Source organism: Felis catus, chromosome D3, assembly GCF_018350175.1.
Source record: "Felis catus isolate Fca126 chromosome D3, F.catus_Fca126_mat1.0, whole genome shotgun sequence".
In the NCBI taxonomy this organism is placed as follows: Eukaryota; Metazoa; Chordata; class Mammalia; order Carnivora; family Felidae; genus Felis; species Felis catus.
The window spans coordinates 26,765,493-27,048,689 of NC_058379.1; the positions used below are offsets into that span (position 1 = coordinate 26,765,493).

At 51.7% G+C, this 283,197-nt stretch overlaps 5 protein-coding genes and 1 long non-coding RNA gene across 10 annotated transcripts in view; 3 read left to right on the forward strand and 3 right to left on the reverse strand.

The window, feature by feature from the left end:
* Positions 1 to 7,945: 7,945 nt before the first annotated feature.
* Positions 7,946 to 14,291, reverse strand: CRYBB3 (crystallin beta B3). Its single transcript, XM_006938535.3, has 6 exons — positions 14,204 to 14,291; positions 12,785 to 12,875; positions 11,078 to 11,196; positions 10,410 to 10,542; positions 9,373 to 9,515; positions 7,946 to 8,256 (listed from the first exon to the last, which is right to left on the reverse strand). The coding sequence occupies exons 2-6, from the start codon at positions 12,857 to 12,859 to the stop codon at positions 8,091 to 8,093; spliced, it is 636 nt and encodes a 211-aa protein (XP_006938597.1). The 5' UTR covers positions 12,860 to 12,875; positions 14,204 to 14,291; the 3' UTR covers positions 7,946 to 8,090.
* A 2,155-nt stretch (positions 14,292 to 16,446) lies between these two features.
* KIAA1671 (uncharacterized protein KIAA1671 homolog) lies at positions 16,447 to 218,002 on the reverse strand. 3 transcript variants are annotated; one of them, XM_045042018.1, is made up of 13 exons: positions 217,979 to 218,002; positions 163,924 to 164,075; positions 160,562 to 162,172; positions 158,506 to 158,593; positions 153,018 to 155,867; positions 145,946 to 146,080; positions 37,293 to 37,411; positions 33,271 to 33,526; positions 30,320 to 30,494; positions 28,069 to 28,193; positions 26,512 to 26,645; positions 22,835 to 22,917; positions 16,447 to 21,616 (listed from the first exon to the last, which is right to left on the reverse strand). In XM_045042018.1, the coding sequence occupies exons 3-12, from the start codon at positions 162,115 to 162,117 to the stop codon at positions 22,839 to 22,841; spliced, it is 5,517 nt and encodes a 1,838-aa protein (XP_044897953.1). In that variant the 5' UTR covers positions 162,118 to 162,172; positions 163,924 to 164,075; positions 217,979 to 218,002; the 3' UTR covers positions 16,447 to 21,616; positions 22,835 to 22,838. The 3 variants fall into 3 exon arrangements, with proteins under 3 accessions (XP_044897953.1, XP_003994920.2, XP_044897954.1); XM_003994871.6 differs by lacking the exon at positions 217,979 to 218,002 and adding an exon at positions 217,398 to 217,593; XM_045042019.1 differs by lacking the exons at positions 145,946 to 146,080; positions 153,018 to 155,867; positions 158,506 to 158,593; ... (1 more) ...; positions 163,924 to 164,075; positions 217,979 to 218,002 and adding an exon at positions 88,737 to 90,120.
* A 13,401-nt stretch (positions 218,003 to 231,403) lies between these two features.
* Positions 231,404 to 235,055, forward strand: TMEM211 (transmembrane protein 211). Its single transcript, XM_023242158.2, has 3 exons — positions 231,404 to 231,783; positions 232,536 to 232,674; positions 234,762 to 235,055. Exons 1-3 carry the CDS (start codon positions 231,583 to 231,585, stop codon positions 235,022 to 235,024), a joined length of 603 nt encoding a protein of 200 aa, XP_023097926.2. The 5' UTR covers positions 231,404 to 231,582; the 3' UTR covers positions 235,025 to 235,055.
* Positions 235,056 to 240,976: 5,921 nt separating this feature from the next.
* LOC123381191 (small G protein signaling modulator 1) lies at positions 240,977 to 279,447 on the reverse strand. 3 transcript variants are annotated; one of them, XM_045041634.1, is made up of 14 exons: positions 279,044 to 279,446; positions 276,984 to 277,122; positions 275,504 to 275,568; positions 273,034 to 273,179; positions 269,735 to 269,863; positions 264,805 to 264,987; positions 263,380 to 263,448; positions 261,278 to 261,868; positions 259,184 to 259,308; positions 256,984 to 257,066; positions 250,959 to 251,068; positions 250,212 to 250,308; positions 248,645 to 248,812; positions 240,977 to 243,187 (listed from the first exon to the last, which is right to left on the reverse strand). In XM_045041634.1, the coding sequence occupies exons 1-14, from the start codon at positions 279,048 to 279,050 to the stop codon at positions 243,099 to 243,101; spliced, it is 2,001 nt and encodes a 666-aa protein (XP_044897569.1). In that variant the 5' UTR covers positions 279,051 to 279,446; the 3' UTR covers positions 240,977 to 243,098. The 3 variants fall into 3 exon arrangements, with proteins under 3 accessions (XP_044897569.1, XP_044897568.1, XP_044897570.1); XM_045041633.1 differs by having other exon boundaries at positions 279,023 to 279,446; XM_045041635.1 differs by lacking the exons at positions 263,380 to 263,448; positions 264,805 to 264,987 and having other exon boundaries at positions 279,023 to 279,447.
* Positions 259,219 to 262,225, forward strand: LOC123381195. The gene is made up of 2 exons (XR_006587912.1): positions 259,219 to 259,873; positions 260,767 to 262,225. It is a non-coding gene; the product is annotated as an uncharacterized LOC123381195 (long non-coding RNA).
* A 167-nt stretch (positions 279,448 to 279,614) lies between the features above and the next one.
* Positions 279,615 to 283,197, forward strand: part of LOC109496862 (ankyrin repeat domain-containing protein 26-like) — a 35,379-nt gene continuing 31,796 nt past the window's right edge. Inside the window, 1 exon segment of the mRNA XM_045042080.1 lies at positions 279,615 to 279,764. Within this exon segment, the coding sequence (XP_044898015.1) occupies positions 279,615 to 279,764 (150 nt within the window).

Sequence of the window (283,197 nt, forward strand, 5' to 3'; positions counted from 1 at the left end):
TTTTGGGCGAGGTGAGTAGCGTCAGGGAGGGGACCGACCCCAGTCTGGACCATCCAGGAGAGCTCCCAGGAAGAGACAGAGTCCTCGGGGACGAGGGTAAGTTAGCCTGGGAAACCAGACGGGGAAGGGAGTTCCAAAGAGAAAGGGGTCATGTGCAGGAGCTGGCGTGCCATTAAAAGACTCGGAGGCAGGTTGAGATAGCTCCAGGGGGGCAGGGGGCCTGATCCTGCAGGCCAGGGAGAGTGAACTTCACCCTGAATACCCTGCGCTGTCCCAACACCTGCTGTTCTTCAGCGGGTGCTCTTAGGACCCTAGGCCCCTGAGGTTTGGAGAAACCGCTCAGATCCCTGCTGTGGCCTCCACCGCTGCCCCCGGGCACCTGGCCTTTATTCACGTGCCTCCAGTGTGCATGGCTCCCTTGCAGCCAGCCTGCATCTCGACCGAGTCCCAGATCAGGCAGGAGACCGGGAACAGCACTGGGGCTCGGAAACCAGGCTGGAGCAAGACTTGCCGTCCCCCACCTTCCATGGCCCCAACACACACGTGCACACACACACACTCACACACACACACACACTCACAGTCAGCCATGCTGTTTCTGTCTGTAGCCCTTCTCACCGCCCGACAATTGCGCGACTCGGTTATTTGCCATCTTTCCAATCAGAAGGTAGGCATCATGAGGGCAGAGCCATTGTCTGCGTGGTTCACCGTGGTACCCACCCAGTCCACGGCCTGACACGGGCCCAGGAAGCTTTGCTAAGGCAGCTTAAGACGACAGGAATCTGGGGTGTAGAATAGCGCAGTCTGTATGGAAACGGTATGGTGGGTCCTCAGAAACTTACCAGTAAAGGGGCGCCTGGGTGGCTTGGTCCGTTAAACATCAACTCTTGATTTCGGCTCAGGTCATGATCTCAGGGTCTGAGGGATTGAGCCCCATGTCGGGCTCCATGCTGACAGCTCAGAGCCTGCTTGGGATTCTCTCTCTCCCTCTCTCTGCCCCTCCCCTGCTCTCTCTCTCTCTCTCTCTTATAAATAAATAAAAGCTAAAAAAAATCACCAGTAAAATTTCTACATCACTCAGCAATTCCACTTATGGATACTTAGTCCAAAGGATTGTAAGCAGGGCCTTGAACAGATACTTGCACACCCATGTTTATAGCAGTATTATTCACAGTTGCCCAAAGGGGGAAATAACGCAAATGTTCATTGATCGATGAATAGACAAACAAAACATCCATAAAATGGAATATAAATCAGCCTCATAAAGGAAGAAGATTCTGGGGCGCCTGAGTGGCTCAGTCGGTTCAGTGCCTACCTCTTGGTTTTGGCTCAGGTCATGATCTTGCGGTTCGTGAGTCCGAGCCCCGGGTCCGGCTCTATGCTGGGAGCGCAGAACCTGCTTAAGATTCTCTCTCTCCCTCTCTCTCTGCCCCTCCCCTTCCCACCTCTCAAAATAAAAAAATACGCTTAAAAAAAAAAAGGAAATTCTGACCTGTGCTACAGCATGGATGAACTGCAAGGACATGATGCTAAGTGACGTAAGTCACAAAATGACAAATACCACATGATTCCACTTACGTGAGACTCCTGGGGTAGCGAACTTTATAGAGACAGAAAGTAGAACAGTGGGGCCAGGGGCAGGGGGATGGGGAGACGGGGCGTTAGTGTGCAATGGGCACAGAGTTTCAGTTTGGAAAGATGAAGAAGTTCTGGAAATGGAGGGTGAGGGTTGCACAACACTGTGAACTGCACACTCAAAGTGATTAAAACAGTAAGTTTTATGTTATGTATATTTACCACACTAAAAATCGTGTCCAAAAAGCCCATCCCCTAGAAGTGTATCATCTCAGAGTTCTGGAGGCCAGAAATCAGAAGTCAAACAGGGCTGTGCTCCCTCTGACAACTCTAGAGGGGACATCTCAGCGCACTTGGCTTTGGGTGTGTTCTGAGCCATCTGCTGTTTTGGACAATGAGCCCAATCAGAGCTGGGTTCAGTCATGTCCATATGTCCCCAGTGCCTGCCTAGACCGAACACATAGTAGGCACTCAGAAGATATTTGTTGGCTAGTCGAATTCATTAACAAGTAAGAGATAAAGAGAAGGGTGATGGTGTCTTCATTTGGGCTTTACCAGAAACAGACCCTAAGACAAGAGTCCAAGTGTAAGTAGTTTGAGGACTCATCCCAGGGAGTATCAGCAGGGAAGGGAAGGCAGCCGATGGGGTGTATCAGGGAGCAGGCCACCACGGTGTCTTCTTGAAATTAGGTGGGAGCCAATGTGATTCATTCTGTCCAATGGATTCTGAGATGTCTCACGTGTCTGGTCATTTTAGTGCTGCTGTCAGGCTTTCCAGCGCTTTCTCTTCCATTGCCCTGAAATGACATTGTTGCAAGAGGGTGGAGCCTCTGTCAGGCAGGGTCCGTGAATGACCTGTATTAGACAAGCATTAGACATGTGGCATGGATGAGGAATAAACCATTATGGTGAAACCACCGAGACTTGGGGGCTGTTTGTTACCCAGCATAGCCTGACTGATACATGCCTCACCATGCTACAAATAGGATATGCCTTGGTGTCCCCAAATACAATTTAACCCTTAGACACTTAGGATGCTGATGAAGAAGAACCTCCGAGATCATCAAGTTGAAAGGCTCTCAACTCTAGCAAAACCAACACTCGCTTCCCATGACTGTCATTTTGTGACAGCCCCTTCACTCTCTTGGAATAAAACTGAAACTGTAACCCACCTACATACATGCTTTCTGAATCAATGCCTAATAAGATGCCCTAACTATATTATAAAGGAATAATAAATGAAATGTGTAATAATATGTATTTCAACACGAAAGGTTTGGACACAGCTATACCAGATGATGTACAAAAGGAATCTGAAGTGTTTGTGCTACTTACAAATGACAAGTTTGGGGGGGTGGGCGCCTGGGGGGCTCAGTCGGTTATGTGTCTGACTCTTGATTTCGGCTCAGGTCATCATCTTGTGGTTTGTGAGGTCGAGCCCCGCATCGGGCTCTGCATTACAGCAGGGAGCCTGCTTGGGATTCTCTGTCTCCTTCTGTCTCCCTGCCCCTCCCCGACTTGCTCTCTATCTGTCTCACAAAATAAATACATAAATATTTTAAAAGGCAAGTTTGGGTAGGAAGATAATATTGGACTGAACGTGTGTTTGACATGTTCACAAGCCTACAAGGAATTATCTTGAACGTCATACAGCCACACACACAGATTGGCCCAGAGGTGATTGATCAATGATGCCCAATCCACAGGCAATATTGCCACGGGCCCCATGACTTTACAAAATGGGGAAGACGGCTTGGCAAAGTTCCCGCCTGAGGACGGGGAGCTGGGGGACCTGTACACGGATTCCTGTTGACCCCTGGATGAGTCATTGCACAGGTCGTAACACCTAGTTGGCGTGAATTCCCCCAGAATCCCAGCTGCCTCGGGCACACCAACATTGTGAGTTCTTTTTTTTTTTTTTTTTAATGTTTTTTAGTGTTTTATTTGTTTTTGAGAGAGAGAGAGAGAGAGAGAGAGAGAGCATGAATGGGGGAGGGACAGAGAGAGAGGGAGACACAGAATCCGAAGCAGGCTCCAGGCTCCGAGCCATCAGCACAGAGCCCGATGCGGGGCTCGAACTCTCGAACCGTGAGATCATGACCCGAGCCTAAGTCGGATGTTTAACCGACTGAGCCACCCAGGCGCCCCAACATTGTGAGTTCTAAGGGCTCTGGGGACGCGCACGGCACCTGCTACCATCCGGGGCAGATGAAAGACGTCCAGACTAAGGACTGCAGAGAGGAGCAGCTGACCCCAGGGAGTGGGGAGTTGGGGGGTGATGGGTTTGCTGAGGCTCGCCAGTGCTGGGGCCCTAGGAGGATGCCCACAGAGCCTGCGGCCCAGCTCCCAAGAGTCCTTGGGTTCCGGTCCTGCCTCCGTGAGCCCCGCTCACCCCCAGCTCCCCTTTTTCGCATGAAGCCCTTTTTGCAGCTCGGATTCTCACCACGCAGCCCGGTTGCCTTATTTCCTTGTTTGCCCTGGCATCCTTAGGATGAACCCCCATTACTGAGTTATTTGACTACACCTGCCTCTCCATTAAACAGATAAAGTGATTTCTTGACCCTCAGGCTCACTCTCTTGTCACCGAGAGATACTCTTACCTCACTGTCCCTCTCGGGTCCTGTCCCTGCACAAGCTAGGATTTGAGTCTGAGCCTTTTGGAGTTAGACAAGCCTGAGGTCAAATCTCGGCTCTGTCCCTCCCTGGCTGTGTGACCCCGGCAGCCGGCTCTCCCTCTCTGGGCCGTTTAGGAGGATTGAATGCCTTAGAGGAAAAACGCCCTGGCGTACTTGGTAGAAAAGCAAGTCCTCCTTGGCACAATTAGTGGGGACTGAAGCACTGGACAGTCACTTGGAAGTCAGTGACCTCCTGGGTTCCCCCTTGGATTGGGGTCTGGCGGCACCCCCCCTCTAGAGTCAGCCCCTGCTACAGACCCTGGGGTCGAGCCCAGGCTGAGGGAGGGAGGGACCCACTGAGCCAGCACTGAGCCTTCTTGCGAGCCCTCCTCTGACCCCTTCACCCGGGAGCTGGTTATGGGCCTTCTTGGTGTTAGCCGAGACCACAGACTGGCCCAATGCCTAGAACACAGTAGGTGCTCAATAAATGGCAGCCACCTCCCCAGCCAGCAGCTACAGCAGCAGGAAGGGCTTCAGTTTGGCCAGCCACAGCACAGACAGCCGACAGCTTTGGAGGCAGACATGAACTTGAGTCCTAATTCCACCACTCTGAGGTTCTGGCACCCAGGGCAATTTGCTTCAGTGCTCTGGGCCTCAGTTTCTCTCTCTGCCCACGGGGAATGGGTGTCTCCTATCAGTAGGTTAGAGATGATACCGTAAAGCCCTTGGCGATGTGCTCAGCCCGTGGTGTTGGAGACAAGAGGGTGGTGGCTTTTATTATGGTTGTTGCCGCTGGTGGTTTTTTTTCCTCTGCTGTGTGTCCCTGCCCCTGAAGGACAGGTCACAGTGTATGGGCCTCAGGGGAGGATGTCCCAGAGTCAGCACCCAGAGAACAGACCTCAGCTCTGACACTTCTGGTATGTGCGACCCCAGGAAGGTGACGCTGCTTCTCTAAGCCTCGGTTGCCTCATCTGTGAAATGGGGTGAAGAACTGGGCTGGCCTGTCGAGGTCATTCTTAGGGCTCAGTGATTCAGATGACGTCTGGCATTCAGCGAGGACTCATTCATAAAGCAAAACAAGGCCTCTGTCCGTGAGAGGGACGAGGGGGCGGGTCTTGGGGGGCAAATGGGGGACAAGGGGGGTGCTGCCATCCTCACGTAGCGGGAGTCAACCCCGCCTTTTGTCTGCCTGGTTGCTGGGTGCCCCTCACCCTCCACCCGGAGCCTGGCGCCCCACCCAGCTCTCCCCTGCACACCAAAGTAAAAAATGATTCAAGGTGATTTCTCGGCTGTGCATATACATTTTTTAAACATGCAAACAGAAGTAACTGACAGCTGCTGTATTCTTTTCAGCGCCTTCCCCGAGGCCCCCTCAGTCCTCCCACATACCAGCTGCATCAGCCATGGGCAGGCCGCAGGTGGCTGGGAGGGGCTCTGGGCACAACAGGGGAACAAAGTCAGGGAGACATGCAGGGCTAGTTCATGGAGGTGGGAAGGTCCAGGGCAGGTCCCCGGGGCTGCAGGAAGCCAGCTGTCACCTGACTGGCAGAAGGGACACTCCCTTCTCTTCTCACTGGGGCCAGAGACGCCCATGGATGCCCGGCACTGCCACAGCACCCCCCTCTGGCCAGATGAAGGCACTGAGGCTCCAAGCAGTGACAGGTAGGAGGTGGGATGGGTTCTCAGGAGACCTCTGGGAGGTTCACTGGGCTGCCGATGCAGGGAAAAGACAGAGCCAGGGAGGCCACACCACCAGAGCTCAGCCAGGGGCGTTCCGGCTGGTGTCCCTGGGTCCCCCCTTGGCCCCATGGTCTACACTCTGTGCCACAGCCAGAGGGATCCTGTTAAATCGTGTCTTGCCTCGCTCAGACTCTCCATGGCTCCCACCTCCCTCAGAGAAGGGTCTGTGCAGCCCTAACTGCCCTGGCCCCACACCCTCTCTGACCACTCCCCCTCTCTACTGCTTACTCCTTTCCAGACCTACTGGCCATGTCTTTGCCATGTCTCCATCACCCAGCCACACTCCCGCTTGGGACCTTCACACCCATTATTTCTCTGCCTAGAATGTTCTCATGGTTCATTCAAGTCTCAACTCCAGTGTCACCTCCTCAGAGTTCTCTGACCCCACTCATTACCTCCTATCATAATATTGCACTTCCTTGTCTATAGCATTTGCTAATTCCTAACATTATATTCGAAATCTACTTGCTTATTTATGTAAATAAATAAGAGGCCCACTGTCTCTCTCCTCGAAAGTGAACCCCATGAGGGAGGGACTTTGTTTTGTTCCCTGCTGTGTCCTCAGGCCTTGGACAGGGCTGGCATTTGCTGAATAAATTAATGAAAACAGACATGGCAGAGAGATGAAGGGGGACATGATGGATAAGTGGATGGATGGGATAAAGGAAGGGTGGATGCAAGGATGGATGGATGGATGGATGGATGGATGATGGATGGATGGATGGGAGAGAGGTAGGATGGATAGATCAATGGGAGAATGGATGGAAAGAACTGATGGATGAATGGATGGAACGATGGATAGAAAGAGGGGTAGATTGGAGGAAGGATGGATGAATGGATGGATGGATGGATAGATGGATAGATGGATGGATAGATGGATGGATGGATGGATGGATGGATGGATAGTTAGATGGGTGGATGGATGGATGGATGGATGGATAAATGGATGGATGGATGGATGGATGGATAGATGGATGGACAGATGGATGGATAAATGAATGGATGGATGGATGGATGGATGGATGGATGAATAAATGGATGGATGGATGAATAAATGGATGGATGGATGGATAAATGGATGGATGGATGGATGGATGGACAGATGGATGGATAAATGGATAAGTGGATGTATGTATGGATGGATGGATAAATGGATGCATGGATGGATAAATGGATGGATGGATGGATAAATGGATGGATGGATGGATGGATGGATGGACAGATGGATGGATAAATGGATAAATGGATGGATGGATGGATGGATAAATGGATGCATGGATGGATAAATGGATGGATGGATGGATGGATGGATCTACAGATGGACAGATAAATAAATGGGTAAATAGATGGATGATGAGTGGATGGATGGATGGATGGGAGAGAGGTAAGATGATGGATCAATGGGAGAATGGATGGAAAGAACTGATGGATGAATGGATGGAAAGACGGATAGAAAGAGGGGTAGATTGGAGGAAGGATGGATGAATAGGATGCATGGATGGATGGATGGACAGATGGATGAATAAATGGATGGATGGATGGATGGATGGATAAATGGATGGATGGATGGATGGATGGATGGACAGATGGATGGATAAATGGATGGATGGATGGATGGATGGATCTACAGATGGACAGATAAATAAATGGGTAAGTAGATGGATGATGAGTGGATGGATGGATGGATGGGAGAGAGGTAAGATGATGGATCAATGGGAGAATGGATGGAAAGAACTGATGGATGAATGGATGGAAAGATGGATAGAAAGAGGGGTAGACTGAAGGAAGGATGGATGAATAGGATGGATGGATGGACGGACGGACAGATGGACAGACGGACTGACTGACAGATGGAAACAGAGACAGGAAAACAGACACAAGATCAGTGCAAGTTGTGCATGTGACTCTGTCTAAAAGGACTAGAGCCTGGGGGTGAGCCCAGCTCACAGCCAACCTTGGGGACTCTCAGAACCCTAAAGCCCCAGCCCCCTCAAGAAGTGACGCAGAGGAACATGGCAGGTGGGGGACCGGCCCCAGGCTTTATTGAGTAGATTCCGGGGAAGGGGGGACAGGCAGACCATCACCCTGGCCCTGGAGCCTCCTCTTCTTGCCTCTGCTGCCCCCCAGGGCGGGCCTGGGCCACTGGGGCCTGGGTGCCCTTCAGCTGCTGAGGAAGCAGCCCCGCTTGTGCCACTTCTGGTCCCGGATGCGGCGCACAGACTGCAGCTGCGGCTGGTTGGCGTCCCACTCGTTCCAGTGGCGGTACTCACCCCGCTCGAACACATACTGGCGCCCACGGTAGCCGGGGAACTCGTAGCCAACCCACCTGCCGGGTACCAAGGTTGCGGTAAGGACGGTCAGCCTGCTGCCTCCAGCCAGACCGAGGCTTTTAAAGCCGGCATCTGACCACGCTCTCTGCCTGCCTAAATCCCTCCCTGGCTCCCCAGTGCCCTCCGGATGAATTCAAACTCCCTACCCTGCCAAACATCTCAACATGTCTTCTCCACACCCCATACTCCAACCTCTCTCATACTACTTTCCTTGAAACAGAGTGTCTCTGAACCCTTACACGTGCTTTTCCTTATGCCTGGAACACTCTTCCTTGCCTCATCCATATCCCTCTCCCCTTTCATTCATCTTCTTTACGTCTCGATTTGTATGTCTCCTCCTCCAGGAAAGCCCTTGCTGACGTCCCCAGGCTGAATCAGAGAGCCCCTGTGAGTCTCCCATCGCAATCCTGGTCACAATAAATTGTGAATACCTGTCTCCTTGTCTGTCTCCCCAGCAGACTAAAATTCATGAGGGCAGAGGCTGTGTAATTCTTGTTGCCCCCATATTATACACATAGAAATGCTCAGTACAAAGTTGTTGAATAAATTACTATCAGGGAGGAGTGGCACCTTTTAAGGCTCAACCCCAGATCTCAAGCCCACAGAGTGAGATGTAGTCACTGACAAAGGGAAAATGATCCTAAGATTGCATTAACAGAGATATTAAGCCTAGAAGGAGGGAGGTGATGTACTACGCACTCTCCTGTATACTATTCAGGTCATATCTAGAGAACCACTATGTCACTTCTCACCCGGGTAAGAAGGGCAAGGACTGTGAAAGGAAACAAACAAAAATGCCCCTGAGGATCAGTTCAAGGGCCTGGGGAGGTTTGGCAAAGGAGTGAAGACCTAGATAGGGACAGGTAAGAGCAACAGGTTTCACTTGATTTAAAAATAAAGATAAAACTTCCGACAAGTCAATGCTTCCTGGAAATCTAATGGTTATGGAGGGTGAACAATTAGCCATTCCCATCATGCCCCCCCCCGCCCCCCCCGCCCGCCATGCCTGGAGAGGCAGGGAGCGTCCGCTGTGTAGGAAACACAGTGAACAGAGATTCTATTTAGAGCCAGAGGGCGGGGCAGGGGCAGGAGTGGGGGGTTGGGTCCCTTACGTCCCGTTGATGGCCCGGATGCTCGCCACGCGGTCCTGGAAGCCATGCGCCCAGAGGCTGGGCACGTCGTCATCCACTATCTCCATCTTGCGGCCGCTGAAAGCTGGGTTCTCAAACAGGTGCAGCTTATGATCCGGGCCATCCTGGGGGCGAGATCACGTGGTGAGCCGGCGGCCCCTCCCACGCTCAGAACAGGGCTTCTGAGACGTGGGAAAGAGTCCAGTCACCACAGAATAACGCCTACCCCCGAGCGCCCCCTGCCCGAGGGAGGGGATTCAGGAGATGCCTGCAGGAGGGACGGGAGGCTAGGGAGGTTCCTCCAGAGCCAGCCTCCTTGGGAATCTTAGAGCCAGGGAGCCATGAAGCCGAGAGTGGGCCGTGGGGCTCCTATTAAAACTCCATCATTTAGCAGCTAGGGAAACCGAGGCACAGAAAGGCCGGAAGGAGATAAAAATCAGTAAGGCAGGAGGATTCCCTCCTGACTAAACCAGGTTCTGACTGTGGTCTTCTTAGCTTTCTTCCCACTGTAGCATCAGTGACTGTGACAAGAAGAAAGGGCTGGAGCAGCCACGGAGGGTGGGTGGAGCAGGTGGGGGTGGGGCAGAGCAACATTTAAGAGTGTCGCTGTGGATCGAGTCCCTTCCAGGTGTCTGAGGAAGGCAGGTGGAGAACCCGAGCTGCTTTGCAGTTACTTTCTGAAGTTACTTTCCGGGATGCGTTGCTTTAAGGACAATGCTGGTCTGGGACTGGACCATGTGGCTCCTGATTTTAACAGGGTTACAGAGGGAAGTGTCTGTGCTGGTGAAGTCAAGATGTGAATCCTGGTGTCCCGGTCCCCAGCTCAGTGGCCACGGGACCATAGCCAGCTGCTTCTCAGCCCGCACAACCTTTTAGGTCAGAAATGAAGACGCCCCTTCCCCAGCCAGGTCCGTACCAGCCCGGCCCCCAGCTAAGCTTGCGCAGTGAGCCTGCCTGACCCAGCTCCCAGCCGGTCCTGCTTCTAGGAGCTCCCCCAGATGGGCAGGAGCTGTACTCACGATGTGCAGGGGCCGGAGGGACAGGAGGCTGTCGCTGTGGTGGCTGTTGGACCAGGCGTCCCAGCGAGGGTAATCCCCCTTCTCCAGGACAAACTGCTCCCCACGGAAGGCCCTGCGTTCGAACGCCAGCCACCTGTAGGAGGAAACCGGCCTGGACCCGCGTCTCCTGAGGGAAGGGCCCCCAAAGCTGCTGACCTTCGACCTTGAGCCCTCCCTCCAGCCCTACCACTGATCCCTGGTCCAGGTATGAAAGGAGCTCCCGGAACATACTGGCTGCTGAGACTCTGAGCCAGAAAACCATCCTGGGAAATAGTGTAAAGAATCTGTTTTATGTGCAGCCTTTGTGTGGGTGCTCAGGAACCTTCTTAGCACAATGCCTGGCACCTAGTAGGTAATCCAAAGATAATTCGTCTCCTTTCTCCACCTCTTCCTCATTATTATTGTTATTATTATATTGTTATCTATGTGCACGTTTCCATTCATTTTCACAGACACTCTCTCTGAAGCACGTGCCAGTGTTATCCCCATTTGACAGATGGGAAAACTGAGGCCAGAGATGGGAAGGGAGTCGCCTAAGACCCCACAGCAGACCTAGACCTGGAACCCGGACCTCCTGACCCCCGGAAGGCTCGGGCTGTGAGGAGGGGGCTGGGGGCCCAGGTACTCACGGCCCAGACTCCACTTGGATGGAGCCCACCTTCTCCAGCAGGCTCTCCGTCAGGTTGGGGCACTCAGCCGAGAGCTCGCACCGCTTGCCCTGGAAGTTCTCCATTTCATATACGATCACCTGAAAGGGCAGCATCCTGAGCATCCCAGGGGCGTGGAGCTCCCAGGGCCACCCCTTTATCCCCTCCCTCCCTCTGCAGGGTCCTCCTTGGGGCAGGGCCAGGAGGACCATCCCTCCTTCCATCTGCTCTGCCTTGGAAGCGAAGGGATCCAGCATCGACTGCAGGCTTGCACTGCCCCCTCGTGGCCACACGCGGGAATGTCTCCAGGAATCTCAATTAAACCAGGATTGCAGCTGCTGACCCCAAACTAACAGGGTGAAATGACCCAGGGAAAGGAAATAAAGCCGCTTATGGTTAGGAGGGAATGTGGGCCCCGTTTTAAACTTTTCAAGAGAGGCCAGAAATCTGTATTTCCCTTAACGTGGAATTTCCCTGTGCCAACGAAGGAAACAGCAGCTCGCAACGTCTGAGTTGACCTTCACCTGTCCCACGCCCAGAGAGGGAGAGACTGCAAAGGAAGAGGAAGGTTTTGCCTCTCTTATCCACCTAGAAGCACAAGCTCTCTTTGCAGAAGGCCCCTGAGTTACATCTGTTCTGGTCGTTTTATAGAAGGCTCAGAAAGGGTACGTCACTTGTCCTGGGCTGCACAGCAAGTTAGGCAGAGGAACCAGGATTCGGTAAGTCGGCTGGCTCTTTTCTCCTGCACGTTGCTATGGACAAGGCCCACGGAGCCAGGAAGGGCCTGTGGTGGCATCCGCCTTCCAGGCGGGCACTGCCTCTGCATCTTTGCAAAGGCCTTTAGAAGTCCCTAGACCAACCCTGTGGTCCCCCCAATCCCAAGAGGAGGAAGGCCTCTTCTCTTCCACTCTCTTTAAAGCCACCAGCACAGGGCACCTGGGTGGCTCAGTGGGTTAAGCGTCCGGCTTCGGCTCGGGTCATGATCTCACGGTTTGTGAGTTTGAGTCCCGCATCGGGCTCCGTGCTGATAGCTCGGAACCTGGAAGCCTGCTTCGGACTCTGTGTCTTCCTCTCTCTCTGACCCTCCCCCGTTCATGCTCTGTCTCTCTCAAAAATGAATGAACATTAAAAAAAAAAAAAAAATGAAAGCCACCAGCACATCCTCAGAACTGCCCCCACCCACAGTTATCCCTTTAGTCAACCTATCCTCCAACCCCATCTCAGGTTAAAGCCCCCAGGGAGGCTCAGAGAGGGGAGAGCCAACAAATTCCAGCCGTCGGAATTCTCCTTAGCTGGCCAGGGCAATGGCCTTTACATTTAGCGCTAGCGCCGGCTCGGGGGGCTGAGACAGCGAGCATTGTTCCATTTTCCAGGTGGGGCTGTTGAGGCCCAGAGGAGCCAGAGAACTGGACTGAGGTCAGGCAGGAGAGTCCGAGCCACGTCTCCTGAAACCCCTGGGGCCTCTGTGCCCCACTGAGACAGGCTGCGTGTGTCCAGTTCCGTTCTCCAGATGAGGACACGGGAGAGAGGGTGCAGTAAAGGCGTGAAGGGAGTGAGGTGTCTTTCTGGCCCCCGATGGCTGGCAGGGGTTTCTCTTTCTGGAGGCCAGCTGCCTGCTGGGGAAGCTGACCCCGAGGCCCAAGAGCAGCCCCAGGCCCGGAGCCGCTGGGACCCCTTCCCGCCCCGTACCTTGTAGCTGCCCCCAAGGCCGCCGTGGCTCTTGCCCGCTGCAGCTTGCTCGGGTGCGCCATGCTGTTCTGCCATCTCGCCAGGAACGCGTCTGGCTCCAAGCAGAGGAAAGTGAGTCACGGATGAGATTGAGGTCGAAGATAGCTACAGAACCTTTTGCTGCTTTGCGGGACGTGGTCGTGACTCACTGCACTGGGTCATTCAGTCATTCGACAAACATTCACTGAGCACCTATCATGGGTCACAGGACTGGGCCTGGCCCCAAAGCTCATCCCCCTCCCCCCTCCCCAACTACTCCCCAAAACAGGGTTCTTCAAGCTCTGTGTAGGCACACCACCTCCGGACCCTGGCCAGAGGGTGGGCTTCCGCGGGGTTTCTCTACAGGGATCTCTCCCACCTCCACGCTCTGGGCTACGGTCTTCTGTTCATTCGTTACTCTGTTCACCCAAGATTCCAGGAGCACCTGCTCGGTGCCTGGCCTGGGGCTGGGTAACCCGGATGAACGGCAGACTACAGACTGGGGGGAGGTGGGCAGACAGACAGACAGATATCCAGAGAATGCACGATGCAGGACCAGATCCCGGGACACCTACTCTGGCCCGGTTTCCAGACGTTTGGTGATTTTTTCCATATGCACTTATGGAGCACTTACTGTGTACCAGCCACTTAAAGACACAGACACAGACAGACCGTTCCCTGCATCCCTGTGGGGACCGTGACACAAAACACAGGCCCCACAGTAGTCACGTGGGAGGATTCTCATGATTGTCCCGCGACACACACAGGGGACTGTTCTCCAGTTTATCAGCACACACACATGCACGCAACTTGCACACACATAAGCTCCCGTGGTCCTTGTACACAGTCACATGACACCCACTGTACACGACGCCCCCCCCACCTGTCACACACACACACCGTGCCCATCTCAGACGTCCGCAGTGGTCCACAAGGCACACACACCTACACCCCGCGCCTGACTGCCCCCCACCATGGCCCCAGCGCCCCCACTGCTGGCGGGTGCAGCTGCGGAGCCCATATGCTCTGGACACAGGCCCAGGGATGCATATCCTACGGGATGCTTGTCCTGTCTATGCCTGGCCTCAGCAGGTCACGGGGCCTGGCCCAGCTCAGGGAGGACCCTCAGGGTCCTTGGCAGCCCCCAATTTGTTCACCCCCCTTCCTCAGCTGCGCTTAGGAGGAAGCCTAAGCACATGCCCGGGGCCTCTTCCCTGGCCACCTCCCTCTGATATCAGTTGGGCTTGGTGGCTGGATCGGCTCCTCCCTCTTGGCTCCAGCCTTTAAGTGAATCCCTGGTTTGTGCAGGGGCCAGCCGTGCATGCCCCAGGGAGATCCCCAAAGGTCTGGGCCTGCCGGGGCAGCTCTCGCCTCCCCTCCCCTGCCCATCCCAGAATGAACCTGCTGCTGTAGCCTCAGGAAGAACAGAGGGGCCAGCACCGTCTGCAGACTCAGTCTGCCTTTGCTCGGAGCGTCCTATTTATGGGCGCTTTTCGACAACCCAGCACATCCCAGCCTGCTGAGGCAGCGCCCCGTCCACCCGATTCCGTTCGGGCCATTTCACTCCAATAGTGGGCCCAGGGAGGCCCCAGTGCTTGTGTCCTCCGCCATGGCCCCTGATGGCTTCCTGGGGGCAGACGGACCTCATCAGCTTTGTTGGAAGCCTGACAGCGCCGACGGGCGGGCATCGGGGTGTAAAGCTCTCTAGTGCCCCCCAACTCCCTTTCTTTGCTTTCTTTGGCTTCCTGGAGTCACCACCTTCCTAATCCGCTAAGTGACATTTTTGGAATGATACCAGTTCTTAAAGCGAGGGGCCCCGGAATCAATTTTCCCATGTGCCATTATGGCCTAAATTTTAAGTCAGGTCATCCTAAACATAACCCCCAAATTGGGTGTCCACGGGATGCTGTAACAGACCCAACAAAGATTTATTTTCTTCATATAGAGGCATATATGGCTAACAGCTACCATTTATTGAAGATCTATTATGTGCAAGGCTATGTGCCAACTTCATGAACATTATGTTTAATCTTCACCCAGCCTGCCTGCTTTCTTCCTTCCTTTCCTTCCTTCTTTCCTTCCTTCCTCCCTTCCTTCCTTCTTTCCTTCTTTCCTTCCTTCCTTCCTCCCTTCCTTCCTTCCTTCTTTGAGAGAGGGGTAGAGGAGAGGGGCAGAGGGAGAGAGAGAATCTTAAGCAGGTTCCCTGCTTGACACAGAGCCCGATATGGGGCTTGATCCCACAGCCCTGGGATCATGACCTGAGCCGAAATCAAGAGTCAGATGCTTAACCAACTGAGCCCCCCAGGTGCACCCCCCACCCAGCCCTCTTTAGGGAAGGAATTACGATCCCCATTTTATAGATGATTCAGAAACTAAGTTCAGAGAGGTGAAGTCACTTACCCAGAAGCACACAGCAGAGAGGTGGAGAGGCTGGCTTGACCCAGGGCCCAGATCTTAGCCTCAATAGAAATAAAGGCAGTCATGATTGTTACCTTATTTATGACCCCCAACCCCCCCCCCAAACAAACAAAAAAATGAAACAAAAAACAAAACCCAAAGAGAAAAACAGAAGCCAAAAACAAATCCAAACCAAAACCCTAGGCCCATATATTTTTAAAGTATGATTAATGATGGTTGGGAGACTAAAATGAGGAGGGGGCCAAGGAGTGAATTGTTAGGAAACAGGGGTTGGTTTTGTTATTTTTGGCTAAAATCCTCAAGTTAGCCTAGAGCCCAGTGACCCCACGTCTCTGGAGATAGTGATGGAATGCTGGGTGGCAGCTGCAGCTGGCCTCTGGAAGCAGGTGACCTCGGGGGCGCTGCTGGAGGTCAGAGCCACATCTGCAAATGGACAGCCACGGAGAGATCATGAAGCAAAACACTCAGACTGGGGCTTTCCCGCTTCTGTCCGTGGAGGATCCTTCTGGGCAGTTCAAACCAAGGGACTACTTCCTGCTGGCCATCATGGGACCCAGAGCTGGTTTTGCCCCCTTAACTTGGGATGCAGTCACCACCTGCTAGGGATCTAGGGGGGAAGGTCTAAGGGGGATCTGGTGTGACTTCCTCCCATCCGATCCTTTAGGATCTCTGGATCCTAAAAGGACCTGCTGTGTGGCCCAACACTTTCACATGCCACATTTCCTCCGCCTAAAGTTTCTCAGTATCGGGACTATTGCCATCGGAGGCCAGTTAATTCTTGGTGGTGGGGGGAGCCGTCCTGTGCCCTGTGAGATATTGATCTGCACCCCTGGCCTCTACCCATTAGATGCTAGAAGCACCTCCCGTCCCTCTTTGTAATAACCAAGAATGTCCCCTGTCTTTGCCAGGTGTCATCTGGGGGCCACTATCCACCCAGTTGAGGACCACTGGCTTAAACTCTTGCCCGCTAATGCCGCTATCAGCACTCCCACAGCCGGGAGGAGGCAGAATGAGGATTCAACCCCACGTTGAATGGAAATCCTGCTTTGTCTCCATGGGTCCCCTTTCCCAGGACCTCAGCTCCCCCCCTTCCTGCCGGTGGCCCCCAGCTCAGCACAGACAACAGACCGACTCAGCTGGTGCATGCATGGGAGAGTCCATTCATCCGCACACTGACACACGGAGTTCTCCAGTGCAACTTGCATCGACACTGACACACGGAGTTCTCCAGTGCAACTTGCATCGAAGCTTTATTTGCTATTTTCATAGTCTGAATGCAACATCTTTGTACATGCAAAGGTCATCGTGTTTAATGGCAGCTGGCCAGATTCCCAACTGCTCTTCTGTGCGTATGAAACCTCTTTACAGTTACAAAATATAAAAGCACTTGTAGATATCCAATACTCTGTGAGGTCCAGGAAGCCCCCATTTGTTTTAACGTTAAAAATATAGGTTTTTCTAGATGAATTCTCAGTCACGCGATTAGAGACTCTTTTGGGGATTGGATAAAGTACCTGTCGTCCACCTTCTGTTCAGAACCCCTAGAGCTTGTGAATTCATAAGGCAATTGCAAGAACACCAGCAGGCAGGTTTAACTTACCTATACACAGGACTGGAGTTTCTTTCCTACCGTGACTCAAATATCTCAGGAAGGGCCCCAGAAGAAAGGCTAGGAAAATATATAGCGGATTTATATATATTTCCACTCCCTCCATCTTACAAAGTGTTTTGAGGATCAGATCCATCGGGGAAGTACATCGTTTCTAGGATATTAGTATGATTTAGGAAACAGCACAGTACAAAATTATCTTCCATAACACAATATATTATTTTTGAGCCCCCTATTTACAGGATCTATAAGGCTATGTGAAATGAGACCAGTAAAAAGCTCAAATTGTTCTTTAGACAACAGCATTTTTTTTTTTGGAGGCGTGACACCACTGGAGATTGTCAAAAAAAGGGGCCGGTCGGATTCATAGAGGGAGATGTCCCGGCACCAGGTTGGACAGTGACCATTTAAGAAGATTCAGGGAGAAGCCGATTGATTTTAAGGGGTAGGGCTCCAGGAACCTGAGGCTGAGTCTGCAGAACCCAGATTTCTGCACCCCTCCCCACAGGAATCAATCCAAACAAAAGAAAACAAATTCTAGACGGGTGGGATGGTGGGAACCAAAGGACAGAGGGTGGCGAACACCTGTCACACTCGCATACTGACTGGCTTTCTATGTGGCCCTACATTTCCAGAACCTCGGCTTGCCCAGAATCCCAGCGGGGTTAACTCATAGCACAGCAGAGCCCGGAACCGTGGCTTCCTAGGTGGGTGTAACCCAAGGTGGACTGCCTTCCACATGTGGAGTGGGTCCTATCTGTTCCAGGTGGCTCCCTCCAGGTCAGTGCTGTCCCTCCCACCCCACGGAACCATGGTGCCATGGGAGTTTTGCTTCCATGTTTAATACATGGTGGTGGAAGAAAGGCACAATTGAGGCTGTAGGTTTCTCCATTACGGTGGTGACTTTGCCATGGCGTGAATTAAGGGGGGAGGGTATCCCCCATTGGATAGAGATCTTCTCCTGCCTCTACTTCTCCCCTCAGGCTCACCCTGAAATTCTAGGGACAGGAACCTAGCTTCCTGTGTTAAGGGACAGGATTATGGGTCAGGGGGAAACACAAGGATTGAGGGGGAAGAAACAAACTGATGAGGGAGAGGCAGGCCTGCCAGCATTCTCCTTGGGAGGGACACTGTCTTTTGTGCAGGCCCGAGTCACCTGTGAGAAAGTGTTTAGTTTGGGAGGCGATCTGGCCATGTCCCTGTGGGTTTTCAGCTTTGTGATTATGCCTAGCTCCTGGGGCAATCTGGGGGTGTGACAAAGACATGTACAAGCATAAATGGACGAGGCAGTTCACAGCACCGGGTGGGAGCAGCTGAGCTCTCCTGTGGGGAAAGCACGTCAAGGGCTTCCCCCCAATCCCTTGCGCAGCCCCTAAACTCTGGGACCTGAGGCCCTCCGGGGCCTCAGACCTGTGCCTGTTTCTATTCTCACTCCTTAGCAATGCCTAGAGTTGGCCTCACTTCCCAGGACACACAAAGGGAAACACATTTGTCTCACAACAGATGACTTGGTTTGTCCCCCTGGAAAAACTCCCCATCTCATTGTCCTTTTCCTGAATCCTGGACAACCTGAGGCTGTCGGGTCAGTGTCATTCAAAGCCCCCAACATCGAAACAACGCAAGCCTTTGAGTTCACCAGAATTTGTCTGATGGCACCAAGGAATTCCCCACAACACTGATTTTTGAGGTCTCACCATGGGATTTCACAAGCCAAAGGCCTCTGTTTCATTAGGCAAAAGACCATGAAGAAGGGGACCCACTGGAGGGGAAAAACACACAGACTCGATCAAAAGACCAGCCATCAAAATGCTGACGTGCAAAGGGTGTGTGTGTGTGTGTGTGTGTGTAGACAGAGGGAGAGACTGTGCGTACATAGGGTTTTGTGTTCAGTATAAGGCTCTCATTTAAGGAGAGCCAAAGGCCCCCAGGAAGGTGGTTGGATGAGGGCAGGTGACTTGATTGCACACAAATGGTTAAGGCATATTAAGTTAGTTTTAGAAGACACAGATATCCAAAGGCGGCCCAGGCAAACTCAAGAAACTAGCATACAACTGTCCACTGAGCGCCAGAGCTCACTCAGTTTAGAAAGAGGAGAAAACCAATGACACACGTGCCCAGCTATTCGCAAAAGTTCCAAAGCATCAGTCACTTCTAACATCATTGCGCTGGTCATAGTGGGATCCAGAGCTCATGGGGAGCCTGCAGGGAGACGGTGGCTCCTGACCCCCTGTGATGGTCGTTTGTACAGTGGAGAGGTGAGGCTGCTGTAGTCACTTTCAAGGGGGGCGGACTTTGTACATCCTAATCATGAAGGAATTAAATGGATTCTTATTTCCAATCAAGGTGTGGGAGGATAGGCAAAAGATCTCCAGGTTAATCTCACGTTCAAGTGTTCTTCTTTCCTGTTGGATATACTGGGCTACAACAGAACTGAACCTTGGAAAGTTCTGCATGGGTGAGTATCAATATTCTCATTGAACTGAGCAGGTAAATTCCTACTGTCCAAAATGGCATCAAGGGACCCTTCCCGCCTGAAGGAAAGAAAGACAGGAGCCAGGAAGAGTCAGGGTCAGAACATGCGGAGTGTCTTTAAAGGGGATCTATTGACCTGGAAAGCCATTGCATCAAAACTGTTCTAAAACATTAAGTGGATCTAAAAAAAAATTTAAAAAAAAAGGAAAGGAAAGGGAAAGTGAAAGGGGAAAGGAAAAAGGAAAATCACAAAGCAGCAGTTCCTAGATGCATCCCACCCAATGCTCCAGAGAACTGATTGACCACTAACTTGGGGAATGAAAGGAATTCAAATTATTACCAAGCAGGGCCAAACCTCTAGACACAGATGCAATGAGGCTTCCAGATGCAAAAGGTTGGGTGGGTAACATGGTTCAACAACTGCCCATCAGTAGCCAAAGTTCAGCCAAAAGGACTGGCGGGGGGTGGGGGGGGGGGGAAGGGGGTGGGGCTTCGGTCCCTGTCCGTGGTGCTGAACCACAACTGCCCTCCGGGGCCCAGATGTTTGGCTTAACCTGAAGAAACAGGATTGCTCTTCACCCCTCACACCCACCCCCCAAGAGAAGGAAGAGATGGTAAAGGGTGAGGGAGGAAGAAGAGATGGGGAGACACATGGAGACCCCTGGAGACATGGCCAGGGGGAAGGATGGTATGGTATGTTTTGACACCCTTTGCAAATAATGGACTTATCAAGAAAGATTTTCACATCTTGGGAAGTCAGGGGGTGGGCATACATGTGCTCAATCCCCATATATAGCCTTCCATATATAGCCTTAGGAAACTCAGCCCTGGCACCCCTCAGCGGTCACAGGGTGCCCTGTGAACGGCCCAGGCAAGGTTGGCACAAAGTTTATGGCGACTGCAGGCATGGCAGGTGGCCAGTCAAGCATATCTGGGATGTTTGCGGGAGCCTTGGGTTTCAGAGGTGGAGGAGGCTGGTGTTGAGAATCTCCAAAAAGAAAGATGATCCCCAGAGGTCCTGGAGATTCCTGGGAGTGAGCTTAGTGCTACCAAGAAAAAAAAAAAAAAAGAGGCAAGGTGAACCTTATACTTTGTCACCTAGCATCCAGCACTTTCGTCCAGAGAAGAGTTTCAGCAAGACCCTCACTTCCTGCGTTTGGACGTAAAATAAGCACTTGGTCAGGTGGAGCTGGCGGGGGACGGAGGAGTGGTAGAAAGAAGAGGTGAAAAGAAAAAAAAAAAGAACCCCCCCATTCATGCATTTGTTCAAAGACCTATTTGGAAAGGTTCTTCCATGCCGGCAGTGCGGGTGATGTTCAAAAACGACTAGAGATAAAGATTCTCAGGGCAGGTCTGATGTTTGAGTGAAAAGGCACTGCCATTTGGGCTGCAATTTCTGAACATTTGAGGCCAAGGGACCAAGGTCACTCCATAGAAATCAGAGCTCAGATGGAAAGGAACCAAGAAGATTGGTATACAAGGGTGACAATTAGAATTTGTTCTAAAAGCATCGGGTAGGGATGAGATAACCTGAGATGATCGAATATGTCAAGCAAACTCTTCACATATCTTTCCTTCTGCTCTTTAACATAAAAAAACATATGTACATATCTAATTTCAAAGAAAATTGGCTGAATTATTGCTTTAACGTCTTCTAAAGCAAACAAAAAAGACGTATAATGAGACAGGTCAACTATGCACACAGCCCCGCTGAAAGGATTAATACACTGCAAAGACGTGTGTGTTTAAAAAATTGGAACTGCTGATTCTTTGAGAGGGAGGGAGACAGAACTTGCCAAAAAAGCAATCAAAACCCCAACCCCGTAACACTGCCGTGGACCACAGTTACAGCAGGAAACGGATGGTTTCTTCTTCCTTGCAAATATGCTCTTGAAAGAGACCTGCCCTGGGTTGGAGGACGAAGTGCTTTCACAATACAGGTGTTTTTCCAGAACCCAGGGAGATGGTCCAGCCTCAAACCCATGTTCCTGGAGTGGTGTCTAAAAGTAGGTAGAAATGCACATTTTTATGGAAAACACAAAACCACCAACATGGACAATTCTGGGCAGCCTGGCTTCGTTCTCAGCCTGAAGTGCTGTCTGGGGAGACGTGCAACTGCTTGAGGAGGGTGGGTCTTGCCGCCCTGATCCGGGGTGAGCTTGTGGAGGGCCAGGAGGCCCCAGCCAGTGTTCTCCACCCAACTGCAAGGGCCCAGGCAGGTAACCACGTGCAGGAACGAATGGCAACAGCGTGTCCTCGTCTTCGGGTTCTGACAGTTAAGGCTTCTGTTCATTAGACGTGGCAGTGTCCCCTGTCTGGAGAGGAAGAGACAGTCCTGACGTCAGCAAGGGGAACATGTGACCCTATGTGTCTCTGCCATTAAGCCTTAAAACCTTTTCTGGGTATTCTCCAAGACGGCCATCCCCACAAGCCATAGGTTAGGAAAGATGAGTTTGGAGTTTTGTTTTGTTTTGTTTTGTTTTGTTTTGTTTTGTTTTTTGGAGGAGTGGGGTGAGAAAGGTGGCCGGTGGTCAGATGCAGTGGAACAAATGTGAAATTTAGGGTCAGGTCAGGGTTCCAGCCTCAGTTTCCTCATATGGATTTCTATGAGTTTAACTGAGATATCACATGTATAGCCCTAAACACAAAATAAACATGGGCTCTGATTCCTTATCTAAAACTGAGCACAGATTTAGATGGGAATTTAGAATTGTGGGGGGGGGGGGGACATTTATTATATAAACGTATATACATGCATGTATGTATTATGTAACATACATATATATTATGCAAAGCCCCTATCACACCTGCAGTGTAATGTAAAGACATCCATGCAGGTCAGGTTTGCCTCTAAGTAGGTCATGAAAATGCTTCGTTGTCGGTGTCTTCTGGATTTGAGGTTTGTGGGTAAGGGGCTGGCGGGTCTCCTGTGCTACTCATGTCAGAGCAGACTTTTAGGGAGCATGAACCACACGCTCCTACCCCTAAGACTAACCACCAGCACTTTAGTGCATCTTTACTGAGCCCTGGGGACCGCTTGGCAACATGGACGCGATTAGCCCATTTTACAGATGGGGAAACTGAAGTTCGAGATCTGAAGTCATTTGGGACCTGCACTGGGGCATATCGAATCATCTGACTTTTTTAATCTTTTTTTTTCCAAATTAATTTTTAATTATGCAGGCTGTATATGAATGCAAAAACTGGGGACATTTTGGATTAAGCTAATCTCTGATGTCTCACCATTCCACTTTATGAAAGCATTTTGAGATGCAGTGAGAAGAGCTAGCCAAGTGCATGAGCCCACAGCCCAGGTTTATCTGGCTCTTCCCCTAGGCTGTCCACCTGGGTTTTTTCCCCTAAGAGGAAACAGGTCACCACAGCCCTCTTTATATGAGTCCGGAACACCCGCACCCATTTCCCCTTTTCTCTCCTAGGGTCCAAAAGTCTCCAACCCTCTGCCTTCTGGCCTAGGTTCCTGACTCTGCAGACTGCAGGCTCTGTCCACGTTCCCCCACTGCGCCCCTTCATACCTGCTCAAGCTTGGTTCTCATACAGGCTTTGCCTCTTCTTTGATTTCAGCTCCTTTAACCACTGGGGAGAGGGCTCTTCCGACCTAAAACCACAAAGCCAGTGAGAGTCAAGCGTGAGCCAGACTGAGGACTCCCTGCAGGTGGGGCTATGCGGTACCAGACTCCGAACCCTCTGTGCCGAGGCGCCGCTGAGCTGGGCATTCGCAGGTAGGAAAGGTGCCCCTGTTAACGCGACTGATGAGCAAGAAACGGGAATCAAAGTGCCCAACAACGAGGAACATTGAATAAATCGTGGTATGCCCATTCTATGAAATGATCTGCAGCTGTGAAGTCATTTGACACAGAATTATTTCCATCCATCAATCCATTTGTCACCCAGGCGTGTCTCCATCCTTCTAGCTCTCCACCCATGGAAATGCCCATGATGGTTATTTGTATGTGCCAACTTGGCTAGGCCACAGTACCTAGGTATTTGATTAAACATTACTCTAGATGGTTCTGTGAAGGTATTTTCTAAAAAGAAATTAGTATTGGGATGGATGCCTGGGTGGCTCGGTCGGTTGAGCGTCTGACTTCGACTCAGGTCATGATCTCATGGTTCGTGGGTTCGAGCTCCGCATCGGGCTCTGTGCTGACCGCTTGCTCAGAGCCTAGAGCCTGCTTTGGATTCTGTGTCTCCTCTCTCTGCCCCTCCCCCGCTCACATTTTGTCTCTGTTTCTCAAAAATAAATAAATGTAAAAAAAAATTTTTTTTAAAGAAATTAGTATTAAAAAAAAAATCAGTAGACCTTGAGTAAAGCAGATTACTCTCCATGTTATGGGTGGGCCTCATCCAATCAGTTGAAGACCTTAATAGACAAAGACTGAGCTCCCCACAATTCTGATAACAGACTGCTTTGGGGACTCAAACTACAACATTGGTTCTTCCCTGAGTCTCTAGCCTACTGGCCTGCCCTATGGATTTGGAAGTTGCCAGCATCCACAATCGTGTGAGCCAGTTCCTTAAAATAAGTATCAATCTCTCTCCCTCTCCCCCCTTCTCTTTCCCCCTCTCTCTCCCTTGCTCTCTACCTTTCCCATCCCCCACCCTCTTCCTCTCCCTCTCTCTCCCTGTCTCTTCCTACTCTGTGTGTGCATGTGTATATATACATCCAACTGGTTCTATTTCTTTGGAAGACACTGACTAATATGTCTCCCGTATGACACAGATAGATGCCTTATGTTTACCAAATGGTAACAAATGATTGTTTGGAAGAGGTCAAGATTTGTTTTAATTTTTTTTTTTAAGAACACACACCCATAAAAGTACTCAAACCACAAGTGCACAGGTCGACACATCTAAGTGAATACATTTGAGCAGCTACTGTATCAATGGTGACACTTCTGAGCATTTTATTTTTTACTTTCTTCACGTACTTTGCTGTGTTCTCCAAACTGCTTGTAATGAGAACGTACCATTTTAACAAAAACAATAAAGTCATCATCGTTTGAAATTTTATTCAAGAAAAAGATCGTTTTTATGAAGATTGTCTAATGGCCCTGGGAAAACGGTCACATGAAACACGTTAACGGGAAAATGAGCTACGTACACACACGTCATCTCAATTACATTTAAAATTACATTCAAATGGAAGGAGAGAGACCCCAGCATCACACTGGTGGTCTTGGGGGGGGGGGCGCGAATCATGGGTGATTTTGTTTTCTGTTTTATATGCTTTTTATATTTTCCAAAATTTCTATGGTGGGCATATACACTACTTTTATAATTCAAACACAAGTACTCATGAGACCTGATCTACGCTGTTCTCAGGGAGAGTCCCTGACCCCATGGCCCCAGAGGGCTCGGGGAACTTGGTGACCCAGAAAGAGGGATGGGGGGGGGGGTCTATGAAGAAGGAGAGGTCCCCTAGGCAGACAGGGCTCCGGGCTACCCCAGGCAAGCCTTGCCTGATGGCGGAGGCACAAGACCCGGCCTCCAGAGCTGCCTCTGAGACCCTGGTCTGGTCTGGGGGCTCCTCCAGCCCCAGAGAAATGCCAGAACCTTCTGCTGACTCCAGAGCGATTCTCATGTCCCCAGGGCATGAGAGGCACCGTCTCAGCTGTGGCCTGTTTCTCTCTCAACCTCTTGTATTTTGCTTCCCACAGCCCACCCTGTGCTCTGATAATAGGCACTGCCCGCAGCTCCCCCTAATATCGTGCCTCGAGGCCTTTGCACGTGCTGTGCCTTCAGCCTGGGGTCCCCCTCACGCTGCCTTCTCTTTGTCCATCGTGACTCGGCTCAGGCTACCTCTTCTCTTGGAAGCCTTTTTCTGCACTTTCCTTCCCCAAGTCTGGGTTATGAGTCCTTCCTCTAGCACGGGGGTCCGATAGAGAGCCAGAGAGTAAGTCGTTTTGACTTTGTGGGTCAGGAGGTGTGTGTTATGACTAGTCAGCCCTGCAGCCTGTAACAGAAGGGCAGCCGTGGACAATACACAGAGAATAGGTGTGGCTGTGTGCCAATAAAGCTTTATTTGCAAAAACAGACCGTGGGCGGAATTCGGCCCGTGGACTACAGCTTGCCAACCCCTGCTCTCTCACAGCACTTACGACATTACAGTCCTAGCGGGAACAACCCCTAACTTTTATGTGCTAACGCGTGACGAGAATCCCACTATCCTTTCCTGAGCACGTGCAGAAGGGCTCTGCACACACTTCCCCAGTTCATCCTCATGACCGCCCTGGAAGGTCAGGGGGGTTGAGTCAACCCATTTTGCAGATGAGGAGACTGAGGTTCAGAGAGGCCCAGGGACTCTCCCAGGCCACGCAGCTCTCAAGCTGCACCTCTGGGATGAAGCCCGGTTGTGTGATGTGTGTGACCTGAGTGCCCTTAAAGCGTGCTCTGTAACCTCCACCCCCAGCTGCTGAAGCACCTGGTCTGGGAGCCCCCTGGGTGGGGGAGGGGGCAGGTGCCGTGCCGGGCTCGTCTCTGTGTCGTGCTGGCCCAGCCTGGGATGGGGGCAGTGACTCGACGCAGGGCAGCTGAATTAAGCTGTCTTGCTCAGCCTGGCTGTGCCCTACCATCCATCTTCCAGGGTCTCCCTGATTCTTCTGAGACGAAGGCCCTTCCCTGGAGGGTAAGAGGAGGGAGGATACCTCCGTTTCCCCATCGGCCTGGAGAAGGCTGGACTAGCTCAGCAGTCTTCCCACAACAGAGCCTTGGACTTCCATGGGGGATGTGGAGAGAGGAGGAAAAGAGTGAGGCCAGCTGCCTTGATTCCTGTTCCTCTACCCCCACCTCCGTGTGTTTTTATTTTTATTTATTTAAGTGTTTATTTATTTACTTTCGAGAAAGCGAGAGAGAGACAGCGAGTGGAGGAGGGGCAGAGAGAGAGGGAGAGAGAGAATCCACAGCAGGCTCTGAGCGGTCAGCGCAGAGCCCGACGTGGGGCTCTAACCCACGAACCGTGAGATCATGACCTGAGCTGAAACCAAGAGTTGGACGCTTAACCGACTGAGCCACCCAGGTGCCCCACCTCAGTGTGTTTTCAGACATCAGGCTGCTGAGAGTTCCAGTGATCACAGTTCTGCTTCTAAAGGGAGAAAACAGTTGAAACTCTCTTTCTGTTCTGTTTTAAGCACCCCCCAGAAGTGCATCCTGAGTCTGGGGTTGGGGGGGCCTCATCCGCAGGACCCCTCACCTGTCGTCCTTCTCCATGCTGGAGGGCAACACACGACTGCCCAGTTGGAAGGGGGACTTGGGGGTCTTGGGCTGGGGGGTCCAGCCTGGGGTCTCGCTGGGACTGTCTGCCTCTGGCCTCTTGTGCAGCTGAGCCTGGGGAGAGAAGAGAGCCGAGTCTGTAACTGCCTCTGGTCTGGGAAAGGGTCCCATTTGATGGCATCATCGCTGCATGGTGACAACAGGGCCCCCCAGCATCTGAACTGGACCCAGGCAGGAAACACAGCCTGACCTCGGAGGCTAAGAGAAACTGGAGGCCAGGCCTGTGGTCCATGCAGCCACCCTTGACCACTAGCATCAAAGGACCACCATCAAAACCCCACACAATCATGTTGTCTTTGATGGAAAAGTCACCATTTGCATGTTCTCAGGTCAGGACGTTCTGTCTCCTTTAACTTCCCGAGAACCCGGCCATGGAGGTAATGGCCTCATCCTGCAGAGGACGTTCAGCTCTGCCAAGCTCCTTGGTCCTGTGTCCACATGAATAAAATGAGGTTTTTTCACCATCGGATTCCCGCAGGAAAAAAGCAGGGTGCATTTTCACCCATTTTTGGAGGGCCTGGCTGGGGATGGGGTGACAGTACGGTGGGCACAGGGTTCTGAACTTCGGGGGTCCGGGGCTGGGACAGTGGCAGGTGACAGCTGTCTCTGAGGCAGCTCTGGGACGGCCTCCCTCACTACCGTCCGCCTCACGGCTCTGTGCACAGGACGCCCCCCGTTTGGGCTCCACCAGGCCTGACATGACACACAGTAGCCCGCTTCCCCATTTCACAGAGGAGTTGCCGAAAGGTCAGAGCTCAAGCAGTTGGCCCAGAGTCACAGTTTTCGTGAACTGGCATTCACCCGGGTCTGCCCACCGCCACCCCCCAACTCGAGGGCTCCTTCCAGAATGAGCCTGCTGGCCTCCCTTGATGGTAACTGACGACCAAGCGTCGCCTGTGGCCAGGAGTGACCCCAGCAGGTGTGGCTGCCACCGGGCTCGAGGAACTCGTGCTAACCAAAGCAAACGGACTGCAAGGGCCTCGTTTTCACAGGGTGCAGTGGATCTGAGCTGTGTCCAGGGACCCAAGGACTGGCCTCGGGAGTTAACGCACGCGTCCACCTGGGAGCCCGGAGCCTTTCACCACCTGCTATGTTAGGCCGCCCTGTAAGATAGCGTTTGCTCCAACGCTGGACAATAAAGCCAAAAAACTAAGACATTGCCATGTTGAAGGCCTATAAAATCAACCACAGGCACCAGCATGCATCTGCTGTCTACTGGCTTCTTGTTCTTGCGACAAATGACGCGGACTGTGGTCACGTGAGGCATCACCGGGGGGAAGCCGGGCGAGGCACGCAGGGCAATGCCCTGTACTATTTTCGCGACTTCTTGTGAGTCAAACGGTTTGGAAAATGGAGAGGAAGGAAGGAAGGGAGGGAGGGAAGAAAGGCAGAGAAGGAGGGAGGGAGGGAAAGAGACACGGGACCCGTTCTCTGCACTGCCATGGTTGAGGGTCGTTCCGGGTGTGAAGCGTGGTACCTTTAGCACGGCCGGGTCCATGCCTGGAAACACGGGCATCCTCTGGGGATGGCCGGTGGGGGTCCTCTCGGCCCTGTGTGGCTTCTCCTCCTCATCAGACTCTTCCCTCCTGGGAGATTTCTCTTCTGTTGCAAAGAAAAGAGCACGAGGTCATTGGCAGCCAGCAGGTCCCCCGCACACCGTCCCTCACGTGGTCCTCATACTGGCCCTGTGCGGAATGGATCACTGGCCCAGTTTACAGACGAGGACAAACTCAGGTGCCTCATCAGTGGCAATACAGTACGATGGGTGCTCTCCTGGGAGAAGGGACAGTCAGACCCACCTCCAGGCTCCCAGCTCCTTCCAAGTCAGGGAGAGAGAAGGAAGTCTTTGGCGGAGAAAAGGACACAGAAATGCTTTCAGCCAGCAACGCGTGCGGCCCGTGCTCTTAAAAGACGGGGTTGGGGGCTTCGTGTGTCTTGTGGGAGGCCCGCTCAGAGCTGGACCAGGAAGCTGCTTCCTTTAGCCCTAGCCCCCTTTTCAGGGACTTAACTGCATGGCCATGCTGCAGCCTCGTAGGAGACACTTTGGGGGTGTGGACTGTTTGTCCCCACTCCTCCAGGAGTCAGGAGCGAGGGGCTTTAGCCTCCCGGGGGGGGGCCCTGGCACGGGCTTGGAAGCAGTGAGGGGTGCAGGGAGGGGCTGGGGAGGAACCAGGCAAGGTCTGCTGCTCTGGACCCCCCAGGCCATGCAGGGAGCTGGGGTGGGCTCAGAAGGCATACCCCCAGGCCTCCCCAGCCCCAGGCTGGCTCCTCAAGGCTGCTGGGAACCAGAAGGATGCTGCCATGTTCCTGCTGGGGGTATTGGTGTGCTTCTGTCCCCACACTGTTGTTGGGTTTTTTGTTAATGTTAATTTATTTTGAGAGAGAGAGAGAGAGAGAGAGAGAGAGAGAGAGAGAGAGAACATGAGTCGGGGAGGGGCAGAGAGAGAGAGGGAAAGAGAGAATCCCAAGCATGTTCTGCACCATCAGCACAGAGCCTGATGCAGGGCTTGATCTCACGGACTGAACTGTGAGATCAGGATCTGAGCTGAACTCGAGAGTCGGATGCTTAATGGACTGAGTCCCCCAGGTGCCCCTCCCACATTGGTTTTTATTTGCTCCAGGCAGCTCGGTGGAGTTCGGCTCAGAAAACCCAGGAAAGTGTGCAGAGAGAAGTCTTACACCCCACTGTCGGCCATGGGTGAACCCCAAGAGGACGAAGGCCCTGCAGTGGCGTGTGTGAGACTAACTGCTGTGTATGTGTAGAGTGTGGGGGGGGGGGTCACCTGCTCTGGTTTCCATTATAAGAAGAGATTTTGCTTCTTCATGTGCCTCCATGGCTCCCCAGCCACAAAGTCGAACTCCTTAGCAAGGAATCACGACTGTCCACGAGCTGGCCTCTGGCCACCTCTCTGGCACGATCCCTGCTATTCCTGGCTTGAGCCACCCCAAACCACTTAGGCCCCTGACACACACACAGATGTTCTTTCTACACACCTGCCCCTTTGATCCCATTGATAGTTTTGTCTGGAATGCCCTTCCCCGGCTAATTCCTGTTGGCTCCTTAAGATTCAATTCACAGGATTCAACCAAAGAAGTCCTCAGAGGAAAATGTGTAGCCTTAAATAACTTGCTACAGGGGCGCCTGGGTGGCTCAGTCAGTTAAGCATCTGACTTCGGCTCAGGTCATGATCTCACGATTCGTGGGTTTGAGCCCCGCGTTGGGCTCTGTGCTGGCAGCTCAGAGCCTGGAGCCTGCTTTGGATTCTGTGTCTCCCTCTCTCTCTGCCCCTCCCCTGCTCACACTCTGTCTCTCTCTCTCAAAATAAATAATAAACATTAAAAACAGTAATTATAATTTATTAGAAACAAAAATGGCAGATGATAAATAGAACTGATGTTCCAACTCGAGAATCTGGGCTCAGACCAGCAAACAAATGGAAAGAAGTCTGAGTAAATTTAATAACGGTAAAGGCAGAAACAGTAAAATCCTATTAAGTTGTGCCTCTGTCCTTTGCAACCTGTGCAGCCCCAAATTCATAGGTCATCCTGACAAAAGCCTTTTCACCTGGTTTCTAATAAGGTCTGTAGAGTAAGAGAGCACAGTTTCCTCTGTAACTGTGTTCTAATATCCTACGACCGATAAGGGCAGGAAGTTCTGCTCAGTGTCTAACCCAAATCCATCCTGCTGTTCAGCGTGGTATCTGGGCAGAAAGGGGTGCATGGCATACCCGTTGAGTCCTTGAACATCCACGCATTGTCAGCCTCGTCCTCCAAAGGAGACCTGCTCTCCGACTCGCTGACTCGGCTGCGCCGGAGGGCGTGGGAGATGGGAGCCCGGCGGCGGCTTCTCTTGCTGAGCTGCACCCGGGTCTTGAGGGCACTTGAGTCGAGGACTGAGGTTTGCTTTGGGAGCAGCAGGGAGGGGGAAGGAGAAAAGCACGGGGACCATTAACTGAGGGCACCACCCGCGGGAGGCGTGCGTAGCTTCCCTGATGCCTGAGATGCTGTTTAGGTGGTATGTGGGCCACCTGAGCCCGGGAGCCTAACTCTCTCTGCGAAACACACCATGTAGGCTGGTCACAAGAATCCAATGAAGGCGGAACGCCCTAGCACGGAGCCAGCCACCTGGTGGACAGGAATGCAAGTGCCCTTCCCCTCCGCGTGACACCTTGGGAGCAGGTAAGCTAGAGCGGCGCTTCGTATACAGCAGGAGCCTGATACGTGTTTGTTTGCTGGTTGAACGAATAGCCGAATACATCATCTCACCGAGTCCTTGTAGGAACCTTGTCCGCGCAGGGCCCATGAGCTGAGGCACTCTCTGCGTGGTCCCCCCTTTGCTCACGATAATTCAGGGCACAGGTAGGGGCGGGCAGGGCAACGCGCCTGCACCAAGCACTCGTCTGCAAGCGTCACGCTCCGAGTGGAGGCAGGCAGACGGTCAGTGATGCTTTCCGCTCATCACCTCCCACGGTGCAAGGGCCGGGGATGCAGACCACCCAGGGAGGCCCAGCGTAGAGGACGGGCAGTCACTCATTCGGGGATCGCCTGGGGGGGATGGTGGTGAGGCACTCAGAGCTCTGTGCTCAAGTCCCACTCGGTTCGAAGCTTAGCTGTGGGACCTCGAGCAGCGGACTTCACCTCTCTGAGCCTGGGTGTCCCTCTTTGTACAAAGGGGACCCCAATCATACCCGCCTCCTATGGGAAGCTGGGAGAATTCGGTGAGCCCAGGTATGGAAAGCCCTGCTTTCACACAGGGTCTGAAAGTCTCCCACAGGCAAGAGCTGTTACCGGCCAGCTCGTGTGCTTGCCTGCAGTGTTGGTCTCTCCCTCTCAGGTCTACCTTGGAGAAATTCCATCACCCAAGGCCTTGCTAGACGAGCGATGACGGGCTAATTTCAGTGAATCATTTCCCAGTTGGGAAGTGGCACACACCACACCGGGGACAGGAGGAGGGAGCTAATGTTTGTGCACCTGCCTCTCAAATTGATCACAGTGGCATCCAGCGGTGGGACCTGATGGGGCTGGGGCAAGAAGGGGAGACACGCAAGTCACAGAGCCAGTGTTTCAGACTCAGAGACAGTGGGGGCGGGGGAACTACCGAGAGGGGTGGCTGGTTGTGATTTCCCAGGGCTGCTCTTGCAGCCACAGGCTGGGGCTGTGGGTCTGGATACCTTAGTGCCGCACCTTCCCTTTCAACCTCCAAACAGCCCCCACGGGAGACCCGAATTGTGGTGGGCAGTGCATGGAGACCTCAGTGTGCGTTCAGCCAGCTGCTGGACCCGTGCTCGGGGACACCTGCATCTGAGCCACTCAGTGGCCACTTTCGTTCCCTAAGCTGCAAAATGGGGCAGGAATTTTTGCCTCTTGGGGTTACTGACATGTAAGCAGTCCAGGGACTGACACTCAGGGACCAGTGGCCGCTGACATTGCTGTTGATATTTATAATGGCCACTGAGAAAGAATTGCTTAGGTTTCTAGAAGGTTAAGTCCAGAGGATTATGTCACGGTGACATCATAGGAGCACGGAAGCTACAGCAATGCTTGACGCATAGCTTGAGCTCAGTTAAGTGTTTGTTGAATGAATAACTGAATATATCACCTAACTCAATCCTTAGTCCATGTTTATATAGGGGGTGGCCCAATGGAGACTGAACTTGTGTCTTTCCCGTCTCTGCCCTTCCTTACCCAGAGGTGCCATCGAGAGACCCAGACCATACTTAGGAGGGGGCGCTCCCTCTGAGGACCCAGAGGGAGACCTTTCTCCTCAAGCAGCAGTGTTCCTTCTCTGGGGAGAATCCGGGCCGCCATCCCTAAGAGTATAGGCCAAGACAGCGGCTTGCCTTTACATTTTGCATCATTTAGATGATGCATCCACAGGAGGATGGGCGGGGGATAGCCCTAATGTCAGAGAAGGACAACAGTAAGACTTCAAAGTTTGAAAAGGAAAATGTCCCTGACCCCTGCAGGGGGGCAGCTCCTGCGGGAGGGAAGAGGACAGACGCTGGTCTGGAAGGGGCTGGAGCAGGATGCTTCTGGGCCTGGGTGGCTGGCATCCAGGAGGCTGGGGACCCACATAAGGGCTGTCTGTGCCGGGGGCGGGGGGTGGGGGAGGGGTGGCTCTGCTTCCCGGAACTGCTATTATGCATTTCTAGAGAGGCTGGGATCCCCCGGGACCAGAGACACATCGCACCAAGCCAGACCTCGGCGTGGACACCCAGCAGGATGGGTCTGAGCAAACTCCAGACTCGGCATGCCGGGAATGGCGAACTCAGGCAGACCCCCCTCAGACGTCCCGCTGACCTAGCAGGTACGGGCTACGATCGGTTTTAACGTGAACACACACGATCACATTTGAGGTCATGGAGCCCATCGTGCTGGTTATCAGCGGATGAGGAAGCCAAGGCTCCGAGAGGTGAAGACATTTGCGGGCATACGGTAGGTCCCAGCTACAGGCAGACATCGGTCCCATCTCAAAGACTGTGCCCTCTGCACCTGCCACGGGGGGGGGGGGGGCGCGGTCCCATCTCAAAGACTGTGCCCTCTGCACCTGCCACGGGGGGGGGGGGGGCGCGGGCACACAGATTCTACCCCTGGGAGGGGCAACTGGCTGGGAGATGGTGGAGCAGCCCTTTCAGAAGGAACGACTCTTCCCGATGCACGTTCCCACTTCCTGACTCACATCAATGAAGGAGAAGTCATCCACGCTCTTCGCAGGGCAAGCGTCCGGCGGGGGCAGCCCCTCCGTCCCATCGGTGGATTCCAGGTCAGTGCTGGATTGGTCCACGCTGGTGCTCCGCTGGTCCCTGGAGCCGCTGTGCTGGTCCCCGGCCGAGGTGGCCTCCGTCTGGGAGGACAGGGAGGACAGGCGGCTGCCGGGCAACTGTTTCCGCACCGACACGGCACTGCTGTCTGGGGACGGGGACTCGGGAGCCAGACTACGAGAAAGGAGGGAAGGGAGATATGATTGTGCAGGTGGTTTCAGAGAACTGAAGTGCGAGCAAAGGAAGCGGCAGAAAGCAGGTTTGGGGTGTGTTTTATATGCCAGGAAACGACCTAGGACATCCCTGTGGGATAACCTTTCTGGGCACAACCAGGTGCTGCCCATGATGCCTCCAGAACATTCCACAGGTGTGGAATGGAAGGGGTCAGTCTTGCCTCACTCAAGACCCTCTGACCCTGTACTGGGCAGGAGTGAGGGAGCCACTGGTCACACAAGGCTACTGGGCCATCCCCATGTGGCACCTGTGAGCCCAGAGTATAAAGTACACGCGGGATTCCCAACACTTTGGATTAAAAAAAGAGAGAGAGAGAGAATGTAAAATACTGATTACACGTTGAAATGATAACATCTCAGATCTGGATTCAATAAAACAGTGTTATTTAAGTTGAGTTGTCAAGATTAATTTCCACCTGGTTTCTTTTTTACTCTTTTGACAAGGCTACGAGAATATCTTAAGTTACCCACACCTCACCTTTGCGGCTCAAGCTGTATTTCTGTTGGACAAGCGCTGATGTCAATAAAAAAAAAAAATCGCCAGCAGTCACTTGAGGAAGAGTGGGAGGTGGGGGAACCTTCCACGTGGCTCTATTCATTCGTTCATTCACTCAGGCATGCATGTGATCAAGATTTACTGAGCACTTACTCTGTGCCAGGCACTATGCTAAAAACTGAGTCCCTGAATCCTCTTCCCAATCCTGTGAGGGTCACCCTCTGATCTTGAAGCCACCACAAGGCCATCAGGTGGGATTCGCCTCAGGAAATTAAATACTGATCCCACTAAAGATGAGGAAACCGAGGCACAGAGATGTGAAGTAGCTTGCCCAAAGGGTCAGAACGGACTCTGGAATCCATGCCCTTGACCCTTCTCTGACTTCCGGAACGTCTGCCCGTGGTAATGTATTTAAGTATGGCTTGGATAACTGGGACCACATAAGACAGGAATTTATAAATCACTTAAGCCAAAAAAATTAAGCCATTAAATTAAAAAGTCTCCCCCCTCCTATTAAAAAGACACCAAAGTCAAGAGCATGGGAGAGCTATCCGGGAGGGAGGGCAGTCAGGCACCCAGACACCATCACTGATAGAAGGGGTCCGCAGCCCTAGAAGCTGCCTGAGCTACACCCCTGAGCAGAACCTCCGACCCAGGTGTACTGGTGGTTCACCCCGGGGGGCACAGCCATGCTCTGTCAGCCCTGGGATGATGTTACTCCTCGGAAGGAGCAGGATGTTGGGGTATGGGTGGGACTGAAGCAAGTCCCCGAACCATGAGGGAAATACCACCAAGGAGGCAGCAGATGGCGCCATTGCCCAGGGCTGGGGGCACAGCGGCTGATGGTCCGGCCAGGGAGAGGGCGCTGCAGTGCCTCTGGGGAACAGCAGGGGGCGTCCACCCCACAGGAGAGGTCCCAGGTCCCCCAGGCCGGGACTCACCTGGCCTTAGGTTCTGGGGTAACAGAGGCCCAGGGAGCGTGAGAGACGCAAGACGGAGATGCAGCCTTCTGCGTCCCGAGGGTTCTTGCAAGAAATTTAAGTTAAGTCTAGTGACAGGTAAGTAGGCTCATTAACAAAACACATTTCAAGGGTTAGGGGAGAAAAGGCTTTCATAGGAGCTTTAAGAAACCTTTGCTTCCCTTTTTCGTCTTCGTACCCATTCTTTTTTTTTTAATGTTTATTTATTTGTTTTGTGAGAAAAAGAGCATGGGGGAGGGGCAGAGAGAGAGGGAGAGAGAATCCCAAGCAGGTTCTGGGCTGTCAGCAAAGAGCCCGACGCAGGGCTCAAACTCACAAACCGTGAGATCACAACCTGAGCTGAAGTCGGCTGCTTAACCGACTGAGCCACCAGGCGCCCCCCCCCACCCCGCCGCCATATACCCATTTTTACTTCCATCCACCTCCACCCAACTTTTATATCGAGGGCTGTGGGACGTTACCCAGTAGAGGGTTGTGACCACCTCCCAGCTGAGAAGGCGGGGGAAGCAGGTGGGAGACCTGGGGCTCAGTCCACCCCAGCCCCGGGCGTGCCACCCACAGGCAAGAAATCTGAGTCGTGACACAGCTGGCAAGGGGCCATGCCGCAGTCAACCCAGGTCTCTCTGACTTTAAAAGACCACTCGCCCCTCACAGTGGTCACATGACCACGTGATCCTGGGGCCCCCGGCTAGGGAAGACATGAGCTGAGAACACGGCCTTGTCCACCCCCAGATGTCCCACCCAAGGCAGAGAAGAAATATCGTATCTTTAAAACCACAAACAGGTGCAGTGAACAGGTACTCCTACTATGTGCCAGGAAATCTGCTGATGGCCGTACAGATTCCCCTCCCAGCCACCCCTGTGATGGGTTGCCTCAGCCTTGGCCTCCGCAAGACAGGGCGACAGGATTAGATGTTAACACCTTCACGTGCTTACAACAGCGCTTGGCTCAATAAACCCTGGCTGTTTTTATAAGTGTCGTTCCCTTCCCACAGAGGAGGAGGACCGGAAAACCGGGAAAACGTAGCTAATTTAGCCAGAGTCCCACAGCCAGCGAGGGTAGAGCTAGAACTCAGAGGTGCCTGCCTCTTGTATCCAGGCTGTTCTTGATAACCTGAAGCCTTCTGCCACAGTCAAAACCAGGCAGACCTCTGAGGGCCCTCCAAGCCATTAACTGGGGCGATATTCTCTCTCTCAAAAAATAAACATACTAAAAAAATTTTTTGTATAAAAAGGGGGTGCATGGGTGGCTCAGTCAGGTAAGCGTCCTGACTCTTGATTTCGGCTCAGCTCATGATCTCATGGTTCATGAGTTTGAGCCCTGCATCAGGCTCTGCACTGCTTGGGATTCTCTCTTCCTCTCTCTCTGCCCCTCCCCTGCTCTCTCTCTCTCTCTCAAAAAATAAATAAACTAAAAAAAAGTTTAACTGGGGTGATATTAAATGCAGACATAGCTAATAAGGCAACATGTATAGTACGTTCCTAGATTTGTAAACATACCCAGATATGGTGAAAAAAGTCTAGACAGACATCTAACAAAAAACACTGATGCCCTCGTTAATGATCCGTGGGCTGGGATGACAGGTGTTTTTCATTTTCTTTGTAATTTCTTTCACTGTGGTAAAACACACATAACATAAAATTTTCCATCAGTGACATTTAGCACACTGTGCAACCATCACCACGATGTAATTCGAGAACTTCTTCGTTCCCCCAAAAGGAAGCCTGGTACTTGTTAATGTCAGCCCCTACCTACCTACCTACCCCCAGCCCCTGGCAACTAACCTACTTTCCATCTCCAAGGATTTACCTAATCTGGACATTTCATACATTATTTTAAGATGATTTGTATGTTCTGGGGCGCCTGGGTGGCTCAGTCGGTTGAGCGTCCGACTTCGGCTCAGGTCATGATCTCACCGTGAGTTCGAGCCCCGCATCAGGCTCTGAGCTGACCGCTCAGAGCCTGGAGACTGCTTGGGATCCTGTGTCTCCCTCTGTCTCTGCCCCTCCCCTGCTCGCGCTCTGTCTCTCTCTTTCTCAAAAATAAAATTTTAAAAAACAAATGAAATAAAATAATTTGTACTTTCTAAATTTTCTTTTTTACAACAAGAATGGATTACTCTCGTACTTACGCACAAAACAGATTCTAGTTATATAGAAATGAGGGGGCAGGTGGGCCACACTGCCATCCGGGGCCCCACCTCGCAGCCAGAAGCCCTGGGACGCCCTACCTCTCCCCGCTCTGGCGCTGGTCTGTCCACGTCCCATACTGGCTGTCGGCTTCCTGCACGAGGGTGTCGGTGTCCTTGGCTTCAGGGGGCCGCCTGGAGAAACACTGTTTCAGTTGGTCCTGTGGGGACAAGCCAGAGGGGAGATTTCTATCAGGGGAAAATGCTCAGAACCTGGTCCCCAGCTGACACAGATCACATGGCATTGCCCCTGACTCAAACCCGCCCCAGCTCCCGACTGTGCTCAGCGACGGGTCCAAATGTCTGGGGTGGGCATTAGGGCGACCAATTGCACCAATGTGCCCAAGGCATCACAGGATGCAGGAGCGTCGGTGCTGAAGGCAAGCAAGCATCTCAGTCGGTGCTGAGATGAAGGTGTCACCCTCCCCAGCACGCTGCCCGTCCTCAGGGCCCCTCTCCGCCTGGCATTGCAGGCGGGATGATCTTCTCTCCATCTCCAGTCTCCCAGGACTTGTCCACCTGGTAGGGATGCTCCCTCACCCATCCCCCGCCCCAGGTTCCCACCGCCACCGGCTTCCCATCTGCATCATCCAATATGGCATTCGTGGAGCATTTAACTGTGCCCAGCGGCAATCAAGCTGTGTGCACTCTGTCTCGCTGAACAGCAATCCCATGGTAATCTTTATCACAATCCCTGTTTTGCAGATGAGAACACTGAGGCTCAGGCCGGTCGAGTGACAAGCCCCAAATCAAACAGCCTGTGCACGGTGAAGTGGAACCCAAACCCGGGCAGGAGGCTGGGACCCCACATCCAAACGGATAACCACGGCATCCCAGGCAGCCTGGATCGCTGGGTATTCACTACCTACTCAGTTGCTATCTCTGCCCCCGGCCGGGGCACTTGGAAGGAGTGCTGGCACATGGTGGGCAGTCTGTAGACCTCCACTAAGTGACTGAACTGCTGGCTTCCCCCACCTTATTCACTTTGGCAAGTTAAAAGCCCCTTCCCTGCTCAACAACCTTCAGTGGCTCCCTAGTGCCCTCCAGCTAAAATCCCAACACGCCTTGTAATGGAGCCCCAAATTTCCTCTCCAGTGTGCCATCTCCTACCCCAAACAAACCCTTCCTCCCACCCTCCCGGACCTCCCCACTGAGTCCCACACAAGCCTCCCACATCCCAGCCTCTGTGGTTTTGCTTGCGCCCCTCCTTCTTCCTCCCATCCTCCTCAGCCAAAGCCATTGCAACCCACGGTGATCTCTCCTCCTGCCGAACCCTTCCTGCCCATGCTGGACTCACTGTGGTACCAGCTAAAGTTTGACATAGAAGGTATTTCCTCAAGAGGTATTTACTGAGCGCCTACTATGTGCCAGGCACCAGGGAACCGGGGGTGGGGGATCACAGCACAGCAGACACAACCCCTGAGGTTCTGTGACCCAGCCGATGAGCTCTTCAAGGTCAAGATGCTCCATCATCTTAGTTGACACGCTATGCTTTTCCGCGGCTTCTGCGGAACCGTCCTTGGCTGAACAAGCTTATAGGGTCCAGGAGAACGAACACAGGCCCGGGGAAATGCTTATTAGCTGTATGACCTCAGGGTTTTCACTTGGGGCCCAGAGAAGCTACAAGGGTCCAGTGAGGACACAGTCGCCACGCTAAGGGCACGGACGCCAAGGACGGGACCCATGTGACGGCTCCTATGCCTACCCCCTTCCCCATTCTCTTCCTCTCAGCTTTTGGGGACACTTGTGTGCCCCACAATGCTCAAGGGGATGCTGTGCGGGGATATATGCAAGAACGGGCATTCAGAAGAAAGCCCTCTGTCACCTCACAGACGGCCACACTCGAAGACCTTAACAACAGCTAATGTCCGAACACCCCCAACACTACTGCCTGCAGAACGCTTTTTCTTTGACGAGGTAACAAAATAACACGTGTTTGTTGTAAAACATTTAGAAATGATAGAAAAGCGCAAAGAGTAACACCCCTCATCCACTGACAACATTCTGGCATAGTCCCATCCAGAACTTTCCCTGGGCCAATTCATCGACATCCTTATCTTTTTTTCTTTCTTTTTTTTTTTTTACGTTTATTTGTTTATTGAGAGAGAGAGAGAGAGTGTGTGTGTGCGTGTATGGGAGGGGCAGAAAGAGAGAGAGAGAATCCCAAGCAGGCTCTGCACTGTCAGCACAGAGCCCGACGGGTGGGGGGGGGGGGGGGGCTCGATCCTGTGAACTGCAAGACCATGATGGAGGCAAATTCGAGAGTCGGACGCTTAACCACCTGAGCCACCCAGGCGCCCATCCACGCCTCATCTTTAATGGCTGAAGATCCCACTGGATGCACTCAGCACCGTTCGTTCATTTAACCAATCCCCAAGTGTTGGGCATTTAGGTTGCTGAACACTTCTCCCTGTTATAATCAACAACATGACGAACGTCCTCGAGGCTACAGTGACACATGTCTGTGATTATTCCCACGGAAGAGATTCCTAAGTTTAGAATCACCAGGTCAAGGGGTGGCATATTTTTAAGGCTTTGGCTTCTGATGAGCGAGCCAGTCTTGGGACAGTCTGCCCAATCTCCAGGCCCATGGGCAGCATGTGGGGGTGGCTGTCCGCACGCTTTAGGGATGAAGTCAGTCCCCGCTCGGGGAAACTGGGGACGTGTTTGCCTTGAGAGATCACCTGACATTCTCAGATGCCCTGGACCCTGAACACAATTCTCCCTGGGGCCCAGGAATGGAAGTCGCCATCTGAGCACATCCCCAGCTGCTCACTGTTTTTCAAAGATGTCACAGAATCAGGCATTCCCTAACTTAATCCCCTACACGGGTCAGATGCAGAAGCCAGAGGCTGGGGCCTTAGGGGGTTGCTGCCGGTGGCCTCGGCGTCGCTGTGCTGAGCACTTTCAGACAGCTGCACGCTGGATACGGGGCGGCGTGTGCCAAGTGTGGTGGGAGGCAGAGGGGTGACTCCTCTGTGTCACAGCTCAGGCAGAAGGGGGGTGCTGCTGTCTCTGCTCTGTCTCAGCTGTGTGGCCTGGCCACGTGACGCCACCCTTTCAAGCCTCAGTTTCCCCATTAGAAAAACGGGGGTTGTTTTGTGGCTTCAAGGACATAATCTCCGGAAATCACCAAGCTGAGGGGACAGGAGCTGCAGGTGTTCAGAACCATTTTCATGTCCCTCCCCCGGAAGGATGGGGGTCTTTCATTGCTCAGGGATGGAGAAGGGAGGTGGAGGTGGGGCCTTTAGAAATCAGAACGGCCGGGTGGGTAGGATGCCGAGGGTGGAATCAGGGCAGGAGACGGGGGCTGGATGTCAATGGCGTTCAGCAACGACACGTAGGTCTCCATCCATCCCGGTCTGTGGGCCCCCTGAAGGGATTTAGGATTTACACTCAGGGATGTGGAATCACCACAGGCAGGAATACACGCTTTCTCCCTGCACCGCCTAATGCCAGACTCGAGATTCCCCAGGGCAGCACCCCTGACTCCTCTCTCCCTCACTCCCACCATCAAATCAACACCCGGTCCTTCAAAGTCTCCTTCCAGAACATTCTGTCCGGCCTTGGCCAGCTCCAGGGTCTCCCTGCCTCCCTCACCTCTCGCTCCTCCCATTATACTTACAAAACCATAATCTGGGCCCGCAAGGTCCCTGCCAAAGCCCTTTCATCGCCCACATCCGTCAGGCTCAAGTTCAAACTCCTCAAAGTGGCTTGTGGGATCATCATTACTTGGGCTCCTTCCCCACCATCTCCTGCCCATCCTGGGCCCTCCCACTGGCTGCTCCCCCCTCATGTGCCCCCGGCTACACTCTCTCTCACCTCCAGACCCACTGGAGCAGCCACCGCCTCCCAGCTAACCTTCAGATTTCAACGTTGAGGGCTCTTCCTCCAGGAAGCCTTCCCTGAACTCACCCCTACCAAGGCTGGCTCAGGAGCCCCACGGCTCTCACCATGCCCTAGATCTCAAGTCTCTATATCTGTGCTGGGCAACACATAGCTGCCAGCCACATGTGGCTATTTAAATTTAACATGAATTTGTTAAAATTAAAAAATACAAAGGATTCAGTTCCTCGGTGGCACCAGCCACATTTCAAGGGCTCCAAAGCCACGTGTGGCTACCATGTTGACCAGCACGGATACAGAACATTTCCATCACTGCAGAAAGTTCTAGTGGACGGCACTGCTGTAGAACTTCCCACAGTGTAATAATTAGAACTGACCTCTTTTCAGTCTCCCTTGGACGTGTCCTGCTTCTGGAGCCAGAATGTCTGGATTCATTACACAGTAGCTGTGTGATCTTGGGCACGCCACTTAACCTCTCTGTGCCTCGCTGTCTGGACCAAAGAGCAAACGTTACATAATTGGCGGAATGCCATCGCAGTCACTACTCTTCAACACAGACCCCCAAGTTTGGAGTAACTCAGGGGGTAGGATTATCTAGGGGGATTCATCTTGTAAATGAGGCTTCAGAAAGCGAGCTGTTTATCAGCACTTTCTCCAATGAGTATCCTGGGAACCTTGCATGCACTGCAAATTATTCATGGCTCCTCCCTCCGGCAGACCCTCACTCAAATCAAGTGAGGCCTGAGCTTTGCTCCCCGGGTTGCGAGGCCTCGAGATCAACCACCAAAAGGCCCCAAAACTCTAATAAAAACTTTCCCAAAGTCAGACTTTTAATTAGCTTTAAGGCAGGATATTCTTCCAATTCAGGCCTGCCTCACCAGGCTGCTACAAAAACCCTCACCGTCCACAGGCAAGTAGATGCCGACAATACAGATGACAAACTAATGAATGACACACGTGTGTCCCAGTGAGTCCCCCGTCTGGAACACGTGCCAGTCTTTTCTGACGTGCATCCCCGATGGACAGCCACCCGATGCCCAGAGCCGCATTTCAGTTGTCATTTGTCACATGAGGATGACCAAATCTTATCATTTAAAGTGAGAATGACTCTTGAGTCAATTCGGTTGACCTTTCTCAGATGAGAAACCGAGGCACACAGACAGGAATTGCTGTCTGGCTTTTAGTTTTCACAGTGAGCGAGAGGCAGTGCGGGCACCTCTGGGACGCAGGGTTCCTATCCCATGCTCCTTCCAGCCCCCAACATCCACCTGCCCCCAATTTCCCAGGATGCTTCAAGAGGCTCCGATGAGGAAGTGTATGCAAAAATGGGGAAATGTGCGTGAAAATGCTCTCAAAAATTTCAAGAACTTGGCAGGTTTAAAAACCACTTGCTTGGGGGCGCCTGGATGGCCGACTCAGCTGAGTGTCAAACTTTGGCTCAGGTCACGATCTCACGGTTCGTGAGTCTGAGCCCCGCGTCGGGTTCCGTCCTGTCAGCATGAGCCTGCTTTGGATCCTCCATCCCGCTCTCTCTCTGCCCCTTCCCTGCTCACTCTCTCAAAAATAAATAAACATGAAAACAAACAAACAAAAAAACCAAAACACTTGCTCGGACTAGGAGCTCACCAAGCCCCAAGCCTCAGGTGCATGAAGACCCTGGGCCCTTGTCTTATAAGCAAAGATGACTGTCTTAGCCCAGAGCCCATAATGGAGAACTTCATAATAGCCACGCTGGCGAGGCCAGGCTAACACCCACCTTTAAGGGCCGTGTTTAAACATGCCATAACACACATCCTGAAATTTAAAAACCTGTATATCCCTCGAGTCAGCAATTCTGGTTCCAGAAATTTATCTCAAGAAAATCATTAGACACACTTGCCAAGATCTATGAACATGAAGGCTCCCTGCAGGAGAGCAAATATTGCAAAATATTGGAAATATCGTTGCAAAATACTGGAGACACCACTGCAAAATCTTGGAAATGACCTAGATGTCCAGTAAGATGGGGATCAGTGGAATGCAATCTGGTATATCCACACAATGGAATAAAGACAGCCAGGGAAAATGATGCTCAGAAAGAAATGTGTACTGTCAGAGAAAGATACCTGTCTTATACTTGCAAACATTAAAAAAAAAAAAAAAGGTAACACAACGGCACGTGTGTATGTGTCTTATGACACCAGTTTCGTAAAAACAAACACATAAACGTACGAGGAAGGTCCCACGGCAAACCACTAACAGTGGAACTGTCTGTGGGGAGTAACAGACAGGAGTGATTAAACAGGGTGTTTATTACTCATGATGATTTTATTTAATATCCAAACTTGTAGTTTTATATCCCAGTACAATCAGACAATCAAATTAATAAAATGAAATAAAACCCATTCAATCCCGCCTCCAATACGATCGTATTGCACACGCACCGTGAGTGAAGAACAAATCAGAAATCTTTATGTGTTAATCCGTATCAGAACCGGGCAAACTTTTTCTATGCAGGGTCAGACAGTCAGTCTTTGGGGCCCTGGGGGCCATTCAGTCTGTGTCCCAACTACTGGGCTACAGGCAACATGTCAGCGTGTGTGGCTGTGTTCCAATAAAACTTTACTTACAAAACAGGTGGCTGGCGAGATTGGGCCCCACGGGCACCTGGCTGATCCCTGATCTATGATGCGCTTTGGACGGCCAGCTGCGTGAAAATGGGGACTGTCCCATCCAGTGCTGCCCCCCCACCAGCACTTAGAACGATACCCGGTCTATGGTAGTTGTTGAATAAATATTTGTTGGAGGAAGGTGTTTCCAAAGACAACTTTTCTTTGCAGTGGGTACGTGCGAACTTAACCAAAAAAGCAACGGCGTTAGGGAGGAGGCGGGGAGAAGAGAAACTACCATGCCTGCATGTATTCTGGGGTGTCTGACACGTCCACCTAGGAAAAGAACCCTGAGTCAGGACGGCGCTCAGCGGCTCAGCTGACAGGGAAGTTCGGAGCAATTCAAGATGTGCAACCCCTCCCCTGTCTGCAACTCTACACTGTCAGCTGCGCAGGGCGGCTGGCTGGTGACACCTGCTCCGTCTCTGCCCCTGAGGGCCCGCAGCGCCTTCCTCTCTTGCGCTCAGTTCAGCCTTACACAACCGAGAAATGAGAGCAACATCAATGTCAAGGGCGAACGTCCTGAGGGCTGAGGGCTGGCGATGTACTCTTCCATTCTGCCATCTGTGTTCCCAGACAACCCTATGTGGTAGGAACGTCATGGACCCGTTTTACAGGGGAGGAGACTGAGGCCCAGAGAGGCGACCTGCCATGCCCGAGGTCACAGAGTTACGTGGTGGGGCGCTGGCATTTGAACCTGGGTTTGCTTGGCGCCCAAGCCGGTGCTCCCCACAGCCCATGCTGCATTTCCTGGCCCTGGTCTGACACAAGAGCTTGTTGGGGTCCTCTGCGATCATTTCACAGATGAGAAAACCAAGGGCCGGAGACAGGGAGGGATGCCCGCCAGGCCTGGCCTGCAGGGTTCACGACTCCCTGGCCTGTGCCTGTCACTACAGTCCATCTCTAGCAGCCTCTGTCGTGGGGTCACAGGCCCAGGAAGGGGAGAAGGAGGGCGGGGGGGTGGGCGGCAGGTCAAGGATGAGGATGAGCTGGAGTTGTCACATCCACACTGTGCCCGCCCCGGCCCAGGCTCTTTTAAAAAAAATTTTTTTTGTTTATTTATTTTGAGAGAGCGCGAGCAGGGGAGGGGCAAAGAGAAAGGGAGAGAGAAAATCCCAAGCAGGCTCTGTGCTGTCAGCGCAGAGCCCGATGAGGGGCTCGACCTTACGAACTATGAGATCACGACCTGGGCCAAAATCCAGAGTCGGACAGTTAAACAACTGAGCCACCCAGGCGCCCCCAGGCTCTCTTCGTAAGAGCACTGTCCGTCTTACTTCAGTCTGCTCTGAACCCCAAGGTCCAGAGTCCGCTCTCCTTGCCACATCTGCTTATCCTCACCCGTCCCCCCGGCCCCCACCCCCATGGCCACAATGACGCCCAAACCCACCATGCACCTTCCCACCACGGGCCTTCGCTCATGCTGTTCACTCTGCCCAGCCAGGTCCCGCACGTCAGCTCCGGGGGGCGGAGGAGGGGGGCGCCTGTCCTAGCCCAAGTCTGAGTCCTGGCCGGAGTTTTCTCCTTGAGCCCCAATCTCAGCTGGAGGTTCTCATCACTTGTGGGAGTTGTTGGATGCTTGTCCCTCCAGAGATAAAAAAGAATCTCCAAGATGGGGAGGGGGGCGGGTGGGAGTTGCAGTTTCTTCTCACCTTTGGATTCACAGTGCTTATTTACAGGACCTGGCACTTAGTAACTGCTCAATACATTGGAAGGAAGGCAGGAAGGGAGGAGGGAGGGAAGGAGGGAAGGACAGGAAAGGAGAGGGAAAGACAGGAGGAACTCGATGGGGAGTGGGGCCGGGCAGAGCCCTTAGAACATGCCCAGTGCTGCCAGCACATACTCACACAGTGTCCCCTCCCTGTGGACTCCCCGCAGGGGATGTCCACAATGCCACCTAGGGCTACAGCACAAGCCAGGCTTGCCCCTGCCCTGCCCAGTAGCGTGGGGGTGGCACTTCCCAGGGAAAGTCGGTAGGATACCAGCTGCTGAGCCCTCCCAATGGGCTCCGAGAACAACGGTGCAGGTATAGTCAGGTGAGGCCAGGTGTGGTGGCCTGGATGGGGGCATGGCTCAGGGTGTGGGCTGGCCACCTGGCCACAGTCCACTCGGGACCCGCCACAGGCATCAGTCAGTGGGGCAGGAAGATCTTGAGGTCATCTCTAAGGTTGGTGGCAAGCTTGGGGTGGAGAAGGAAGGCCAGAGCGAGCGAAGGACAGAGGCAGACGGGCAAACGGAAGCAGACAGAGGAGCAGCAAGAGAGCAAGAGAAACCACGGGGACACACATAACCAGAGAGCAACACATGGGCAAGAGTGACCGAGAAGCAGAGGAGGATGTGTGTCCGGACCTGAGGGACCCACCTGGACTGTGGCTCTGAGGTCCCGCCCACAGGGACACACCTGTTCTGGACTCCATCCCCTGACCTGGGGTCATGGGCACAGATACTAGTCTCAGCCATGGCTCCCCCTCTCTTGACCCTACATGGTCAAGCCCCTCCCTTCTCTGAGGCTCAGTTTTCTTTGGGGCTAGATTAGACCCAGTGGTTATAAACACTCTTTGGATAACCTAACAGCCCCCTGGTGGTTAGCAACCCTAAGCCACAAGCTTGTAGGCTGCAGGTGTGAAATCGACCTACTCCACTAACCTCTGTCAAGCTGGAGGCAGGACAGGTCCTAAGACTCGGCAGAAAAGAGGCAAATCCAGCCCAGACTTTTGCTGGCTGTGATTCGAACGTCTCCAAACCCCGACTTTCCCATCTGTGCAGTGGGGATGGGGAGGATGCCCGGGGTGTTGGGAGGATTCTGGGAAATGTCTGGTGAGAGCTTGCACCTGGCCTGATGATGGCGGCGACGTCCACTGTTTGGCTCCCCCCAAAACATATCATTTTAACAAACACTGTTAATAATGTGCTATCTGGCCCTCATGAGGCCAAAGAGTCCCACCGCTCAGCTGGGGGCCGGAAGGAGCTGCCTCAGCCAGACCCCAGAGTGTTTCCCTTGACCTGGCCACGAGTCGGCCGCTCCTCTCTACCACGAAACGCAATGAGCTGGACCCCAGCTCGGCCCAGCAGACCTACTGCCCTTCGGGGCCGAGCCACCCACCAGGGTGTGCCGGCTGCAAGGTGACGGGTCTGGCAGAGATACGCCGTCTCCATGGGACAAGTGCGTCACCCAAAGTGACAGGAACACACGTTTGCAGCTGGTGCTTGGGAGAGGCGTGTTTGGTTTCGGCTGGGAATGCCCGCAAGACTCCAGAGCGAGGGCTTCCTGGCTCTCCTGACGGCCTCTGAGGCTATACATAGAAATGACAGCTGGGCTGGGGTGGGGTCGGGGGGCCCAGGACTCGTGAGCCGCAGAGGTGGGGTTCCCCCAGACTCCAGAAGTCCATGACACCCTAGGGCCCTGCTCTGGATGTCAGAGGTGGTTAAGAGGTAGAAACGAATGTAATAACCGCGAACACTTAAGGGGCACCAACCGTGTGTCTGGGAACAAGTCAATTCCTTACGTGGGTCATCTAGTTCAATGCCTAGAGTAGATACTATCAATGGCCCATCTCACAGGTGAACAGTAACACCACCAACAGACACGTATATGGCCCTGCCTGCCTGCCCAGCGGCCATATTTTGTCCACTCAACCACCGTAAGAAGCAGGTAGAAGATGAGGCACAGAGAAAGAAAACTTGCCCAGGGTCCCATGAGGGAGTGGAGAAGCCCAATTCGAACCCAGGTGGTCAGGCTCCGAGTCTAGGACCTGTGACCCCCACTCTGCCAACTCCTACTGAAATGCCACCCAAGAGATGACCCTCTGGAAGACTTCTTGGTACAGTCTGTCAGCCGCTGGCCAGAATGTGTCCTTCAAACACAGCTCAGGCATCACCTCCTCCAGGAAGCCTCTCCTGACTGCTTCCATCTGCACCTGGGCTCAGTCTCTCCTTGGGACCCATGCTCCACCCCCTGCCATGCTCAGCTCATCACAGACCTTAACAGGCTGTGCTGTGCTTACTGTTTGTCTGACTGTCTCCTCCAAACTGTGAGCTCCCTGAGGGCAGGCACTGGGGCATCCATTCACCCTCAAACCCCAGCGCCAAGTTGAGATGGCCAGTGTTCAGGAAGCAACTGACGATGGATAGACGGATGAATGAATGAATTAGTGAATTCATAAATGATCTCCTGCTCCCTTTCTAATGCCCATGAATGATATTACTGTTTACTCAGACTCTTGATACATCTTCAGACCATCTGTTTTTATATATGCCCTTACATTTTAATTTTTATTACTTTTAAAGACAAACTCAAACACCATGTTCAGGGTGCAAACTGTGAAAGTGGATTTTTTTAAGGCACAAAATAGGAGAGATTAATCCAGGGAAGGAAGACGATCCTCCAAAAACAAGGAACCTTCCTGCAGGGGGCAGGAGAGAAGAGCAGCATAGAACATTCTAGAAGTACTGAGATGCCCTTTGCGTGGAAACAGACAAATTCAGTTCCCCCCCTTTTTTTTTTCGCTTTTGAACATTTATTTATCTTTTGAGTGAAAGAGAGAGACAGCATGAGTGGAGGAGGGACAGAGAGAGAGGGAGACACAGAATCTGAAGCAGAATCCGAGCTGTCAGCACAGAGCCCGACACGGGGCTCGAACTCACGAACCGTGAGATCGTGACCTGGGCTGTCGGACACTTAACCGACTGAGCCATCCAGGTGCCCCTCAGTTTCCCTTTTAAGTCTAAGCTTCTGTCAATAAAAGATGTATAGTTCTAAGGTTAAGATGCACCCAGGGAAAAGAGAATTTAGGGTTTTTAAAAATGTGTTTAGGGCACCTGGGTGGCTCAGTCGGTTAAGCTCAGGTGATGATCTCGCGGTTCACGAGTTTGAGCCCCCTGCCTCAGGCTCTGTGCTGACAGCCCAGAGCCTGGAGCCTGCTTCAGATTCTGTGTCTCCCTCTCTCTCTCTCTCTCTCTCTCTCTCTCTCTCTCTCTCTGCCCTCCCCCGACTCGCGTTCTGTCTGTCTCTCTCTCTCAATGAATAAACATTTAAAAAAATTTTTTTAAATGTGTTTAACCCAAGTGACAGAACAGCCATGACCCAGAATACTATACTACTTAATTGTTAAAAGTAAGTGTTAAAAGAGATAAGGCAGCTATAAATGCACTGATCTGAAACGCCCCCCTTGCCCTTATTAGCATGTGAATGGAGCAAGGCACACAGCATCAGGTGGAAGGGGGCTGCCATTTGTGAGGAAAAAAGCATATTCTTCTATATGTAAAAACACAAATATATGTGGATTTTTGAAAAGGCACAGAATCCTGGAGAAGGACACAGGAAAACTATAACAACACTGGTCTCTGGAAGGGGCGGTGGGGGGCGGGGAGACCTATTTTTTTATTCTACCTCTTTTTGGTTTTTGTGGGTTTTTTTACGTTTTATTCATTTTTGAGACAGGGAGAGACAGAGCATGAACAGGGGAGGGTCAGAGAGAGGGACACACAGAATCCGAAACAGGCTCCAGGCTCCGAGCTGTCAGCACAGAGCCCAACGTGGGGCTCGAACTCACGGACCGCGAGATCATGACCTGAGCCGAAGTCGGCCGCTTGACCGACTGAGCCACCCAGGCGCCCCTATTCTACCTCTTTTTGAATTTCGTCACATTTGTGGTTAGTAATAAAAAAAAAAAATAGACGTGCACCATGTACAATTCCGTATAAATAGATAGTTGTCTTAGGCTTCCTTGCGTTTCTTCCTCATGGAACTGGCTTCCTGCCCATCCTGACTTGGCTCCTTTTTAAAACAGTCTAAGCCAAATTTGAGTTCTTTTTTTGTTGAAACATCACACGTCGAAACGTCCCTGTCATGTTTATTTCAGGCCGGAGCTCGACTTGTCAGGTGACGGAACTGTAGCCCCGACACATAGGTGTGGACCTGACGAACAGGCAGGAGGCTGGGTGTGCCTGTCCACTGCCTCGGGTCCCCACGCCTCGTCCCCGGGGCTCCCGGCGTCGCTCCCCCCTCAGGACAGGACGAGCCAGCAGCTCTGCGGGATCTGTGGTGGAGAAGCACATCCCGATGTCCCAACGTGGCTGTGCCACTCCTGCTCCCGGTGGCTCGTCCACGAGCTACACACACAAGCACACCAACGTGCACACGTATGCCAAAGGACACACACGAGCAAATACACACAAATACATATACACAAATATGTGTCTGCAAAACAGACACATGAATGCAAAAACACAAAACATACGCACACAAACATACACACACAGATGCATGCACGCAAAACACACATGAATATACACGAAATACATAGTACACACAGGCAAAGAACACATACGACGCTAAACACTCGTGCAAAAACACGCACGGAAATACACAACTGTACACAAACGTACAAACACACACACACACACACCCAGGGATGTTCACAGTAGCACTGTTTTTGGTGACAGCAAAAACCCAGTTGCCTTGGCATAAGGGCATCTGACGTGTAAACCAGGGGTTATCCCACCAAGGCAATACTGTGTTGCCATTAAAATCACCAAAGTCGAGGGGCACCTGGGTGGCTCGGTCTGTTAAACGTCCGACCTCGGCTCAGGTCATGACCTCGTGGTTCGTGAGTTTGAGCCCGGAGTCGGGCTCTGTGCTGACAGCTCGGAGCCTGGAGCCTGCTTCGGATTCTGTGTCTCCTTCTCTCTCTGCCCCTCCCCCACTCATATGTGCACGCATGCTCTCTCTCTCTCAAAAATAAACATTAAAAAAATTTTTTTTTTAAAATGGAAGTCAAATTTTAAATGCTGAAATGGAAAGGTGTCAAAGCCCTGGTGGATAAGGTTAAAAAGAGCAAGGAGCAGAAAAGTCTGCCTTAAATTGCCCCCTTGGTCATCTTGGGCCCTATGATTAATAAAGGTGTCCTATCCCAGATACCTTAGGGCCTGAGACAGAGGAGGAGCGGGAGTGGGCACATAGGGTCCGGGGTAGTGGGTGACACAGGGCTTCATGGAGGGTGTGCAACATGACCCTGAAAAGTGGGTCAGATGTGGCCAGTAGAGGATGAACAGAGAAGGCAGCATAGGCGAGGGAACAGCCTGGGGAAAGGTGAGGCGGGAGGAAGCAGAATGTCATCTTTACTAAGAGCCTGCTCTCTTGTGGCACCAGGCACAGGACAGGCACAGGACGGCCCTGTCCGTCCCATCCAGCCTGCACAGCGGTGCTGCACGGGAGGCCCAGCACCCCCCTTGCTGACAAGGGACTGGTGTGCAGAGAAGGGGAGAGCTTGGAGCACGGGACCTGAATGGAGCGCCTCTTCGTTGGGCTGGAGCCCAGGCAGGGGTAGGGGCCTAGCCAGGAAGTTCACTGTCATCCAATGGGCACGGTGGCTCCTTTGTTGAACACCCAGGCCTGGTGGGGGAAGAAAACCAGTTTGGCTGGGCTGACATTCCATCGCTCTGGACAGAGCCAAGAGCTCTGTTTCCTTCTGGTGCCCAGCCCAGCCTGTGGCTTTGTTCAAAGACCCTGCCCAGGGCCCAGGGTGCTGGTTGTTCTAACTCAAAGCTAAACCCACCCCCTGCTTCCTGATCCTGCCCTCGGTAAGCCAGAGGCCCTGGAAAACGCCCCAAGTCGGGGATCTGCCTTCTGTGGTATTCTTGTCTGCTCAGCACATGACTCACTGGGTCTCCAGTTGGTGACAGTGCTCACGGCTTCAGCTGGGGGTCCAGGATGCAAGGGTCAGGCCCCACGCAGCACTCAAAGCCAGCTTATCAGCTGCCTGAAAAAGACGGGCCCACCAGCAGAGCCCAGAGAGCAGTTCGGGCAGACACCACACCTCGGTCAAGCCCACAAACAAAACAACAGACTCATTGGAAGGAGCCGGGGCCCATGCAGGCTTTTGGGGACAGTGGAGAAGCCCAGAACGTCCTCGGGGTCAGAGTTCACTTGGCAGGGCTTAGGAAGTCAGACTTGGTGACCATGAGGCTGCTGACAGGTGTTCAGGATGTGCAGCCTACGGAAGGCCCACCTCAGCGTGGGGGCCACACCCAGGCACTCAGCATTTGGGTTCATCCTGGGTGAGCGTGCTGTGGTCAGGCGCCCCGCAACGTGCTTCACTGCATCAGCCCCTGAAGGTTCTCCCACCGACTTGTGAAGTGGGTTCTATCTAATGTCATGGCTCTGCGGGCCCCAGACCCCAAGCCCAGGTGTTTAACTGCTGCCAGCCAGGTTCTGTCTCCCAGGCTTGGTGTTATATGAGACCGGGCCAGACAGCCAAGAGGCGAACACCCAGGAGGGCAGCAGGCGGATTAGGCCTCAGAGAAGGGAGTGGGGGTGGGGGTGGGTGGGGGAACAGCCCGGGCATAGCACGGGCAGTGCTACCCAGAAAATTTCCACCCCCTGGTCCTGCAGGGACTGCACCCTGACCCGCCTCCTTGGCTCACCACAGAGAAGGGGCCATCAGAGCTCAGACAGACCTCGAGTCCTTGGCTGGGCCTCTTATGAGCTGTGCGCCCTGAAGTGGGTCACTTTCTCGGGGCCTCAAATTTCCCCCTCTGTAAAATGGGGGTCATCACTGGGGTTGTGCCACTGGGTCAGGATATCATCCAGAGCTTGCTCGGGCTTGCTGGGCCCCGTTCTCTACACAACCACCGCCCGATGAGGGGAAAGGTGGAGGGAAAAAAACATGTCTGCTGCATAAGCCGTGGGCTCTGGGACTTCCTAACAGAAGGGGGGCTCAGAAGTTGCCTGGAGTTTGCCCAGGACAACAAGCACTTATTCAGCACCTACTGTATGCCAGCACTCTGCTAAGGATGCCATGGGTGCCTCAGACACCTGCCCTGGGGTGGGGGGGGAAGCTTCAAATCGAGCGGGGATGTGGACACATAAGCAAGTCATGTCAACAGGGTGTGTGCAGAAGGGTCATGGACTGAAATGGATGCAGAACAGAGGAAGTGCATGGGGGAGGTCAGGAAGGCTTCCTGGAGGCGGTGACTCTTGAGCTTTTCCTGAGGAGTAGGAGTTAGCCAGGGGAAGGAGGGAGGCGGTTATTTATTTAATACACACAGTATTTGTTCCTTGGGCATCAAGTCAGAAGTGAGGGGAGTGAGGCAGGGGTGAGGCCAGGTGGGGCCTTGAGGGAATGTTTATCCTGGGAGTGATATGGAGAGCCGCTGGAGGGCTTTAAGTTGGGAAGGGACAATGTATACATCAGAAGCATCATTGCAAGCGGAAGAGAACACCCCAGTGGCTGTGTGCAGGATGGACTGCAGGGGGCAAGGGAGGAACCCGGGTTGGGGGAGGCAGTGGAGAGGACACTTATGCCACCATCCAGGTGAGAGACCCCGGAGGCCTGACCCAGGGCACACCAAAGGGACTGAGAAGCACAAGGCTTTAGGAAAAAAGGAAGGAGCTGAAGCCAGCAGGACCTGGCAGCTGAGGGAGGCAACTGGGAGGAGCCCTGACTTCCAGACTCAGCAATGGTGTGGACCTCTGCCACCAGCAGCTTGGCCAGAGAATGTGCGAAGGGTCCCCACCGTCCCACCTCAGGGAGAGGTGAGGATGAAGGGCGCTGGGGAGGAGGCAAGATGCTGGGGAAGAGATGGGGGAGAGGCAGGAAGGGAAATTCCAGGAAAGGGGAGGCGACAGGGTTTAAGGCAGAGATGGCGACCAGCGTCCCAAGAAATCAATATGCAGCTCGCCTCCTCCCTGCTGCCTGTCTGCGCCTTCAGTGAATTCCTACAGAGAAGTGAAGGGTTGGTGCCCCAGGCCTCTGAGCCTCGGAGGGGCTGGGATGTTAGCTGCAGACCATGAAGGTCCCAGCGATTCAGGGAAGAGACGCCAGGTTGGCAGGTGTCTCGGGGCCGCAACAGACCCGGACTCCCATCCCGGCTCCCTGGCCCTTAGAAGCTGTGTGGCCTTGAGTAAGTCACTCCACTTCTCTGAGCCTCAGTGATAGCAGGGAATCACTCCTGTGCCCAGCAGCGATGCCAGCGTCACATGGGCTAATGACCTATGCAAAGGGCTGGGCGCTGTGCTTGGCAAATGGTAGGTAGTCAGGAAATGAATGCAATGATTATGATGCTCGTAAGGCCGAATCATCTCTCTCTGGCTCAGAAACCAGCAAGAGACACAGAGCCAAAGAGGATGATACAAGGAGCTCTTAGTAATTAGGTGTTTTCAGACTCCATGGTATAGATCACCGCAGCACCCCAAACCTCCCCCCACCCCCGCCCCGCCACCCCACCCAGAGGAGCTGGCAGAAGTTATAGGAATTGTCTGATTCTTACGGCAAAGACTACCCTTAAGCTTTCAGAAAATAAGGCCTTAACTCTGACTTACCCTCTCCGTAGGGTAAACCCAAGCGATTACGGGTGTGACAGGCAATCGAGACACAAGACACTGCGGGGAATCCTGGGCAGGGCAGAAACCTCAGCTGAGCCTCCCCACCGCGGCAAGCCTTCGCCAGGGTCCGGGGGCAAAAATCCCAGGAGAGCTGGAAGCTCCCGGGCAGACATCCCTCCCGGGGCTGAAGCTGGCTGGAGAAAGTCCAAACTCCTTGCTCGGGCACTTGTAGCCCCAGGACACTTCCCATGCCTGCTGCTCACGGCGCCTGCTCCCTCCTCCTCGCACAGCTGGTACGACCTTCCACCTGGAATGCCTGTCCCTGCCTCTTTTGCGGGCAAACTCTTACCCTACCTTCAAAACCCAGCTCTCCACAGCACAGGGGAGCATGCATCCTTACTCACAGCTCTCCTTAGAGTGCTCAGGACCGGGGCAGAGGGGGTTTGTATCAGCTCTGACTGCCCCCACCCCGAGACTGAGCACCTCTGAGGCTGGGATTGTATCGGGTTCACCTCTGTCTTCCTAGGGCCAAACCCTGGGCCCAGCACAATGTAGGTGCTCAGTGAATGTTTGAAGAAGGAGGGAGGAGGGAAGGAACGGAAGGGGTAAGGGAAGGAGGGAGGGAAGAAGGAAGGAGAGAAGAATCAAGCCCTAGGCTGTAGATAATACAAAGAAGGTACCCAGGTACTAAAGCACTAATAAGGTACCGCGTTCTAATGTCCTCATCTATGAAAATAGAGACAGGAGAACCCACCTCTCCAGGCTGTTAAAGATTAAATGCAATAATCAGTACAAATGCCCTGCCTGGCACACAGGAAGCCTTTCCTCCTTGTGTGCATTTGTCTGAGCACCTACTGTGCGCAGCACTGGGAATGAGGAAGGCGGGTGCTTGCCCTGGGAGGAGCTGACATTCTAGCACGGGAGACAGACAAACCACAGCACAGAATACAGATTATACCGCAATGTGTGATAGGTGCCAGGGAGAGGAGGAGGAGTTGGGGGGGGGGGCAATTTTAAACAGGGCTGTCAGGGTCAGGGGACATCTCTCTTCTGAGACATTTGAGGGGAGAGATCTGAAGGGGGTGGGGGTGACAGCCAGGAGGATACCCAGGAGGACGGACAGGCCGGTGCAATGGGCTGGAGGCAGACCATCGCTCTAAATGCTGCTTTTGCTACAGACAGCGTTTTTAACATTTGGTGTGCTGATTTAGGAGTTGAGGCTGACGCACCCATTTCCCCAAATCACATTCTTTTTTTTTTTTTAAGTTTATTTATTTATGTTGAGAGACAGCACAAGCAGGGGAGGGGCAGAGAGAAAGACAGAGAGAGAGAGAGAGAGAGAGAGAGAGAGAGAGAGAGAATCCCAAGCAGGCTCTAGGCTATCACCACAGAGTCCAACATGGGGCCTGTCCTCAGGAACCATGAGATCATGACCCGAGCTAAAATCAAGAGTCGGACGCTTAACCGATGGGGCCGCCCAGGCACCCCAGCTCCAAATCACATTCTAAGTCTAGCATCCCCACTGCCCACTCTCAAATCTGCAGCTCCCCATATAAAAACACGAAATGAGTGCACAAGCCTTAGGTGCTGACTTTATCCCTGAAGGGCAGGACACAACCCACCCAGGACCTTCGGGGGGCGGAGGTCTGCAGGGCTCATCCAGTTTCTCGGTTGCCAAACTGCTGCATGGGGTTCTCTCTGACTTGCAAACACTGATTGGGCACCAACTGTCTACATGCAAGACCCTTTGCCGGGTGCATTCGTAAATGTCATCTCCAAGTGTGAAAGCCAGGGGCACCTGGGTGGCTCAGTCGGTTAAGCATCCGACTTCCACCCAGGTCATGATCTCACGGTTTGTGGGTTCGAGCCCCACGTCGGGCTCTGTGCTGACAGCTCAGAACCTGGAGCCTGCTTCGGATTCTGTGTCTTCCTCTCTCTCCACTCCTCTCCAACTCATGCTCTCTCTGTCTCTCAAAAATAAATAAATTTTTAAGAAAATTAAAAAAAAATTCAAATGTGAAAACCAAATTTGGGAGCCTCCGATATTCTGCTCCCACTGGGGGAGGGGAGCACAGTCTCCACTTTCCGTATCCTCTTTTCCAGATGGGGAAACGGGTTCAAAGGGAGGTAGATGTGCACAGGGACACATGGGAATCATACCAGGGTGGCTGAGATTCAATCCTGTCTCCTAGGTTAGCTTCCTAGCCTCCACTCATTAAAAAACATTCTTTTTTAATGTGTGTTTATTTTTGAGAGAGAGACAGAGCGCAAGAGGGGGAGGGGCAGAGAGAGAGGGAGACACAGAATCCAAAGCAGGCTCCAGGCTCCAACCTGTCAGCACAGAGCCCGACGCGGGGCTCGAACCCACGAACTGTGAGATCATGACCTGAGCCAAAGTCGGATGCTTAACTGACTGAGTCACCCAGGCACCTCCCTCCACTTATTTTAAGCAACGCTGCAACAGTGGCAGCCTTGGCCCTGAGAACTGCTATTGTCCTCAGAAGTTTTCATCATAAATAACATTTCAGTGATCTGTTGGTGAGGTCTGGGGCAAGGCTGGGAAAGGCGGAGTGATTCTTTAAAGAAAGAAGTGCAGGCAAGGGATGTGTTTGAGCAGCACACCCTGGAAAAGCTACGTGATGTGGAAGTCCAAGGCTCGTGGTAGATCTGAGGTCAGACAGATCTGGGCTGTGTCCTGCCTCTGCCACGCACCTGCTGTGCGGCCTTGCGCAACTTGCTTCACCTCTCTGATCGCGCGCCTGGTTTTGAGGACTACACCTGTTATCGTTATTGTTGACACTATTATTACGTTCTACCCCACCGAGGACCTTCCATCCCATGAGAAGCTGACTTTTCTCAGAGGTAGCCTTCTGACTGTGTTCACTGGGATGGTTTTTTTTTTTTTTTTTACATTTATTTATTTATTTGTTTTTTTTTAAATTTTTTTTTCAATGTTTATTTATTTTTGGGACAGAGAGAGACAGAGCATGAACGGGGGAGGGGCAGAGACAGAGGGAGACACAGAATCGGAAACAGGCTCCAGGCTCCGAGCCATCAGCCCAGAGCCCGACGCGGGGCTCGAACTCACGGACCGCGAGATCGTGACCTGGCTGAAGTTGGACGCTTAACTGACTGCGCCACCCAGGCACCCCTACATTTATTTATTTTTGAGAGACAGAGTGAGACAGAGTATAAGCAGGGGAGGGGCAGAGAGAGAGAGGGAGACACAGATCCAAAGCAGGCTCCAGGCTCTGAGCTGTCGGCACAGAGCCCGACGCGGGGCTCGAACTCACAGACCGGGAGATCATGACCTGAGCCCAAGTCGGACGCTCAACCGACTGAGCCACCCAGGCGCCCCCCCCCTTTTTTTTAACACGGTTTGTAAAGAGAATCGCACGCACACGGGTGCACGCTCTCACGCACAGCACTGGCAGAGGATGGCTCGGCTCCCCAGCCTGAGTTCTCCACTGAGTGCACTGGAGCTTCCTGGGACCCTCGGTTTAGGGACAAGGGATCAGAAGCCCAGACAGGGGAAGTGGGCCGGGCAGGTGACACAGCTGGCGGTGGCAGTGTTCAAAGAGGACACCGGCGTCTGTTTAGGGCGTCACCAGGACCGGTCCCTCCCAATCCAAAATGTTCCTACACCAAGTCCCTGCAACATGTCAGCAGGGACACGGTCAGGCGGGGGGCCACAAGGAGCCTTAGAGAAATCACGGTCACGGTCACCGCCCAAGGGGCAGGTGGCTGGAGGATTTTCATCTTTAAAACCCAGCTCTGCAGCCCCTGCTGCCAGTGGGAATGGAAACAATGGGAAATGTAGCCGGGCCTGGGGCTGCGGCCACTGCAGCCACCCTCCACCCCCTCAGGCTTTCCACCCCCTCAGGCTTTCCAACACCAACAAGCGGCAGGTCCGATGTTTTTTTTTAACTCAACCCACCCCCACTGGGGAAAAGAGCCAGCGGCATTTTTTTATTCTTCCTCCGGCTCCCTATTTATAGCGTGTTGACAGGCGAGGGATGGTTTCCAGCAATAATTAGGGAACCCACACTAGGCTCCAGGCTTCAGGTGGGCCTTGTGGCTGTCAGGTGGCTCTGGAGACCTTCAGGGACCCACTCGCTGTCCCTAAAGGTAAGGGATTCCTAGCTGCACCTGGACCAAGGTGGCCAGGGTCCAGGGGGATTAAAAGGCAGGTTGGTCAAGCACTGTGAGTGTAAAAGGGCATTTCCCCCTGAATACAGAGGTCACAGACCTCCCAAGGGGGACACACCCTTGCTCCTTCTCTATTCTTTTTTTGTTTTTAATGTGTATTCATTTTTGAGAGGGAAAGAGAGCATGAGTGGGGGAGGGGCAGAGAGAGAGGGAGACACAGAATCCGAAGCAGGCTCCAGCCTCTGAGCTCCAGGCACAGAGTCTGACACGGGATGTGGGGCTCCAACCCACAAACTGAGTGATGCCCTGAGCTGAAGTCAGACACTTAACCGACTGAGCCCCCCAGGCGCCCCACTCCTTCTCTATTCTTGCACGGAACTATCACCAGATATTTTTAGCCACAGGGGGACCTTGGTAAGGGTGGGGCTAATCCACAGCGAGTGAGGCCTGCACAGGGCTTCTCAGGGAGGAAGGAGGTTCAGAGTGGGGACATGGGCCTGGATTCTGAGCCCCGCTTTGCCCCAGGTGTCTAGCAGTGGGAGCCTTGGGCAAGTTCCTTGGGCCTCCCTGAGCCTCAGTTTCCTCAACTGTACATTGGAGATAACAATCACCCTCACTTTGCTTCAGCGAGTTTGATGCTCCTCACAGGGAAGGCACGGGACTCCGCAAAAGCATCCCAGCTCGAAGACACTACTCTTATTTTGCCAAATTCTAGAACTGCTTTAGGAGCTTGCCGAGGGGCCCCGGGGGTGGGGGGAGTGCCATTTGTTGAACTGGGCCCAACAGAGAGCCAGGGGCCAGGAGTCGATACAACATTTACCAAACAGGACGCTAGTCCCATCAAAGGAGTGTCAGGGGGGCCAGATGGGTGGGCAAATACACGTGGTGAGGGTAGATTAGTTTAGTGGGAGATGAAGCAGGGAACACTACCTGGAAGAGGAGGCATGTGAACTGGGCCTTCGAGGATGGGGACGCTGGCAAGAAGTGAAGATGAGGGGCTGGGGCAAGAGCTTTCCAGGGAGAAGGGATCATTCAGCCAAGTGGCGAAGGTCTGGAAAATGGAAAAACTCGAAGCATTTAAAAGCCTAGCTACTCATACCAAAAAAAGAGGGGGAGAGAGAAAGGAAGACGCTCTCACAATGAATCCCCTCAAAAACTCTACGATGTAAGTACCATTATTATTACTCTGATCTTACAAACACGGAAACTGAGGTTCAGAGAGGTTAATTCGCTTGCCCAAGGTCGCGCCACACATTAATGGCAGAAACAGGACAAACTTGGTCGAGTCTAATCCCAAACCCAAGGTGCCAGACCACCAAGCTGTCCTGTGTTGTCAGGGCTTTGCCAGGGTTGGGGGCATATCTGCTTTGGCTGAAGCGCGGAGTAAAACAGACTGACAACTCAGGTGTGAGACACAGGCTGAGGTTTGGCCATGCCTAGACTCGGGGACACCCGGATATGAGAAGTTGGCACCAGATGAGTGGAGAACAGCGTTTCATGGCCATGATAATTCACAGAAAGGAAGGGAGGGAGGGAGAGAGGGAAGGAAAGGCCAACCGGAGGGGCTTTACTACACTGCCAACGCTTTAATCTGCTAAGTCAGGACCCACCTACCCCTAAAAAGAGTTCATTTTAAAATGGGTGGGGGGGGGGCGCGCCTGGGTGGCGCAGTCAGTTAAGCGTCCGACTTCAGCCAGGTCACGATCTCGCGGTCCGTGAGTTCGAGCCCTGTGTCAGGCTCTGGGCTGATGGCTCAGAGCCTGGAGCCTGTTTCCGATTCTGTGTCTCCCTCTCTCTCTGCCCCTCCCCCGTTCATGCTGTGTCTCTCTCTGTCCCAAAAATAAATAAACGTTGAAAAAAAAAATTTTTTTTTAAAATAAAAAAAAAATAAAATGGGTTGGGGGGTGGGGGAGCGGCTCCTGAGTGGCTCAGTTGGCCAAGGGTCCGACTTCGGCTCAGGTCATGATCTCACGGTTCGTGAGTTCGAGCCCACGTCGGGCTCTGTGCCGACAGCTCGGAGCCTGGAGCCCGCTTCGGATTCTGTGTCTCCCTCTCTCTCTGCCCCTCCCCCTTTCACGCTCTCTGTCTCTGTCTCTCTGAAAAACAAACATTAAAAAAAAAATCCAAAATGGGTTTGAGGATTATTGTAACACCCTCAAATAATGACAAACACCACTTCCAAATAAAAGGCAGTCCTTTCTAAATGAACGGAGTTAGCTCTTGTTTCTTCCTCACCGGTCACAGGTGCACATGGGCGTAGGCTGTTGTCTTCCTGTGGCCCAGTGGAAACTCCATGAGGGAGGGGTTCATCCCAAACACCACCATCTCCCCAGCATCCTGCCCAGTGCCTGGGACAGGGGAGAAGCTTGAAAAATACTTATTAATAAAGTCAGCCCTTGAACAACACAGGTTTAAACTGTGTGGGTCCACTTATATGCAGATTTAAAAAAAAATTTTTTTTTTCAATGTTTATTTATTTTGGGACAGAGAGAGACAGAGCATGAACGGGGGAGGGGCAGAGAGAGAGGGAGACACAGAATCGGAAACAGGCTCCAGGCTCTGAGCCATCAGCCCAGAGCCTGACGTGGGGCTCGAACTCACAGACCGCGAGATCGTGACCTGGCTGAAGTCGGACGCTTAACCGACTGCGCCACCCAGGCGCCCCAGCAGATTTTTTTTTAAAACAGAGCGCTGTAAATGTATTTTCTCTGACTTGTGATTTTCTTAATTGCAGTCTTTTCTCTAGCTCACTTTATTGTAAGAAAATAGTGTATATATACGTGCTGCTGAAGCAAATACAAGAATACAGCATATGATACATATAACATATAAAATATGTGATAATCAACTACTGATGTTATCGGCAAGGCTTCTGGTCAACAGTAGGCTATCAGTAATTAATGGGGGGAGTAAAAAGTTATAAGTGGATTTTTAAAAATTTACTTATTTAAACAATCTCTACACCCAATGTGGGGCTCAAACTCATGACCCTGAGGTCAAGAGTTGCATGCTCTATCGACTGAACCAGCCAGGCGCCCTTAAACGTGTATTTTTGACTGCTTGGGGAGTCACCGTACCTAACCCCCATGTTGTTCAAGGGTCATCTGTGAGTGGATATGGAAGGAAGGCAGGAGGGCAGGGAAAAGACCCAGGCAGACCCCTCCAGCCCCCACATGTCCAGACGACACCAATAAGGATACCTCCCACTGGAAGGTTCCCAGAGAACCAGAGATGCCAGTAACTACGCTTCTAAAGGTGGTAGGGGTGGAGAGGGGCATTCCCTGGTCAGTTTCCAGGAAAAGGCATGAGAACAGCTTGGGTTTCCATCCACCTGGTCTAAAGGGAGCCCATATGCACTGAGAGTGGCGGACCATATCCTGCTCGTCTCAGCCCCAAACCCCACAAGCCAAGAGGGCAGCTGGGGCTGGCTCGCGGGCTACCGCTGGAATATCCGTGGGGATCATGTGCTCCCTGCAGTGAACGAACCAGTTTCCTGGCCTCTCTGTGGCCTCCAAACTCTTGCTCCTGGCTTGAGAAGGCTCTGGGAAGGGATCGGATTCTGCAACTTGTGGATAGGTTTGTACACAGTGCTCATTTTCCCTTTCCCACGTAACTGGATATCGGTGCCACCTCGGCGGGTACAGCGTTCTGACAAATTAGAATTATCCACCACTCTCGGTTCCCTGTTGCTAGGCGACTGGAGGCTGCTGCCAGGGCGCACACCCCGCCCCCTGCCCAGCACACCCCGCCCCGCCCCGCCCCGCCCCGCCCCGCCCCGCCCCCACCAGGACTGGAGGGTGGAGTGTTCCAGGTGCTACAGATGTTAAAGGTCTGCAGCTCATTAATTCTTAATCTTGAACAAATCACCACCACTTTCCTGGTGTTTCATAGTTCATGAGGTGCTTCCTCAAGACCCAGCCCACTGCCTTTTCCCCCTTGTCTGTCCCTACGAAGCAAGGACTGTCATTACCCCATTTAAAGCTGGGGTGCTGACGCTTGGAGGGAAAAAGGGGCTTGCCAAAGTCACGGAGCCAGTACGTGATGGAGCCAGGGTTCAAATTCATATCTACTGCACTATAGACCTTGGAAGATGCTGGACAGACCCCTGAACTCATGGTCTAAACAGATTCATTTGGAATGACGGTCCAGAAGGTTGGAAAATGGAAACCTACTTTGATGAACCATCTCTTTAAATAAGATAAATGCGGAGGGATGTGCAGCACCACCCCCCCAATCAGCCATGCTGAGCATTGTGGGGAGGGCAGTGAGAAAAGAGATATGTCACCCAAAAAGTCCCGGCAGTCAGGGTTTTTTTCTGATTATAGAAGTTACACATTTTCACTGTGAAATATAAATATAGATCTAGATACAAAGATACATACTAACAATAGGAAGTTATAAAGAAGAAAATAAAAACCACCTACAATCCTATCATCCATAGGAATCACTGTTATTTTAAAATGTGGGTAAACTTACTCCCTGTCAGTTTTCAGGTCATTATTTCACAAAGCTGGCATCAGAATCCAGGGGTGATTTGCCAGTGTGATGATTTGCATAACGTTTGATTCTCCCCCACTAAGCTGAGGGACTCCTAGGTGCCAAGCCCTGTGTCCTGTTTTATAGTCTCATGAGGGGCAGAAGCTCAGAGCGGTGATGGTCTTGTAGAAAGACACACAGCACATTTCAGGAAGCCTGAAGGAGCGCTCTATTTTTCCAATTCTCCTTCACTCTCTCCCTCCCATATATATTTGACCAATGTCCTGACCAGGAGCCGCACTGTTAATAACAACAATGACCATTTATGGAATGTGTACCTTGAAGCAAGTGCAATTTCTCATGCCAATTCCCTGCTCAAGAGCCCCCCTCCAAGGCTGCCCATCATGTGTAGAACAAATCCCAAAGTCCTCCCTGTATCGTACTCGGCCCTCCTCACTGCCTCTCACTTCCCATGTCTCCAGTATCACCCCCCCCCTCATCTACTTCTGGTGGCAGACAGACTCTAAGGTGCCCCCCTGACAATCCCCACTTTGTGTGACCCCTCCCCTTGAGTGTGGACGGGACCTGTGACTTACTTCTGACCAATGGAAAACAGCCAAGGGGAAAGGATCTTACTCCTATGATTATAGTATATAAGACTCTATCTTGCTAGCTGATTTGTTCTAGAGGTTCTCCTGCTGGCTTGAGGCAGTAAGGGGCCATGTTGAGAAAAGCCATCTGGCAAGGGACTGTGGGTGACCTGGAGTCAATAGCCAGGAGTCTCAGTCCTTCACTGCAAGAAACTGAATTCTACCAACAAGAGCCATAGGCATGGAAGGGGATTCTTCCCCAGTTGAGCCTCCAGATGAGAATGCATCCCATGCCCGCACTATGATTACAGTCTTATGACATCATAAGAACAGAGCCCAACTAAGCTGTGCCTGGATTCTTGATTTATAAAAACCGTGAGAAAACAAATTTGTATTGCTTGAAGCCACTAGGTCTGTGGCAGTTTGTTATAAAGAGTAGTGCTAATACAGCACCCTTGCTCCACTCCTCAGCCTCCACCTGCCCCCACACTCACTGGCCCCCGTCACAGACCTCCATGGGGTTTCTGAAACAAGCCAAGCACTGCACCTCCCCCCCCCCCCCACTTAGGGACTTCACACCTGCTGTTTCCAGTTCTGGAATGCTCTCCCCCCGACCCTGCACCTGCACGGCTCCACCTTCATTCGGGTCTCTGCTTATATGCCCCTTTCCAGGAAGAGCGCTTCCCTGACCATCTATGTAAAGCACACATGCTCCCCGTGCCTCTCTATCCCCTGACTTTGCTTCCTTTTTCTGCACAGCACTTAACAACCACTTGATGAATCTCTTTTGTTGTTATTCTTTATTGTGTCCCTTCCCCAACCCAGTAAGAGAGTAAATGACATGAGGGCAGGGGCAATGTCTGTCTTGTCCTCTGACATATCCCCAGCACACAGTAGTTCCACAAGATGTGTTTGCTGAAGAGATGAATGGTCTCCCTAAAGCCTGTAACACTGTGGCACCTGGGTGGCTCAGTCAGCTGAGCGTCCAACTCTTGACTTTGGCTCAGGTCATGATCTCACGGTTTGTGAGTTCAAGCCATGTGTCAGGCTCTGCACTGACAGCACAGAGCCGGCTTGGGGTATTCTCTCTCCACCCCCCAATTTCTCTCCCTCCCCCACTGACTCGCTCTCTCTCTCTCTCTTTCTCTCTCTCAAATAAATAAATACACTTAAAAAAAGAAGCCTGATAACACCTTTGACAACTGAACAATGCTAAGTTATTTTTTAAAGAGAAGAAAAGACTAAGGCTCAGAGAGGCAACATGGCTTACTTGAGGTCACACAGTAAGCAGGTAGCAGGCTCAGGATCCAAGCCCAAGCCTGTCAACCCCCCATCGACATACCGTACAGCCTCCCCGCCCACCTTCTAGGAGCACCCCCCCCCACCTCCACCCCGTAACCAGGGAGGGCTGCTTCTGATCAGGATCTTCCCCTTGGGAGCATGCCTGGAGGCTAGAGAAAGTCCTCCCAAGTGAGCCACATCAAGGGGGCCTCGACTCCCTCTCCTTACTGTGTAATCGCCTCTCCGAGTACCGCCAGGAAATAAGCGTTCCTTTTATAAATATTGTCTGAGCAGCATCCCCAGAATCCCCAGCCAAGACGAATGGGCATAAATGCTCAGGGGGCCCCTTAAGACGACGCCTAGCCTCCATATTCATAGTTTCTCCAAGGCTTTGCAGTCAGGGCCCGGGACATGCGCGGTACGGCTGGCTGGGGCTTCTTTCTGCTTGAGCACTGAAGCCGACGTACCCTTGCCCTCAAAGGGAGAAGCAGGCAGGAGACAGAATTCCCAAGCCCCCAAAGATGTAACGTCTCCCTGAGCAAGCTGACACCCTCCCGAGGCAGCCATGTCACCACAGACTGGTCTGATCCTGGCACAGAAGCGTCTGGGACACAATCTACCTGCGGTGATGCAGGACCCAAGGGTGAAGTCAGCAACCCTTCAGTGGGCCGGAGAAATACAGGCCCGAAGGTCGTTAAAGAACTCTGGTATTTCAAAGGTTTTTTTTTTTTTTTTCTGCTACAGGTTGGCTGTCGTCTGGGATGAACCAACAGATGAATAAGTGAATGGCATGTCAGAATTAGAAATTGCGCTGGGGGTCTCCTGCGCTGGCGTCTTCCAGTTGGTTAAGCGACCAACTTCAGCTCAGGTCATGATCTCACTGTTGGTGGGTTCGAGCCCCGCGTCGGGTTCTGTGCTGACAGCTTGGAGCCTGCTTCAGATTCTGTCCCCCTCTCTCTCTGCACCTCCCCACTTGCACTGTGTCTGTCTCTTGAAAATAAGTACATGTTTTTGAAAAAAAGAAATTGTGCTGGGCTTGAGAATGGGGATACATTTGACTCAGGGTTCCTTGATAAATCCAAGAAACAAGGACAGAATTCATTCAGAAGGCTGGCTTACACTTTCAAGAAGGGGGAAAAAATGGGCCTGTGTCAGATCAATTCTACAAACGAATCCATAAAGGTCACACTGAGACGGTGGCAGGCATAGTATACTATAAGGCGTACATATTTACTAACTCTCTCTGTATAAACATTATATACCACTTTGGAGCTCAGGTGCGGTCACGTGACTTGCCCTAGCCAATGAAATGTGAGCAGAAGTGGTGTCGCTTGTTTCCAGGCAGAAACTTTAAGAGCCAGTGTATGGCTGGCCGTGCGGAGGGCTGGGTCCCAGAGCAAGCTGCTCCACCAACCTGGGCCCTAGAGTGACAATGACATGAAACCTAGACATAGCTAATGTCACCGGATGTGCAGAGCAGTCAAGAAAAAAAAAATATGTTTTTCTGTCTTAAGCCACTGAAGTTCTGGGGGTTGTCTGTTACCGCGGCATAACCTGGCTTATCCTGACATACAGAGGCAAACCGTTTTTGAGACAAATAGGAGGAAACTGAGCCATGGTGTATTGAATACCTACTACGACACAGCCATTCACCTGACATATTTAAGAGCAGGAGCTTTGCGGGGCAGGCAGATTCAGCTCTGCTGCTTTTAAGCTGAGACAATGGGCACCGGTGTCTCAACCTCTCTGGGTCTCGGTCTTCCCCACTGAAATCGTTTATCTGCTGGAAACTTCCCCGGCTATACACAGGTCCTGGAAGGAGGACAAACTCTCCCAACAAAGGTTCTGCAACTCTTATTTTGCTTTGAAAGGAAATGACTTGAGGAGGGTATGATGGCTAATCATAATAGTAATCGAGCAGGAAGAGGAAAAGAGACTTCTAGAAGCTAGTAGTCAACTTTGCCCATCTTGATTCTCCAGCACATGTGCAATTCACCTATCGTTGGGTGATGGGCTTGGAAACTTAGGCAGGCATATAGCAGGGTCCCCTCAAGACACAGAAGGGGTGAGCCTCAAACATCCTTGTTTACACCTGTTTCTGCTAGGCTCAAATACCAGCTACTGCCAACTTCTCCCAACTGAGGGAAATCAGTTGAGTAACGAGCACTCCAAGATTCCCTGACACTTTCCCAAAGCCTCTGACCCCCACAGAGAGACCCCATAGACCTGATAAAGTAGTGGGATGGAGAATTCTGGGTGCAGGAGCTGGGGGGTTGCTGCTGCTGCTATTATGGCTGTTGACATCCATGCCCTCCTGTCCCTGGATTTTAAAATACATAGTAATAATCTCATATTGGAAACACAAACTGCTACTACTTAGAAAAACGGCAAAGATAAAAGTAGAAAGTGGTAACAACACCTCCTGGCTTGCCACAACGCGTGTGGCAGACATCAATAATCAATTACAGAACTGAGGCCCCAGGAGCCTTGAGAATCTGCAACAGTGCAGCCCGGCAGCCTTTGACAGTCACTTAAGAGTTAGCAGGTGGGCGGAAGCCTAGTTGGTACCCTGCCATAGGCTCACCAGCGGGTTATCCTTTCACAGAATCCTTTATCAGAATCTGGGATTACAGAGCTGGAAGGTATCTGAGGGGCCATTCTGCCTTGTGTCTAGAGCACCCAGCCTCAGCTTGCTTTCCTCGGGAGACAGGAGACTCACCATTTTACAATGCCTAATGCCTGCCATTGGTTGTATAAGCTTGAATGTCAACAGCCTCAAAAATGTACCCCAGTGACGGGACCTGTCTATTTTGCTGCCAAAGAAGAGTTTCTTGTTTGTTAAGTAAAACCCCATTATTCGTCTAGGTTCTGTGTTGAAAGATACACAGGACAGAGGTGCCTCCTTCCCCTACCGCAGGGACCATCTCCCAGAGGTCTGCAGGTCGGCCCTGACCTTCATTTTCTCCAGGGTAAACACTGAGGCATCTTCTGCTGTAATCAGAATACACATGCATGTAAAAAAGGCTCAGAAACTGGGGAGACCAACCCCTTGTGGTACAAATGGGGCAATGAGGCCAAAGCAGGGATTTTCTCTGGCCCCACAGTGGTGTCCTGTCAGAGTAAGACTAAGTACCAGGCTTCTCGACTCCTGGTCTAGGGCTGTTTTGATGATGCCAAGCTCTGGATTCACATTATCCCTTCTCCTCTGTGGGGACAGGATCAGAGATGCCACAACCTGGCTCAGTGTGGGGAAAAAAAATGGGCTCAGAATCACCAGATCTGGGTTCCAACTCTGGCGTTTATAGGCTGTGTGATCTGCCCCTTATGTGTCTGAGCTTTGATTTTGTCATCCAAACAGAGAGAGAGAGAGAGAGAGAGAGAGAGAGAAAGAGAGAGAGAGAGAGAGAGAGAGAGTTTGTACATGCACACGTGCACATGCATGCAAGAGAGGGAGGGGGGAGGGAGGCAGAAAGGGGTATATAAAAAGAGAAGGAAAGGGTAGACACATGTAAGGGGCTCATACCATCTGGCACACAAAGCCCAGAGTAGCTACATAAGAATATCGGCTCCCTCCCCTCTTCCTCCTCTAAACAGGATAAGGGCAGTTTCCAACTCAGAACTCAGGTTACCGCAGGGTTTATAGTTCGGGGATAGCACCATGGTTATGCTCACGGGCTCAAGTCCAAAGCTCTTGGTCAAATGTAGATTCTGTAACCTCCCAGCTACGTGACCTTGAACCAGTCATGCCACCTGCCCGAGCCCCAGTCCCCACCAGCATAATGTGGGATAATAACACCTCTCTCACAGGATGCCTGTAAGGATGAAAAGCATCTAAGCACTGTGAAGAAGCTGGAATGGTGCATGGACAGAGTCAGCACTCAATAAATGTCATCTGCCATTAGCATTGCTCTGACTATTGTCTAGTTCCACCCAGGGAACCGGAAGGTGCAGAATGCAAGGGCGGACCAGAAGAGAAAACTTGCGTGGTCCATTTCCGGAGCTGACACCCACCAGGGGGGCAGAGTCACCTTCTTTTGGAGGCTGTCATTTTAATGACATCTAAAAGGTCATCTTTCCCCCACTTAAGAGGCGTTAATTAGTCACACGTCTGGCTTTGATTCTTTAGACTTCAAGAGTGGGAAGGAAATTTCAAAAGTGTGAATGCAGAGGGAAAAACAAGCAGCCACGGCTACTAGAGGAAACACACAAAATCCATGCGATGGAGGACATTGGGGCACCTGGGTGGCTCAGTCGGTTACGCGTCCAAGTCTTGGTTTCAGCTCAGGTCAAGATCTCGGCGTTCGTAGGATCAAGCCCTGAGTTGGGCTCTGTGCTGACAGCTCAGAGCCTGCTTGGGATTCTCTCTCTCTCCCTCTCTCTCTCTGCCCCTCCCCCACTCACACTCTGTGTGTGTGTGTGTGTGTGTGTGTGTGTGTGTGTGTGTGTGTCTCTCTCTCTCTCTCTCTCTCTCTCTCAAAGTTAAATAAACATTAAAAAGAGAAGAAGAAGAAGAAATTGCAATCCAGAGACATTAAGGAGCATGCCCATCCCAGATACAGAGCAGATCTTGGATTCAAACTCGGGTCTGCACGACTCGGAGCCCTGCAGCCATGCTGAGGTCCTGCCTCGAAGAGCCACAAAGCACTCGGCACGGCTCAGCTGTGATTTGCAGATGCCTCCCTCATCCCCGTTCGGCACAACAAGGTTATCTGAGCTTTACTGCTCACCAGAGGAGCCCGGCCTGGCTTAATGTGCTGGACAACAGAACTAACAAAATCGCTGCTGAGTCTGCTGACGTGAGAGCCACTTCTATTTCCAGGGTCTCTGAGGGCCGACTTCGTTTAGACAAATTGATAAAGAATGCTCTGCTAACAACAAAATGCCAGTGCTTTTCAAAGCGATAAAGAAAACCTTATGCAGTCTCACGGGGCTCTAAAGGGGGTGGGGGAGGCAGATTTCAGGTTCTCTCTCTTTCTCTCTCTCTCGCACACACACACCACCACCACCGGGAAGGTAGGGACTGATGGGGAGAGGGACCCCACCCTCCTTGCAGTTCCTGAACCGCATGCCAGCCAAGCCTGTGGTAAACACAGGAATCCAGCTGCCAAGGCCCTCTGGCACATTCATTAATTAAACTCTATGGATTTGCTCTGTTCCCGGAAACCTCCACTCATTTCAATAATGATCGGAGGCCAACCGGGCTCAGGCTGTAAAAACAGCATGAAAGCTACTCAGCCAGGTGGAGAAGAGCAAAAAAATCCCAGGTCCAGGGCTGAGATTCTGGATGCCAGGCCTGCCCCTAAGGGGCTGGAGGACCTGAGCCAAATCATGTCCATCTCCGGGCTCAGCCCCTTCTCCAAACAAAGAGGGAGGGGCCAGCCCAGATGGAGAGTCCCCCCTTGTGGAATTTCGGGGCCCTCTTAGGCCTGTCTCATCAACGCCTGGACGGGAGTGATTCACACATCTGTACATGTACCTTCCTCTCCACCCCCCCAAAAAAAAAAAATAGAGGAAAGAATGTACTATTGTCGACTTCAAAAAGGCAGGTTGGAGAACGGTCCCTTATTGGAAACCAATGTATACAATTCTAGACGGGGAAATGAAGATATCGATCCAGACGGAGCACTTTGTAAATTCCACAGCCAATGCATACTACTGAATTCCTCCATTTGGAGGCAGATTCCCCCACCCCCCCCCCACCCCCCAGATTTGGCGTTCCGGAAAGTGGATGTCTCACAACTGGCGTGTCCATTCACTGCCATGAGACTTCCCCATCAGGTCAGCAAGCAAACTAAGGCACTTCTCTTGATTGAGATCCCAGACAAACAAGATGCCAGGGACAGTCTCTGGAGGAAACTAATGTATATTTGCATAAGTAAAAGGCTCAGAAAAGTCCTGCGTTAAAAACATTGTTTAACCACGTGACTCTTAAAGGTATCATCTCTTGGTATTCTTTATGCATGGAGCACCTATCAACGTGTTAAGTGTAGTAAAATGGAATTCTGGGAACCTCTCAGAACGGAAAAGTGAGGGGAGAAAGCAGGAACAGAAATCCGCAACAGGGACAAGGTGGGAATGGCTGGTTGGACAGGTGCCTTCCCTGCCCCGCCCTGATATCCAAGGAACACATCTGTGAAATGTCCACTCTGACATTGGTCTAGTGGCCCTCCCAACAGCCTCTCGAAACATTTTACAGGTAAGAAAACCAAGGCTCTGACAGGTGTAGGAATTTGTGCCTGGTTGCCCCCAAGCCAAGTGGCAGACCTAGGATTTGATCTTGTGTCTGTCTTACTCAGGAGCCTGGGTTCTTTAGGTTACTCTGCCTGACCCAGGGGTTCGCAGGCCCTGGCAGGATCACCTGGGGAGCTTTGAGGACTCTACCTTCCAGGACAGCATCCCAGACCAATTATGTCAGACTGTCCAGAGACCAGGGACCCTGCATTTTTGGGGAACCTCAGTTCTCTAACAGGGTTTTGCAAATTGGGAGGCTGAGAGCCTTACTCAAGCGAAGGTGTGGGGAGTGACCCACATCACGTTTACCGATGACGGGTCTGGTTAAACTGCACTGATTTAAAGCAAATGGGGATCCAGGAGGGAGCAAGTACGTCTCGTTTGTTTTTGCGTTGGTTGACAAGCTGGACTTAATTCTGGGAATAATACAAATGTCATTCATAACCATCTCCCCTACAATAAAAGTGACAGCCACCACCACCACCATGATCACAACAGTGGCCAACGACAGGTGCTCCTGAGGGCCCAGGCACTGCACCAAGCAGCTTTGGATGCATCACCTCGGACTTATCACCAAACAACCCTGGGAGGTGATGCCCCCGTCACCACCTTTCAGAGATCCCGCTGGGAGGTGGCATACTTGGGGTCTGAACCTGGAACCAGTCTGACGCACACCCCTAAGGGTCTCTGTGACAGAAGGGATCACGTCACCCTGTTCTCAGACAGCAGAGTGAAGAAGGTGTCTCCACCAACCACAGGGCCCTCCCTGAGCCCGCCCCACATAACAAACAAAACAGGACCCAGGCGACAGGCGGGCAGGCAGCCAGGGCTGAAGGTGGCCCCCAGCGCTGAATGGTTTCCTGGGATGACATCAGCCTGAGCGGGTACAAATGGCCCCTTCACCTGACCAGCCACACAGTGCAGGGGCGTGGAGGGTGACTTCATCACCACCTCTCCAGAGGGAATGAGCAGCCCTGGGCTGCCTGCCAGGCAGAGAAAGGCCAGACCAAAGCCCTCCTTAGAAGCAAAGCAGCTGGACCCGGCTGAGACCCAGGGGATCAGGCACGACCTGCGGGCTAACCAGGTAGCAGGTGCAGGCTGCGCTCCTGTGCATCACGATCCCTAAATGAGCATCATGTGGGCTGGGCCGCGGGCAGGCCCCCTAGTCTCAGCTCTCCAGAGCGGGACCAGGGTGGAAGACTCAGAACTCGGGATTAGCAGCCCAGACTCAGAACATCACCTGCCCCTGTAGCGCCGTGTAGCACTCGCAAGGCTGGCCCTGTTTGCACGTCTCCTCGTCTCTTGAGGGTGGGCAGTGGAGGGCACCACAGTGCCCAATTTCCACTTTCCTTTTCCTTCTTTTAGCTTTAGAAAATCTCTTAAAGCAACGTCACATTAGTCCGATCTATTACAAAGATCAAGGAGTAACTGGGATTTGGGGTGTGGTGGGTAAGGTGTGGGGGCCGGAGCCATGCGGGGACCTCCCGGTCCCTTCATCCCCGCGAAAACCACGTGCTGTGCAAGCTTCTCCACTTCCCCTATTCCGCAGGTCTGGGACACTAAGTTCTGCTTCCCCAGGACAGGACAGGTTGGAAGGGCGGTGGGGAGAAGGGCTCTCAGCCCAGAGGATGGGGTCCCCCTGCTGCTGCAGGGGCCAGGGAGGGCACAGGCAGTGTCTCGAGCTCTCGGTGGAGGCCCGGACACACGGGGATCCTGAGTGGAGAACCTATCCAGGCGGTTGAGATTTCTCCACCCAAATAGCGCGGGATTTTTTTTTTTTTTTAGCAATTTCCCTTTATGAGATCTTTTCAGCACGCTGAAGCCTTCATAGCATGATGGCTTTCTTTTTGCACTCCTATTTCATATATTTACATAACAACTAATCAAGTTAAGCAACAATGATTACAAGCACAAATGGCATAAAGAGGTTTGGGATCCGGGCGCCTGGGTGGTTCAGTCAGTTGAGCCTCAGCTCGGGTCATGATCTCATGGGTTCCTGGGACTGAGCCCCACATCTGGCTCTGCCCTGACAGTGTGGAGCCTGCTTGGAATTCTCCCTCCCTCTCTCTCTGCCCCTCCCCTGCTCGTGCTCTCTCTCTCAAAATAAATAAACATTAAAAAATAAAAGAGAGGTTTAGAATAAAAAAAATGGATTTCGTTCATTCATTCATTTACTCATTCATTCATTCAAGAAGTTTTATTAAGTGCCAGGTAAGGCAGAATGATTGGAAGGCGCTTGAAATAATTTTCTGGGGGGTGGTGAGAATGTTCTAGATCTTGATAGAGGTGTGGGGTCCTTACACTGGCATATGCATTTGTCAAAACTCATCAAACTGTACACTTAAGATATATGCCCTTTGCTGCACGCAAATCATACCTCCAAAATATTTATAATATTTTACGAATTTATGACATTCCTGCAACAGTGAATAGAATGATATTAGTATCAGTACTAAGCACGGTTAGAGCCAGCTATGTGCCAGGCACGGCCCTAGGTGCTTTGATACGTGTCAGCCGATGTATCCTTCCCAACAACTCTATGAAGGACTGACACGATCCCCCTCTGAGATTAGCACACTGAGGCACAGAGCTATGAAGTAAGTTGCATCTGTCCCACAGCGAACAGGGTTGCAAAGCTGGGATTTGAACAGACGCATCAGGCTCCAGAGTCTGTGCTTTATCTAACTCGCCTTGTCTGACTCTCAACGAAACAAAGGGAGGCCGCTGTCCTCACAGCACTTACGTTCTTCGGGGAGAGCCACAGCAAAGCACCTCAGCATCTCAGCTCCAGGAGCAGAGGTGCGGAGAAAGCAGCAGGGAGAAGCCCGAGCTTTAGCGTGCCAGGGACCCGGCCACTAAGTGTGTGCCTCCCTTGGAGACTCGTCAGGGTGATCGTGGGAGGAAAGTGACGTCACGCACATGAATGCATGCCAGCCCCATGCCTGGAACACAGCGTGTTCTTTTTTTTTTTTTTTTGAATGTTTATTTATTTTTGAGAGAGAGAGGGAGAGAGTGAATGCACGCCAGCCCCATGCCTGGAACACAGCACATTCTTTTTTTTTTTTTAACGTTTATTTATTTTTGAGAGAGAGAGGGAGAGAGAGAGAGGGCAGGGGAGGGGCAGAGAGAGAAGGGAACAGAGGATCCGAAGCAGGCTCTGTGCTGACATCAGCGAGCCTGATGCAGGGCTCAACTCATGAACTGCAAGATCATGACCTGAGCCGAAGTCAGGCACTCAACCGATTGAGCCACCCACGCACCCCCATAGCATGTTCTTAAAACAGGTTAGCTGAATAAATGAGCAGAAGGTGGGCTCCAAACCAGCTAATAAGAAACCTTTCTCTGGCCACACCTCCTTTAATTTAGCAAGATTAGCTCTGGGGAAGGCTGTCTGACTCCAACCCCACATGGCCACATAAACAAAGACCGTGAGCCCAGAGTAACTGTGAGAATCTTGGGGTCCAGAGAGATGGCTTATGGGGGATGGGGCCCAGAGATGGGGCAGGGGCACCCACAGAAAACCCAAGTGGCCTGGAGGGTACCGGCTAGGGGAGCTGAGTGAGAATAAAGCTGTACTTTCTCTGGCTGCTCAAGACAAGGTCTGACTCTCAAGTTCCTGAGACTTGACAGGCATAGGCCCCCGAGTCTGTGGTCCACAGACTCAGCCATGACCCCAAGAGGAAGACACTGCTTGCTGTCCAGAGAACTCTGATTTGCCATCCTGAGCCTCCCAAACTGTTCCTGGCAAGAAAGCCCAGCCCTACTGAGCCCTGTAAGTGGTCCACTCAACGAATTTGGCTGGCGGCCACTCAGGGGCTTAGAGCCCATTCATGGGTCTATGTCTGCATTCACTCATTCATCCGTCTGTCAGGTATCTACAAGCAACAAGAATGCTCCAGGTGAGTGCTGGGCTCTGGGGACGTGAAAAGGCAAATACTTCTCAGTGTTGCTTTACAGTCTAGTAAGAATCACCGGGAAGAATTTGGAGGAAAGTGCAGAAACACCTCCAAGATCAGAACAGGAGTGTTAACAGGACACTTGGGTGGCTCAGTGGGTTAAGCATCCGACTCTTGGTTTCAGCTCAGGTCAGGTCACAATCTCACAACTCGTGAAATCCAGCCCCCACATCGGGGTCTGTGATGACAGCATGGGGATCCTGGGTCTCCCTCTCTCTCTGCCCCTCCCCCACCCTCGTGTGTGTGTGTGTGTGTGTGTGTGTGTGTGTGTGTGTGCGCGCGCGCACTCTCTCTCTCTGAAAATAAATAAACTTAAAAAAAAAGAACAGGGGTGTTAACAACCCATGCATTTGTTCATTCATTCATTTAAGTACAAGATGTTAGACAGCATGCCCTTCTGTGACCACATACTGTCCTTGAGAGCAGGGACTGTCTCTGTCTTGTTCCCTGATGTATCCCAGGGCCTCCAACTGTGCCTGGCACACAGTGGGTAGCCGGCACGTTTGCTGAGTTACCCACTTTTTTCTTTTATTTTTTTAATTCCCATCCAAGTTAGTCAGCATATAGTGCAACAATGATTTCAGTAGATTCCTTAATGCCCCTTACCCAATTAGCCCATCCCCCTCCCATAAGCCCTCCAGCAACCCTGTTTGTTCTCTACATTTAAGAGTCTCTTATGTTTTGTCTCCCTCCCTGTTTTCATATTAGTTTTGCTTCCCTTCCCTTATGTTCATCTGTTTTGTCTCTTAAAGTCCTCATACGAGTGAAGTCATATGATTTTTGTCTTTCTCTGACTGACTAATTTCACTTAGCGTAATACCCTCCAGTTCCATCCATGTAGCTGCAAATAGCAAGATTTCATTCTTTTTGATTGCCGAGTAATACTCCATTGTATCTAGATACCACATCTTCTGTATCCTTTCATCCATCGATGGACATTTGGGCTCCTTTGCATACTTTAGCTATTGTTGATAGTGCTGCTATAGACATGGGGTGCATGTGTCCCTTAGAAACAGCACACCTGTATCCCGTGGATAAATGCCTAGTGGTGCAATCGCTGGGTTGTAGGGTAGTTCTATTTTTAGTCTTTTGAGGACCCTCCATACTGTTTTCCAGAGTGGCTGCACCAGCTTGCATTCCCACTGAGTGACCCACTTTAAGGAACTGTTCATTCGAGGGTGGCTGTCTCCACCCGGGCCTCCTGCTACACAGGCAGATTCTGGGGCCTACATCAGACCCGTAAGGTCCCCACCCGAGACTCTTCTCACTGAACCAGCTCAAGGCACCGGTCAAAGTCTGACTTTGGTCCTCACTGTTAGCCCCCTTTTGCAAGGGCAGAAACCACCGCTCAAAGAGGTCAAGGCCCCAGACACAGGAAGGGGCAGCACCAGGATTCGAACCCAGCCTTCCTGAGTGTCCCACCCCTGCGTTTCCTCCACCTCCCCACCTGCCTCGGCCATCAGATGCCACTGAAGCAGCACCGACTCTTCCCCACGATTCGGCTCAGAAACCTGGAGGGATTACATTTTTCCACTGATGGCACAGAGTTGTTGAAAATCCACGGGGCTCCGCATTATATGAAAAGCTTAGGAAACTCATTAAGCAGGGCTCTGACAGCCTGTTCCTTTTTTCATCCCTCCCCCAAAAGGCCTCGTATTTATGCATGAGGAAAGAAAAAAAAAATCTCCAGCGTAGGATATGAAAAACCTCCAACTGTTGTTCCCTCGGTTATAGAGCAGAATGCCTCTGATTAACCCTTTGCAGCCACTTTCTCCCTAATTAGCGGTGGCTGTGGATGACCCCCAGCCCCACCCAACCACCAAATATGCTCCCCTCATCAAGTAGCAACTCAGGGAGGGCGGGGGGCTCAGAGGGGTGAGTCCCGCGAGGTGGGTGGGGAAGCCAAGTGCAAGCAAAGGAATCTGGGAGGGCGGCAGGGAGCCAGGCCCACCAGCTCTCCTCAAAATTCCGAGGGAGCCCGTGCCACCATCTTGGCATCCCAGGCAGGGGACTGGCTTGTGCAAAGGCCAGGAGGAGGTGGGTGGAAAGGGAGGCCGGGGACAGTGAAGCACATGTGATTACCAGCTGTGACCGATCAGGCACTCACCACACACCAAGTGCTCTGCTGGGCGTTTTACGCCTGTTACAAAGGAATTCTCACTGTCCTAAGTACTACGATTCCCTGTTTACAGGCAGGGAAACTGAGGTTTGGGCAAAGTCACACAGCTAGCAGATGGGGGAGTGGGTATTTGAATCCAGGCCGCTGCCCCTGGGAAGGCCCTAAAAGGCCACACCGGAGCCTCCATCTACAGACAGGGAAACTGAGGCCCACAGCAGATGCCATGGAGAAGAGGTGGGCTCAAGGCTGCACGGTTTGGATACTCCTCTTTAATCGCTTTTCGGAAAACTCCCCAAAGGCAGGAACCGTCTCGTGACCTTTAATGCCTCACACAGAGTTTTGCAGACAATAGGAGCTCTGTAAATGTCTGTCACTCAGCTCTGAAGGACATCAAGGTTCAGAACCGCATAGCCCCTAAATACCCCAACTTTGAATTTGGAACCTCAAGTTCCAGTCTGGATTGTCACTGACTTGCTGTGTGACTTTCTGTAGGTCTCTTTCCCTCTCTGGGCTTTTTGGCTCCCCCAACACAAAAAGGGTGGGGTGGAATGATCTAGATGTCGTGACAACCAAAGCTCAGGAGCAGCTCTTGGAAGAGGAAATCGATGCCAAAGTCCTGTCCCTCAGTGATCTGTTTACACTTGCTTCCAGGGCTCATATAAAAACTTTTATGGATAACGAAACTCTGTTTACCCATCATCTACCAGGGCAGCTGCCTCGGTATACTCTTTGAACTGAGCACCAGAGGTTCTAGAGCCTTCCGGGTGCTTCCTGCCCAGATGGCACAGAGGGTGGGGGGGGCAGCTGCCTCAACACAGCCCCACATCTATCCCTCCCCTTCCCTGGAGCAGAAGGCAATTACCAAGAAGAAAGAACAGACTTCTGGCCACTAACTGAGGTATTACAGATGTCAAATTATAGGTGTGCCTAGGGAAGGGCCGTTTCTAGAAATCAAGCTGGTGAGTGACGGGAATGTGGGCTGGCAGGTAATTTCTGGCTTTGGCAGAAAGCAAATATTTGGACGTGGAGCCTGATGACACAGGACCAGGAATTCAACAGACCACGAAAATATCTTCAAATGCTGGGAGTATGACCCTGCCCGCCTCTCGTGTGACAGGTCACAGCTAGAATGACAACAAGGCACTGACTGTGTGCTGAGTGCCATGCAGGGCACCGGACAAGCATGTTGTGTCATAACACCTCTGTTGGTATATGCCACCTGCTCCATTTCGTAGCCAAAGGGGGAAAAAATGCTTTATCAGAGTAGAAAGACCTGCCCAAAATTACACCAGGAGTCAAAGTTAGGAAACCTAAAAGTCAGGAAATTCCAAGGCCCTACTAACATCTTGGCTTCTCCCAGAGTCTGTCAGCTAAGGCCACATGGTTATCCGGGGCCTGGCAGGGACCTCAAGTCACATCTCTTGGCTCCCACGTTGGGCTCTTACATTCATATATCAGTGGTGCTCAACGGTGGGCGATTTTGTCCCCAAGGGACATTTGGTAAAATCTGGAAACATGAGGGGCGCCCGAGTGGCTCGGTTGGTTAAGCGTCTGACTTCAGCTCAGGTCGTGATCTCATGGTTTGTGGTTTGAGCCCCACGTCAGGCTCTGTGCTGACAGCTCAGAGCCTGGAGCCTGCTTCCGATTCTGTGTCTCCCTCTCTCTCTGCCCCTCCCCTGCTCAGTGCTCTCTCTCTCTCTCCCTCTCTCAGAAATAAACATTAAAAAAAATTTTGTTTAATCTGGAAACACTATATACAGGCCAGGGGTGCTGCCCAACATCCCACGATTCACAAGACAGCCCCCACCACAGAGAATGATCCAGCCCCAAGAGTCGAGGTCGCTGTGATGTGAAACCCTGGTCTACATCATGGCACCTCTCACAAAAGGCACAACACGTCCTTCAATCCCTTGTCTTGATCGGGAGGGACAAGAAATGAGGCATCAGCAGACCTGGGCTGGAGTCCAGGCTGTAAACTTGGGGACTCGGGGCAAGTACGTGCCACCTTCTCCCTAAGCCTCAGTTTTATCATCTGTAGAACAGGGGTAACAAAAAAATAACACCTACCTCACAGCGGGGAGGGGAGGCGCATGCCAGAAGAGTATAAGAGTGTGCTTTGTTCAGGGGCTGGTACATGGGAAGTGCTCAAGAGGTGTTACTCCTTAAGCCTTAATTTCCCCACCTGTGAAATGGAACAACAGTCTATGCCTTGGAGTGACACTCAAGCTTTTTCCCTCCGACGCGGTTACACCGACGTCACGTTTTCCCAGATGGCCTCGCTCTAAGACACCAACGGCCTGGAGAAGTGGCAGCTGGAGAGAGCTGCTGGGCCAGCAGTGGACTTGGTGCGCACGAGAAACAAGCATTTTGGGTGAAGGCCGCTGAGAGTTGGCGGTCTGTTACCACAGCATAACATGCCCTACCTACCCTGACAAATACATCAAGCTCAGGAGTGCAAAGCAGCTGATAGTTATTACACACCGCCTAGCTTCCAGGTGCTGTGCTAAGTGCCTCGCAAGGAAACTGAGGCTCACAGAAGTCAAGTCACCTGTCTGAGGTCCCATAGCTAGTTAGTGGCAAAGCCGGGATTCAAACTCAGATATGCCTGAAAGGAGGGCAAAGCTCTTAACTGCATTGACCTAATTCTACCTGCATCCGTTTTTTTTTTTTCCTTAATCAGGAAAAGGCAGCCAAGGATAAGCAAATTTATGTTTAAAAACCAAAATAGGGGCACCTGGGTGGCTCAGTCAGTTAAGCATCTGACTCTTGGTTTCAGCTCAGGTCATGATCTCACGGTGTGTGGGTTCGAGCCTCATGTTTGGCTCTGTGTTGACAGTGTGGAGCATGCTTGGGATCCTCTCTCTCTCTCCCCCTCTCCCTCTCTCTCTCCCTCAATCTCTCTCTCTCTCTCTCTCTCTCTCTCTGCCCCTCCCCAACTTGTGCAACACTCTCTTTTTCAAAATAAATAAATAAACTTTCTAAAAAACTGAACAACTTGTTCACAGACTTTGAAATGTTTAACTCCTAGTAATAATAGATGTTTTAGGTTCCTCCCTTTCATGGAGCAGGGCAGTCTGGAGTGCTCCCCTGGCCTAGACACTGACGCTGGAAAAAAGCCAGTCTTGCATACTATGCTCCCAAATCGGAGCACAGAGCTCGCTGCTGTGCATGGCTCAGCCTTTATGATGAATGTTTGATGAGTTAAATGTGGGTGAGGACCACTTAGCATCCAAGAAATGGATTCCGTCCCCCGCCAGGAGATTCGCGCCAACTCCTAAAAGGGTGTGCTGCTCACGAGCCCCTGGGACCCTCAACCCAGCCCGGCTGAGCAGCCTCCTTTACGAGCAAGAGCCTACGAGGCGAGAAAAGCATCCACTGGGAACACAGAAAGCTACCAAATTACAGGCCTTGGGCAGGTCACTTGAGTTCGGCCCACTCCAATTTACTCCTCTGTGCGAAGAAGGATTAAGTAATACTCCCTGGCCATTCTCAGACCGTCGGTTGTGGTGGGTATAAAAGAGAAGAAGCCAGTATTCGTTATCTACTTACTGCTACGTAACAAATAGCCCCAAGACGTACTGGCCCGGATCAACAAACACGTGGTATCTCTTACGGTTTCTGGATGTGAGGGATCTAGAAGGGGCTTAGCCGAATAGTTCCAGTTCAGGGTGTCTTGTGAGCTGCTGACCAGAGGCACAGCCTCACCCGCAGGCTGAAGGATCCACTTCCAAGCTCGCCCACGTGGCTGATGGCACGTTTCACCTCCTTGCTGGCAGCTGACTGGAGGCTTCTGTCCTTGGCCATGCGGGCCTCTCCGCGGGGCTGCCCCAGCATCCTCCAGGCTTGGCAGCTGGCTTCCCCCAGAGCGAATGTTCCAAAAAGGGAAAGAGTAACTAAGAGGGGAGCTGCAGCGTCTTTGTAACTTAGTGACGCTGTCACTTTGGCGGTATTCTACCGGTCACACGCACCGACCTGGTCCCGCGGGGGAGGCGGCCTCACAATGGTGAACGTCAGAAGGGCCGCCCGTGTGTGTTTGTGCCCTGCGTGCAAGGCAAGTGATTAGCACTAATCAAATTACAACGGTGACGTTCACAGCAGCCGTCTCCCGAGTTCCCCCCGTGTGCCCTGCGGGCGCTGTGCGGCGATCTGTGTGTGTTACCTCCATACGATCTCCGCCACAGCCATGGGGTGAGGTAGTACCATCGTCCCATTTTACAGAAGAGGAGGCATAAAGAGGCTAAGTAGCCTCCCCAAAGTCATGTTGCGACGGACAGGCAGAACCGGGACTCCACCCCACAGCTCTCTCTCGTCACCGACAGCGGTGTGCGGGAGCTGGCCTGCCCTGCTGCCCAGAGACAACTGCGAAATTGTCAGGAGTCAGTTGCGAGCCACTGGTTCAACACGGCCACTAAGCTGAAGGAACACGCCATGAAACCAACAGCGTCAAAAGCACGGGTAACAAACAGTCAGATCTTATCAATGGCCCTCACTACTTCCCACCTTTTACTATTAAGTACGGTCCTGGGGTCACTGCCGCATACTGACTCTTCACAGTGTAAGTCGTACGTAACAATGATGCACCGAGTTTCTTTTCCCAGTTCTGTGTGCAGGGACGGAGAGCCCGTAGCTTGCGCTTGGCCCTGGTGGGAGTATTTCCACCACAGGAATAGGCAGATGCTACAAATCCAGGCTTCCCCCCCCCCACCCCCCAAAGACCCAGTTGTAAGGCATCTACCAGTAAACCACTGTAACTCGCTCAGTACGTCATTTTCTCTCATAGGGAACTATCTTGATGACTCCTTGCTGAAGACCCCATTCTTCATGAAACCCCCAAATATAACACTCCCTGTGACACGTATCAATCCAGAGTTCCTTCCTGAAATGTTTGACTTCCTGATGAGGAAGCTAGAGGCACTTGTCTGAAAAAACATGTGAGATTCAAAAACGCTAAAAGAGAAAAAGTAAGAGTAACAGAGGGGCCCTTGGGTCACAGAGATAGAAAGGGAGTGGGTGGGTGTGTTTAAACCTCAGGGATAGCTTGAAGTCACGACAACAGAGGGCAAAACTGATCCACATCTGCAGTCACTCCTGATAGCCAAGAATGGGAAATGACCCACATGTCCAGCCAGGGCACGTAATAAATCATGCAGCATGCTGCATGGCCAACGTTTTTTTTTTTCTTCCCTAAAGATACATACAACTGCTACATTTTTGGAGCACCTGAGCAGCACAGTTGGCTGAGCATCTGACTGTTGATTTTGGCTCAGATCATGATCTCCCAGTTCATGGGATCGAGCCCTGCATCAGGCTCTGTGGTGACGGTGCGGAGCCTGCTTGGGATTCTCTCTCCCTCTTTCTGCCCCTTCCCCTCTCACGCATGCACATGCTCTGTCTCTCAAAATATATAAATAAACATTAAAAAAAAAAAAAACAAACCCTGCTGCATTCTTGAAAGGTTAGAAAGACACAGAGGATTGGCAGTTTGGTTTGAGAGAGGGAAGAAAAAAGACAGGAAGGAAAGGCATCTGAATGCCAAGAGCGGATCTTGTTGATGTTAGAATCATGGGTCGATTTTGTTTCTGTTCAGTTTTTCTAGACTTTCCAAATATGAGACCAGCACACCTCACTTTCTTAGTTGGGGGGAGGGGAGCAGGGATCAACATTATTTCACACAAGCAGAGCCCTGTGGAGCCGCCAAGCCCTTTATCCTGCCCTGCGTGTCTCTCCAGGTCTCTCCCAGAGGCCCCGGTTTTGGCCCCAGCCTTTGGCCCCGCTGGATCCATGAAGGGGCCATTGTTCTCAGGGTGACATCATTCCGTTGCCTGGAGGGTGAAAAGGAGCCCTGAGAGGGTGCGGCCAGCCACTTCACACTGGCTTCTAGGGCTGCAGTTAAGTCTAACACACCAGCCCCACGCCCTAAGGGGCAGCCTGAGAGCAGGGCACCTGATGGGGCACTGGACGTGCCCTGGCAGGCAGCACTGGCACTGGCCTCATGAGATGGACCAAGGGGTCATGGCAGCTGGACCCTACTCCCCTACATGCCAGTCTCAGGAGAAGCATAAAACCCCGGAAGCCTGGGGCGCCTGGGTGGCTCAGTTGGTTGAGTGCCTGACTTCGGCTCAGGCCACGATCTCGCCGTTGGTGGGTTTGAGCCCGGCGTTGGGCTTGCTGCGGTCAGCACAGAGCCGGCTTTGGATCATCTTCTGTCCCCCCTCTCTCTCCCTCTGTCCCTCCCCCGCTTGCACTCTCTCTCTTAAATAAAAAACAAAAACAAACAAAACCCCCCAAAAACCTGTACCTGGCACACAGTAGGTGCTCAATAAATGGTGGCTAGAGGTGAAGAGAGCGGAAGAGTACTCCAGGCAGGGGGAGCCATGAGGGCACAGGCCCTGGGTCCTGGGAAGAACCCCAGACCTCCCTGGGCTGGACTCCTGGTGTCCACTTCTAGAAGGTGTGTAGCAGGCCTCAGTTTAGCCATGTGTGATACGGAGATCACACAAAGGGAGGCGGTGCCACCAAGGGAACACAAAAGTGAAGGAGAGGGGATTTCGGGAAGGCAGACTCAGCATAAGCTCCTACACCAAGGTGAACCAGGCCAGCTGAAGACCCTGGGCCTCCCAGGCTTTACCTTCTTCTTCTTTTTTTTTTTTAATGTTTATTTACTTATTTCGAGACAGAGAGATAGCATGAGTGGGGGAGGGGTAGAGAGGGAGAAAGAGAGAGAATCCCAGGCAGGCTCTGTGCTGTCAGTGCAGAGCCAGATGCAGGGCTCAATCTCACAACCACGAGATCATGATCGGAACCGAAATCAAGAGTCGGACGCTTCACGGGCTGAGACGCCCCTCCCCCCGCCCAGGCACCCCTCACAGACTTTACCTTCTAGTGGAGGACACAGAACAAGCGAGTAAGAGGAAAAGAAGCACAAGTGGCATCAGCAGAGCCCAGATCCCACAGGGCCCTGAAGGCCACGGTAAGAAGCTGGGGCTTTCTAAGTCCAGGGCGAGGCAGGGGGATGATCTGACCGCTTGGGTTGCTGGATGGAAAATGGACTGGAGGGGAAAGGGCCGGAATGTCGAGGGGGTAGTAGGTTGAATAATGGCCCCCAAAAGGATACGTCCACATCCCAGCCCTGGCACCTGTGAATGTGACTTTACTTGGAAAAACGGTCCTTGAAGGTGTAATTAAGGATCTCGAGATCACGCTAGATTATCTGGTGGGCCCTAAATCCAATGATAAGTGTCCTTATAAGAGACAAAGGACAAGGCCACATGAAGACAGAGGCAGCCTCAGAGGCCAAGGAAGACCTGGAGAAGCTGCAAGAGAGGGGAGGGGTCCTCCTCTGAGGCTAGGCGGGAGGTGTGGCCGGCCCACCGCTGGACTGGGGACTTCTGGCCTCTGGGACTTCAAGAGAAAATCTCCCTTGTTTTCAGCCACCAGGTGGGTGGCCATTTATTACAACAGCCTTAAGAAACTAATATGAATGAGGCATGTATGAAATTGGGGCTTCTGAAGATGACAGCCACCAACAGCCCTTTCCTTTCAAAATCCCTGCCACTTGCTAAAAAAGTGTGTGTGTGTGTGTGTGTGTGTGCGCGCGCGTGTGGAGTGGGGAGACGCTGGGCTCTGCTGAATATTTTAAGCATCCGTTTCACTCCATAATTGATGCAGAACTAAATACTCCCACTCAGCCTCCGGCTGGAGGGCTCAACACACAGCACCAGTGCTCAAACAGTGGATCCCCAGGGCAGGGCCGTGGGCCCTGTGAGGCAGACCCATGCCGGGAGTGCTGGAGTCCCAGCCTCACCCACCCATTCCAGCTGTGTGACCCCAGGCCTGCGACCTGACCTCTCTGTGCTTCAGATTTCCCACCCATGAAATATGGGACTACTCCCTCCTCCCCCAGTTTCCCTGGGGGTGGTTGTGCAGATTCAACGATCCCCCGTTTCTGGCAAGTAGCAGGTACTCGATGGATGTCAGATCCCTGTCCTTTTTCCCCCCGACTCTGGTGACTGGGGAAACACTCAGGCTGCACTGACAGTCCCCCCAAACCAAATTATATACAGCCAGGTTCTCAACCAGGGAAGGGGATGCCATTTTGCCCACAGGGGACACTTGGCAATGTCTGGAGACATTTTTGGTTGTCGTGACCGGGAGGGTGCTAGTGACATCTCATGGCAGGGAGGCCAGGGATGATCCTACAATTCACGGGACAGCTCCCTCCCTGCAAGCGAAGGAATTACCTGGCCCAAGACATCAATGGTGGTGAGATGGAGAAGCTCTGATACACGGCAGCAGTTTGATGTTAGACACAGGTCTTTGATATCCTAAGATAGTTCCCTCTTTTCCAGCACATCTATCATACAGTCATGTGCTGATACGTTTTATCATCTGCCCCCTTGGAAAGCACCTTTAGGGAGGCAGCAGTTGTGTGTGTCTGTTCTCAGCCACCTCCCGGGTGCCCGCACCCTGGGGTGTGCCCAGTAAACCACAGGTGGACTGAACACGTGAGTGAATGAATGAAGATACACACATGATATATACTTCATGCTGAGCGCAGAGCCTGGCACACGGCAAATGCCCGTGGAACGCCAGCCAGATTCTTATTCTTTCCTAAAGCAACCAGTCTGGCCATCTGGGGGGGTGGGACTTACCCCACAGAGCCCGAACACCACCCCTGAGCCCCCAGAGTGATATGAGATGCACACTTGTTAGGCACTTCCCGTATCCCAGGCGCTTAACAGACGCCAGGGGCGTGCTGGTTCTTACTTAACTGTCTCCTGCTGGACCACCTACCAGATGAGTCCCAGGCGAATCCCCATTTTACAGATGAGGATGCTGAGGCTAAAGGAGGTGATTTAACTTGCCCAAGATCACTGGGCCAGCTCGTGCAAGACCTGAGACTCGATCTCAAGTCTGTCCCGTTCCAAAGCCCTCTGTGTAGTTTCCTATGACCTTGGAGACCCCCTGCTTCCCGCTTTTCTTTCAGCTTCAGCCTCTGTGGCACTGCCATTGTTCCTGGGTTCTGGAACTTTCTGTCTGGCCTCTACTTGGAGTCCATCTCGTCTGCTGGGCTTCGTTCTCAGGCTCACACTGGTCTGCAGCACAAACGTGCCTCTTCCTGCCTTTGTCGCTCGGAGACAATGCGTTTGTTTTTCCCTCTTTCCCCCTTTTATTCCTTGGACACAGAGGCAAGCCATTAGCAAATTATTTCAAGGCTGGCTTTAGAAAACATTTCGGGGCACGCCTTTGAGGGTTACTTTAGGCCTGTGATAGATTCTTCCAGAGTGCTCTGAGTAAATTCGAGCCCGAGGCAGGACTTGGAACTGAACAGACTTTTTAGATAAGTCACGTACAAGTTCAAGTGGCGAAGACCAAAATCCCGCTCCCCTCCCCACCCCAGCACGGATACGGCCCTCGTCCCCAAACTCTTAAGTCATCGTCTGTGTGGCTTTAAAACGTTTCCTCCTATAAAACAAATATTTAAGTGAGGTCCCGGAGTAAAAGGGGCGTGTGTGGATTTTCCGGTTCACCGGGAATCTTTGAAGGGATGGCCGGAGAGAAAAGGTCTGGTTGTCGCAACGGCGACAGCGGAATCTGAAGGCACACACGCCACACGCCGGGCATGGCCGCACGCGTCCCACATTTATAGGCACGTCCACGCCCGCAAACGGTAATAATGGGGAATGGAAACATGAAGTGATGATAATCCCCATTTCACAGACGAGAAAGCTGAGGCACAGAGAAGGGAAGAGTCCAGCTGGGAAGTGGCAGAGCCGGGATTCAAATCCCGCCCTCTGTGACCGCCTGGGCCCCCATCTCAGCTCTGTCCTCACCCTGCCGAGTCAGAACACCCTGAGATCACTGCGTCCGACGGGGAGAAGGCACTTTACAAGCGCGTGGACACCCTCTGCTCCCAGCACGGTGCCGCGTGCTCGTCTGAACCTCCACACAATGCCGTGGTTCACCCCATTTGACAGGGGAGGAAACTGAGGCATGGTAAAGGATCAAAATCCCTCAACCAGGACGTGGCCGAGTCCGATTCAAGCTCTCAACCCCGGTGCGGCTGGTGCTCACCACTCGGTAGACGCCAGATGCTAAATGGGCAGGAACCCAGAGCCCGGAGTTATTTAGCACGCATTTACACCGCTTGCAGGCACTGTGACGCAACAGTGAGCAGAGGAAGCAGAGCCTGACTTCATTCATTCCTTCAGCAGGCTGGGGGTTGGGGGTGGGGGGGTGGGGAGGCCACAGAGTGGTGCTGACACGTTCGTAACCCAGGCCTGGGGGATTCAACCCCCAGGGTCATACGACTGCCAGGGCGGGAGAGCTGAATGTATGACCAAACCCCGTGCCCTTAACTGCATTGCCACAGTGGGGAACAAGAGAGAGGCAGAGACAGGCAGAGAGAGACGGAGAGAGGCCAGAGATACGCACATACAGACAGAGACAGAGACAGAGACAGAGAGACAGAAAGAATGAATAAGAGGCCTTTCCCCCCTGGCCCAAGGAACCCCTTCCAGCAGGTGGCTGCAAGGAAATGTCCCAAATTCAGGCCCCACTGATCCCAGGGCTACAAAGCAGCACAGACCCACAAGAGAACATGTCATATTAACGGGACCCGTGTGTTTCCATCTGACTGCTCCGGTAGCTGTGTGACCCTGGGAGAGTCACCACACCTCTCTGGGGGATGCTGAGTCCCTGCACCAGTCAGGACAGCTGTGAGCTTCCAGTGACCTCGAGTGTGCAGAGGGCCAGCCCAGAGCCTGGTGTGCCCCCTGTGGCACCATCCCCCAATGCTGGGGCAACGTGCCATCTGCGTGTACCATGCCGAGCCCAGAGAAGCAGCCGGCCCAGCCCTTCACCCGCCCTCAGGCCCCTCTGAGCTGAGCTGACACGGTCAGGTGGCAGAAGGCTCCCTCTTGAAAACACTAAGCCCTCTCTTTGAGTTCAGTCAGTCAGGTGGGCGTCCCTGAAGTGATCAGGAAGGCCCGGAGGAAAAAAAGGAGGGGCTTAGCTAGAGAGAGCCTGGAGTGGAGGGGGTGGCATCGGAGCCCGAGATCCTGGCCCTGGCTTCGCTGCTCACTCACTGTGCTACCCCGGGAGAGTGCCTTTCCCTCTCTGGGCCCCGGTCCCGCCTCTCTCGGTCATCACTGAGTTCCCTGAGATGGATTCGGCACCATCCTCTAGCATTACCTCCAATGTAATCATTGGAAGTCATTCCACCCTGGTCTCCTAAATCCCACCGAGCTTGCCTGAGTGAGAGACGACAGAGCCCCAGGACCCACAGCGCGCCCCAGGCTCACGGGCCAGCAGGTGCACTTGCCCACCACCTCGGGTCTCCCTGGACAGTCAGAGACGACTTCACGATTCTGCTTGGATGGCAACATAACCAAAGCCACAAACCCAACCTGCACGTGACACGGACACTCGGCCATGCTGGGAGGCCCAGAGGAGTTGAAGCAGGTGCTAACTAATCCCCCCTAAAAGTAGGGGGGCTCCAGCATTCGTGTCTGGGGCCAGAGTGTCGGCACTTACAGATAAATCAACTGGCACAGCGGGTCCGACTCACGTGCCGGCCCCGTCCTCATCTTTTCCCGGTTGGGGACACATTTCCTGACCGCTTCGGGAGACAGAGTGACTCCACCATCAGGGGAATCAGCACCACCGATGTCTCTCTCCCAGGCACGGGCAACAGGAAGCGGCCGGGCTTGATTGACAATGATTCTGGAAGAGGCAACTTCCCTGGTTGGATCTAGGGGGACCCCCCTCCCCTACTACGGGGGAGCACGGGAGGGGAGGAGTTTTTACTGTTGCTTTAATATTTTACAAAAAAAAAAAAAAAAAAAAAAAAACAACGTAATAAGCTTACAAGGTCTGGTGGCTCGGAGTCCGTCTGCCTTTTCCTCAGGGAAGAAAATCTCTGTTGGCTGCGGGCGGAGAGACGCCGGAAAGATTCCCGACTCCGGGAGGCCAGGTGTCGGAAGGAGGAGGTGCGCTTGAAGGGGGTCCGGCTGGCGGGCTCTCCACTCGCCCGCTCGTGGCCCACCGTGGTGGTCACTAAGTTGAGGGCTTCCTGGAAGGACCTCCTCACAGTGCCCATCCACTGGGTCATGTGGGTTTGGGCCACCGTAAGTTTGTCTCCCAGGTAATCCATGGGGCCGGAGGAGGGGAGGAAGGAGGTGAGCGAGGGAGAAAGCGATTGCAATGCCAGGGTCCTCTCCCTCTTTCCACTTTCTGCTCCTGCAAGTTCTGGGCTCGCTTGGACAGAAAAGCTGGCAGCTCTCCTCAGCCAAACCAGGAGTAAATAACCATCGCTGAGCCAGCAGCCGGCGGCACCTGCGGGTCTCGCTGAGAATTCGGAGGCAGGTCAGGGTCAGGCTGGGAGTCCACCCACCCCAGTTGTAAAGTCAACACGCTGGGCGGTCCCAGCTTCAGCCCCGGCGGCACTCACGGGCTGCATCGGCTGTGACCGGGAGCTTGGGGAAATCTAGCAGCACTCACTCCAGGGTGTGACGGTCCCCGCGAGGTGGGGGAGGAAGAGGCGGTGGCCCTGGGCACCCCAGTGCTCACTGTCCCTCGGGGAGGCGGCCCCTCCCGAGCGCACACTGGAAGGACCAGGTGGGCAGGCCACCTGCCACTGCCACTGCCCCCAGCCGGACCCTGCTCACCTGACCCATACCATTCAGGTTTTTTCGTCCTCTGGCCAGAGACTGACTCCAAACCTGCCGGCCGGCAGGCAGCTAGCTCACTTCCGGAGCCAGCCTCCAGGGCCCCCGGGTCCCCTGGCTCTCTCCTGGCTCGGCAGCCCAGGATGACATCAGTCCCTGTCTTAGCGAGGGGCTTCGCTGCCCAGGAATGCAGGAGGGGCCTCGGGGAGGCGGCCGCCCAGGGAGCTGACGTCCGCCCCCATTTTTTTTCTCCCCCAAGTCCCAACTCGCTCACCGTCCCTCGGGGCTGACGGTGACTTCACGTGCCAACAGCCTACCCGCCCTGTGCCCTCACTGCGGGCTGCACGTGTGTGCGTCCGGGCGCGTGGCTGTTGGAGATCTGGCAGCCCCGGGAAGGTTGGGACAGTTGGGAAACTGCCTCTGGGGTGACAGGCAGCAGCATCTCGGGACCTCCTCAGCTCTCGGCTGTCGGTCTGTCTCCCTCTGGTGGCCTGTTTCTCGGTCAGGTTCGTCTGCTCCCTCCCCGCGTCTCAAGTTCCACTTGTTTGTCCCCAAGCTCGGCTCTGTGTCTGTCTCTCTCTCTCCTCTCCAGCCTTCTCTCGCTCCCTCCCTCCCTCCCTCCCTCCCTGGAAAGCAACACCCAGCCAGGTGAAACAGCCCCAAGGTCCCCCAAGGAAGGAACTGGGCTGGGCTGTATTTCAGTGCAGGCGGGGTTGCCATGGCAACCCCGGGGTACAGCATCTGCCCCATCCTGGGCGGGAGGTTCTGCACCGGGAGCAATGGGAATGATTCATGGTTTACACTGGGTCACATGAGCGCCTGGGTTTTAACCCTTGCGGAGCTGGAGTAGTCAGTGGGGGATGCAGACAAGACGGAGACCGGAGGGGGTGTTTGTCAGGAAAGGACCTGCTACAGCTGGGATGGATAACAGAGGGGAGGCACACTTGTTGAAGGAGCTTTCTCCCTCCGGAGGGGACCCATGCCCCCATTCTGCAGGTGAGCAGATGCAGGCTCAGGGACGTAGATTCACCTGCCCAAAGTCACACAGCAAAGATACCACCAGGGCACGGACGGAGGCTGTTCCGACCCCCCTGTTTTTGCTGGGTGTGACGGGGCACCTAGCCCAGAGTTGGAGTTCAATAAATATTTATTGTTCGAACGCCGAGTCCAAGACTGATACCTTGATAGGTCTGACTGCCTCCCAAACGCCTTCCCCCACCCACGTTACCTCAGTTTTGAATAAATATTTGCTAGATGCTGATGAAAGGGCCTCACTTGAGAAGGTTTTTTTATGAAAGCATTTCTGATGATACAGCTGACACACATCTCTTTCTACCCTGGATTCCCAGTCCTTATGGCTGTTCATTTGTTCATTCATTCGTGCATTCATTCAGTCGCTTATTCACTCCAACATTCAGAGAGTACTTGCTCAGGGCCAGGCACTGGGTACAGAGACTAAGTATGGCCCCTGCCACTGAGGACTGAGCAGGCACCGATGACAGTGGCTAATATTTACTGAGAGCAAAACTGAGTTCCCAATGCCATTCTAAGTGTTCACAGGAATTACCTCATGCACCCATTTGACAGAGGAGGAGACTGAGGCCCAGAAAGGCGAAGTTCATCTGCTAAGGTTGTTCAGTGTGGTAGGAGCTCAAAGATGGCCCCCAATGCTCCTGGCCCCTGTCATTCACACCCTGGCGTGGTCCCCTCCCACCACAAATCAGAGTTGGTCTCCGAGCCCAAGAACATAAGGCAGGAATGACGGGGCGTGACTTCCAAAGCCAGGGCAGAAACAGTAGCAGTTTCCTCTCTTAGATGGTGCTGGGGGGAAGCCAGCTACCATGTTGTGAGGCTGCCCAAGCAGGCCTACGGGGAGACCCCTGTGGAGGGAATCCGAGGCCCCCAGTCTACAGCCACACGAGAGAACCACTTCGGAAGGAGATTCCGCATCCCCAGTCAAACCCTCAGATGACCGCTGCCCTTGACTTCAACCTCATGAGAGTCCCTGAGCCAGAGACCCCCAGCCCAACTGCTCCCACATTCCTGACCCACAGAAATCACACGAGAGGCAGGACGGCGTCTGGCTCATCGGGAAACCAAGGGCTGACGCAGAATGAGGGGGAAAAGGAAGGGCTGATGAGGGGTTCTTGGAGCAGCTTGCGGGTCCCGTATGTTAGGAAGCATTACCCCATCCTGGTAGATGAGGAAACGTGCATGGGGCACCGATTCCACCTCCATACGTGTGTCTAGCCCTGCCCACCACCCCCTCCATCCTCCAGGGTCCCAGGGCTTCTGGTCTCAAAGTTTGCCTGTTTCCTCACATAGAGTGACCATGGTCAGCCTCCTGCAGCGGGCAGACCACTTCACAGCCCTGCTCCCTCATTCAGCAAGCTAGGAACTGCCAGGGAGGGGGCAGACATAGGGAACAGCTGAGTCCTTCCCACCTGGGTCCTGCAAAGCGACACCAGAAATACCTAAAGCGCTGAAAAAGGACACAGCTTTTTAACAGACCATCTGGACACAGAGCTGGGAAATCTGGGAACCTTTGGGAGGGAAAAAAGTTCAATCAAAGCAGTACATAAATCACCTTAAAATGATAATACCCAGTGTTGGCCAGGCTGTGAGGAAAGAGACACTCTTACCCACAGCAGATAGAAAAGGAAATCAGTATATAATTCCAAAGGGAATTTAACATCCAAGATCAAAAGTATTAAAAACAATGGCCTGGGGTGCCTGCATGGCTCAGTCGGCTGAGCCTCCGACTTCGGCTCAGGTCAGGATCTCACGGTTCGAGAGTTCGAGCCCCACGTCAGGCTGTGTGCTGACCGCTAAGAGCCTGGAGCCCGTTTCGGACTCTGCGTCTCCCTTTCTCTCTGCCCCTCCCCCGCTCACACTCTGTCTCCCTCTCTCTCTCTCTCTCTCCCTCTCTCTCAAAAATAAATAAACACTAAAAAATAAAAAACCCAAAACACAATAGCTGCCAGCTAGTGACCTATATGCAAAAGCATACTGATGTCTATACTTACTTTGATATGCAGGGGAAAAACAAAAAAAGAAATGGATGGATGGCTAGATTTTTACAAAACAAATTTAGCAAAATGTTAGCAGTTATATTATCTAGCTGGTGAGTGTGTGTGAGTCCCCCTGTCCCCAATACAACTTTTCTGTATGTTTGAAAATTATGACTACGGTAGGAGGACATGCCTGCCTTTTCACCCTGTGGTTCACAATCCAGTTTCACACCGAGAAACCTTCTCATTGCCAAAGAAGGCACACAAACCTTTTGCTACAAGGATGTTTATTATGGTCAGATAGGAGTTTTATATTTGTGAAAAATTAGTAAGAGCCTAACTGTGCAACAAAAAGGGACTTGCTCAGTGCTGCGCTCAGCCATACTGATGTCAGGGCCAAAAGGAGGGGAAACAAAGTCGGTAATGCTGATCCTGTCTTTATTTATGAGGTTAATGGTTTGTTCATGGATTTTTTACATTAACTTTTATTTTAAAAAAAAGTGCCACATTGAGGGGCACCTGGGCGATCAGTCAGCTAAGCGTCCGACTCTTGATTTCGGCTCAGGTCATGATCCCAGGGTCATGGGATCAAGCCCCACAGTGAGATGCTTGAGATATTGTCTCTCTCGCTTTCTCTCCCCGCCCCCCCCCCCCCCCCGCCCCTCTCCCGCCACTCACATAGTGCTCTCTCTAAAATAAATAAAAATTTTAAAATACCACATCAAAACATTATTTATCTTGAGCACTGGTGTTTTTGTGTGCCTCCCTAAATTTTGTACCGTAGGTGTGTGCCTCGGTCCCCTCACCCTAGTCCAGCCCTGGGTTTGCTAAATCAATACAGTATCACAGTGAAGGATGTGGAGACCTGCCTCTAGCTTTTATTAGCTGTGTGACGCCGAGGAAGCTGCTCGACCTCTCTGATTTTCAGAGATGAAATCATCAAACTCATCATCGCTATTGACACGGTCGGTACCACTTCCTCGGTGCCAGGCATTGTGTTACATCATTGCTTATATCATTGTTATATCATCTGCTCCTTCCAGCAACGAAATGAGGTTTCTGCTACGATTATTAGCCCCCTTGTACAGATGGAAAAAACGAGGCACGGGGAAGCTCAGCGACCAGCCCACGGGCAAACGGCTATTAAGCGGTGGCGTTTGCTAACCCTGGCCTCCCACCTTGGACAAGGTAGAGGATGTCCTTCCTGGCCCCACCAAATCAGTCTGGATAGGAGATAAGCATCCAGACAAGCAGAGGAGGCAGGACTACACAGCTCCACCTCCTTCCAGAAGGGGAGAGTGGTATGGAAATGAGCTGAAAAGCCAGATTGCCTGCCTGCTCCCTCCTGGCTCCCTTTAGGTACAGTGTGGTCTGAATGTGGGACTATAAAAAGCGTCGCTCCCTGAAAACTGGGACACAGCACAAGCACTTTCCCCCCAGAGGGCTCTTTCTGCAAACTCTTCTATTCTCTCCAGGAAACTCCTGGGACATTGCTGGGCATGAAAAAGGAAAGGAAGCCATCCCCTTACATAATTAATCCCCAAAATGCTGCAGAAACTGCTGACATCCAGGAAATGAATGGGAATCTTATCCACGATGTGAGGTGGGACCCAGAGATCACCATTTCCAGACAAGCGTGTGCGGTCGCCGGAATGAGAATGTCGGTCACTCATTCATTCAGCAAACATTCCTCGTGCAGTTACTTTGTGCGCAAGCTGTGTGGGGGCCTGGACGGGGACCCACGGTCCCTGAACAGCTCAGGGTAGCTTTCTGATTCTCAGTCATGAAGGGGGCGGGAGGGTGTTCCAGCGGACCGCCTCAAACGGGAAGCTACATTTTCTTCCAAGAATCTGATCCCAAAGGCACCCTGTAGAGAGTTCCTCAGGTAGAAGAAAAAGCCAGAAAAAAAAAAAAAAAAAGAACAATCGTAACACGAGTATCAAGTGGGTAATACGCTGTGGGAACGTAAGAGGGATCCCAAACCAACCCAAGAAAGTGGGCTGTTGAGAAAACAAGAGCAAAGGGAAGATGACTGTTTACTGAGGATCTGCAGTTGGAGGAGGGGTACCTGCGTGGGGTTTTGAAGGATGAATAGGAGTACACCAGGAAGGGAGAGATAAAGACCAACCCTATGCAAAGGCCAGCGGCATGACCATATTCAGTCTCGCCTCTGGGCTTTTGTGCTTTGCTGCATCCCTGTCTGAAGCTGCCTTCCCCTAGTCTCCCGCCTCTACTGAACCTTCCCTCACCCCAAGACCACCCTCAGCAGCTTCGGCCTTTTCCATACCAGCCCCAGAAAGTGACCCTCTTCACATCCTGCTTCCCCAAACATTGCACATACCCAAACTGTGCATCCGGGGCCTAGAAGTACGCTAACATCACGTTGCCGGGGAAGGTGATGGCGGTGAAAATCACGACAACCATTAACTGAGGATTTACTATGTGCCAGGAGCTAGTTACTCACACATCTCGTCTCATTCAGCTTTCACAACAGCCCTGTAGGGTCAGTTCTGATGTCACTTATCCCCATTTTGCAAAGGAAGACTGTGAGGTTTAAAGAGCCAAAGGGACTTGTCCAAGGTCACCGAACTGGTAAGGGGGGCTCTGGGACGTGAACCCACGGGTGTCTGATTCCAAAGCCCCCCCTAGCGCAGAAGCCAGACTCTACCCATACCTCTAAGACCCTTGAAAGTGGCCAATTGTGCCCCAAGCCCCGTGGCATGAGGATGGTGACTTTTCCACACACTTCTCTGGGTTGTCCCCAGACCTCCTGCAGTCAAGCATCGCACGGGCAAGGAACGCACGCAGAAAGACTGGTCTGCCTGCAAATCAACCGGTTTCCTTTCTCCCCACCAGGCTTGGAGAATAATTCCTGGGACCACGTGGCTTGTGGACACAGTTTAAACCTATTTTCTCTCCCCCTCAGATAAGCGATGCTTTCAGAAAGTCAGCAGGTGGCTCGGGGTCTCCCTCCAGGGCTGACGCCCTTCGGCTCAGAGCCCTGGTTTCCCTACTGAAGATCAGACAACCTGCCCATTCGAAAAGTTGTGGCAAAGAACCAATTGAGATGGTTCTTGCCCAGCACGTACGAGACGGTAAATGACAGCCACAGGGGAAGTACTTATTCTATTCTACTCGATATCATGTCACCGCGGGATGGGTCCCATTCACCCTGAGTCACAGCCTGCAGCACTCAGCAGGCAGGAGACATGCCTAGTGCGAAAGAAGGAACCACCGTGGCTTGAACCCGAGTCCTACGACTCCCAACAGCCCTCTCACTAGGCTTGTTTCCAAGGCAACAGGGAAAAGTCTGATACGAAAAACAAAAAAAAACAAAAAAAAAAAAACCAACCCAGAAATGGCTTGATCTCACAAGTCAACCCCAGGTTATTTATACACCAAGCCCAAGACTGTTTCCTTGTGTCCATCCATCACATTCTTACTCAAAAAGCCGTTTTAATGACCTAAGATGCCCTTAATTAACCTTGGAAGGGGAGGGGAAAAAAAAATCATCCGGAAAGGAAATCTTTCTAGAAACAGCCAGGGTCTCATGACCCTCCTTCATCAGGCCCTGCCCTGAGCTCAAGGGAAGAACAGCCTTCTCCACGCTGCGAAGGGCCGGCTGTGTGGCCCCGCCTGCCAGTCTGTAATTAGAGCCCCTCTTCCGAGACAGTGGGCATCTGATAAAGCTGCAGGCCCCGGCCTCCTCTAAAATGTAAACCAGGGTCTGAGTCACCGGGCTGGGCTGCCCACGAGGCCCCTGTCACACAGCCACCCTCCACTCCCCGGGCTCCCTGGGAAGAAGGGGGTTCCCCTCTGTACTCTTTCTGGCTGCCTTGCCTGGGGCTGGACAGCACGTTTCTTTCCAGCACAGCAGCTGAATTTCTCCATCTTGGGATCAGTTAGCAAAAGAGAACCAAGATGTTCTTGGGGAGCGACAAATCAGAACGGGGACGAGGGATACGTGACGACCCCTAAGAAATGTACCCCTGAGCAGGGAGCTTGCTAGCCTTGGCCGAACTTGGCCCTCAGCAGTACCCCAAGATTTTAAGCATTGGCATGAGGCTAATAAAACGTTAGGAGCATGGGTAAAAGGCCTTTCTTTCCTTGCTGTCTGCCTCCCTCCCTTGTGACTTCAACAAGCATCTTCTTGAGCACCTGCGGCACGCCAGGCGGGGGAGACGACCCCGGGCTCCCAGAACAGTGTGATTTGGAGTCCCCATCAAGAGTAACGACAAATCACGGGAGTTGCCATTTGCCAAGGGCCTACGGTGCCCCCTGTCACTGCCGTGACCCAAGTCGCCCAGGAAGGTCGTGACGGCCACTGGACAGACCAGGGGGCAGAGACTCCAAATGACAAAGTGCCTAGCCCTCGTCACACGGCGGCTGCGTGCGGAGCCATGACTCGGACCCAGGTCTGGCTGAGCCCACCGCCTGCGCTCCTACCCTCCCCCACCCAGGCAACCCTGCCCTGGTGAGCACTTCTGGTTACGCCAGCTTGAGGCAGGCATGTGGGGTGCTGAAGACATGGTCGCGGGGGCAAACACCTTACTCTGTGTTCTCCTTCCTGCTTTCCACGTCGCTTCCTCGGGCTTGGGTCGGCCAGAACCCCAAGGGAGCCTGATCGTGATGAGCACGTGGTTCCCCAAGATGGCCTCAGAGACCCCCCCTTCCTGCCCTCATTTCCAACAAGGGCTCTGCTGCATCCACCCGGCAGCCTCAGAGGGCACCGTGCATCCACCTGCTCTGGTGGAACGGAGGGGGAGTGGGCACACCCGGGGCCGGCAGACCCAGGCTTGAGGCCTGCCAGGCTCTGCCCTCTGTTGCTCGGGGTCCTCAGGCAGTGCCCCTCCCCTATGGCTCTTGACCCCCCAAGGAGCCTGTACTAGAAGATTACGGGGAAGTCTGGCTCAAAACCCCAGTCATCCCCTCTCAAAGGCGACCTGACCTGGCCTTGAGAGCCCAGCAGACCCGAGTTCAAATACCACGTGGTCTTCTCTTGCCCGAGCCGCCTCATCTCACGGATGGAGATCCTGACATCTGCCTCGCACGGAAAGTGCCGGTGGTGTGCACAAAGTAGGCCCCCAGCAAAGGTGGGGGGGGGGGATGGTGTCAGATTCCGATGGGGGGTGCCCATGGCTGGACCGCTCACATAAACTTTCGAAGAAAAATGGCCTTTCCGAAGGGCAAGCCCACATCTACTCGAACACTGCAAGGACACGGTTGGCGTTTCCTAAGCACTGACGGTGTGCCAGGCCCTACGCCATCTTGTGTCATCCCCACAGACACAGTCAAGGACAGGGCTCCCGAGACGGGCTGCTCGCTGTGTGACCCTGGCTAAGTGGCTGGCCTTCTCTGGCCCTGTCCTCCCTTGTCTTTAAAACAGGATGAAAAAGGTCCCCTGTTTCCCAGGTGGTGCTGAAAGTTACACGACGTGCGTCTGCCCATCTCGTGAGAGCACAACAAATGCCCCCGTTGTACAGAGGAGGAGACCGAGTCGGAGAGAGCCCTCCCATGTCGGCCCCCATTACTCCCGTCACCCAGCTTGCCAGCCCTCAGCCCTCTTCTCTTGTCAAAGCTGCCGTAACATCCCTGCTTGCCTCCACAGAGGAGCGGCCGTCTCCCGACCCAGCTGGAGGTCCATTCTCCAGGGCCACTCATCTCTACGTGCACGCTGTCCTGCCCATGCTGTTTCTGGAGCCACCCTGTGCCGGGCAGGGAGGGCAGGGAGGGCAGGGAGAGGGGCAGCTGGTCTGCCTCAGCTGGTCCACCTCCGACAAGGGTGTGTTCACCCCTGTGGGGTGGACTCAAAGGCTGGACTCAAAGGCTCACGTCACCCGCGCTTGCAGGGGCAATCAAGGGGAGACCCCCAGCTCCCCCCTCCCCACTGTTTCCCGCTGCTAAGGTTACCTCACCGCAGCCCCTCTTACCGGGGTGCTTCTAGTTTCTGAGTCTTCGCTCCTTGTGGACTCTCCCTTTGACCTCCCAACACAAAGGAGCTGCCCAAAGCAGGCCCTCTCTACCACTGTAACCCTTCCTTCACATGGTAACACCTACCATCCCCTGGCATTTTCCTGACCATTTATTACTATCTCTCTAAGGAAGGCTCTTGGGAGCAGAACCCAGATGTCTTATTCTCTCTGCTATTGCCCTGTGCCTAGCACACTGGAGGCTCTCAGTAAGTGTTTGTTGAATGAATGACTAAATGAATGAAGTGAAGGGGGGGAGGGGAGGGGAGCGAAGAAGTACTATTGTATTTCTACTGCAATCCCATCCCTTCTTCTCCTCCTTCCTTGGCCAACTCCTACCCATCTTTAAAAAAAATTTTTGTAATGTTTATTTATTTTTGAGAGAGACAGAGACAGAATACGAGAGGGTAAGGGGCAGAGAGAGAGGGAGACACGGAATCCAAAGCAGGCTCCGGGCTCCGAGCTGTCAGCACAGAGCCCAACGTGGGGCTCGAACCCACAAACCCATGAGATCTCAACCTGAGCCGAAGTCGGATGTTTAACTGACTCAGCCACCCAGGTGCCCCAATTCCTACTCATCTTTAAAGACCTCACGATGATGTCCCTGCCTCCAGGAAGACTTCCCTGCCACCTTCTCTACTCAGTTCAGTGCCTCCTCTGGGCTCCCCAACCCCCAGGCTTCCCCATCACTGTGTCCTCTAGATGCCATACTATAGGGCCAATTTCCACCAGCTGTGAACACTTTGAAGGTCATGGCTGTGTCGATTCCATTCTGTATCTCCAGGGCCCATCCTGAGGTCAGGCACAGAGTAAACGGCTCAGCATTACAGCTAAAACTTCTAGACCCCCAACCACACAGCAAGCCCAGTCAGGGCCCTTTGAATCAGATAATTTATGGACTCCTCAGCATTGCCTTGTAAGCAGGAGGGTGGGGGGCGGGGAACCATCTTGTACACATTTTATAGATAAGGAAAGTAAGGCTCAGAGAAGCCAAGCTACTTGGCCACGATCACACAGCAAGGACCCTGTGTGGCCACGATGCCACACTGTCCTCCACCCTGGGCCTCCCATGAAAGGCCTGGGGCAGGGGCAGGGGGGAAACGTTTCTTACAGTTGTTTTTTACAACCTTTTAAAAATGTAAAAGTCATTCTTAGCTCACAGGCTATAATTTGCTGAACCTTGCACTACATCCCCCCAACCACTATGTGAATTATGTCAAGTGATCCACATTGTTTGACCCATCTTTATGGGGCTTTTTGTTACTTTCAGCATCCTTGCCCATCAAATGACGGTGATGTACCAACTGTTGGTGAGGATGGGGAGTGACCGAAACTCTCAGGGGGTGTGAAGCAAAATGGTGTGACCACTTTGGAAAACAGTGGACAGTTTTCTTTTTTGTTTCTCTCTTCCCTAGAAGTGCTTTTTTTTTTTTTTTTCATTTACATCCAAGTTAGTTAGCATATAGTGCAACAATGATTTCAGGGGTAGATTCCTCGATGTCCCTTACCTCCTTTAGCCCATCCCCCCCTCCCACAACCCCTCCAGCAACCCTCTGTTTGTTCTCTATATTTAAGAGTCTCTTATGTTTTGTCCCCCTCCCTGTTTTTATATTAGTTTTGCTTCCCTTCCCTTATGTTCATCTGTTTTGTATCTTACATTCCACATATGAGTGAAGTCATATATTTGTCTTTCTCTGACTAATTTCACTTAGCATAATACCCTCCAGTTCCATCCACGTAGTTGCAAATGGCAAGATTTCATTCTTTTTCATTGCTGAGTAATACTCCGTTGTATATATATATACCACATCTTCTTTATCCATTCATCCATTGATGGACATTTGGGCTCTTCCCATACTCGGGCTATTGTTGATAGTGCCGCTATAAACATGGGGGTGCATGTGTCCCTTCGTAACAGCATAACCTGTATCCCTTGGATAAATGCCTAGTAGTGAAATTGTGGGGTAGTAAGGTAGTTCTATTTTTACTTTTTTGAGGAACTTTCATACCGTTTTCCAGAGTGGCTGCACCAGCTTGCATTCCCACCAACAATGCACAAGAGATCCTCTTTCTCCGCATCTGTTGTTGCCTGAGTTGTTAACGTCAGCCATTCTGACAGGCGTAAGGTGGTATCTCATTGTGGTTTTGAATTTGTATTTCCCTGATGATGAGTGAAGTTGAGCATTTTTTCACGTGTCAGTTGGCCATCTGGATGCCTTCTTTGGCGAAGTGTCTATTCATGTCTTTTGCCCATTTCTTCACTGGATTATTTGTTTTTTGGCTGTTGAGTTTGGTAAGTTCTCTATAGATTTTGGATACTAACCCTTTATCTGATATGTCATTTGCAAATATCTTCTCCCATTCCGTCAGTTGCCTTTTCGTTTTGCTGTTTCCTTCGCTCTGCAGAAGATTTTTATTTTGATGAGGTCCCAGTAGTTCATATTTGCTTTTGTTTCCCTTGCCTCCGGAGACATGTTGAGTAAGAAGTTGCTGCGGCCAAGAGCAAAGAGGTTTTTGCCTGATTTCTCCTCGAGGATTTTGATGGCTTCCTGTCTTGCATTGAGGTCTTCCATCCATTTTGAGTTTATTTTTGTGTATGGTGTAAGAAAGTGGTCCAGGGTCATTCTTCTGCATGTCGCTGTGCAGTTTTCCCAGCACCACTTGCTGAAGAGACTGTCTTTATTCCTTCCTTTGGATATTCTTTCCTGCTGTGTCAAAGATTAGTTGGCCATATGTTTGTGGGTCCATTTCTGGGTTCTCTATTCTGCTCCATTGATCTGAGTGTCTGTTTTTGTGCCAGAAACAGTGGGCAGTTTCTTAAAGATTGTGACATACACATGCCATGGGACCCAGCCATTCCAGGCCTAGGTATTTACCCAAGAGAAATGAGAGTGCATCCACACAGAGATTTGAGCACGAAGGTTCACAGTAGCTTTTTTTTTTTTTAAACCAGACACCTTTTCTTTTTAAGTTTATTTATTTTGAGAGAGAGCGCGTGCACACAAAAGCTAGAGAGGAGCAGAGAGAGAAGGAGAGGGGATCTCAAGCAGGGTCTGCACTGTCGGCCCAGAGCCCGACGCAGGGCTCGACCTCACGAACTGTGAGATCATGACCTGAGCTGAAATCAAGAGCAGATGCTCAACCTACTGGGCCACCCAGGCACTCCAGGTTCACAATAGCTCTGTTCATAAGAACACTGGAATCCGCCCAAACATCTACCAACAGGTGAATGGATATCCAGATGGGGACATCCACGCAGCGGAACAGTCGTCAGCAATGAGAAGGGATGAGCCACTAACATCCACAACAGGGATGAATCTCAAAATAATTATGTGACGTGAAAGAAACCCAGATGAAGGGGAGCACCCGGTATATGATTCCATTGGTATAATATCCTAGCAAACGCAAACTAATCTATATGACAGAGGGCAGATCAGTGGGTGCTGGGGGGCAGGGAGGGGGGAAGGGGGAGGAGAGGGGCGGGAAGAAGCTCTTGGGCGTGATGAATATGTTTGTGATATTAATTGGGGTGGTGGTTCCTCAGGAATACACCTGCCAAAACCCATTGAACTGTACACTTTAAATATGTGTCGTGTATCAACTGTCGCTCAATAAAGCTATTCAAAAAATATAACGGTGGTGGCTCTTAGAATGAGCACAACTCTGAGAGTGAGGGACCAGGGGTGGGTAAGTTTTGGCCAAGTGGGACCAGCAGAGAAGCACGTGGGGAGGGAAGCCTGGGAAGCCAGAGGCTCCAGGAGACCGCGTGTGTCTTGGGTGAAAGCTAAGACCAGCTGTGCCAGCTCCATAAAGTGGCTGAGGACAAGTGAAACGAAGCCGCTGCACGTTCTGAATTCAGTCACCAGGGCCCCAGAGGCAGCTCTTGGAGGCGGCCTGTGGACAGGCAGCCTCACCCACCACTCCGGCCTCAAGGACCCATGTGGCTGTGCCAAGCACCCCACAAGTTCTTCCTGGGACTCTCAGGTGAGGGAGCAGGTGTGCGGGTGCTGGGCTCACTCACCAGGGCGCTTCCCGTCTGATCAGACTATGCACAGACAGAACGACGGGAACGATAGCTTTCGTTCTCCGAATGCCATCTGCAGCAGGCAGGGAACAAGTCTGGTGTGCTTCTCTGAGTTCCCCTTCTGATCCCGGGGACGGCTGGATCGCCACCAGCGGGTCTGGCAGCAAACTGGACCTTCCTCCCCCAGGGACAGCACCTTCAGAGGAAATTTCTGTCTCGGCCAGAGAAAGCACACCTAAAGGCTAACCAGACTGTAGTCAAGCTAAACCATAAAGGGTCAGGGAAGAGACAGACCCAAAAAGGAGAGGAAACACATATGTATAGACCGGACGTGCAGGGATGGGTCAGGGGAGATCCACAAGTCATCAGCATTACTGGGGCTTATTATTTACATGTGCTTTAATGTTCTTTTACAGACACACACAAACATGACAGTATTTCAGTCTTAATGTTTTACTCCTGGATGCTGGAATGTGATTCAGTGCAGAGACTGGACCACATGGAGCCCCCATCTTTTGTAAATGTAGCGTTTCTCCCCAGAATCTCCAAAACCACACTCTGAGCTGGCAGTGCTTCTGTTACAGACGGGGAAACTGAGGCTCAGAGGCGTTCAGTGTGGTACCCGTGGTCACTTAGCTAGGAAGCGGCAAAGTTGGGCCTGGAACCTGGGTCTGTCTGGTTTGCAGGCTGATGTCCTTTCGTATACATGTTCTGGAGTAAGCCTTTAATCAAAGTCTCAACAACCCCACGCGAGATATGGCGCGCTCACGGCTGTCCCGTTTACCGCAGGATTCCCAGCCCCTAAGACCCTCCACAAGTAGCTGTGGAATGAATGAGTGGAACCAGCAAAGGGCCAGTTACAGGGTCAGGGCTCAGCAAGGATGTGAAGGAGGTGGGAAGGGAAAAAAGGGAGGGCTGGAAGCCCAGTATTCCCAGACCCACCCAGGCTACAAGACTGGGGTCATTGAAACACAAAGTCGTATTTCGAATGCAGGACACATCCCTGATCAAGGCATCTTTTTAGAGTGTCCATTTTCACAACTGTCTCAAAACACATGACATATTTTCTAAAGTCTTTTTCTGTTTTAAAAAATTTTTTTAATGTTTATTTCTTTTTGAGAGAGAGAGAGAGAGAGAACACAAGCGGGGCAGAGAGAGAGGGAGACAAAGAATCAGCACAGAACCCGATGCGGGGCTCGAACCCAGAAACTGCGAGATCACAGCCTGAGTCGAAGCGGGACGCTTAACCGACAGAGCCAGCAAGGAGCCTCAATGTTTATTTATTTTTTGAGAGAGAGAGAGAGAGAGAGAGCAGGGGAGGGGCAGAGAGAGGGAGAGAGAGAGAATCCCAAACAGGTTCTGCTCTGCCCGCACGGAGCCCAACACGGGGGCTTGAACCCATGAACTAAGAGACCACACCGGAGCAGAAACCAAGAGTCAGACACCCAACCGACTGAGCCACCCAGGCGCCCCCTCAGGACGTATTTTCTAACAACGCCACCCTGAGCTTTAAACCAACCCCTGTGTCCTTCCAGTAAGGGAAGGATGCCTGGAGAGGCCACTGGGGGAAGGTGGAGGGGACTGCATTCATCAGCCATCACTGAGATGACCCAGGTCCCCCTTCTTGGTGCACCGCTGAGCTGCGTCCTGCTCGTGCTCACCCATCACTCCCCGCCTCTGGGCTGAAGGTGGGAGGCCGGGACTGCCATGTGGCCTCGGGGAGTCCTCTGCTCTCCTATCTCTGGGGCTGCCACTGACAATCCGTAAGAGCCCTTCTGGTCCAACCCACTCATTTACTCCACAGAACCACCCTGAGGGTCCACATGTGCCAGCGCTGGGCCCCTCCAGAAAGCTCAGAGCTGTGGGCGGAATCGCCCCCACCCTCTGTTTAAACAGGATGGTTCTACTCCTGAAACTTACAGTAATATTACACTGTATGTTAACTGAGCGGAACTTAAATAAAAACTTGAAGCAAACAAGTCAATCAATCAATCAATCAAACAGGGTAGTTAAACCAGCCCCATCCTTCATCCCACCATGAAAAGTCCTATTCGTTCTGATGAATCCAGTCCTTTGTCAAGAGGGTCTGAGTTGACGGTTTGCGTATCACAAGGCAGTTGTCACCTTGCCTCCCCAGTGGGGTCCCGCTAGGGGCGAGGCAGGGGCTGACGAGGTCTCTGTCAGAAGCAGAAATGAATGGGGAGAGGGGGCGGGGGCCGGGGTGTCGGGGAAGATCCCCGTGCCACCCCGTTCTTACCCAAACAAGTTATTTTCAACTTGTGATGATAACCACCGTAGCCACCTTCCGTCCCCCCTGCCAAGTCTCTCATTTCAAAACGCACTGAATGAGATCCTTCAGAGGAAGGCCCTCTCTGAGCAACTGAAAATGTGTGCAGTGATGAGATGCCAGCAGCAAGGGTCACTTGGTGGAAAACCAAGTGAACAGAAACAGGTCAGCGGAGGTGGTGCGGCCATCACTCACGCGCCTACCGTGGGCCACGCGGTGTCCACCAAAACCTCCCCGAGGTCCCGTCTCCTCTTGAAAGAGGAGACATGTGGACCTCAGATTTGGTTTCCAGCCTGGAAAGCACATTCCACAGTGCCTGGGCTCAAAATCTGGCCTGCCCACCGATAAGCTGTGTGACCCTGGGCAAGGAGTTGTACCTCTCTGAGTCTCAGTCTCCTGGTCTGTAAACGGGGATGATAATAGTAAGCGCTTTGGAGGGCTGCCTGGGCATTGCTCAGCGCGTAGAGAGCACTGCATGAATGCTGGCACTTAGTAACTTGCCAGTGGTTGGAGGGCTGGATTTGAACCCAGGCACCTGCCTGCTTCCAACCTTAGTCAATTCACTCCTTCTGCTCATCTCCAAGTCTCCCTTCCTTTCCCCCTGCACACTCAGCCAGTGAGCTCACCTCTCCCTTCATTGCAAAAAAATCCAAGCAGTCCAAGGAGAAAGACCCCAGCCTCTCTTGCCCCCTGCATCCAGGAGGCCAGCATACCTCCCCTTCCACTGCCACGAAAGAAGGGGCCTCCTTGCAGCCCGGGCCAGCTTGTGCCCTCCTCTTGTGCCCTAAGGCACCTCCTCCCACCAACTCCAGGAGATCAGCCCGGCATCCAACTGTCTCTCATTCCCTGCAGCCCCCGCGTTTCCCCTCCTGCCGGGCCAGCCCCTCCGGGAAAGCTTCAACATCACCCATCTTTTTAAAAAGCCAGATGAAACCTGTTCCAAAACCTAACGGCATCATTGATGCCCAGACTGAAATCAGCTCTCTCCTCTCTCTGGTCACAGCAAATAGTGCCACCACCCACCCCACTGTCCCAGCCAGAAGCCTGGAACCTTCCTTAGTTTCTCATCTCTCCTCACTAACCCCTCCTCAAAACTACAGCCTGAATTAGATCGCTTCTTCCCTACTCCCCCATCCTGCCTCAGCACCAGAGCCAAGCCCCCATCACCTCTGGCCTCTCCACTCTTCCTCCTGCCCCTCTAGGGCACCTGCCTATACACCATAGCCTGGATGAGTTTTCTAATTTTCCATGCCATCATGTTAACCCCCACTGAGAGCACTCCCTCAGCTCCCCACTACGACCAGAATAAACTCCAAAGCTCTGCCCTGGCCCTCAAGACCCCCACCCGTTCCCCCCACTTGCTCGTTAGTAGGCTGGCCGTGGCGGCATTCCTTTTGGCCTCAAGCCCTCCAAGCTGGCTGCCACCTCAGGGCCTTTGCATGTGCTGTTTCCCCTGCCTGAAACACCCCTCCCCCAGATATCCACACGAAGCCTCCTTCTTTCAGATCTCTGCTCAAATGCCATGCCCTCTTAGAGCCCTTTGCGGCCACATCTCCTTCCAATCTCTGCCACACTATTCTGTTGTATTGTCTCCACGCATTTATCGGTATAAACTGTCCGTATGCCCTAGCTGTCTCTCCCACTAGAACACGCACTCTGCTGGGGCAGGGGCTGTGCTTTTCTTATTCCACACTAAAGCTCAGTGCCAAGACCAGCGTCTGGTGCACAGAAGACGGAGCCTGATGGACACGGGCACAGGACACCAATACTTGCTGGCGAAAGCAAGTCAGCCGGCAGGGACTCAGCAGCAGGAATCCCTCCCAGCCCCTCGCTGCAGAAAACGCACTTCAAAGCCAAAATCCTGTAACGGAGACACAGCGGTTGAAGGTCTGGCGGAGACTGTGAGTGAGGACGCAAGCCACTGTATTGCCCGGTAGCCATGGCAACCGAAACCTTCAAGTACGCGTCTCCCGCGCGCTTTCACGTCTTACGCAGAAATTTCTAAAGGAAATGTTCAGATTCCTTTCTCTGGTGACATTCTACAGAAGAGACAATCCTCGCTTGGCTCCCAGAGGACAAATTGCAAAACGCCAGCTTCCTACGAGGCAAACTGGTGTGCAGAGGCAGAGGGAGGGCTTTCGTTTTTAAAAATGCGAGTCTCACTCTGAACTTAGGGACCAAGCCATAAATACTACTACAAGTGGATGAAAGTTTTGTTTGTCAGCACACAGACCAAGGCCTTAACCTTCCTGAGTTCGCTTAGTCATTCAACAGATATTCACTAAGTGCCTACCATGTGCCAGGCCCTGTAGCTGGACTCTGGGGACACAGCCAGGTGGATGAGGCAGATGAAGACCCCTTCCCTGGTGGGGCCTATGGCCCAGTGGGACAGACATCCAGCGAAAGAGCACTCCCAGCAAGGATTTTCCAGCAAGAAACAGCAGGAAGCAACATGGTAGAGGAGAAAGGACCTAACTGTGGGACCAATGTACATCCCTCATTCGATGGCTGTGTGACCCTGGGCAAGTCACCGCACCTCTCTGAGCCTGTGATAAAATGGCAGTGACAATACTGTTGGGTTGGGAGTGCTACGCGAACCCAATGAGACGACAGGAAAGGCCTTGTGTGGCGCCTGGATACAGCAAGCACTCAGTAACTAGTAACCTCTTTTGCCTTATAGAGGAAGAGGGAGCCAGCCTCTGGCTGTCTGTCCCACAGGGGCCTTGGAAAGGTTCTCTATTTTCCCAAAGAAATGTTCATGCTCTAAGGGACCGAGAGACTCCAGCAGACATCTGAGAGAGATCTCAACTCCCAGAGCACACGTGGGGAACAAGGATAGGGAGAGAAGAAACAGGGGTTAGCCATTAGCTGACTTAGTCCCAGAGCCACCCGGGTGCCCAGCTGGGGGCTACAGGCCTGGGAACGTTTTAGGTGGGGAGCCAGGCTGAACCAGGAACTGGGAGCAGAGGAATTCCAAGAGAACCTGCCACAGTGGGCTTCTCACCAAACTACCCATGCGCTCGGGGAGGCCAGGGCCCTGGAGACTTAAAGAGAAACGCTGAGATCTCTCAACTGAGACAGCATTGGAGCGGAGGGCTCCAGAGTTCACGGTGCCCAGAGGCGAACCCTGACGCCCACGAGCGGGTGTTAAGAGGCCACTGGGCCAGAACCCTCATAACCGGTCACCTGCACGCCCTGGATCCCTAGAGCTGACGTAAAACCCTGGCCCATGATGGGGCATTAGAACATCAGGCCAGAGCCCGAGGCCTGGGGGCTCAGACCACACTTGTGCTCGAGGGCAGAGGCCGCCCTGTTCTCAGCTTCCAGCTCCTGTATCCACACACACGTTCTTTCTGCCTGAACACCTCCCCATCCCCCTTTCTCCCGGCCCACCTGGAAGACCTCTATTCAACCTCCAAACGACCCAGCAAGTCCACGGTTAGGCACTTCTCCCGCAGACGCAACACGTCAAGGGCACAAAGAGGTCTGCACAAGCGTGTTCACCGCAGCCTCGGTTTATGGTAGGTAGAATTGGAAACGACCTGCGTGTCCACCCAGAGGAGACCAGATCAATAAACTACAGTGCAAGGAAAAAACATAAAGCCATCAGATAGAGTAGACCTATTGTCCTCATAGGGAAAGACGTCAGGTCTACGAGAAGAAGAAAAATCAAGGCCTAGGACGCTGCATATAGCACAGCAAGGTCTGATTTATTTTAAAATGTATGTGTGTGTGTGTGTGTGCGCGTGTGCGTGTGAGTGTATACAGGAGGATACAGGTACATGCACAGACACAGTCTTTCGTGTGCAGAGAACATTTCTAAAAGGAGACGTATGGAAATGGTCACCAGGTTTTGGGAAGGGACTGCAGGTTGGAAGTGGTGGCAGGGAGCCCGATTTTTCCTTAGAATACAATTTTGCTCTCTTGGAAATGTTTACCGTGTGTGCGTATGGATTGCTTTTCCAATTAAAAAAACAAAAACAAAAACTTGTTCTTTGATGTTTGGACCCTTGTGTTAAAACTTTCCTCCTTCTACCGAATCTCGCCTCAGTGAGTGGAGACATTCAAGGTACGGCACGACCGCACATGTATCCATTTATGAGTGTGTCCAGGGGCACCTGGGTGGCTCAGTCGGTTAAGCGTCCAGCTTCGGCTCAGGTCATGATCTCACAGTTTGTGGGTTTGAGCCCCGCATCAGGCTCTGTGCTGACAGCTCGGAGCCTGGAGCTGGCTTCAGATTCTGTGTCTTCCTCTCTCTCTGTTCCTCCCCCACTTGTGCTCCGTCTCTCTCTCTTCTCTCAAAAATAAATATATATTTATGAGTGTGTCCACCCTCCTCGGAGGCAGAGGATGTGGGGGCCTCACCTCTGCACCCACTCTTTGAACCTGGCTCCTTGTGGGCTTTTGAAGAATAAACATCATCAGCTCTGATTTATCCACCTTCATTTCCTTAACAGATTTTCGTGTTTACCAAGCTACTGTTGATTAAGCTTTGACTACCCTATGCCAGCCAATTTACACCCAGTGTCCTGCTGAATCGAGTCAGTAACCCTCAAATCTGGCTGGCTGTCGTAAATGCTGTCCGTGCCACTCACCCAAGTCTCCTGGACTGGCTGAGGCACCCGTCCCCCAGGTTCTGGGGACCTTGGCTGATAAAGGAAGAGCTGCCCGCCTGCTTCAAGGCGGGTCTTATCTGGTGGTGCTGTTTACCCTCCCAGACTCCTCCCAGACTCGACCTCTCCATCGCTAAATCCCGTACGCGTGAATCCCTGTCTCAGGCTGTTTCTCGAGGACACAGCCTGAGACACTGTCTCTCAATCTCAACTGGGGCAGACAGTTCTTTAAACACAGTTGCTGGGAATCCACTGAAACCGTATCTCTGGGAGTGCGTGGCCTCAGCACAAGGAGTTGAAAAAAGCAACAGACATGCATAGCCCTGGATTGGGAAACAGGATCCTGAAACAAATAAAATAAAAGGTTTACTACACCCATTTACTTAAAGTCACAGAGGTAGATTTGAATCCTGCTCTCTCAGACCCCCAAAGCCTTGACTCCGTTCTGTGCCGGAGGCTCAGCTGTTGGGGGGTTAACTTGCCCGGCCGGCATCAGAACAAGGCGATTTTAGGGGCTGGCTTCTGTGCAGAACATTCTCCCAGGCTTGCCCTGCCGAGCGTAAGCTGGCCAGCCAGCTCTAAAATAGAATCGCTAACATGGTCAGGAAGAAAACTCCTGGGGGGGGGCAGGGGGGTGGGGGGTGGGAGACTGTTCCACAGCCAGACGACGGCGCTGGGGCTCGGACTGGTGCCTTGGTCCCACTCAAGGCCAGCCTGGCATGAGGAAAATAGGGGAAGCAGCTCCCGGGCAGGCCTTCGGGGACTTCCTGTCCACCTGTGCACACTGGAACAACAGGAAAAGTCTGCAGTGGGGCCCAGTGGGCGGGGCAGGGGGCAAATCAAGACAGGCAAGGTCCACCCAGCCAGCCTTCCCCTCTCAATCCTCAGGGACAGACACCCCTACAAAGGTCAGGGCAACACAGGGAGCATGTGCTAATAAGCACCTGCTGTCTGCCTGGCCCTGTATTAGGACCTGAGGAAAGACATGAACAAGACACGGGCCCTACCCGGGCCCAAAGTTTCGTTTATTCACTCATTCGCTCATTCATTCATTCATTCATTCATTCATGTATTCAGTTCAGCATGCAATTACTGAGCACCCACTGTATGCCAGGCCCTGTTCTAAGAACTGGGGAAACAAATAATCAAGACGCGTCCCTACTCTCAAGAAGTTTCGCTTTTCCTTCACTCATTCAATTCTGCTTAACGTTCATGAACAGAGTGAACGGGCATCGAGCACTGTGGGGTGTGACAAGGGCACGAATACCTGGCACAGTCACCGCTCTCAGGCCCATCCACCCCTTCACAGCTTCATTCGTCTGGTACAATGAGCACTTACTGAGTGCCCTCTGTGTGCCAGGGACACAGATAAGAGAGAACCTCTGCCCTTGACCAGCCAGCCATCCTTCCCCGCTTCACCACTGATGGGTTCAGTTCACCAAACAAATACTGGGCACCTATCAAATGTCAGACCCTGGAAGGCAGATAAATGAGCCCCAAGGCCGGCCCTGGAGGAACAGGGAACGTGGCACTCGCACAGGGGTGAGCAACAGCTTGGTTCCTCCATCAGGACCACAGGGCCCCACTCGATGGTTCCTCAGAAGCTCTGAGAGAGGCAGCCAGCTGGGGGTGGGGGGGGTGGGGTGGGGGTGTGCTGTGCGCCCTCCCCGCAGGGCTACAGAGTGGAGAAGGGGTTAGGGGTGCAGCGGTGGGGAGGGGGGGCACTCAGCACCCGGAGAGAGAAACTGAGCGCCAGAGGCAAGGATGGGTGAGTGGGGACGAGATGAATCAGACGCTTAAGTGAGAATTTTCAAGAACTTGAGGGGTATTCTAAGTTTGGAAAAGGAAGGGGGGAAAAGTCAGCCCACAGCCGACTTCCGACTGTGGCAAGCTCAACACTGATGTTGATTTCCCTCGGTTCCCCCACCCTCTCGGGCCAAACGTGCCAGGAAAAATCCACCCCCTCCTGGGGGCTGCGGGGAGGATCCTATAGGTTTAATCCGCATGAAGCCCTGGTACACAGTAAGTGCTCAATAAATGATACCTAGTCACGTTTTCTTTTACTTCTAGCCAGGGTGGCTTTGCAATGTGACTGCAAATTGGCACTTCTCCCACTGGAAGGTGGGTCCATGTCCCCTCCACTCGAATCCAGGGGGAAGGAGGCTTGAGACTGCTTCAATCCACAGGGAGCGGTGGAAGTGACTCCCGGGGGGCTGTGTCCACCATAAAGGATGACATCTGCCTCGTGGGCTTGTGGCTGGGGAAGCCCAGGCTGCAGTGGCCGCATTTAGGTGCCCGGTCAACAGTCCCACAGAAGCCTGGCTCCCAGCTCATCGCAGGCACCGGGCAGGGAGGTGAGAAGAAGCCTCCGGATGATTCCAGCCCACAGCCATTCAGGGCTCCCAGCTGACCCCCAACGATCACAGAGCGGCTGTCCCCACCGAGCCCTGTCCGATTTGCCTGACCTACCAAATACTATGAGCATATTAAATAGTGGCTTGTTTATACCCCCATGTTTTGGAAGTGGTTCCCCAAAACACCTGGTACCTGCCTATCTGAGTCCCTGACCTGTAGACCTTGCACCATCTGAAAGGATGCACTAAACCAGAGAGCGGGGGACTTTAGAAGCTGTAAAGTTCTGTGCACACAGCAGCCCCTGGCTTCGGTGCTCAGGACACCGGAGGGCTCTGCGGCTTTCCTAAGCCTACCTAATCAGCCACCCTGTGACCAAGGCTGCCCCCTCCCCAGGCAGCCTGAGAGACTCTGCAGGCTACTGGGGCTGACCTGAACTCACGTGGCAGGTCGACGCTTTGTTCCCCAGACGGGACTTAGGTCATCCCTCCAGGAGGACAAAGGCTGCTTTCATGGGCCCAGGCTGCTCTCGGCAAACACGGGCAGTCAGGGGCAGAGCAGGGAGCGGGCGGCCCCCGGCACGCCCCCCTGGGAAGGTGGCCAACAGGCCAACAAGCTGGGACAGGACCAGGGTCTGGGGGGGGGCCTTCCCTCCCCGTCTGGGTCTCCTCCAACTGCACCTAAACAAGGACAGGGCAGAGTACAGACTGGCAATCAGGAAACGTCCGGTAAATTCGACAGAATTGTGAAAGATTAAAAGAGGCATCCTCGGGATTAAAGTCAACCTAAAAACGTGAACTAACACAGTGCAGGCTCTGAGGCAACACCGTATGGGATCGAATCCCAGCTCCACGGCTGAGCTGCTGTGTGGTGTTCTGCAAGCGACTTCACCTGTCTCTGAGCCTCAGTTTCATCATCTGTGAGATGGGGGTGGTAACAGCCTCTCCCTCGCAGGACTGTCACGAGGGTAAAATAAAGCCACACGAAGCGCTCTGCGTGGTGCCTGGCTGCTATGGACTGAACTGTGTTTTCCCAAAATTTGAATGTGGAAGCCCTGGTCCTGGGACCTCAGAACGTGACTGTATTTGGACACAGGGCCTTTCGAGAGGTGATTAGGTTAAAATGAAGCCCTCAGGGTGGGCCCTAATCCCATCTGACTGGTGTCCCCATAGGAAGAGGACATATGGATACACACAGGCGCCAGAGTGCATGAGCAGAGAGGCAAGGCCATGTGAGGACACAGCGAGAAGGTAGCCGTCGGCAAGCCAAGAAGAAAGGCCTCGGGAGAAACCAAACCTACCAGCACCTTGATCTTGGACTCCTAACCTCCAGAACCGTGAAAAAATGAATTTCTGTCGTGTAGGCCACTTGGGCTACGGTAATTTAATCTGGCCGTCCTGGAGAAGACATACCCTGGCCCCAGAAGAGAAGGTAAAAAACACCTCCTATTACCGTGTTATTGCATTTACATCGTGACTACAAAATGATATTATGTTAACCACATGAATGTGCTTACGTTTTATGAATGCACGGCTAATACAAAATATTAATATAACATTAAACAGAAGAGATCTACAAACATTTTTCCCTCCCTACCTCAGGATTTCTCCATAAAAAATAAAGACAGGTTTCCTTAAGAAGAAAGCAAGGGGTTTTCTCAAATGAATAATTGGGACCAAATTTCTTGACAACCTTCTCACGCATACCATCACTTCCCCTTTGAGGAAATACTGATATTATGTCCTTTAGGCTCCAAATAAAGATACCCTCTCATCTCCCACCTCTTCCAGAACCGCCAGGCCTTTGCACCAGCTGGTCCTGCCACCAGAATGTCCATTCCCCGCTGGTCCTGCTCAGGCTTTAAGACCCAGCTCAGGGCCCAGCCCCGAGCAGGCGCTCAGTACACGTGCACAGCAAGCCGACCCTGAGACAAGCCAGTGAGTGCCTTTCAAAGACGAAGTCGCTGGGCCCAGAGTGGGACCAGACCCCAGTATCCTGGCTCCCAGGCTGCCTCCCACGTATCCGTTCTGCCTCAAACATGGAAACCCTATATTTGTTCAGCTTGCAAGTCCCAAATCCAAGTCCCTTTTCAGCTCTGGAAAAGTCCTTTGCCCACCAGTGACAAAAGTGGGCAGCAGGACAGGCACTGACCCGCAATGAGTTGTTTACTCGTCCATTACTGATGGCCTGAAGCCAGATTTACCACCAAAACACACAAACAAACAAAAAAGGTACAGCTTCTCTCCAGGGACCAGCATCCTAGGATTCAGCAAAATGTACCCACCCCACCGCCCTCCATCATTTACATCCTACACTATACCCCTTCTCGATATTGGGCTGAAAGGACCAGGGCCCAGGGGCTGGCTCGGCTTATCCCACCAAGACTGATCCGAGTGGCCTGACTCCTCCTTCCTGGGCACCAGAACTCAGGCTGTGGGAGACCTCGGGGTGCAAAGAGGGACCGTGGGTTCCAGGTGAAAAAGCCCTGCCCCAGAAACCAGGTTCTGATGCCTTCTCTCCATGTGACCTTGGACAAGTCAGGTTTCCCTCAACGACCCAATCCGCAACATGGGGATAATTCAAGCACCTGCCTCTCTGGAGAGAGTTACACACACTCAGGTATGTGGCTGCTTTAAGGAAAGAGCCTAAATGTCCATAACTGACGAACGGATTTATATATACAATGGAATACTACTTGGCAATGAGAAAGATTGAAATCTGGCCATTTGTAGCAACGTGGATGGAACTGGAGGGTATTATGCTAAGTGAAATAAGTCAGGCAGAGAAAGACAGATACCATATGTTTTCACTCACATGCGGATCCTGAGAAACTTAACAGAAGACCAGGGGGGAGGGGCAGGGGGAAAAGTTACAGGGAGGGAAGAAGGCAAACCATAAGAGACTCTTAAATACTGGGAACAAACTGAGGGTTGATGGGGGGGTGGGGGAGAGGGGAAAGTGGGTGATGGGCAGGGAGGAGGGCACCTGTTGGGATGAGCACTGGGTGTGGTATGGAAACCAATTTGACAATAAATTATATTAAAAAAAGAAAAAAGAAAACCATGATTACTAACAAAAAAATAAAATAAAATAAAACAAAACAAAACAAAACAAAATAAAATAAAATAAAGAAGATAAAATAAAATAAAGCAAAATAAAATAAAAATTAAAAGTCCACCTCAGAGCTAGGTGATTTGTTAGAACAGGAGCGCCCTCTAGCGTCTCAACCTGGAAATCATTCTGCCAGTCAGACAGCCAGTTAGCATCCTATGTACTACGTGGTTCATAGAATATTCGCCGGAAGGAATGTTTCCATCTATACAGTGCCTACTACCGCGTGCCAGGTGCTCTCCCTGCTGGTCTCTGCAATGAGATGCTTACATAATCCCCATTGAGAAAGGGGGATTTCTCATCCCCAGAGAGAAAACCGGGGCTCAGAGACATGAAGCCCCTCACTCAAGGTCACACAGCAGGGAAGGCTGGATTTAAACTCAGGCCTGTCTGACCCCAAAGCTCCATTCTTTTTTTTTTTTTTAACGTTTATTTATTTTTGAGACAGAGAGAGACAGAGCATGAGCAGGGGAGGGGCAGGGAGAGAGGGAGACACAGAATCTGAAACAGGCTCCAGGCGCTGAGCTGTCAGCACAGAGCCCGACGCGGGGCTTGAACTCACAGACCGCGAGATCATGACCTGAGCTGAAGTTGGACGCCCAACCGACTGAGCCACCCAGACGCCCCGCAAAGCTCCATTCTTTACTAGACTCATAGAATTGGGAGACTGTGCACAGTAAAAAACAAAACCAAAACAAAACAAAACAAAAAAACCTTAAGGAGAACCCAGTCCAATACTTCATTATACCAATAGAGAAACTGAGGCCCAGAGAGGGCAAGCAATTGCCTTGGGGTCACACAGCAATCACGCTTGGGACTCCTGGCTCCCAGAAGTGTTTTGCCCACAGGCCCACCCCTCCAGAGCTTCTACCCTGCATTTATCATTCCTTGTGGCCGTCACAGAATTGGCACGCCCCTTCCAAATGCTTGAAGCCCTGGAATGTCTGAAACTCAGCAACGGTTCCTTTGGGATGGCAAGGGCTGCCAGCCTGCAAGCCCTCCATTCGAGAGCAGGGTTCATCTCATCCGGTCAGCACGAAACTCCCAAAGGCGTGGGAGTGTGGCTGAGGCCCACGGAGGACCCGGGAGGGGCCCGACGAGCCGGGGGAGCCACGCACATCACAAGGTTCTCTTTTCCTTTTATGTTGAGGATCCTGCAGACTAACAGGGGGGATGGGATGGTGGTCCTGCCAGGAGGGGCCCTAACAGGGAAGAGTCGGGAACTGTCACCATGATGGATGTGCCCGGTGGATTCTTGTGAACCCTAAAATGGGAGTTAGCAGGGCCTGCTTGTGTCTAAAGGCTCTGAGGGCCTCCTAGTGGGGGCTCAGAAATGCCAGGAATTATCTAAGGGGCCAAGAAAATCTCACCACACGGACTTGGTATTTTGACCCTCCCGGGAGGCCCTTTAACATTCCCACTCAGGGGCGTCTGGGTGGCTCAGTTAAGCACCTAACTCTTGATTTCAGCTCAGATCATGATCTCATGGATCTTTGAGTTCAAGCCCCGAATCAGGCTCCACGCTGACAGCACAGAACCTGCTTGGGATTCTCTCTCTCCCTCTCTCTCTGACCCTCCTCTGCTCTCACTCTCTCAAGATAAATGCATACACTTTAAACAAATAAAAGTTCCCACCTGAGCATCTCAACGACCGTTAGACATGGGCAGGGCAGAAGTTACCGTTCCTGTTGTACAGACGGGGAAAACGAGGCCGGGGAGAGGATGGGGAACACGTGACAACATGGGGTGTCTGACAGACATTCTTTCCACCCCCCAAGTCCAAAGCCGAGTCCTGATCTGCCTCAGTTGCAAACACACCCACCTACAGTTTTCCTGAAGAAAGTTAATGGCACCTCTACCCTTCCAACGGCCAGGCTCCAAACCCTCAGTGTCTTCAGGACTCTTCTCCTTCCCTCCCACTCCACATCCAATCCACCAGCAAATCCTGTCGCTCAACTTTCAAAACAGATCCGGAACCTGCCCCCTTCTCCCCACCTCCTCCGCTGCCCCTGGTCTGAGCCACCACCGCCTCCCCCCTGGACACCTGCGGGGGTCCCTCACTGCGTTTCCTCGTCCTGCGTTGGTCCCGCTTCAGTCTGCTCCGTGTGTGGCAACCGGGGGGCTCCATTCAAAACCACGTCAGATTGTGTCACTCGAGGTGTCACCCCTCCACGGCTCCGTCACCCTCACAGCATAAGGCAAAGTCCTTCATGTGACCTCCACGACCTTGCTGTCAACTCTGCTCCCCTCACTCACTCTTCGGCAGCCACCCTGGCCTCCTTCCAGATTCACGAAAGCACCTGTGCACACTCGGACCACAGGACCTTGGCGCCGGCTGCTGCCTCTTCCCCCAAGCTTCCCTGGCCTATTCCCTCCCCTCTTCCAAAGTCTCTGTCCAATTGTCACCTTCTTAGGTAGGCCCCCCGGTCCCACCCATCCAAGTCCTCCTGAGCCTTCTTACTTGCTTACTTCCTTCTTTCCGCAGCACACTCCACCCCCTGACACATTATACATGCTCTTATGTATCATGCCCATTGTTCACTGCCTGAACCCACTGGAATGTTAATCCCTGAGACAGGGATCTTTGACCACATTGTTCACCGATGTATCCCAAGCCCTTCACTCAGGGCCTGGCACATGTGTTTACCTGAACCGAACTGAGGGCCCATTAGGTGTCTGTGCTGACATCAGTCATCAGCACTTATTCAAGACCTACTACGGGCCAGCTTTGTTTGCATTACTTCACTGAGTCCTCAGGACGACCCCCCCCCCCAGGAGATGCTGTCATTATCCCCACTCTACGGATGGCAAAGCTGACTTTCTGCGAGGTGAAGGGGTTTGCTCAAAGCCCCACACTCCACTAGGAAGCGGCTCCGTGGGGGCTGGAAGCCGGGAGAGCCTGTCTCCAAGACCCCGTTCTCAGCTCTGCAACTTGGCTTCCCGATCACGGCTCGAGTCGGATACAAACCTCTCGTGACGCAAGGCGTCCCGTGGCCCAAACCCCAGGCCCAAGCCAAACAGCACAAAAATAGCCAGTTCTTCTATTCTGGCCACAAACACTGCGAAGACAAACCAGGCCTCAGCACACACGGAGGGCGCCAAGATCTGAGACGCAGGAGCTGGTTATGAAAATAACAACAGTAGCAGCGGCGACCATTGACGGGCTTGTGCTGGGCGCTGGGCACCACGTCGGAGCTCACGGGCAGCTCGTCCCCACGACACCTGTGACACACTGGGCCGGTCGTGTGGTCCATCAGCCCTCGTCCAGTGCCCAACCAGTAGGTGCCAGACACGGTGCCAGCGGCTGGGGACTCAACAGTGAGCAGGACAGGCCGAGGGAAGCCGTGTGCAGTGACCAAGCACATCGGCTTTGACGTCAGGCTTCCCGAGTTCAAAGCCCGGCCCCACCCTTACGGGCCTTTTAATATCGGGTGGGTACTCAACCTCTTGGAATTTCTGTTTTCTCAAATGTGAAACGGTGACAATACCGACCTCGTGGGGTTGTTATAAGGATTATCATGATGCCGCCCGTGGGTGGTGGGCCTGGGGGAAAACACGGTTCGTGCGTGCCCTTATCTCCTGGACGTGGTGACAAGCTGAGCGAGGGATGTAGCTCAGCAAACAAGCAGCAAGGAAGCCCGAGGGAAAGAACAGCCAATTTAACCACACTTAGACATTTGGACATTTTCCCAATTAAAAAAAAAAAAAAATCCAGTCATGGAGTCAAGCGAGGGGAGATGAATCTTACCAACCACAAGGGGAAACAAAGTGGTTTCCCTCTCTCATTCCACAGAGACCGAGCCACTGAACCACCGACCCCGGAAGGGGCAGGGGAGGGACCCACAACCAACAGCACAGGGGACCGTCCTCGATCTTGGACTCCATGTCACGTGGCAGCTTCCAGGAGAAGCTGCCGGAAGTGCCATTCTGATAAGCCCCTTAGCTGTGGGTGACACAGACTAGAGGAAGGTGGCCAGCCACGAGGCAGCCTCCAGGCTCTCTGAGCCTGGGAAAGTCTGTGTGTGTTGGGGGGTGGGGGGGTGCAGGGCGTCTCTGCCATTATAGCAGAGCCATCCCCATCCCCCCAAAAAAGAACATCTCGAAACAGAGCACCCATTCTGAGTCCAGCCCTGCGCCAAGAATACTAATGCCCTTATCACAGTGAATCCTCAGTGGAGCCCGGCTAGGTGGGGCCGACGACTTCCACTTATAGATAGGGAAACTGAGGCCTGGAGCAGTAATGGGACTTGCTTTTTGGTGAAGTCGGGATTCTGAGCCAGGGCTCGCTCTCTCTCTCTCTCTCTCTCTCTCTCTGTCCAGACCTGCTTGGCCCAGTGCAACACCCTTCTATCATCTTCCACCTTGCAAAGCTTGCTGTGAATAAAAACCGGTAGGCTGGCAAGCTGCCTCAATCCCATGGGCCTCAGTTTCCCCACCAGAGAAACCAGAATAACAGGCTCAGTGAAGTAAAGTGACACACTGGAGTCCTAAGCTCAGATCTGGGCTCTGACAACTCCCAGCTGGGGAACCTTAGATGAGCTGCTTAACCTCTCTGGGCCCGTTTCCCTAAATGCAAAACAAAGGCGATCATGAAATCTACCCATGGGGTTCTGGTGAGGATAGGATGAGACATCCACAAAAGGCACTAAGCCAGGATGTTGTAAATGGTCAGCAGGAATGGTGCTGGCCGTTATTAATTATTATTATTAATTATTACTACCATCAATGCTACTACTGTTGCAATTGACAACCTCGAGCCACACCAGCTTGATGTCAGTGCCCCAAAAAGGCCACCAGCCTTGAGACTGTCTGGCTAAGCTATCCCGGCAACAAAGGAGATTAAGTAACTCAAAACAGCCATGGCGGCTCAGTCATCAGCTACAGTTACTAATGATTTGAAACAGAAACAGTTTCCCTCCCCCGCGTCCCAGCTGACGCTGGGCTGGTGACAGGGCGGGATGGTGGGGGCCGGTGGTTTCTCCCCCCACCCCCAGAAAGACCTGTAGCTATGTGATGGACTCGAGCCACCAACAGGAAGCCACTGACATCCCATCAACAAATGACAACTTTGCAGAAACCTGCTGCAGCGGACGCCTGGCCCCTAAGAAGCTGACTTTCGAAATAACCTGAAAGGTAAATACACACTTAAGGCTGGAGGGCGCTGGGGATGAGCACCGGGTGACGTGTGGAGGTGCTGAATCACTACATTGTGTACCTGAAGCGAATATCACACTGTATGTTAACCGACTGGAATTTAAATAAAAACTTAAAAAAATATATTGAAGGCTGAGAACAACCATCACTAAGTTGTACGTATAATGAAAGCCCCAGGAAGATGGCAAATAGCCAAAGCTGGTGACACGTGCGAATTCTAAGCAGCCATCAAACAGCACGTTTACAAAGTGTTTTTCAGCGGTGTGGGCAAACGTTCTCATTATCAGTGGGCACACACAACGATGTGGATATCTAAGCACTCATTCGCCCAGCCTGCAGTCAGCGGGCCCCTGTTATGGGTGAAACTCACAGGCAAAATACAAGGTGGGATCCCGGCTTGGGTCCTGGAACAGAAAAAAGATGTTGGTGGAAAATCGGGTGAAACCTGAATCAGGCACGTTTCTCTCAGCCTCGGGGTTAATGGACGTCTCAGGCCAGATCACTCTCTGTGGGGGGAGCTTGGGGGGTGGGCGGCCATCCTGTTCAGCATCCCTGGCCTGTATCCACCAGATGCCAGTACCAACCTTCTTCCCTCAGTTGTGACAGTCAAAGGAGGTCATCAGCTATTGCCAAGTGCCCCCTGAAGGTCAAAACTGCCCCCGGATGGGAACCGGTGGAGTAAAATTGATCATTTAGTTAATAGTACTGAACCAATCGCTTCTTTTGGGTAAATGTATGGTGGTTATGGCAAGACGCGAACATGGGGGGAGATGGGGGGAAGGGTTCAGGAACTCCCCTACTACGTGTGCGACATTTCTATAAATCTAAAAGTATTCTAAAATTAAAAAGTAACTTTAAAACACCAGGGTCATGGGACAATGAATGGGCGGAGGGAAGGTGGATTCGCCTCTATGGCAGGGATGGGGAGAGGCACCCTCTCCCACCCCACCCCCCCACCGCCCAGGGACACGTGCGATAGTCAGCGGCCAGCTGGTCACTCTCAATCTGATGGAAGGTTCCTGGGAGAGAGGAAGAGCTCGCATTTGCTGAGCAGTGACTTCTAGACCTTCAAGCTAAGAGGGTTCCCAGGGATGGTCCCAACAAGCAAATGAGGAAGGTGACGTGTCCCCACTTCGCAGATGAGGAAGCTGAGGTCCAGTGAGGTCAACTGGCCTGCCCGACACCAGGCGGCTCTGACACGATCCAGATCCGAAGCCTGAGGGGTTTCCACGTCCCCCAGCTTTCTCAGAAGCTCAACAAGCAAGGGTTTCCAGCTTCGCGTTCCAGACACAGGGCTAATCCTGTTATCCGTGCACCAGGCTGTCTTTGGTGGGGCAGAGGGAGGGAGACGTGGGTGAGCCGCAAAGCCAGCAGTGAGGACACACGGCGCCTCAATGCTCCAGGACCTGGTCACCCACAGGAGGCAGTGAAGACCGGATCTCTGCGATTCACGCCTGGCAAGACCCTCTAAACCACCTCGTTATGGTTCCGATGGGGAGACTGAGGCCCAGAGAACCAGACTTGCCCCAGGCCACACCGGGAGTTGGGGGCAAAGCCAGAGAAGGAGCCGTGTCTCTGTCCACCTGTCCCCCACAGCTGCCCTTGCGAGGCTGACAGCGTCCTCCTCGACATCCCCCCCACCTCCCACCGGCCAGGCTGAGTTTGTGCTGGTTTCTGGGACCAGTCTCGAGCATGCCTTTCAATCACCCACCCCAGCCCTTCGCACATGCTGTTCCTCCTCCCTGGCGCACCCTTCCCCCTGCCCTACCCTAGCATCCACCTGCCAGCTCCTACGTATTCTTTAGTGTTCAGCTTCCCCGGGAGACTCTCCTGGACCCCCCGACCCCCGACGAGACCGTGTCCCCCACAGCTCTGTGAACCACCCCATCCTAACACATCTGTGCCGTCTGTCCCAATTCCTTGTGCAGGGCCTGTGACCCCACAAGGTTCAGGGGCCCTGTCTATGCTGTTCACCTGCATTCCGAGGATCTGATCCTATAGCTCCAAACCGCAGTCGGCGTGTGTTAAGTGAACGTATGCTGAGGTGCCCAGAGTCCACACAGAGCACCAGGCTTGTGTCTATCAGCTCTGCGTTTCTGATTCTGACACCAATTCCAACACGTTTTTTTTTTTTTTTTTTCCAACACCACCAAGCAATTCTCTGACACCAGCTGGGTGTCCTACCATTTCAACTCAGTTCTGACACTATCCACCTGGAGACAGCATCAGATCCCACGGGTTGGGTTAAGGGCTCGGTCCTGCACGATGGCCTCCCACCCCACTTCAGACGCCAATCACGAGTCCCGGTTCGGTTGTCACCTGGGCTTCTGACAGACTGGCTGTGGACCAGGGGTTCCCATGACCTCCTCCTTGCGTCCAATTGATTTGCAAGAGTGGCTCACAGATCTCAGGGAAACATTTTACTTACGAGATCACCAGCTTATTATAAAAGGATGGAACCGGAGAGCAGCCAGATGGGAGAGGTGCACACGGCAGGGTCTGGGGAAAGGGTGCGATGCTCCCGTGTTCTCTGAGCTAGCCTATACACCTGTCTACAAATCTCCACGTGCCCACCAACCCAGAAGCACCCCCTGTCCTTTTAGGTTTTATATGGAGACTTCATTACATAGGCATGGCTGATTAAATCTGTGGCCGCTGGGGATTATTGTGACCTCCAGCCCCTCTCCCCTCCCTGGAGGTCAGGTGTGGGACTGAGATTTCTAACTCTCTAATCCCATAGTTGGTTCCACTGGTAACCAGTCCCCATCCTTAGGTGGGGTCCAAAAGTCACATCATTAACATAATCTCAGGACACCTTTATTGCCTCTTTATCACTTAGGAAATTCCAGGGTTTTAGGAACTCTGTGTCAGAAACAGGAAGGAAGGCCAAATACGTATTTCTTACTTAAATCACAGTATCACAGGGGCGCCTGGGTGGCTCAGTCGGTTGAACATCCGACTTTGGCTCAGGTCATGATCTTGGGGTTTGTGGGTTCGAGCCCCGCATCGGGCTCTGCGCTGACAGCTCAGAGCCTGGAGCCTGCTTCGGATTCTGTGCCTCCCTCTCTCTCTGCCCCTCCCCTGCTCTCGCTGTCTCTCTCTCTCAAAAATTAAAAAACAAATTTTTTTCTGAAAAAAAAAAAAAAAACCCACAATATCACAGCCTCCCTAACAGCAAGCCCAGAGCCTGACACACACTTGGGCACATCAAGGTCATTGGGTCACTGTGGACGACAGATTTCAAAAATACACATGACTATGGGTGACTTATTTTCTTCCTTTATTTATGTCCTTTAGGATTTTTCAAAAGTTTTCTACCACCTCCATATATTATTTTTATAATTAAAAAGACAAAAATAAATCAATAAATATTGCCTTACATTTAAAATATGACAATATTCAGGGGCACCTGGGTGGCTCAGTCGGTTAAGCATCCGACTTCAGCTCAGGTCACAAGTTCGAGCCCCACGTCAGGCTCTGTGCTGACAGCTCAGAGCCTGGAGCCTATTTCGGATTCTGTGTGTGTGTGTGTGTGTGTGTGTGTGTGTGTGTGTGTGTGTGTGTCTCTGTCCCTCCTCTGCTCCTGCTCTGTCTCTCTGTCTCTCAAAAAAACATAAACATTAAAAAATATGACAATATTCAAACATCAGTGATCAAAGGATACGGACCAGGAGGGTCTCCTGTTTTTCATCTGCTCTAGGAGCCTGAGGAGGAATACAGATGCTGGGGGAGAGACGGGTGAAGAACAATGTTTCCTAAAGTTGTATTTTTAGGAGCTCCGGAAAATTCCCTGGGTGAGAAGGCATCTGAAGTATTTGCAAACATTCAGCAGGGGGAAAAATAATATTTCCCAAGTCTTTCCCTCCTGGGCGTTTTCAACCTGGTGGCAAGCATTCTGGAAAACTCCAAGACCCACTCATGACAATTCCCTGCTAAGCCCCTCTGTTCACAGAGCCCTGGTGAATGTCACACAACCCGCCATCGCCTACCACCCACCCCTTAGTTGCACAGATGAGGAAACAGAGGCCCAGAGAGGGAAGCAACGTTCCTGGGCACACACAGCCCGGTCAGTTTCGGCGTCAGAAGATCCGAAAAAGCACTTGGTACCCCACAAAGCACTTCCGCGGGGTTCCCCGGCTTTGGTATTTCACCAGAAAAAAAAGTTGTGGGTTTTTTTCTTCCCCCTTTGTTATACAGAGGAGAGAACGCAATGAAAGGATTCTAACTTTTTACCCTTGCTTACAAAGTTCCTTGAAAGGAGACCGAAATCTGTTCTTTTCATCATAAAAGACAGGATGTTTTCACCCACAAAGGCAAGAGGGATATCATTTCAGAATAAAGAATAGTCCTTTAAATCAAAGAAATGTCACTTTCCGAAAACCTCACTAGTGCTGTCCCTGTTTTTCTGGTTTCCCTGAGGACCGGAGGGGAGGCCACTGGTGCCCGGCCCTGGGGAACCAGTGGTCACGAGACTCTGGACTCAGTGCTCTTCAAACCCCCATCCCTTTCCCCAACGCTCCCTCCTCCTTGAAAACAGCCACCATTTCTTAAGACAACAGAGACACCGCTGGCCAGACAGAGCCCAAGACCAACTTGGTCTGAGGCGGGAGAGAAGAAGAAAAGTACGCGTCCGGGCGGCCACACTCACCCAGAGGTACTGCAAGAGTTTCAGGAGGCTGGGACAGTAATAATACTCCATTTCAGACGCCCGGGGTTATGCTGCCGGCACTGCGTGCGTTTCCAGTTTTTCTCCGGAGGGGGCGGCTCTTCCCGCTCGGCTGGTCACGCCGGAGTCAAGTTCAAGGCGGCATGAATCATTCAGAGGCCGGCTGACAGCCAGGACACCGGCCAGACGGCCCCACTAATGGCCACAGCCACCTCTGGGGTGGGGATGTCACTGCTCAGGTCCCGTGAGCGCCGCCTGGAACATCTCCGGTGGCTCGTCCAGGGGGGCGGGCCCAGGGGCGACTCCTCCCAAACCCAGCTGCAGGGTCGACGGGGGGAGGGGGAGGACCCCGGCGCCCTCCCCCCTCTCCGGGTGCTCAGCCGTTAGGCAAGAAGAGACAGGGTGTGCCTGTGTGCGTGCACCTCTCCGTGTGTGAGTGTAATTGTGTGTGTCTGAGTGTGTTTTACGAAAAAGGGCGTGTTTGTGCTTGTGTGTGTGCGCGCGTGAGCGTCTGAGTGAGTGGCAGACCACACAGTGAGGGGGAGCTCCCCCATCCAGCTCCTCACACGGAAAGGAAATAAATCAGCTCAGATGGATCCCATCAGTTGACATCCATAGCCCCTCCTGGCTCCGATCAAGTTCCTCCTGACTCAACACAGCTTCTCGCAGTAGAAGGAGGGCCTGGTTGTCCCCATTTCACGGGAGGGGGAAACTGAGGCCCAGAGAAGGCTAGAGACTTGGTCAAGGCTACACGAGTTGGAAACCGAGCCAAACCTGGAACCTGGGCTTCCCAAACATGAGTTCTGGGTTCTGTCCTTTTTGTGGGCAGTCAGGACTGCTGAGGGAAGGAGAGACCAGCTCCCAGAGTCGCCATCTGCCAGCTGCGTGACATGGGGGTGTGGGAGAAGCATCCATTTGCAGAGGTTAAAAATGCAAATTATAGCACCTCTAAGGCCCTCCCGGGGGACCCTTCTTGGATGTTTCCTCCCAAAGAGGCTGATGGTGGCAAGTCTCTCCACCTCCCTGAGCCTCGGTTACCCCTTCTGTAAAATGGGATGGATGATCCCCACCTTCCAGCGTTCTGCAAATTCAGTGAGGTACAATGACACCAAAACCTCTAGTCTCATTCCCGCAGCATTTCCACGGGAGAGGCGTTATCATCTCCGCCAGCCAGATGAGGAAACTGAGGCTCCCAAAGGCAAAAGGGAGTTGCCCCAGGTGAGTGGGGCAACCAAGCCGTGAGGCAGACCCAGAGCCCCCTGCTCCAGACCACCTGCCGGCCTAGGCCGGGACCAGAGACGGGCACACACAGTGAGTCCTCCACACAGGAGCCAGGCCTGAGGCCTCTCCTTGGAGGGTGGGGACATAGCGCTGGGCAGAGGCGTTGGCTCAGAGCCAGGCTCCCACCCCCCAGGCCCCTGGGCCCATCTGCACCCACACCAGCCCCACAACCCGGTGCTGGGCCGAGCGGCTGACAGGAAGCTCATCTGAACGCCACAGGGGAGAGCTGAGCTCAGCAGCTGAGGAGAACGTGGGATGAACTTCAAAGCTCTTCAAAGGCAGGCCCGTGGCTTCACAAGCTCTTGACATCCCACATCCGGCAGGCAGGGCTCACTGCCCGCCCGACAGTCAGTCAAGGGCCGGTCCCTCCTTCCCGGAGGGTGCAGGGGAAGGTAGGGCCCGTGTCCCCACTCGCTGACCCACTGGCTGATGGTACAGGCACAGAGCTGCGTCCTGACAGCACAACCAGGGGACAGGGCCCCGCTCGCTGGCTAACGGCCCAGTTGGAGGCCGGATCCCTGCTGGCTGTACAGCTAGGGTGTGTGTGGCGTACTGAGGGACTGAACGACAGTCAAGCCTAACTGAGGGGCTAACAGAACAGGGGGACAGGTGGCCCTTGCCTAGTGACACGCTGACTGACTACCCACCAGCCCCGAGAGGGGAGGCGGCCGAGGGGAGGCTATTCCTATGCAGTCTCCAACTGGCCCGACAAGGATGAGGACCCAGAGGGAAGAGGGTGGGACGGGGCAGAGGGGATGACAGAGACAGGGATGGGGCGGTGATGGGGGAAGCACGGTTCCTGAGAGCAAAGCCTATCGGGTGAAGAAGGGGCACGGCGGCGGCGGGAGAGGAGAGGAGAGGAGAGGAGAGGAGCGCAAAGAAAGAGGGAGGAAGCGAGGACACAGATGGCCTGAGAGGGGCAAGGAGACCGTCAGGGACGAGACAACAGAGCACAGCTGGGGAGAGAGTGGGGACAGAGACAACGGAGACAGGGGCAGGGGTGGGAGGAATAAAGAGTGAAAAAGCCAGGGGCGCCTGGGGGGCTGGCTCAGTCGGTTAAGGGACCGGGCTCTAGGCTTTAGGTCAGGTCATGATCTCACGGTTCATGGGTTCGAGCCCTGCGTTGGATTCTGCACTGACCGCATGGAGCCTGCTTATGATTCTCTCTCTCTCCCTCCCTCTCTCTCTCTGCCCTTCCCCTGCTCTCTCTTTCTCTCTCTCTCTCTCAAAATAAATAAACAAACTTCAAAAAAAAAAAAAAAAAAGTGAAAAAGCCAGACCAGCAAGTCCAAGATGGGAGTCAGGGCTGACCCAGGACCAGGCCGGTGGGGGGTGGACGGCCACCAAAGTTGGAACACCACAAAGCCCCAACCCAGAGATGGTCACAGTCATCAGGGCATGCCCCCTGGAGCAGCGCCCCCTCTCCGGGCTGGAAGTGGCCTCCACCTAGTCTGCATCAGTCCCTAGTATGGGACTGATCTCCACCTGGCAGAGGAGCCACCTGCATACATGTGACAAAGGCACCCCCCCACACACACATGCACACATACCTTGAATGCCTTCCTATCCCTGGCTCCCATCCCCCCAGCTCCAGGCCCCTGCCTGCCTTTCACCACTGGACCCTACACCAGCCCCTCCCCCACCTGGTGAGTCATGTGCCCACAGGGCCTTTGCTTGTGCTGTTCCTGAGTCAGAAGCAGTCTTTCTCCCCGCAGAGGGTTGAAGGTGGCCCCCGCAAAAAAGATATGCCCGCCCAGAACCCGTAAATGTGACCTTGTTTAGAAAAAGGACTTTGCAGACGTAATCAGGTTAAAGGTCTGCAGATGAGACCATGCTGGATGACCCGGGCAAGGCCCTAAATCTAATACGTATCCCTAAAAGAGAGGAACAGAAGTTGCAGCCTCGGGGAAGGTCGTGATGTAAGAACAGAGTCACAGACTGGAGCCACCAACTGCTGGAAGAGACCAGGAAGGAGCCTCCCTTAGGAAGGAGCCTCCCTTAGAATCTTCCCGGAGGGAGCCTGGCCCCGCCGATGCCTGGATTTCAGACTTCTGGCCTCCAGAGCTGCGAGAGAGCAAGTTTCTATTGTTTTTGAGCCACTGAGTATGTGGTGGTTTGTTGGGGGTCCTGGAGAATGAGTATACTCCCCCCTCCCCTGTCACCTGGTTCCCTCCCGCTCACGTTGAGCCCCGAAGCTTCAGATGGAACCGTCCTGCCCCTCCCGGCAGCCCCCAACCCGGGCAAAAGGCGGGCCCCCAAACACAGCGTCCCAGAGTGCCTCTTCTGGCAGAACTTTCTGCTTCTCTGCCATCCCTCCTCCAATCCCTCGTCCCCGGGGGCCCACCCCTGGACAGCCTGTCTCCCCCCGTCCAGGAGCAACATCCGGCCAAAGCAGGTCCCGGGGCAACTTTTACTAACGTCGTTCGTTCATCCAAGAACAGACGGATGGTACCACAACCATGAAGACCTCCGGAGAGATCGGCGCTTGGCAGAAATCACCCACAAGGGGCGGGGGCTTAAACTTGCCGTCGGCATTCGGGAAGGAAGGGACTGAAAAGTGGCAGCCCCCTGGGCACGGTCTGGGTGTTGGGGTTTCTGGCGGGGGAGGGAAGGCAGGGGCTCCGCGCTCTCTTACTTGGACGAGTTGCCAGCGTCCGTGCATCTGAGGAGCCACGTGCAGCGATGCTGAGCTGCGGCTTGTCTAGGAACACGGGACTGCCTGGCCCACCGGGCCGGCGTTCCTGTGCGGACGGGGCAGAACCATGTGGTGCTGCCCGGGGACCAGAGCGGCCACGTGCCTCCTGCTCCCCGCAACCCAGGCCTGGACCAGGCCCCGGCCCTCGCGGGCATCCGGATCTGTGATCCCATAGGAGCCCGGTCAGCCCAGTCACCCATCGCACGCTCCCCGTGCGCCTGTGGTGTCCAGGCCCTGGGCCGGACACGGACGAAGCCGACATGGCCACCACCCGAGACACTAGAAGGGCCTGCTTGCCCCACGAGCCTGTCATCCCTCAGGGTCCACTGGCTTGGCCTTCGATGCCCTTACCCATACGGCCTCCACGTACTGCCCCAGCCAAACCCGTTCCTCAAGCACGTGTGGACCCTCAGCCTCCCGGCCTTTGCTCAGACAGCGTCCTCGGCCAGGAATGCCCTTGCCAGCCTTGGAAGTGCAACCATCTGTCGAGCCCAATGCAAACAGCGTGTTTCCAGGAAGCCCTCCGAGCAAGCAGGAGTCACTGAGCCCCCTCTCTGAGTGTGTCAGGGTGCTCGGTTGGATGGGAGCCTATCTCCCCCACAGGGCTCTGGGCTCCCCACAGGCAGGGCCTTGGCCCACAGCCCAGCGCTTAGTAGGTGCTCTGTAACCATTTCCCAAAGGGCTGGGAATTTCCACTGCTCCCAGCACTAGATCTGCTGATGAAGAAATCACACGTGCCTCTGTGTGCCCACAACACACCGAGGGCGGACCTACTGCGTGCCCGGCACCCTGTCAGCCACCAAAAAAGGGACCCACAGACAGGCGCCTGGGGGCTCAGTGGGTTAAGTGTCTGACTCTTGGTTCCGGCTCCGATCGTGATCTCACGGTTTGTGGTTTCAAGCCCTGTGTTGTTGGGATTCGCTCTCTCCCTCTCTCTGCCCCTCCCCCGCTCATGCGTCTGCATGCACGCGCACGCTCTCTCTCAAAACAAATAAACTTAAAAAAAAAAAAGGGACTCACAGAAGCCATACACATGCCCCTGTGCTCCTGAAGTTGACAACCTCTGAAAGCAGCGGGGCACAGACAGGGCGGAAGGCTATCCAAGGGGGAAACCGAGAGCCAGGAAGGAGGCAGCAGGTCTCACAGAGGCAGCCTGGGGTGCCAGTGAAGGGCGTAGGTGCTGCAGGCAGACAAGCCTGGGTTCAAATCCTCATCCCAGCAGTAGCTAGCTATGTGATACTGAGCTGGTTATTTAATCTCGCCGAGCCCCGGCTCCCAAGTATAAAATAGGGGTGATGATGGTGGCTGCCCCAGAGCATCACTGGGAGGAGGAAATGAGGTACTACGTATAAAGTGCTCAGGGGCTCTCAGCAGGGGCTCAAAGCACCTTGGCCGTGATTGGCTAGCGGCATATTAGGTTCCGTCACCCTGGCTGGCAGGAAGCCAGCAGGAGCCCAAGCTGGGGTCGGCTCATCAGGTTATGGGCTTATCTCCCCCCCACCCACACACACAAAAAGCACCTCAGAGACCCTCTGGCCAGGGCAGAGCCAACCCACAGGCCATTATCAACTGCAGGACTTTCGAAAACATTTAAAGCACACACCTGGGGAGCAGGAGGTAGAAGGCAGAACAGGTTTTCATCCCTTCCCACCCAGCCTGACCCGGCAACGGCCCCTCATGCCCCAGTGGGTTCCGTCCACCACATGGAGGGGCACACAGGGTTGGGAAAGGCAGGGGAGACACCCATGGATGGGAAGGAGCCAGCCCAACACAAAGGACCAAAGCACTGATGCATGCTGGGGCATCTGGGTGGCTCAGTCGGTTAAGCGTCCCACTTGGGCTCAGGTCATGATCTCACAGTCCATGAATTTGAGCCCTGAGTCGGGCTCTGTGCTGACAGCTCAGAGCCTGAAGCCTGCTTCAGATTCTGTGTCTCCCTCTCTCTGCCCCTCCCCTGCTCGTTCTCTCTCTCTCTCTCAAAAATGAATAAACATTAAAAAAGAAAAAAAAGCACTGATACATGTTCTAAGATGGCTAAGAACGCGCTGCCCAGGGAAAGAAGCGAGATATAAAGACCACGCGCTGTGCACGATTCCACTGATAGGAAATGTCCAGAAAAGGCAAAACTATAGAGACACAGGGTAGGCCAGTGGTTGGTGAGGGGGGGTGGTGGGCGGAGAGTGGAGGATGACTGCTAATGGGTAGGAGGTTTCTTTCTGGGTGATGAAAAGGTTCTGGAATTCGTGGCACTGGTTGTACACCTTTGTAAACTTGCTAAAAATTATTAAATTACAGAGTTAAAATGAGTGAATTTCATGGTATGCAAATTATATTCCAATAAGCTTTTGGAAAAGGAGGAGAAAAAATAAAAGAGGTGAAGGAGGATGGAGAGGAGAAGGCGGGAGAACAACAAAGGACTGAGGGAAGAAGTTACAGGCAGAGAGGGCGCCCGGCTGGCTCAGTCGGTTAAGCGACTGCCTCTTGATTTCCGCTCAGGTCATGATCTCTCGGTTTGTGAGTTCGAGCCCCGCATCGGGCTCACTGCTGACAGTGCAGAGCCTGCTTGGGATTCTCTCATTCTACTCCTCTCTCGGCCCTTCCTGTGCTCTGTCTCTCAAAATAAAATAAACTTAAATTAAAAAAAAAAAAAACACACAGAAGTCACAGCCAGAGAAAAATCCCCAAGGTGGGCACATGTGAGCCTAGAGGCCCCTAGACCCCAGCTGGAGAGCCCCCTCCCCGCTAATTCATGGAGCCTTGCTTGAGCACCTGCAGGAAGAAGGGTCAAGAAGCTGTCTCGAGCAGCGACTTGAACTCAGACAAGCCTGCGTGCCAACCCTAACCCCGATCCTGCCCGCGGCATCATCCTGGACAACCTGTGTCTCCTCTCGGCACCTCAGTTTCTTCAGCTGTAAAGCAAGGTTGGTAATAATTTCTTCCTTCGTGGGGCTCTTGTGAGGATGAGACCAGGTGGTGTCAGACCGCCAGGGCTCAGCCACTGGATGCCTTGAGGATTCACTGTAGAGCAGAGGGGACACCGAGTCAGCCTGAGTGAAATGGGATCCTTGCCTTCAGGGAGCGCATGGTCTACGGGAGAAAACCACTACAGCACTGGGGGGGCTAGAGGGCTGGGAATTCACCGCAAAGGATGCAACCCAGGAGGGCTTCTCAGGAGAGGTGGCATGGAACCAAAGTCAATTGAAATATGACCAAATGTTCCTCTTCTCAAGGGACCCTGTGTTCAATTAGAAGATTTAGCATCTCTGGAAATACATCTGCTCAAGTCAGAAATGCCATTTCTATATTCACAGGGCTGTCATCATGGGCTGCCCATCCCCCAGACACACACATATGCCACACTCCTTTTAGAAATAAAATAAAAACAGAATTTTTTCCCCACCAAGTAATTCCTTCAGAAGAGAAACATCCTAAGTAAAGACAAACGGGGCAGCTGGGGCTGTGCAGGCTGAAGGAGAATGTCCCCACCTCAGCCCAGGAACTCCATGCAAGGCTTGGAAAATAGAAACTGTAAGGGGACCTAATGGGGAACGGAGCTGAGTGACACGTGTACCAAAATCAGTGGCATGTGTTGAAAAGAAAATCCAAATGGTCACAGAAGACTTGGCTTCTTCAGAGCAAAGGCCCTAATGCAAAAGGCGGGGTAAAAATGAATAATAAAACAATGTTGGAACTAGATCACCTCTGTCTCGCTCTCTGGTGGTAGCCTTTGAGTACTGCACAAGGAAAATGGTGACTTTTTGTTTTTTATGTTGTTGTTGTTTTGTTGTTGTTGTTGTTGTTGTTTGGCCTTAAATGGTGCCTTTTTTAATGTTAGGAGGATGGGGAGTGGTAGGGGACCAGGAACAAGGGACAGGGCCAGGGATGCGAGGAGAAGGCTGGAACTGAGAAATTGCACTAGAAAACCCTCTGGAGGACACTCGGGTCACTTCTGACGCCCCCCGAATGTGGAGGTTTCCAGAAGAGTCCAACAGCCCTGGACTGAGTCCCACCTGTCACCCCGCCCACCGTATGAGCCTGAGCCAAGCCACCTCACTTCCCTAAGCTTCACTGAGGTGATGTGTGTGAAACAAAATTGCCAATGCCCAGCATGTTAACTGAAGGCAGCTGAGTGTGGCCTGACCCACCCACCCACCTTCACCAGTACCTATATCAAAATTAAAAAAGAAAAAAATGTTGATTCTTTTTTTTTTTTTTTCCTGCTCCAACACATAAAAATGGTGAGATTTTGGGCACCTGGCTGGCATGGTAGGCGGGGCATGCAACTCTTGATCTCGGGGTTGTGAGTTCGAGCCCCACACTGGGTGTGGGGATTACTGAAAAATAAAATCTTAAAAAAATAAAATAAGGGACGCCTGGGTGGCTCAATTGGTTGAGCGTCCGACTTTGGCTGAGATCATGATCTCACGGTTCGTGAGTTCGGGCCCCGCATCGGGCTCTGTGCTGACAGTGTGCAGCCTGCTTTGGATCCTCTGTCCCCCCTCTCTCTGCCCCTCCCCGACGCGTGTGCACGTGCTCTCTCTCTCTCTCAAAAATAAACAAACATTAAAAAAAAAACAAAATGAAATAAAAACAAGTTTCGATTTTTAAAACAATGGTGAGATGTCACATGAAGATTAAGATCCCGCATTGTGCCTGAAACACTGGACAGAGGGCAGGGACAGGCTGGAATAGGCAGCCGCGCGTACTCCTATCTCCCCGTTTGTCACTAAATCTCCGTCCCTGCCTGGCCTGCCTGCTGCCTGCAGCTCCTGAGGCAGAATCTAGACAAGAGCGCCTGTGAACCTGGACTCAGAAGCCCTGAGGTGGCCCCTGAGCTGGGCATTTAGCAATCACCAGACCTCTGAGGCGGGTGGAGAGGGACTCGGTCCTGGGAACTCTGGTCCCTGCCTCCTCCCCGCCCCGTTATTCAGTTCTCCATTTTTCCTCTAAGCCCTTCTCTCTGCTCAGTGATGGAGGGGCCTCCCTGAGAGCACGGGGGTACCCCCCCCCCGACAGTATGTGGCGAGCATAATACATCAGGGCTGCAACACAGGCCATCAAGCCCAGCTCAGCCTGGGCCCTCTGCCTGGTGGCCCCTCCCGCCTCTCCCCACCGGACCGACTTCTCCCCTTCGAGACCCAGTTTTGCTTGTACCTTGAGCCCTCTCTCACAACCAGGCCAGGGGACTCCTCCCCGGGTAGGTCTCTCTCTTGACTCTCCCACCCACCCACTCACTCCTTCAGCAAACTGAGCATCAGGTTTGCACGGTCAACGCAGAAGTGAACAAACGAATCAACAGCTCTGCGATCCTGCAATTCGTCAGAAAGTGCAGAGAGAGGTTAGAATTTTGAGGACATCAAACCCGCACAACGGGACTATAAAGTGGCGGGGAGGGTTCACAGCAGCCAAAAAAAGTGGAAACAAACCAAGTGGCCACCAACTGACACACGGATCACTGAAATGTGGTCTATCCAGACAGTGCGGCATGATTCAGCCATAAAAAGGGATGGAAATCTGACCCATGCTCCGGCCTGGCTGGGGATTGATTCCTAAGGGGAGCCTGGTTTCTTTGAGGGGGGCAATGACTGGAAAACATGCTGCAGGTGAAAGAAGCCAGACGCAAAAGCATAAATACTGGATGGTTCCATTTATCTGAGGTTCCGAGAACAGGTAAATTCATAGACAGAAAACGGAACGGCATTTGCCTAGGGCTGGGAGGAGGGGAGATGGGGGAGGGGGGGAGGGGGGGCAGCGAATGGATGCAGCTTCCTTTTGAGAGCGAGGACAATGTTCTCAAGGGACTGTGCTGATGGTCTCACAAACCCGTGAATGTACGAAAACCCACTGACTTGTACATTTTCAAAGAACAAATTGCATGACGTGCGAATTATATTTCAATAAAGGTGCTATGTTTAAAAAAAGCAAATCAAGGGGCACCTGGGCGGCTCAGTCGGTTGAGCGTCCGACTTCCGCTCAGGTCATGATCTCCCAGCTCGTGGGATCGAGGCCCATGTCGGGCTCTGTGGTGACAGCTCAGAGCCTGGAGCCTACTTCAGAGTCTGTGTCTCCCTGTCTCTCTCTGCCCCTCCCCCGCTCATGCTCTGTCTCTCTCTGTCCCTCAAAACCAAATAAAAACATCAAAAAATTTTTAATAATTTTTTTAAATGATACACAGTCTTAGCATATTATCCAGCAACTGTGCGCCTTGGTATTTATTTCCCCAAAGGAGCTAAAAACTTGGGGCCGCACAAAAACCTGTCCACGGACGCTGATCGCATCTTCCAACTCTAGGACATTCCGGAAAAGGCAAAGCTATGGAGACAGAAAAAAGAGCAGAGGCTGCCAGGCGTTTGGTGGGGGGAGAGGGATGAACAGGCAGAGCACAGAGGATTTTCAAGGCAGCGGAACTACTCTGTAGGATACCATAATGATGGATACGTATCATTACGCATTTGTCCAAACCGACAGGCCATACCACACCAAGAGTGAGCCCTCACGTAAATCACGGACCTTGGGTGATGACGACGTGTCCCTGTAGGTTCATCCGTTGTGTCCAACGTCCCACTCTGGTGGAGATCGTTGATGATGGAGGAGGCTATGCGTGTGTCGGGGCAGGGGATATATGGGAAATCTCTGCACTTTCCTCTTAATTTTGCGGTGACCCTGAAACTGCTTTAAGTGAATAAAATCTGTAAAACATGGGGGTGATACTTCATTCATTCATTCCACACATATGTGTTGTGTGCCTACAATGTGCTTGGTGTTCTCTGCCTCTCAGAGACTCTACTCTGGGCGATGAGAAGACACTGCGTATGACTAGGGGTGCACTGGGAGAGAACACTGGGGGCCAGGGGTCCTTCTATAGACATGGCACCAGGGAGGGCCCCGCCGAGGGGTGTCATTGAGTTGAGAGATGACCTGAGAAGAGGTAAGTAGAGAGCGAGGGAAATGAAGAGGGAATCTGGAGGAGAGCAAACAGTATGTCCCAAGGCCCTGGGGCAGAAACACACCTGACGTGATAAGGGACCGTTCTGAAGGCCGATGTGGCTTGAGTGGAGTGAGCACAGGACGTGCGCTAGGACAGAAACACCCTGTCTTGTGGGCCATCATATGGACACTGGATTGGATCCTGAGTGCAGATGGAATTTCATCCTCCAGGAAGAGGTGCGAATTTGACTTCGCTCTGGCACACAGCAGGTGCTCAGCAAACGTTGCTGGAATGAATTATAAAGTCTGCCTAAGACCTTGGCTACTAACTCCTCCTTGGCAACAGACAGCTTTCTGACGTCTGCCTCAACCCACTCGTGACAGCCTGTGTGGGGCACAGAGCTGGCTTCTCTCACCCATTTCACAGACGAGGAGAGTGAGCCTCAGGGAGTTGTGCAAAGCCACCGAGTGGCAGGGGACAGAGCCCGGATTAGAATCTGGGTCCCCGTGGGGTTTGTTCCTGCTCTGTGCGAGTGTGTTGGTATGCGTATGCGTACCCTGGGAGGTGGAAACAGGTGTGGACCCCGGCAACTTCGCCAGCGAGCGGTGCGTCTCAGCCGGGTGTGACAGGTGAAACAAGCAATTTTGACTGTTAGCAGGGGAAAGTGCATACGTTTGTTACTCACTTTCTCAAACACACTGAGGGTCAAGTCAGCATCAGCCCACCGCGAATTAGCATTCTTCTCACACGTCGGCACGCTTTCTCAAGGAGGAGAAACAAAAGGACTAGAAAGATCGTCATCACCCACCCTCCTGGGCCTCCGTTTCCTCACCCAGGAGATGGCTGCAGTGAGACTGAATGGGTTAACACACAGAAAAATGGTTAGGCTCCGGCTTATCCCACCGAGGGGGGGCAGCGCCTGCAATCCCGCGCAGTTCCACCAGGGGGCGCGTTCACCACGTTACCCGCCTGGCCCTGGCAGACAGGTTTTGCAAGGGGAACAGGTGTTTCATCATTCATCAGCCTCCTGTGGACACCTGGCTGGGGTCCCTCTGAGGTCTCAGTCCCCGGGAGCCCTAGTGGCCCCTTCTTCCACATGGAGAGACCTACCCCCTCCTCACTTGCAAGGGAGGAGTCCACAGGCCAGGGATCAATCTAGGTGTTGTGGTTTCCTTGCTGTGTGTGCCTGGTCCACTCACCTCCTTAAGCATTTAGCATCTCTAAAATGGGCATCTTCCTAGCACCTCAGGATATATGAGGTCACTTTAGAAAAAAGTGCCAGGAAATGGCACTCGGCAAACCTCAGAAGGGCTCGAGCTTGTTTCCTTACCTACAATATGGGACAATGAATACACCCATCTCTTGGGGTTTGTGGGGAGTAAACGGGACCGTGGATTAATGTTTGTACAGTGAATAATCTTAGCATAGTGTCTATCATGCAGATACTCAGTATATGGACAATAGTCACAGTAATAACAGCAAAGTGATAACAAGTGACACCCATTATCGATCAGAGGGCCTTAGACACATTAATTCATCTAACCTCACTGCATTTCTAATAAGTAGGCTCCATTATTACCCCTGTTTTACATATGGGAAAACTGAGGCAGAGGTGTTAACCCACTCAGTCACATAGCTGGTAGACTGCAGAGTTGGGATTCAAACCCAGGCCATCTGGCTTACGATTCGTGCTCTTTTCTGTATGCATATTACACATCACTTTTAAAAACTATTTTCCAGGCCCCAACGAAAAAATTAGATAAACTGGTCTTCATCAAAATTAAAAGCCCTTGTGCATCAACGAACACTATCGAGAAAGTGAAAAAAAAAAAACAGCTCACAGATGGGAGAAAATACTTGTAAACAATATCACTGATAAGGGATTGGTATCTAGAATATAGAAAGAGCTCCTACAACAAACTCAACAGCAACAAAAAATGAACAACCCAACTCCAAAATGGGCAGATGATACAAGCACATGAAAAAATGCTCAACATCACTAGCTGTTACAGAAAAGCAAATCAAAACCACGGTGAGATTCCACTCCATATCCACGAGGATGGCTTTTATCAAAAACACAGAATGGAAAACAACTAGTGTTGGTGAGGGTGGGGAGAAATTAGAACCCTTGTACCTTGCTGGTGGGAACATGAAATGGTGCAGCGCTCTGGAAAACAGTTTTGGCATTTCCTCAAAGAGTTAAACAGACTTGCTTTATGACCCAGCAATCCCACTCCTGGGTATACACACCCAAAAGGACTGAAAGCTAGGACTCAAGCAGATATTTGCACACCCACGTTCACAGCACTACTCACAACAGCCTAGAGGTGGAAACAACCCAGGGGTCCACCAACAGACCAACAGATACCCAAAATGTGCTCTATACATATAATGGAATATTATCCCGCCTTAAAAAGGAAGGAAATCAGGATGCCTGCTACAACAGGGATGAAGCTTGAAGACATTACGCTAAGTGAAATAAGCCAGACGCAAAAAAGGATAAGTATTGCATGGCTCCCTTTATCTGCCTTATCTAGAACAGGCAAATTCACAGAGACAGGAGGTAGAACAGAGGGTGCAGGGGCTGCGGGAGGAGGAACAGGGGGTCAGTGTTCACTGGGGACATTGTTTCTGTGTGAGATGATGAAAAAATTCTGGAAACAGACAGTGGTTATGGCAGCACGACACTGTGAATGTATTTAATGAAACGGAGTAATACACTTAAAATGGCTAAAAAGGTAAGCTTTATGTTATTTCCATACATTTAACCACAAAGTTAATGTTTTTTGTTTTGTTTTGCTTTGTTTTTAATGGTCTTGTCCGGATTGTTGCAACAGGTTCCTACCTGGTATCCCAGCTTCCAGCTCACCCTCTCCAACCCCTTTTGAAACGTCCACTAGGGGGCGCTCCGAGCCTCACCTTGGCAGTGTAGAAGTCTCTTTCCACTCCTCTGGGTCTCCCGCAGCCTTCTTCTGCCTCCTCTCCACCACTCTCCAGGTAACCGCCCCCCCCCCCCCCCCCCGCAGCTCCTGGAAAACCCCATGTTCTCCTATGCCTCTTGATGTACGCACGTGCCATTCCCCTGACCTGATTCCCTTCTTCTTAGCTAATTCCCTCCTCCATGGAGTCTGGCTCAGACTTTCTTCTGAATTCCTCCAGACGGTATGATACCTCCCTCCTCTGCACTCACCAAAGCAGCCCGTGCTCACCCAAAATCAGTCTCTTTACAGTGGCCATCAAGGTAATGTGACCTGACTCCTGCCAACTCCCTCATTCCTCACTGTCCGCTCCAGTACCAATGCCATCAGCATCATTGTTATCATTAGTATTAGTATTATTAGTTAATATTAGTAGTAGTAGGATTAGTATTATTAAACATGATAAGCCCCAGGATCTTTGCACTTGCCCTTTCCTCTGCCTGACACTTGCCCTGATTCTTCCACATGGCTAGGTGCTCCCCCTTCAAGTCTCAGCTCATATGTCACCTCCTCAGAGAAGCCCTCCCTAACCCCCATTAGGAAATAACCCCCCAACCAGTCTTGATTCCCAACACCCTATTTTATTTTCTTCACTTGGTACTTGGTCTTTCTCTTTTGAGTCTGGCTCCTTGCTTAATGTCTGTCTTCTCACACTAAAGTATGAGCTCCAGGGGGAGTGGGGGGGGGGGTGGTGCCTGGGTGGCTCAGTCGGTTAAGCGTCTGACTTCAGCTCAGGTCATGATCTCACAGTTCATGAGTTCGAGCCCCATGTTGGGCTCTGTGACGACAGCTAAGAGCCTGAAGCCTGCCTTGGATTCTGTGTCTCCCTCACTATGCCCCTCCCCTGCTCATGCTCTGTCTTTCTCTCTCTCAAAAATGAATAAACTTAAAAAGGAATTAAAGTATGAGCTCTGGGAGGGCAGGAGCCACCTATGTCTTGTTCACTGCTCTACCTGAAGAACGAAGAATGGTGTATGACACATAGTAGTAGGTGCTCAATAAATATCTCTTGAATGAATGAATGGGTGAATAAATGAATGACTAGTATTTATCATCCTGGATTATATAATCACTTGTTTATAGTCTATGAATGTGAGCAATTTGAGGACAGAAATTAACTTACTCATTTTTATATCCTTAGAGATTTGTATATATAAATAACTGGGTAAAGGATGGATGGATGGATGGATGGATGGATGGATGGATGGATAAGCAGATGAATGGGTGGGTGGAAGCTAGATAAGTGTATGAATACAAAATATCCCCAATACAAAATCTCAGGCACAATTGATCATTTGCATTTAAGAACCTAGGAATAAAAAAATAAAAAATTAAAATTAAAAAAAAAAAAAAAAAGCCTCCTGGCCTGACTGGTTTTAATCCAGAAAAGGAACTTTAACCAGCTGAGACATAAATTACTCAGCCTTCTCCAGTCCTTTCAACCCAGCAGTGACAGACAAGAAACAATCAACAAATGGAATTAGCCACAAGTCAGGATTCCTGAACCTCCTAGGGGCAGAGGGCGTCAACGAGTTTCTCACCGCTCAGCTCCACACTCACACTCCTAAAGCTGGCATGTGACCCTGAACTCACCCGGGCAGGGAGTGGCACTCTGGCCCCTGGACCAGTTACCACCCAAGCTGTCTCTTCCACCTCAGCCTTCCTTCCCTTCTGTGAGCCCTGCTCCCCAGCAGAATGGGGGCCTTGGAGGGCAGAACTGTGCCTTCCCATCCCAGAGGCCCAGTGCCTAGCACACATCTCACGTCACAACGTACAGACCCTGGGCAGATTTTCTCTCTTGTCCCAAATCCTGACTTGGAGACCAAAGCTTCCTTGACGAGGACCTGAAAATCCCCATTTTTTTTCCTTCAGGCTGTGTATTAAACAATGCTATTTCTCGAATAACCAATAGCCCTATTCCACTTGGCCACCTTCCATGATGGAGGCCAGAAGTCTTGAGCACTGACTGTCCCAGACTCTCTTGCTGCTAGCAGGGGCCATGTGACCCGTGACGTGTAAGTTGAAATCTTCTGGAGGGTGCTTTGGGAAAAGCTTTTGCTTTCTTTCAAACTCAGCCAGCATGGCCCTTCTGGCTTCCGACTTCCTCCTACCAGAGAGTGAACTTAATGCTTGGAAAAGTGGCAGCCATCTTGGGACCATGAGGCTCAAAGCATGAGGGAAACCCCAAGAGACTCTCAGAGATGCTGAGCCAAGCCAGTAGCTGCCCACCTCTGAACATCTTGTATGACAAATTAGCCCTTTCAATTAAGCCAGTGAGCCACAATCCTAAGGCTTTCCATTCAAATGGCATCAACACAGGCCCAACATCAAACATGGAAATGCCAAGCAACACATTACTGGGAGAAGAATCCACATCCTGGATTAAAAAGAGAAACAACACACACACACGCGCGCACACACACACACACAAAATCTTTATTCAAAGCTTGTTTTTCAAGCACAATCTTTGATGAGTTATTTCTAGCAGTTCACATATACTCTTTCATTTTGATTTTTTTTTTTCCCTTCCCACTCGAATGCCTAGTCAACCAACTAAAATTCAAAGAGAATATCCAGCCCAAACCAACAACGTACCCACCAGGGGCCACTTCACAAATCTCCGCTTACCTCACCTCGAGTTGACGGCCTTCACAACTCTCCGCATTAGAATCCCAAATGGTTTTTCCCTCCATTCTCCAGTCATGTTAATGAAGTTATCAGACTCAAGTGCTTTCAAAGCTTTCAGCGTTGCTCTGGCAGGTCTGGTTGCCAGGAGGTGGCGCCACCCCTCAGAAGCAAGCACCACAGTTTGCTCAGCAAGAGATGCAGGAAAACGTCTGAACTTGGCATTTAAAGCAACACGCTGGGGGTGTCCGGGATTGAAGCATCAAAGTGTAAAAGCCTCCATACCGTCTCCTGGACTCTAGATCACATTCAGTGCATAGAGCAGCTTCACACCCCTGAACCTTTGCCCCAGCTGTTCCCTCCACGGGGTGGGGGGGAGGGGGGCGGGTAAACCACCCCTTCCCGGATCACACCCATCTGGCAAACACCTGTTCATCTTTCAAGACCTCAAACAAGTGTCCCTCCTTTGAACCTTGAACAAATTAAAGGGAGGAATGCCGGGAAGGCCCATGGCACGGTGCCGGGCACATAGTAAGTGCTCAGTGAACAGGAGCGTTTAGAACCCACTGCAAGTGTTTATCTACCTTCTTATTTATCTGTGTCTCGTTTGTAGCTGTAGCCCAATGCCCAGCACAGCACCAAGGACATGTAGATGGATATTCGTCAAGGGCCGCCCAGGGCGCTCAGTCGGTTGAGCGCCCGACTCTCAATGTCGGCTCAGGTCATGATCGCGCGGCTTTGTGGCTTTGAGCCCCGCCATCGGGCTCTGCGCTGGGGAGCCTGCTTGGGATTCTGTCTCCCTCTCTCTCTGCCCCTCCCCCACTTGTGCTGTCTCTGTCTCTCTCAAAACAAGTAAACAGAATTTTTTACAAAATTGTCAAAAGGAAGACTGAGACCACCCCCCAACATTCCGCCTCGGCCAAACTGGTCTATTCACTCTGGCCCAAACATGCCTCCTCCATCACCCCACCTCCATACCTCCATATGCAATTCCTCCTTCCTTAGTGTCCTTCCTCTCCTCCTCCTCCAACTAACTAGACCCTCCTAGGCTTCCTGCAGGTCCCGCTGAAGTGTAGCCCCAAGAAGCTGGGAGAATCTCCAGGGCCTGGCACACAGTGGGCCCATGAGAGAAGGAGCCCGCAAATGCCGGCCCAGGGTTTGGAGATTTGGGAGAACATTCTCAAGGTCAACAGAGGCCCGCCACCTGCCCCATTACAGGGAACCCCCACAGCTGGTGGATATGTACCTTCAGTCATGGGAGAGGCCTCTGGGGCAAACTGTGACCCAAGGCCATGGTCCACAACTGAGTCACTGTGCTTTAGGACACCTGCCTGAGTGCAGACCAAAGGCTCACTTTCTGGGGAAAGGAGGGCATGACCATCCACGTAAGGGTGAGGGACGAGGCCCGGCACAGGGCTCAGATTTGCCACAAGGACCCAACGTCCTACTAAGTATAGCCCTGGAAGCAACAGGGGAGCACTGGCCAGGGAGTCCAGAAACATGGTCTATAGTCCCAGCTCTGTCCTGGCTGCAGCGGGGCCCTCCCTGAACAAGACACCTCCCCTTGCTGGGCCTCAGTTTCCTCAACAGCAGAGAAACTTCTAGATTGGGGACGCCTTCCTGTTCCATCGAGTAGCCCTTCAAGAGAAAGTAGAGGAAAAAGAAACTGACGGCAAATAAGAATTAACGATAGAGTAACAGCAGGTGACATTTATCAGGCAGTTACTCTCCACCCGGCACTGTGCTCAGTGCTTTATGAACATCTTGGCATCACAGCTCCAACCTGGGAGACGTACTTAATGGCTCCGGGCCTCAGTTTTCCCATCTGTCAAATGGGGATAATACTAGTAACTGTACCACACATTAAGCACCGTAACTTATTAGGCATTATTATTACCATGATTCCCAAAAGAGAGGCCCCGAGTGGTAAACTCACTTGCCCACTGCCTCGATCAAGAGCCAGGGCCACACTGGTCTTTCAGTGCTCGGGGCTGTGTGTCAGCCAGGTGGGGGCGGGGCTGCGCAGACCGGGCAAGTCCCAGGCACCCTCCAGAGGGCGGCCGCGGCAGAACAGCTGGCGGCCAACCCCGGGCTGAACAAGTATCACATTCTCACCCCCAGGGCCAAGGTTGTCTTTGCTCCCTTGTGAGTGAAGGCACCAAGTGTTGCAGGCCCAGAGAGGGGCTGGCAGGGGTTGGTGGCAGGCCAAAGACACCGTCCCGGGGCAGACAGGGCCCAGCTCAGAGGCTGGAAGCAGAAGAGGCCTAGTCTCCATCCCGGCTCCCTCATATGTTAACTGTGTGGCCTTGGGCAAGCGATTTGACCTCTCTGGGCCTCGGCTCCCTCCTCTGCTAAATGGGATTCATACTCCCCACCATGAGGGGTAGAATCGGGATGGACAAGGCCCGAGACCAGGCTCAAAACATGGAGAACCCAAACTGGAAACCCGCAGCCCGGCGTCAGTAATCAAGAGTGACCGGAACTGTAGACAACGTTTACGGGGGGACCCCCTCAGGCACCTCAGGAAATACAACGTGCAGGTCTGACAACTTGCAGAGAAGTAAGGGCGGCCAGCAGGGCCGAGGGCTCAGGACCCCAGTCCTCACCTGGAGGGTCACCCTGACTAAGTCCGGCCTGCTCTCTGGGCCTCAGTTTCCCATCTTACAATGAGAGAGCTGAAAAAAGGGGGGAGGGGAGGGGAAGGGGGAGAATGAAGGAAAAGCTGTCACTGCAGCCCTGGTATTCATTGAGGATCAATTCCTCTGAGTGCTGAGCGATCTCATTACTGCTCACAAAAATGCTCCTGAGGTCGGATAGGACCATCCTTGTTTTACAGAAGAAAAAACTGAGGCACACTGAGGTCCGTCAGATCACTTGCCCAAGGTCACACAGTGACAGAGCCGGAAGTGGAGCCCACTTCTCAGCCTCCAGTGCCCAAAGCTGAGGTCCTCGGAGTGAGGCTTTTGGAGCCATCAGAAAGTGAGCCGAACGCCTCCACCCCCTGGTGGCCACTCCCTGGAATTGCAGGTGTGAGTCCTCAAAGCAGAGACATGAGGTCTGAGGCCCCCACCCTGCCCACCCGCCTCCGAGGAGAGGAAATCAAGCAGGGCTGCAACGGGGCAGAGGCCTCGAGGAGCCACAAGGAGAGAGCCAAGGCAAGCCACCTGAGGACTCCAAAGACAAAGGCTCCTCAATGACAGGGAGTGGAAGAGGGGAAGCCAGGCCACCAGGGAAGATGCCAGCAAGCAGAGACTATAAAAAGATAGGCCTTAAATGCTTTTCTCTCCATAACCTCTGTTTGGCTTACACACACGAAAGTTCAAGTACAATCAGATAAGCTGAGTCGGTGCCACCGGAGAGGCAATGAGAAAAGGGTAAGGAAGAAATCAGTGGAAGGGAACATTTAACAAAAACACCAGGTGGTTTCAAATGTACACAGGTCTGTGGCTGGGATCTGAACACCCAAGCTTTCTGGGGCTGCTCAGCAGACGCTAGCCGAGGTCTGAGCGTGAGCTCCCGCTCTGACATATAGTCAGCCCCCTTGACGCTGGTATAGACGTTCTCCCATCAAGAACCCTGCGGGGGGCATCCTTCTTCACCACGAGCTGCAGAGGACGAACCCGAAGTTCAGGGAAGAGTGATTTCTTGCCCATGACCATAAAGCCAGAAGGGATGGAACCTGGGATTTAAATCCTGGAGCTTCCCATATCTCCAAGACCCGAGACCAGGCACAAGTGTCCTTGAAATACACAGAGCTTGTGATCCAAATGACCTCGTGAGCAGAACTGGGGTTGCCTCATTAAAGAAATACCTATCTTGGGGAGCCTGGGTGGGCTCAGTCGGTTGAGCGGCCGACTTCGGCTCAGGTCATGATCTCGCGGTCAGTGAGTTCGAGCCCCGCATCGGGCTCTGTGCTGACAGCTCGGAGCCTGGAGCCTGTTTCAGATTCTGTGTCTCACTCTCTCTGACCCTTCCCTGTTCATGCTCTGTCTCTCCGTGTCTCAAAAATAAATAAAACATTAAAAAAAAAAATACCTATCTTAACAAGTGAGGAAACAGGCTGAGAGAGAGGGCGAGTGCTGGCCCAAAGAAACAGACTCAGTGACAGGCAAAGAGAGACTCGAAAACCACTCATTAAAGTGTGACTGTGTCCCCATGACCATGCCGAACACTCCCTGCACCATCTTCTCTGAGCCCCCATGGCAGCCCTGTGCAGTAGATGCCGTTATTATCCCCATTTCACAGATGAAGAAGCTGAGGCCAAACACCCGTCTGCACGCAGAGCTAGGATTTGAGCCCTGGTGACCTGGCTCCAGGACCAGCCTGGTTAAATTAACGGCGCAAAAGAAACAGAAATCATGATCTTGTTTTCCAGGCAAAGAAGCCAATTGCTGAAAGAGACTGAGAGGGGCGGTGTTGGGACTCGAACCCAGAACCTCAAGGCCCCGTGGCCTGTTCTCTTATCTGCTCCACGCCAGGCACAAGATACCTCTCTGCATTGGGCTGGAAACCCAAGACGAGCGAAGGCTTCCTGGCAGAAGCACCAAACACCCTCCACGTCGAGAATCGTGGCCAACACCAGATTCCGGGACAGGCACCTGCCCCTCCGCGACGCCCTCAGGCCCCCAGGCCAGCCATGACCGTCCATACGACCACAGTCCCAGCGGTGTCTCACCCCCTCACGAGTTCCAGTCTGGCCGCACCAGTGTCACTCACCACAAAAGGCCCGCTCCTCCTGTCTTTGCAGAAACTGTGACTTCTCCGGGGACCCGAGGCTGCAGGGGACACCTGCCAGAGTAGCTGCTCACTGTCCTGCGGGGCATCCTCCCTCTCTGGGTCTTGTGGCAGCACCTGAGACATAGAACACAGGCAAAGGATTTTCCTGGGGCTTTCGCATTTACAGAACAAATCTGTCACGGTGAGAAACTCCATTCTGTACCTGAAAGAGCAAAACGAAAACTAAAGCCCACCCCACGATGGTCTGCCTTGATGATGGGAGGTAATCTACAGGGTCTGGGTTCAGCCCAGTCTCGGCCACTTAATAACTGTGTGACCTCAGGTCAGTGCCTTCACCTCTCTGAGCCTTGACCATGTGGGGAAAGACCCATAATAAGAGTGTTCGGCTTCTAGGCTCAGGGGAGAACCAAGTGAGAGCAGGGCACGCAAAGTCAGTGACACAGTGCTGCCTGGTGTGCCCAACGAGTCCTGGGCACCTGGCCGGCTTCAGGCTCATCTCCCCCCATGCCCGGCAAGCGGGGAGCCCTCCATAAATGTCGGCCAGCCCTACACTCTCTCTGCACAGCCAAGGATAGGAAGGCACAGAGAGGGAAGACATCTGCTTAAGAACACACAGCATGAGTGAAGAACAAGGCTGGATTTTGGATCCCTTGCCTCACAGCCTCTTTTTGAAACCCTCTGTGTTTCCTCCTACCTCCCTTCCTGATCCTTCTCAGGCTCCCCGCATCTCAGAGAGATGTCCACTCACCTAGGGCCAGCCCCAGAGCTTTCTCTTTCCCTGTTTCATTATTCCCTCGGGGATCTCTCATAACACCCCCTGGCTTTAAATAAATCCCAAGCGTGCACAGACAACTCCAGATTTTGTCTGTCCACGTTGGGACCCCACGACATCTCCCTGCACCGGTCACACTCATCTCTGACTCCACATGCCCCAAACAGATCCTCCCCATTCCTTCCCTCCAAAACTGCTCCTCCCCCGCCCTGCCCATCACCCAGCCGTGCCAGCTAAGACTCTCAGGTCGCCCTCCAGTCTCTTGCTTCTGTCCACCTCATCAACGAAGTTGAGACTCTGCCTTCGAAACACGCTTCAAACCGCACATCATAAACCAAAATCAACTCAAAATAGATCAAAGACCTCAAGGCCAGAGCAAAACCTAGAAAACTCTCAGAAGAAAATAGGGGCGTAAATGTTCACGGCCTCGGATGAGGCAATGGTTTCTCAGATATGGCATCAAAAGCACAAGTGTACCAAGGAAAAATAGATGGGAGCTCACCAAAATGAAAAACTTTTGTGCTTCAAAAGGCACCACCAAGAAAGTGAAAAATAAAACCCACACGATGGGAGAAAATTTCTGCAAATCACAGGTCTGTGAAGGCAGTTGGGTCCAGGATATATAAGGAGCAATTACAAATCAATAATGAAAGAGAACAATAACCCAACTTAAAAAGTGGACAAAGAAGGGACACGCATGGTCAAACAGGCACATGAAACGATGTGCCATGGAAAATGCAAATCCAAACCACGATGATACCTTTGTACCCCGTAGGATGGCAGAACCAAAGAGACAGGTAAGTGTTGGCGAGGATGTAGAGAAACCAGCCTTCATGCACTGCTGACACAACGCGCAACGGCGAGATGACCTTGGGAATCAGTGGCTCCCTTATGCTCTGGCCCCTGCCCCCTGTGCCCACTGGCACCCTTCCAGCATCCACGGGACCGGCTCGTCCACATGATGGCCATCACTCAGGTCCCCCTCCCAGGGGATCTTCTCCTGGCCACCCTCTTAGAATCACCTCCCCATCGCCTCTTTTTCTATCTCCCCAGGACTTAGCACTCTCACTCACTTGAGATCTGCTTGCCCCCCAGACAGGAGCCATCCATGGGCACATTCTGCGATTATGCGGATGTTCTCTATTCGGGCTGTGTGATAACAGTCGCCCTGAGCCACCTGTGGCTTTTGAGCACTTGAACATGGCTCAAGGGGGACTGAGAAGCTGAATTTTTAATGTTATTTAAACTGATTTACATTTAAATGGCCACATGTGACTGGTGGCTGCCTTATCGTGTGACACAGCCTGATACAGTGGGCTGGTCCCTCCAGCAGCCGTGGTGCCTAGATCAGGGCCTGGCTCAGGGCTAGTGCATGTATTAAATGTAGTAAATGAGCGGAGGTCTGGAGGCGCTTCTTTCAGATTCCGTCAACCCTCCTTCACATCAGGCCCTGGGCCGCGGTCTTGACCACACATTATTTCACGATAAATCTCCAACAAACCACGAAGCAGGCAGGATTCGCATTCCACAGATGAGGAAATTTAGGCTCAGAGAGGTCTGGCGAGATGCCCAGAGTCACACAGCTAATAAATAACGACGCTAGAGCCTGATCTCGAGTCTGCCCGAGAGGCAGTCCGGGGCCGCCTCCAGGGGGAAATCAAATCATAGACGTACAAATGGTTCACCTCGCTAATAGAGAACTCCAATAACTGGACGAGAAAAGGGCCATGTTCCAAAAGAAAAGTGGGCGGGACTTGAGCAAGCAGGTCACAGGAAGGAAATACAAGGAGCCTCATACATGTGACAACAGGTGGGCGCTCTTCAGGGGCAGGAGATCCAGAAATCTGGTAACGCACCCGGCTGGTCAGGCTGAGGGGACGTGGGGCCCTGCCCCTGCTGGCGAGGCTATCTGTAAAAGGGCATAGCCCCGGACGACACAGGGCACTTTGGCACAATCCCGCAAGATTACAACTGCATTCACCTTCAGACTATCGCCATTCTCAACCCACGGGCAAACCTGCACGTGTGCAAAAGTGACGTCTGCCTGTGGTTTGCAAATAGCCAAAGATCAGAAATATCGCCATCTCTACCATATGGCAATCGAAAAGAATGAGGACACCCTCTATGGGCTGAATCCAAACGCTCCCAAGGACACTCACACAGGGGGGGGAAAAAAAAGGAAGAGTCAAATCTAACAAGGGTGGGCCCCACCACAGAGATTCCAACCAGTCTGGTCCGGGGTGAGGCCCCTGCATCGCTCTCTTTTAGGGTTGCCTGGGTTACTCCCATGTGCACCCAAAGTTCCAACCACCTGGAGAGAATGCGCTCTTTGATGGAGAAAAAACCAGAGGCAAAATTAGGAATATGTGTTCGTGTTTGCTTGTATTTTCAGAAAGAGACGCTGTACGAATTCGGACCAAAAAAGAATCTAAGTGGTCAAGGGATGGGAGGAATGCAGAGGATTTATACTCCATGCCTTCAAGTATTTTTGGAGCCTCTGGAAAAGGTTCTCTCTTTTGAAATGAAAATAAATCATTTAATTAAATGGAACACTGCAATCGGGCCTGGGACAAAGTTATGTATGTGGATGGGGGGCCTGGGTGGCTCAGTCAGTTAAACGTCCGACTTCAGCTCAGGTCAGGATCTCACAGCTGGCGAGTTCGAGCCCTACATCGGGCTCTGTGGTGACAGCTCAGGGCCTGGAGCCTGTTTCCGATTCTGTGTCTCCCTCTCTCTCTGCCCCTCCCCTGCTCTCCCTCTGTCTCTGTCTCTGTCTCTGTCTCTCTCTCTCCCTCTCAAAAAAATTAAACATTGGGGTGCCTGAGTGGCTCAGTCTTTTAAGCGTCCAATTTTGGCTCAGGTCACGATCTCAGGGTTGGTGGGTTCAAGCCCCCCGTCGGGCTCTGTGCTGACAGCTCAGAGCCTGGAGCCTGCTTTGGATTCTGTGTCTCCCTCTCTCTCTGCCCTCCCCCACTCATGCTCTGTCTCTCAAAAATAAATAAACATTTTAAAACTTAAAAAAAAAAATAAGTATGCGGATTAAAAAAAAAAAAAAAAAAAAAAGCTTAGTCTTGAGGCCCCTGGGTGGCTCAGTCTGCTAAGCGTCCAACTCTTGATTTCAGCTCAGGTCATGATCTCACGGTTTGTGGGTTTGAACCCTGCATCAGATCAGGCTTCTTTTTTTTTTTTTTTTTTTTTTGCTTAAAAAAAAAAAAAGTTGTAAGATTTCCTGTAGAATATTACCATGTTTCTGTAAGAGAGTATGCTATACCTGTGTCTGTATCTGACGGGGGCTTCCTTACCCACGGAGTGATGCACACTAAGGGGCTGGATGAGCCTCGGGTGCGGGCAGGGGACAATCTGCACTGCAGGGTGCCTCCACCCACTAGAAGCCAGGAGAAAACTCTTCCCTGGTTGTGACAAAGAAAATGTCTTACACTTGGGGTGCCTGGGTGGTTCAGTCAGTTGAGCATCCTAGACTCTTGACTTTGGCTCGGTTCGTGATCTCATGGTTTACGGGCTCGAGCCCTGCATCAGGCTCTGCAGTGACAGGGCAAAGCCTGCTTGGGATTCTCTCTCCCTCTCTCTTTGCCCTCCTCTTGCTCTCTCTCTCTCTCTCTCTCTCTCTCGGTCTCAAAAATAAATAAATAAACGTTTAGAAAGGGAGGGAGAGAGGGAGGGAGGGAGGAAGGAAGGAAGGAAGGAAGGAAGGAAGGAAGGAAGGAAGGAAGGAAGAAAATGTCCTACACTTTGCCAAACGTGCTGTAAGGGCAAAATTGCCTGTAGCTGAGAACCACTGACAGGTCTGGAAGGCTGTGCCCCAGACCCATCATCTAGGGGAGGTTTTCCTTCTGAACTGTATGTTTCCATCACACGGTTCAGTTTCACACAAGCGTTCACTCCTTTTGCAATAAGGAAAAATACAACAGCTACAAATAAAGATACATACCATGGACAAGCAGCTCTGTGGTGTTTAGGAAAAGCCGCAACATATCAAACATGGTGACCGTGGTTGCATCTTGGCGGGGGGAGGGGCGGGGACAGGAAGGGGGCTCAAGGGGTATGCTTTTTTATTCGCTCTGGTAAGGTCTGAATTTTCAACAACCAACACTTTGTCCTTCTGTATTGCTTCCGTTTATTTTTTCAAGATCAAGAACCAGAGATGGTCGGGCAGGAGGGAAGGGAAACAGGGAGCTGGTCCAAGGCCTCCCAATCCCTCAGTGAGAAAACAGATCCCCTGACAACGAGCACTCATGGGGCCCTGCGCACCCCGGGCGGGCGTCCAAGGCTGGGCCAGGGCCCCCCTCCCCACAACACCCTGCCTCTCCCGCTGCCGCCAGGCCCCCCGAGCAAGGCGCTGGCAAAAGGACCAGGTGTCACCTTTCCTTGCCCCCTCCCCTCTCCTGCTGTTCCCACAATAACAGCCTCGTGAAACGCTCCTCGGGCAGCACATCCGCACAACCCACGGGCCGGTCCTGTGCCCACGCCCACCAGGGGCCCAGCCGGCGTGGTCTCTCCATTTCTACCAACAGGGCTGCTGGGCAGAAACTTCGGTCACCTCCGCGGAGGAGTGTGCTTTACACACAGCTGGTGAACGGCACAGAGGAGTCTGAACGTGGTAACTGGAAAACCCCGGTCGACCCCGTGTGTCGGGGGGATGGTGACACTATCCCACTCTTTTCGTGTCTACAACATCCCTTCCCAGGCGGGACCCTCTGCTTTCTTTTCTACAGATGAGGAAACTGAGGCTCGGGCGCCTCAGTGAAAGGGTTTGCCCTTCGTCACTCAGTCCGGGTGGCAGATGTGGGACTTGGGTGCCAGTTGGCCGACGCCACAGCATATGGGTGGCAGTGCAGGGACCAAGGTTCCGCACTGCTCCCAGAGCTTGCCATGTCTGGTCCCCACCTCCAAACCTTTGCGCGTGCTGTGCTTCTGCCGCAAATGCCCTCACCCCCCGAACCAGCCTATCCAAACTCATAACCACCCCCCAGCGTGGGCTCTGGCCAGCAGCTCCTCCAGGATGCCTTCCTGGGCCTCTTCTCCAGCACCTCGCCTCCGCGCCTGATCATTTCCTGGCCGTGGGTCACCGTGTCCCATCTCCCCGCAGAGATCATAAGCTTCCCGAAGCCAGGCTCCATGCCTCAGATTTCTTCCCCGCCTTCAAGATTCCTCATTTACCACCGAGTAGCCTACGTGAAAGCTTGGGTATCGAGCCAGACCTGGGTTCAAATACCAGCTTTGCCACTTGGTGCTGTGACACATTACTTAACTTCTCTGAGCCTGGGCTTTTTCAAGGGTACAAGACAATTGCACCCGCAGCAGACGTTGTGGGCGCCCAGCCCTGTGCTCAAGGACCTGCCGATGGCAATGGGGTCCTGCAGCGTGGGGAGTTTTCTCTCCACCACTGAGCATGGCACCAGACAGAATGGAAGAGTCTGAATGCTGAGAGTCCCAGAAACAGCCCCCAGTGAGGACAGAAGGGAAATGGAAAATATATACGCCAGGTTCCTTGCTTCTTGGACAGGACAACTCAGGGGTGATCTATGCTACTGCTCCAACGAGAATGAGCCTCAGATGCCCACAGGGGCACTTTTAACACCTGCCTCACTTCTCCACTGGGGAATCCCAGCGGGGAATCACCTCCTCAAACAGCTGCTTGCAAAGGCCTGCCTCTGTGGAAACTCCAACTGTCCCACAAAAGAGGGACTGTCATGAGACTCACCTAAGATCGCTCACTCACTCGGGGCGCCTGGGTGGCTCAGTCGGGGAGGCATCTGACTCTGGATTTCGCCTCAGGCCACGATCCCAAGGTTTGTGAGATCGAGCCCTGTGTAGGGCACTGTGCTGATGACTGGGAGCCCGCTTGGGATTCTCTCTCCCTCTCTTTCTGCCCATCCCCCACTCTGCTCACCCTCTCTCTCTCAAAATAAATAATTAAACATTGAAACAGCCAGTATTCCCTGAATGCTCACAAAATGTCATGCATGATGCTGAATATGCAGGACACGATAATGAACTTGATGACAACACACGGGAACGGACAGAGGGTGCTCAATAAATGATACCGATCGTCACCAACATTCTAGGCCAGACATTTCAAACTGGTGGCCCCGTGGACTAAATGGAGGCATCGCGTGTCAAGAACTGGCCGGAACTGAGCTCTCTATCTGCCACAATCCCCGCCACTCATGTACATACCCACCTGGCCCATGTCGCATGGGATTTTGAGCCCCCCCGGCCTATGTGTTTAATCAACGCCTTACAAAACTGACCACTCACCTTCTGAGTGTCTCGAGTCCCCGACTCTCGCCGACAGAGCCCCATTTTGGTCTCCTTGACCTCAGAACTGTCTCCGGGGAGGCTGGACCTCCCCTGGGGCCACTCTCGTCTCCTCTCTCTGGCTTCCTGCATGGCAGACAGGCCCTCTCGGATTTTGGCAGGCGGACCCTTCTCCGAATAGGCTCTCTTGACATCCAGCTGTGACCTGTCACGGTCATAAGGGTGATCACCCCACTGGAACACACTGGCCTCCTCTTCCGTCCCGATAGATTTCCTCGGGGTCCCTTTCTTCTGGTGAGCGGGGGATGACTTGGGCAACACGCTGGCCCCACTGCCCAGATCCTCCCAGGTTGGGGGCTTTGACTCGGCTGGGTAATTTGAATACTTTGCACCTTGATGTTTACTAGCAAAGGCCCTTCTGTCATCCTCGGGGATTCCTGAGTCTTTTCTCCTGGGACCGGTGGGGCCTGAAGAAACCCCTGGATATTTTTCAGAAGGAGCTGAGACTGGCAGAGCCCACAGTGGAGAGCTGGATTTGGTGTTTGTGGTTGCCCCCGGGGTCTCTGCCCGCGGCTGGCCAGGGCCAGGAGCAGAACTGTGGTTTGCTTCGGTGAAACCTGCTTGTTTCTGGAGACCCTCGGCTTCAGGCCTCTCCTTCCAGCTCCTCCTTCTTGGTTCCACCCTGCCTAGATGGCCTGGCCTCTCCTGAGTCGAGCCGCTGGGCACCGAGGGTGCCCCCTCCAGGGGTTCCTCCACTTCCTGCTTCTTGTACTCTGCCATCAGGGCGTCAATGTCAAGAACACTGGATCTGTAGCCATCTCTGATTTTACCCGGGACCCTTGCACTGACCACCTCAGTGCCCCTTCTGGCGAGGAGATCGTTGGCTTCTGGGTGACTTTTGGAAGCCGGGGGTGTTTTGGGAGCGCCGCTGGGGGACGTCTTGGTCCCACAATCCTTCCAACTGTTCTGAAAACCGGTGCCATCTTCTGGTCTCCGATGACTCCATGAGGCGTCGGCATCCATGATTCTTTCACCAGAAGGATCCAGAATCCTGTCTCCAAGAGGTGACAGACGGTCTGTTGGCTTCAGAGGCTTTGAAAAGCTTGTGTGGTCGTGCTCTCTGCCCTTAGTCCAGTTTTTACTGCCCTTGCTCTCCAGTGGCCCTTCATGGTGAAGAGAAGCCAAGGTAGGTGTTCGAGGATGAGGAGATGGAGGCGGTGCTGTTTTTCTAGAATGTTCTGTCAAGTTTTCGGGCCCTGACTTAACAGTACTTTTTGCTTTTTGAGTATCAGGAATCTGATATGTCACTGCAAAAAATGTCGCCTTGGGTTCCAGAGAGGACCGCTGCTTCACCGCTGGGCGAGTCTGGTCCTGTGAAGCACTTGGGTTCTCCTCCTGGGCCTCCACCCTGTTGTGGGAGAGCTGGGGTTTTCTTAAGGCACTGACGGTGGGGCTCAAACGGTCTGTTCGCCTCTGCTCCACCTTCGAGGTGTTTTCTGGGGCCAGGAAGCTGAACTCCTCAAACTTCACGTCGTGCGGTAATGTCCGCCGTCGCCACCTCTCGAATCTCTGGTCCGCGGGACCCACTTTCCGCATCTTGACTTCAGGCTCTGGTGCCTGGGCTGGCCTGGGTTCACCCTCACCGGAAGCCACAGCGAGGGGCCCTCTCTGCACAAGCGCTTCTGGATGTGGCCGGGCTCGGAAGTCGGAGGGCTCGTCCTTAGCCAGACAGAGAGGATCCAGAGGGCACCCCCGGGGGGGACCCCTTTCTCCCACTGAGCTGCAGCCTCCTGACTTGTTTCTGGCCCCAGCGGGCCCCTCGTGTGGAGCCTCCCAGATGGCCACCTGGATGGCCCTCCCAGAGGGGACTTCGGAGCCGCACAACCTGGCTGAGCGCTCGCTGTTGGCCCCGGGGCTCAGTTCCGAGCCTTTCTCTTCACTGGCCACTATGGTGGCTTTATGCCAGTTCAAGGTCGCCCCCCCTGTCCATTTGGGTGACAGGCAATTGCCCCCAAACGTGTCCTTTGGCTCCCGGAAGTCAGGCCTTGGCTCACTGACCTCATGAGTCCCTTGAGCTTCCCAAATCAAACTGGCCCTGTGGACGGACCCCGCCTGACCTTCCAGCCTGTACTCTGGCTCTGCAGGGGTGACCTCACGGGCCTGCTGCCTCCCCTTTGGTGAGAGCCGAGACCTGCCACTTCGCAGGGTCATGGCTCTTTCCTCCAACGCCACGGAGACGGCCTCACTGTGCGCACACTTGCCCACTGTGTGCATCATGTCATACTTGGGCTCGACCCTCTGGGATGAGGAAGGGTTTTCAGCACGTTGGAGGAAGGGGTTCTTATTGTGTTTTTCGTCCAAAGGGTATTCTTCCGGGAAGGGCACGTGACACTGTCTGGGTTCACCATTTGAAAGGGCAGTCTGTCCCCATTTCTCTGCATCAGGAGTTTCGAACCCTCTGGAGCTCTGTTTCTTGAGGGCTGTCTTTTCAGGCAGGTCCTTCCCCAGCCATGAGCTTCTCTCGCGCCTGGGTCTGAACTCTGAGACACTGGCATCAGCCACATCTCTCGGGGCCGTGGCCGAGGGACGGTGTCCTGACTGGTCAGCCACTGTGTGTCTCTCCACGTGATGCTCAAACACCGTGGCCCACACGGTCTGGAAGCTTCCATCATCTTCTGGAGTGCTGTCAGAAGGGCTCAGAGCCCCCACCGAGCTCTCACCCCGATGGTTGCCAGGGACTTGGTTAGGACTGTCCTTCCACTCTGTCTGCCTCGACTTCTCTCGGAGCGTTCCAGGCTTCCAGGAGCTTCTCAGGACGGATGCTCTATCCACACCATGCCCTTCCTTTTGCTGAAAAAAAAAAAAGAAAAGAAAAGAAAAGAAAAGAAACAATGCAACTGACGTTAAGGGACTTTGAAAGGGAAAGGAAGAGGTGAGGTGATCAACACAGCTGCTTTTAAAATCACAACAGGGGCACCTGGGTGGCTCAGTAGGTTGAGCGTCCGACTTCGGCTCAGGTCATGATCTTATAGTTCATAGGTTCGAGCCCCACGTCGGGCTCTGTGCTGACAGCTTGCAGCCTGGAGCCTGCTTCGGGTTCTGTGTCTCCCTCTCTCTCTCTGCCCCTCCCCCACTGGTGCTCTTTCTGTCTCTGTCTCAAATAAACGCTTAAAAAAAAACCCACAAAAAATACTATTTAAAAAATAAAAATACATAAAATCACAACAGTGAGATGCCATAAAATTTTAAAGACCGAACACACCCAGTCAGGGTGAGGATGTGGGAAAATGGACACTCTTGGAAACTGTTGGCAAGAACATAAAAATGTTCAAATGCGCGTTTCCTTTAATCTGGCCAATTTCCTGCCAAGACTCTTTCTTGGCTCGGGTGCCCAAGTCGGCATCAATGAGAAGACTCAGGGAGCACCACTTGAGGAAACAAAACCAACACAGAAACAACCTAGGTGCCCATCTGTAGGGCACGGGCTAAGTGAGCTTTGACCTAATGCAGACAATGAAATGCCACAGGGCACTTGACTCCACAGAAGGGGGTGGGTCCCGATGTCATCTCTAACAACACACAAAACACTGTTGTGTGGGCAGGAGAAAAGCAGACTGCAGACAGTGTATTTCTAAAACGATTCAATTTTTTAAACAACCGCATGTGTATGTGTGTATACATGTAGATAAACAAGGGAGAAGAGCTATAAGTTCATCAGTGAGTAAGGGCGTCAGAGCAGGAGAAAGGAATGAGGAGAACGTCGTTTTTCCTCTTTACACACCTCAGTTCTGTTCGATTTTATAACAGGCGTGTGTGAATTAGCCATTTCTTAACCTTTTTTTGTTGCGAGAAGTAAGTCTACTTCAGGGCTCCTGGGTGGCTCAGTCGGATGAGCGTCTGACTCTTGATTTCGGCTCAGGTCATGATCTCAGGGTCATGGGATCGAGCCCTTTGTCGGGCTCCACACTAAGCGTGGAGCCTGCTTAAGATTCTCTCTCTCTCTCTCTCTCTCTCTCTCTCTCTCTCTCTCCCTCTGCCCCATCCTCGCTTGCACTTTATGTCTCTCTAAAATACAATGAAATGAAATGAAATGAAATGAAATGAAATGAAATGAAATGAAATGAAATGAAATGAAATAAGAAATAAGTCTACTTAAACAAGTTAAACAACGACTTAACCATCAAAGTAGCCAATCCCATTCCTGGGTAGATCCCCAAAAGAAGGGAAAACAGATGTTCCAATAAAAACTTGTACACCTATATCCACAGCAGCACTATTCACAGAAGGTGGAAATCACTGAAATTTCCACCAGAAGAAGAATGGATAAACAAATTGGGGTCCACTTGTACAACGGGGTATTATGCAGCCATTAAAAAGGGACAGGGTACTGATTCATGCTCCAACACAGAGGAACCTTGAAAACATTATGCTAAATGAAAGAAGCCAGACAAAAGGATATGTGTTTTGTGATTCCATCTGTAGGGAATGTCCAGAATAGGCAAGTGTCTATAGGGACAGAAAGTAGATTCGTGGTTGCCAGAGGCCACAGGTGGGAGATGGGAAGTGACTGACTGGCTAAGGGTTTCCATTTGGAGTGATGAAAATTCTGAGGGCCCCTGGCTGGGGAGCGTGCAACTCGATCTTGGGGTCATGAGTTCAAGCCCCACGCTGGGTGTAGAGATGACTTAAATAAAAATAAAAGTAAAAATAAAAATAAAAAATTCTGGACTAGGGGCTTCTGGGTGGCTCAGCCGGTTAAGCATCCAACTTTGGCTCAGGTCAGGATCTCACAGCTTGTGAGTTTGAGCCCCACATCGGGCTCTGTACTGACAGCTCGGAGCCTGGAGCCCGCTTCAGATTCTGTGTCTCTCTCTCTCTCTGCCCCTCCCCCGCCCGTGCTCTGTCTCTCTGTCTCTCTGTCTCTCTCTCAAAAATAAATAAGCATTTAAAAAAAGATGAAAACTCTGCACGATGCATCAGCCACAAAACAGTTAGACCTAGTAGTTATTTCATAAGCTTTTTCTTATTAAACAGAATAAATAAAAATGGTTTTACGCAATTTAGCTTCCCTCCTTCTGCTATTGTTAGATGACAAGCTGAGGTAGGGAACAGGGACATAATGAGGGAAACTGAGGGAGTTCCAATTAACAGTGTTTAATCTAAATTTTAAATTCTTAAAAAAGCAAGCATTCGTACATAAGAAAGCCAGGCTCCGCTTCCTCTTTGCACAGGAAACGAAATAAAACCTGGCAATTACATTTGTAAACAATATTTAACACTAAGGAGGGCAGAATCACAAACCCAAAAGGGACTTAAAAAGTCCCAGCATTCAAGAAAAAAAAAAAAAACCAACAACAACAAAAACGTTTTCTTCTTCATGAGAGGCTTCTGATTGTTTCCTGGGTCTTGTGGATCCTGAAAGCTCTTTTTCCAGTAAGTAAAGCCACCCACTAGAAAACAAGACGTGCCAAACACAGAGGCTTCTCACCTTTTCTCCGGGTTCCTGAGGAAGCTCGCCACTTAGCTCAGAACACTTCTCATATCGGACTTCGTTGCTTGAAGCTGGGCTTGAAAACCTGGCACCAGAAGATCCAAGTTATTTGCACGGGGCCAGGAGCTGGGACTCCCTCCAGCCCACGCCCCGTAACTAGCTCAGGAACCCAGGGGTGAAATCGGCACGGAGATCAACAAGGCAACACGACCTGGTTTGCTTTGAGAAAAGATGTGTCTGTGGCCGCTCTAGCCGCCAAACCGAGAAGGGCCCGGTGGGGAGAGTTTACCTTAAACACAGCATCACTGGGGTAGCAGGAGCCCCAGGCTTGGAAGAAGAGACCTAGGTGCTGTCCCAGCTCTACTGCCTCTGCACTGCAGGAGCTTGGGTTGTGCTTGTGGCCTCACCTGAGCCTCTGTCTCTTCATCTATGAAACGGGGATAATTAACACCTCCCCATCGTCTTTTGTAGGGCAGATAAGAGGCTACCCAAGGCCCTAATAGCTATGTGAAGGCGTTTAAGGAAGAGTAAAGATGCCCCAGGAGGGATAATTAATGGTTGTTGTTAGCAACCCCAGGCACAACAGCAGCCCCACCACAGACCTGCCACGGGACCTGTGGGGGGGGGGGGGGGGCGCGTGGAATGTGTGGGGGCATGGGCAGGTCTCTGCCTCTCTGGGTAACCTTGGCCAAGTCATTGTCCCTCTCTGGGCCTCAGTTTCTCTACTTGCCAAGGGGAAGAGAACGAAAGGGTGTTCTGGTGTTAGCATTTTCCCGTCTCTGAAGAGCTCCCTGGGGTGGATGCCTAAAGATGAATTCAGGGCTGAGGGCTACAGAGACCAGGGAGGGGAGAGAGACAAGCCACTTAGACTCGCCCCACTCTGCAATCCAGGGTCCACCACCCAGGAGGCATGAGGCCATGGGTCAGTCGTTTCCAAACTCAGAGCCTCAGTTTCCCCATCTGTCAAATGAGAATAATCCAAGGCACCGGGAGGATGCAGGAAAAGGTGTGTGAGGTCCCTTGCATGGGTGCCTCTTGCTCTGGTATCTCAGCTCGGGCCTGGCTGCACGTGAGAATCACTTGGGAACTTTGAAAAACGACCAAGCTATGAGCCCCTCCCCAGATCAACCGAATCAGAATCTCTGGATGGGGGCAGGGGAGTGCCAGGCACCGGTATTTTTTTTTTTTTCCCAGATGATTTTAAATGCTGAGAGCCACTGATCGAACCCAAGCCCAGCCGGCTGTCCTGGTTCCCAGGGCTGGGAGGGCAGTCTGCCCAGAGGTGGCCCTTGGAAGTTCCTTCCCCACAAAAGTATGCCGGTGGCATGCATGTCTTTAACGCGCCTGTTGTAGCCGGGGAGCCACTTGTGGGAAAACAAAAGAGCAAGAGATATCAGAGGCCTGGCTGAGCTTAGAAAATCATCATTAACTAACAGGATTAATAATATAATTTGGAGCTACAATGTAGTGATGGCCTCCCATGGGCAGAGCGATTCACAGCATAATCCTTCAAGGAAGGTTTCGGTTTTAGAGACAAAGCGAGGCTCAAGAGGAAAGGGGACTTGCTCAAGCTATCTTGACCCATCTGATTTTATTCGGGGGCCGCTCATGGAGGCTTAGGCTATACATTAAACATCCTCAGGCTTCTGGAAAGGCAAGCTTAGCGACGGACCCAGGCTGCACTGGAATTACACAGGGCTCCAGACTTCCTCGCGGCACTTCCCCTCTCCTATCTGCATCTGTGAAATGGGCACGGTGTCTCTCCACTGCGACGTGTAAAGCGGGGAAAGGACAAAGAAATGGAGCTGCTGGCACACAGTGAACCCGGAGGGGAGCCGTGTTCCCTCTCTGCCCCTCAGCTCCTTATCTGAGAAACGGAAGCCAACGCCACCTCCTCTGGGGGGCTGTGGGTAAACCAAGAAAGAAGGGCGGGGGAGCTGCAAGGTGCCGAGCGTGGAGCCTGGTGCCTGCTTCTCTTTCCTGAGGGGCCTCTCTGGTAGGCTGTCGGAGGCAGCCGGGGGCTGAGCGAAGCCCGTGGAACATTCCCACTTACGGTTTGGTCAGATCCGCCGACAACGGCCGTGCCTGGAAGGGCTTTCTCCTGATCTCTGGCTTTGCCTCTGAGCTCTCAGCGGCCCAGCCTTTGATCCGCTCCTGGACGCTCACAACCGCTTTCCCACGCTCTGGGGCAGCCAACGGGGGCTCAGGGGTGGCCGGTGGGGGTTCCGATTCTGCGGCCAAAGCCAAAGTGCTCTCCTCCCCAAACAGGCTGATGCCCTTCTTGATGCTGCCCCTGAGGGTCCATCCACCCTCCAGCCGGCTTTCCCCGTCGGCGGCTCTGCTCTTGACCTCAGCAAATTCTTGGTCTTTTCCCGGCCTGGGCAAGAGGGGCGGGGGCACCTTCTCCGGCTCCCTGAGCAGCTTCACTTTCTCCTCCCCGGGGTGCTGGTCAACCGTGGGGGTGCCCCTGGCTGAGCCCCCAGCACTTCTGAGGCTGCCCGTCTCCACCTGCTTAAAAAGCACCCTCTCCTTCTGTTCTCGGGCCTTCTTGGCTCCCTCTGGGAAGTCTGAGTCTGGGTCACAAAGGCGAAGGTTTGCTTTGACCAAACACTCCCCATCCACTTTGGGCTCCGGGTCGGACCTCTCGGGCCCCCGACACTGGGCAGTGGAACCCGCAGTGGCCTCATCGGCCGCCTTCTTCAGCAAGGCCTCTCTGCTCTCAAACCGGGCCGTGAGGTCCACGGACAGGGGCCTGGGCCTCCTCACCCATGTCTTCTCAGGCGGGGTGGGGGGTGCTTTCCCCACCGCGGCCGCCCCCCCTGGGCCTGGCTTCTGAGGCTGAATGCATTCGATGAAAATGGCCGACACAGGCCTTCTCCTCTGGAGAGGCCTGGGCTCCAGAGCGAGGTCACCCGTGTCCTCCACACCGCTGGCCTTTGAGACAGGCTCGTTTGGGCCTTTCTCTTCTTGGGGGGCAGCTGGCCTGGTGTCCTGCGACAAGGAGGCCGGTCGGGGAAGGGTCGCTGGCTTTCGGGTGGGCAGGGCGGGCTTGGCGGCCACCTCGGGCCGGGAGCCCAACGCGGGCTCCTGAGACACGCCCGTGGTGGCCTCCCGAGCCCCCTCATTGGCCCCCTTCCCCAGAATGGGGCCGGCTTTGGTGGTTTCAAAGAGAATCATGGTGCTGGGTCGGGGCCGCGGGAAGGCAGCCTTGCTGAACGAAGACGAGCTTCTCCTCAGGCCTTCCCCGTTCCCCGCCTCCTGCCCCACCAAGCCAGGCATCCTCTCGCCCAGGTCCTTTGCCACCACGTCCTGGGCGCGCCCACAGGGAGACGGGCTGGTTGGGCCGGACCCCAAGGATGGGACGGGGGGGTTCACGTCCAGGACCTTCTCCCTGCAGAAGGGTTTGGGGGCAAGTCTGGGCAGCGGAAGTAAGCGGGCCGGGCTCCTGAGGGGGCTTTTTCCTTCCAAGAGCAGCGGGGAGGGTGGCCCGGGGGTGTCACCGGCCTGGCGGAAGTAGGTCCGCTTCAGGGTCTCCTCCTGGGCGATCTCGCCGAGGCCTGGCACTCCTGTCAGGGAAGCTATGGAGCCGACCTCAACCCGCGTCGCCATGGCTACGGTTGTGGGCCCATGGGGATTAAGAACATCCGAACTAGAGAAGCAAGCACTGAAAGTAAAAAAGAAAAGGAGGGGGGGAAAAAGTAAATTTAAATCTCGGTCCGTGTCGGGGCGCCTGGGTGGCTCAAGGTGGTTGGGCGTCCAACTTCGGCTCGGGACATGAGCTCACTGTTCGTGGGTTTGAGCCCCGTGTCGGGCTCTGTGCTGACAGCTCGGAGCCTGGAGCCTGCTTTGGATTATAAGTAAACATTAAACAAACAAAATAAATCTCAGGCAGTGTCTGTGTTGAAGCAGAGGGAGCCGGGGGAACGGGCCCAGGAGCCCAGCGCCCCGGGTACTGGACAACCACTCTCCACCGACCTCACCGGGCAAGTCCAGGCCAGCCTTTCCACCTCTCTGAACTCTTGGCAAGGTCGGTGGACTAAAGGGCCATTTCTAAAGTTTGTTCCAGGCCCAAGAAGGGTGGGGAAAGGGTGGCAACATTCCCTAGGAGGTTCCCCCCCTCGGTTAATCTCAAGGTCAGCTCTTAGGTAAAAAGTCATTATCTCTGCTACACAGATAAGGAAACCAGCTCAGAGATCACTTGGAGAGTAAGGGGCAAAGTCAGGACTCGAACTCAGGTCAGACCCCAAACGCACACCGCACACTCCCAGCCAGAGCCCCGCTGAGAGCATCCTCACATCCCCTCACTCCTGTTACCCCCAAGCCCTTCTCCCACCTCCCAGCTGACCCCCCTCTCAACTCTGTGCTGAGCACCAAGCTCAGAGAGGGTAGGGGACCAGCCCCAGCTCACACAGCTACCAAAAGCTGGAGTCCCTGAGGTCACGTAAGTTCGTTCATGGCCCCTGAGGTCCCAGGCTCAGCCCCCCAACCCCTCTAGACTGTCCCTTACCTCCACCTCCCTCCCCCCCACAGCCTTCCAGATGCCTTAAAACAAAAAGTCACTTCATTCTTCACGCAACCTGCTGTCGTTCCTGGTTTGCCTTTGCGGTTCTCTCAAGGCAGGAGCCCTCCTCTCTCGTTGATCCTGGCACAACCCTGAGAAGCAGGGACTATAACCATCTCCATTATGGGGATGAAAAGCAAGGGCCCAGAGAGGTCTCCTGACCTGCCTTCATCACACAGCTGAAACCTGACCTCAAGTCCTCACCCCATTCACCTCGGCCTCCTTGAACATTGTATCTCACTCCTTTCTGGTTTCTGAAGTGACTGTTCTTCATCCCCGCCCCTGCCCTCCCCCACCACTTTCACGTCCGAGTTCTGTCTCCCTGCAAAACTGCCCCCAGCTTGCCCCCATCTAGATGGAATAAAAGCAGAAGGTATTTCAGTTCAACGCAAGCCTCCTGCTTCCCTTCCTGGGGCCCCACTCTGCTGCCCCCGGCTCTGACTCACTCAGCAGCCTGCAGGAAAGAAAGGCAGACAGATTTTGATATTTTCTCTTCCTTACACGCTCGATGGTGCTAACAGATTTCTTCTCCCCAAACCGGAGAACGCTGTCTAGACAGGGTTAGAGGCAGCAGAAGAGGGACAGATAGGGAGAACCAGAGAATCGGAGAATGGCAGAGTTCCGTCTGCCAAGGCCCCGGGGGCAGAGTTCTAAGCATGTCGGGTCCTGACCAAAATCAGGACTGGCCTCCCTTAGGGCCAGTCCACGTGACCTCTTGGAAACCCTGCCCTGGGACACACACGTGAGCCGGACATGAGACAAGGGGCAGTAACAGAACACAAAGGACGGAGAGAAAATTCCCCGGCAGAACCCACAGGCGCCCTCCACCTCCCGGACACCCCGGCCCCACTTACCCGAGCTGGCAGGCGCCGGCTGGGGATGTGTGACTGCCTGAGAAAGTCAACGGCGTCACGTCTCATCGCAAACGGGGCTGGCCGCACACTCCCATGGCAGAGGCGGACGGGGGCAGGGAGGCTCGTTCCCGCAGGGCTGGGTTTCAGCAGGTCTGGGGAGACACAGGACCACAGCCTCGGTTCCGGAGTTCCGGCAATATGTGCACAGACGGCACAGAGCTCCCTGGCATCTCCAGCTTGTCAAACACACGCTCCTTTCGGCTTCTCGATACCGTAGCATAAAGAGGGCTGAGTCCACAGCGGGAGCTCAATAAAAATCTGCCCCCCTGCCCTGTTCCTCTGCTAACGTGTTTACTGACCACCTACCATGTGCACAAGGAGCAACAAGAAAAATCCCCTGCATTCAGGGAACTCACAGTCTTGTGTAAGAAACACACACACACACACACACACACACACACACACACACAGAAGCACTTACAACTCTGAGTAATAAACACCATGGTGTATACAGGGGGATGTGGGAGCACAGGAAGAGTACTAACTGCTTGGAAATGGGAATGGTGATCCCGGAAGAGTCCCCAGGCTGGGAGATGACACCGAGAACCCAAGGTGCTGGCTAATTTGGGAGCTGTTTCTCCTGCCTCAGAAGTATTTGAACACTGCATCTGTTGGAGATCCTGAAATGCACCCCGGGACGTTTGCACCTGCCATGCCTGCTTCCTGGGATACCCTTCTCACTCACATACAGACACAGGACCACCCCTCAGAACACAGCTCAGACCTCCCTGCCCCACCTCCCCAGCCTGGCACAGTCCTCTTACACATCCATGGAGCGCCAGAGGTGCTCGGCAGGACTCGTCAGAGTAACACGGGCATATTGAATACTGCATGAGCCTTCACGTCGTATCAGTCTTTCCCGTTCAATGGCAAGCCCCCAGAGGCACCCTGAATCCCCAGTAGCTAGCACAGCAGCTTGGCATATAGTAGCACTGAATACATAACTGCTGAGTATGTACAAAAATAATGGCTGAATGAATAAGTCGGTGAATGAGGAATATTCTTCTGCTCCCCACTCCTCTAAGATTCTGAGTAAGTACAGGTACCACGAGTTTCATGGCACTAAGCAATCTAGGACATGGGAGGAGTTACTCCGGCTCCGGCAAGCGCTGGCAAGACCTACCATAGGTCTGACCCTACCACACGTCAGTTGCGGCCGGGTGACGGAACCGAAGAGGCGTGAGGAGCCCAGCTGGAAGCTCAGGCTGCCTGCCTCCCCAAGAGCCCCTCGAGTGTCACTGGACCACAGGGAGGAGCTCGACTGCCTAGGACAGGCGCCTGTCAGACACCTGCTGTGACCACATCCACCCCACGGGGTCACGGGTCGTGTCACCGGCTCATCTGCCCAAGCGTGGGATGAACGCTTCTCTGCACAGCTTTTCCTGGGAAGGAAGTCACCAACAGCCACCGCTGCTAAATTAGGATCAACAGCGCACGTACGTGTGTGGCCCTACTCTGGGATCCTGGAACCCACCTCGCGGGCCACACCGCAGGGAAGACAAGGGAAGAAAGACTCTTGGTCTGTAACCCTCTTAACCGGAACAGTGTCTCTGTTATCTGCAATCTCCCCATCTTGGGCTTCCTCTCGAGTTTCCATTTAAAATGCCTGGCAAATACCTGGTATGTAAATATGGCTGCACCACCGATTCGACGAATTAATTACTACCTCAGTGAGCAAAGGCGGGGTGGGGGGGGAGACGTTTTTTAAGCACCGCCAAGGACAGCTTAATAACTAACATTTTGAAGTCTCTCCCAAACCTAGAAACACGTGACTCTCAGGGTTTCACTTAACCTGTTGTACAAAATGCCAGGAAACCGACTGAAACGTACGCTTTGAAACCTCGCTTTAAATGCATCACATATGTCATGCTTAATTTAAGACACTGTGGTCTCTTCCAACATACTTCAGAAGCTCCCTCACATAGAGGCCAGCTGCTGTGTGTTGTGTGGCCCCACTCGTTCTTTTGAAATTTATTAGCATTATGGCCAAAGCCAAGTGAACAAGGGCTCCCTGAAGCCAGAAGGGGCACAGAGTGCGAGCCACCTCTGGGCGCATCTCTATGAATCCAGGCTGATCTGGGAGGTCAGGAGGCCACCGCGGATCAGGGGCCAGAGCATGTCCGTCTGACCTCAAGCATTGGTGGGGGGCAGGGGGGGCGGGTAGCAACGGGCAAGTCCGTGCCGTTGAACCTGCCCAGTGTATGGGCTTGATCTCCCTGAGTGGATCTGCAAAGGTTGAAATGCCCACTTCCTGCAAATTTATGCAAAGGAGCCCATTCTCCCGGGAACTGAGTCACCAGGACCATTAGTTGCTGAAATGAGACGGGAGTCACTCGGAGCATCTGTGCACCCATCCTCCTGACCTTCCTTCTGCAAACCAGGCACTGGGCTCGGTGCCGGGGGCACAGCCACGGCGCTCACAGCCCCCTCCCGAGAGAACCACACAGGGAGAAGGCAAGAGAAACACCTCCATTCAAAACCAAAGAGTTTGGCAGCTTTTCTCTCAGCTTCAGAGGCGTGGATTCATTCTAACAGCTGCTGCAGAGCTTTCGTAATTGCACCCTTGAATCCGATCTGGGAGCTCACCCGTCATTCACTCAGCCGTCTCTGGGTGCCGTTTCCCGGGAATGCCACCGTCTGGTGAGGGGTGTGAGCCAGTCCGCACACCTTCCAGTGGCTTCCGGGATGTGACCTGGCCTCCCAAATCTGCAAACCTGCCCTGCGTGGTGCCCTGCGCCAGGCACCAAGGGCATGCCCGCGTCCGCCCAGAACGTCCAGTGTCACCAGAGCGTATGTATCTTCCCTTCTCTGTCCCCATGGCAACGGCCCCAGTTCATCCGTTCATTCATTCATCCATTCCTTTCGTCCAATACACCACTACTGAGCACCTACCGGGTACCGAGCTCTGGGCCAGGTGCAAGGGACACAGCGGTGAGTAAGACGTGGAGAAAGCCCTGTCCCCACAGCCCTGGCGATCAGGAAGATGGGAAATAAGCAAGGTGCATAGAAAGTTAGACAAGTGACAATAAAGAGGTTAATGGCCAGGGAAAATTCAAAAAGAAGGGACATTTGAAATCCGCCTCCTGGCCGACACGCCCGTGGCTGCCGGAGCCTCCTCCCATCTAGTCCAGCAGCCGTGGCACGAGGCTATGACAGGCGAGTGCCATCACACCAGCCCGCCTTGCTCAGAGCACACGCGTGTCAAACTCCCTCCCCGCGACCCGGCAGGAGCCGGATCCCCTTCACCTCCTCCCCATCCCTCCGTCTGTCTCTCACACGCACTCACATCCTTACTTCAGCACGATGAGCCCCTGGACAGGTCACAAGACGCGCTATGCTCTTCCTCGCCTCCACACCTCTACGCTGCCATTTCCTACTGCCTGGCCATTCCCTGTTCATCCCTCAGTCCTGAGCTCCAAAATGCCACCTCTTCCAGGAAGCCTTCCCTGATGCCCTAGGGCGGTTCAGGGGCTCAAAGTCTATCAAAGTCTCAGTGTTTCCACCTTGCCTGGCACTTGATCACACACGTGGTGACTGCCTCTGTTTCTTCCCCTCAACTGCTGGACCTGAGTCCTGGGTCCGGTTCACAGCTATATCCTCAGGCCTGACGCCAGAGGGGATATCAAGCCAGTGGGCAGAAAAAGCATTTGAAGGGAGACCATCCCTGAGAGAAGAAAGTAACAGCATCCAGTGTGAAAACTGATATGTTTATCTGCTCCCAGGACCAAGGAAACGGATAGAAGCAATTTGGCAATATTCACTCTCAACTAATATTTTTTGAGACTCCATCAAGAGTCAGGCACCACGCTACGCGACTCTGTGCGCCTTCTACCTTCTCCCATTTAATACTCTCAGCAACCCTCTGTTTCTCGAATTATTACCGCCATTCTAGAGAGGAGGAAAACACAGTCCTGACAATGAGGCAGATCATATGCTAGGGAAGGGCAGAGCTAGGGTTGAAATCTTCTGAATACAAATCAAGTGCTTTTCCCCAATATAATCACCCCCCCAAAGCATGCATTTATTTTTTTAACGTTTATTTATTTTTGAGAGAGACGGAGAGTATGTGCACGCATGTGCGCGAGCAAGTAGGGGAGGGGCAGAGAGAGAGAGAGACACAGAATCTGAAGCAGGCTCCAGGCTCTGAGCCGTCAGCACAGAGCCCCACGCAGGGCTCGAACCCACAAACCGTAAGATCATGACCTGAGCCGAAGTCGGCCACCCAGGTGCCCTGCACTTTTTTTTTTATTCTGTAACCTTGCTTCTAAAAACGTATCCTATGGAAGGAACCTAAGGGAAGAGAAAGCCATCACCCTAACCCTAACCCTAACCCTAACCCTAACCCTAACCCTAACCCTGGGACTCCTATGCCATTTGAAAGATCAAAAAAGTTGCAACGTCAGCAGGCAAACCAGACCTCCAGTGTCCAGCCGGCCCAGGTCATCACGAGCAGCACAAGAATCCTGTCTCACCACAGAAGCGGATCCTGCTAAGACCCCCACCTTACAGATGAGGAAGATAAAGCCAGAGCAGGAAGCATCCTGCCTGGGGGAGGGGGGGGCGGGGCAGCTGGAGTCTCGCTGACCCCACCCACCTCATTGTCAGATTTCTTCCAGAGTCACATGCGCTTAGGTAGAATAACTGCTTTGATGATGCTCAGAAGTAAAGGACAGTTCACAACCATTTGGATGGCTATGATAAAAAAAAAAAAATGCAAAAAACAGAACACAAGCAGTGTTGGCGAAGATGTGGTAAAATTGGAACCCTTGTGCACCACCGTGGGAATATAAAATGGCACAGAGGCTGTGGAAAACAGCAGGGCAGATCCTCAAAAACTGAACACAGAACCTAGCAATCCCACCCCTGAAAGACACGCCAATGTTCAGAGGAACATTATTCACAATAGCCAAAAGGTAGAAGAAACCCAAATGTCTAGAAATAAACAAAATATGGTATCTCTACACAATGGAGTATCATTCGGCCTTAAAAAGGAAGGAAATTCTGGGGCACCTGAGTGGCCCAGTCGGTTGGGCGTCTGACCTCAGTTCAGGTCACGATCTCACGGTTTGTGGGTTTGGGCCTCGCATTGCGCTCTATGCTGACTGCACGGAGCCTGGAGCCTGTTTCAAATTCTGTGTTTCCTCTCTCTCTCTCTGCCCCTCCCCTCCTCATACTCTGTCTCTCTCTCTCCCTCTCTCTCAAAAATAAATGTTTAAAAAATTTTGTTTTTAGTAAAAAAAAAATTCTTTTAAAAAGGAAGGAAATTCTGATAATGCGTGACAACACGGATGCGCCTTGAGGACGTTACAAAAAGTGCAATAAGCCAGTCACAAAAACACAAATACCGTATGATCTCCCATCTAGGAGGCACCTAGAGTAGTCAAATTCGTTGAGACAAAAGGTAGAATTGTGGGTGCCTGGGGTTGGGGGGACGGGGAGGAATGGAGAGCTAGTATCTAATGGGCACAGAGTTTCAGCTGGGGAGATCTCGATTTGGGCTCAGGTCAGGATCTCATGGTTCGGGAGTTCGAGCCCTGTGTCAGGCTCCTCGTTGACAATGCACAGCCTGCTTGGGATTCTCTCTCTCTCTCTCTCTCTCTCTCTCTCTCTCTCTCTCTCTCTGCCCCTCCCCCACTCACGCACACTCTCTCTCTTAAAATAAAGATCTTTAGAAACAAAAACAAGAAACTAAAAACAAATGTAAAGTAAAACCTAATGCTTCAGCTCTAATTACCATAGGACTCAGCTCATGGGGACCTGTGTCCTTCAGGCAAATCTCCATTAAAGGCCCTCCTGGCCCACACTGGGCCATGCCCCCTCACACTGGCAACGTAGCAGGAAGCAAAGGAGACCCCACTCCTGATCACAATGGGTGATGCAGTCTAGCGGAGGAGGGAGGAATGATACACCATAAAATTTGCAAGGTGCCCTGATGGGGGCAGAAAGTGAGGATATAGAAGCCCAAGGGAGGAGTAAGTCAGGGATGCCATCCTGGAAGAGGTGACATCTCAACTGAGCCTGGTAGGAGTCTGCCGAGCAGAGGAAGAAGTCAGTGCCAGCCGAGGAAACGGCATGTGCGCAGATCCAAAGGTCCAGGAGAAATGGTCACAGCATGAGCCTATTTATTGGTCCTCCTTGGGACAATGTGGGGCTATCTTGCTGGAAAGTCTGGGAGGCACAACTTCCTAAAACTCCTGCATCTTCTTGAGTCAGAATCCCACTGGAGAGTCCACTGGTCTGGGAGTCCGAACTGGGGGGTTTTCATCAAGGTAACCACACATTCTGGAACAGATCCCTTAAAAGTGCCCGGGTTTTGGGGCGCCTGGGTGGCCCAGTGGGTTGAGCATCTGACTCTTGATTTCAGCTCAGGTCATGATCCCAGGGTCTCAGGATCAAACCCCGCGTTGGCCTCCATGCTGAGTGTGGAGCTGGCTTAAGATTCTCTCTCTCCCCCCTCTGCCCCTCTCCTCCACTTGCGAGGGTTCTCTCTCTCTCTCTCTCTCTCTAACAAAAAAGCGCCCAGGTTTGGAGGATAAATTATTCCATCATCCTACTTTTTTGTTGTTAATTGTGCTAGAAATCACATAATCTAAAATTCATCATCTTGCCCATTTCAAAGCATACAGTGCAGAGGCATCTGGTAAACTCACCACATGGTGCAGCCATCACCTCTGTCTAGTTGCAGAACGTTTTCATCACCCCTAAAGGAGTCCCCGAACCCCTCAGGCAGTCATTCCCCACTGCCCCTCCCCCCCAGCCTCTGGCAACTACCGCTTTTGCTTTCTGCCTCCATGGATTTGCCCTTTACGGGTATTTCATAAAAATGGAAATCACAAAAAAAAGAAAAAAAAATGGAAATCACAACAGTATGCCCCTCGCCCTAAAGTTGATCTCACTTCCTCTGCTAACTTGAAATGAGAGCTTGAGCAAGTCCCTGCCTCCCTCCGAGCCTCAGTTTCCCCACCGGTGAAACAAGAGGTTGAACAAGGGGTCTCTAAATCCCCTGGGATTTTACAGATTCTGCCATTCCGACTCTTCAGGGCTGCACTGTCCACTTCTCTCCGCGCTTGGTCCTTCATCCACCACGGAGCCCAGCTTTCTGGAACCTGAGATGCATATTCTAAACCTCCTGGGCCCCCATGGTTCCTTACTAACAGGTGGTGCTCAGTAAAGGCCTGTTAAAGGGCTAAATAAAATTGTTACTCCCCTACTGAGGAAAGTAGTGACAGTAAAGCTTCCTAGTGAGTGTGCACTATCTCTTTAAGAACTGCCTTAATTAGCATAGGCTCCACTTCTGTCAATTTCAAGTTCCAAGGGCTTCCAGTTCAGCACACCTGACATTCTGGACTCCCGGATCCCAGGAACATTTCGAGGAGGCTTTTCCCAAACTTGCCCTGCAGCACCAGATGTGGGTAGGACACATTCACCCCCGAAGCATAACCCAAACTTCCTCAGCCCAACAACACCCCTCGTCCAGGTGCAAATGCGGATCTGGAGAAAGAATAGTACAGCTTATCTTTACGCCTCTATTTAAACATCCGCCTTTTCAATCCTCATTAGCCTGTTCCTTCCTACTATTTGTGCTATTTCTGGACTGGCTGCAGCACTCACTGAAGCTATTAATCAAGCTTGCTTCTTCTGTTTGTTTTTCTCTACATCAGGGATGGGCAGGCTACAGTCTGCAGGCCACATCCGGCCCACGATGTTTTTGTAAATAAAGTTTTATTGTAACACAGCCATGATCCTTTATTTCTGTGTTATGTACAGCTTCTCCCAAGGTAGGAAGACAGAGCTGGGTGGTTGCCACAGAGGCCATCTGGCCCAGAAAGCCTAAAATATTTACTATGCGGCCCTTTACAGAGAGAGGTTATGGACCCCTGCCCTAGATTGTGGAGCACTCAGTCCCCTGAGACTGGACCTTCCCCAAGAATGTGACATTCCCTTCTTTAAAAAAGTCAAAACTCACACTATTCTGGCTGAGACCCGCCTTTCCATTACATCTCCTCAGGTGCTCCACATAATGACAGAAAACTTCACAAATACAGATGAGCAAAAATATTTTTAATAATCCTAAATCCTACCACCCACCAGCCCCTGTTAGCACTCTGATGTACATCAACCTGGGCGGCATTTCCACTGTAAATGGGAACTTTCTGTCAAAACTAAAATGGAATCAGACGTGCAATTTCGGAACTTGCCTCTTTTTTTTTTTTTTTTTAATTTCGAAACATGTCATAAGCATCTTTCACATTGATAACTGTACAGCCTACACAGTTCTTGCCAGTGCTTCTGGAGCATTCCATTATATGGGTATCTCATCATTAGATAATCCATTCCCCAGCAGAGGATCTTTAGGCTGTTGCCAAACGTTGACCGTTAAAACCAACACTGCAATGAACACCCACATGCAACTATTTTCCCAAGATAAATTTTGCCTAGAAGTGGGCTGACAGGTTCAAAGGATGTACACCTTTTTTAGAGCTTTTGATATATGCAGAATGGACTTTCACACCTAAGGGAAACACATCCCATGCTGACTTAATTCAAAGCTTAGGAGGTCAGGGTTCTCAACCTCTCCCCTGGGGCAAACCCAATAAAGACGTCTAATGAGCAGTAAACCAGGGCCCCTGGCTGACCACGCCCTCACTCGCAGCTTTACCGGCTCTCGTTTATGGCCAGATTATCACAGACTTGACTATAAGGTTTGCAAGGGCCATTAGAACAGCTCACATAGGGAGGGGAATCCGGGCCCAGCCCAGAGGCCGTGTCTAGCCTGGCAGTGGAAGAGGGAGCAGGAAGGAAGACCCAGCCCCGGAACGGATGTTCACAGCAGAGGAAACTCAACCCCAAAGCTCAATTCAACACAATACACAGCACAATGCCGGCTGGACTCACAAAGACGTGCACACAACACACTGTCTCTCTTTAGGGAGGCTGAGAAGTGCATATTGCATTTCAGAAAAAGAAAAAAAAATTTTTTTTCCCTCCAAGTACAAATAGATTTCTGGAGGAATTAGCTTACTTTGGCCCAAGAGCTGCCTTATGTGCAAAGCTCAAACCCTAGGAAGGTGTGATCCTGTCTCTCTGCAGCTCTAAAATAAATGGCTCTCACCATCCATTGCCTTGGGCAAGGTATTCAAAGGCCCGCCAAAAATAACTCAGTTGGGGGTGGGAGGGCCTGGGTTAAGCACTGGACTCTTGGTTTTGGCTCAGGTCATGATCTCACAGTTCGAGGGTTCGAGCCCCCCATCAGGCTCTGTGCTGACAGTGTGGAGCCTGCCTGGGATTCTGTCTCTCTCTCTCTGCCCCTCCCCTGCTCTCTCTCTCTCCCTCTCAAAAGTAAATAAATAAATAAATATTAAAAAAAAATAACTAAGGGGCGCCTGGGTGGCGCAGTCGGTTAAGCGTCCGACTTCAGCCAGGTCATGATCTCGCGGTCCGGGAGTTCGAGCCCCGCGTCAGGCTCTGGGCTGATGGCTCGGAGCCTGGAGCCTGTTTCTGATTCTGTGTCTCCCTCTCTCTCTGCCCTTCCCCCGTTCATGCTCTGTCTCTCTCTGTCCCAAAAATAAATAAACGTTGAAAAAAAAATTAAAAAAAAATAACTAAGTTGGGTCTATACCACAGGCCCTGCTGATGCTCCCAGATTCCCAAATGGGTCCCATGACTTGAGTGTCTTTTCCCCTTATTCCTTCTCCATAGACAGCTTTTTACAAAGAGCACAATTGCCATTTGCCCAAATCCCAGCCATCTTTTTAGAGCAGTTTAAGGGACACCTCTTCCATGAAGCCCAGGCTGCCTTCCCAGGCCAAAGTGACTTCCACCCACCTTTGGCAATTTACCTAATCCTAATGCTTTGTATCAGAGATAAGGCTGAGGTTCTTCCTCCTTCAAGATTTAGAACCCCCACCCTACCCCACCCAGGGCATAGACTCTTCCACTCTGAGTTCTCCTTCCCCAAACCTAGCTGATACCTGGCATAGAGAAAGGACAATGAGAGTTCTGGGTTCCCCAGAGGTGGGAGACAGCCCACGTAGGACCCAAGATGGTCTTAGGTAACATTTAGGATGCTTTGATGTCCAGGCACAGCATTAAGCCGCTGTGAACGACAATGTGTGAAAGCTGTTCCCATCTGATTCTCACGGGAGTCTTCTCACAAAGTCCCTGAGATGGTCTCTGCCTGGTGCCACCATGACTTGAACGCTTACATTTCCATGATCTGGTAATATCCCAGTTTAATAAAACAAAACCAAACAAAACAAAAACTCAGACCATCAGCTGCAGCAGTAGATTTTTAAACATTATTTTATTTTCATTGTATTTAATTTTGCTGTTATTTCCTATTTGAGACAAGGGACACTTGTTTACTATTTACAAGAAAGATTTCCAAAAAGGCTCAAATTTCCTTTTCCAGAAAAGAAAGAAAGATTTCCATAAAGGTTCAAATTTCAGGTTTCCATAAATTTACCAATTTATTTAGTTTTAGGAAAAGTAAAACGTTTACAAATAAAATAATAGTAACAGGGGTTATGTAGATATGGCAAAAGCCCATGAGGCTGGAAATCACTAGTAAAAAGGAAAGAATATAGAATCGAAGTCAAAGCACGAAGATACAAGCTCTCAGGTAGCTTTCCTTGTTTCTAGTTTTTTTTAGTGTTTATTTTTGAGAGCGAGAGAGACAGAGCGTGAGCAGGGGAGGGGCAGAAAGAGAGGGAGACAGAGAATCCGAAGCAGGCTCCAGGCTCAGAGCTGTTGGCACAGAGCTCGATGCGGGGCTTGAACCCACGAACCGAGAGATCACTACCTGAGCTGAAATAAGAGGCTTAACCGAATGAGCCCCCCGGGCGCCCCAAGCCACTTCACCTCTTAAAGCTCAGTTCCTTCACGGGTTAAGTAAAGTTCAGTCATACCCCCTTCAAAGGATTCTGATGATCAAAGGAATGGCACACCTATCAGTAGACTCGGCACATAGTAGGTTTCTGTTAACACATGATCAATGAAGGAGCAAACAGGCAAACAGAACTTGAAGCCCTAACGGAGGTATTTGTGGGTTGGTGGGTTGGGGTTTTTTGGTGTTTTGTTGTTGTTGTTGTTGTTGTTGTTGTTGTTTTGTGGGCGGAGAAATCTAAAGTCTTTAAGACGTAAAGGAATAGCTCTCTACTGAAGGAATTTGAGAGAGACAGTGATTCGGGGCAGTCTACCCTTACCCACTGTCACGCCTGGGGCGAGAGGAAGGATGGGCAACCGTTCGCAAGGCCGGCCTAACATCCAACAGGGGACTGTCGTCTACACAAGCCTTATTAACAACAGAGGAGCAGGTGCGCCTGGCTGGCTCAGTCAGTGGAGCCTGCGACTCTTGATCTCAGGGTTGTGAGTTCGAGCCCCACGTTGGGTGTGGGGAGATCACTGAAATAAATAAAACCTTTAAAAAACCCCACACAATCCATATTTAACCACAGAGGAAGTGCCACAACAATGTAAATACCCAAGAGCATCATCCGGAACCAGGGTGCCAGAGAAAGGTCTGAGAGGATGGTCAAGACCAAACCCAGGTCCTGGGGATGTCAATGGTGTCCAGTCCCCACCGCACCCCACGCCCACCAGCCATTCCGCCCACGTCATAGGAGAGCCGTCCCCGTCTCCGGCAGTAAACCTGCAGGGACAGCTGACAGGTCCCCTCCTGGTTTTCCCAGGAGGATAACTGTGCCTCCCATGCCCTTGAGGCAACCAGCTGACTCCTCTTCCTCCTGGACCAGCTTCCCAGCACCCCCGTAAACCTGTCAGGGCCTGGCGCTGACGGCCTCGGGGCACAACAGACAGGGCCCACTGCTGGCACAGAAGCTGGGCCTCCGCGTAGCCGCACGACGGTACCTGGCCCAACTACCAAGAAGACACCACCAGTGAGCCGTTCCAAGTTCATTCAGTTGTGTGCCCCTCCAACCTCTTAAGAGCTGGGCCCTGGGAAAGCCTGGTATGAATAATGACCAACGTCCGATCACTAACACTAACTGAGCTCTGATTCCGTGCCAGATGGCACAGGGAATGCATTTCCCCCCTTAAAATCCACCCTCTGAGGTGGGCTGCACGATGAGTCTCCACTTGATGGATGAAGACCAGGAGTCCTGGGGAGGCTTAACGGTTTGCCCAAGGAGCGGAGCCGGGATTTGAACTCAGGTGGCCTCACTCCCCACCCCACCCTGTTCATCTTTGCAATGTCCAGAGCTGCTGTGTTATTCGGTGCCATCCGTGTGCTGGGCACTCTCCCAGGGGCTCTCTGTGCATAATTTCTGTCAGTCCCTTCAATGACCTCCTGGAGCAGACACTGTTATTATCCCCATTCTCCAGGTAAGGAAACTGAGGTTGCAAAGGCAAGGTGATTTGCTGAGATCAACTGCTTCGTAAGTTACCAGACCTGGGACCGTACTCAGGCTGTCTGTCCCCGGGGTACAGGGGCTCTGCCATTTGGGCGTGCACTCCCACCGCCTGGCACTGGGCTGGCCCAGCTCAGAGCAGATTTCTGACAAGTCTGGGGGGCGCGGTGCACTGGTTCTTGGAGCACAGGCTAGCGGGGGAGGCAGATGTGGACACAGACGTTGAGGTGAGACTGAGGCCCACGGGAAAAAGAGCTTAGAGTGGACCAAACAGACAAAACAATGCCCCTCAAAGACATCAGGGCCCTAACCCCCCAAGCTTTGAATCTGTTACCTTTACCAGCAGAAGGGACCTTGCAGTCTGAATGAGGGCTCTTGAGATGGGGAGGATTACCCTGGATTATTTGGATGGGCCCTGGCTCATCACAAGGGTCCTTCTGAGAGGGAGGCAAGAGGGTCAGAGTCAAAGAGAGAAAATGGGATGAAGAGAACAGATCAAGGTGATGCAAGTCCACAAGCCAAGGACACAGCAGCTTCTGACAGAAGCAAGGAAAGAGCCTTCAGAAGGAATGTACCTCTGACAACCCACATGACACTTCTGACCTCCAGAACTGTAAGGTAATAAACTTGCTGCAGCCACTGAACTGTGGTCCTTTGTTACAACAGTCGTAGGAAACTCATACAGAGCTTAAGGCGGCTGAGGAGAAAGGAGCGTAGGAAGGGAGGGGGGCTTCCTGGAGGAGGCAGCATGCAGCTGAGTAGCTGCCTGAATAACCCCAAAGCTCAGGCCTCCATTGTTCTTAGCACTATACTTGCCATGGGGCTACCGACATTTACATTTCCGTTAATTAAAATTGAATACCATTTTGAACTCAATGCTTCAGTGGCACCATCCCTGAGCTGACCGTGGCCGCCCCAGTCTCAACCTTTTTTAGCTGAACCCGAAACGGCCCACCCGTTGTAAGGAGTCATGAACCTTAGCAGGGCTGACAACAGTTTATTTTGACCTCCTTAACCGTCTTCCTTAAACGCAGGGTGCGCCCCGAGGAGGGTGGAGGAGAAGGCCTCGGTTAATAAAAGGTTCTGCCTTAACAGAGGTTGCAGGGAATGAAGCGTTTGTGGTTGAGACTGAGGATGTTCCAGGGATCAACCGTGGGCCCCGTGACCCCCCAGATCCATCATCTTTATTTCCTGGGCATACAGGGCACTAAGAAAGTCTCTATCAACGGGGGCCGGAATTACCAGATGAAGACGTTAGGGTAACACAGTTCAATTTCTTTTTTTTTTTAATTTTTTTTTTAACGTTTATTTATTTTTGAGACAGAGAGAGAGCATGAACAGGGGAGAGGCAGAGAGAGAGGGAGACACAGAATCCGAAGCAGGCTCTAGGCTCTGAGCTGTCAGCACAGAGCCCAATGTGGGGCTTAAACTCACGGAACCGTGAGATCATGACCTGAGCCGAAGTCGGACGCTTAACCGACCGAGCCACCCAGGCGCCCCAACACAGTTCAACGTCTAAGGTAACCCCTACCACTTGCAAGGAATTCTCTGGGGAGTCACTGAGTGACATACACGGTGAGTTATAAGGAGTACAATCAACTCACACTTTCTCGGCTAGAGGCAGTTACAAAGAGTTTCAGAGAAAAAAAAAAACAATTAAAAATCAGCTTGAAATCCATTCCCTTGCGGAGGGGAAGAGGGAGGGGGGGGAACATGGAGTGAACGAGGAGGGAGGGAGATTTCTCACCATCTGCACTTTGGTAACATCTTGTAAGTGTATTACCCGTCCAAATAAATAAGCAAAAGTTACAACTTGAAATGTTTAGGTGCAATATGGACCATTAAGATCCCATTCTTGTTCTATATAGGTGCACATGGATGGGTCTATAAATACAAATATGAGAATACATAAAGTATTAGAATGTCTGACAAATGTTCACAGAGGTTAACTCCTAAATGCAAGAGGACGAGACCACAGGGGATTTTAATCTTCTTTTTACTTCCTAACAGTTTCTAGTAACAACAGAGCACCTTCTGTGGATTAAATGTGTAGCTGGTTTCTGTGGGAAACACCCACCGACAAGCACTCATTTCTCCCTGCAACCTCTGAGGCAGGGAGTATCCCCCTCCCCCCACCGCCATTTTACACAGGAAAATGGCAAAGAGGTGATCCCAGGTACGTCTGAGCCAGAGAGAAGAATGATTTTCCTTACCCAGAGGTTGGACACAAGCCAGTCAGAATTCCAACTAGAATCTGGGGTTCCTGATTTATGATGTAATTTTTATAGAGCTATAAAAAACTTATATATATAACTATATAAAACTATGTGTTGCTTATATGTTATATATAATACAGTGGTATATATTACCATACATATTATATGCATTTATATGTACTATATAGTTAATATAATACATATCTATGTAATATACAAATATATACTTATTTGTATGACACAGAAATTGCTTTGGCCCAAGGATTCTATAAATGCAGGTTCTCCCAGCTACAGGAAGCCTGGGGAAACTGCGCACAGGACCACACAACAGACATGATCTGGAAGCCATCCACTTGGACCTGGAATCAGGTTGGTTGGTTCGCTCATTTTTAAGGACAGAAGGCTTGAGTGAACACCTCAAAAATACACAAATACAAGTACACACACACACACACACACACACACACACACACACAGAGAAAAAGAGTCTCCAAATGGCCAATAAGTACATGAAAAAACGCTCATCTTCACTGGTCATCGGGAAAGCAAAATTAAAATCACAATGAAATACTATCCCCACGTCTACCATTATGGCCAAAATTACAAAGACAGGCAGCAGCAAGTGCTTTCAAGGATGCAGAAGGTGGGACTGGTTTTAAACCTCGTAAAACCATTTGGTAGAGGCCCCAAAGGCCGATCTACACCCACCCCATGGCTGGGCACCCAACAGAAACGAGTGCTCGCTCCACAAAAGACGCAGACACGGATGTTCCTAGCTGCTTCGTTCATAATAGCCCAAACCTGGAAACCACCCAAGTGTCCATCAACGGTATATGGGATAAATCAATTCTGACATAGTCAGATGATGGAATATCATACAGCAATGAAAAAGACAAACTACTGCGACATGCCCCAGACTTTATGGTGAGCCACCGAAGCACACCCCAGAAAGGGCGTGTGTGCATGAAGTTCAGGAAACAGGTAAAACTATCCCATGATGATTATAGGCAAAACAGTAATGATCTTTGAGGCTTGTGGACTGAAACAGGGACAAGGGAGCATTCTGGGGGCCTAGAAATGTTCTATATCTTGATAGGAGGGGTGGTTACATGTAACGTACATACATAAACATGTATCCAGTCTGTACTTAAGGTTTGTACACTTTACCTAAGTAAGTTATAGCTAAGAAAACAAAGCCTAAAACTTCCAGAAGCCTCCAGGTGCACACCAAATAAAGCCACACCCCTCACCACAGCTCTGTGTGATCGTCATCTGCCCCCGTACACTCCCAGGACTCATCCCGTGCCAAATCCTCCCCACCTTTTTCTCTCTTGGGTCCAAACTTACTCGTCCTGGGAACAGTTTGCTTTGACAGGGAGGGTGTCCGGATCTAGAAAGAAATTCACTCTCAGAAGGCAGAGACCTGCAGGGACTGGCCAATCACCTTCCCTTCTTCCTGAGTGACGTCACTACCCATGTATGCTAATGCCAACGGCTCCCTGATTAGATGCCTCTTCCTCCAGGAAGCCTTCCCAGACCCCAGCCCCACTTAGGATTCCCACAACTCGCTGCATGTTTAGGACACTGACCTCTCTGTTTTGAGCTTATTTATTTGTCTGCCTTGCCCCCTGTGGGCTGAGACCCCTCTGGGGCACTCCCTGTTCTCTTCCCAGAGCCTAGCAAGGTGCATGGCACTCATAGGTACACAATAAACATTCGTTGAAACAAATGTATGTCTGAACGAGAAAATGAGTGATCTGAGGGAGGATAAGAATGGGATGGAGTAAATAATGGTTCTATGTACACCTCAGTGTACATAGGGCCCAGAGAGGGTAAGTGGTTTGCAAAAAGTCACACAGCCAATTAGGGACAAATTCAGCACAGAACCTCCAGGGGACCTGGTTGCACCCTCCTCCTACGGGATCCCCTCTCCCTCACGGTGCTGCACCCTTCCCTCACCTACTGGGAGGGCTGTCTGCTACCAGTTCACAGGTACACCCCTTTCCAGGAGAGCTATCCTCCGACTGGCAGGCCCTAGACCCCCACCCCTTCCTGTAAGCCCCCCAAAAACCAAGGAGATCCATTGCCAATGACAGACTTCTATGGGGCTACACAAGGCTGCTTCCCCCTGTCCCCAGGCAGGATCTGTTCTGTGGCTGCAGAGGTCCCCAGGGAATCTGGCTAAGGCTCAACCTGATAGAGATCACAGCCCCACTCTGCCCCCTCCTGCTTCCTTCACGTCCCCTCCTCCTGAGAGCACAGCCCCAGTCAATTTCCTCCTCAATGTGCATCTCAAGCTCAGTTTCTTGGGACCCTGACCTGACACAGAACCCAAGGCTTTGCACTACCTGCCTGGGGTATGGACAGCAGAGGCACTGCCTCCTGAATGTAAGTCTACAGTGCATGACCTCCGGACGTGCCAGGAGCCCGGCCATAAGGAGAGGAAACATCCACACGCTTTGGGGGGGGGGGCTCTCCCCTCTGTTCACAAAGCCCTTTATTCTTTATCTCTAGAAGACACTCAGAAGGACCCCATCTGAACATCCTTGCTTTCCAGCCACCAGCAGCAAAGCTCTAAAATGTCCCTCTGAGCCTAGAGAGTGCCCTCCACCAAGATATCCTGCTCAAACTTCAGCTCTTAGAACAGCCCCCTGGGCAGGCGGGGGTCGGTTCCCCATGAGTCATCGTGAGCCCCTCCCCTGAAGGCAGCTTACCAGGCCAGGTTACAGAAAACACTATACAATCTCCTAAATTTGGATAAACACCACCTGCTGTCGGTAGACCCTACTTTGCCCAGCGTAATCACCGGTTATTAAGAGCTCAGAGGACACCGTGTTTGGAGGATAGCATGCAGGACTGGTGGCCAAGAGCCGCCGGTCTCCTTGCCCTGTCTGTGGCCCTCTGTATGACCATTCAGAGCGTGGGCTTCTGGAGTCAACCCGCTGGGTGTCCAATCGGCTGTCAGCCTCCACTAGCTGTGTGGCCTTGGGTAGTCACTCCACCTCGCTGAGCTTCGGCTTCCTCGTCTGTACAGTACAGCTAAGGGTATGTACTTCACATGCTTTTGTGAGGATTAAATGAGATCACACGTGCAAAGTCGTCGCCATAATACTGTCCTCATCGACAGTATTATTATTCATCATTTAGACTGGCATGGGGGGGGCGTGCGGAGTTGGACCACTGGACTTCTGCACAGGTGCAGGAGCAGCAGGAAGCAGCGAGAGGCTTTGTGCGGCGTCTCAAACAATACAAGGAAGCAAAGACACCTGGGACGTGTATACAGCAGGTGCTCAGCATACAGGAGCTCTGTTTATCATAAAGCAGAAGGTGAACCCAAGAAAAAGACCCCGCTGGGTCAGAGATCCTTTGATGTCCAAAAGGATACTTTGGGCAACTTTGCGCAACAGCCCCAGACCCGTGGCAGAAGCAGGAACCAGTAACCTCTCGCTTATCCCAGCCTCTGAGCACATGCTATGCTACCCCTGAGCCACAGTCGCCCTCTGGCCACGTCTTGCACGTCAGCCACCAAGGGAAGCGCCCGCCCCATCACAGCAGATGCTGTTGGAGCCTCATCCGAATCTGCTGGGCAGAGGTGAACAACTTTCTACTGGTGGTGTTACAATTCAGACGCATTTTCTACAGTCTCCCCAAGGCTCCCAGGGCACTTCAGCCCCAACTGCCCATGGGGTAACCTGCTCATTAGCATATTCTCATGGTGTACCACCACCCAAATAAGCCACTTGTTCTTGCGTCCTTGACTCAGGCTCTGCTTCTGGGGGAGCCCGACTTAAGGCACCCCTCATTCCCAGAATCTGACTCATAAGAGAAGGATCCGCTCAGAACACCCGCTCTCCTCTAGGGTGTCTGACACGGTGGTGAGGCATACCCATTGTGAAATGGGTCCACAACCCCTGAGAGACTGCCGAGACCATGTGAGGTTCTACTGTTTGCACGGGCCAGCTTTTTAAAAGTTGCCCTTTTACCAATTTATTCAAAAGAAAATGTACTGACCCACTGTGTGCCAGACCCGGTGCTTGGTGATGGGGCCACAGGAAAGAACTCAAAAGTCAGAGGCACTGTTTACACAGAGTTTAGAGTTGGAGAGTGAAAAAGACAGGGACTGGAGAAGCCAACACGCCAGGACACAGATGGCGGCATGCGGCAAGGGAGGAGACGGGACTGGGGTCTCTGATGCCAGTCGCAGTTGGGCCCCAGAGGCTAGGGGATCAAGGAAGGCTTCCTGGAGGAGGTGACATTTCAGCTGCATGACCTAAACGATCAGAGGGAGCCAGCCAAGGGAAGACCATGAGGTCCAGGGTCAGAAAAGAGCTCAGGGCATCGAAGGAAGAGGAATTTCTGCTAGCAGGGCTAGAGCGAAGTGGAGGAAAGCTGCACGGCCTGAGTCTGGAGAGAAGGGGGTGTGGGCACATCTTGTGAGGCTCTGAGGCTGCCGACAAGAGTGCATTCGGGGCTCCCGGAGAATCACCTTCCTCTCCCTGCCTCCGCTGGATTCTGATCTGTCTTCCCAAATGGGAGAGGGTGGAGTTACTTCCTGCCTGCCAGGAGCCTCGCTGGGTCCCCAGTCCCAGGGGGAGGGTGTCTCACATGTCACCTCCTCCATCCTGTGCCTCTAGGTGAGAACTGCTGGCTTCAGGGCAGGGACGGGAGAGGCAGGGAGAGGCAGGGAGAGGCAGGGAGAGGCAGGGAGAGCTACTTCGAGGTTGGCTTCTGGCAAGTGGGCATCTGAGCTGGAGGGAAACCTTCTGGTAGCAGTTCACAACACACACACTCAAATTCCAGCCCTGCCTTTGTGACCCGGGACAAGTTTCTGGTCTTCCTCAGCCTCGGTTTCCTTGCCTGTCAAATGGGTTGATAATCCTATCAACTTCCAAAAGCAGCTGAGAGATCGGCTAAGAACATAAAAGCACTTGGCACCATTTATGCCATTTATGTACTGATTCCCCTTTTCTGATCACCTACTATGCACCTGGCACCTTACATGGAGACAGGAGGCGGCTGTGAACAAGATGAGGCTGGCTTAGGTGCAGCAGGGGAGACACACGATGCTGACCCAAGTCAGTAATTCCAAAGTCAAGTCTCTCTGAGCACACAGTAGGGGCATCCCTCAGTCTGAGGCCCTATGCCCCACTAAAAGCCCAGAGCCTACAGTCACAACATGAACCCTGCAAGCTAAGACTCCTGTCTGCCAGCAGAGACCCGAGCACGGGCATGCTTCACGAGTCCAGCTCCCTAGGGGCCAGGCTCAGTGGCGTCAGGGTCCCAGGCCCCGCCCCTAACCCCCAACCCACTGGCAACATCCCTAATCCCCAAAGACACCCTCTCGGGAGGTTAGCAGCGGGTGTGGTCAGTGCCAAGGGTGGCGTCTGCCAGCGCGAGCATGAATCACGTCCTGCCGGCTCTGGAGGGGGAGGGTCCACCAGACCCACGTCTGAAAACGCTGATCTGACCCGGCGGTGCCAAGCAGGGGAGGGGCCAAGAGGAGCCAGGACCCCAGGGAGGTCCGCACCTCCCCCTGCTGGTGGAAAGAATGACCCCCACCCACCAGGCTTACTGCGCATGTGCCGGCCGCTCTCAAACCCTGGACAGAAGTACCTCCTGGTCCTCCTCACCATTGCCCTGCGCCACTGGTTACTGTTAGTTCTCCCACTTGAGGAAGGGGGACACTGAGGCTTACAGAGATTAACTGCCTCGTCCAAGGTCACTCATCCTGCCACATACGAGAGGCCAAGAGGCTGAATCACTGGCAGCAACAGAGAGGGGACAATCCTGAAAACACAGAGGAATGGGTCCCCAAAGCGAGCCAGAGTGACGGGCACTGCCTGGGCTGGCCCCGCAGCAAGGCGCTGTGGCAGAGTGGTCCTGGCTTGTGACTTTGGCTGTGTGTCCTGGGCCTCAGTTTCCCCACCTAGGCAGAAAAGGGCCCAGCAGAGGGGCACCTGGGTGGCTCAGCTGGCTGAACGCCCGACTTCGGCTCAGGTCATGATCTCACAGTTTCATGAGTTCGAGCCTCATGTCGGGCTCGCTGCTGTCAGCGCAGAGCCTGCTTCAGATCCTTGTCCCCCTCTCTCTCTGCCCCTCCCCTCCCTCTCTCTCTCAAAAATAAACATTTGGGGCCAAAAAAAAAAAAAAAAAAAAAAGGGTCCAGCACAGCCAAGGAGCCCCGGGCCCTTCCCACAGGTGAGGAGGGAATCCGGCATCCAGGCTGCCACAGAAGTCTGAAGCCGGCACACTGGAAGCTCCCGCTGCAAGGCCAGGCCACCACAGGGCCACCGTGGCTCCGCCCCTCAAGGCAGGGCACGGCCAGGGTGCAAGCCGGGGCCTGCTGAGCCGTGCCTGTCGACACCCAGAGGTGGCCCGTCGCCCTGGGGCCGGGCTCAGCCCAACGCCAGCGCCCAGGGCCACGGCGTGTGTACGCATGGGTGGGCACGGGTCCAGGTGGCTGGGCGGGCACAAGACGCATGTGTATACGTGGGCTGTGAACCACCCTGGGGGCAAGGCCGTTTCGACAGCAAGCAGCATGAAGGTTCACGGGTCAGCCCTGCCGGTGACGGCAGCTGTGTGTCCTGACAGTTGCGAAGGAGGGAAGGGAGTGAGATGGCCGTGTAGCTGAGGGACAGGGAGCGGATGGGAGGGTGGGGGGCAGTCGTGGGGGCTTGCCAGCTGGGTACACAGTTGCGGATCTGAGCAGCCGTCTGTGTGCCCAGAGATGGGTGCGTGTGCGTGTGCGTGTGTGTGTGTGTGTGTGTGTGTGTGCGTGTGGTCGTGTGGTGGGACAGGGCTGTAGTTAAGAGCATGGACTTTTGGTGGTGTGTGTGTGGGGGGGGGGGACCTGGGTGGCTCAGTTGGTTAAGCGTCCAACTCTTGATTTGGGCTCAGGTCATGATCTCACGGTTCGTGAGTTTGAGCCCTGTGCTGTCCGTGCGGAGCCTGCTTGGGACCCTCTCTCGCTTTCTCTCTGCCCTGCTCTCTCTCTCTCTCTCTCTCTCTCAAAATGAATAAACTTAAAAAAAAAAAAAGAAGAGAAGAAAAAAGAGCATGGACTCTGGAACCATCCTGCCTGGGTTTGTATCCTGGGTGATTCTGAGCAAATTATGGCACTTCTCTGAGCCTAGGTGCCTCATCTGTAATAGCACCTCTTATTACGACTGTGGCGACAATGACATCTGTGGATCTCCATAGCAACCGCCCTGATTATGTGGATCCATTTCTGTGCAGCACGTCAAGGGAGGACTGAATGGGGTGTCATGTGTCTGTGGGGGGGGGGTCATCTCCACCTTTCCCTCATGCTCTGGGGGCCAAAATACAAATTTATTTCCCACCCCTGTCATAACATTTATTCACCCCCAGTTCAACCAAATGAAACACAAAAGAAGCCAAGGTGCCATCTGTACAACTCAAGAATGACCATCTGGGAAGTATGACACTAACAATGTCCTCCCCACCCCCCACCACCGGCCCCTCCAGAGACAGCAAGGAATGGTAGGCAGGCAGCACTCCTATCCTCAGGCAGCTCACAGTCAGGGGTGGGGGGATACGGGCAGAACTCGAAGAGAAAAAACCCAAGACAGATGTCAATACAAACTGATGAGAGGGAAGGGAGCACAGCAGGAAGGTGCAATAGCAGCACGACAGCAGGAACAGCTTGTGCAAAGGTCCTGTGGCAGGAGGCCCTTGGGGGAAACTGACCGTTCACAACACCCCAGGGCCAGAGGGTACCAGGTGCATGAGGCTCTAGACATGAACCGAAGAAATGTGGAACAATGTAAATGACCAACCACTGGGGACTGGCTAAACAGACCACGAATTCCACCCTTCGGCAATTTTCTGCACTTGTTCCAGAGGAAATTTACAGACACTGGTGATGGAAGAAACCAGTTCGTGGCATGATGTTGAGTGAAAAATAAGAAGCTGCCGAGCTGTATAGATCTGGGGTTTTGCAAAGTAATAATAATAATAGCAATTATGATCAGCACAGTCCATTTGTATGAAAAACAAATGCACCCTCAAAAGTACACAAATCCCCCTTGCCACAATTTCACAGGGCTTGTCCAGTGGGGATGGGCCCCTGGATGATACTTCTTCCTGCTCTTTGACATTTACAACGTTCTATCAAAAAAAAAAAAATTTTTTTTTTAATGTTTAACAAGGCGTGAGGAAAGCTCGCTGCCATCTCCCGCCCAGATCCCAAAACCCCAAAGAGGTTTCTGGAGCTGTGTTTTCCCGAGGACAGCCCTTTTTTTTGTTCAAATCTCAAATAAACAAAAGCCCGTTTGGCAGAGGCCCCTGGCGGGTGGACGTTCACCCCGTGCACCCTCCCAGCACCAATACTGCAGCTAAGACAACAGCAAGTGTTTTCACGGGGGCCCACGGGGAGGGGGGCTCTGGAACTCTTGCTAAGCCCCGGGAACGCATCCCAAATAGTTTCTTCTCCACCCAGGGACCCTCCCTTTCCTGTGGCGCAGGGTCAGCCTTCCTCCCACACTCTTGCCTGGGGCCAGTGTGTCCCCCATGAGTCCTCACCAGCCCTGAATTCCTGGGGCCTGGAGGCCCAGAATCTTCCATTTTAAAGACCACACAGCCCAAGATCCCTTGTTACGCCAGCAAAGAGACTGAGCTCCGGGAGCAGATGTGAGTTGACATCCAAGGAAGCCGGTCCACACTTGAACCTGGACTTCCTCACCAGCACCAGTCAATAACAAATATGCATTAATTATGCACCTACTATGTGCCGGGTGCTGCTTGGACCATCGGGGAGATGGCCACAGGACTATGTGGTAAGAATCAGGGGTTGGGGTGGCAGCAGGGCGAACGAGGAGGACTCTCTGAGGAGGTGACATCGGAGCTGAGACCTAAAAGAGCCTGCCATGCCAACAGCCAGGGAGAAAAAGAGTGTTCCAGAAAGAAAGCCTGGGAGGCAGGGCCATGCAAGGAAAAGTCATTTTGAAAAGCGGCGAGAGCTGTGTCAGGCAGAGAGCCTCCCCCGAGGAGTGTGGGTCGGCTCCTACGTGGGACTGGAAGTCACTGGAGGGCTTTAGTGACCTTTCTGGAAGCTCACGCAGGGCATCCCGTGGAGAATAAACTGTGGAGGGCAAGAGTGGCGGCCGGGAACCAAAGAGGAGCCGGCTGCCACGTCCCGGTGGGAGATGGGGTGGCCTGGACCCAGTAGGTGACAGTGGGTGGGGGATAAAGAGGAGAGACAATGTGACTTGGGACCATCCACACAGAAGGGAGGAAGAGCATGAAACCACCCCCCACGACATGAAGCCAAGGGAGTCAGAACCGAAGGGACCCCGGAAAACACCAATTCAAACCCCCCACAGCGTGGAAGCAGTGAGTGCACTGGGCCTGCTAATGCAACACCAGCCCAAAGCGCCGGGAGTCAGAGATCTGGGTTCAAATCCTGACTCCACCACTTACTAGTTGCATGGCCTTATGAGTCACTCCCTCTCCCCAAGCCTCAGTTTCTTGCCTGTGAAATGGGGATAATGGTTCCAAGTCCAACCAGACCTGGAGAGCCTCAGTACGGTGCCCAGTGCAAAGTAGCTCCCTTCCCTCTTTGGGTCTAATGCCTGCCCGCAATTCTCAGGTGAGTTAAACTGCCCCGAAGGCCAGTTTTAAACGACTGCCATAAACAGTGACTTTCTTCCCAAAGGATCACATGAAGGAGAAATGGGAATCCTCCCCATCAAGAGCGTTCGGAACAGAGACACCCTAAAAATAACAAAGTGCTCCCACATCCCAGGCTGGAGCTGGTTGGGGGAGTCTTGATCCGTCCTGGGACCAGCAGATGACGCTGAGCTGGGCAGAGCAGGGCTGGCTGTCCACGTCTGGCTGCGACACATCCGTCTCCTGCCCCGGGCAAGTGGAGCAAAGACTAACACAACTTGGGGTTCAGAGGCCATGAGGTCAGGCTCAGATCCAGGCTCAGCTTCAGAAAAAAAAAATCACTCTCCTGCTCTGTGCCTCAGCTTCCCCACTTGTACAGCACAGAGGAGCCCAGCCCTGCAGGAGTTGGGACGACAGCCTGTTGGGGAATGCCTATACAGGCTGGGAGCTCAGGAGAGCTGTTCCCAGGACCTAAAGAATGACTGCAGAGGGGCGCCTGGGTGGCTCAGTCGGCTAAGCGTCCGACTTCGGCTGAGGTCATAATTTCACGGTTCGTGGGTTCGAGCCCCGCATTGGGCTCTGTGCTGACAGCTCAGAACCTGGATCCTGTTTCGGATTCTGTGTCTCCCTCTCTCTCCACCCCTCCCCTGCTCATGCTCAGTCTTTCCCTCTCTCTCAAAAATAAACAAACGTTAAAAAAAAAAAAGAATGGCTGCAGAAAGTATTCATGTGCTAATCCCTCGAAGAAGGATCCCCACTACAATGTGGGAAAAGCGCCTTCGCAGATAGACTTAAAGATCTTGAGAGGGGAGGAACAGCCTGGATTATCCGGATGGGCCCTAAATGCAATCATACGTGTCCTTGTAAGAGGCAAGCACAGGAGACTTGCCTACAGAAAAGGCCACGTGACAGCTTCCACAGAGAGCCACCTGAAGGTGCTCGAGCTGTTGGCTCTGAGGCTGGAGCAGGCAAGGAACCGGATTCTCCCCCCAGAGCCTCTGGAAGCAGCCAGTTTCTGCACGGTGAAACGTCTGACCTCCAGAACTATGACAGGATAAACTTCAGTTGTTTTAAGCCAGGCGGTCTGTGGCAATTTGTTGAAACAGGCACAGGAAACGAATGCAGAGGCCTTCGCCACCCCAACCAGAAGGACTGGATCAATATTTACAGCCAGTTGCAATGCTGGACTGAATTAGAACTTCTGCAGGTGGAACCCAGATGCGGGAATTTTTTTTTTTTTTTTTCAAGAAATCCCAGAGGGATGTCAGGGTTCATCCAGGGGTGAGAAGCACCAGTCTGGGAGCTGGAAGGCTCTGATGCCCAGCCACTTCATACACAGGCTCCCGGTGCTCTCATTCCCTGAACTGTGGCCACCTGTCACTCATGCGCCTCCCTGCAGGACTGCAAGCACGTGAGGGCAGGGGTCCCGCTTATCACCCTTAACTCATCATCACCAGGCAACTGTCACAGCACCTGCTACTCGCAGAGACCTGTGGATACAGAAGTGAACAAGGCACACACCAAGAAGGAAGGACGGCATCCAGCCCTGAAGCATTAAGACCCCCAGGGGGTCTACCTGGGGGCTAGAGGATATAGGAGACCAGAGGAGGGAGGACCAGAAGCTGCCGGAGGGAAGTGTCTGCAGGGGAGACATCTTGAAAGAGACAGAAAACCCCAGGGCAGTGATGCATATCCTTCGCAACCCTGTATACTCCCAACAGTTTCCAAAAGCCCTACTCTGCCCAAGGGTTTTCCTCTACCCTGGGGGCCTGGGGGCAAGACAGGCCAGAAGCGGCCAGGAGGTAACACCCCAAAGCAGCCTTCGGCCGGCCAGCGATGGAGAGGAGCTGGCACATACATACCCCAGCTCCCCCACCCTCGGGGTGATAACTGAGATGCACGTTCTAAACAGCCCCTGGAGGTCTCCGGTGGGGCTGAGCCCCTGTTGCCCACTGAGCTGACCTGTTGATGAACACACCCACAAGTGGCCTCTTGCCCTGCCCCGCGCGGCTTGCCCTAAGCGGACTCTCCTGCGACCACCTCCCACACAAACGATCCGCACTGGAATCCCCGTGTCTGGGTCTGATGTGGGGGAGCCCCCACCCAAGCAGGTGATGCATTCCACATAGAAGGCAAAACGTGAGGCGAGGCCCAGGGCACGAAAGATGCCAACGTGATCATCCACACCACTGCGGCCGTCACGGGCTGCCACCGTCCCCTAAACACCTCCTGTATACTACGCCTCCCTCTCATTAACAAAGGTGCCATTATCGTCATGGGGAAAGTGAGGTGCAGAGAGGGGGAGTCTTCATCAAAAATCTAAAATGGCCATAGGAGCGCCTGGGTGGCTCAGTCCGTTAAGCATCTGACTATTTCCGCTCAGGTCATGATCTCACGGTTCCGGGGTTTGAGCCTTGCGTCGGGCTCTGTGCCGACGTGCAGAGCCTGCTTGGGATGCTCTCTGGTCCCGTCCCTGCTCACGCTCCCTCTCTCTAAATAAGTAAATAAACTTTGAAATAATCTTTAAAAACAAATAAAATAAAAGGGGCGCCTGGGTGGCTCAGTCGGTTGAGCGGCCAACTTCGGCTCAGGTCATGATCTCGCAGTCCGTGAGTTCGAGCCCCGCGTCGGGCTCTGTGCTGACAGCTCAGAGCCTGGAGCCAGCTTCGGATTCTGTGTCTCCCTCTCTCTCTGCCCCTCCCCCGCTCATGCTCTGTCTCGCAAAACTCAATAAATTGTTAAAAAAATTTTTAATAAAAAAATAAAATAACAAAATAAATAAAAAATAAAATGGCCTCACCACTCTCCCCTTCACTCATTGCACTTCAGCCACACGAACTGTCCTGTTCGTTGTACATGCCACCGCCTGCCTCCCCCCGGAAACTTCCTACCTCAGGACCTTTGCCCTTGCCGTTCCCACTGCCTGCAACAAGGGGTTGCCTCCTACTCCACCTTCAGTTCTCTGCTTAAAAATCTCAGTGATTTTTAAATCATTGAAAAAAAAATGGAAAGAATAATACTTCACAGCACATAAAAATTATATGAAAATCAAATTTCAGTGTCCATAAATAAAACATGATTGGAGGACGCACTCCGTGACGTATCGTCCCTGGCTGCTTAGGGTAGTAAAGTGCAGTCAGCAGTAGTGATGGGATCTTATGTCTTATGGTCCAAAAGCCAAAAATACTTCCTATCTGGTCCTTTACAGGTGAAGTTGGTCCACCACTACCCTAGGGTGTGGGCCCTTGTCTGTCATCCCCATGGATGGGTCCCTGGGGCCTGAATAGGGTTATAGGCACACGAAGGTGCACAGAGAATGAAGGAGCGGGTGATTAACACAAGGCCCCGCCCCCAGGAGGGAGTTGAGCATCACCTAGGATTGCAATGGGTGGGTGAATGAATGAATGAACGAACGAATGAATGAAATGAAAGTCTACACTTCAAGAGAAGCCACAGGCATCATCCCTTAGGGTAGCCCAAAGCCCTCCATGGAGTTGCAAACCAGCATCTGACATCCCCTGGGCGGGCGTCCCTCCAACAGCACCAGCCTGGCCTTGACATTCTGTGGGCCCAGAACTCTAAAGGGAGGACGTGATTCATTCCACAGAGCCTTTCACCAGGAGAGGAAGGAAACCAGCCCTCAGATCCGGAACCAAATTTAACTTCTCTGCTCCACACCCCCCACCCCCAAACACACACACACACACACACACACACACACACACACACACACAGCATCTCTCCACCTTGCTGGGGAAGGGGACCATCTTGCACCCAGGGTGGCAGAGGGTATCAGCAATGACTGGCTCAGCTTCCCCTCCCCCCAACCCCCTGCCACAGTCCAAAAGGACACCACAGTTTCTCAAAACACAGTTGGAGAAAAATCCTCAACCGTAAGAGAGTACTCCAGAGTAATTCCTTCTTCCTCCCCACTCTCAGCACGGAGACAAAGGGGGAACTAAAAAGAAAAACAAAAAACCAAGAGACTAAAGCAGGAAATAGGGGCCTTGTGCTGCTACACTGGGAATCTCAGATCCAGCAAATAAACTGGTCTGTTAGGACGCATCCTCAAGTGCCTGGGAGACAGCACCTGATCTTTGTTTTACATCCCAGTGGGGGAAAATTGATATGTTCACTCTTTGGAATGTTATATCTGAACAGATACATATTTTTACTTCCCAAGAAAAAGAAAGTTTCGTCTCCATGCCAATATACATCCCAAAGTCAGAGAGACATCGGCTGAAAGGTTCTGGAATGGTCGCAATTACCCTGCCAAGGCACTTCAGGCCTTGGCCCCAGATTTTATCACAACCCTCCAAAATGTTCTTTAGTGGACACATCAGTGTTTACTGTTCTTTGCCTCCTTTTTTCTCCTCCGGAGGTCAGTTCTGAGTGGGGAGGATCATAGCAGCTTATAGATACCGAGGGAATGAATTCCACACTCACAAGTTGCTGAGGCCACCTTATCCCCATCCTGTAGCTAAACCTTCCCTTGGCTGGGCAGATAACTCAGCACAGGCAGGAACATGTGTAAAATCAATGCTCCTTGTTCTGGGGCATTTCCTCCACCCCAGAAGCCCAGCTGTCTTTCAAGGACCAAGGACCTTCACAAGGAGCAATGCTCACAACTGACCGTTCACAAGACAGAACCCCAGGCGTTCTTCATCCCAGCTGTGTGACCCTGGAACACCTGCTTGCCCTCTCTGCGCCTCCATTTCCTCAGGGAATATTAGTACTGCCCTAGCTACCTCCCAGAGGTCTGAAGATTAAAAAGCTCAAAGGAGGTGAATGTGCTCAGGAGTAAACCTTAAAGCATGCACACTGTCAGTCACCCCCAGGCACCTTCCCAGGCTGTAGTTAATGGCCTTTTTGTAAAAGGAATTCCCATCACATCGTGCCCCTGCCTGAATCTTCACAGGTGCTCAGAATTAAATCCATCCCCTTTCCATGGCTCTGTGCCTGGTCCCTTAGTCTCTCTGCCCTCAGCCCTCACTGCCCCCTTGTGACTCTGCTCCATTCACAGTGGCCTCTGCTGTAGTTGAATGGGAAAGCCTTTGCACATGCTGTTCCCTCAGCTTGGAAGGACACTCTCTCCCCACCCCCTCACCCCTGGCCAAACACACAGCCTTTAGGCCTTAGTATTTTTTTTTTTAATTTTTTTTTATGTTTTTATTTTATTTTTGAGAAAGAGACACATAGTGAGAGCAGGGGAGGGGCAGAGAGAGATAGAGACAGAATCCGAAGCAGGCTCCAGGCTCTGAGCTGTCAGCGCAGAGCCCGACGTGGGGCTTGAACTCACAGACTGCAAGATCATGACCTGAGCCGAAGTCAGACGCCCAACCGACTGAGCCACCCAGGCGCCCCTTAGGTCTTAGTATTAATGGCCCTTCCTCAATGTGGTGGGTTGAACAGTGTCCCCCCCCCCCCGAATTTATGTCCACCTGGAATCTTAGAATATGACCTTATTTGGTCTTTGTAGATGTAAACAGGTCTTAATGAGGTCACACTGGATTCGGGTGGGTCCTAATCCAATGACTGGTATCTTTTTTTTTTTTTTTTTTAATGTTTATTTATTTTTGAGACAGAGAGAGACAGAGCATGAATAGGGGAGGGTCAGAGAGAGAGGGAGACACAGAATCTGAAACAGGCTCCAGGCTCTGAGCTGTCAGCACAGAGCCCGACACGGGGCTCGAACTCACGGACCGTGAGATCATGACCTGAGCTGAAGCCAGACACTTAACCGACTGAGCCACCCAGGCGCCCCTGGTATCTTTTAAAGAAAAGAAGATGCAGGGGCGCCTGGGTGGCTCAGCTGGTCGAGCGACTGACTCTTGATTTCAGCTCAGGTCATGATCTCACAGTTCATGGGTTCAAGCCCCACCTCGGGCTTGCACTGGCAGTGTGGAGCCTGCTTGAGATTCTCTCTCTCTCTCTCTCTCTCTCTCTCTCTCTCTCAAAAACAAATAAACTAAAGAAAGAAAAGAAGATGCAGATATACAGATACAAGTCAAGAAACACCAAGGATTGCCAGATGTCACCAGCAGCTGCGAGAAGGAAGGGTCCTCCCCTAGAACCTTTGGGGGAGTGCAGCCCCTTGGAAACCTTGATTTTGGACTGCCAGCCTCCAGAGCAAGACAGAATAAATTTCTGCTGTTTTAAGTCACCCAGATTGCGATTATTTGTATACTCAGAAAAGCCTGAGCCGACCCCTCAGAGAAACTACGTGCCCCAGACTTTCTTCCAAGTATCCTGCTCCTCTCCCCGACCCCCGCCCTGCCTTGCAAGGTTCTGACCCCTCTTTCAGCTCATAAACTCCCAGAGAGAAGTAATCTTGGCTGCCAGGTTCCCTGCAGCAAACAGCTCAGAAACTGGCCCACAGTAGCCATCCAGTGGTATTTTCCAAATGAATTCATTTGACAGATGCACCAAGGGAGGCTCAGAAGTCAAGGGACTCACTCAAGGTCATGCTCCAAGGAGAGGCAGGGACCGGCAGGCAGACTGCTGGCCTCCCCACTGGAGATCCGAGGAGCCAGGATGCTGATCCCCACCCCACAAGGGCTTGGGCCCTGCAGAAGAGGCTCCCTCTCCTCCCCTGACTCCCCCAGGGGCCAGGCCTATACCCTCTGGGCTCTGCACCTGACCAAGAGCTTGACCTCTTTGGCAGGGACCTGTCTCAGCTCAATGAACCTGTAGATAAATGCTTTGGTCCTCTGAGTTTCTGGGGCCACTGTGGGATGAGGGATGCCCCAGACTTGGGCTACAGGGAAGTTCCAGCGATGACCATGCAAGAAAGTGGCCTTGCCCGCCAGGACCCACACTCCCTGTCACCCACCAGGCTCCCTACCTCACACCCTCACTGCCTGACTCTGCATTTACAAAGCACGGCAGGCATGCAGTCCCAGGGCTGGACATTAAATAGCACTGACTCACAGAAGAAAAATCGGTCCAGCCAGGAGAAAGTCTCTACTGGGTCTACACTGTACTTAACACCTTCTGCAACACTTGCTCATTGCCCTTTTTAACAGAGAGCAAGGCTTCCAGCTCAAAATCCATAAGGGATGGCAGCATTTATGTAGTTGGAACCTGAAGACACTGTCTGCTTTCCTTTGTCTGTATTCTTTTTTTTTAATTTTTAATTTATTTTTTATTTTAGAGAGAGAAAGCCAGCATGAACGGGGAACAGGGGTGGAGGGGGCGGGGGAGAGAGAGAGAGAGAGAGAGAGAGAGAGAGAGAGAGAGAGAGAGAGAGAATCCCAAGCAGGCTCCACACTCATCGCGAAGCCCGACGCGAGGTTCGATCCCACAACCTTGGAATCAACCTGAGCTGAAATCCAGAGTCGGACCTCAACCAACTGAGCCTCCCAGGCACCCCGCCTTTGTATTCTCAAAGTAAACTTCTACTGATGTCCAGAGATGCTGCTTTTTCCGATATACAATAATGACACAAAGTATTAATATTTTATGCTATTAAAACATCAGGCGAATAATAACACGGGAGGCACACAGCAAAAATCAGGATGGTGTCTGAATGACAGAGCTTGAGGGCCTCGGCACTCATTCATTCATTCACTCACTGACTCATGCATTCATTCACTCGTTCGCTCAAGCAAAGCTGAGCTCTAGGCGGTCAAGGAATATGTTACATGGCCGGGCCTCTTGGGCCAGGTGCCTATAAGGAATCACCTGGGGGGATGGATTTCTATTTTAATACAGATGCTCAGGCCCCACCCAGACCCAGAGTGTGGAGCCTCTAGACCAGAGAGCCAGCACCTATATTATTTAAAGCTCCCTGGAAGGTTTCTTCCAAACAGCCAAGTCCTGGGTACTCAGTGGCTACTTCTTCCCCAGTGAGCCAGGAGCTGGGTCCATCATGCCTGGAGAGAATCCTGGAAGAATTAAGACCCAGGCCTGATGCATTTCTTCCTAAAATGACACATGCCGGAGCATGCCCTGGGTCAGGGCATATATTATTTCCTTAGCATCTAACCCAGGTCAGCCCTTTGTGGGGCTCTGGGTATGTCCCGTGAAAGTTCACAATCAGGTGGGGGGGGGGGGATATGTGCAAAATATTTCCAGAAACAAAAACGAAAACAAAAACCACCACCAACAACAACAAAGCAGAAAAGAACAAGATCTGGTGTGGCTGTGGAGACCCTGGCACCCTTTGCATGCCCCTGGTGGGAACACAAAACGGCACAGCTGTGTGGAGGACGGTATGTCGGTTCCCCCAAGAATTAAAAATAGAATCGTCCCAGGATCCAGCAATCCCACATGTGAGTATCACCCAAAGGAATTGCTAGCAGGGCCCCAGAGAGATACGTGTATATCCATGGTCACCGTAGCATCGTCTAGTCGCTCAAGCGTGGGAGCAACTCCGGGGTCTATCGACGCATGAATGGATGAACGAAATGTGGTCAATGCCCACGGGGGGATATCATTCGGCCTTAAAAAGCAGGCAGAGTCTGACACCTGCCGCAACATGGGTGAACATTGAGGACAAGATGCCAAGTGAAAGAAGTCCACCACAAAATCCAAATACTCGGGGCGCCTGGGTGGCGCAGTCGGTTAAGCGGCCGACTTCAGCCAGGTCACGATCTCGCGGTCCGTGAGTTCAAGCCCCGCGTCGGGCTCTGGGCTGATGGCTCAGAGCCTGGAGCCTGTTTCCAATTCTGTGTCTCCCTCTCTCTCTGCCCCTCCCCCGTTCATGCTCTGTCTCTCTCTGTCCCAAAAATAAATAAATGTTGAAAAAAAAATTTTTTTAAATCCAAATACTGTATGATTCAGACGCACCTAGAATAAGTACTCAGATCGCTGGAGACCATAGGCAGAATGGTGGTAGCCAGGGGCGGGGGATGGGGAGATGGGGAGTTAGGGTTGAAAGGGTACAGTTTCCATTTTGGAAGATGAAGAGTTCTGGAGACACAGGGTGGCATGGTGGCCAGACCACGTGAATGTCTTCAATGCCACAAAACAATGGAGATGGCAGATTTCTGTCACTATGTTTTTCACCACAATTCAAAAATAAATACATTCTTTTAAAAAACCTGGTGCCAGGACCCGGTCTTGGCACGCAGCTACCTGGGTTCACATCCCAGATCAACCACATGCTGGCTAGGGGGCCTAAGGTGGGTTAACGTGCTTGTCTGTGCCTCAGTGGCCTCATCTGTAAAATGGGTATGAAAATCATACCTGCCTCACGGGGCCGTCGGGATGATGAAGTGAATCGGTGTAAAGTGCTCAGCAGAGGGCCCAGTTCATAGCGTGTGCTCCATGTGTTAACAGCCACGTTACGGCAGTGGTTGGTAGTGTTACCATTCCCCTCAGTACCCTGCTGGAGCTCTGAGGTCTTGGAGAACACCCCCGTGATCATGTGGGTCCAGGGGGATCAATCTTTGGCCTTGTGGTTTGTTTAGTATCAGGTGCCGCTTATGAGTAAGGAAAAGACTATGTGCCGCATGCGGGGAAGTGCAGAAATCAAACTCGGTGAGGACAGAGGTTAATGTGGTGCAAAGTAAGACGTCCCCGCCCAGAGCCCTCTGCCCTTGGTTTGCTGGGCGACGCAGGCCAACTCTCTGCCCTCTCTGGGCTTCAGCGACCCCTGCTCCTCCAGCCCCAGCCTCCTGGGAATCTAAGGATGAGAAGCCAAGCCCTTGGTCCCAACAATCAGTGCACCAGACCCCTGGGCCCCACCGGAACCCCAGAGGTGGGGTGAGGGACGACGGATGCCCCCAGGGAGCCACAAGGTTAGAGCATCTCTGAAACATTCAGGCCTTTCTGTTCCTGCCCCACAGGCTCCAAGGCCAGACCTGGGAACCGTTCTCTGGGATTGAGTTGGGGTGGAACCCCCCCTGCCCCCCCACCATCCACCAACCAGCCTCACTCGGGCCACTGGCCTCGACACAGAGTCCCTGGCCTTAGGCCAAACGTCTCATCCCAAATCCCCGCAGGAGGAGCCCCGCTGAAACACATCGTGAAACGATGTTGCACGATCGTCCAATAAATGCACACAGATATGTTTGATGCTGATACTGTGGAAACATTATTATTGACGTTACATTAATAACAGTCCTTATACCAGCTGCCAAAGACATGCCCAGCGCCAGCGTAAGAACAACTCCACAGGCAGTGTGTCCGTTCGCCCTCACAACGGCCTGGCACAAGGCGAGTCTACAATCGTTTCCATTGTACGAACACGGAAACTGAGGCTGAGGATTCAACTTCCCCGGAGTCACACAAGCAGCAAGCGGTGAAGACAAGACCTTGAACCCACACTTGTCTGCTACAAGACCCCACCTGCTCCGCTCTATCCTCTTCCCCAGTGGCACGGCCATTTATCGAGCTCCCATACTATGTGCTCGATCCCTCAACGGCCCTTTGAAGGAGGCATCGCTATCACACGTGACTTGTCCAGAGGCGAGACTGGAACTCGGGTCTCTCTGTGGAGCGGTGGTCATCCTCACTGGGCTGTGACTGCAGTGGGTCTCATCCCATTTCTGTCACCCCACCTCGGACTGGCAGGGTCCCCCCCAAGGCTTTGTCCACCCAGAGCAAGGCAGGCAGGAAGGCAGTGAGTGGCATTTTCCCTGCACAGCCCAGAAGGCTCGGGCCCACCCAGAGGCAGATGGCCACGGACCAGGCTGGGGGTGGATCCTGGCATGAGGGGAAAGATGGGGAAGGGGCCCAAAGCCATTCCCCTACCCACAGCGGTGCCGGGTGTCGAGAGCATCTTCGTGTTTCAACCTGCCTGATGGGCTCTCCGCATCACCCATGGGATGCCCGAGGCTTGCGGGCAGCAGGTGGGCGTTCGGCCTCCACCCAGACATCTCGGGAGCTTTAGCAAACCGACCCCCCCAAGCCAGCTCACACCTGCTAGAGGGGGACAGCATGGACAGGTCTCTCCAACAACGGTGGGGGGGAGGGGGAATGGCGAGGGGACGCAGGGAGGGTGTCACATGGCAAGAAGTATGAATTAAGAAGCAGGAATCCTGAGGTCTTGTCTCTGTTCGGCTGGGCTCCTAGCTGGCCGTGTGACCTTGAGCGAAACACTCATCTACCTCAAGCCTTTTGTTCCTTCCCCTAGAAAGGAAAACTTCCAAAGGAAAGGCACGAAAATCCAGACAGCCTTGTTAGGGCCCAGATCCAATGCCCGCCCCTGGGGATTCTGCCGTCTTGCCCCACAAATGGGGCGTTGCCAAATGGGGACCAACCCTCCCCTGGGGGACGCACCGGCTCAGCATTCCCGGCTGCGGCAGGGCCAAGCCCCTGGCTCAGGGCGGGGAGGCAGAGGACCCGGCTGCCGGAGGACCCCAGGACCACAGATTGGTAAACCTGTCCAGTCCCCGGGCCAGCTGCCTCACCAGTACAGGTTGCTGGGCACGCCGGTGCCACGCGGCAGCGAGGGGGGCGTGGATGGTGCAGGGGAACCCATCCCCAACTGGTGAGTAAATAAACCAAAGTGCACCTCCTCTGCCAGTGAGTCAGCAACGTCGCTGCCGAGTGCCAAGGGAGGCCAGAGAGGCCAAGTGAAATGAGCAGGGACTATGGGTCCCAGTTCTTTCCATCCCGGCTGTGTTTCTTGGCTCACCTCCCTCTCTGAGCCTCAGTTTTCTCATCTGGAGAATGGGATCGACCTCGCCCACCAGGTGGGGTCATCCGGAGGCCGTACCATATGAAACTGCGATACTGCAACGCCGTTTGACCTGCAAAACCAGTCCTCTCGTGTTTCGACCCAATATGTGGACGGGGACGGTGTGCAGCCCGAGAGCAGTCAATGCTGGCACAACTGAGCCCAACGGAATGTGCTTTCCTCATTCATGGGACAAGTGCCACTTCCCATTGTACCCACTCCCAAATACAACAATGACACAAGCACACAGCTCACCTCAGTTTAGAAGGCAAGGTCCCAGGTACACCAGAGCAGGGACATGATACGCTACTAAATATGCTTTCTTTTATGATCTATTTCCACGTGTATTACATCAACTATAACTAGCCCATCAAACATCTTTACAATGTTTATTTAAGTTTAAAAAAAAAAAAGAGTCAGGGGCACCTGGGTGGCTCAGTCGGTTAATCATCTGACTTCGGCTCAGGTCACGATCTCACGGTTTGTGGGCTCAAGCCTCGTGTCGGGCTTTGTGCTGACAGCTTGGAGCCTGCTTCACATTCTGTGTCTCCCTCTCTCTCTGCCCCTCCCCTGTTCGTGCCCTGTCTCTCAAAAATAAATAAACATTAAAAAAATTTTTTAAGTCAAAATGTGGTACGTCCACACAAGGGAATATTATTCAGCCATAAAAAAGGAATGAAGTCCTAGTACACATTATGACAAGGGTGAATCCTGAAAACCTTACGCTGTGTGAAAGAAGCCACTCGCGAAGATGACACATTGTATGACCCCATTTACGTGAAATATCCAAAACAGGCGAATCCTCAGAAACAGAAAGTAGATTAGTGGTTACCCAGGCAGGGCTGGGGTAATTGGAGGGAAGCAGGGAATGATGGCTAATAGGTACAGAATTTTGGGGTACCTGGGGTGGCTCAGTCAGGGGACTATGTGACTCTTGGTCTTGGGGTTGTGGGTTCAAGCCCCACGTTCGACATGGAGATTACTTAAAAATAAAATCTGAAGGGGCACCTGGGTGGCTCAGTCGGTCAGGCATCCAACTTCAGCTCAGGTCATAATCTCACGGTTCGTGGGTTCAAGCCCCGCGTCAGGCTCTGTACTGACAGCTCAGAGCTGGAGCCTGCTTCAGATTCCGTGTCTCCCTCTCTCTTTGCCTCTCCCCTGCTCATGCTCTGTCACTCTCTCAAAAATAAACAAACATTTAAAAAAAATTTTTTAAATGAATAAAATAAAATAAAATAAAATCTTAAAAAATAGGTACAGGATTTCTTTTTATGGTTGTAACACTGTTCTGAAATTGATCACGGTGAAGGCTACAGAACTCTGTGATACACTAAAAACCACTGAATTGTACACTTTGTAAAAAAATTTTTTCTTTGCATTTACTTTGATTATTTTACTGAAGTCTAACTGGCATATAACATCATAATTGCGTGTTCAACATAATCAGGTGTTCAACATAATGATTCAATACACTGCAAAATGATCACAATGAGAACTCTAGTTAACATCCATCAGCATACATAGCTACAAAAAAATTTTTTCTTGTGATGAGAAATTTTAGGATCTATTCTCTTAGCAACTTTTTAAAGGTTTATTTGAGAGAGACAAAGCATGTGAGCGGGGCAGGGGCAGAGAGAGAAGAAGAAGAGAGAGACAATCCCAAGCAGGCTCTGCACCATCAGCACAGAGCCCAACGTGGGGCTCAAACCCATGAACCAGGAGATCATGACCTGAGCTGAGATCAAGAGTCAGATGCTTAACCGACTGAGCTACCCAAGCACCCCTCTTAGTGACTAACTGCCCCCCACCCCCCCAGAAGCCTCTGCCTCTAGCCACTACCAATCTGTTCTCTGTATCTATGCACTTAGTTTGGGTGTTTTTTTGTTTGTTTAGAAGTGGAAGATTTTTTCAGATTCCACATGGAAGTGAAATCCTATGGTATTTGTCTTTCTCTGACTTATTTCACTTAGCATAATGCCGTCAAGATCCAAATATGGCACAAATGGCTTTCTCTTTTATGGCTAAGTGGCTTTCATAGCTTACCTATTGCAAACAATGCTGCAATGAACATGGGGTGCAGATATCTTTTTGAGTTAGGGTTTTGTTTTCCTCAGATAAATACCCAGAAGTGGAATTGCTGGGTCAAACGGTATTTCTTTTTTTTTTTTTTTTTTTAATAATTAACACACAGTATTATTAGTTTCAGGGGTACAACATAATGATTCGACACTTCTATACATCACTCAGTGCTCATCAACATAGTATAGTCACCACCTGTCACAAAACGACATTATTACAATATTATTGACTATGTTCCCTAGGCTGTAGTTTTCACCTCCATGATTTATGTATTCTATAACTGGAAGTTTGTAAGGTATTTCTATTTTTTTTTAATTTTTTTTAACGTTTATTTATTTTTGAGACAGGGAGAGACAGAGCATGAACGGGGGAGGGGCAGAGAGAGAGGGAGACACAGAATCGGAAGCAGGCTTCAGGCTCTGAGCTGTCAGCACAGAGCCCGACGCGGGGCTCGAACTCACGGACCACGAGATCGTGACCCAGGCTGAAGTCGGGCGCTTAACCGACTGAGCCACCCAGGCGCCCCAGGTATTTCTATTTTTAATTGTAATTTGAATTGTATACTCCAAATGGATGAATTGTATCGTATGTGAATTATGTCTCCATAAAAGTGGTATTTTAAAAGGTGAGTCAAGTTCAAGAAGAGGGTTGACTGAGAGACAGTCCAGCTGGTACACAGATAGGAACAATTTTCGAGATGATACAAGAGTGACTGGAACTTGGGAAGCACCGAATTGGTAACGTTAGAGCTTCAAAGCACCAGCTGTATGTGGGTTCAAATGCCACCTCCCGAGTGGCCATAGGGGCTAATTAATGACTTTGCTTCTCTGGACCTCAGTGTTCTCATCTGGAAAATGGGAACAACTAGAATTACTACTTCCTGGAGCCACCATGGGAACGAAGTGAGTTACCACAGCGTCTGGCGTCTCCTAGGGGATCCACACACGGCAGCATGGTTACCTGTCACCACCACTGAGGCTCACGGAGGGTGTGGGGCCTGCCCAAGGTCACAGGCTGGGAAAAGCAGAGCTCACAGTCTGAACCTCCGTCTTCAAGGCACACAAGTCCTACTTCCTACCCAGCCGAGAGGCCTCGCCCAAGGCTGCCCCACCCAGGCTGGTGAAGTCTTTTCCCGAAGGCGAAGCAGTCAGGGATTTGCTGAGGGCCCGCCAGGTGACAGGGCCTCCCGGAGCTGCCAAAATTCCCCACGGTACAGCCCAGCGAGGGGGCAGGCAGGAGCCTAGCACGGCGCATTCAACACAGGCTCGCTGCCGTTATTATCTGGGCATCACGAGCATTCACTCTACTCATTGTTATTTTCACCCAGATTTTCTTTGAGACACGCCGGTCACTCACTGGACAAATATTTATTGAGCGCACCTCCTGTATGCCAGGGACCGTCCTGGGGACACGACGGTGAACGAGACAACGTTCCTGCCCTCCAGAGGGCCATAGGCCCAGAGAGGAGACAGACACTAGAGAAATGCATACAGAATCCTCAGACTGCAAGTTGGGTTATGTGCTGAGAGGGGCAAGAGTGGACAGGGGCGGGTCGGGGAGGGCTGCCCTCTACTCCCCTGCCACCATCCTCTCCCACCAGCAAGACCGCAGCCTCCTCACTGCCCTCCAGGCTTCCCCTCTGCCTCAACCCCAAGTCAGTTCTCTGCTCTGCAGCCAGAAGAATCTCTTTAAAACCCAAACACTTCCCTCTAGGCTCTTCAGATGGCCCCTTTGTCACCTTTAGGTCTCAGCTCAGAGTTAATCTCCTCAAAGAACCATTCCCTTATTCCTATCTAAACCAGATACTGGTTTTTCTCATCACCTTCTATTTTCACTATTGCTCTTAACCACTAACTAAAACTGCCTTTTAATGAGCCCGTGTACCTCCTTCTCCCCACTAGAGTGTCTGGCCCATAAAGGCACGGAATCCTGTTGTGTCTTCAGTAAAGAGGTGTCTAAAACAAACGGGTACTCGATAATTGCATGGATGGATGGATGGATGGATGGATGGATGGATGGATGGGCAGAAGAAAGGGTGAATGCGTACATGGGTGGATAAATGAATACACAGCATATGCACTGATGGATGGGTGGATAAATTAATGAGTGGGTGGATGGATGGATAGATGGATGATTGGATGGATGGGTGGAAGAAAGGATGAATGGGTAGATACATGGATGGGTGGATATATGGATGGAAAGGGTGGATATTTGGATGCTCTATGTATGCACTGATAGAAGATTGGATGGGTAAATTAATGGGTGGGTGGGTACATGGGTGGGTGGACAGAATAACATGGATGGGTAGATATAAAGATGGATAGAAGAAGGGTTGGAAAAGTAGACGGAGGGCAGGTGGAAGAATCAATGGATGGCAAGATCCTTTGCGTGGTTCTGACCATGTGTTCACGAGTACAGCGTCCTGAGTCCAAATCCCTCATGAATATGGTTTTCTGAATGGGTGAAATGAGATAGAGCACGTAAAGCACGTACCAAGTGCTCAATAAACATTAATCTTACCCTTTTAGGTGGTTAATATTTTGACTGATTTTTGTAGAGTGTTTTGCACACGTATGTTTTGCTTGTGTTCTACCACAAATCTGTATTGTTTTTGGTAATAAGAACCACTCTCTACAATAAATTCTATATTGTTTTTGTAATAAGTTCCACCCACAGAGTTATACTTAGAGCTTAGCATCTCTCTCTAGCATCACCTTGGCTTTCAGTAGAAGGGAAACCCAGGGACCAGCTGGGATCCCGGCCTGGTTCAGCCGCCTACCCTTCCTCTACCCCCTCACACTAGACACCCCAGAAGCCGAAATTCCCCAGGATCATTCTCCCCCTAGAAGCTTGTCAAAGAAACCTCTCTGGAAACAGTGGCACGTGAAGATGACAGCCTGCTCAAGGAAACACCCAGGCCACGGCCCAAGCCAGGAGCGCACAAGGCCAGGTGACCTCCCAACACCGTCTACAAGCCAGCCTCCTTCCTCCATGGTACACCCCTCCAAAACACAGTTTCTGGGTGCAAATTCAGTACCACATCCTACAACAACAGCCAGATGACACTCTTCCAAATTTGGGAGAGATTTGGGATGTGCATTTTATGGGTACAATATTCAATCTGGAGAATCCGAAGGGCACTCCCAAGATTCAAGGGCCATTCAGAGCAGTGGAGGTGAGGGAACAGGGCCTGGGGGGGACCACTACTAGGGGGGAGGCAACAATGACATCAAGCGGTGGTTTTAGGATCAGCCCCAGAAGAAGACCCACCCAGGCAGGTGCTTCAAATTACAAACGCTGGGTTGGGGTGAGTTGTCTGCCTCTCATACAAACAGCTCCCGAGAGCACCGGCAAAAATAATAGTCCCCACTATGACACCACTTTTATTGACCACTTACTGGGTGTTGAATGTTTTCTCACACAGATAAAGGTGTGGAGCTCTGGTTAAACATAGTCCCAAGCAACGCGGAATCAGACAGCAAGACAGTAGTATTATTGGCAATAGCGACTACAATTTATTATGTCTTATTTCTTTAAAGAAACTTTTAATGTTTATTTATTTTTGAGAGAGAAACAGAGCACAAGCAGGGAAGGGGCACAGAGAGAGGGAGACACAGGACCCGAAGCAGGCTCCAGGCTCTGAGCTGTCAGCACAGAGCCCGACGCGGGGCTTGAACCCACGAACCGTGAGATCCTGACCTGAGCCCAAGTCGGAGGCTCAACCGACTGGGCCACCCATGGGCCCCGCGACTACAATTAATTACAAGGATTCAGTGTGATGACCGCAGCAAGATCTTAGCACCAGATGTGCTCAGTCAGCATTTTTGTTATAAACATAACTAAATGAAGACGATTCGGAGGAGGAAGCATGAACTGTGTGCCTGGTTGTGCCAGGGGCCTTTACACACTGTGTCCCAACAACTTTATAAGGTGAGACCTATTAGCCCCGTTTTACAGACCAGGCAACTGAGGGCAGATCAAGTTGTCTAACTTCCCCTTGGTCACAGAGCAAGTAAGGGGCGACATCACTTCCCTCCATGGGTATCACCAACCCTAAACTCACCTCTGAATACCGTTCTCTGGCTCTCCGGGTCCCACTGATGTCCAGGTGACTCCCTAGTTTTCAGACCTTCTTAGAGGTATCCACCTGACCCTGCCTCTTGTTCCAGGTGTGGCTGATCTCATCCTGAAGCCACAGCTGCAGCCAGAGAAGGAGGAAGAGGAGGAGGAGGAGGAGGACGAGGAGGAGGAGGACGAGGAGGAGGAGGAGGAGGAGGAGGAGGAGGAAGAAGGGTTCCTGCTGAGCTCATCTTACAGGGGCCTCTTCCAGTCCACTGGGACCATCTGCCCGCTTTAACTTGGACAACAACGCTCAGGCCCTGGTGGGGACAGGAAACATCCCTGAGCGATAAAGATAAGATAAAGATAAAGATAAAGATAAAGATAAAGATAAAGATAAAGATAAAGATAAAGATAAAGATAAAGATCAGGACTGGCTTGGAAAAGCATCCAGGGCGCTTTGTGTGGGCCCAAACACCCGGCCCAACCCCCGTTCTGAGCAGCCCCCACGTCTGAAATGAAATTGAGCACCGCTGGGCACTCCCCGGAGGAGGTGGCCTGGGGGTCCCCCAGCCTGATGTCCAAATCCACCAACTGTAGACTGCAACCTTCCCGGAAAGGCGCTCACCGCTCACAAGAAAAAAATACGCATACGTATAAAATGATAGCTAGTAAAAATTATGCATTTGCTCTCTGCCAGGCACCTCTAATCCCCTCACATACATTAACTCACTGAATCCTCACACAGCCGCACTTTACAGAGGAGAAACTGAGGCTCAGGGAGGGGATGTGACCTGCCTAAGGCCCCACAGCTAGGACATCGCAGAGCCCGGATTTGAACCAATCCACCTGAGGATAAAGCCAGCGTTCTGAACCCCCAGATTACGGTGCTGACATCTTTCAATCACATGTACATATGCATCGTGTGTCTGACAAATCTAAAAATCATTCCTCAGGGGCCCCTGGGTGGCTCAGTCGGTTGGGCGTCCGACTTCGGCTCAGGTCATGATCTCACTGCTCGTGGGTTTGAGCCCCACATCGGGCTCTGTGCTGACGGCTCGGAGCCTGGAGCCTGCTTGGGATTCTGTGTCTCCCTCTCTATGCCCCTCCCCTGCTCATGCTCTCTCTCTCTCTCTCTCTCTGTCTCTCAAGTATAAAATAAAACATAAAAAAAAAAATTTTTTTTTAAATCACTCCTCAAACTATTACCACCGGCTACCTTAGAAGTCAGATCATGAGTTCTACCTTCCTTTTGGTTTATCTGTATTTTAAATGTTCAACAGTGAGGGGCGTCTGGGTGGCTCAGTCGGTTACGCGTCCAACTCTTGATTTCAGCTAAGGTGATGATCTCACAGTTCATGAGTACAAGCCCCGCATCGGGCTCCGCACCGACAGCCCAGAGTCTGCTTGGGATTCTGTTTCCCTCTCTCGGTCCCTCCCCACCCCCTCTTCAAAAATAAATAAATAAACATTAACAATAAATACACGTTCAACAATGGAAAAACGTATTATAATGCAAATGTATACAGTGTAAATGTATTGTAATGAGGACAAAAAGAGAATAAAAATTATTCATCTGGAAAATGAAACCAGAGCCACTTGACAAGCAGTAATCTCAAGCCACCACAGGCCAGGTGTGGAGCTGAGCGCCCTATAAGGCAGAAGGACCCACCAGCCATAAACCAGAAGCACTCCAGAGAGACACATGCACACAGTGGGGGCTTTACCTAACATCACCATTCACCTGACAGGATGGACACCGACTCGCCTTCCACCCCACGTTCACCCCACGTTCACACGAGTGACCTCGTTCAGAGCTCCCGGCCAAGCTGGGAGGAAGGTGTCGGCATCCCCGTTTCACAGGTGTAGACACTGAGGCAGAGAAGGGAAGCCACTCCTGTGGCTGGTGACAAGGCTGGGCGGTGTCTTCAGGGGGCTGCTAAGGTCCACGGGAGAGCCACCTTTGGGGATGACTCAGGCCTCGGAACAGGAACTGGGGGACACCCGGAGAGCCCCCTGGGAGCCCGGCTGACCCCAACGGAAGCCGGGGCAGAGGGCTCACGCTTGTTCTGCTGGCTCAGCCGGCCTTCGGGGCACTCCAAAAATGCCTCCGAAGCTTTTCAAAAGCTGCCCCCCACTTCCAACAAAACCCCCTTTTGAATGAACCGAAAGAAGGAAAAGCAGAGGGGCTGTGACTGAGGCATCTGGACGAAGGCGATGCCAGGAGGCACCGTCACTGCTTTTCCGGAGTTAGTGCCGACCGCGACTGGGCACCTGTCGCCTCTCCAAGAAGAAGGTGGCGTCTGCTGGTCCCAAAACTTCCTCTCGCATCCAACTCCTGGGTGCGTCACGGGAAACAGTCTGGCTTCAAAGCTGACAGAAGGGGGGCGCCAGGAGACCAGCACCCCTTGGGCCCCTGCCTGCACTCACCATCACACCACCCTCTGCCTCCTCTTCTCTCTCCCTGGAGAGGGCAGGGGCCGCGTTCCAGGCAGCCCTGAGACCCAGGGCCCAGCACGGGTCCGGGTGCACAGTGGGCACTTAGCAAAGGGCAAAGCTGGAAATGATCGACCATCCCAGGAGAAGGAAAGAATGGCGCTGGACATTCCAAGGGGAGAGAGGTGATTTCCCACGGGGTCAGCCGGAGGTGGGGAGAAGGCAACTGGCTGTCTTGAGTGTTATTAGGGGGAGTCTGGGTTTGCAGGAGGCAGGCCTGAAGTCAAATCCAGACTCTGCCACTTTTACCTTACGCTGAGTGAGTAAGGGGCTCTGGGAGCTACCCATCCAGGTCCCCCTCTCCTGGTGAAAGAGGCCCAGAGAGGGACAGGGGCCTCCTCGAGGACACACAGCAAAGAAGCTGGTCCCGGAACGCCGAGTCCCAATTTCCAGCCCAGAACCCATGCTCCTACACTCTGTGTTCTCTCCCATGACCTAGGATGCCCTCACGTGCCAAGCACAGTCCCCAGCATGCAGGCAATCAGTTCCAGATACAAAGACAAGAGTTTCCAGAGCTGGGGCCTAAAATGATCCTGGGCAGCTTTCCAGGCCAAAGGGCCCTGGGAGTTCCCCGACCAGTCATGCCCCGGCCCGGCCCTGGGCACAGGGCAGGGCTCAGTGGGCACAGTGCCCACCAAGGCCCAGGCTTCACGTCCGGGCAGGTCAGCAGGTGCGAGTTCACATGGTGACCTCGGTGTACCCAACATGCCCGCTGGCGTCCCCTTCTGCTGGGAGGCCCCGCACCCCCCGGGTTTCCTTCCCCCAGCAGCGAGTGCCGTACCACCCCACAGGTAAACAGGCCAGTTCCAGAAAGGCCTTTTGTCACTGAGGCCGCAACACACAAAGAAAATAAATATAAACAGAGTCGGCTGGGTGCTGCAGCCTGACCTGGAGCCTTTGAAAATACAGCTGGGTCCCCAGTGGTGGTGGGGGGGGGGGGGGAGGGACACGCCAATGACATTCACGCACCAAGGGGCTCCAATGCTCCCTGCCTGCCACTAGCTGGTAGCTGTGGGCAAGGCGCTTCACCTCTCAGCTTCCTCATCTGTAAAATGGGACCAACACCAGCACCTTTCTCCATAGGCTGAAGAGAGGATACAGGAAAGGATCAGATAAAGTAATGTACAAACCCACATGTCCCACGTGTCCTGGAATACAAGGAGTCCATCCAAGCTGTTGTTACCATTATTGCTACCATCGCTATTTCTGCTGCTACTCCAAGCAAGAGAGACTTACATTGTGATTTACAAAGCAATTCCTGGGCTTCGCAACTCACACACATTTGTTTTAAAAACCCCAAGCTGATCTTGTACGGGGAAGGGCTCCTGTGTTTCAAGTGCCTACTATATGCAGGAGGCTTCGTATACAGTCATCTTACCCAATCCCACAAGGACCCCCACACGGAAAATCTTAGCATCTTCTTCCTGCAGATGAGGCTCAGACGGGCCAAGTCATTTGCCCAAAGTCACGCAGCAATGACATGATGGAGAGGCGACAGAATTCTCAAACTGTCCCGCTCTGTCCTGCTTTATCGCCAGGTGGGCAGCAGCGGGCGGGGGTCAGGACACAAGAGCTGCATCCTCCCTTCCCAGTAGTGACCCTTGGGCACGCGACTCCCTCTCTGAGCCTCAGTTGTCTCTCCTGTAAAATGGGGGCATGAGAATGAAATGAAACACTGATGAGCACAGTGCCTAGGGGGGAATGAATGCTCTCTACTTACTGGTTTTATTTTACTACAACTAGCATCAGTGTGCCCAAAGGCCAAGTCTCAGCAAGTAGAGGAAAGGCAGCCTCAGTCATCAACCCCAAATTTCTGAAGGCACAGAGGCCCGGGCAGAAGCCACCTGGCTCACACAGGTCAAAAGCTGTCCTTTCCCACCTCCGGTGACATCCTGGTCTGTCTGAGACTCACCTCATGGATGAGGAAACGCTCAGAGAGGTGAAGTGACCTGCCCGGGGCCACACAAGAATCCCATGTGTGGGGCACCCCAGAATCTCTACCTCCCCCACCCAGTTTTCTGCAGAAACCCAACCCCTGACACCCCGCAGACTCCCACTTTCCCCACAGCCAGGACCCTGCACACGATCCACATAGGACCAATGTTTATCGTGTGAATGACTGAAAGAGTGAGAGAGTAACCAGTCACCCTGCGCCTAGCTTGGGTGGCCTCCACGAATACTCATAGCCATGGGCTCCTGAAGCCTGCCGAGTGCCTCCACCACCAGCAGTGTTGATATCCCTTAAACGAAGAGTTTCCAGGCCTCTTTCCCGGCTGGACTGCGGCTGCCCCAGGTTTGGGAGCACAGCATGGTTGGCAAGGCACCTTGCCCCTCCCCAGCAAGTAATGCCTGCCCTGGGGAAAGAAAGTCATGTGAACAGGGACCCATTCACCGACAGCCCTCCTCTGGCTGCAGCAGAAGGGCCAGGGCACCTGCTCAGAAGCAGAGGTCCTAAGAGCATCTCTCTCCTCACTCCCTTCCCCCAAGGCCCTGGGGGTCCCCAGGACCAGAAGCAACCTCCCTGGGCCTTTGCAGACTAACGATAATACGAGATAATACTGACAGTAACAGCTGATGCCTGTATATTCATGGCGCGCACTGTGTATCAGCCCCTTTAATGAGGCAGGAGCTCGTGTCATGCCCATTTCACACATGAGGAAACTAAGACCTAAAGGGGCCAACTGCCTGGCCCAAAGCCGCTCGCTCAGCTGGAGAGTGGTGGCGCTGGGATTTGAACCCAGGCAGTCTGAATGCAGATTCCCTGCGATAGTCCCAAGGGGTATTGGGAAGAGCCAATTCTGCAGAATTCCTCATTCCACCCCTGGCAAGACCACCTCAGCTCCACGCTCACAGGCACCAGGTGCTTCTCCTCTACTTCATCCCAACGGTCACAAGCACAGACCCCATATCCACTTTACAGACTGGAAAACTGAGGCTCGGAGAGGTAATGAGACTGGCCGAAGGTCACATGGCCCACAGGGGGCAGAGGTGGGATGTGAATATGAACCTGACCCCTCTGAGGCTCCCCCTGGCCTCAGTGTGCTCACCCACTCTACAGGCCTCACCAGTAAGTACCACAGCTTGAGGAATGGTAAACCAAATCCAGAGCAAAACTCACCTTTAGGACAGTCATGCCCCACGTTCGCACCTCATGTCACAGACACGAAACATCTCCTTATCCAATACCACGTGTGAGCCTCACAGCAGCTCTGCCGGAGAGGGCATATTATTCCCACTTTCCAGATGAGCACACTGAGGCTCAGAGAGGTGAACTTCCTGTCCTGGGTTATTAAGTCTAATCAGGTCTCCTTAGGCTCTGATGCATCCCATACAAATCATGTGCCACGGTTCTCACCGCCCCGCTTCTGGACAGACCCTCCACCCAGACTCCATCCTGCCCCATCAGAAACCTGACTGTGACAGGTTATTACTGCTCAGAAAATATATACTCACTCCCTCTCAGCCTCCACTGGGGGAGTATACGTCTCTCCGCCCGACGTTGGGCTTGGCCATGTGACGTGCTTTGACCAACAGAAGAAGGACAGAAGGGACACCCCCAGGTTCCTAGTAGAGGCTTTCGGAGGGCCCGCTGGGGTCCACTGAGCTCCTGAGTCCACCACCAAAAAGTGGCTGCCACCATCAGCCTGGGCATCAAGATGAAGACACATAGGGCAGACACGCACTCAACTCAAAGCCTGATGTCCGGCCTGGCCGCCCAAGCCCAGTCAAGTTCAGTTCAGCCATCCGCTGACCCGGGAACATGGAACACACGGTGTGCCGTTAAAGGCCACTGCAATAGGAGAGATGCTTGTTACACAGTATTACCATAGGAAAACCTGACCAATGCAAAATCACATGTTTCTAGAGAGAAGCAGGTGGACTTTTGTCTATAACAGGCACATATCTTCCAGGACATGGTCCCCTGCAGGTTGGATGAAAACCCAAGGGCTGCAAAGTATGCTGCCTGCAGGGACTATCACCTTCCCTACTGTCACACCAGATGTTATTCCCATGGCCACCAATCAGAGTCATCCACTGTTCCCTCCCTCCGATATATGCCAACAGGTTCTCTCTCCCACAGCCTTAGGAGGAATGTGAAAAGATCAACAGCTCAGGAGGGAAACTGGGCAGGCCAGATCAACATCCCAAACACCCTTTATTCCATCAGTTCCACATCCTGGAATCTGTCCTGCAAGACTGCAATGCAATGGAATGCAAGAAGTGTGCAAAGACACAGGAACAGGGATGTTGATTACACCACTGTGTGCCAAGAACCCAAACAACTCAATGCCCATCCACAGAGGATCTGTTCAACAACTAATAGCACCTTCAGGCTATGGGGGTGTTGTTCAGCTTTTTAAGAGTAGGGTAAGTCCAAACATTCTGAAATGGGAACATATCCAAATCTATTTTTGATTTATGGATGAAATTCTTTGTTTTATAATTGCTATTGTTAAAAGAATATGTCTACACATATTGATTCATTTGTTTATTCCACAACTGTGGGCTGAAGAAACAAGCGAAGACAGGGTTCCTGCCTTCTTGGAGCACAAAGTCTAGGGGGAGGGGGCAACACCCCTCTACCACAACAAGTAACAAGAAAAGGAAGAGTAGCAATCAACACATACGGAGCACTGACCATTTGCCAGGCCCTTCTCATTTACTCAGCTCAGCAACCCTCACCACCCACAATTTACCCCTGGTTACTACCGAGGGCACTGGGGCTCAGAGAGGTTAAGTCACCTGCCCAGGGTCACCCAGCCAATATGTGGCAGAACTCAGAGTCAATTCCTTCCATGTGGCTCCAGAGTGAACATAAAAGTAACTCAAGATAATCGGCAGAGGGTGATAAAGGCTGGCAGGGGGGACTGGCTTGCCACTTAAAACAGTAGCATTTGGCCATCTTCGAAGTTTCTGGTGTGTTACATGTTATTTTCACAATACAAAAAAATGTATATATGCAGCAAATGTATGTGTGTGTATCACTTCTGACTCAGTGACGCAAATATCCAAAGATCACGCTTTGAGGACATATTTATAATAGAGACAAGGCTACAGTACATTTCAAAGGTCCATTAACTGAGCAATTAACAAAGGGAGCAGTGATAACTACCCTGTAGAAGTCAATCCATAATCATCTGCATACTTGTCTCCCTTTGCCTCTCTGCCACTTTTCCTCCCATGTGATCGACCAGATTCCTGAGGAGTGGATTCCTGACGGCAGAAGCTCTTTTGAACTGCCACATACAATGCTCGATAAAATATTCATCACACAAAGGAAAAAAATGTACGTGCATGTGCTTGTGTGTCCCTCAATTGAAACAGTGTATCAGCATCCTTTTAAATGATAAGAGTTCGAGGGGCACCCGGGTGACTCAGTCGGTTAAGCATTCGACTGCAGCTCAGGTCGTGATATTGCGGTTCGTGAGTTCCAGCCCCACGTCAGTGTCTGTGCTGACAGCTGAGAGCCTGGATCCTGCTTTGGATTCTGTCTCCCTCTCTGCCCCTCCCCCACTTGCATGAGCCTGCACGCGCGCACTCTCACTCTCTCTCCCTCTCTCCCAAAAGTAAACAAACATTAAAATATTTTTGGTAAATAAATAAATAAAAGAGTTTGAGTAGCGGGAGTGGATAGGACTCCCCCAAGGCTCACTTTCAAAAACTGCAAAATCAAGGGTCCCCAAAACAGGCATCGCCCAGGTTTGTCGTGAAAAATAAAAAAAGAACAAAGAGTTTAGCCCAGAGCCTGGCACACAGGAAGGGTTCAGTGAACAGCAAGTATTCTGATGTGTTCTGTGGTTTACTTACATTCTCTCCAATCATCCCATTTCACAGAGGAACAAACTGAGGTTTTAAGAGGGAACTGGCTTGTCTGGGGTGACACTTCTATACGGATAGGTGAGTGGGGCAAGGAATATTGAACTCCTAGACAGTGATCTTCCTGCCCTCTTTTATATCCCAAAGCTGGCAAAGCCTTCCTGCTTGAATACTTAGGGAGTGGCTGGGGGTGTAAAGAGAATTTTTTGTTGCCGATGGTCTTTCATTCATTCATTCAGCACACTCTGTGTTCTGGGCATAGCAATTAGCATGCGATTCTCCGCTTAAGCTATGCCTTTGCCTGCTGCTCCTCCTGCTTGGAATGTCCTCTCTTTGCCTCCTACTCATCCTTCAAGACTCAGCTCAAGTGTCACCTGTGGCTGCCCAGCCCCCCACCTCCCCCCCCCCCCCCCACCAGGTTTGGGAGAGGCGCTGCCTGCCTGAAACACATCCCGATGACAAGCTATAAAGATAATAATCATACCCATGACTTAGTGAGCACGGACCGGTGCCGACACTGTGCCTGGCACTTCCATGTACTGCCTCGTTGAACTCACAGAACAACCCTTCGGAGTGAGGGGAGTAGCTTATCATGAGCCCATTTTACAGATGAGGAAGTTGGGTCTCAAAACAAGAACGATGTCCCAGACCACAGCCGGGAAAGGCCCGACCAGGGTTTGCCCCCAGTAATCCTCCCCTCTCCCTCCTTTCTATCCCTGTCTCCTCCTGGAAGCCTCCCTGGGTTTATCCTGCTGCACCCTGACTCAACCTCACCACCCTGAGGCCTCTGTACTCAACCTCACAGACTCCGAACATCCACAAGTTGCAATTTGGAAGCAAGTTCAAATCCCTACTCTGCCACAGTGACTGGCAAAGACCTTGCCACATTACTGATTCCCGCATCTATGAAATGGGAATAACGAGCCCCGTTCCCTCACACAGGAAGGTGGTGAGTTCAAGTGTGAAGTCCCAAGGACCTGGATGTTTATGTCCATCCCTGGGCAGGCAGACAAGGGGCACTCAGAAAGCCTACCCAGCTGCTACGCCTCCAGGAAGGGGTCTGCAACCGAGTGGCTCCCTAAATAGAATCCTGACCTATGTCTCTGTGCAAGTTCAGACAACGACCACCTCTCATCTGGATTTTTCTAGCACTCTCACTGGTCTCTCAGCCTCCTCAGAAAAGCAGAGCAAGCTTCCCAAAACACACATCTGACTCCATGCCCCTCCTACAGAGAAACATCCACAGCACCCCGCAGCCCTGGAATAAAGTCCAAACCCCTGGGAATAGTGAACCTGGTCTCGGCCAGCATCTCCTGCCAACACCCCATGCTCCCTCCTGTGTTTTCAGGCCGTTCTGTTCCCTTTTTCTGGCCCATAACACCATCCTCGTCCTGCTGGCAAGTTCTCCAAGAAACTAACCCCCCTGACCCCCATTCCGCTGCATGCCAGAAGGCAGGCATCACCCCCTCTGCTTATTATCAGAGCTCTCCCCTCTAGACAATTGCCTCTTTTCACCAGGCTTTACCCCTCAAGGTTATGACTGCTAGCCTCCTCTTTGACACAATGTCTTGAAATATTTATTGCATGTATGCATGCGCGCACGAATGAATGAATGAATGAATGAATGAATGAATGAAGTATATTTAAAATACTCCTCTGGGGTTCTTTTTCTGAATTGGTCAAGAGATGTATTCTGGAGATGGTGCGAGGGAATATATGTTCAGGATCAGACAGTGGCCTGTTCCATTTTCCTGCCAAGGTCAGCCTTGAGTAAAAGCCCCCGGTACCTCCAAGGTGGGGGTCCTCCACCTTCAGAATCTGGGGTGTGGTTGCAACCCCAACATCAAGAATCAGCACGGCTGCCTCAGGGCCACAGCTAGAATGTAATGCCAGGAGGGCAGATCCTAACTTGCCCTGTGTCTGCCACATAGTAGGTACTCAAATACACACACTGGTTGACTGAATCAGCGGCCTCGTGTGTCCAGCACAGGAACCTGGCACTTCTCTTGGGTAACTGCGCCCTCATCAAGCACGCAAATCCTTTAAAAAGGATTCCCCTTAGAACCACCAAGAGGGCACTGGTGTCTACACAACTCCCTTGGGAACCGTCCCAGGGATGAGAAGCCAGTGTCTAGAGGTGAATGCGTGTTTGTCCAGGAGCCTCCATGGATTGGGAAAGGGGAAAGCTGAGCTAAGGGAGAAGCCTCGTCCAAATGCCCTGGTTACTGATTAGCCAAACTCCAGAGCTTCTCTCTCTGCGAGGGGGATCAGAGGGGCAATAAACCCCTTTGGAGCAAAGACCAAGTTAACCATCTCTCTAATCCTGCAGTTTAAAAAGACAGCAAGCTGCCTTTCTGGAGCTTCCCCTGGGATACTGTATGGGAAGTACAGGGGATGGGGCACGGGAAAGAAATGGCCACAGAATAAGAGCCCACTTATTAATTACAGAGTCCCTGTCTCATACCGATCACACCTATTAATCCCGCCGGCCACTCAGAAGACTTTGATCCCCCTCCCAATCCTACCCCATTTTGCTCCAAGGGGAGACGGGGCTCAGAGAGGTTAAGTGTTTTTCCCAAGGTCACAAAGAAGCTGCAAAGAAAACGCTCTTCCTTTGTGCAACAGGTACAGCCCTTTCCCTTCCAAAAGGTAATGGCTGCTCCTGGGTAGAGAAAGTTCAGCGCCGGCCGGCAGGAAGCCCAGGCCACCTAGGCGGCGCGCGGAGGTCACGCACCCCGCTACAGGACGCGAGCGGGTTTCAGGGCGCGGCGCCCCGGCTCCGAAGCGAGTGTGTGCCAGAAGGGTGTGGAGAGGTCGGGCTCGGGTGGGGGTCAACGGGCTACTTCCCTTCCCAAGAGCCCCGCCTGTGGCTCCGGGCGGCGCCACCAGCAAGATGAGGGCCTTCCGAGCCAGCGTAGGAGCAGGGGGGCTGAGCCTTAATCCCATCAGAGCGCCTCAGCCCCGGGAAGGCGCGCGGAGGGGAGAGCAGGCCCCGCGGGGAGGGCGCGTCCGGAGCCCCGGCGCCCGAGGGGCCCCGCGCGCGGCTCTCTCCAACGCCCCCGCTGCCCGCAGAATCCTCTCGCCCCGGGCTCGGCCTCGCGGACACCCCCGTTCCCCAGTGCCCACCTCCGGGCCTCCAACCCGCACGGACGTCCAGATCTTAGCCGCTCCAGACTGGGTGCCCCGGATCTCCGGCGATCCCCCAGCTCCCGGCTACAAGATTTCCTCTCAGGATCCACTGCCACGGCTCGGACAAGCGTGGAGAGGGAGAGGGAAAGGGATCAACTAGCTCCCAGTCTCCAATCACTGACCCCCGCCATCCTCAGGCTGGAGATCGAATGGCAGGGACCCCAGGCCGCCGGTGCCCGATCCACTCCTGGGATCGACTCCCAAGTCTTCAGCCTGGTGGTGCGGGATCCATTGGCTGCCCTGTGCGGGATCTTCCCGCGGGATCCACTCCCAAGTCTCGGGAGACGGATCCCCCGGCTCCCAAATCGGGATCCTCCCTCCACGCAGACCCGGAGCCAGGGGAGATCCACCGGGCCCCCACCTCTTCCCGGGCCAACTTTGCCAACTTTTCTCCCGGGGCCTCAGCCGAGCAGAAACTTGGCGGCCATCGCCCACCGCCGCCTCCCCAGCCCCTCCGCGGGTGGGGGACTGGGGGCAGACAGCCCGCCCCCACCGCCGGCGGCCGCCGCACAACCTACCCTGCAGCCGCCGCCGCCTGCCCGCGCCGCGCCGCCACCTGCCCGCAGCCCGCGGCACCTGCCCGCGCCGCCGCGGCCCCGCGCAGCCTAGCCTGCTGGGGGCGGGGCCTCGCGCGGGGAAGCGCCCCCGTCGCCATGGGAACCGCGGCTGGCAGCGCCTGCGCGGAGGGGCCTGGGGCGGAGCGCGGCCGGCTAGACCCGCGAGCGCCTGCAGGCCCCTAGGCTAGGGTCAGAGGTCGCGAGTGCAGCGAGAACACTCCTCCCGGAAGCGCTCCGCGCCTGCCTGTGCGACCCCGCCGCGCGCAGCTTGGAACGTGCTCGTGATCCCGGCCCGCGTTCCCGGGACAACCCCCAGATCCCGGCCGAGATCCCCCGCAACGGGTACCGGCTCGCGGCGGGCCTGCCCTCCCGAGAGCCTAAGGCAGCCCGGGAACTCTGGAGGCGCTGGGTAAAGACTCGCCCTTTGAATCATCCCGGCGGCTGGCGCCAGCCCCAGAGCAAGAAGGATCTGCGCGATGCGCCAGCGCCCCCTCGCGGCGGGCAGGGGAACTGCACCCCTTTTTCGGGCGTGTGGGAAGCTGTTCAGCACATTAGGGGGGTGGAGGTGCCTACTGCGTGCGACGGCCGCTGCCATTGTGTTGCAGTGGGAAGCCAGACCCGTGAAGACTTTTGGACAACTTGAGAGAATCGTAGGAAGCCGCCCCTAAACAAGAAAACACCTGTGTCGCTATCTTCCATTCCATACATCTTTATTAAGCACCTACAGCGTGCTAGGTGCTGGGCACCCAGTGGCTAAGCAGCTGGCAAGCTCCAGGCTCTTGTGGGACATTGCACAAATAAATTGAACTGCATTGGTGACAAGGTCTCCTAAGGAAATGCACCGGGCATGAATAACTGGAGGACCTAAAATCATGTGCATTTATTGAAGAGGAGTTAGACCTCGATAAAGGTGAGAAGAGAGAAAAAGGACATCACACTGCGTGGCTTTGGGAGAACTGACGGGAGGCTCACTTGCCTCATCTTGATATGTGTGTGTGTGTGTAAGGAAATACATCTCTGTTGCAGGAGACACATACCGTATCTGTTAACTCTTTCCATTTGCACAACAGTCCTTTTGAGGTTAGGACCACCCCCCCCCCCCATTTTACCAAGGAGCAGCCTAACACTCTCTAATTGACTCAAAATGCTGAGGTAGAGGCCCCATAAGATCTAATACCTTAGGACACTCTCCTCTATCATCTGGATGTCTTGGACACAATCATCGGTAGGCCCCAAGTCAGTGGTTTTTAAATATGACTGCCACCCCTGGGGGTAGGAGACGGGAGGATGGTTGAATTGAAAGTTAAAATCTGTCAAAATGCACGTTTAATCCGGGGCTTTTACAGGACAGGTGTATGTTCTAGAAGCAAAGGCAATTCATTGTTTATTGTCTGCTCCCTTCTGGAAACCTCCTGGAGGCACAGACTTTTGTCTCTTGTTCACTCCTGATTCCCAGTGCCTAGAGCAGGGATTGGCACACAGTAAGCACTCAGTAAATGTTGAGCGCAGTAAATACTGGGTTAAACGCACAAATGACCAACAGCTGATAGCATATCATATGCCACCTCTCCTCTCCAACCTTATAGGAACTTCCTGTCTCTCCTGGGCAAATCTTGATTAACCAGAATGTGTGGACGGAGGGTTCTGTTTAAGCTGAATGTCTCTCAGGGGCGCCTGGGTGGCTCAGTCAGGTGAGCATCCGACTTGGGCTCAGGTCATGATCTCACGGTCCATGAGTTCGAGCCCTGCGTCGGGCTCTGTGCTGACAGCTCGGAGCCTGGAGCCTGCTTCGGATTCTGTGTCTCCCTCGCTCTCTGCCCCTCCCCCGCTCATGCTCTCTCATGCTCTCTCTCCCTCTCTCTGTCAAAAATAAATAAACATTAAAAAAAAAATTAAACTGAATGTCTCTTGGCTCCCAGCCAGCTTAGTGCTCCATCTTGGCATCACCTCTCTATCCCACAATGTAAGCACCAGCGGGGAGAACACAGTCCTCCTCCTGCCAGCACCTGCAGGAACCCCCAACCCGGGGGTATCCATCCCCAGCCTGACCAGCTCTTTCCCCCGAGAGATGCCCAGCCCAGGTCCAGCACCAGCGCTTCTGCCTCTGTCAAGCTTTGAGGGCATCCCAGAGATGCCAAACTACAACTCCCAGAATGCTCCTGGCCTTGAGAGCGGGAGGACTTCCTGGTTGAGCCCCTCCTCTGCTGATTCCCCCTGCATTCCTGGGTCCTCCAATCCAGGTGAGAGGCTGCCAGCCAGCACAGACCCAGAGATTATACCCTGACCAAAGAGGTGTCAGGTTGTGCACTGTTTCCAGAGCCAACTCCTAGCTGGCTTTACCCCTGGCTTTTCCGTTCCTGGGGATAGAGGACAGTGCCACCCAGCGACTCTCCCGGTACTCCTCCTCTGTCCCCTCCTCCGGGAAGTCTGCCCTGATGTGGAAGCTCTGTTCTCAGACTTTCTGGTGGCTCTGTCCAATGGAACTTTCTGCAGTGATGGAGATATTTTAGATCTGTATCGTCCAACATTAGCCACAGTTGACTACTGAGCACTCAAAATGTGGCCAGTGCGACTGAGGAACTGAATTTTAAATTTTATTTAATTTTAATTTAAATCTAGCCACATGTGGCTCTGGCTACCATATTGAACCATATAGTTCTAGAACTCACATATTCCTTGGCAAAGACCATATTCATGCATTTTCATTGGTTCACACTTACCCATTTTGTTTCCCTTGCAGTTTGCCTGCTTCTTGAGGGTGGGAGCCAGTATATTCCTTGAAATGTTGTCCCTTAACGCCAGGCCTGTGCCCATGCCATGTCCTCTGTCTGGAACACTTGGCCCTTCACCTGCCCATCATCAGAAACCACTAAATATTCTTCAGATCTTAGCTTTAATATCACCTCCTCCAAGGAGCCACCTCTTATTACCATCCCTGACTACCATACTGCAGCCCCCCAGTTTTCCACCCACCACTAAAGCACTAATAACACTGTAGTATAATTGCCCAATTACATCCCGTGAGCTCCTTGGGAGCAGAGACTAGCACAAAGTTGACACACAAGAAATATCCACGGAGTTGAATGCTGAATAATTGTTTTCACATGACATGACCCAGCGCCTGGTTCCCAGCAAGGATACAAATGGAAACTGTCACTTACTGAGCCGAGCACTTTGCCTGCAGCTGTCTCAACAATCCTGTAAGAGATGCTTTATTGTTCCCTCTCTTTTGTAGATGCGGGGATCTGAAGCTCAGAGAGGTTAAGTAAATTGCTCAAGGTCACACAGCTATGGTATCTCAGTCTGGGTTCCCTGGAAAACAGAGCCCGAGACAAAAGTTTCTTGCTAATGCTTTAGCTGGGAGTGTAATCCCAACCCAAGGAAAGTGAAGGAAAGGGACTCTGAGGCGACGAAAGAGCGTGAGCACATACAGCACATGAGAAGTTGACTAGAGCCTCTCATGAAAACACAGCCAGCCGGGAGTTCCAGCACTCAGGGCATCTCCAGAGAGGCCACGTGAACTACTGCAGGGACCAAAGGCAAGACATGCACGCACTGACACATCCCATCTCCTATCTGCCGTCGGTCACGGTTGGGTCCAATTGCTTCTCACTTCTGGGTTGTGTCACCTGTGCCTCTGGGCAGCCATGAGGGAAGCCAGTTTCCCACCCAGAGCTGTACCTGAGTCTGCAAGGGGAGGCACCCGAGCCCCCACTGCCGACGGTCTGGTCACATCAGCTTGGACGACAGCTGGGGATTTGGGGAGGCTGGCCCAGTCCTCAGGCCACTGCAGGCACTGCAGGCTGAGCTGGTCAAGTGGCTGCAGCAAGGGACCCCGACTGCTTGCAGGGAGAGGCGAGCAGAGGCCGGGTTGCGGCTAGTGTGGCTGGGGGGCTCTGAAGGACACAGCTGAGCACGCCTGAAAAGGTGTATCTGTCAGGCCTGATACAGCCAATAAGCATCAGAACTGGGATTCAGATCCAGTTTTCCCTAACTCCAAAGCCTTTCAACAAATATTGATTGAAAGAAAAAAATGAAGGGGTGCCTGGGTGGCTTAGTTGCTTGAGCGTCTGACTTTGGCTCAGGTCACGATCTCACAGTTTGTGAGTTCGAGCCCCACGTCGGGCTCTGTGCTGACAGCTCAGAGCCTGGAGCCTGTTGCACATTCTGTGTCTCCCTCTCTCTCTGACCCTCCCCTATTTGGACTGTCTCTCTGTCTCTCTCTCAGAAATAAATAAACGTTTAAAAATAATAATAATATTGGGGTGCCTGGGTGGCTCAGTCGGTTAAGCGTCTGACTTCAGCTCAGGTCATGATCTCTCAGTTTGTGAGTTCAAGCCCCACGTTGGGCTCTGTGCTGACAGCTCAGAGCCTGGAGCCTGCTTCGGATTCTGTGTGTCCCTTTCTCTCTCTGTCTTTCCCTTGCTTGTGCTCTCTCTCGCTCGCTCGCTCTCTCTCTCAAAAATAAATAAATATTAAAAAAGAGAAAGAAACAAATGAAGAACTGAGTGACTGAATGAGTGGGAAATCCCTAGCAATAATCAACTCCAGATGTGCCCATCTTACGGATAAAGAAACTGAGGTCCAGAGAGGCAGAGATGCCCTGACCAATGTCACACTAAGTGCAGGTGGCAGAGCTGGGGCTTAACCTCGGCCTCAGGCCTCACTCACATTTTCTGCACTTAATTTTCTGGACCCTCATGCTTCCTCTAGCACGAGCCAGTGTGTCCCTGTTTGTCATGGTAGCATTTACAGCATTAGAGCGATATCTCTTTTTCTCACCTGCCCAGCATCCATCCCACATCCTCTGCTAACCTTAGTTTTCCTCCTAGAAACCACCCCATCCTCCACCTTTAGTCCATGTCATCCCAGGGGGTTGAACCTTGTGACATGCCTACCATATCACCAGTCCCCAACTCCCTACCCCCAATCCTAGGGCACAGGACTTAAGTCTGGCCAATCAGATCAACCCACCTTCCTGGCCACAATGAAGGGTTCATGGGTGGGCATGTAACCTAAGCTTGCCCCACAAGAGTTCATCACAACACTTGCTGCCACTCTGTATAAAGAGAAGCTTTCTTTTCTCTGGAATTGCTTTCCTTTGGCCTCAGAAGGCCAGCCAGAAGCCAGAAGCCAGAAGCCAGAAGCCAGAAGCCAGAGAGAGTCTGCCTGCGAGTGAAGCCAACTCAGCAGAAAACAGAGCTGAGAGATGGGGGAGCGAGAAGTCCTGAAGATACTGCTTATTCACCTGGATCCAGCTGTGCCTAAAGCTGTAACATTAAAATGTCAGTTATGGAAGCCAATAAATTTCTCATTTCTACTTGAGCCAGTTTGAATTACGATTGTCTCACAGCAAAAGACAAGACCAGCACCTACTCTGTGTGAAATCTTAAGGTAGATGCTGGAGATAAATATTTTCAGATCCAGTGCCCACTTTCTGGAAGTTCACAGGCTATAGCGAAGATCCTCAGGTCCCAGGGAAATATGTAAGTCTGTTCCATGGACTAGAATTACCAAAGCAGAAGGGAAAGCACAGTGCCATGAATTTCAACAACTGCTGTTTAATTGTAGATCAGTTAATCCCTATTCATGCCTTCTCCTACCCAGGAAACACCATACCCATACCCCATTCCGATTTGTGGTTGGCTTTTCCCTCCTTGTCCGGCCCCTCCAGCAGCCCGGAGTGAAAGCCTGTTGATTTAAGGAGCACACACACACACACCCCACACCAGCTTATCACCCACCTGGGCTTTATTCACCAACCTGAAAGTTTCCTTCAAAGGGAACATTTTACAGGGTCATAGACCTCTGTTCAAAGCTGGAGCCTGAGCAGAAGAGGCCACATTGGAGAGTTTTGACCTGAAGTGTGGTGAGTCTGGAGGGAAGAATCTGGAGGGGAGAGAGGGGAAAGTCTTGTCCAGAGGCCATAATGGGCTTCAGGGGTCCATGAGCCCCTGAAATAACATGTGTGTGCGTGTGTGTGTGTGTGTGTGTGTGTGTGTGTGTGTATGTACACAAGGCTTCACGGGGAATGCATCCCATAGTTTTTTAAAATTATTTTTAAATATTTTTTTTAAATGTTTATTTTGGGGAGAGAGAGAGAGCACGAGCTGGGCAGAGAGAGAGGGAGACAGAGGAGCCAAAGCAGGCTCTGTTCCAAGAGTGGAGAGCCCAAGTGGGGCTCAAACCCAGGAACCATGGGATCGTGACCTGAGCTGAAGTCGGATGCTTAACCGACACAGCCACCCAGGCACCCTTGCATCCATAGTTTTAAATCCCATTTTCAAAGGACTCTGTCACCTCCCAAAGGTAAGTCCCATTGGTCTAGGACATGGCCATCCTTCTGAGGGTGAGTATCTTGGTCTTCTCAGGTCGCTAGAAAAAAGCGTCACAGACTGAGAGGCTTATAAATAAATTTTTCAGTGCTGGAGGCTGGGAAGTCCAAGATCTAGATGCAGGCATATTTGGTGTCTGGTGAGAGCCCACTTCCTACTACGTAGAAGGCCATCTTTTCTCTGTGTCCTCACATGGCCGAAGGGGTGAGGGAGCTCCCTGGGGCCTCTTTTATAAGGGTACTGATGCCATTCACGAGAGTTCTACCTTCATGACCTCATCACCTTCCAAAGGCCCACCTCCTAGTCCAATGACCCTGTGGGGCAGGATTTCCACAGAAGAATTTTGAGGGCACACACCCATTCAATCCATTGCAATGGGAAACTGGGGCTGAGAGCCATTACACTGCAGGATTTTCCAAAGCTCACACAGCCAACCTGGAACGCAGCCTAGACTAGAAGCAGAAATCTGGCTCAGCCGGCTGGGCAGCTGGGAGGAAGAGACAGGAGTGGGAGTCGAGGTCCTCCCCAGTCCCAACCGGTGCATCAGATCTCAGCCTGGACATCACCTGCCCCCCCCTCTGCTCCCCAGGCTGGATCAGGTGCCCCTCCTCTGTGCTTGAGCCCAACATTGCCCTGGGCTTTCTCTTGGTCTGAAGCCGTGTCTGTATGCATCTGTTGATTGATGGGTTCATAAAATACACATCCCAAACCTGACCTAGGCTACATCACATTTAGATACCTCTTCCTCCCCTAGCAAACCTACCCCTCCTGTGGCTCCCCATCCCAAGGTATTGAGGATGCCCTGAGGTATCGTCACACTTTGTGTCAAATCTGTAAGCAAATCCGGTTGGCTTGACCTTTGACATTTAATATAGATCTAGCATCTGACCACTCCTTTCTCCTTCCCTCCCTCTCTGCCTGCCTATCTGATCCACCATTGTCTCTCACTTGACTGACTAAAGGTGCTGACTGCTTCTCCCTTCTTCTTCCTACGCCCTGGTTCTCCCCCCAGCAGCTGCAGTGATCTCTGTAAAACACAAGATAGGTCCTCACCCTCCTGCTCAGGCCTATCCACAGACTCTGACACTCACTCAGAAATTAAAAGACAAAGATCTTCATTGCCAACAAAGCTCTCCACTCTCCCCCATCCCTCCGCCTCTTGGCTTCCTGAAACTTGCCAAGCGCCTGCTTACCACAGGGCCTTTGCACCCGCACCTTCCTCTGCATGGAATATTCCTCTCCCACAAACCCACCTGGCTTCCCCCTTCAGTTCTTGCCCAAAGGTCACCTTCTCATGGCTTTCCATGACCTCTCCAATCACATGGCATCTCCTTTCCCTGCTCCATTTTTCTCTGTGGCATTTATTAACAACTGACATCTTATATGCTGACTTGTTTATATCTTTACTGTCTTGTTCTCCTTCTAGAGTGTAAGCTCCGTGAGGACAACAGATTTGTCTGTTTTCCTCACGACTAAATCTACAACACCTAAAATGCTTCCTGGAACATAATAGACACCCAATAAATATTTGTTAGATGGATGGATGGATGGATGGCCGGACCGCATTGTTCTTTCCTGTTTCTCTGTCTTGCCCACAAAACCCAAAGCTCCTAGGGGGCAGGCACTCTGTCCACTGCTCTATCCATGAGGGTCAGACAGGGCTGGGCACATATAGGTTGAGTGAACAAGCGACCAACCCCTTTGGTTAATAGATAAGGACACAAAAGCCAGGGAAAAGAAAGGGACTTGGCGGTGGGGACATACCAAGGAACTAGCAGCCACCTCTAACCTCCCGAGTCCCAGAGCCCCACCTGCTACGGCTGGCTGTGGCTCCTCTGGGAACATGCATGCTCTCTGGCCAGATCAGGTGGGAGGGTTGACCAAGCCCTAAGCCTGGACAGCCCAGGAAGCTGCTGGGTATGTATCTGACTTTTAAACTAACCTTTTAGCATCACTTTGGGCTTAGGGCCCAGAGTCAGAAGTCCAATTGCCTAAGCCCGAGTGCAGGGCTTGCCACTTACTTCCTGAGCCTTCGTTTTGTCTTCTGTAAAAACACGAGTTCCCGGAACAGCACCTGCCATAGAGTGGCCGGGAGGCTTAAATGACCTAAGGCACCGAAAGTGTTTCAAATGGGGCTTTGTGATAGTGAGCGCTCAAGAATCCTCCACCGTCATCAACAGTTAGATGCTGAGCTGGAGGAGAAAATGTTCAGCCCCTTTCAAGCTTCCCTTAGGTGGATTCCAGCTAACTGGAGCCTGCCCGGATGTGGTTTCAGGTTATAATGCCTCATTTAGGTTTCTGGGCACCTGGACGGTCGGCGTGATTTTCCCAGGTGACACTGAGCACATTATCCGGAGAACAAAACGCTTTTCAAGGTCAGAAACGCCCGGAGAGCCACTGGGGCAGCCAGAGAGAGGCAAAATCATGGGCCTTGGGTAGTTCTGGGCTCCCCAGCTTCCTGGCTGGAATTACACCCCTCAGGATCCTGCCAAACCCACAGGAGAGGCTGATTTTGGTGCAGGATTAAAAAAAATCCACTCTTCCTCACTCAAGGGGCTGCATCTCACTTGCTGGCGGACGGCCACGAGGTTTTTCTAATCCTAGGAATAAAAAGTCTATGCATTGTGACCCTGACCTACCTGCCCCAGCTTCTCTCTCCCTCCCCTGAAAGGCACACACATGCATTTTATCCCCTTGAACTTTCATAATAACTCCTACCCCCTTATCCAGAGAGGTGGGATGGCCTCCCCAAGGTTATAGTGTTGGGAAGGGGAAGATGGTCTGTCCGTTTCTTTCTAGAACATCACCCTGCTCAGTGATTGAACCCAATGCTCCCTACCCTCTGGGATGTCCAATCTGCTTTCATAGATGGAGAAACTGAGGCCCGGAGCAATGGAGTGACTTACCCCAGGTCATAGAGCTGGGAAGTGATAGAGTGACTGGCCAGCCTCCAAGCCCAAGAGTTGTGCCACATTTAAAGTGCTGGCTGGGCTTAGAGCCCAAAGTGAGACCCAAGGTTGAAAAGCACCAGCCCTGGGGCGTCTGTGTAGGTGCCCTTGTCACCTACAGCTCTGCTTTGACCACGGTGCCCTTGAGCCGGCTCAGCCCTGCTGGGCCTCACTTCCAGTCATCTAAGTAGTGTTCCTATTAGCAAACCACCTTCTCCCCTCAGCCTCCTCATCCAGCCACCTCTCTTATTATTTAAATAAGACTGGACTTTAATTCAGTTGTTCATTAAAATACATGTTAGTTCCTAATGGACAACCAGTATCACAGCAAAACATAGAAGAAAACCGCCAATACAAGGAAACCCCAACCACATTCCTGAATTCTAACTGGACTCTGTTGCCTGTTCAAGGTTCCCCATCATTTTTTTAATATTTTTTTTTAACTTGGGGCACCTGGGTGGCACAGTCGGTTACGCATCCGACATCGGCTCGGGTCATGATCTCCCAGTTTGTGGGTTCGAGGCCCTCATCAGGCTCTTTGCTGTTAGCTCAGATTCCCTCTCTTCCCCTCTCTCTCTCTCTCTGCCCCCTTCCTGGCTCATGCTCACTTGCTCTCTCTCAACATAAATAAGCTTTAAAAGAGCTGCTTTACTCCAACAGAGACTTTCTTCTTGATGTTTGAAGGAAAATTGACTAACTTCAGCATTCCATGATTTTGTGACATTTAAGGCTGGGTCCAGATGCCACCCCAGATAGTCTCCAGGGACCATGTGAGGCACCACAGCACCTGGCATTATTCCTCTGGAAAACTGCAGCGTGGTTACTCTAGGGAGGCCCTTGTACCGCTAGGCTAGGTCATAAAATCCCTTTGTGCTGATGCATGTGTTGGAGGAGCTGGTAGAGACGGAGGGAAAAGCGTCTTGCCCAACCCTTCCAGGAGGGGTAGAGAGGTCACCAAGGGGGTAGCGGTGGGCGTTTGCTGGTCAGTGGTTGAAGCAGGGTCTTAACTTCCCTTTGGAGTGGTTTGCGCCCCACCAACCTCGCTCTCCCTATCTGCTGGGGTAATTACCAGTTCTCCCTCCGCTGCTGGCACCCTTCCCTTCCTTCCTTGTCTTTCCCACCCATCTGCTCCCCTTCCTCTCTGAGAGCAAGCCAAGGGGACAGGCATTGGGGAGCGGGAGTTGTAGGGATGTTCTGAGGGGAGGAGAAGGTGTTTCTGCCTATCAGTCTGGGAGCTGGAGTTTTGGCTTAGATTCCAGTTTTCCCCTGATTTTCCAGGAGATCTTGGGCAAGTTGCATGAGCAATCTGGGTCTCCATTTGGTTTTCATCGGTTTGAAGTAGCTTCTAATCCTAGTTATGAGCCATCAGACAACTGTGAATAATACCGATACAACTGGCATCAGTCACCACTGCCACCACTATCACCATCGTCACCACCTCCACATCATTGCCACCATCATCATCACCTCCTTCTCATTATCACCACCATCACCACCACCTCTGCCGTCACCATTACCATCACCACCAGCAGCATCACCCCCCCCACCACATCCGCACCATCATACATCATCACCACCATCAGCATTATCATCATCATCTCCATCATTATCACCACCATCAGCATCACCACCACTACCAACATCACCTCCACCACCACATCATCACCACCATCACCACCATCACCATCATCACCGTCAACATCATCACCACCATCACCATCACCATCACCATCACGATCATTATGACCATTTATTGAAGATGTACCAGGTGCAGGGCACTCTACAAAGCACCTTCTGTACATTTTCTCATTTAGTCCTCCCAACAACCCATGAGATAGGTACTAGTAGAAGGCTTGTTTTACCCATAAAAGAACTGAGGCTCACAAGGGGTAACTGACTTGCCCAAGGTCACACAGGCAATAAATATGATAGCCACAATTGAACTTCTGGGGCCTCAAAGCCTGTATGCCTCCCCAAAGAGAAAGCATTTGCTTGGGCTATCAATGGTTGGAACGTCGGTTTGTACCTGGGACTTTCACAGACACAACGGGGGTAGTCGTCTCAGGGCAAGAGAAATGAAATTCTCTGGAATAAGATATAGGGAGATGCCATCACCAGGCTAGAGGCGCTCTCCTGGCCTTGTGTGGGGAACAGATGACCCTGAGCAGAGAGGGACAGATATACAGCCCTGCCTCAGAAGACATCTAAGAGCTGGGGAGAGGAAGATAGCAGGAAGAGTAGAGGTGGGGGGTGAATGAAGCCGAGCAAGGAGATGGGAAATGCCATGGTTAAGTATTCAACTTAATACTGGTTCAAGTATTAGACAGACCCAGGTTCAAGTCCTGCTGTCCCACATCTCAGCCGTAAGACCCTGGGCACGTCCCTTCCCTTCCCCCAGGGAGCCACCCAAACCTGTGCCTGGCCCACAGCAGGTGGACGATGCACGGTGACTGTTAGGATCATTACTCTGGGCTTTCAAGGACAGCTGTCAAGTCACCAGGTCTGTGTATGAATCCCTGGCCACCCTTTCCAACTACGTCCTTGAGCTGAGTCGCCCACACCTCTCTGAGCCTCAGGGTTCTCCCTTATAAAACAGGAGGTCATAGCACCCACCCTCCTCTGCTGCTGTGCAGCCCGGCAGACCCCTGGGCCACAAGTGGGCTCTCCTCCAGTCAACAAAGATGAGCCCACTCCGGCCCTCTAGTCTTGTGGCTGGGGCGTCACGTAGCGTATGAGTTATGCGATGCGTGTGAATTGCCTGGCCCATGAGAGCATGTGGACAGCAGTGGCTGTTATTATTAGACACTCCTCCAGCTCACTCACCCAAACTGACTTCCTGGGTCAGTCTGGGGGAGTCTGTTACCCTCTCTGCGCCTCTACTTTCCCATCTGTAAAGCGGGAGGAGACAGAACAAAGTCTAATGTTTGGGCATGAGGGCCCCTGGGCACCTTCCGGCACAGAGGGAGAGAATGTAGAAAGGAGGTGGGATTTCTCACTCAGAGGAAACAGAGACATGCCATCGCAGGCAGCGAGGTGTTCCAAAGCGTGCACCCACAAAATTCTCACGTAAGACCGTGCACACGGGTGTGCACGGCACAGCTGCCGGGGGCAGAGGGCTAGCGCTGGTGAAATGCAAAGGGAATAATACCACGCCGCAGGTGGAGGCGACGGGGTGGCAGGTCCGGCCGGGCTAGGCTCACTCTCCCTCGGCATCTCGGGGTCTCCGCGCAGCAGTGGGTTTCCACCTGTACTGCATTTCATTGCCCGTACAGTGTCGGTCCGGTTGCAGCCTATTTGGTCACCCGCACGTTGCCGCCACCCACTGCTGGGGGCAGCCCTCAACCAATGGCCGGAGAGAATTGGTTGTGTAAAAACCACGCCTCCCTCAGCCCCCGGGAAGGGTAACTCTGGTGTGCCGGTTGCCATCTCCCGGAGTCACACTGGGGCCAGCCGGCTTCATAACACACTCTTAACTGGCTGCGTTCTCTTCTCATCCCACTTCTTCCTCCACGGGGCCGCCTCCAAAGTACACTACTTGCACCCAAACCCTTGTTTCAGGATCTGCCCCTGGGAAACTCACACCGAGTTAAATGGAATAAGGATACACAGTTACATGGATCAACCCTAAAAACGTTATGCTTAGTGCCCAAAGTAGGAAACAGAATGCAACATACAAAATAATGTCATTTACATAAGCGAAAAATACACACATGCTGAGCGATACCAATTTTGCAAAAATACCTCCAAACAAAAAGACACATTAAGTAATTACAATGGTCCGGGATTAGAAGGCATGAGCTAATGGGCAGGGTAGTTGCTGGAAACATAATGTCTGTGTGTGATTTAGAAAAAGGTACCCACTCTGGGGAGAAGAAGCCCCTTGGGACAGTGCAAGACTTGATGGGTGGAGAGAATGAATGAATGACCAAATGAATGAACGAGAGAAACACAGGAGGGGCCTTGCCTGGACCAGTGATGATGACGTCCCATGCAGCATGTGTGTGTTCAAAGTTCTGTTTAAGCACTATTATTTATTCTAAGATTGGGGGCTATTCTACTTCCAGAACCTGTTAGCACAAAGCCCTGTCCCCGCTCCCCAGATATTAACACCTCCCATTGCATCATGAGGCCAAAAAGAGGCTGATGACCTGCCTGGGGTCTGAACACAGGACCAGGTCCCTGACTTGGGGAGCGGGAGACCCTCCCCAGCCCATTTCTCTCCTTCCCGGCAGTCTCCACCACTAACCTCGCCTGTTGCCTGCTAGGTCCTTGACACCCCCTGATGGCGGGCAGTGTGTGGGCATCCCTGGGACTCTCCCTTGCCTGCATCTCAGCCCTCAGCCTCTGCTCTCCCGTCTGGTTCCAGACCCCCACCTTCTCCTTTGGTGTCCTCACCTACTGCTCCTGGCCTCAGGGTAACGGCTGGAACCAGAGCTGTGGAACCTTCAGGTCCCTGGACGACATTCCTGACTTTGCCTGGAAGGTGAGACCTGGGCTCACCAATTCACCATCCAATCCACCAGAGCAACAACAACAAAAGCCAAGTTCTGGTTCCCACCGCCTACCCTACCCCACACTGAGCCTCTGACTCTGTAGGTGTGGGGTAGAGTCTGGCTATCTGCATTTTAGCAAACATCCAGGATGATTCTGAAAGCAGCCCCATGTCCATTTAGTACCTTAGCGCAAATTAGGAAAAGGTTCCCTTTCTTTGGGACACTATACTGCCATCTGCTGGAAAACAACTGTAATCAATATGCGAATGTATGATGATCCCACTGCGTCTCCAGGAGTTGTGCAGTGTACAACCTGCGCACAGCTACGTGGCTACCCTCTAAGCGCTAAATTTAAAAACCGCAGCTAAGGTGTTGAAAGTCTCAGTTATGATGCATGTTACCAAATGGGTCAGGAATCCCAGTCCGGCACCTCTAAGGAACTTTTAATTACACTGGTGCCTCTCCTGGTGATCCTGTCATATAGCAGGTACTCAGTAAAGTGGGGCATGGTGGTTGTAAGTCTGGATTTTAATTCTAGCTCTACCACTTAATTCGCTATGTGCCCCGAGGCAAATGACTCCACCTCCTTGGGCCTCGGTTTGTTTATATGTAAAATGGGGGGTGATAATAGTACAGACCTCTTGGGGTTTTGAGGATTCAGTAGCTACCCAATAAGCAGAGACACCTGCACCTGCCCCTACCTGTCCCAGTCAACACCCTCCTTGCTCTTTCTTCCTGACAGGTCTCAGCTGCAGTTCTCCTTGGAGGATGGCTCTTGTCGGCCTTCAGTGCAGTTCTCCTCCTGTCCTGGGCCCTGGCCCCCAAAGGGCTGTGTCTCAGAAGGGGCAGTGGCCCAATGCCAGGGGTGCAGGCAGCTGCAGGTAAATCCACTGGCACATCATAAGCATTCCAGACATGTTTGTGGAATGAATGAATCAGTGAATGAATGAACGAACCTGTGAGCAGAGTCTGGCCTCCTGTGTTGATTCTCAGAGATAAATCCTAGGATTATAGACTTCCTGGTCTGTTGGCAAGCCAGAAATGGTGGGGAGGGAACGGCATACTTAACATCACCCTCTCCTGCCTTTAGCTAAACCCAGTCCTAATAGTCTGCCCCGCCCTTTGTTTCTCTCACATCCATCCACTTTGTATCCTCTTTACCAGGACCACCATACACAGTTGGGCAGGTTGTGCACTGCACAGCGGTGCCCAGCTGAGGGCTGAGTGATGCAGAAATCTAGCATATGTGCCACTTGCTACCCTGTGAAATTGCAGGGCTGCAGCTCCCCAGAAGGGTTGCTTTTCTCTAATTCATACATAGGCTTTGGATGGTCTAGCCCAGGCCTTCACTGCAACCCTCATTCAATTAATTCTCCACCATCTCTCACCTGGATTAGAGAGATAACCACCTCACATGTCTGTCTGCTGCCACCTTTGACCCCTAGAATCTGTCTGCTATGCTGGCCAAACAGGTCCTATTAAGACTGAAATCAGATCGGGCCCCTCAGACTGGCTTATCTACCCTCCAGTGACTTCCTGTTACACTCAGAGTAAAATCCACACTCCTCGTCATGGCCGGTGAGGCTCCGCCTGATTAAACCCTCATTCCCTCGCCAATCTCACCTCTTGCCCCTTCTGCCAGGCTCAACATGATCCAACCACATGGCTTGCTTTCTGTTGCTCAGATACACCATGCTTGTTCCCTCTGTCTGGAATTCTCGTTTCTCAGATCTTACAGGTCTTGCTCCCCTACTCTGCTCAAATATCACGGCCTCAGTGAGGTCTTCTGTGACCCTAGGTACGGGAGCTCCCCTCTCCTGAGATTCTCCTACCTCATTCTTTGTTCTCTATGCTTCACAGCACTTACCGTATCTGCCTGCTTGATTATTGTTCATCTCCGTCCATTAGAACATCAGCTACTTGAGAGCGAGGACATGTCTGCTTTGACATCGCCAGCACCTGGGACGGTGCTTTGCACACAATAGACGTCCGCTAAATATTTGTTGAATCAATGGATGGAGCTATAGTCCTTGTCCTAGGCTTGCACAGGGTCTAGTGCGTGTGGGGCACACCAAGTGATTACAACTCAAGGGGTGTTTGACATAATAGGGATGAGCGCAAGACACAAGGAAAAACTCCAGGAGGGTGGAAGGGGTGTACAGAAGTCTTCCCAGAAGAGGAATCAGTTGAGCTGAGTCTGGAAGTACGAATGGGAGTTGGTCACATATAGAAGGGGATTCCAGGTAATGGAACACCAGAGGCAAAAGCATGGAGACAAGCAAGGCACGTTCACAGAACTGTAAGTAGACCAATGTGGCTGAAGAACAGCAAAGGAAGCTGGGGTCATGTGATTCTCCTGCTTTGGAAGGGCCTTGAAAGTGAGGAGGTGTCCAGCTCGTTTCCTTAGTATCATTAGTGCCCACTATAGCACCTGCAACAGTTTCGATGCATGAATGCATGCATGGATAGGTGGGTTGGTGAATTAACAAATGAGCGAGTGGGTAGGTGAAATTATGGGTGTATCCATGGATATATCAGTGGATGATGGATGGATGGATGGATGCATGATTGGGTGGGTGGATGGATGGATGGATGGATGGATGGATGGATGGATGGATAAATGGATGGATGGTTGGGTAGATGAATGGATGGATGGTTGGGTGGATAGATGGACAGATGATTAGGTGGGTGGATGGATGGGTGGGGTGCAGGTGGCTAAGTGGGCAGATGGATGGATGAGCGAATGGATAGAGGGATGGAGAGATGAGTGGACGGGTGAGTAGTAGATGGACAGTTGGGTGGAAGGCTAGTTGAGTAATGGGTGGATGAAAGGAAAGGTGATGAATATATAAGTGAATAGACTGATGGATGAGTGGGTGGATGGGAGGGTGGATCAGTGAGTCCAGGGATGGAGACTGGCCCAGAACCCCTTGACTGACACACTGGTGTTCTTTCCTGCCATTTCTAGCCACTGCCACCATTGTGGACCTGATGGTTTTCCCCATCAGCCTGGACTCCCCACTTGCCAAGGAAGCCTGTGGAACCTCCTCTGTGTACTGCAGTGGCCAGTGCCTGCTGGGCTGGGGCTATGTAACTGCCATCTTCAGCGCAGTCCTGGCTAGCTTTCTGCCTATGATTGGGTGGCCCCGCATGACTCAGGTCCAGGGGAGGACCATCCTCTTCTCCAGTGACACTGAGAAAAGCATCCTCATACCAGAAATGAACAAATAAAAATTTCCCAAGAGGAGAAAAAAAAAAAAAAGAGGACCCAGGACAATTCTGAGTCCAAGCTGTCCCTCAAATACATCTTTCAGGGGCACCTGGCTGGCTCAGTCGGTGGAGCATGTGACTCTCGATCTGGGGGTTGTGAGTTTGAGCCCTACGTTGCGTGTAGAGATTACTTAAAATTTAAAAAAAAAACCCAACTTTAAAAAATGCTGCATCTTTCAATAGACAGGCCTATTCTCCTTCTCTACCCTCCATCTTTATAACTCCTTTTTTCTTGGAGAATTTGAGAATTATTTCTTTTCTAATCAAATATTTAGTAAGTGCCCATATGTATAAGAGTTTGTGCAAAAGTGTGTCCAGTGTTGGGGTGGGGATGAGGGGACGTGTCTCATCCCTCCCTGCAGACAGTCCCGCTGATATGGAGACTTTGCTCTTACTCGGGGAACATGAAGTCCTTCAGATCCTACTCCAACCTCTCTCTTGTGAAACACCCAACACCTCCGGGCCTCTCCCTCCACCATACTGAATTCTGGGCCCGTGGAAGGCCATTCACTCTTCCATCCTTTGCACATGCTCTGTCAGGGATGCTGGAGTCGACCTGTTGCTTCTGCCTACCATGACCCACTGCCCTTCTTTGGGAGTGGCACCCTAATCTTTCCTTGAGAGTTGACCCCTAGCAGCTCTCTGACTAGCCCATGTTTTTTGTTTGTTTTGAAATTTATTTTTATTTATTTTGAGAGAGTGTGTAAGCAGGGGAGGGGCAGAGAGAGAGGGAGAGAGAGAATCCCAAACAGGTTCCACACTCAGCACAGAGCCCAACTCAGGGCCCCATCCCACGACCGTGAGATCATGACCTGAGCCCATATCAAGATCCAGATGCTCAATCGACTGAGCCATCCAGGCACCCAGCTCATGTTTTAAGGCGGATAAATGAGCCCTTCTAGCCAATAAAGCCTGGCTGGAGAAACTGCTTCACAGATGGGCATGGAACCCGTGCCAGCCTGGAGGAGAGTGGAACCATGACATGGACAAAGGTGGAGCTCTAAGGACTTCATCTGAACACCTGGATCCAGCCATGCCTGCTCCCCTACCTGCAGGAGACGTGGCCACTGGAAGCTCCAGGCTGGCATGTTCCTAGCTTGGCTGCCACAGAAGGAAAGCATGAACTTCTCTCTTCTCAGGGAAGGAATCTGATTGGCCAGAAGAGGGTCGTGTACCCCCTGGGGGGAGAGGCACGTCAGCAGTCTCACTAGAAGGCCATGGTTGTAATCTAAGAGATACAGCTCCCCAGAGGATGGGACAAGGTGCTTGTACTGGGACAGGGGAGGGATGCTAGGCGGCCAAAAACATTCAGTGCCCAGCTCCCTTTTTTTTCTAAATTTTCTTTTTTTTTTTTTAGTGTTTATTTATTTTTGAGAGACAGAGAGAGACAGCATGAGCCGGAGAGGGCAGAGAGAGAGAGAGGGAGACCCAGAATCTGAAGCAGGCTCCAGGCTCTGAGCTGTCAGCCCAGAGCCCGACGCGGGGCTCGAACTCACAGACTGCGAGATCATGACCTGAGCCGAAGTTGGACGCTCAACCGACTGAGCCACCCAGGCGCCCCGCCCAACTCCCTTTTGAAGGGTATCTTTATTATCCCCAGTTCACAGAAGTGAAAACTAAGGCTCAGAGAGGGACAGTCACATGTCTAAGTCTGCACAGATGTCTGGGATTTGAACCTAGGTCCGTCAGACTCTATGGTGGAGGCAAAAGAACATCTGGATTTGCTCCCTTTGCCCAACCCAGCACATCTTTTCCTTTTTTTAATGTTTATTTACTTTTGAGAAACAGAGCACAAGCGGGGGAGGGCCAGAGAGAGAAAGGGAGACACAGAATCCGAAACGGGCTCCAGGCTCTGAGCTGTCAGCACAGAGCCCGACGTGGGGTTCGAACTCACGACCCGAGAGATCATGACCTGAGCTGAACCAGAGGCCACATTTTGGTATCAGCAGAAACACTTCCATGCAAGTGGCTCTTGTGTGGTAAGATGCCTTCAGACCCAAGCAGCATCCCAGTGCAAAAAGCAGCAAGTAGATGCCATCAAGTAGAATCTCAAACTCAGTCCCCACCCCTGTCACCCACATCCCCTCTGTAACAACCTCACAATGGCCCCCAAGTTCCTTAATGTTCCCTTTGAACTGTTTCAGCAAGGCCAAAGGGAGCAATTCTCCAGCCCCTCACGCGGAACCATTTACAGAGATTCCGTCTTTACTCGAGGCAGAGGGATCTGTCTTATTTTCTCTTGATCACAACAAGGGACAGCCGCTATTTCAAGGAGCCCTGCATCTACAAAGGCTTGAAATCACTGTGCCCACAAGTCTGAATAAAGAAAGCCAGGAAGATACTGGAGAATTCCAGCACAATACCCTGATGTAATGGAAAATCCCCAGGGAACTAACTGCATGGTCCCGCGGGTCATTTGAATTCCGCTAGGCAGTTTGATTTAGCAACAGGTCGGCAAGCAGGCACTTCAGAAAGATCAAATTGTGCTCCTCTGGAGTCTATACCTGTCCTGGGCTCACGCTCTCAATGTGCCAGGCAGGGGACTTAAAAGCCAGAAAAGAGAGACCTGTGAACCTTTTCCTGATGCAGCAAAATCAGATGCTAACTGCAGAGTCAACTCCTGTTTTGTTCCTGCTGAGAACTGATGGCCCCACCACACCTAAGTGCTGTGTTCCTCTGTCACAGCCCGAGGGGGCTGGGAGCTCATCCTGTCCCGTGCTGTCTTCCAGGAGCCATATTCTCTTAGGCTTCAAAGATTCACCTGAGAGCCTGAGCTAGGTAGATGCTGGGAACCCAGGGCCGCTGAAGTCTCAACCAGGAAATCATCCTCAGACACGCTGAGGAGCAGAGGGTCCCAGTGAAAGAATGGGGCTGGGGCTGGATCCGGAATAATGGGAGACTATTGTCCCCAGTTTGCAGAAATGGAAACTAAAGCTCAGAGAGGTCCAGTCACTTGCCCGAGGCCACATAGCCAGGAAATGGAACAGTGAGGATCCGAAATCCTCACTTCCCCAAACATGCGACAGAGATGTGGGACATGATTATAGTCGGCACAATGAGAGAGTCGTTCCCACTTGTATCGTTCTCTATGTCCCTCCGAGAAGAGAGGCGCCTCAAGTGAGTTGGTTTAAAGAGAACCAGTAAAGGGGCGCCTGGGTGGCTCAGTCGGTTAAGTGCCCAACTTCAGCTCAGATCATGATCTCACAGTTCGTGAGTTCGAGCCCCATGTCAGGCTCTGTGCTGACAGCTCGGAGCAGGGAACCTGCTTCAGATTCTGCGCCTCCTCCTCTCTCTGCTCCTCCCCTGCTCATGCTCTGTCTCTCTCTGTCTTTTAATAACAAATAAATGTTTTTAAAAATTAAAAAAAAAAAAACAGAGAACCAGCAAAGGTACAAGTGTGCAGGTGGGGCACAGACATGGTCAGAATCATGAAGGTGGGCTGCAGGTGACCTGAGTTGGAAATGCTATTAGGTAGGAAACGTGGGAGAAGATTCATTGGTCGATGGGTCTGATGTCTCTCAGACTTCAGAGCATCTGCTGGGAAGGAAGGTAATCGGAAGGGCTTCTTCCCACTGTCTTGACTGCACCCCCTCCTCTCCGGGACTCCAGGGACCTGGGGCCTGAGAGGGGCCTGGGGAGGGCAAGAAGGAAGGAGAAACCAGATGCAGGAATGCCTGCCAGGCACTCCAAAATGGGATGGTTAGGACCTCCCAAACCCTGTGCATAAGAAGTGCCCACGGCCTCTCCCACAAGCCGAAGGGAGAAAGCTCTAGGTAAACAGCAAATGAAGCACGGCTTTAAAAGAACGTAACAGCCAGAAGGGCCTTCACGCTGTGGGTTTGTCAGGCTTATTCTGAGGAACAGCATCATCCGGGTAGAAACTGTGGACGAGACACCATCCAAGTGTTCTTGGCTACAAGGAAAGGAGGCAGAGGGAGGAGAGGGGGGAAAGAGAAGAGAAGGAAGGGAGGATGGCGGGAGGAGGAGGAAAAGGATGACTGGAGTCCAGTCACCCCATGTTCCATAAACACAGAAACCAAGGCCACTTCCCCATCCCTCCACGGAGTCGTTAAAATATGCCTAGTGATCCATGACTCCTCTTCCCGTCCGTGCAACACTCAAATGCACGCACTTTAGGAAGGCCTCTGCAACGACAAAAAATATTCTCGTGAGATTTCTTTTCCCGTAACATACATCGTCAGTGACCGTAAGTTGACGGTGCCTGTAACCAGACATTCGTGCGCACAGAACTGGGGCGCTGTGCTGCCTGACTCTGGTGCGGCCAGGCAGTAGCTGTGAGCCCTGGTGGGGCCCTCCAGGACCACATGTAGCAAACTATAGCTGGAATTGGAGAAATGATACTGGGGAAGCTCTGCAGCACCATTGGGACATCGGAACCGGTCTTTGCCCTCAAAAGCTTCTCCCCCCGGGTCACCTGGGTGGCTCAGTCGGCTGAGCGTCCGACTTCTGCTCAGGTCATGGTCTGGCAGTCCGTGGGTTTGAGCCCCGCATTGGGCTCTGGGCTGACAGCTGGGAGCCTGGAGCCTGCTTTGGATTCTGTGTCTTCCTCTCTCTCTGGCCCACCCCCTCAAAAATAAACAAACATTTAAAAAAAAAAAAAAAGAAGCTTCCCCCAGGAAGGAGCAGACCTTCCTGCTAAGAAAGCCCCCGTCCGAGCTGGCAAAGGACAAATCCCCACCCGCCCACTGCTGTGTGCCTTCAGACTTACCTCTGCTGGCAATCTTCTGAGAACGTGACGACCAGACTCACCCAGGCTGCCAATGCCACCTGCCAACTCTGTCTCTATTTTGCGGGCTTCTTTGGAAATCTAACTTTTTCTACGTAAAACCTGAAATTCTGACAGATGCTCATTAGGTTAAATCCAGTTTTGCTTCTGCAGCCGAAAGCTAGTTGTTTCCCTTTGACCCATGTTTAGAGGCTGCTGGGGGTGGACATCCATGAGAGGTCGCCATTGCCTGATGACTAAGGTTCTGAATGGTAGCCACGAGTTGGGACCGTGGAGGTCACGGGAGAGTAGTTGGGCGTCTGTGGGCACATTGGGGGTGAGAGCTGAGCAAGCTCAGTGGGGGTCAAGTTACAGGTATGACTTCGAGTCAAATGGCTGACCATCTGGGGACCTTTCTTGTGTTGTGCCCTGGATCTGGGGGGATCATGCAGGCTATTTGCAAAAGTGGCCTCAATTATTTCTGTGATGGTATCCATTCTCCTTTTCCATGTCCCTCTGCAAAGCCACCCACCAAATGGTAGAGTCTATTTTCCCTTCCTTTGAATCTGAGCTCAGCCATGTGACTTACCCTGAGCAACAGAACAGAGCAGAAATGACTTTATGCCAATTGCAAGCCTAGGTCTCAAAAGGCCTTGCATACTTCTGCTTGCTCTCTTGAAAAACTGCCACCATGGCCACATAAACAAGCCTGAGCTGGCCTACCAGGGGATGAGAGATACATGGCCCGGTTTCCCCTACTCTCCTGGCCAACAGTCAAGCCAACTGTCGGAGGCAGAATTGCCTCACTGGCCTTTGGCTGACCACAAACACATGAAGAAGTCCATCTCAGACCAGAAGAACCTCTCAGATGAATGCGGCCCATAATGTCAACCCACAGAATTGAGAGCTAATAAATAAATGGCAGTGTGAGGCCACTAAGTGTTGGGGTGGTTTGTTACGTGGCATTATTCATGGTGACAGCTAACTGATACAAGGGGGTGAGAAGTGCTTCACCTGCCTTGCACCTCCTGGGGCAAGACCAGGCAGCTATCATGAGGCTCTGTCCCCATCTGGGTATGGGCCACTGGGGTGCGGTTGGGAGGACACAGTCTCCAAAAGCAAACCTTTCTTCCCTACGCATTAAAAAAATTCCCGAAACACAGAAATGAAAAAATAACCCATAGTCACACATTTCTCTGTTTATATATATTTTCTCTCTATATAGACACAACTCTTCAGTAAACAGTTACAAGATATGTTGGCAACACTGAGAGAAGGAGGAGGGCACTCCACGGACAGAATGACTCCCACGCACTCGATTCCCGGACACAAGGACGCACGATGTACGGAGACCAAAATAAACACCGTAAGCTGAACAAACAGGAGTTGTTCCAAATCACAACCACGGACACTTCTCTGGAACACCACGAGAGAAGGCGGAGAAGAGATTGTGTGCTATACTTTGGGACTAGTCTGTCGAGAAAAATAAATCAGAATCGGAAGGTCTGGGACCTGGGTCTTGCTAAAATAATGTCCTCTGTAACGAAGAGTTGAGTGGCTAGGAAAACTTTGATCTGGACGTGTTTTCCTCGTCTTGGGAAGGTGGGGACCAGAGCCAGGAGGTGCAATTTTCACAGAGAACATTCTTCAGAGGCAAGGGACACTTAGGTCTCGTCCGTCCTGCTCAGGAGGCCCCATGTGGGAGACTGGGGGGTTGGGATGCAGTTGAAGGCACTGGGGCCCAGGGGCGAGCCTTCACAAGCACGCAGAGTAGGGGTTCCTCCCCCTCCTGGTTTGCTCAGGACAGAGGACTAATGTACCCTCTCTGTGAATGCTTCCTTGTGCTTATGAGTCTCCTCCCCTCTCCAAAATCCTACCTTCCATTCTGGGGAGGAGCCTTCCAACCTGACTCTGTTTCTCCCATGTGTGTTCTCAGAAAAGAGCTGGCAGGACTGCTCTATCAAAGGACAGGTAGGCAGGGTGAACCAGCTAACTCGGGGTCTGTTTGTGACTGGCGACCCTTTGTGTGAAGACGCGGAGGGGACCACTTCCAGACTTAGCCATCCATGTTCCGGGGGCCAGTTCATCAGCATATTTTCCAAGGAAAACACCCATCACAGTCTACTCTGGCGGACCTCTGCCTTCCTGTTCTTCCTTTGTCCTGAGTGATCAAAGGCACCTAGGGAAAAGCCAGCTTCCCCCACCTCCCTTGAAGTGGCGGCCACTCACACACACCTTCCAAACTTCTGGAGCATCAGACCCAAAGTGCAGAAGGAGAGGCGAGATCTTCCCTAGGAGGTGAAGAAACGGATGTGGACTCCACTCTGCCTGGAGGGCTTTGGGCGGGACCTTGGGCTAACTCACACCTACCACACTTCTCACTGTTCTGCCCTTCTGCCCTTCCCTCCCTCTCCGGGGAGCCTCTCAGGCAGATGCTTTCTTGAAAAGAAGGAAAGAAGTCTCTCCTGGGGTCAGGTGGAGGAGAAAAAAAATGAGAGACCACAACAAACAGAATCCAGGTCCCGAGAGAGATGTGGACTCCTGTGTGCCTTTTCTAAGTGGGAGAAAGCCTCAGGAGCAGGTGGTTAAACAAAAGGGGGGGAAGGAGATACACTTGCAGCCCCTCCTCTACGCCACTGGTTCTCAAGTGGGCACATGTGGCAAAATCTGCAAACCCTTCGGGTTGTCACAGCTGGGTTGGGGAGGGGGCGCTACTGGCATCTTGCAGGCAGAGGCCAGCGATGCTGCTTACCTTCCAACAGTGCACAGGACGACCCCTCTCAGAAGACGGTTCACCCAGCACCCTGTCAACAGCGCCGAGGGAGGTGCAGAAACTCTGCTCCAGGCCTGCCTGCCGGCCATGTTCTGGAACATCTCCAGAGGCCCCTTTCAGAGTATAGAGGTAGCCCCACAGACCTCTCCTACACTAGTTCCCCAAGAAAAACTCCTTCTCCAAGTCTCCCCTGACGGAACAGTTTGGAGGGGTTGGGACAGAATAAGAGAGAGGCAACCATTCTGGAGACCACAAACGAAACTGTTCCCTCCATCCACTGACGTACCCCAACTCCCACAAGGGAGAAATCCCAGACTTGGACAATCTTTGGTCAAACAGGAAAACGTAAGGCTGAACTCAAGGGGCAAACCCTCGATCCCACCTGCCTGGCGGCCAAAGTTGGGGCAGTTTCTCTCTGCACAGAAGTCCATGCTCACGAACAGACACCAGGACCTCGCTCCCGGGGCAGCCGGGAGGAAAAGCGGGCTGGACAGGTGGGTGGCAGCACGGCTGACAGGGCCGGGGTGAGGTGGCCCTCACTTGTTCTCAATCAGAGTCTGCACCTTGTACACGAGGTCCCGGGCCAGCTTCAGGACGTGTTTGGTGTTGTGCCGCTCAGCCATTTCTGAAAGAGCAGAAGGCAAAAATCTCATGAGCCTCCTTCTGTGTCCATCCTTAGGTCACTTGCAGCTTCTAGAAGGGAGGGGGGGGTGTCCCTGGGGCATCCTCCTCCTCCTCCTCATCTGGCATCATCTCCAGAGGAGTTCCAGAAGCAGACACTTTGGAGAAGGTCTGCATCTCTGGGCCTTAGTTTCCTCATCTGTAAAATGGGGATTGCAACAGCATCTACTTCACAAGGCTGCCGTGAGATCAAACGACATGATGTTGGCTCACAGTGCTTGAAAAGAGTTACATCTTCCCACTCGCCTTGCCTCGTGTAAACACGATGACTGGGAACCTTTTGAGAAAACCATGCTGGGCACATTGCAGGTGTTAAAAGATGCAAAAGAAGAAAGCAACAGGAGAGGGGGGAGCAAAAAAAAATTTTATTAAGTGCCACATAAATACCTAGGAATAAACCTAACCAAAGATGTCGAAGATCTGTATGCTGAAACTATAGAAAGCTTATGAGGGAAACTGAAGAAGATACAAAGAAATGGAAAAACATTCCGTGCTCATGGGTTGGAAGAATAAATATTGTTAAAATGTCAATACTACCCAAAGCAATCTACACATTCAATGCAATCCCAATCAAAATTGCACCAGCATTCTTCTCGAAGCTAGAACAAGCAATCCTAAAATTTGTATGGAACCACGAAAGACCCCAAATAGCCAAAGTAATATTTAAAAAAAATTTTTTTTTAGTCTTTATTATTCATTTTTGAGAGAGAGAAAGAGTATGAGCAGGGGAGGGGCAGAGAGAGAGGGAGACACAGAATCCAAAGCAGGATCCAGGCTCCAAGCTGGTAGCACAGAGCCCAATGTGGGGCTCGAACCCATGAACCGTGAGATCATGACGTGAGCCGAAGTCGGATGCTTAACTGACTGAACCACCCAGACACCCCTAAAGTAATATTGAAGAAGAAGACCAAAGTGGGAGGCCATCACAATCCCAGACTTTAGCCTCTACTACAAAGCTGTAATCATCAAGACAGTATGGTATTGGCACGAAAACAGACACATAGACCAATGGAATAGAACAGAGACTCCAGAACTGGACCCACAAATGTATGGCCAACTCATCTTTGACAAAGCAGGAAAGAATATCCAATGGAAAAAAGACAGTCTCTTTAACAAATGGTGCTGGGAGAACTGGACAGCAACGTGCAGAAGAATGAAACTAGAGAACTGTCTTACACCGTTCACAAAAATAAACTCAACATGGATGAAGGACCTGACTGTGAGACAGGAAACCATCAAAACCCTAGAGAAGAAAGCAGGCAACAACCTCTTTGACCTCAGCCGCAGCAATTTCGCACTTGACACATCTCCAAAGGCAAGGGAATTAAAAGCAAAAATGAACTACTGGGACCTCATCAAGATAAAAAGCTTCTGCACTGTAAAGGAAGCAATCAACAAAACTAAAAGGCAACCGATGGAATGGGAAAAGATATTTGCAAGTGACATATCAGCTAAAGGGCTAGTATCCAAAATCTATAAAGAACTCACCAAACTCCACACCTGAAAAACAAATAATCCCATGAAGAAAATGGGCAGAAGACATGAATAGACACTTTTCTAAAGAAGACATCCAGATGGCTAACAGGCACATGAAAAGATGCTCAATGTCGCTCCTCATCAGGGAAATACAAATCAAACCACACTGAGATACCACTTCATGCCAATCAGAGTGGCTAAAATGAACAAATCAGGAGACTACAGATGCTGGCAAGGATGTGGGGAAATGGGAATCCTCTTGCACTGTTGGTGGGAATGCAAACTGGTACAGCCGCTCTGCAAAACAGTGTGGAGGTTCCTCAAAAAATTAAAAATAGAATTACCCTATGACCCAGCAATAGCACTGCTAGGAATTTACCCAAGGGATACAGGAGTGCTGATGCATAGGGGCACTTGCACCCCAATGTTTATAGCAGCACTCTCAACAACATCCAAATTATGGGAAGAGCCTAAATGTCCATCAACTGACAAATGGATTTATATATACAATGGAATACTACTTGGCAATGAGAAAGAATGAAATCTGGCCATTTGTAGCAACGTGGATGGAACTGGAGAGGGTTATTCTGAGTGAAATAAGTCATAGAGAGAAAGACAGATACCGTATGTTTTCACTTATATGCGGATCCTGAGAAACTTAACAGAAGACCAGGGGGAAGGAGAAGGGGGAAAAAAAGTTACACAGAGAGAGGGAGGTAAACCATAAGAAACTTAAATACTGAGAACAAACTGAGGGTTGATGGGGGGTGTGGGAGAGGGGAGGGTGGGTGATGGGCATTGAAGAGGGCACCTGTTGTGATGAGCACTAGGTGTTTTATGGAAACCAGTTTGACAATAAATTATATATATACACACACACATATATATAAAAGTGGAAATGCCTAGTGACTTTGACAATACTATACTTATACTATATTAAATATTATATATTGTATACTAAATGCTAAATAAAAATGTAGCCAATACTAACTAACTAAATAAATAAATAAATAAATAAATAAATAGCGAGCCACATAAAATGATCGGATCTTGAAAGCGGAATAATCCTAAACCTAGACGTTTATCATAAAGAAATCATTTATTGGATTGGGGCGCCTGGGTGGCTCAGTCAGTTGAGCATCCAACTCTTGGTTTTGGTTCAGATCATGATCTCACAGTTCATGAGTTCAAGCCCTGCATCAGGCTCTGTGCTCACAGTGAGGACCCTGCTTGGGCTTTTCTCTCTCTTCCTTTCTCTACCCGTCCCTGTGTGCACACATACACACACACACACACACACACTCTCTCTCTCTCTTTCTCTCTCAAAATAAGCAAATAAAACTTAAAAAAAAATCATTTACTGGATGAAAAAAAAAAAGGGCCTTAAGACCATGGTTCCCAAACTGGCTACCAAGGTACCCCAGGGTGTCACTTCTGTACGTTGTGAGGAAAACATAATGATATTCCGTATCTGTTCAACACCACATAAACTGGTAGCATCAGGGAGGTCACACACTGGCCTACATGCCTATCTATGACTTCATATCTTTGTAACGCTAGGTTTTCTGTAAGCAGTTAAGCAAGTTTGAGAAAAAGCAAAAACCATGAGAAAATCACTGTGAGACAGGAAATACATGAAGGTGAGGGTGTCTAATCTGGTTCCAGTGTTTGAGAAGCTGTGCAATGCCGAACAGGTGCACATATCCCATTAATTGTTGTGCTTATTTAAGAATGACATAAAGAGGCGCCTGGGTGGCTCAGTCGGTTGAGCATCTGACTCTTGGTTTCTTTCGGCTCAGGTCATGAAATCAGTTTCGTGAGTTTGAGACCTGTGTCTGGCTCTGTGCTGACTGCACGGAGCCTGCTTTGGAATCTCCCTCTCTCCCTGCCCCTCTCACACTCGTGGTGTCTCTGTCTCCCTCAAAAATAAGTAAATAAACTTACAAAAAAAGAGAATGACATAAAGATATTATTTTCTTTGGACCAACAGGTATCATTTTTGCAAACAGCTGCTAAGTTGTTGGGATATAAATAGTTATCAAGTGGTTTGGATCTAACTACTTGCTAAATGGAACTTTTGGCCTGGGGTGCTGTGAAAATTTTATAGAGGCATAAAGGGCACTTTGTTTTCTCAATCACACCCTCAAACTGAAAACAATCTAGGTACCCAACAATAGGGACGGTTCCTTATGCTGCAGACAGTGGCTATAGGTACACTCGACAGCCTTAAAAAATGATTAAATGGAAGACACTTGTTAAAGTATTAAATGAGGGGCCCTGGGTGGCTCAGTCGGTTAAGTGTCCAACTTCTGCTCAGGTCATGATCTCGTGGTTCGTGAATTCGAGCCCCGCGTCGGGCTCTGTGCTAACAGCTTGGAGCCTGGAACCTGCTTCTGATTCTGTCTCCCTCTCTCTCCGGCCCTTCCCCTCTTGAGCTCTGTCTCTCTCTCTCTCTCTCAAAAATAAGTAAACATTAAAAAAATTTAAAAATTTAAAGTATTAAGTGGAAAAAATGGGATACAATTGGATTCTGTGATGGTAACAAATACATGACTGGAAAAGATGAGAGGGGAAAAAAAGGTTTTCTATTGAACCCACTAAATGCCATGTGGTTTCTTGGGTTGGAAAATGTTGGAGCAGAAAAAGGGCATCAGGTGAAATCAAAGTCTGTAGTTTCGTTAATAATAATGTACCGATGTTAATTTCTTAGTCATGAGAAAAGTTCTAGGACTGGGCAACGCAGAGACCCAAGGGGTGGCTGAGTGAAGGAGGGCAGGAATTCTTTGTACTATATCTGCAACTTCTCTGTAAATCTACAGTTATTCCAAAATAAAAAGCTTACTAAAGAAAAATCATGTTTCTGGGGTAAGGTCAAAGGTGGCTTTTTTTTCTTCCTTCTTTTGCTTTAGGTTTTAAAAAATTAAAAATTTTTTTCATCTTTAAGAAGCCTCCACGTCCAATGTGGGGCTGGGACTCATGACCCTGAGATCAAGAGTCTCATGCTCTACCGACTGAGCCAGCCAGGCGCCCTCCCTCTTTAAAAAAAATTTTTTTTGTCTTAAAACATTAAAAAATATTTTTTAATGTTTGGTTTTGAGAGACAGAGAGAGAGAGAGAGAGAGAGAGAGAGAGAGAGAGAGACCGAGACCAAGCGGGGAAAGGGCAGAGAGAGAGGAAGACTCAGAATCTGAAGCAGGCTCCAAGCTGTCAGCACAGAGCCTGATGTGGGGCTCAAACTCACGGACCCCAAGATCATGACCTGAGCTGAAGTCAAATACTTAACTGACTAAGCCACCCAGGCACCCCTTATTCTTAAAAAAATTTTAAATAGTGATAACAGTAGCAATAGCTTCCAGCTATGGGGCCCCTCATATGAGCTAGGTATCATGTGATAGGCTTTATCCATGTTGTCTCATTTAATTGTCCGAACATCTCTGTGAGGGAGGTGTTAGTAGCATTCTACCTCAAGGAATCTGAAGCCCAGAGACATAAAGTCAGTGGCCCAAAGTCACACAGCACCCGAGTGGCTGGGATCAGAATCCATTATCTGTCTGGTTTCAATGACTGTGCCCTTCTCATGCCACTTCAAATGCCTTCCCATGCCTGCTTTTGTACATATCAACCCTCCGAAGCAGACGCTCTTATTCCATTTTACAGATGAAGAAGCAGATGGGAAACGGCTTATCTGTGGGCATAGCTGGCTGGTGGGAGAGCCAGGGTTTGCCCCTGAGCCTCATTTCAACATTCATGCTCCTTCTGCTAGATTCTTGAGAAAAATGCATTCTCAGTGTTACAAGATGTCAACCCCTCCATTTGGAAATAGACATAAGAAGTGGGTGGAACCCCCTATATCCCCTCCGAGACCCCACGAAGGGGCCTGTCAGAAGCCCGCACCCCTCAGATGACACCGTAGTCATGTGGGTACCGTTAAAGAATTTGATGATGTCTGTGAAATCCATATTGTTCTCCAAGATGATGTCACGGTAGACCTCCACCAGAGCCAGCGCGATGAACAGGACGTAGTGGGCGGACGAGACGTGCTTGGCTGCCCAGATGGTCTCCCAGACAGAGAAGACGTCATCGTAGACAAGTTCTGCGTGAGACACCAGTACGCACATGCGTGGGGAGAGGGTCAGCCACAGAGCTCACGGTGCTGCCCTCCCTCTGGGAAAATCCCAGGCCAGCTGTGTCCTTCCTTCACTTCTGTCCTAGCACCGCAGAGAGCAGGCAGAACTCAGGTCAGGAGGTAGGAGACCCAGACTCTGTCATTTGACCATTGGAAGCCTCCGTTTTCCCCATCTGTAGAGGAGGTTATGCAGACTAGGGGGGATGTAAGTTTCCAGCTTCTGGAAGGGGAGGAACCCGGCATAATCGGGTCTGATTTACACCGACCTGTCCCTGCCCTTTGACTAGCATCCCCTTTTTCTCCCTGCACCTTGTATCTCCTTAGCACCCAGGGGGGTATTCTCTTACTCCTGTACAAATGCGGAGCTGGCTGTTGCCTCTGGGGCTAGTCAAGAAACTGGAGAGAGCAATGGTTGAGAGCAAGGCTTCCTATGTCCACTAAACTCAGTCTGAATCCAGCCCCGCCACTTGCTGGCAAGGTGACCTTGGGCTAGCCCAAGGCTCTACCAAGAGCCTCGCTCTCTCCTCCTCTGTACGTGGGGTGAGGCTTGCAAAGATAATACATACAAATGGCTCAGCACACACTGCCCGGCGCGTTAAAAACGCCTTCCCGCAGGGTAGATACTCTTATGAGCATCACTCCGACTCTGCACAATAGCAGTGTGCTGTGCCCCACGTCATTTCCAAGTCACATGTGCACCATGCTGCATGAGCTTCGGGCACCTTGTCTCTGAAAGGCGGCAGAATAGAATGGAAGGGAACTAACTGGGCTTGGGGGCTAGACAGAGGCGGCCTAAGATCCTGGCTCTACCGGTCCTATCTCTGAATTCGATTTTCAGCCTTGGCTTCCCCATCTGTAAAATGGGGACTGTAATGTGGCGGGGTCCCCTCCCTAAGGAAGGACAAAAAACCTCAAGGCAACCTGGCTAATGTGCGTACATGACAACATCCCTCACGACCTTGTGACATGAGACCCCTTAATCTGACCGCATGTTTGTGTGTTCCCACGTATGGGAGACACAGAGGTGAAACATATATAAAAAAAACTACGCCACATGGCGTTCGAGGCTCGGTTCTTCGGGTACGAACCCAACTGAGCGGTGCCGGCGGGAATAAAGCTGCTTCCTGGAAAGAAAAGCCTGGGTGTCACGACTCTCTGTGCGAGAATCCTGCTCCAGTAACAACACCTACTGCGCGGTGTCACTGAGAAATAAGGCAGGCGAGCCAAGAGTCACAGCGCGGTCACTGGGTGTTACTCTCTTCCTCTGGCTCTGCTGCAACACCCCCGCCCTCGCCTCCTCGGTACCTGTTCCCTGAGGGTCTGCTGCCAAGCCTCTGGGAACAAGACCCCAGTTTGAAGTCCATACCTCGCTTGAAATCCAGCAGGAACCAGCGGTAGCAGAAGTAGAAGTGAGTGTAGTCCCCGTTCTGATGCATCAACTCAAAGAGCTCGGAGTCCAGAATCTGCCAGCGGGAGAAAAGGTTGGCGTCAGCCTCCCGGCAAGGGCTGGACCCAAGGGGACAGAATGAGGGCACATCCTCATCCCGGACCCCACTACAGCCCCTACAACCAGGTGGAGCTAAAAAACAGGCAGAAGATTTGAAGTGAAAATCAACCCAGCTCAAGTCAACCCCAGTGACTTCTCTAAAGACCTGCAAGTAAAGATCCACAAAGCACATGACAGATGCTCAGTGGGATGAGTCAGGAAAATGCGAATCTAAACCGTAATGAGACACCACTGCACACGCGCTAGGATGGCAAGAACCAGAATGATGGACAACCAAGTGTCAGTGAGGAAGGAGAGAAGCTGGGACTCCGGCACGTGGCCGGTGGGAACGGAACACGGTGCAGCTGTCACCTCACTCCTGAGTGTATCACCAAGAGAAATGAAAACATGTCCACATAAAAACCTGTAAGCGAATCTTCCCAGCAGCACAATCCACGAGAGCCAAAAAGTGGAAACCACCCAAATGTCCATGAATGAACGATGGGATGAACAAAATGGAATGAACTGGCTTGTGCTGCATTACACAAAGTGTGGCTCTGAAGTTGATTTGGGGTCCATCAGGCTGAGCTGGAATAAGTTATACTGTTGAACGGGACTGGGTCAAACCTGGATCAGTGACCTCATGTTGGCAAAGTGCGTGTCCATGGCGCCCCCATGGGGAAAGTTCTGGTTCATCCTCTTCATGAGCTCCGTGAAGCAGCTGAAGGCCAGGGCCTCTGGGGAAAGAGCACAGCAGAAACGGCCAATGCTGCCACTGCCCAAGGAACCCCAAGCTCCCAAGGTGATCCCAAGGTCGAAGGCTCCAAGCTGGTTCTTGAAACCCACAGCCGAAGGACAAACATAGAGACGATGGAGTGTTAGCGTATTGCACTTCAGGGGATGTTCTGCAATCTAAATACATACTTCCCTCCTTGGAGGGGTTGAAATAGCCTTTCTTTTAGGAAATAATGGTGATACCAGATGCTCTTTTTCTAAAAGATCCCTAGTTGCCAATTGGTACCATCTGCGATCTCTTTCCTTCAACTCTGTATGTCAGCATCCTATTCCTTCTTCTAGAACTTTATGAAGGGAATAATCAAGTATGTATTTCTTATCTGTAGCGTCTTCCACTCAGTATATATACTTAAAAAAATTTTTTTTAATGTTTATTTATTTTTAACAGAGAGCGAGAGAGAGAGAGAGAGAGAGAGAGAGAGAGAGAGAGAGAGAGCATGAGCAGAGGAGGGGCAGAGAGAGAGGGAGACACAGAATCCGAAGCAGGCTCCAGGCTCTGAGCTGTCAGCACACAACCTGATGCGGGGCTCGAACTCACAGACCGCGAGATCACGACCTGAGCCGAAGTCGGACGCTCAACTGACTGAGCCACCCAGGCGCCCCGGTATATATACTTTTAGATGCTTTAGTGTATTAGTTCATGCATGTGTATTGCTGACTGGTATTCCATTGTATGACTAGAGCACAATTTATTCTTTTCTTTTCTTGTTGGACATTTACATTATTTAGTTTGGTGGTTTTATGGATTTTAAGCTCAATGAACATTTAATGTATAAAAAAATAAAAGAAAATAATTAAAGATCCCTAATTTGCTCTAATAAAAAGTTGATGATGTTTTCTTGGTCCCCAAACTTTTTTTTTTCTTTTTCAAAATTCTACCAGTTCATGAAATTCTCAAGTCTGGGAATCACTGGATTAAAACAACAATTGTCAATACTGGAAAGGCGCTGACAGGCATTATGCAGAGAAAGAGTCCAATAACTCTGGGAAATGCTAGAGAGTGACTACATATATTGAAAAGTAAAGGCTCTGAGAAGTCCTGCAATAAAGAAACCTGTTTCATATTGTTTATGAGCCAGCGTTTAGAAAACTTTACTTGAAAATGATACCTTTTTTTTCCTCTTAGTACCTGGTAACTCTGGAGAAAGTTACACTAGACTGGAAGGTTTCCCAAGGCACAGTAAGACCTCATTCATTTTTAAAAACACTCTATTTTTCACGGGTGCCTGGGTGGCTCAATTGGTTAGGCATCCGAATTCGGCTCAGGTCATGATCTCATGGTTCATGGGTTTGAGCCCTGTGTCGGGCTCTATGCTGACAGCTCAGAGCCTGGAGCCTGCTTTGGATTCTGTGTCTCCCTCTCTCTCTTCCCCTCCCCTGCTCGTGCTCTCTCTCTTAAAAATAAATAAACATTAAAAAAATTTTTTTAAATAAAAAGACTTGATTTTTTTAGAACAGTTTTAGACTTCTAGAAAAGCTGAGAAAGGAGTAGGGAAAATTTCTGTATACTACATTTGTTACAATTAACAACCCGCTGATGATACATTATTAACTAAACTCCATAATTTTGTTTATTTTCTGTTCCAAGAACCCAACCAGGATAACACATTACACACAGGTGTTCTCTCTCCTGGGGCTCCTTTCGGGTATAGAAGTTTCTCAGGCTTTCCTTGTTTGTGATGACCTTGGCAGTTGTGAGAGTGGTTGTCACATATTCTAAGGGATGCTTCTCTACTGGAATTTGTTGGATGTTGTTCTCACGATGATACTGGCTTTTGGGGTTATTGAGCGAAAGACCACGTGGGTAACGTGCCATTTTAAACACATCATGTCAAGGGCACCTGCCATCCACATGATTTATGACTGTTAATGATGATTTCGGTCACCTGGCTGATGCAGTGTTAGGTTTCTCCACCACAGTTTCCCTCCTGCCTGCACCCCCTTCTATGCTGAACATTTTGGAAGAAGTCACTGTGCACAACCCATGTCTAAGGACTAGGGAGTTATGCTGCCCATTTATTTAACAGTCTTATTGAGATGTACATCGCATAACATCCACCATTTCAAATGTACAGCTCAGGTTTTTAGCATGTTCACAGAATTGTGCAACCATCATCTGTAAGGTGGGAACACTTCCATCACCCCCAAAAGACACCTGCACACATCAGCAGTCATGGCCCATCTACCCCCCCACCCCGCCCGCTCCCTGCCCCTGTCAACCATTAGTCTATTTTGCCTCTACAGATTTGCCTCTTCTGGACATTTCCAATAAATGGAATCATATGCTATGTGGCCTCTTGTGTCTGGCTTTTTTCACTTAGCAGAGCCTCTTTGAGGTTTCGCACTATAGCAAGTGTCAAATCGTTCTTTTTTTTTTTTTTTTTTGCCAAATCGTTCTTTTTTTTTTATCATTGCAGGGCTATACCACATTTTGGTTATGCATGCATCCACTGATGAACACTTGGGTTGTTTCCACTTTGGGGCGATTGTGAATAACGCTGCTGTGCACATGCTCACACAGAGTGTTTGTGCGAACACTGTGTTTTCATTTCTCTTGGGGATATACTTAGGAACCAAACTGCTGGGTCCTCCAGTAACTCCACCTTCAACATTATGCAGAACTGCCAGTCTGCTTTCAAAATCTCAGAGACAATGTCTTCATATTGTCACTAACACTTGATATTTTCCATTGTTTTCATTCTAGCCATTTAGTGGGCGTGAAGTGGAATCTCATTGTGGTTCTAATCTGCATTTCCCTACCGAGTAAAGATGTTGAGCATCTTTTAATATGCTTACTGGCTACATGTACGTCTTTCATTCTGTTGAGAAATATCTAGTCAAACCTTTTGCTCATTTTTAATTGGGTTATTTATCTTTTCATTATTGAATTGTAAAAGTGCTTTACATATTTTTATTTATTTATTTATTTATTTATTTATTTATTTATTTATTTATTTATTTATGTATTTATATAGCATGAGTGGGGGAGGGTCAAAGGGAGAGGGAGGCTCCACACCCAGCCTGGAGCCCGACGTAGGGCTCCATTTCATGACAATGAGAGCATGACTTGAGCCAAAATCGAGACTCAGGCTTAACCGACTGAGCCACCCGGGTGCCCCCCTTTACATATTTTGGATATAAGTCCCCTGTATGATGTATGTGATTTGCAAGTATTTTCTTCCATTCTTTAGGCTCTCTTCATTTTCCTGACGGTACCCTTTGAAGCACAACAGTTTTAAATTCTGTTCAAGTCCCATTCAATTTTAATTTTGTCGCTTTATTCTTTTGGTGTCATATCTAAGAAACCATTGCTTAATACCCAAGGACACAAACCCAAGGTCACAAAGATGTACGCCTATGTTTTCTTATAATTTTGTAGTTTTCATTCTTATATTTAGGTCTATGATCTATTTTTTAATGTTTATTTATTTTTATGAGAGAGAGGGACGGAGTGTGAGTTGGGGAAGGGCAGAGAGAGAGGGAGACACAGAATCCGAAGCAGGCTCCGGGCTCCGAGCTGTCGGCACAGAGCCCGACGAGGGGCTTGAACTCACGAGCCACGAGATCATGACCTAAGCCAAAGTTGGTGCTCAACCGACTGAGCCACCCAGGCACTCCAGAAATGCTTATTTCTGGACTGCCAGTTCTATTCTACTGATCTGCATGTCTACCCCTGTGGGACTACCACACTCTATTACTGTAACTTTGTAATAGGTTTTGAAATTGGGAACTGTGTGTCCCCTAATATCTGCTCCTTTTTCAAAACTGGTTTTGCTACTCCTGGTCCCTTGCATTTTCAAATGAGTTTTAGGGTCAGCTTGCCCATTTGTGCAAAAACTGCAACTGGGATGCTGATAGGGATCACACCGAATCCAGATCAATTTGGAAAGCACTCTGCCATCTTAACAGTACTAAGTCTCCCGACTCACCAACATGAGGTGTCTTTCCATTTATTTAGATCTTCAATTTTTTTTTTAAACAATGTTCTACAGTTTTGGCATACAGGCATACCTTATTTTATTGCACTTTCCAGATACTGCATTTTTTACAAATTGACGGTTTGTGGCAACCCTGCATTGAGAAAGTCCATCGGCGTCATTTTGCAAACAGTATTTGCTCACTTTGGGTCTCTGTTTCACATTTTGATAATTCTTGCAACGTTTCAAGCTTTTTCATTATTATATTTGTTATGATGATCTGTAACCAGTGATTATGACTTGCTGAAAGCTCAGATTACGGCTACCATTTTTTAGCAATAAAGGATTTTTAAATTAAGGCATGAACATTATTTTTCTAGGCATAATGGTAATGGACTACAGGGTAGTGTACTCGTGACTTGTACATGCACTCAGAAACCAAAAACTTCATTTGACTCGCTTTATCGCAATATTTGCTGTATTACAGCAGTCTGGAATTGAACCTGCAAAGCTTCCACTTCTTCTATTCAATTTATTCCTAAGGGTCTTCCTTTTTTTTTTTTTTTATTTATTTTTTTAAAAATTTTTTTTCAACGTTTATTTATTTTTGGGACAGAGAGAGACAGAGCATGAACGGGGGAGGGGCAGAGAGAGAGGGAGACACAGAATCGGAAACAGGCTCCAGGCTCTGAGCCATCAGCCCAGAGCCCGACGCGGGGCTCGAACTCACGGACCGCGAGATCGTGACCTGGCTGAAGTCGGACGCTTAACCGACTGCGCCACCCAGGCGCCCCAAGGGGCTTCCTTTAGATAGTATTACAAATGTAAATGCCTTCCTAATTTTGTTTTTGCATTGTCCAATGCAAATGTATAGACGTACAAATGACTTTTGTATACATATCTTGTATCTTGCAACCTTGCTGAACTTGTTTATTAGCTCTAAGATTATTTTTTATACCTTAGGATTATCTGTTTATAAAAATCAGATCTTCTGCAAGTAGAGATAGTTTTACTTCCTTTCCAGTATGGCTACCTTTTATTTCTTTTGCTTCCCTAATTGTCCTGTCTAGAACCTTTTGTGGCAAAAGTGGACATCTGTGTCTTATCTGTGATCTTGGGGGAAAGCATTCAGTTTCTCACCATTGAGTATGAACAAGCTGTAGGATTTCCTTGGGTGCCTTTTATCGTGCTCAGGAAATTTCCTTCGATTCCTAGTTTGTGGAGAGTTTTTAACATGAAAGGGTGTCAAATTTGGTCAAATGCCATTTCTTTGTCAACTAAGAAGATTGTGTCATTTTCGTCCTTTATTCTATTAATTCGGTGAATTATACTGATTGATTTTCATTCATTGAACCAGTCTTGTTTTCCTGGGATAAATCCCATTTGGTTATGGTATATAGTCTCTTCTAGATCTTGCTAGATTCAGTTTGCTAGTGTTTTGCTGAGGGTTTTTGTCTTTATATTCATCAAGGACATCACTCAGTAGTTTTCTTTTCTTGTGATATCTTTGTCTGATATTAGTATCAAGGTACCAGTGGGTCTTCATATAAGGACTGGCCTTATAGAATGAGTTGGGAAGTATTCCCTCCTATTGTTTTCTTGGAAGAGCTTGTGGAGAACTGGTATTAATTCTTCTTTAAGTGTTTGGTAGAATTCACCAGTGAAGACATCTGGGCATGGGTTTTTCTTTGCTCCCCTTCATGTCTGTGCAATCAGTGGCTAGCAAAGGCCTGGCTGGGTGTCGGGCACCTGGTGATAAGTGTGGACTAACATGGAACAACAAGCCTTTCTATTTCCCTAGGACCTTGATGCATTCACCAGAGTCACAAAGTAAGGTTAAACCCCTCCTCTGCAGTGGGAGTCACAAAGTAAGGTTAAACCCCTCCTCTGCAGTGGGTAGGAAAGTGCACCCCTGGCCTTGGGGTGGTGGGGGGACATACCGTCATCCAGGATGACCAGCAGTGGAGCCAGGAGGTCACACATGCCCTGGACATAGCCGATCTCAATGTGCTGCCAGATGTAGCTACAAGAGAGAGACGATGGGCCTGAGGATGGCACTTACGACCTCTGTCTCTCCAACCCCCCCATCCTCTTCCTCCTTCCTGCCACAGCCCCCCATTCCTACCTGGACCGCTCACTCCCTCAGCTCCTGCCTCCACCCCTTCCCCAGTCCCACTCTCTTCAAACATCCTATTCTCAGCCACCAGGATGGCCTTCCTAAAGCCCAGCTCCAAGAGGCCACCACATCCTCACAGGCTGCCCACTGCGAGACAACGTGCAAACGCCTTCCCTGGGCGTGTAAGGCACTCACTGTCTTTGCCGCATCTTCACAGCCCCACCATCGCCTCCCAGTACTTCTTCCTTTCGGGCACACACTCACACCCCAGTGCCTGGCCCTAGCACTTCTGTGCCTGGAGTTCCCATCTGCCCTTGAATAATAGTAACTACTGTTTACTGGGCATGTACTGTATGCTCAGCCACTAAACATATACTGCGCCACGAAATTCTCAAAATAATCACACGCAGAAGGTCCTGGCATATCCCATTTCACAGATGAGGAGACTGAGGTGCAGAGAGCTAAGCGACATGCGTAGTGTCATACACCCAAGAATACATGGCAAGGGCAGGATCTGAGCCCAGGTGGCCTTACCACAGGGTATGTGTATGCCGGGTGGTTTGTTCAGTCTCTCCTAATTTTGCCAAGGGCCATCTTGCATGTCCCCGCCTGTGTGGGCTTCCACACTTTCTCCCAAGGCCATAACCCAGCAAAAGTCGGTCTATCCTTCCTTCTCCCCCAGCACCTTCTCATTTTAATGTAACATATATTAGAGTTAATTATATTTGTGTCTTGTGCTCGCTTCGGCAGCACATACACTGAAACTATATTTGTGTCTCCTCAACTCAATCTTGAGAGGCAGTGATTGATTGCTTGGGAGACTGTAAGACAGAATAGTTACGAGGTAGTACTTATTAATAAAAATGAGTTAGAGCAGGGGTTGGCAAACCTTTCCTGGGAGGTCCAGATGATAATTAGCTTCGTCTTTGCAGGCCTAGGTTCTGTCTCAACTACTCAACTCTGCAGAAGCAATCATAGATACTATGCAAACAAACAGGCATGGCTGAGTTCTAAGAACACTGTATTTGTAAAAACAGGTGGTGGGGCTGGATTTGGCCTGTGGGCTGTGCTAGCAGGTCTTTTTTTTTAATGTTTATTTATTTTTGACAGAGAGAGAGAGAGAGAGAGAGAGAGAGAGAGAGAGAGAATCTTAAGCAGGCTCCATGCTTAGTGCAGAGCTTGATGTGGGGCTCGATCCTACAACCCTGGGATCATGACCTGAGCCGAAAGCACAGTCGGATGCTCAACCGACCGAGCCCCCCAGGATGCATTAAGTGTAAGAAGCAAGTGGTAGAAAAATATAATATTAATCCTACATAGGTAAAATTAAGAAGACATTAAAACACGTATGCACTCATGTTATATAATATACTACCTATGATGTTATTTTCCATCTATATGTGGCTTGGGAAGACATTCCCTAAATCCTTAGCAGTAGTTTCTTTTAGGTGAGGGGCATTGATAACTGGACAGGGAAAGCAGTCTCTCTTTATACCTTAGGAACTTCCGGTTTCCTTGGTTGATCTAGGTATTTAATATGCCTGAGTTACTTTCATATTTTAAGAAATAACACATTTAGTATGTAATGAGAATAAGAAGCTCCAGATCTTGGCTGAAAGAAAAAGAAAAAAAAGCACAGATGTTTTTAGAGCCCGAGAGATGTGGGCAAGAGTTCCCGTCCAGCCACCGCCCAGCTGGGGGACTCCGAGCAGTATGGTACCCCTCGGCCTCCATTTCCTCACCTGTTAAATGGGATAATATATGCCCCATAGGCTTGTTGTGAGGACTAAGTGAAATGACGTTAGTAAAGGGCTCGGGGTGGTGCCTGGTATAGAGTAAGTGCTTAACGAATGCTCTCTATTATTATCATTACTGGGACGGTCACCTTACCGCCAGGTGGGCAAGGTGCCAACGGCAGAGGCTGTGTTCTGGCTGGGCTCTCTGTAGCCCCCGCCTCTGCCACCCCCTCCCGCTCCCCTGCAGCCCACCCCCCACCTCACCGCCCCTCCCTGCCCCCCAGCCACCTGCACATGACGTTCCGCAGCTTTTCCAGGTTGGCGGGCGTGAAGTACCAGTAGTTGCGGTCACAGCGCTGCACGTCCTTCTCGATGCGGTGCAGGTTGACGGTGTACAGGTCCAGGAGCTCCGGCTGCAGGCCCCCAGGAGGGGACGGAGAGAACAATTACACGCCAGCTCCTCACAGAGAGGTCGCGTTCCAGACAGTCTCCCTCCTCCTACCCCCCTCCTGCTGCCACTGAAAAGAACATCCTCTCCCCGGACCAGGTGGGTGTTTGATTTCATTTTTGTGGTTTTCCGAGAAAGCCTCTTTTCACTTTGTACGATGACAGTCCCTTTTTCTTTCCTTCCCTTTTATGAAACAAAACAATTCTCTAAGCTGCAAAGACGAATTCTCCTCACTGTGCACGACGGTTGGAACTAGCTGGAGATGTACCCACCGCCCCCGCGGGACACTGGACAGGAAGACGGAGAAAGCGGACAGGAGTCCAGTTCTGGCATATGCCGGGCTTGATGCCTTGACCCCCATCTGAGGAAAAGGCTCAGTGATATGGCAAGAAAAATGAGGAACGATTAAAGGCCAAAAATTCACCACAAAGGCAAGAAATACCAAATCTGGCTTTTGCCTTGAGGAAAGCTTCCAGACTGGGAAACCTGAAGCTTGGATTTAATGGTTTTGGGGATCCTTCTCCCTGAAGGTAAGGAATCTAATAAGAGATTTTCACGCATTAAGGCAGGATCCCCAAGGGCCACATCCCCAGTAAAGGAATGGTAGAAAAAGCTACTTACATCTAGGGCCTTAAAGACAACTACCTGTCTTGAACATAGGTGTCAAATGAAGTATAAAATATACCTCCCTGGATAATTAACAGCCTCACACCAGGTTTATATCTTATGCAGGTGGATAACCTAAGAGCAGAAGTAACTTCTAGATGAAGGTGGAGAAAAAAAAAAATCTAAGATGACAGCTATTCACCAGGAGCAGAAGACTGGGGAAGGTCTGAGGCTCTCAGAGAGCATTCTTGAGGCATACAAAACGAACAGAAAACCTTGAGGTTTCTGAATGTTCTAGAAGAGATTTAGAAAACTGGCAGAGTTTGGGGGGCTGGGGGGAGCGAATTAATGATTCGTATGTAGCAACCGCAGGACAAGAAAACAGAGATGAGGAAATGAAAACACATCCAGGGAAAACAAAATTTTCGGGCAGGAAAGAAAAAACAAATACAGTTTACTGCATGGTGTATATACATTGTTTCGTTATACTAGCTTGAACAACAGATAGTCATTGAACTAAAATTATTGTAACTGCAGCGGATGGATGGGGCTGGGAAGGGGTCCCTTGTGTTGGGGAGGCTGTGGGGGTGAAACGTTCATGTCTGGAACTAAAGAAAAAGGAAAAAGATCAGGAAGTAGCAATACAAGTATGTTATTTATACACACGGGGGTAAACACCAGGTAATTTGGGCAGAACGAGTAACTGCTATTGCCTCTGGGGAGGGCTACACGGGGGCAGATGGGGGGCACTTCTGGGTTTTGTATTCAGCCTGGTCTGTTTCACTCTTTACACTATGGGCATGTATATCTTACATAGAAATAACACGCTCTTCAAAGGAAAATGGATATACACAGTGCCTGGCTCAGAAAACCTCCCATTCAGTTGACATCCTTTGGCTTGGACTTTTTGGCAACAAAGTAAACTGGAGTACTTAAAAGATGTTGGACCTGAGTGTACCCCAAGATGTTGTTCTCATCGAGGCTGCTATTGATGGAAAGCTCACCGCACATCAGGCACAGAGGACTGGACTCCCTACTTCTGAGAACAGCTCAGGCAGGAAGGTACTCGACTGATAGAAAACTGAGACTCAGAAAGAAAAAGTGAGGTGCCTCTGCTGGGACTGAACCCGGGACGATTTGACTGCAAAGCCTGTGTTCTTTAAATACTATACTATCTGCCCAGAAGGGCTTCTCCAGTGCAGACTCTGTGATGGGGAACATGTAACAGATCAGAGGTCATTCTGGGAAACTGAGGCTCGTGGGACACACCCACTGTCCCACGGCTGTTAGGTACGAAAATTAAGTGCAGGAGAATCCTGGTGACTTACAGAGTAAGTGACGCCACTGGAAGACACGGGGGACGCCTCGTTGTTGGCAGAAGTGGCCACGGCCAGAGAGGCCAGGGCGGGGAAGAGACTTTCCATCTCGGGCTCCTCTGAGAGGTTGTCCTCACTGTCCACACGGCTGTGCTTCCCCACCTCACTGTCTCCCCAGCCCTCCATCGCGGCCCCCTCCTTTCCGGGCAGGGCCACGTCCATGCTGCCAGTGAGGGACATGAACTCGTCCATGCTCTCGTTGGCGAGGAGGTCGCTCTCCAGGCTGTCCTGCACGGCCAGGTCCTCGCGGGGGGCCTCATCCCGGGAGGTGGTGGCCTCACTGCTCTGCCCGTCATCCACGCTGCTGTCCCCAGGTCGAAGCACCAGAGGGGCATTCCGCTGGGCGTCCATGACGCTGTCCTCCGTGCTCAGGCTGGGTTCCGAGGGCTCCGAGAGGCCCGAGGAGAAGTTGTGGGATGACGGATGGCCGGAGTCCGGGGAACAGGTGCCATTCACCAGGTTCCCATTGGGGATCTTGGGCTGTCTCTCCTCCAACCTGCCTTCTGCCTCCACCTGCTCCACTTCGTCCACAGACTCAAACACCTGAAGATGAGGTATGCATACACGGAGAGATTAGGATGCCCACTGCTTCCAGCACCAATCTAAACATCCATCAGCAGGGGGCCGGTTCCAATATGGAACATGCACGTGGAATACTATACAGTCGGGGAAAGGAATGGGACGGACCAGGTGTAATGTATGCTCCCGCCGTGGGAAATACAAGAGTGACCTACTGCATGGAAATGCCTAGAATAACCCAGAAAGAAGAAAGCCCTGAAATTGAGGAGTATTAGGGAACCGAAGTAGCAGGAAGTGTACCTTTCATCACAAAAAATTTTTTGCATATAACTTTTTAAAGTAAGAAATGAATTTACAACATAGGAAACAGGCTAAAAACAGCATATTATATCCATGTGGTTGATTATTACAGATCAATTTTCCAAAGTAGTTAGACGTAGATGAGACACTATGGAAAAGTCTCTGGGACAAGGGCAAGGATGTATTTGTGGTTCTTTATGTCCTCAGGCATATCCCATCAAGGATAGATAGTAGAAGACCATGTTCCAAGGTCACATGAAACATTTCTTCTCTGTGTTTATGTCACCAATATGATCTGTTAATTTCATGTGTTTCTGGTTTAAAATTTTTTTTTCTTGGTTCAATTGTTTTAAATTATGTCAATACAAAATTTGCCTAACTCCAAAGTCGGAACTAGGAAACAAGGGATATTCAGGGAAATGTGGCTTCTTTCCCTGTGTCCTCCCCTGCCTCCTGTAGGTAATAATTCTGATTCATTTCTGGCTTTTTCATCTGCTGTTTTTGAAAACAGATATATTAACATTTCCTGTTTTAATGCCAAAGGTGTCACAGTGTGCATGTTTTTTGTGCTTTGCTTTTTATTTAATATTGAGTGGGATGAGTTAACATTTCATGGAATAAAATGGAAAGCTGTGCAACAACATGTATAATAGAATTTATGTAGGATTTTCCAAAAATTACCAAACAGTGCAATGTATTGTCTTCATACTGTGTACATACTTGTGTGCATGTAAAGGCAAACAGACGGTCTGGAAGGATACACAGCGAAATGATGACATTTCTAGGGAGGGCAAGTGGGGGTTAGGAAGGGTCAAAGCCAAATTTAGCTCTCTCTGCAATATTTTAATTTTTTACAGGAGGAAGAGATTCACATATTACCTGTGTAACTAAAAACTCCTTTTTTTAATTTAAAAATTTTTATTTTTTTAATGTTTATTTATTTTTGAGAGAGAGAGAGAGAGAGTGCGAGGAGGGGAGGGACAGACAGAGGGAGACGCAGAATCTGAAGCAGGCTCCAGGCTCTGAGCTGTCAGCACAGAGCGTGACGCGGGGCTCAAACTCACAGACGGCGAGATCGTGACCTGAGGCCGAAGTCGGACGATCAACCGACTGAGCCCCCAAAACTCCATTTTTAATGCTAGCATAAAACAAGTGACCTGTAGATGATGGACATCCAATCCCTTTACTCCAAGTTGAAGGGGGGGGAATGGGGGGGGCACCTCCCCGAGGGTCACCTGTGTGCTGCTGCTGGAGTCGCTCTGCAGGCGGACGTGCTGGCGGCCTGAACTGCAGCTCTGGGAGGACTGATAGAAAAAGGGGCCAAGAGAGACAGAGACAGAGAGATTGAAGGTGTGCGTGAGGCTGCATCCCGGCTCTGGGGCCCTACACTCAGCTCAGGCAGGAATTCTGTAAGTGTGGCCTCATCTCTGTTCCTGACTTGGGCAAGTCCCCTGTCAGGGCCTCAGCTTCCTATCTGTACCACAAGAATAGGGAGGGGGGCGCCCTCTGCTCCCTGGCATCTCCTCAGGGGCCACAGCAGCCACTGGACCCCCTCCCCCTACTCTTGCAATCAGAAAAACCCACCTTTAACTGCCCTGTCCTCTAGACCTCTGGACAAATATTTAAGATCAACTCAGAGCTCGTGGTACTAATGGTCTGATTTTTTTGTTTTTGTTTTTTTATTCCCCTCTGTATACATGCTTTTGCCCTATAGCTCCTAGTTCCCGCCTACTCGGATGCTAGGCTTGGCCATGGGCCCTGCTTCGGCCACCGGGATGTTAGTTAGCAACCTTACCAGGGCAGAGGTTTAACAAGTACTGAGTATTTCCGCTTCGTCTCTTTATGATCTACGTTCACTATGTGAACGTGCCCAGGTCAGCCTGCTGGAGGATGTGACGTGTGGAGCAGAGCCCGGTCGCCTCAGACATGTGAGAGAGAGCCCAGCAAAGATGAAGGAGGCTTTTAGCAGACCAGGCACTGAAAGCAGGCTCAAGAGTGAGTCCAGCCAGCCCCGCTCAGGGCAGAACTGCTCAGCTGAGCCAGACTCAGGAGTACACACGAAGGGCTTTAATGTTAGGAGTTACCGACTTCTGATGGTTGCTTGCTACCCTAGGCAGTATTATTGTTGGCAATGGATGAGTGTACAAGCACTGGGGAAGAGAATTAATTTTCTTCTCGGCTTCTCCTTTGGGCTGCTCAACTGGAGGTTCTGAGAGGGCAGGTATGTCTGACCTGGTCGCTGGAGTGCTCCTGGCATTCCAGGACATTCCTGACCGTTGTTGGCATGTAGTAGGTACTCAGTGAGCACTGGCTGAAAAAATGGGAGCCTAGCACTGTGCTAGGCGCTTCGTATGCACTACCTCATTTGAGCTGCACACAAACCTCCCCTATCCAAATGGTCGCGCCCTTTTTATAGATGAAGAAACTGAGGCCCAGAAATAAGGGTGCTTGCTTGAGGCCCCAGAGCTAGGAAATGGTGAAGCTAGACTCAAATGCAGGTCTATCAAACTCCACAGTAACCTTCCACCCAAACGCTAGGGGTGAGACTCAGTCCAAAGCTCCAGATACCCAGCCTTCACCATTCCTACAACAGCTAAATGGAGCAGATCCTGGCCTCTATTGCCCCCCCGCTGTGCTCCCAGATGCGTCCCGCCTGTCACCTCATTGCTGATGGTGGAGTCCCGGTGCATCATCCGGTGCAGGTGGCTGTCCAGGCTGGCCCCTGATGAGCATTTAGCCAAGGCAGCCGCGTGGGATTCCCGCTCCCTCTGCCGCACGATGGCCTCACAGCCCAGCCATTCAGCCATGGTCTGTGCGTAGCACGCGTGAATCTGCTCATCCACCTGCCAGGGCAGATGCAAGGTCACCCCTGGGGAGAGCCGGCCCAACCCAGAAGAGACTGCCAGCTCTGACCTGGGACCTTGAGCACTGGAGACACCCATTCATCATTCATGGACGTCCAACAGACATTGACCGAACACCTACCATGTGCAGGGCCCTGGCTAGGCCCTGGGGATACAGAAACGTGCACAAAGCTACTTCTTTCAATGTTCTCTTCCTATTCTCCCTCCCTCCCTCCTTCCTTCTTTCTTACCTTCCTCCCTTCCCTTCCCTCCTTCCCTCTTCCTCCCTCCCCTTCCTTCCTTCCTGTCTTCCTCCCTCCCTCCCTCCCTCCCTCCCTTCTCTCCTTCCTTCCCTTCCTCCTGCCTGCCTACCTTCCTTCCTTCCTTCCTCCCTCTCTTCCTATACACATTCAAATACTTGCTGAGCTTCTCCTCTGCCAAGCAGTGTACTAAACCCTAGAGACAGCTGAAGTGAGAAGACTGTTTCTTTCTTATTATTCTTCCTTCCCTTCTTCTTCATTCATTCATTCACTTATCCTTTCAATTTGGGAAGCACCTACTCTGTGCTGGGTACCAAGCCAGACATATGGGATACAAGATGAGCAAGATGCTTCACGCCATCCATCTATCCACACACCCAACACATTTACTGAGTGCCTCCCATGTGCCCAACACAGGGCCAGGTGCAGAGGATACAAAGATGAAGAGAACTGACCTCTCCCTTGACTCCAGCAATGGCCTTAGAAAAGGGCTACAGGTTTCAAGCATTTTCCTTGTGGGATTTCAGCAGACAGAAGGGCAACTTGCGTTGTTTCTGTTACACAGCCCGGGTAACTGAGGTTCTGAAACCACCAGAACTCTGGGCACAAATGGGCGTGGACAAGCAGATCTGAGTAAGGGTGTGGAGAGGCAGGAAGGGGAAGAGAGAGGGCAGGGAGCCTGCCTCCTGGCTGGGGGGACAGGGAATCCTTAAGCTTTCCAGGGCTTCCGGAGAGAGGCTCGGGGTCCACCCTGCCCAAATTCCTGCCCTTCCTCCCACTGACCTACCTCCAGAAGACTCATCCAAGCATACATTCCTATTTCCACTGCCTTCCTAGGCGAGGTTCCCATGACCCTGAACCAGGAGGACCCCAGTGGGCTCCTTCCAGGTGCCTGTTTGTCCCAGCCTGGCCCCTCCTTTGCATTTACCCCTCAGCAGACTCCTCTTTGTTTCCTCCCTGGCCCCACCTCTCACTGTTGCCCCCACCTCACTATCCTGTTCCAGCCACCACATCCACCATGCACTTGCCACCCTTCTCCCCACAAACCCTCACAGACACACACACACACACACACACACACACACACACACACACACTGCATCATACACATGTCTCTCCTCTACCTCTAGGGCTTTGCTCTTGCTGGCCCCTCTTCTGAGAGGCCCTTCCTCACCGCCCTTGCCTGGAAAGCAAGCAGGTAGCCTTCTGCATGGCATAGGTGGCCCTGGTATGCTCTTACAACCCTGGGGTCTGCCTACATCTGACTCTGCACAAACCCCCACTACACTGGCAAGGAACTCATCTAATGCACCTCTGGGTCCCCGGTCCCAAGCACAGGACCTGGCACCCCGGAACTCTGTTCCTGTTGCCAGGAGCCCACGAGACAGGGGGTGAAGCATGGGAGGGCCTCGTGCTGGTCCTGAGATGATTTTAGACAGTTCACTGGCACAGGGTCTTATCATCTGGAATCACAGTGTGATTTCCATTTTCAGTTCCCCTTGTACTTTTTGGATTACGAGGAAGGCCAGTCTGGTGCTACCTTGCCTTGAACACCTCCAATAACACTTCATAATCCCCTCTTTTAACAAGGAGAGCAGGCCTCAGGCAGGCTACAGTATCTACATGGAACTGAGTTATATCATTTGGTCGTATTCTATTTATTTTTATAGCTTTCCTTCTGTTATGCCAAGTCATGTCAGTCTTCCATTAATGGCAGGGATATGAAATACCTTTTTAAATAAGTTACATACATTTTGCAGTGAGTCAATTTACTGACAAATATTTAGTAAATAATAGCACAGGTGGGAAATGGATAAGGAATGTAAAATGCCACCAGGTACTGAAAATGGAGTATGAATAAAAGAAGTAGAATGTCGCAATACTTTTTATATTGATTACACAATGAAATGGTAACGTACTGGATATGTTGGGTTAAATAAAATATATCATTAAAATTAATTTCATCTTAAGGAAGTGATGTGGACCCACACGCACACACACACCCACATCCACACACACCCACACCCACACCCACACACGTGTATGCATGCACGTGAGCCAATGCAGAAGTGACTAAAATCCTAAAGAGGTCTGTGGTGTAGCTAGTGATATTGTGCTGATGCTAACATCCTGGTTTTGATAATGTGCTACTGCTCTAGGAGGTGTTTCCATTGCGGAAAACTGAGCAATGGGTACAACAGGACCTCTTTATTACAGTTTTTGCAACTTCTTGTGAACTGGGAATGATGTTTAAGAACAATTCAAGGCATCTGTTTCCTTCTACTTTTTAAAATGGGACTATTAAAACACTAACTAAACATTTGTTTATATTTACTTGTTTAATGTGTATTTATTTTTGAGAGAGAGAGCACAAGTAGGGGAGGGTCAGAGAGAGGGAGACAGAATCGGAAGCAGGCTCTAGGCTCTGAGCGGTCAGCAAAGAGCCCAACGCGGGGCTCAAAGCGGGGCTCAAACCCACGAACTGCGAGATCATGACCCCGGCCAAAGTCAGACCCTCAACCGACTGAGCCACCCAGGTGTCCCATAACATTAACTAAACGCTTAAAATTAACACACGGGCTCCAGTCATCAAGACAGTGTGGTATCAGTTAAAGATTTCTCATTACAGGGTGGTATTAGATGAACGGAATGGAATGGAGAATCCACGCTAATATGCCCACCTGAGTGCTGACAAGGGCGCAAAAGCCAGTCAAGAGAGGAAGGCCAGCCTTTCCACCAAACCGTGCTGGAGCAACCAGACATCATAGGCCAAAAAATGAATCTTGACCTAAACCACTCACTGGATACAAAAATGAGCTCAACACGGATCACAGACCTAAATTTAAAATGTACAACTACAGAACCTGATAAAACTTTGAGAAAAGAAACATAGGAGAAAATCTCTGGGATCTAGGGCTAAACATAAAGTTCTTCAACCTGACACCAAAAGCACAATGTATATGAGGAAAAACTGATAAACTGAACCTCATCAAAAATTTCAACATTTGTTCTGTACAAGATCTCATTAGGAGGATGAAAGACAAGGGGCACCCGGGTGGCTCAGTCAGTTAAGCGTCTGACTTCGGCTCAGGGCATGGTCTCACGGTTCGTGGGTTCGAGCCCCATGCCGGGCTCTGTGCTGATGGCGTGAGGCCTGCTTGGGATTCTCTCTCTCCCTCTCTCTGCCCCTTGCTCGCTTGCTCTCTCTTTCTCTCTCCCAAAAATAAATAAATAAACTTAAAAAAATTACTAAAATCAAAAGAGGGTGAAAAGACAAGACAGACTGGGGAGAAAATATTTGCAAACCATTCACCCAGCAAGGAATAAGTATCAAGAACATATGAAGAGCTCCCAAGTGCAACAGTAAAAACCCAAACGATTCACTTAGAAAAAAGACACGAACGGACATTTCATCAAAGATACACAGATGGCGATAAGCATACAATGCAAAAACGTGCAGTATCACCAGTCATTTGGGAGATGCAAACTAAAATCACAATGACGCATCATTTACCCCTTGCCTGAGTGGCCGACATAAAAAATAGTGACAGGACCAAACCTCGGTGAGGATGCAGGCATGGGTCGCTCATATACTGCTGGTGGGAATATAAAATGGGGCAGCCACTGCAGAAGCTTGGCAGTCTCTTACAAAACTGAACAAGCACGCCATGTGCCCCAGCAACTGTCATCTTGAACGTTTAATGACACCTTATGCTCAAGGGAAAACACGAACGTTCACAGCAGCTTTATTTGTAAAGCTCAAACCGGGAAACGACCCACCTATCCATCAACAGGTGGATCGTCAAACATCCATACCATGGAACACCATAGAACACTTGGCCATGAAAAGGATAGATTGCCAGAGGATTGTGCTGAGTGAAAAAGTTCATCCCAAAACGTTATATACCATATACTATAGGATTCCATGTATATATGTTCTGGAAATGACAAAACTACAGGAACGAAGAACGTTCTGGTAATGTTGTCAGGTGTTATTAGGCGGGCAGGGAGAACGGAGAGGCTGTGGCCACAAAAGGGCAACAGGAGGACCCTGGTAGCATCAGAAATGTTCAGTTTGTTGACCATGAGAGTGATACACAAACTTACTCATGTGATAAAATGTGGAGAGCTACACACACACACACACACACACACACACACACACACACACACAAATGTCAATGCCCCAGTTGTGATATTATAGTTTTGTAAGATGTCACCGTTGGGAGAAACCAGATAAATCCTTCTGTATTATTTCTTATAGCCGTACGTGAATCTATAATTCTCTCAAAATAAAGTTTATTTTACACAATGGCATCTGTGGCTTGTGTTGTATTTCTACCAGGCAGCATTGCCCTGGAGCTTCCTGGCTCCCCCATGTTCCCCTGTGCCATCTTGGTCCAACGTGGAACCAGAACACCTCCATCCCCACAGTACCCAGCTCCTTTTGTTCCCAAAGACCCCACTGCCCATCAGGTGTAACCAACCTCCTTCCTTTCTGTTTCTGTCATCCCAAACTGGTAGTGGCCCAGGAGGAAGGGCCACACGGCCTTGCGGATCTCCGGCTGGATGCCTCCATAGTAGATGAGGCGTAGAAGCTCCTGTTCCTCGTAACTCTGTGGTAGGTGGGAGGAAATAAAGGGTCTGGTCAACAGGAAAGGTGGGCTCTGTGACTTGACAGTCCCACTTCTCAGACCTGGTCCTTAGAGATCATGGTGTGAACAAACAAAGCCGTATGTTCTGGGATATCCATCATGGCATCATATGAGAAAGCAAAACCCTGGAAATCCCCCAACTGCCTGCCGACGGGGGTGGGGGAGTGGGGAACGGGGCATCCCTACACAGGAATACCAACAGAGAGTAAAAAGGGCAGAAGGTGCATCCATGAGAACTTCAACAAAAAGATGGTCGATGTATATTGTTAAGTGGAAAAAAACAAGGTGGAGAATATATCTAGTGTGAGCCCATTTTTACAAAAAAAAAAAAAAAAAAGGCCAGTATACAATGAATTAACATTTATACTTAGCTTTTGGTCAATTTCGTGCATTGTGTTTATTTGGCCATACCATCTCAAAGTTATTAACCTTGACTCAGCTCAGAGAAAATTGTTTAAAAGCAAATCAATCCAAAATGAACATTTCCAGCTGGTTCTTCATGCACTAGTAACTTCTGTGCACACGAGGATAACTTTAACAACTGTTTGCTGTATTGTCAAATAGGTTTGCCCTCTTTTTAAAACTCATATTCAGGCAAAGGCTTTGCAGTTGTAATTAGTCACACTGAGGGGACCAGCAGGTCCCATCTGTGTGTGTGTGTGTGTGTGTGTGTGTGTGTGTGTGTGTGTGTAAAACGCCAATGACTGCTTTTTGAAAAGCCACTCTGAAGGGCAGCAAGGTCCAGTTTCCTCCCATCTCTTTACTGTACATTCTAAAATTACAAGCATATTTCACATTTTTAAGTAGGCTCTACACCCAGCATGGGGCTTAAGCTCACGACCTTGAGATCAAGAGCCCCATGGTCTACCAACCGAGCCAGACAAGAGCCCCACAGATTTCCCATCTTAATGCTAGTCTTAGATGTACCTCACCACAATGGCAAAACCAGCCACTCTTTTGTCTCTGTTGGAAATTTTAATTCACCTTCTGCCAACAGCCTTGTCAAAGCAGTTTAAAGATCAGACAGCTATTTGTGGCTGAGGCTGTAAATGCTTCATTGAAAATCCACCTGCTCGGGTCCTGGGGCCCACAGCTGGACTCCATTTCCCAGCCTCCTTTGCAGTTGGATGTGGCCATGTGACTAGGTTCTGGCCAATGGGATGTGATAGGATGTGATACAAGCCATTTCCAGGCCAGAGCTTTGAAGAAGCAGGTGTATTCCCTTCAGACTATGTATTTCTTCTCCGCTGCCTGGAGGCAGATGACTATGAGGCCCCCGGGAGGATGGTGGGGCCATAAGAATGAAAGACTCTTGAGCCCCTGGAGGGAGGACAGATACCCACCCACCAGGAACGCCCACTGAGGACTGAAGAGTGAGCAAGAAATACACCCCATGATGTCAAGCAACTGAAGTAGTTACTGTATTGGTTACTGCAGCTCAGTCCACCCGAATGCAATAATGCAACCAAGAAGGGTAAAAACATGGCCAGTTTGCGAAACTGTTGCAAAAGTGTTAGACAAAAAATACTCACTTTTGACTAATCTATCTTTTCAACCAACTTGTCCTTAGACAAGCACCTCCCAAACTGGGGAGATCACTAGAAGCATTTGGGGAACTTTCAAAAAACAGAAATTCTTGGGCTCCACTCCCAGGGATGCTAAATCAGTAAAGCTGGAGTGGAGCCCAGAAGTCTACAAATCTTTTGAATTCCTCAGGAAATGTGCACTCTCCCAGGCCAGCCGGGATTATGAGCACTAGGACTTTTTGGGAAAGTAAACTGGCACATCTGTTTAAATTTTAAATGCATATCAATCAATTTTATTTCTAGAAATCTACTCTCGAAATAAAAGCACTAGTCAGAATTATATGTGCTTATAAAGATGTCGACTGAAACCCTATTTGAAATAATTTTTAAAAAGAGAAAGAGCCCAGGGGCGCCTGAGTGGCTCAGTCAGTTAAACGTCCGACTTTAGCTCAGGTAATGATCTCGCGGTTCGTGGGTTTGAGCCCCACATCGGGCTCTGTGCTGACAGCTCAGAGCGTGCTTCAGATTCTGTGTTTCCCTCTCTCTCTCTGCCCTTCCCCTGCTCACACTCTCTCAAGAATGAATAAACGCTTAAAAAAATATATAAAAAAATAAAAAGAGAAAGAGCCCAGCTGTCTATCACTAGGGGAAGATCTGAATAAAGTATGGTCTACTCATCAAGTACGTGTGAAGGTTCTAACGTTCAACATTTCGCCTAGAGATCTGAAAGACATCTTTGCTATAAAATGAAGCTGTTGCTTAAAATACAAACTCAATGTCACCTCATTTTTTTTTTGTTACCTCATTTTTAAAAAAATAAGAATTACAGGGGCACCAGGGTGGCTCAGTCAGTGAAGTGTCCGACTCTTGGTTTTGGCTCAGGTCATGATCTCACAGTTCATTTAGGAACATTTAGAAACTGTTCCATATGCTCTCCCCCCTCCCCCTCCCCCCCACCCAGTTTCTTGAGAGTCATAAGCCTATCAGCCTAGCCAAGGTTCTGGGAAGTTCTGCAGGATACAGAAAAGCTGACCCCTCTCGCTTCCCAAGCTATTTGACTGTGAAACTTTTTTCACACATAAACATCTTCCTTGCAGGGATGTTTGCCTTCTAGTAAGAAAGCCTTAGAGATGCGTTTCCAGGTGAAATATCTGATGGGAGGATTCTCAGGTCGTGAGGCCAAGTGGAAGGGTTCTGCACGCTGGGGGGCGGTTTTCTGGGCCCAGCTGCCTCCTCTGACTTAGCTACCATCCTCCTAAGTAGCTAAGTAGTTTCAACCTTCCTGTGGAAGAGACTTACTGCACCTTGTGCAGCACTGTGCATACGTGTGATGCTTAATAAATCCTTGGTGACAGATTCTTTACTCCTTCCAGGAGAGGACATGCACGCTCCAGCCTCCTGGATCCTCACACCCATGGGCCGAAGGGGGCCGTGGGTTTTAGCACTCTCAAGAAGGGCGGGGCCTTCAGGTGGGGTACGCAGACCACCCCTAAGGTGTCACAGCCGCCTTGAGTCCCCACAAGCAGGTCGGTTCATTGCTCAGATGACAAGACGGTCCCCCCAAGGGCTCTGCCCCACTGCAGGCAGAGCCAGGCCAAGCCTTACTGTGCTGTCCTGAAGGTACTGCTCCCAGATCCTGGCCGTCAGCCCATGTCTGGCATCACAGGGCAAGTCTGGAGACACGATCATGTGATTGACCAGGGCTGACAGGTGGGTCCTCACAGTGGACAGGTGTCTGCAGTAGGCAAGCCCTGGCGAGGGAAGGAGGGAGGGAAAGTGCCATCATCCGCCATCCAGCCTGCCTTGCCTTGTCTCATGGATCTCGAAGCGCTGCCCCACCCTGCAATCCTAGTGAACCCTCATGACGCAGAAAGTCCCATCATCCTTCTCTTCCAGATGAGGAAGGCGAGGCTCGGAGGGGTGAAGTCACTTGCTGGCTTGACTGCTTAATAGTTCTGTGAGCCTAGGGAAGTCGGTCCCCTTTCTCAGCCCAGGCCAGGGTGCCATTACCTCCTCTACCCGGAAGCCAAGGCATTTAATCAATGGGCAGGAGGCAGACAAGGGGCAGGCAGGAAGGAGGCAGGGACTCTACATGCTCTCCAGGCCTCTGGGTGCCTCCGATCCGTAGCAAGAGAGAAAGAGAATGGCAGAGGTGGGCAGCTCTTGTTCACAGTGCAGCTAGATAAAGAAGGCCCTGGGAGACGCGCCTGGTTTGCTTTCAAAGATGGCCCCGCACTCTCACCGAATGCCTGCCAACCTGCCACCCTTCGTCCGCTCCACCCTGGGCACCTGGAGGGCACAGTGCCTGGTACACAGGAGGCACTCAGCAAATGACAGCTTGTGTTTGCTCTGACCATGCCCCCTCCCTTTGGCTGTCCCCTATCAACTCCTGGAGAGGACCCTGGGCTTTCTGGAGCCTGAGGACTCGCCCCTCCCAGCAATGAGGAGGAGGAGGAGGAGGAGGAGGAGGAGGAGGAGGAGGAGGAGGATTAGAAAGAGGGGAAGGAGGGGGAGGAGGGTGAAGAGAGGCAGGAGGAGGGGGAGGAGAGGGAGGAGGAAGGGGAGGAGGAAGGGGAGGAGGAGAGGGAGGGGAGGAAGGAGGAGGAGGGGGGAGGAGGAGAGGGAGGGGAGAAAGGAGGAGAAAGAGGGGGAGGAGGAGAGGGACGGGAGGGAGGAGGAGGAGGGGGAGGAGGAGGAAGGGAGGGAGGGAGAGGAGGAAGGAAGGGGAGGGGAGGAAGGAAGGGGAGGGGAGGAAGGAGGAGGAGGGGAGGGAGGGGAGAAATGAGGGGAGGAGGTGGGGGAAGGGGAGGAGGGGGAGGGGAAGGAGGGGCAGGGGGGAGGGGGAGGAAGGGGAGGAGGAGATGGCTAACACTGACACACGCATACACTACGTGCCAGGGAGCTGCCAGAGCTCCCATAATGCAACTCATTAAATTCTCACAACAACAGTATGAGGCAGGTACTCCTATCTTCTCCATCTTACAGATGAAGAAACTGAGGCACAGACTGCTCGTGTCACCTGCACAGGTCACATCACCGGAAGTGCAGAGATGGAATCTGAACCCCAGCTGCCCAGTGCCAGAACTTGGGCTCTCAACCACCATCAGGGATGAGCCATGGCACGCGACAACATTGTTCAAGATCCATCTTGACCCTTGACCCTTTCTCCAGGAAGCTTTTCCATTTGGGTTCCATAAACATGTGTCCACGCTCCCCTGGCTCTCAGCCAGGCCCTGCATCAGGCACTGGGGATGGGTGATAACAGAACAGGCAAAAACCTTGATCCTGAGAGCTCACGTTCTCCCTGCCTCTCCAGGCGCGGGGGGACATGGCCTGAGCTGCTATTCCGCAGGCCATGCAGGACATAGTAACACTTTTCTCGAATCCCTGAAAATACGTGTTTTATCTCCCCCATCTAGGCTGGGAGGCTGGGGAAATAAAATGTGCTAAGAATCACAGCAGAATGAAAAACAAAAAAAAATCAGGCTTTGTGGTCAGTGGGTTAGGCTTGAGCTCTGGCTGTGTCATGTATTAGCAGTGTGACCTTGGACAAGTTACCTTGCCTCCCTGTGCCTTAGTTTCTTCATTTGTTAAACAGAAACCATCGGAATGCCTGTATTTAAATTTTCATTTTTAACTCCGTGGAAAGGGATCAGACCACCTGACTCTTCTGCACACAGGTGCAGGGGAGGGGAGGGGAACCGACTTTTATTGAGCACCTAGGACGTGTCCTGCTAGGTGTAAGGGGCTCTATACATGCTTCTCATTTAATCCTGAAAACAAGCCCTCTAAGGTGGGCACTGGGGATGCGATGGTGACTAACCAGATCCCTGCCACTGAGAAGCCCCGTTGTTTGCTGTCCCCCCTCAGCACCTACAGACACAATTTATCCTCAATCTCTAGATGAGGCTCAGAGAAGTGCATGTACCTATGCTAAAAACAGACACATTCGGGAAATAGGGGAGCAGAGGTTCACGTGCCAGAGCCAGGCACCTTCCCCTCACACTGCTGACATACAACAGGCATTTGATAAATGCCCCCAGAGACCACAATGGCAAGTAAAGCCAATACGCACATCCATAGAAGGCTCTGGAAAGGATCTGGTACTTCATATTGTCACAGAGGAGCTTCAGGGGAGCCCTGCAGGTGGAGGAAAAGACGACACTTAGGAAAGACCACACAGAGCCCAGGTTCCCTGGGGAAGCACAGCTTGTTGCCTGTAGGGAGCAGATTAAAACCAGTCAGTTAAGGGGACTGGAGGCGGGGGAACTATTATTTCTACCCATACAGCATCATTGCCACTTCCCCTAGTCTTTGGGGTCACTGCCTCCCCAACACTCTGGACCTGCGGTTTGGATGAGGCTGATTCTACCCAGTACCTGACTCAGGTTGGAATCACAGTCCTTGAATAAGAGGTGGTCACATGATCCAACCTGAGCCAATGAGAATGAGCCCTGAGACTTTTGTTGGAACTACAGGGAAACAGACCCATTTTTCTCTGTTCAAGCTCCTAAGCCAGAGGGATATAGGACAGTGGCTGCTGGGATCCATTCTTGCCACTCCATAGGAAAGGCCTGCCTGAGAATGAAACCACCACAGAGGCAACCAGAGGCAAGAGTTGAAGAAACAGAGAGATTTCTGTTTTGAGCATCTGGAGCCAACCATGCCTGAAGTCACCACGCCTCTGGACTTCTCCATCCTGTTGTGGTTTCCTTTCGTATTTGAACTAGTCTGAAGTGGTTTTTCAGTGACTTGCAGCAAGAGTTCTGACTTCTCAAGTGGCCCAGCTGAACCAAACTGAGCCAAACTGCGATTCAGAGTCTGGCTGATTGCAGAGGTGATGCCTCAGAGCTCCTCCTTGCGTGGGGGGGTTTTGGGGGCTGTTTTGGCTGCAAGAGGAGAGGGGAGTAAGGCCCCAGCAGTGTTGGGGAAATCGAGGACTGCTGAAAGGAGTATTGTGCATGCTTGCAGAGAACAGGATGGAGGAATAGTTGCATATTTTTCTCAGGACCTCCTGGGGGCCACCCAGCAAAACCCAGGGAGACAGGAAGGAGGCATGGTTAATGTCCTCCAGTTACACGCAGGGAGGCATTAAACACGAAAATAACCCTCACTGTACCCTCAGGTTGGTCGGGTGCAGACTTGCTCAGGTTACCAGGCATTTGTATCCCCATTCTGTGGAGGAGCAAACTGAGGCATGTGTGCTTGGCATTAAGTAATATTTGGTGTCACCGGGCCCTTTAATGGGCAGCAAGCAGAGCCCTGAGCTGACCCAGGACAGGCACATAGTACGCATGATAAATAAGCCTTTGCTGTAAGAAGCCACTGAGATAGCAGGACTGTTTGTTACTGCAACATAACCTTGTTTATCCTGACCGATACATGTAAGGAAGCTCCGCTAGCTAGGACTTCACAAGGCTAGCCTTTGACCCAGACCTGAGTGATTCCGTAGCCTACATCCCTCCTCTGAATTCAGCGCTGGGCAACAAACAGGTGCCTACAAATCTTCTGCAAATCTTTCCATTCCCTCGACCCATGGCGTAAGCCCCTCATACCTCTCATGGTTGCAGCCATTGGTTGAGCCACCATCGGCGGAGCCACTCTGTGAACAGGATGAGCAGGAGGATTTCCGGGGGCTGGGTTGCCATAAGGGTGGTAGGTTGCTCACAGAGACATCCATCAGGTCCTGGGGGGCTGTGGTGGATAGAAGGGATGGGGCAAGAGCCCCAGTTAAATCTATGTGGGTCACAGAAACCTTACCCCGAAGCAAGCAGCTCACCCCTAGGCCAGCACAGGGATAGGGAAAGACTCTGAATGTGACAGCCAGAAACAGCGACCCCAATCATTATCTGACCCAGATAATGGCCTTTGAGCCCACCTGATCCAATGAAAGCCACCAGCAAGATTTGGGGCCCTTACCAGATGGGAAGTAAAGAAAGGAAGAAAAAGGAAGAAGGCGGGGGGGGGGGGGGGGGGAGAGTGAGAATAGAGAGACAGAGAGAGAGAGAGAGAGAGAGAGAGAGCACACGCCAAGAGCCAAGAAAATAGACCCAGTGCCACAGCAGGAGGCCAAGCCTCACCATGTTGTCATTCAGCTGTCCTTATAGGAGACTGACAAGAAGGAAGAGGGGCCTTCTGGGGGTTTCTGGGCAAGGCTGATGATCCTGAGTCCCCTGGGGTAGACTCTCTGGGAGAGAGAATCTAGCGGGGAGGCAGAAGGGAGCCTAACTCAACAGATGAGGCAGGGCACCCAAGGGCAAGGGACCCAGCAGAGGCCCCGCTGATGAGGTTGTCTGCACTGTCCATCAGCCTGAGCCATACAGCTGTTCCATCAACGGGTCTCAAGCAGGCTGGCGACTGCCACCCAGCATCACGCTTGCTGAAAAGCCACATGCCAGTGTCCCACCCTGATCTACTGATTTAAAACCTGCTAGAGAGAGAGCCCTTAAGTCTGTATATCAAAAACAATTTTGATAACAGCAGCCACATTCGAGAACCAAGAGAGCATGACTGATCTCCTAACACTTGGATATTGGAGAGTCCTGATCAAGTGCTCCCAGGATACAGCACTTAGATTTTCCCTCACTGCCTCCTTTCCCAGCTCCATGGAAACGTGGCATCTGCGGGGCTGCAGGACCAACACGACAGTGACACATGCGTTACAATTTCTGTCCTTAATTTCCTGGCTTCGTGACAGCTCCAGACAGGTGCAAAAATATTATTTTCTCAAGGACAGGGCTCGGTAAACATTTTCCGTCAAGGACCAGGCAGTCAACATTTTAGGGATTATGAACCATTTGGCTGCGATCACAGCCACTCAACTCTGCCTTCAGAATGCAAAAATAGCCATGCTCAAGATGCAAAGACATGAGCCCGGGTGTGTTCCAATAAAACTTTATTTATGGACATTGAAACCTGAATTTCAGATCATTTTCACATGTCACAAATATTACTCTTTTGATTTTTATCGATTAATAAAAATATGTGGAAACCATTCTTAGCTCATGGGCTGCACAAAATGAGGCTGGCTCCGGCCTGTGGGCCCTAGTTTGCCTAGGAGATTAAGAAGGGTTCACATCGACCCCACCAGCCATGCCTCCTCAAGGATGACCGGTAATCCCTGGCCTCCTCCCTTGGACTGCAAGGTCGGGGGGAGGGGAATGGTTGCCGAGCCCACGCTACTTGTCATCAGCGCTCAGTAGCCGACAGGGCCCAGCCCTACCGACAGTATAGAAAGCTGTCTTCACAATGTCACATAGAAAGCTCTTCCCCAAGCTGACTCACAGATGAGCTGGCCAAGAAAGCACAGAGAGCCCCTGTAAAATGTTCTAGAAAAGTGTCCCCAGTTCTCTGCTTCCCTGATCGATTTCAGCAAGCTGTGGCAAGGCTGCCTGCACCCCAGCCCCTCGCACTCCACAGGCATCACCAATGGATCCCTTCACCACGGAACCCCTGACATCCCGCACCGGGGAGGCTGGACAGCGTGAGGGCATCGGTCTGTCTCCCACTTCCCTCGTTGGGACCAAGACTCAAATGACAACATGGCAGAGGTGGCCGGCACCCAGCCCCAGGGTGGGAGTAGCCCAGACGTTACTGGGGGGCTGCTGCTTCGGACCCGGCATGGGGAAGGTGGCGTCCCATCTGGCTCGCGCCCACTGACTGCCCCTGGCCACCACTAGCACCGACCGGCCGGCAGGAACCACCGTCCAGGCAAGGCTCACGGAGACTGGGGGAGTGCTGCCCAAGCGGTCGGGAGCAACTTGAGACACAAAACAGAAAGCACCAGTGAAACGGAATGTCTGCGGTGGGCAGAACACTGACACAGGCGAAGAGCCAATTCCTCAGGGCTGAACCTCTCCCCTGCCCTGCTCCACACGGCTCCGTGTTTATAAAGTGCCTACTATGTGCTGGCTGCTGTGCAGGCACAGGATTGCCCTATCGTCCTCAATCGCCCCGTGAGGGAGGCCTCTCTTCTCCCATTCTGCAGAAGGGGAAACTGAGGCTCGGAATGAGCCCCAGCCCCAGCCCCAGCCCCAGCCCCAGCGGGTGGTAACTGGCGTAACATTCCTTTCTTACTGAGGTCCCCCTCTCTTTCCGCCAACAACAGCTATCACCTACTGAGTGCAAGTACTACCACTATCCCCTTTTGCAGATTCGGGAACTGAGTCACGGAGCATGGAAGCAGCATGCCCAAGACCGTCCAGCTAACAAACGGTGGGGCTGGGATTCCAACCCAGGGTGTCAGACCCCAAGAGCCTATTCAATACTCTCTCAACCGACATTCCCTCGACACCACCCTTGCTCTAGACCAGCAGCTGTCCACTGGGGCAATTTGGGTACCTTGAGGCCATCTGGCGATGTCTGGAGACATTTTTGGTTGTCACGACCTGGGAATTTGCTAGATGCTGCTGGCATCTATCTAGTGGGTAGATGACAGGGTAATGCACCAGACCCCCCATCCCCACCCCACCAAACACACAATTATTCAGCCCAAAATATCAACAGTGCCGAGGCTGAGAAACCCTGCCCTAGACCAGCTCTGTTCAACAGGAATCCAACCTAAGCCACATGCTTACTTCAGAAGTTTCTAGAAGCTGCACTAAAGGGGGGGACCAGATGAAATCAATTTCAACAATAACTTCTGTTTAACTCAGTATATCTGTAATGTTACCTTTTTAACGTGTAATCGATATAAAATTACTGAGGAGATATTTTATATTTCTGTTGGTTGTTGTAAGTCTTCAGAATGCAGTGTGTATTTGACACTTAAGGCACAGCTCCATCCGAACTAGATGCATTTCAAGTGCTCAGGAGGCATGCGTGGCTCACGCCTGCCATCACAGATGGCATAGACAGTCTCAGCAACACAGGAGAATGGAAAGGCCCTCTTTTGACTCCGAAACAGGCTCAATGTTTCAGAACTGGTCTCTGCCTCCTCTGTGCACAAGGACCACGAGACGGAGGCAAGAAGACACTGAAAGGGGGTTTAGAACCATCTATGGCCACATCATCCTGCCCACAGGGCAAAACTCTTCTCCCTTATTATTGAAGGCAGGCATCTGCAAACTTTTTCTATAGAGGGCCAGACATGTAAATATTTTTGGCATTGTGGGCCTACAGTCTTGGTTACAATGATCTCACTCTGCTGCTGTGGTGTGAAAGCAGCCATGGACACGCTGTCTGTGAATGCGTGTGACCGTGTTCCAATAAAACTTTATTTACAAAAACAGGCAGTGGGCCGAATTTGGACCACAGGAAGGAGTCTGCCCATTTCTGATTTAGGCACTTCTTCAGAAAGGACTTCATTGTCCTCAAAGGTGAAAACCATAGCTCTGGGGCTCAGGCCCCTGAGAAAATCAACCAAGCAGGGGGCACCATTTCCACGTGGGCTGAATCTGACTGAGCTTGGGCATGAAGGGGGTGGAACCACAGTGTCAACCGATCCTGGTCAAAAACAATCTGCATGGAGTGGTTGTGAGAGGTACAAGCTCTGGAGCCAGGACAACTGGGTTCAAATCCCAACCATGCCGAAGATTAGCTGTGTGGCTCTGGACCAGTTTCTTGACCTTTCTGTGCTTCAGCTTCCTCTTCTGAAAAGTAGGCGATGGTGAAGACAGTGGCACCTGCCTAGGAGGGCCGTGGTGAGGATTAGCATTGCGTTAGGTGCCTGATACATCATCACACTGACTCCTCAGAATATGATCCTGGGTGGGGAGGGTCTGTAGAATGTCTCCCCATTCTACAGACAAGGAAATGAGGTCTGGAGAGGGCAAGTCACTTGGCCATGCTGCAGTGGTGGAGAGGTGAATGCAGTGATGTGTGCTTTACTCAGCCAAGAGCCCTTTTGCTCCCAGATGACACTCAGCAACGTCTGGGGACATTTCCGGTTGTCACAGCTTGGTGGTGGGGGAGGGGCCAGATTTGCTGCTTGGCCATTAGTAGCGGGAGACCAGGGATGGCACTCAACATCCTACAAGGCACATGACACCCCCCCCCCCAAGAATTATTCCATCTACAACATCGGCAGCGCTATGAGTGAGAAGCTTTGATCTAAATAAACTGAGTTCACTGGGGTTTCCTCACGGGCAGATGAGAATTCAAGTGCCAGGAGTCTATCTGGGAGATGTTTCCAAGAAGCATGGGTAGGCGAAGTGACACGAGAAGGCAGAGCAAAGGGCTGGTTACCGCTCAGGTTACTACTATGGGCAACTGGTGCTTGATCTCCTGGGGGGCAGGGGGCGCTCTGGGAGACATGCAGACACGCACGTCAGAGCTTTCTTACCGGGGTGGGGGGTGAGGGAGCCGGGGCGTTTATACACTAATTCCTGCCAGTCGTTGGCTGAAGGCTGCTCCAGGGAGGATCCTGGTTCCTGGACACCTCTACCCCACCCCCACCCACACGCAGAAGGGACCCTCAGGCAGAGAGACACTAGGATGGGAGTCGACAGGAGAGCCCGCAAAGAGGGGTGTGGGTGGGCACTGCCAACGTCTGTTCTGCTGGCACACGGAGAGCCCCAACACGCTAACATGGACACTTCCCAAGCAAGTAAGACCTCCGGCACCCAGCCTGGCTCCCAGCAGAGCCTACAAACTATATGTTGGATGAGCCTCTCTGGGGAGCAGAGACAGGGCTTCCCGGGAAGGCAGACAGGGGGCATCTGGCCCCTCTGATCATTCGGCTCTTGGGGGTGCTGTATGAGCCTGGTACCACTGACAGGCTGGGACAGCTCCAGACCCCGAACCGGGGTAGGAACGGATGTAGTAATGAACACTTCAGGACACTCTCAGGCTCCTAGTGATGCAGAAACACGAGGCTTTGGTCCTAACTGATCATGAAGGAATGAATATATGGGTGAAGATGAGAAACCAACCTGAGCAATATAAGACCTTACCATCAAGCCTGCCCCACATCCCAGATCCCATTGAGCGGTGGACAAAAGCCAGAGCGTGAAGCGACCCGGCACGATAGCAAAGGTAGGCTCAGAGCCATTATCCATCAAATGGAACAACAGGACCACCAAGGGTAAAATAAAACGGGTTGACAAAAAGCACCTACAGCTTAATACTGAGTTGCTGAAACAAGACATCCACATGGTGCTTAATAAATGCTGGGACTCTGGGGCACCTCGGTGGCTCAGTCGGTTGAGCATCCGACTCTTGGTTTCAGCTCAGGTGCTGATTTCACGGTTCTTGAGTTTGAGCCCTGCATCAGGCTCTGCACTGAGAGCTCAGAGCCTGGTTGGGATTCTCTCTCTCCCTCTCTGCCCCTTCCCCAGCTCCCTCTCTCTCCCTCTCTCTCTCTCTGTCTCTCTCTGTCAATAAATAAATAAATAAACATTAAAATTTTAATAAAATAAAATAAAATAAAATAAAATAAAATAAAATAAAATAAAAGCCAGGCCTCTGAGAACTTTCCAAATATCAGTTTATTTGATCCAAATAACACCTCCGTGGTAAAGATGACCTTAATGGTGACAGTCTCCACGAACCAAGCATCTATGTCACGGCAGTCACTGTCCCAAGTGGCAGACATATATTAGCGTCTCGTGTGCCAGGGCCTGGTGCTTTGCTTCCCACCTTTGCTGTTTTTGACCATCATGTATTGAAGCCCTACTGTGTGCGAGACTTGATTCCACGGACTTTACATTGATCACCTCATTATCTCACTGAATCCTGACAACAGTAGAGTGAAATAAAATATCAACAACCACATAACAGCAGCTAACATGGACGTGTTCTGTGCCAAGGGCCTTCTCTAATTTAGTCCCC

Coding starts and splice junctions, on each gene's coding strand:
- TMEM211 (XM_023242158.2), top strand. CDS start 231,583: ATGGCGGGCAGTGTGTGGGCATCCCTGGGACTCTCCCTTGCCTGCATC. Junction 231,784..232,535: donor TTCCTGACTTTGCCTGGAAG/GTGAGACCTGGG, acceptor TCTTCCTGACAG/GTCTCAGCTGCAGTTCTCCT. Junction 232,675..234,761: donor AGGGGTGCAGGCAGCTGCAG/GTAAATCCACTG, acceptor TGCCATTTCTAG/CCACTGCCACCATTGTGGAC.
- KIAA1671 (XM_045042018.1), bottom strand. CDS start 162,117: ATGGCGACGCGGGTTGAGGTCGGCTCCATAGCTTCCCTGACAGGAGTG. Junction 155,868..158,505: donor CTCAGGAACCCGGAGAAAAG/GTGAGAAGCCTC, acceptor TTTTTTTTTCAG/CAAAAGGAAGGGCATGGTGT. Junction 146,081..153,017: donor GGACTCGAGACACTCAGAAG/GTGAGTGGTCAG, acceptor TCTATGTCTCAG/GTGCTGCCACAAGACCCAGA.
- CRYBB3 (XM_006938535.3), bottom strand. CDS start 12,859: ATGGCAGAACAGCATGGCGCACCCGAGCAAGCTGCAGCGGGCAAGAGC. Junction 11,197..12,784: donor GCCTTGGGGGCAGCTACAAG/GTACGGGGCGGG, acceptor CTGCCCTTTCAG/GTGATCGTATATGAAATGGA. Junction 8,257..9,372: donor ATCCGGGCCATCAACGGGAC/GTAAGGGACCCA, acceptor GGTACCCGGCAG/GTGGGTTGGCTACGAGTTCC.
- LOC123381191 (XM_045041633.1), bottom strand. CDS start 279,050: ATGCCGGGTCCGAAGCAGCAGCCCCCCA. Junction 277,123..279,022: donor TCCGAAGCAGCAGCCCCCCA/GTAACGTCTGGG, acceptor TATCCACCACAG/CCCCCCAGGACCTGATGGAT. Junction 263,449..264,804: donor ACTCCACCATCAGCAATGAG/GTGACAGGCGGG, acceptor TTTTTCTATCAG/TCCTCCCAGAGCTGCAGTTC.